Source organism: Cydia amplana, chromosome 12, assembly GCF_948474715.1.
Source record: "Cydia amplana chromosome 12, ilCydAmpl1.1, whole genome shotgun sequence".
In the NCBI taxonomy this organism is placed as follows: domain Eukaryota; kingdom Metazoa; phylum Arthropoda; class Insecta; order Lepidoptera; family Tortricidae; genus Cydia; species Cydia amplana.
In genome coordinates this window covers 14,022,910-14,303,894 of record NC_086080.1, presented here as the reverse complement: position 1 = coordinate 14,303,894, position 280,985 = coordinate 14,022,910, and the positions used below count along the sequence as shown (strand labels likewise).

General features: G+C 36.8%; 7 protein-coding genes across 9 annotated transcripts; all 7 read left to right on the top strand.

Annotated features, from left to right (window-relative positions):
- The first annotated feature begins 361 nt into the window (after nucleotides 1–361).
- LOC134653110 (glutathione S-transferase theta-1-like) lies at nucleotides 362–3,792 on the top strand. Its single transcript, XM_063508417.1, has 5 exons — nucleotides 362–497; nucleotides 881–968; nucleotides 1,388–1,538; nucleotides 2,465–2,648; nucleotides 3,633–3,792. Exons 1-5 carry the CDS (start codon nucleotides 386–388, stop codon nucleotides 3,782–3,784), a joined length of 687 nt encoding a protein of 228 aa, XP_063364487.1. The 5' UTR covers nucleotides 362–385; the 3' UTR covers nucleotides 3,785–3,792.
- A 4,364-nt stretch (nucleotides 3,793–8,156) lies between these two features.
- Nucleotides 8,157–12,735, top strand: LOC134652628 (uncharacterized). The gene is made up of 5 exons (XM_063507789.1): nucleotides 8,157–8,460; nucleotides 9,709–10,610; nucleotides 11,127–11,300; nucleotides 11,490–11,637; nucleotides 12,563–12,735. The coding sequence occupies exons 1-5, from the start codon at nucleotides 8,406–8,408 to the stop codon at nucleotides 12,733–12,735; spliced, it is 1,452 nt and encodes a 483-aa protein (XP_063363859.1). The 5' UTR covers nucleotides 8,157–8,405.
- A 43,391-nt stretch (nucleotides 12,736–56,126) lies between these two features.
- LOC134653104 (G-protein coupled receptor Mth2-like) lies at nucleotides 56,127–279,033 on the top strand. The gene is made up of 8 exons (XM_063508406.1): nucleotides 56,127–56,136; nucleotides 272,311–272,552; nucleotides 274,323–274,512; nucleotides 275,498–275,689; nucleotides 275,864–275,942; nucleotides 276,648–276,839; nucleotides 278,221–278,385; nucleotides 278,784–279,033. Exons 2-8 carry the CDS (start codon nucleotides 272,502–272,504, stop codon nucleotides 279,016–279,018), a joined length of 1,104 nt encoding a protein of 367 aa, XP_063364476.1. The 5' UTR covers nucleotides 56,127–56,136; nucleotides 272,311–272,501; the 3' UTR covers nucleotides 279,019–279,033.
- On the top strand, nucleotides 107,630–131,081 carry LOC134653091 (tRNA endonuclease vms-1-like). Its single transcript, XM_063508387.1, has 13 exons — nucleotides 107,630–107,859; nucleotides 108,082–108,291; nucleotides 109,387–109,550; nucleotides 110,860–111,046; nucleotides 112,307–112,398; nucleotides 113,671–113,893; nucleotides 115,487–115,622; nucleotides 117,932–118,053; nucleotides 119,075–119,274; nucleotides 120,137–120,291; nucleotides 121,468–121,609; nucleotides 129,667–129,819; nucleotides 130,787–131,081. The coding sequence occupies exons 1-13, from the start codon at nucleotides 107,736–107,738 to the stop codon at nucleotides 130,925–130,927; spliced, it is 2,049 nt and encodes a 682-aa protein (XP_063364457.1). The 5' UTR covers nucleotides 107,630–107,735; the 3' UTR covers nucleotides 130,928–131,081.
- Nucleotides 131,866–206,096, top strand: LOC134653116 (hemicentin-1). Its single transcript, XM_063508422.1, has 15 exons — nucleotides 131,866–132,384; nucleotides 158,464–158,585; nucleotides 188,291–188,440; nucleotides 189,297–189,480; nucleotides 190,025–190,219; nucleotides 190,959–191,153; nucleotides 192,159–192,230; nucleotides 192,417–192,537; nucleotides 197,024–197,167; nucleotides 198,505–198,689; nucleotides 199,300–199,455; nucleotides 200,348–200,461; nucleotides 201,325–201,358; nucleotides 203,028–203,164; nucleotides 205,959–206,096. Exons 1-14 carry the CDS (start codon nucleotides 132,318–132,320, stop codon nucleotides 203,155–203,157), a joined length of 1,869 nt encoding a protein of 622 aa, XP_063364492.1. The 5' UTR covers nucleotides 131,866–132,317; the 3' UTR covers nucleotides 203,158–203,164; nucleotides 205,959–206,096.
- On the top strand, nucleotides 217,333–261,109 carry LOC134653101 (G-protein coupled receptor Mth2-like). 3 transcript variants are annotated; one of them, XM_063508401.1, is made up of 9 exons: nucleotides 217,333–218,061; nucleotides 238,112–238,298; nucleotides 238,709–238,900; nucleotides 249,576–249,654; nucleotides 250,513–250,691; nucleotides 250,995–251,166; nucleotides 251,304–251,489; nucleotides 251,847–251,958; nucleotides 260,974–261,109. In XM_063508401.1, exons 1-9 carry the CDS (start codon nucleotides 217,636–217,638, stop codon nucleotides 261,052–261,054), a joined length of 1,614 nt encoding a protein of 537 aa, XP_063364471.1. In that variant the 5' UTR covers nucleotides 217,333–217,635; the 3' UTR covers nucleotides 261,055–261,109. The 3 variants fall into 3 exon arrangements, with proteins under 3 accessions (XP_063364471.1, XP_063364470.1, XP_063364472.1); XM_063508400.1 differs by lacking the exon at nucleotides 217,333–218,061 and adding an exon at nucleotides 231,986–232,680; XM_063508402.1 differs by lacking the exons at nucleotides 217,333–218,061; nucleotides 251,847–251,958 and adding an exon at nucleotides 231,986–232,680.
- LOC134653107 (uncharacterized) lies at nucleotides 266,057–268,558 on the top strand. Its single transcript, XM_063508410.1, has 2 exons — nucleotides 266,057–266,392; nucleotides 267,918–268,558. The coding sequence occupies exons 1-2, from the start codon at nucleotides 266,078–266,080 to the stop codon at nucleotides 268,545–268,547; spliced, it is 945 nt and encodes a 314-aa protein (XP_063364480.1). The 5' UTR covers nucleotides 266,057–266,077; the 3' UTR covers nucleotides 268,548–268,558.
- Nucleotides 279,034–280,985: the final 1,952 nt, after the last annotated feature.

Below are 280,985 nucleotides of genomic sequence, written 5' to 3'. Positions count from 1 at the left end.
GCGAGAATAATACTATCTTTGTCTTACACTAGTACTAGCACCCAAAAGAAAAGGATGAGTATAGTTTTTTTGTTCTTATTTACTGATAATAGGTTTGACCAACTATACATGCCATTTCCATTTCCTTTATTTTTTCGATAGTATCAAAACAGTTGTCTATGGTTCTTGTCAATATCATTCAACTGTCAAACTAACTAATAAAGATGTAATATAGTAATAAACTAAGTAAACTACTCAAACTATAGTAGAAATAGATTAGATTTTCAACTTTGGCGATAACAAGACAAGGCCAAATTCAAAAGTTGTCCTTAACTTGTTTTTTTGTAAATTATTACAGACCTATTTAAAGTTAGGCTTGAGCGCAAATTTTTACATAAATTCGAAAATGACTCTTAAGTTGTATTTTGATCTTATGTCACAGCCATCTCGAGCATTATATATTCTATTAAAAAGCATTAAATGTGATTTTACTCCAGTGCCTGTAGATTTACGGAAAGGTAATATTTATGATGAGTTTATGACCATTCATTGGACTCAGAGGGCCTACTGCGAAAAACGAAATTTTGTTATCTGCTTCTTTACCGCTTTTCTTTGCTTTTTTCGGCGGTTCCGCGGAATGCATCGCAGCCATAGTGTGTGTTCTTAGTTTTTAAAATATATTGTATAATAATGTACCTATGCTAGTTTTAAGGTATTTATTTATGGGCCAATAGTTGCCTGAAAATAAAGATTTTTCATTTAATTTACTGCTCTTGTGTATTCCAGCGATAGAGAGGCAATTTAAAGTAATTTCGTATTACACGGCAGGACCTCCAAATTGTTCCCTACTTGTGCTGCTTAAATACAAATTGTTAATTTTACTATAACTTTTAATTGACAGCCGAACATTATTCTGAAGAATATACAAAAATCAACCGATTTCAACGGGTTCCTGTCATAGACCATAATGGGTTTGTGTTAACTGAAAGGTAAATAATTACTTTAATAGTATGTTTAATATAATATGTAATCCATGTATTGTTTTTGATATTAATTTGCAGTAAGTATTTAATTTCATCCAATGGTAATTAAAAAAGTATAATAAATTTACAAATTGAGACTACAATATGCATATATTAAGTTCTTGAAAAAGTATTAAAAAACGAACTGCCACAATAAAGGTAATATTTTTCATACACCATTGAAAGTAGGACCCTGAAATTTGAAACATATGTACTCTTCAAAAATGTAGGGGGCCACTAAGAAAAAGAAATCTGTTTTTTTTTAATTGACTGGTGAAAAAGGTGTTCAAAGTTTTTAACAGCTTCTATGAAGTTGATACTGAGGGTAGTTTATTAAATATTTTTATTTGTCTCTGCACAAATTGTAATTTTTTTTTTCTTTCCAGTGTTGCCATACTGAAATATTTATCGTGCGAAGGCATTATCCCCGATAGCCTGTACCCAAAGGATTCCAAGCAAGCTGCCAGGGTCGAGGAGTTTCTAGAATGGCAACACGCAGGCTTGAGACTGCACTGTGCCATGTTCTTTAGAGTAAAGGTCAGTGTTGCCTTAATTTATAAAAAGTACTTAATTACTTCAAACTTCTGTGAAAATATGACTTCATGGAGAAAAAAGCGGCCAAGTGCGAGTCGGACTCGCCCATGAAGGGTTCCGTATTTAGGCGATTTATGATGTATAAAAAAAAACTACTTACTAGATCTCGTTCAAACCAATTTTCGGTGGAAGTTTACATGGTAATGTACATCATATATTTTTTTTAGTTTTATCATTCTCTTATTTTAGAAGTTACAGGGCGGGGGACACACATTTTACCACTTTGGAAGTGTCTCTCGCGCAAACTATTCAGTTTAGAAAAAAATGATATTAGAAACCTCAATATCATTTTTGAAGACCTATCCATAGATACCCCACACGTACAGGTTTGATGAAAAAAAAATTTTTGAGTTTCAGTTCGAAGTATGGGGAACCCCAAAAATTTATTGTTTTTTTTCTATTTTTGTGTGAAAATCTTAATGCGGTTCACAGAATACATCTACTTACCAAGTTTCAACAGTATAGTTCTTATAGTTTCGGAGAAAAGTGGCTGTGACATACGGACGGACAGACAGACGGACAGACGGACAGACGGACAGACAGACAGACAGACAGACAGACATGACGAATCTATAAGGGTTCCGTTTTTTGCCATTTGGCTACGGAACCCTAAAAACTGTTCCAAATTTTCCATACATTTTTCGTTCTGTCCATTCCGTTACCGTCATACAAAGTCTATTAAAAACTGTAACGGAAAGGAAAACAAAATCTTGAGACGCATTTCTCCCATTAGGATCGAGGGAGCTCGTGATTTTGAAAAGTAAACGTAATAATTTAGAAAAAAAAAAAAAATAGTGTATGTAGTTGTACAACTTTAAATAAAACGGCCCAGTTATACTGTGTGTACAAAACTTTTAAGTCCGTTTCAGGCCCTGGACCCAATAATAACCGGCAAAACCCCAGACCCGAAGACACTGCAGGCCTACGAAAGGCGCATGGAGAATGCCCTGGGCACGTTCAATGACCTGTGGCTCGGGCAAGGCAAACCGTTTGTGGCCGGAGACCGCATTAGTGTGGCAGACTTGCTTGCGGCCTGTGAAGTGGAGCAGCCCAGTAAGTGACAAGTTTATAAAGTGTACCGTTTACTTTTTCATAAACTTTTGGATTATTTTTACGCAGAATCACGAGGACTATTGATATAAAAAAAAAAATTGGTCTCAAAACAAAACAGTTTTGTGACACATTTTAACCATCCGTCCGAGTGTCACTAAAAAGACTCGAAAGTTTTGTATTGAAAATTGGGACACTTTTATTTAGTAGTCCTTGTCTTCCAGTGATTCTGCGTTTAAATAACCCAAATTTTTTAAATTCTTCATAAAAAAGCAAATGGTAGGTGTACACTTTATTCTGTAAATCCCCGACATGCCTGTAAAGTTGCGTCCACAAAGGGGATCGCGCCAAACAACCCTGTATGTTGAGCTAGGAATCCCTGCCTGTGTTAAGGTCCCATCAGTTTCGGCAAACCAATTTCCACCACCATAAACGTCAAAAACCTACGTTTCTACACTTAAATACAAACTAGTGCTGAATTAACCTAGGCTGTATCAGGCGTGGCTCACTCCGCGATTTCGTCGCGTCACAACAAGTACCTAAAAGTACATCCGTCCGACACCAATTTTAGTGGCTAGCCATGCCCCACCTAGCAGTCATATCTGTCCTAATCGTAACAGACGCGTTTTGTTAGAGAGTGAATCTTCTGTACCTAGTACTATTATTTATTCTGTGGCTGTATTAGGGTTGCCAACTATTTTTTGGTGGAATATAGTATTTTCCAGAATAAGGCATCAAAAATATAGTACATTTCAAAAAAATATAGTACTTTTAGATAAAATACTAAACATAAGTGTAATATACGTTTAATCGGAAATATAGTATTTTAGCGTACTATATATTTTTCCTAACATATATAGTACAGAGAGCCAAAATATAGTACAATACTATATAATATATAATATAGTACGGTTGGCAACCCTAGGCTGTATCGAAGTAGTCTGAGCGCAAATGCTTTTCTAATAAAAACAACGACTGTTTTCACAGGAATGGCTGGCTACGACCCCAATGCCAAGTACCCGAACATCGCCGACTGGATGCGGCGCGTCCGGGAATATTTTAACCCGCACTACGACGAGGGGCATGTCATACTCAACAAGATTGTGCGGAATAAGAGTAAAATGGCTCCTAAACTTTAAAGCGTCTTGTAAACCTACAGCTCAAAAATGCTTATGAAATAAAAAACTTTTCTGTATTAAGTGTCATTCTATGGAACTTGCTGACTATGTAAACAAACCGCCATATTGAAATTGACTCTAAACGTCATTTTACTAGTGACTTTTGTTTACATAGTTAGCAAGTTACATAGAATGACACTTTACACAAAATTCCATTCTACTGGAACTTAGGTTATACAAGTTGTATTATCAACGTTTACTATAGTAACAGCAACAGTACTTAAGTAGCAGCAACTCTGGAATGATAAATAAATCCTGAGGGCCTACTGCGAACCACGTTCGACGTGTTGCCTCTCTGTCGCACTTGTAAATTCGTACGTAAGTAGGACAGGGAGGCAACACGTCGAACGTGGTTCGCGGTAGGCCCTCAGATCTTCATACCATTGTCGAATGGAGCTTTAGTATGGATGGAACACTTAATTTTTTTTTTCTGTGATTTCGAGGTTGCTTTCATAATAAGAAAACTCGCTTACAGTATGAGTACAGACGCCAATGCATATTTTGTTTCAACAAACGAAATCATTTACCCATAGTCTAAAACATGGTCTTCTCTTCCCAGAGTGACACAAGCCTACGTCACAATAACTGCCACTTTATATAGCGCTATCGCATATTCTCATATAGCGCCGTCGCATGATGACGTAGGCTTGTGTCAGTCACGTGGTCAAGGTCAAGTCGGAAGAGAGTACCAGGCGGAGTATATTATTATACCATGCATTTACCTATGTTGTGTATATGCGAGCAATTCCAAATACTTCAGAATACGAGATAATTCTGAAAATAGACTAAGCGCCACATGCACAGTTTTAAGAGTTTTTAAATGTATTTTGTAAAATAATTAATAATTATAAACGAGCTATATTTTTATAATATATATATTGTTTTACGGATAAATGTGGAATCTGTCTATTTTTGTATTAATCATAATGACACGTGTATACTTTACAAATAAAATTATTTATTTTTATACTGAAATAGGTTGTTTATTTTTGTTGCCAAATATGTTGTCGTTGCAGTGCAACCACGTATAATTTTTCTATTAAGTTATACTTTTGTATGTAAGTTTTGTTTTAAGTTTATCACGAATAAAATATTTGATTCACGATAATTTACATTTTTATTGCAACTAGGTATGCTTATCAACGTATGATATAAAAACAAATAAAAAGTGTTATTGGTTACATAATTCGTATAAATATTTGTTTTTGCACGAACATATATTTAACGGTTATTATTTACAAGTGGCTTCAAATCAGGTCAGATGGCAGTCGCTTTCGTAAAAACTAGTGCCTACGCCAATTCCTGAGATTAGTTGCCAAGCGGACCTGGAGCGGAAGCGGAGCCTGGGCTCATGGAATGAGCCGTGGCAAAATGCCGGGACAACGTGAGGAAGATGATTTACAAGTGGCTTCAAAAATGGCCTATTTTTGTTACTTTCGTCGCATTGTTCGCAATAGAACTTAATTTTTAGTATTAGAACTTTAGAACCAACGCCATCTAGTAAATTTAGCCCAAAACTCAAAATCATCCTATGCAGCTTCTACTTAATAGGCTTCTTCTACTGGGCAATAGATGGCGTTTACAGTCCTACGAGTTAATTCAACTTTTTGCCACTCGGCAGTAGATGGCGCTGGCTGGCAAGCACGAGTGACTACCGTAGGACTGTCTACCGGTATTCAATTTGTTTCTGTACTTGAAAGGGATACGAAAACGGACATTGCCAGAAAATTGTGAATCATCACATAGAAAGAAACATTGAAAACATTTTAAAGATTTTCTCGTAGCCTAATTTTGTGGATTTTAGTAAAAGAAACATGAAATTGGATCGAATTGAATCTAGACTACAAAACTTTGTTTGGAGATGGGTAGTAAGTTCCCGTTCGCTTCAAGTTGGCAGTCGGGTACCACAGTTGGCGATTATGAAGTTTTGAAGTGACGTCTGTTTGTGACTCAGGGGCTCCCCCTTTGTCACAAGTGTCACAACATTTTCTTGACCCTCTATCACCTTCTATCACCCACTAAACGCATGATATACCTACCAATTATTCTAATTAATGATTGTTGACATCTCAGATATTTTATAAGTACCTACCTTCATATAAAAAAGATGTTTATCTACCTTACTATTATTAAACAACTATATAATAGTGTACCTAGCACTAATTGGATCCATGTGTATCAGATGTGTCCCTCATTCAAGATGAATTTGACGATATCTCATACTTACTCATATCTTCAATATTACCCTCAAATTGTATTCTAAACAGCATGTCACCGACAAACATAATATTTCACAACATTCATCTCCGTTTCCGCTTCAACCGTACCAAGAACCAATAGAAATTGATTTATCTACCTTGCACTTGGCTTGCACTCACAGGGTAAAGGCAGAAGCAACTCAAGGAAAAATAACTAAATGCGGAAATAGAATTCAGTCAGTTCGAGTAGAGTTCCTCGAGTAGAGGGCGTAAATTTTGCGGCTAGAATTCATGCTTTCAAAGGGTTGATTTTAGACTGAATACACCTACATGTAGGTATACATACGGTGAAATATATGAGATTTCCATGGATCTGATATTCTTCGCCATAACCTCTTCCACTACAGCTTATACTTATAGTACCTACTCTTGACCTACCTATCTATTGAATTTATTCGTTACCTATATCAAAGTGTTTCTTTTCCAACTGCCAGCTGCCCCTTCCCTCATGTAAGTACACCACACAGGTGTGTTACCACAAATTACCCTTAATTGGCTTTCAAAATAAGACGAATCGCGCTACCTATCAACAATATTTGAACATTGTCTCGAAGTCTTCTTGTGATATTTATTATGTAATCTTGTCATTGTCATGCCCAATGAAATTCTTATTTTACTTTCAACTCCACTTTAGCCTGAAAATAAAATCCCCAATTCCCCAAAGGATGCGCTGTTTCGCCACATTTCCGGAAAGCGAACGGCGAAGTGAAGCATTTCCCCAGACATGTGTAGGTACCTATATTATAGTAGACGTGTCGCGACCTGCCCCACGGCGCGGTCGCGTGCCCTACCGGGCCCCTCCACGTGGCTTCACTGACCCAATTCAACAGCCCTCGAGTTTCCCATGACGTTGTGCGAAACTTGAGGAAGTCTGATTAATCAATCCTTTACGCGGTGTTTCACATTAAATGTAGGGAATAGCGTGTTAAGTTTAAAGTTTTTTTCTACTCGTCGACTGCAATGCTTGAATTAAGACTTCGTATACCAAAGTGAAATCGCATACTTTTTTCACATCAGATCTTTTTTCGATACAGTTTAGTCAACTACATATAAGATTCTTCTACTAGTTTTAAGTTTTTTTTTTGTTGACTCGTAGAAAAAGTATTGTATACAATAGTGATAGAATCAATCTTTTCAAGCTCGTATCTTACGTAGGCAACTTAGCAAGCTTCGTTGCCTAAACACGGTACTCGACTGAAAAGCTCTCCATTATATCACGATTGTATAAAATACTATTATAGCTTGCGCCTTTATCTTAATAGTAAATATACTTTGGTTATCTTCAAGCATCATGAAGTTTTCGCATTCCATTTTAATCATGTTTTGATGACATGACAATAACATTCGTACTTTGAATCGGGCAAGGCGGGCGCCTAGTCGCCTACGGACTATTTTCGCTGTTACTGGCTACGGCAGCTAGACAAATAGGCTACCATAGAGCGTGGTGCAGATATTATTGTCTACATACTGGCCAATGTTTGTTATAATAATAAACATATTCTTAGGTAACATAATAATTATAATACTGCGTAATATAGCTACTTACCGAAAAATCCACTATAAATTTTACAAGCTTTTTTATTTATATTCACTTGCCCCATTGTTGGCATTGGCATTGCTTGCTTGTAATAACATGTTGGTACTTATAGCTGGTCAACCAAATCTTGTCAGTAAAAAAAGGCGCGAAATTCAAATTTTCTATGGGACGATATCCCTTCGCGTATACATTTTTCAAATTTGCCGCCTTTTTCTACTGTCAAGATCTGGTTGACCAAGTATACCTACCAAATTTCAGCTTGTTTCAGCTAAAGCGACAGTAAAATAATAGTCGGTGACAAAAGCTTGTGTCAAAAGTGCAAATTTTGACAAAAATGCAAATTATAAGTAACGATACCTCTACAATCTCTACATACGTTTAATAATTTACGGAAAAGTTAGAAAGTTACTTAATGGCGTTAAGGTAAAATGTACGTAGGTATATATTTATTTCCACATTTTGTATCGTTACGCCGGCTAGCCACCTGTTTCGAATTACTCTAACTAACAATAACTATAGTTTTTATGGAAATTGATTTTTTTTTACGGTACCAACCTACTGGAAACTTATCGTGTTGCAATATTCGCGTGTTTTTATTATTTCATATTCATACTGTTGTTATTAAATTGCTATCGTTTATAATGTGGTAATGTGGTTTTGGCTGCTTTTAATTTTGCCTAAAATAAATTACGCTAACGAGCAAGATTGCGCGAACATTGCTTGTGACCATAATAATGTAAACGTGTGTGGTGTCCGTACTGGTGAGGCTAAGGAAGTTTCTTTTAAAATGTTCGAGGACAAATGTGCGATGCAGAAATTTGAGTGTGAAACGGGAATGAAAGGTACCTACAGAAAAATATAGGCAAAAAATCCAAGAAGTGTCCCATCTAGTTGTGTAGAAAGAAACCTAATAAGTGACCTCAACTATATTTACGGATACAGGGGTGCAAGTTGGGGAAAGTTGCAAATAAATTGGAAAAGTAATCGGAAATTTCAAGTAACTTAAATTTTAAATTACGGAAACTTTCATTCTGGAACGGAAAATTTCTATCCTCATACAAAAATATGAGAAGTTTCTGCATTTTTTAAATGTGGAAATTTCACAATTTATAGGAATCATTCCGACAGCGCATCAGTACCTATTTACGGGATCGTTTTACTTGTACACTAGCTGGGACACATTCGAGTTTTTGAGTTTTATAATAGGTACGGACATGGCGCTATGGTCAATACGGACATTATCCGATCCAATATTTGATGTCGGATGGGTTGGACTGTAGCAAAGGGGGGGCTGGGACTTAGATTTTTTTTTGACAAAGTGGTGTCATTATGACACTATTTTTAAATGATTGTAATGTGTATATCACGTCAAAATAAGCATCTTTTATTGGAAAAACTTTTCTCTAAAATAAAAAATGGCCGAGTTAGACACCTCCAAAGATTGATATTTTTATTGTATGTATGTTTGTTATTGACACTTTATTTTGGACAGTTATTATCAATTAAATTGATAAATAATAAATATAGAAAAGGCTCTTTATTTAAATTTTACTTTATTGTTATATCGTTGTTATGTCATATCCTACATCAGATATTGGATCGGACTAGAAATGTACATGCTCTTAGGGGCTTTATGTCCCCTCATAATAACATCACTACTTTGCTTAAGTCTAAGTTATAAGGTACCTAGGTAGCTGCCTAAATATAAAGGTAAGCAAATGAGTGAGAAATGAAGACAACGCCTTGTAGGATTTATTTTGTTTCTAATTAGCCACTCGTTACCTTTATTTTGGCTTAATGCTTCTCTTGAGTACCAATTAAGAAGATAATAATGGAATTGTTTTTTCCTTAAAGATGTTTTTTACTAGCGAATAAAGGCTTTTTATGGAATCGAATCTGATATTACATTATTGGAAATGTATTTATATTAGGACGAAGTTTAAGTAATTTTATTTGAAACCTGTGTTTTTGTTGCAAACGAAGTAAACATTAAATATGTTCCAGAATTTACCTAGTAAGTAGGTTGTAGTATTAATTTCAGCAGACCTGATTTTTATGACTATATATTTTAGATCATTTTTCTTTTACAGGTTTTAGATCTATCAGCATGGAGTACTGTAACCAAGCTTTATCGCTGGACGCTAGACGAAATAACAACGTAATACAAAATATTACTGAGAAACATGAATCACAAATCGAAGATTATTCTTTGAGTACAAATACAGCATTAGATGTATCGGGCACAACTGATATTTCTGAACATTCGACTTGCATTCAGTGTGATTGTACTGCTAAAGCCGAACCTATTTGTGGGATAAGAGCCGAAGGAGCACGGTTCTTCATCAAATGGTTTCATGACAAATGTCATATGTTTCAGTACAATTGTGAAAATAATGTAAATTTTACCGAAACCCATGACTACATTTGTGTTGAAGATAAAAGCTATCAAACATCAAATGAAAAGATATCGACAGAACCCGTTGAAACAGAAGATATAGAAATGATCGAGACAGACAAACCAGATTTAGAAAATCAAACATGTATTCAACATGAATGTATTTCTGATGATAGAGTAATTTGTGCTATAAGGACAGAAGCTGAACGTTTTATAATTAGATCGTTTAATGACACGTGTCACATGTTACAGTATAACTGTGAGAAACAAGTAAACTTTAGTGTCACTGATGATTTTCTTTGTGCTCGAGATAATGACTTTACAGAAAAAGACGGAAGCGAGGAAGATATTCTAAAATTTGATGATGTTATAGAAGAAGTAGAAAACAATACACAATTGTTAGAAGAAGCTGAACAAGCAGAAGATTTAGAAACAACAACTTTAGAAAATGAAAAACGTTATAAGGTCGAAAACTTTGATGAAGAAAATTCGATACCAAGAAATTTGGTGGTTTCAACGTTTAATATAAATGATAATATCAACCGAACGGTAGACAAATTCTTCGCTGCATCTCATACAACTGGTATACAATTAGAGGTATTTTTCTTTGTTTTAGTTATTTTTCATTGTCTACCAAAAACTTGGGACTTAGCAGTAAAAGTGAACGCTAAGACTGCTAACCGTTTTTCAACACCGTAGTTGACAACATTTTATATTCTTCATTTGTCTGAAATCGAAAACTATTTCAATTTAATTTGTGTTTTTTTCAAACTCCGTTAATTTCAAGGGTGCATTCCTATTAGCCTAAATTAAGTAACTTTCTCAATACACCGGTATTCTAATTCGTATCTTATTTTTATCTAATATGCCCCTACCAGCGTGTACACTTGCCTTAAGTCCTGTTTACATATTGATTAGTGTTTAGTCTGAGTTACTGCATTTGCTACTAAACGCAAGTAGGTACCTACTATCTCAGACGTTCGATGTTCGAAATGATATTAATAATGATATGCCAAAGTTTTCAATTGTTAGGGCAGTAGGTTAAGCCAGCCTTCGCTTGAACTCACCGCACCTTAATCAACGCAATGCCGTTCATATACTAATTTATTTCAGCAACTAGAAAACGAGAATACACGCAGGATGCAAGTTAAATACACGGGACCAATAAACGTATTCGCGCCGAGAATGTTCAGGCCGGCGAACTTCACACCCATTGACGACTTGCCTGATGAAATATACTACGATTATCAGCCGTTGGTCAAGTATTGTTTCCACAGATGTCCCAAGGTAATTTACCGAATTGGAATATAATTAAATATTCATATTTCATAGGGGAGCAAAATAAGCTAATTTTACGATATGTATTTTGAAGTTACGAATGTCTTCCATTGCAATGTCCAGCAACTTGGGTTTTATCCCTTAATTACATTTTCTTGTCATCAGTGTGTGATATCAGATGTACCTGTTTCTTTGCAGAAATGTCCGGACTTCTACAGGCCCGTGTGTGGCGGTCGGATCGACAGCAAGAAGCAAACTCCGTTCCTGTTTTACAAAAACCACTGCTACATGGACAAGGCCAAGTGCCACATGTATTGGGCAGGCTACAAGGGCAATAACCTAACAGGTATAATAATCATTTATACGCAAGATTTTTATGCCGAAATCGAAACCGAAACTTCGGTCAGACACTACTGAAATATACAGTTTCGGCGCGGCCAAAAGGTTTGAAAGCTTTTTTGGCAGTAATCGAACCTTGGGCCGAAATATAATTTTTATGTTAAAATCTGCCGAAAATTTCAGTTGGACAATAATTTTAACGTAACATCGTAAAGCTGATAGATGAGTTTGTTTGGCAGCAGTTAAGTATTTAAATCGAAATTAAATCGAGTAGGGCGCTAGCAAAGTTTACAAAGCATTCCGGCGCACTACGTTAATCAGCCATATGTGCCTTGAATCGTCATTCAATTGTGATACTCATTGCATGAGGACAAGGTATACAATTGTGTAAGTTTTAAAGTAGATAAGATAGATGAACTTAGGTCATCAGCATTCCGACGATGTGGCGATGCGTACTAAACACTGCACGGAAAGTTGTCAAATTCAGGTGAGTTCTCTGTACTCGTACAGCGAATTTAAGTAATGCGTAAATTTTGGGATATCTGGTTATGGACATACTAAAACCATGTCCAAACACCGAATAATATTATAATTGTTCCATGAAATTAGATCTTTCGATTAAATTAATAATGTGCCTCTAACATTATGTTAATAACATAGGTATTGTATATCCCTAATGAATATTATAAAATACGAAAGTAACTCGTTGTCTATCTGTTTATCAATATGTTACCGGTTTACGCTTAAAACGAGATAGAGGTCCGAGGAAGGATGTAGGATAGTCACATATACTATAAAGAAAAAGTGACCAAGCCACAAAAAGCCACAAAAGTTGATCTGGACTCCGCAATTGGAGAGCTTGGTCCCTTTTTCTTTAATCAAAATATTTAACAAATAATTTGAAAACTTACAAGTCCTCTTTCGATTTCTAGAAATAGAAGAAATGGGTTTCATTTTCTGCGGCGGGTACAAGATAATGAACATGATGTATATGTTCCCACTGATCCGGATCCTGCAGAAGATGGGTCGGATCCAGAAGAAGGGAAAGATCCATTTCGTGATGCGCAACTTGGGCCAGTTTCCCGCACATTTGCAAGGGAAGTAAAGCCTGCTGCCATCCATTACCACTACGGGGCTGGTGTCCTCACATGCCCTCAATGTGCGGTTCACCTCGAAGATCGGCTACGTCAGCCATCTTGGGGCGCAAGAGCGCCGAGCTAACTAGGAGACGAAGTGGTCGCCATGGCCGAAATCGGCAGAAAGGATCGTCATCATCATCAAAGCTGGCAGAATAAGGACATAAATACTGCATGCATCGTGTGTGGTTAAGAGGATAGTGGAAATTTACCTACCTATATTCTCCGAAGCAGGACTTTGTACCTACATTTCAGTACATTTTATGTAAACCTGTGTTGTGATTACTACTACTTGGACTATAATGTTGAAAAGTATTGACATTACTCGTCTTATCCACGATATACTGTATATCAATTACCTATTCATTTCATATTTCGATTATATCATACGTCGCCGTCTATTACTCAAATCTCAGATGACAGAAATTCGTGAAAGCTATGAATGTTTGCGGTACATGTGATCCCAGTTCGTATTTATTTGCAAAGCATAGTTGGTGGTCTGGAGGCTTCTTTAATACCCTCCGTAGTTTCCGCGATTGAGCAAAAGTTTTCTTAGACAGTGCATTTGACTCACTTGACTGCCTGCATTGTACGCTAAGACAGGAATATATATATGTACAGTCGAGTTCGTAAATATGTCTAAATTTTTTCACCTTATTGCAATGGATTAAGGTGAAGAAATGTATACATATTTATGAACTCGACTCGACTGTAACAAAGTCGTTAAATTTTATTGTATTGTTTACAGAAGTAATCTTTTTCTAAAATGTATTGAGAGGGCTTATTTCCTAAATGGTCGAAAGTGAGCTTACCTTTTTTTACTCTTCACGGACAAAAATGGTTCGTTATGTTTTAAATTAGATTGACCAATCGCTACTACTGTAAATTTGTGTTTTTGTTAGAAGTAAACCTATCAATATCCCTTCGCATGTACATTTCGTGTCAATCACCCTCGTTGCAATTTGCATCGACGTCCATTTAAACTAGTTAATGAAAATTTAAGCGAAGTGTTATGTAGATCGCGTGGATTTGGGAAACCTGTGAGTGACGTAAACAAAACGTTTCGAAATTCGGCACGCATCAAGTAACGTAGTAATTAATTGGTATCAGGAATAATATAGAAATGGACAAAGTACTTTTATAGGCAACATTATCTTTATATACTATCAAATACTATGTACGATAAAGAGGCAATACGCTATATGTATAGATAAATAAATAAATATTGTGGACAATCATACACAAATCGAGCCAGTCCCACAGTAAGCTCAAAAGGCACGACTTGTGTTGTAGATAAATAAGCTCGTGTCAGATATTTTTGCGGTCTACGTTGTGTAACATATTATTGAAGGTGAGTGTACCTACCTACCTATGCGCTGGTGGCCTAGCGGTAAGAGCGTGCGACTTTAAATCCGGAGGTCGCGGGTTCAAACCCCGGCTCGTACCAATGAGTTTTTCGGAACTTATGTACGATATATGATTTGATATTTACCAGTCGCTTTTCGGTGAAGGAAAACATCGTGAGGAAACCGGACTAATCCCAATAAGGCCTAGTTTTCCCCTCTGGGTTGGAAGGTCAGATGGCAGCCGCTTTCGTAAAAACTATAGAGCCTACGTCAATTCTTGGGATTAGTTGTCAAGCGGACCCCAGGCTCCCATGAGCCGTGGCAAATGCCGGGATAACGCGAGGAAAAAGGAGTGTGTAGGTACACTCCTACATACCTCTGGTCTTTAGGAAAAAACTAGCGCCTTATCATGTCATGTTCTTATAATGCGCGGTAAATGCCAATATAAAACGTCTTCTAATAACTAATTATAAACCTGCCAATAAGAAGAGGTTATTACATTGTACTCTTTGTGCGAGGATTATCAAAGCCTTTCACAACGTCTTATGTCTCTATACTTTAACTTTATTAAACAATGTCTGCGTGTAACAAGTGCACGATAGACTAACCTTTCTAACCGGTATCGGTAATGACAGCTCCATTAAGGCTTGAGATCACCTTTGTCGCTACGATCACGTTGTGAAGACCGCTTTTGCCCTCGCCCACTCACTGATAGAAAAGGGTATTTGGCTTTATTTTTATTTGCTTTATAGTTCGTTTTTTTAGCATTAGAAAAAGACTACACGATCTTGACGTGTCTTTTTATTGAAAAACGCTTTTGAAAATAAGTCACGGCAAATATGTAACAATTATGAATCATATACGATTATTTACATTATTTTGCTTTCATAAGTAATAGTTACTGATTTTTAAAAAGCGTTTTTCAATTAAAAGACACGTCAAGATCGCGTAGACTTTTTCTAATGCTAAAAAAACGAACTATAGGCACCTATTGACCCTCCGAGTATTGACCTAAATTCAACCAATCAAATGAAAATCAAATATAATTTTATCATTTCTTTTTATGCAACAAAGGCCTAAAAACTTAGAAACTTAAATACCATTATATGCATGCATAGGTACCTACAATACTATCACAATTTAAACTAAAATTGAGGGCTCCTTTCATGTTTATTTAGGTCAGATTTTTTTGACACGTCGGTGGCAAACAAGCATACTGCGCACCCTGCCTGCCCATGGTAAGCAGTCACCGTAGCCCATGGACGTCTGCAATCCCAGAGGTTGCCAACCCTAAAAATCTAGATTTTTTAATTTACTTTAAAGTTATTTTTACACAGCTCTATTTCAGCACTGGCTCGGACCCAACTTTAATAAAAAGTTCATTATTAAAATGTAACGCGACACGGAAAATCAAACAACACCCCTTTGATGTCTGTGTGCTGAACGCAGCGCGTACGTTCGTCATTTGGGGCTGACATTGCAAAGGAGTGGCGTTAGTGCGTGACGCGGTGTGCAGTGCTGCTACTCCGCGTTGCTTTTGACGGGTCGCGATATTGCAAATATTGTTATGTGAAATAGTCACTATATTTGGTAAGATATATGATCGGCCACACAGCTATTCCAAAGCCGTTAATGTAGGTACTGTTTACGAAGCAAAAACGTCTGGGTAACCGCACTCACGCGGCAGCGTAAAAAATGTAAAAATAATAGGAAGCCCGAATGGGATTTTTGTATGCCTTAAGGGAGTGACAGTGAATTTTATATCAATGAAAATCGAGACTGGTGGGGCACAACAATTAGAGTCTGTGCGGAAAGAGAAGAATCGTGGAATTTATGGGGCCCAATACATTTCACGACCCTTCTCTTTCCGAACAGACTCTACCAAACATTTTACGTTATAATTAACTATTGGTATATGTAGATGCTTCAGCTGTCTATGAAATAATTTAAATAGAAAAAGTCAACGATGACTACAGATATGCAAGTTGCGGAAAATTTCCATAAAATTCTATAAATTCTCGGAAATTTCATGAAACTTTCACTAGGAAATATATGGGAAATTTAAATTTAAAATTGGAAAGTTTCAATTCTCATACAAAAATGTAAGAAATTTTCCGATATTTTCCTACGTTAAATTTCCGAAACATTTCGCAATTTTGGAAAGTTTCCTTAGGCACATCAGTAACTATGACACTTTGAATAAAGTGGACAATTTACCATATATGTCACGCACTGCCATTGAAACAAATTGAATTTCTCTTAGCTCTACATCCGGACCGGACGTTGTGTCTACGTACCAGTATTATTGTGACCCCCGATCATACACAGTTCTTATGAATGTCAAGTTCAAATTGTACTAGACGTAGTTTATAGTAGGAGCTGATTTGCGTTGATTTCACTAGCGGTGTACGGACAGCAACACACCGCTTCACACAATACTTAGTCCTCATTTTTCTCTTTAAATATTATCGATTACTGAAAATATTTTTACGTATGTAATTTGATGTAAGTATAAAAAGAAATCGTTTGACTTTCGATTTTTCGATCGATATAAAAATTGAGAGTGAAAAACAAATACCATAGAAAAATTGAAATGCTCCAACTCTTAGTGTAAGGCCTGAGTGGACGCTCGAGTTGGGCGTGCAGCGGGGCGGGGCGTGCTACTCAGGCCTTACACTTACAATAATTAATAATTCGAAAAATTCAAATGAAGGGGCATATCTGTGGTTGATGTGCATCAAATTGTGCCAAAATGTTTCCAATAATGTTATAATATCCACAGAGAAAAATCAGGACTACGTTTGTTTGGATAGGTAGGTGATTTCGCGCCGTCGTCCACTTTCGCATAGATGAAACTTATGTGTTTGAAATAAAGTTTACACATTGTCAGTTGTAGCAGTGTAGTGTAGTAGCTCAATTTGTTTACAGTTCGCAGTTTCAGCACAAAAGTAAATTAATATAGCCGGTGGGTTTACATTATTGAACCGAACGTATGAACAGAGATGTTTCCGTCGAAATTCAATAATGTTACGTAGGCACCTACCTAGTACCTATTAGTAATTTGTATTGGGATATAAAGGGCATGGGGCCGTGTTGGAATGTTAATTAATTCATTTTGTTCGTTCATTCATTATGCAGACCATTTGAGGCTGTGATTAAAAGGTTAATAAAGTGAAAAATGACGATATGACAGATACTTACTAGTATGTATTTACTTAAACTGAAATAAATGTCATATACTAAGAAAAAGTGACCCAAGCCTCCAGTGCCCCAGGCTGGAATCGAACCAGCGTCCTCTGCTATCGCGGCAGGCCACCGGGCCACAGCGGCATAGGTCGAATTTTTCCATTATATGTACTTCATACTGAAGGCTTATGGCTTATGGTAGTAGTATTTACTTGCTACGATGGGAAAGAGTCAGCTTTAGATTGCAAAGTCCTATGGAAACTTGACGTTCAATTTGTTACTGTTTTCATCTTATTTTTATACTACCTAGAAGATCGCTCACGCTGTTTGGTGCATGCGAAATGAAGTGAAAGTTGTGCGTTAAATGCGTGATGCCAATCACCAAGACGATCGTTAAGGTGGTATCAATACCATATAAATCGTTAAACTATGAACTAAAGGCACTATAGCAGAGCTTGATGAAAATGATGAAATAAGGTCAATGTGGATAATTCCGTCATAGGGGCTATTCCTTCCATTAGCGTTTTCCTCGAACAACGAACAAAATTGATAAACTCATCGACAAAGCAGTGGTTGCTTTACGTTTCAGCAATCAAAAGCAAATGGGTTTTTTCTACGATTGAAAATCAAAGAAATAGCGTATATGGGGCATTATCTATGAAAAGGGACCTTATTGTCGATGGCGCTTATGCCGCACAGCGTCGCACGGCATTGTATTTATATAGGCACATCGTTAATAATGGCGTAAGCGCATTCGACAATAAGGTCCCTTTTCATAGATAATGTCACATATTTCGTGGACGGAATTAGCCACATTGCCCTTAATTCAAATAAATCTTATATCCGCTCTGTGCAGGACTGTGCAGGCGTCGCCATAGTGAGTGCGGGACATCAAAAGTGGTCAAAAGTTCCATGTCAACCCATCTTAAAGCATCAGGAACATCGTAGTTAGTTGGCAGCTGACAAATAGTATTCATACTATCTTCATGAAGATGTCGTCACATGAAAGTTCATATTTTCACCACGTCGTGCGTTGTACGTCCCTTTTTAAGCCCCACCACCAACTTTACACATATCCAATAGTTCAAAATATATATCTATGATAATCCAGTTCTGAGGAAAAGAAGTTTTATTTGAGGCAAAGTATAATTTTCATCTTAAGTAATTTTATTTCTTTTAACTAAGACTTAAAATGTTCCTTATATAATAAATGAATAATGTACAGACCTATTACCGGGTTCGAATTTGAAAAAAAAAATACTTCATTTGATATTGATTGTATATTAATTGCAGAATATCTTGCTCGCACGAATATATAAGTGCGGGCGAGATACACTGACAATAAGATTCGATCAATACAAAACCTGATATTTTTGAAGTTCTAATGCCGCTCTTAGATTTGGTAAGCCTCTTTGAAGGGCTTCCGGAGTTTATTTTCAGCATAGATTAACAAGTTTTTTAGTCTTATGCTAATTAGCAGTCATTAGGGTGACTTTCTCTGCTGTTATTCAACACTTGCCGACTTCGCAACTCTCAGTATAAATACATGTGACCTCTGGTTACATATGGGTCGATTTTTATTTGGTGTCGTTTTTACTGCTCCGTACCCAAAGGGGAAAAACGGGACCCTATTACTAAGACTCCACTGTCAGTCTGTCTGTCTGTCACCAGGCTGTATCTCATGAACCGTGATAGCTAGACAGTTGAAATTTTCACAGATGATGTATTTCTGTTGCCGCTATAACAACAAATTAATACTAAAAAGTACGGGACCCTCGCGCCTCGGTGGGCTAGTCCGGTTTTTTCCGTTACATAATTTGGTTATAAGTTGGCTGATTTCTCAACCTGAATTTAAAAAAAAAAATGTAATTTTGCGTTGTGTTAACGAAAATACTGTTTTCTTGGCTCAGTGGAAGATTTTTAGGACATAACTATGGTGAAATTGCGCTTGTATGTACAGACAAGGAAACTCTCTATTGTGCTTAAGGAACAAAAAAAATATTAATACTGTGGCCTGTACGGATATGATGGTCATTCTTGTCTACGTGACAGCGTGATAAAACGGTGTCCGTCACTTTCTTTCCCACGGTGTTAAACAGTGACAGTTATTTTATCACGTGGATAAAGATGGATAAAGCTATCCATAATAGGCTGGCTGGTGGTAAATTGATATTGTGGCCATTTTGTGCCGTAACAGTAATTTTTTGCAATCTGTTTTTTTTTTAAATTTTCAGTTACATAGGTAATAAGGCTCCACCTTAGTTTGACCTATGATGACTTGAAGACACTGCTAGTGAATGCATTCTCGATCATTGGCGATAGTCGCAATCTTGAGCAAGATTTCGAGACACAATCTCAAATCCTTTTAGCTAATATTGGCTGTACCAATTACTTCAACTCGACTACCCTGTCATGAAAAGTGAACGAGATTGCCGATCACTAATAACAACTGCAGCTTTATAATACCTGTCTATGTTACATGCTTTGACAAGTTCCTAGTTAATCCGACGGGCAGATTTCAGACCACTCAAAATAGTCGTAACAACCATTGAAAAGTCAGTTCGAATTTGGAGTTTGTTGCATGGGAACACGGTAGAGAATAGAATGCGTTTTTTGATAGCGGTTACGGCTGTTATGCGTGGTTGGCAGATTTAGTATCAATTCAATAGCAATCAAACGCACGACACATCAAAGGGATTCCCTGCAGCGGTTAGATGCAGGGTTGCCTATTCAGGAATTGCTTTTTACCCGGCCGCCTGAGGTAAGGTAATTTTGCACCGTTTTGAAAGGAACGAAGTGAGTGAAACGTCATATTTTCATAGAAATGTTAATTTAATGATGACATTCCCACACTTTGTAATTGCAAATACCATGCCGAGCAGGGTCATCTAACTCTAGTGTTTATCAGTTTATGTACATGATGTGTGTGTTGGTTGTTATCGTGGAATAAGGAACTTAGGTACATAAAACGGGATTCATGAGAAGTCCAAAATTACCAAATAATGGATTTAATTATTATTAAATATTTATATACTACAAAAGTAAATAGATTTTTTGTGACTAGGATCAGTCGAAAGTTAGAACTATACTGTTAAATAAATATTTATTTGCATTAAAAACATATAAACCCATCAGACTACTGGCAAACACACAATTTAACAAAATAATTCATTCATTCATTCATAATACGCATAGGTATTTGCCGGATCCCTGTTAAATGTTGACTTTATTTGCGGTGGCAACCATCGTGTCGTCTTCGACTGTTGATTCCGGTCCGACTCAAATATCTGGTATCCAATACCGGGTGTTTTCGCAACGCCGGACCGCGGTAATTGGGGGCTCGGATTCTGAAACGAAATTCAACACTAACAAAAAAAAACTACTAGTGTTGAATTTCAGATATTCAACATCAGTCAAAATCTATACAAGTTTTAGGATGCGGACTGTACCAGTCTAGCGCGCGATGCGGTGAGCGGCAAATAAATCAATAATAAGGTATTAGGGGACATCTTATATCAATATAAGGATATAACCTAGATATCAACCTAGAGGTAGAGGGGGGGATATCAATCTAGTCCCAAAAGCAAAGCTTGTACTATGGGTGCTAGGCGACGATATACATACTTATATAGATAAATACATACCTACTTATATACATAGCAAACACCCATGACTCGGGAACAAATATTTGTGTTCATCACACAAATAAATGCCCTTACCGGGATTCGAACCTAGGACCATCGGCTTCACAGGCAGGGTCACTACAGGGGTCTCTATTGTTTCCCAAAAAGTTTTAAGTTATGTAAACGAAAGATGCCATAAGAGTGGTTCTAAAAGTGGAAACTTGAATTTTTAAATATGTGGGTTCTCTATTCGTAGGCGCTTTTCGCTCCTAATAATGGGTTTTCCCCTGGTATCGGCTACGAACGTAGCGCGTAGCTCGCGCTGGCAATTGAATGTACTTAAATCCCAGCCTACGCTCTACGCCGTAGCGCCATGTAGCGCGTAACAGCCTTTATTATGCCCTTGAGCAAAAACGGAGGCGTATTAGTGATTGTAATAGGCGTATTGAGACATTTGTGACTGGTTATGAATTTGATCTGTAATTGTTATGGAAATGATCTGGCAGTGTCGAAAGTGACATTTCTTCAATCAGAAAAAAGACGTGCATCATCATCTTCCTCGCGTTGTCCCGGCATTTTGCCACGGCTCATGGGAGCCTGGGGTCCGCTTGGCAACGAATCCCAGTAATTGGCATGGATACTAGTTTTTACGAAAGCGACTGCCATCTGACCTTCCAATCCAGAGGGTAAACTAGGCCCGTATTGGGATTAGTCCGGTTTCCTCACGATGTTTTCCTTCACCGAAAAGCGACTGGTAAATATCAAAGGATATTTCGTACATAAGTTCCGCAAAACTCATTGGTACGAGCCAGGGTTCGAACCCGCGACCTCCGGATTGCAAGTCGCACGCTCTTACCGCTAGGCCACCAGCGCTCTTTGCCAGCGCGCTCTCCAGAAAAAAGACGATCATATCCATAACAAATTCAGATCAAATTCATAACCATCCTGTTATTTAAATCAGAATACACGCCCAAATAAAAAATTAAAAATATGGAATGATATTATTGTTATGAAAGTTGTGATACTCGTATTAATCTCGTATTATTTACGTTTATTTTATATATGTGTATGTATATGTATCTTATTTTATTTTATTTTTATTTGTGTTATACTGTTTTGTATTGTGTTTTTATGTGCTAAAATTCTTATATTGAATATGAAACACCTACTGACATGACATAAATTTATTAATTTCCGCTACCTAAAGGAAGAGATCGCTTTTTAGCGATAAGACCGCCTCTTCTTCCTGTATTATCTGTATTGTTTTCTGTAATGAGGTGTGCAATAAAGAGTATTTGTATTCTATTGTGTTGTAATCTTGGCGCTTTAAGTGCTTTTATTTTCGTTGTGAGCGCGATGTGTATTATGTATCTTCTTCTTCCTTGTCGTAACCTCATGGCTGAGGGACATGACGATTGTGGCCGCTCTGTCCTGGGCCCGGTGCATATATGCTAGCCTGCAGTGTGGCGTTAGTCACTGACGTTATTCTGTCCGCCCAACGTGTGACCAGCTGGCCATACGTCCATCCCTACGCTTCCTTGCCATGTGGCCAGTAACTATACTATATGCACTGCCTTTTGCCCTTTGTTTCGTCTTGGCGGGGGCACGGCTGTGATACAGTATACTATTAATATCGAATCGATAAAAAATATTTTAAATCTCATTGTTGCTCCTTAAATTTTTAAGTTAGCGATATTCTTCATAAACATTTACGACTGGTACCTACATAAATCTGTTTCAATAGAAGGAAGAGCTCTTTTCAAGTCACCAAATGTTGAACAAATTGAAAAAAAAAATGTGTTATTAAATAATAGTTGACTTAAAATTCGAATAATTGAAGAGGATCTATAATAAAAGCAGTACAACAATAGATTTTAAGTATCTTATTTTATTTCCTACAACATCCATTTTATTCAACAACATATAAAATTACAATCTAAAATTAAAAACTAAAGCTAAAAATAAACTAAGTACTTAAAAACTAAACTTGATCGATTTTAAGTTGAAAATAGATGGATCAATTAATTTCTACCATGTAAGCACATGGTAGAAAGATACCTGTCACTATAAGCACATAATAAATAATAGTACTAAGTAAAGTTGTAGTAAGTAAGTGCTATAAGTACTAATTAAGTGTAGGCAACGCTGAAGGTACAGTCAGCAGCAGAAGTTGCGAGGTGTTCAAAATGACTTTGTGACACGCCAAGATTATTTTGGACACTACTGCTGACTGTACCTATGCTATGTTACTATTTGATCTACATAATTCGTATGGGAATAATTTCCATTTTATAACACCGTAATAGTTGATTCAAGTGCTCTCTATCTCTAGTATTGTACCTATCCATTAGAGTGGTATAAAAAAAAAGGAAATCAAAACCAATGCTTTTTTAAAATTCATACTTAGTACTTGGGCTTTTTTTTTTGTTGTCCCAAACACTTTTTTTTCAAATTTGGCTTTTTTAATGTTATTTCTACTCAGAATCACGAGCTCTTTCTATCCTAATAGGAGAAAAAAAGTGTCCTAAGGTTTTTATTTCCATTCCGTCACCATTTTTCATAGACTTTGTATGGTGGTCGCGTAATGGAAAGATCGATAAATGTATGGAAATTTTGGGACACTTTTTTTCTCCTAATAGGATAGAAAGAGCTCGTGATTCTGAGTAGAAATAACATAAAAAATCCCAAATTTGAAAAAAAAAAGTGTTTGGGACAACAAAAAAAAACGCCCACTTACCCCCACAATAGTACTTATTAAGTTTTTGATAGATTTAAAATCGATCGAGCCAATTTTCTAATCAAGTTAATGCCGCATGTCCTTATTAATATCACAGTATGCGTGCTATAATTACAGTCATAACTTTTGCTACTGCAATGATCCGAGGCACGTATCTAAAAATAGCGTACTACCACGACTCGGCCACGTATGCCTTTCGCATTGGACGGCCATGGCTCATTTGTCTATCAACTGTCTCTGACTCACAAAAGGCATTGTGTGGGAAGAAAGAGACACGTTTATGGGTTTTATAGTCTTATCATTTTGATACGCGATCAGTGTTTTGTTTTAGATTGTTCGGTATGTTGTGGAGTTGTTGAACTGTGCTTGTTGCTGGCGGCGAATCTGTTTTCACTGTTCTAGTCTGGCTTTAGTGGATATTTCAAATGATTATGCATCGGAAGGTAAGTTTTATTATGTTTATTTTAAATGTTTTTTTTTATAAATGATGTCGCAAATAATTTACGAAAAAAATATAGTAAAATACAAAAAAAAAATTGGTGCGTCCGATGACTAAAATAACTAAGTATTTGTATGTGTTCATTGTGTATAATAATTCAACTTTTAAGTTTATCAATGTTCATGCTACGCAGACATTTTCCGAACGCGCGTCTGACGCCCGAAGAGAGGTTTCAAAACGACCGCCGAAAGTCAAACACTCGTAAGTCAAATCAAAATACTGTTGTCATGAAAAAAAAAAATTTTACCATGTTTAAGGGTCTTTTTTATTCTAAAAGGCCTCATTATTATTAACTTCATCAGGTTCGTTCATTCGTTTTAAAATAAATATATAATATCTAAACACAATCGTTCGCAATTTCATAATAAAATAAAATAAACTATGTAGTTGAAATACCACTCAATATTATTACGTTTACCGAAATTTTGTAAATTAAAATGATAAACGATGATTTCTTCATCATTTTAACCTACAAGTACGATGTGCTGAAAAACAAAGGCAGGCGTGGCTCACTCCGCGATTTCGTCGCTTTGCTACAGGTAATAGTTAAAAGTACATCCGTTCGGCCCCAATTTTGGGGAAAGCCATAAGCCGCGCGTGGCGCTGTCACCACCTAGCGGCCATATCTGTGCTGATCGTAACAGACGCGTTTTGTTAGAGAGTGAGTACTTAGTACTATTATTTATTCTGTGACAAAAGGTACCTACTTAATTAAAATTTAAATCTAAATTAGTGCTTAAATATTTTTTATTAAAATTAATTACCTACACCCTACACCTGTAATCGTGATTAATTAGGAAAATTAAAAGCTTTGATTCAGAATAAAGTATAGAAAAATATAAATATATGGTACCAAATGCCAAATAACCTTATACTTTTTTTAACATTATCAAACAAATTTATGAAATAAAGCCTAATTACATTAAATCTTACAAAACAAAATCTTATAAACCTGTCATTACTTCTCATTAATACGATGCGTTGATCGATCGATCCGGCTTTATATATTATTATGTCATTACTTGCTTCAAGCTTTAATGCAAGCCAGCCGCCAAAGCCATGCTCACAATAATGTAGTATCAGCTTAAATGTACCTTACCCGCATGTAACGTTTTTGATCTTGCCATATAAAAACAAGAACGTCGTATCAGCCTAAAGATCACTTAGCCGCATATAGCCTTTCTGTTTTTAGTTACTGCTAAAGGACGCGCGCATTTGGGCGGGCCACCTGATGCGCCCGCCCAGACAGGGTAGTCGGCGAAAACCACGGCACCGAATGCACGCCGGCATAAGCCGCGAACTTTTCCGACGTGAGTCTTCCAAGTTGTTCGGATTAACTCTCTAGTTCCTTTTTCAAAAATCGAACCCGCTGCGGCCTTACCCTTTTAACCTGCTTGCTTTTGTTTATCGTGACTTCAGTGGTCTATAACTGTTTTTTTATTCAGTGATAAGTAAACTTTTTTGAAAGTTTAGTTCACAAGTTCTGTGATATTAAAAAGTCAACAAAAAACAAAACAAACACTTTTATTGTGTGACAAAAGTTTTTCTTATTTTCTTATTTTTTTTGATTGGACTTACTCAAGGAATACAATGGACGATCATTCCCTGTGTTCTAATTATAATAATGAGAAAATAAGTATAAAGATTTCAAAGGACTTGAATAATCAACATTGGCTAGTTAATCGAAGCCAGACCAGTCGATGCAAACATAATAAAAGAAAAAGTTTAAAGAAAGCGTCAAAAAAGGCGCCAAAAACGAGAGAATCTTTAAAAGTTCGCCTGCCGATTAGGTGAGTAAAACTAGGACGGTGCGTTTGCATATTTAAGTGATTCTTGTACAGTTTTTAGGGTTCCGTAGCCAAATGGCAAAAAACGGAACCCTTATGGATTCGTTATGTCTGTCTGTCTGTCTGTCCGTCTGTCCGTCCGTCTGTCTGTCCGTCCGTATGTCACAGCCACTTTTTTCCGAAACTATAAGAACTATACTGTTCAAACTTGGTAATTAGATGTATTCTGTGAACAGCATTAAGATTTTTACACCAAAATAGAAAAAAAAAACAATAAATTTTGGGGGTTCCCCATACTTAGAACTGAAACTCAAAAATTTTTTTTTCATCAAACCTATACGTGTGGGGTATCTATGGATAGGGCTTCAAAAATGATAATGAGGTTTCTAATATATTTTTTTTCTAAACTGAATAGTTTACGCGAGAGACACTTCCAAAGTGGTAAAATTTGTGTCCCCCCCCCCTGTAACTTCTAAAATAAGAGAATGATAAAACTAAAAAAAATATATGATGTACATTACCAAGCAAACTTCCACCGAAAATTGGTTTGAACGAGATCTAGTACTTACTAGAAAAACTACTTCGTTTTTTTTAATACGTCATAAATCCCCTAAATACGGAACCCTTCATGGGCGAGTCCGACTCGCACTTGGCCGCTTTTTTCATTTTATTTTCATAATTACAATTATGTTGTTTAACAAGGTTAAATTTTAGCATATATTTTTTTATCTTTAGGTAAAAGTACTTTACATGAGTCGTTATACACTCGTTATACACTGCCCTATTACTTGAAAAATAAAATAAACGAAATTTACATATACAATGTTTTTTTTAATGAGCAAGTTCGTCATAAGAATCTCTATAAAAATGCCACACGAAGTTATAATACTAAATTATTTATAAATACAAAAATCAAAATAATAATAATATACGAGGTTAGACCTCTGTATTTATTTATGTCGTTAAAATATAATAATATATCTTTATGTAAAAATCTAAACACTTTTTTTAAACATTGCGAGTAAGTACTTACTCGTACAGTGCTTATAAATACAAGGGCACGAAAGCTCAAGGTCAGCGGTGCACCCGCATTGGTTATCGTTACATAGGCACCAAGTCTCTTTGTCGAGAAATATTTAATATAAGTACTAAACGTCTATAAATATAACCTCTGCCATTGACTACATCCGCATAGAAGTTGTAAAAACATAATTTAAATAAAAAACAAGATTTTGACAACATTGAAGAATATAATTCTAATGTACCTATTGACTCAGTTTTATAAAACAAATGAAATACAATGATCTAAAAACATTTTAGTTCGATCGGAGAAAAGCATGAAACTTAGCAGGCATGTAGCTTATGTATGTGGGTAATAAAAAAATTCAATTCGCTTATTTTTTTCCCACTTTTGTGTCTCACTTTGCATTAATTCATTGTTATTATACAACAAAACTGTCTCCGGAAATTAAAATATTCTACATTGAATTCTCTATCAGCCAAGCCATAGGTATCCATGTTCTTTATTGCAGCGTAAACATTGTTTTGTACAATGTGTTTTTTTTTGCAGCATTTGGGACGGCATGCAAGGACAGAATGCACAGCATACGCCGACAACCAAAACAGATGCACATCGGTTATTCCAGTCATCAGTTCCACCGGCGACATTCTCCATGCCTTCGAGTCCCACGGGCTTGAGAATGATGCGTCATCCCATCCCCACCAGCAAGGCTCGGACATCGTTCGCTGATAAATTGGACCCGATTGTTAAGGTCCCTAAACTAATATTACCACCAAAAACGACGCTCATACCTGGAGATATACCTCCTACTAAAGCGCCCGCAAATGATCCGGAAAAAAATAAAACTGAAGAATCGATACTTGCAAACAGACTTAAAACACCTGCGGAAACGTGTTTATTAAAAAGTAATGGCATAGAAACTCCAATGCCCATTAAGCACAAGTTACCGTTTACAATTTTTCCACACAAGGGCAGTTACATTAAAACACCAACAAATCCAACAAGCAAAGAGAATACTCGTACACAAGGAACTGTTGAACAAGAAACCCAAACTGAAAAATGTTTGGTTGTAACTGAGGATGAGATTCACATCCTAGAGATAGTAAAGAACAGTGGCTTGTCGAGTGATGAACTACAAAATCAACTTGTCAATTGCAAGAAGGAGAAAGAAAAGAAAAAAATTGAAAAGGTTGTAATAGAGTTAGAAGATGATTCTGAGGAAGATGCAAATGATTTGTATGCCAAAGTAATGAAGCACAGTACTAACAACAAGTATGTGCTTAACAAAATTGCTAAGATATTGCAAAAAAGCAATAGTTTATCTAGTAAGCCATCGAAGGTTCCTCACGAACAGCCATCCGACCCCCCTTCCGCATCTACAGCCCCCATTACTGCAGTTAGTGCTCCATCAGAGTGCTCCAAGCCGAGCCCCATCACTGCAGTTGGTGCTTCATCAGAGTACTCTATGCCAAGCCTTATCACTGCAGATAGTGTTCCATCAGAGAGCTTCATGCCGAGCCCCATCACTGCAGTTGGTATTCCATCAGAATGCTCCATGCCTAGCCCTAACACTGCAGTTGGTGCTCCATCAGAGTGGACCATACCGAGTCCCATCACTGCAGCTTGTGCAGAGGCAGATACATTAAAATCCACATTTAATCCGCATACTTTAGAGGCTAACGATCTACAAAAAGGTTTTGCGGTTTCAGCTATGTTACTACAGATGGGTTTTCGCATTGTTCGAATAGAACCGCAGACCCAAGGAACTCAAACAGAAGAAAATAGAGAAAACAATAAAAAACGGAAATTTCAATCTACGGCCGATGAGAACCAAACTGTTAATGAATTTAGGGGTCATCATGAGCAGAACGTCCAACCCACGCCTGTGGTTCCCATCCGACCGTCTAAGGAGTTGCCTGCGTTGGTAGCCCAAATGCAGGATATACCAGTATTCCAGTCACAGAATCCGCCGCGCCAGCATCAACCACAGCAGCCACCTCAGCAGTATGCCTCCGAGCATATCGAGCGGCCGGCGCAGTACTACCCGCACATGAGCGGTATGATGGCGCACCAGCGTGCTCAGAATACTGCGACGAAGAACCCTCATTTGAGTTCAATAGCAGCACTTAACCCTTTTGAGCACAATCGAAATAACAATACATTCAGTACATCACAAACAGTAAGTATGTTTCGTTACTCTTACTGTTTAAAAGCGAAGTTTTGAATTTCCTACTGTCGCACATCACAGGATATTTTTTTAGTAGTGTTAGACTAAAAAAAATCTGCACCGATTTTAATAGCATACGCAGTAAGTACAATGTTATTTATGCGTCATAATTTCATAGAAGTTTGACGTTTATATAACAGTTGCATGCACTTGCGCTCATAAACGACTTGACTGGTTTTAGTGCCATATGTACCTACTATGTACCATAGAATCCCTGTGTTATTTAATATTATAAATGCGAAAATAACCGTCAGGGTGCCAGTTACCTCTTCACACTTAAACCACTAAACCGATTTAAGTACCTATGTAGATGAAATTTGTTATGAAAATAGTTTGAGGCCCGGGAAAGGAAATTTTTATCAATCATGAGCATCACTCCCCGTAGACAGTCGTTTTTTTTAAATTTAGCACTTTTCTTTATTTACAGCCAGTCCGAATGCAGAATCAAGCCCAGCTGTACCATACTAACCAAAGAAGGCAGAGCTTGCTCGGGCAGCCCCACCTCTCGCAAGTGATGTCAACCTACGAGGCCAACATGCATAGTTCGCAGCAACCGTGCTGGGGCTACACGCCTTATTACGAAAGACAGGGCTACCCTCAGAGACACCAGTAGATCTATTCTTTTCTGATCTTTTGTAAGGAAATTTTATTGTGTTAGAATTGGGAATTTTTATATTATTTCTACTCAGAATCACGAGCTTTTTCCATTTTTACTGATAAAAAACCTGTCCCCATATTTTTTTGTCCGTTTGGTTACGGTTTTCAATAAAACCGTCTATGACCGTATCAAAACGGACAAAAAAATTTGGATGAAAATTTGGGGACACTTTTTTTCTTGTATTAGGATCGAAAGAGCTCGTGATTCTAAGTCGAATTAATATAAAAAATCAATCTAAAATGCAAGTTGGGGGTACAACTTTAAATAGAAATGCCCAATTACGAGTAGGCAAGGATTGTAAGAACTATATTTTTACATTATACTCCTATTGTTATAAGGTAATCATTTTAATGTTGTGAAGTAAGTAATACAATTCAGGTTTAGTGGAAAATTTATTTTTCTAGGGTTCACACTCGGAGGAATAATCATATGGAGTGGTGACACGCACTAATTTCTATGTGAAAAATTCTGCCGTTTTCGGCACGGGGGGCGAGGAACGCACACAAATAATGTAAACACCAATGCAGTTTTCGCATGCGTCGCTACACACGCACACGACAAAATTATCAAACACTAGCATAAACTATATTCACACAAATACAAGAACAAACACAGACAACCCCGTCCGTGAACGAGATGATGTCAGTTCTAAGTAAACGTAGAAGTGCGAGGGACTTGTCGATAATATTGTCGATATTTTATTGACTGAATTTTAACTGTCTGCTTTAGTCAATTATAACCATCAAAAACACAATTATATATAACCATCAAAAACATTACATGTAAAAAGGTGCAAGTCTCGCAACGCTTCTACTACAAAAAAGTTTTGAGATGTAATGCTAATGTGAAACCAAGTCGGTTATTTTAATCAGTGCCAGGGGGTGTTAAAACCGTATCAATAAGATATCTTTAATTTGTAATAAGTATAATGACTTGGCCATCGCACGGCTGCATAATGACATAAGGATCATCGTCACCTACTAAAAATAATTCTAATTGAACATAACGCTAGCGCAGCTAGCGCTAATTGCTGTTTGAGCATTACACATATTTACGAGTACGGTACGAGTAAATCATTATGTGCGATTGCCAAGTCATTATATCTTATTGATACGGTTTTAATACCCCCTGGCACTGATTAAAATAACCAACTTGGTTTCACGTTACATCTCAGAACTTTTTGTAATAAAAGCGTTGCGAGACTTGCACCTTTTTACATGTAATGTTTTTGATGGGATCTCATCTCTTTTTGTAGACAATCCCTCTTTTCGGGTACTCATACCCATACTATGTATACATATATCATAACTAAACACATACTCACATCGTACATACATCGTAGTGTACCTTTACTTTACCTACTATTTGTAGGAACTGCAACAGTAACTTTGTAATAGCATATATTTATATGGAATTACAAACTTACTTATGCAGTTCTTAGATCTTTAAAACGTGACTGATATTGCAATATTTTTAGGTTTTCGGTGGCTTGATAAGCTGAAAACTATTTATGTTTAAAATTTATTGCATCTTTTGGAAATCTAAAAAAATAAATCATAATAACAATATATTTATAATGTTCATATAGATTTTATCGATATTGGTTTTTATGGTGTCCCATCGCTAACTATGGTAGAGTGATACCAGAGTAATAAATTAAAAGTGCCTATTTATGGAAAATGACGGCAGTAAATACCTTAAAATAAATAAAATACAATACACGTATTGGACATGTCAAATAAAAAATATACGATAGAAACTAAGAGAAAAATGAATTTTCAAACAGTTGTAGGGTAGGTGCGTTAGTTTTCGTCCAGCTCTAGTTTTCATCCACTTGACGAAATTGAATATAAATCTACATTGCTGCACAAATTTGGACTTAATGTAATCCTTAAGCCCTTGCTACACGGTCGCCAACAAGCCCCTCAGACCGCGTGGCCTTGGTCTGGACGGACCGTGTAGACAGTTGTTTCCAACAAAATTTGACCAAAACTGACCAAGGTCAGACCAAGGACAGACGGTTAGAAGGCTTGTCGGCGACCGTGTAGCAAGGGCTTACATAAAAAATGTATTTGGCAAGTAGCAAATTAAATATCAAATATGTTATTTCCTAATCTGTCATGTGGACGAAAACTAGAGACTCCATGGACGGAAACTAGCACAATGACCCTATATCGGTAATATCACGTTATTTATGATTTATACTATTTATTTCATTGAATGGATTATGTTGATATAAAAATAAGGTGTTATAGAAAAATAATGTGTTAAGTATATACATTATATAATAATAAGCAACGCAAATTAGAAGTTAGGTATACCTATTACCTAATGAATATTTAGAAAGTCTTCTTTAAATATTACCCTAAATTAGATCTAGTGCCATGAAGTGGTATCACTTTCAGATTGACAATGTTTTTTAGTTTTTTGCTAAATTAGTGCACTATTTGATAATATTTACATGTAATAGTACTTACATATGAAAAGAAACGTGTTCTTTAAGTACGCTAGATGTGTCCGATCGGTTTTTACAGGAGAAAACGCTACAATTCGGCATTTTCTGCTCCTAACATTCCACTTAGACTGACGTTTGCTGAATGGCGTATGACGTATGGCAACTAGTTTTATATAACCTCCTTGACCGGCGGCCGCCGACTTTTGGCAGAGGGGAAAGCCTGTTAATGGCGGTTCCTGTTGGTTTATTATTCCGAGGGTTCACATGTATCTAAATTAAAATATTTGTTAGAATTACTACAGCTACAATTTGGTGGACAAACATGTCATTGTCAATGTATGGTGTGAATTAGGCAAGGATTAGTACCCACTGTACGCAGTTGTAAGAACTATATTTTTGTATATAATGATATTACTATAAGTATGAATGTATAATTTTCAATGTTGTGAAGTAGGTACCTAATATAAATTCAGGCTTAGCTGGAAAATAAAATTTTCTGGTCACATTTAGCTAGAACCCTAAATGGCGTAACAATCCCGTGTGGTGACTGTACATCAAGTAAAATGTTTACTTTGTTAGAATTAAGTACAGCTACAATAAGTAATTAAGTGTTTATAAAATCTTCTTGTAATTTTTTCCCGTTTACATCTTTTCATAAAAAAATGCGTTTCTTTATACTTAGATAGGTACTTAGAGTCAATGTCAAGTATGATGCTCCTAACCTTAACTCTGTAACTCTGTCTGACTTGTGTGTTATTTCTTCACGATTAAACTGCAGAACCGATTTAGATGAAATTTGGTATGGAGATACTTAATTAATAGTCCGGCCCGAGGCCCGAAGGCGGACAAACATGTCAATGTAAGTATGGCGGGAATTAGCCAAGGGTGAGTACTGTACGCAGTTGTACCTACAGCTACAATAAAAAATGTTAATACAGTAGGTAACAATAAAATGTTTATCTTCTTGTATTTTTTTTCTCGTTTATATCCCTTCCCTTCATTAAAAATAATGCTGATTAAAATAACATATGACGACGACATTTGCGATTCTTTAAACTTGAACTATAATGTACTTATCTATAAAATAAATCTAAAAACCAATAACTAAATAAAACTAAAATATATTATCGAGAAAATTTGGCCCCTTTGGCATGTTGCTGGTGCTGAGGATGCTGGCAGTATTTCCCCGCTGTATTGCGATGCTAATACGTTGCGCGAGAAAGCTGCCAGCTCTTATTCATTCATTTGCAATATTATAACAACCGAAAAGTAACGCCTAAATAAAATTATCAATGCTACAAACGATAATTTCTTCGCTGTTGCAATTAGTGCACCCATATTTGCTGAGCATCAATGCTAAAGTTACGAGCATAATTTGTTTTTTTTTAGCATTAGAAAAAGACTACGCGATCTTGACGTGTATTTTAATTGAAAGACGCTTTTTAACAATCAGTAACTATAACTAATGAAAGCAAATTAATGTAAATAATCGTATATGATTCATAATTGTTACATATTTGCCGTGACTTATTTCCTTTTTTTCTAAAGCTAAAAAACGAACTATAGACCATGTGAGTCTGCAACGATTTTGATAGCACACGCAGTGTAAGTGTAATTAATACGTGATATACGTCATAATTTCATAGGTGTTTGACGTTTAAAATATTGCATTGTGTGTGCTATCAAAGTTGTTGCAGACTTGCTTCTACATTTATGCTATATACCGCATCTTTAGCAAGTACCCTAACCCTAGGCTTCCCAATATTTGATCGTGAAAGTTTAAATCAGTGTTCCCAATATTTGTACTCGTAAACGTTTGTGCGGAACTTATTGTAGTGAGGTAACAAAACGAACGGCGGCGTCCTTAGTTTTGGTACTTTTAGTGCACTCTTCATCAAATCCAGCGAAGTTTGGTCTATGATTACGCATTGTTCTTTCTTACTGACGTCGAGTTCGAATTTATATTGGTTCACTGGATATGAGGTCTGTGTATATGTGAATAGCAGTCCAGGATTATTTGAGGGTGCCGCTGCATCAATGAACCGGATTACAGAGATGGAAATGTGGAAACGTAATGGACGCACCAAACCAGAGGATTTATTTCATTTCATAGAACGAATGTTCCTGTGATTGAGTCGTGTATGAAATGGAATGTGGAGTGAAATTATTCAACACAAAATGATGTGTCCTGTATTTCTATTCATGCAGATTAAAAAAATACTTACCTATTTAATTTCGTGGTCCTGTTTGGTTGCTTGTATATAGGTTAAATTTGCGAACGTGTAGGCCTGGCGCGTTCGCGATGTTCCCTCAGTAATTCGCCGGCTGCTCCGCAGTGGAGACTCGCAACTCGCAACCAAATATTACCACAGTAGAAAAGGCGGACCGCATAGGGTTGCCAACCGTACTATATTATATAGTATTATTGTACTATATTTTGGCTCTGTGTACTATATACTTTTGGTAAATAGTTGGCAACCCTAGGGACCGCACCCCTTTTCCGCTATACTGTCCTAAATGCCTATTTTTAATTAACTTCAACATAAATGTAATTAGTCGGGCTATACACATGCAGATAACAAAAGTTGCCTTTTCTGTTTCCGAAAGTTTAGGATACCTTGTGATGACCTTGAAGCTTAACTTCTAAAGGTAACATATATCGGGACATTCGGGAGCAACGTACTTTTGAACTATATCTATAGGTACATACACCTTAAAATTATATTTTAATTTTTTGGGAAAAAAGACAAATAAGTTTCTGTGTATGGCACAATTCACGTGTAAAATTATAACGTATTATGCCAGCGTCCGTCTTTAAGCTAACTGTGCGCCGATTTGAATAGAACAAAGTGAGGCAGTGTCATTGTAAACTTTCATTGAAATTTGACATTAATGATGACATTGCCATACCGTGCTAATGTAAATGCCATGCAGAGTTGGCTTGGTATGATACTTTTTCGAGTTAAATCATTAATGTCAATAAATTGACATTATTTCAATTACCGTGTCAATTAATGTCAATTATCGTGTGTGTTGGTACTCAGCCTCAGATCACGAGTTTTTCTTATACGGGCTTTTTTTTACAAATTTATAGTTTTTAGATTTTTCCCTGTGTACCAAATTTCATAGTTCTAGGTCAACGGGAAATACCCTATTAATTTTGATTGATTTGATCGAAATAGAATGGTGCGTGACTTTACAGGCGTCCCAGATCTTATTGAATGGCATAGTTTAAACTGTAGTCTGATAGTACATTCCATACTGAAGTTTGTATCAATTATTTTGCACGGTGGCAGAGCTTGAAAAGCATCGGCAAAGGACGAATAATATGGACGTCAAAGGACTAATAATCAGAGAAATGCATTCCTACGATTGAGTGAATTTAGTTTATCTTTCATGGAGTATATTAATTATGGCTGAAGTCGAAGATAACTATGTATTATGTTACTATCATCTTAGATTTCTGGAAATTGTATTGAACAAGTTAATCAAACATGTTTTCAATGGGCCAAAAATATATATTGCTGCTGTATGTGTACCTAAACATAAACGTTAATAACTGATGTTACTACTGATTGCTCAGTATGCAACGTTTAGTTATGCAAATGGATGATTATAGGTACTATATGAAATTATCTATCCTCCTGACGACTGGGTTCCAGAATTTGCCAGCTTAAATTGAACTCTGTCAAAGAAACAAAGAGTCAAAAATTGATTGGGTCCTATGTACAACATGTAAGACGTCGGTAGTCAGGAAGATAATGGTTGCGCTCTTATCGTCTATAATGCCATGCGTCACTGTCGCACCTAAGTAAGACTTGCTAGAAAGTGACGGCACATAGGCAGCCGAGAAGGGCGTTTGTTTTTTGTTGTCCCAAACACTTTTTTTTTCAAATTTGGGATTTTTTATGTTATTTCTACTCAGAATCACGAGCTCTTTCTATCCTAATAGGAGAAAAAAAGTGTCCCAAAATTTCCATACATTATTCGATCTTTCCATTACGCGACCACCATATAAAGTGTATGAAAAATGGTGACGGAATGGAAATAAAAACCTTAGGACACTTTTTTCTCCTATTAGGATAGAAAGAGCTCGTGATTCTGAGTAGAAATAACATAAAAAAACCCAAATTAAAAAAAAAATGTGTTTGGAACAACGAAAAAAAAAGCGGCCAAGTGCGAGTCGGACTCGCCCATGAAGGGTTCCGTATTTCGGCGATTTATGACGTATAAAAAAAAAACTACTTACTAGATCTCGTTCAAACCAATTTTCGGTGGAAGTTTACATGGTAATGTACATCATATATTTTTTTTAGTTTTATCATTCTCTTATTTTAGAAGTTACAGGGGGGGGGGGGGACACACATTTTACCACTTTGGAAGTGTCTCTCGCGCAAACTATTCAGTTTAGAAAAAAATTATATTAGAAACCTTAATATCATTTTTGAAGACCTATCCATAGATACCCCACACGTATGGGTTTGATGAAAAAAAAATTTCTGAGTTTCAGTTCGAAGTATGGGGAACCCCAAAAATTTATTGTTTTTTTTCTATTTTTGTGTGAAAATCTTAATGCGGTTCACAGAATACATCTACTTACCAAGTTTCAACAGTATAGTTCTTATAATTTCGGAGAAAAGTGGCTGTGACATACGGACGGACAGACAGACGGACAGACGGACAGACAGACAGACAGACATGACGAATCTATAAGGGTTCCGTTTTTTGCCATTTGGCTACGGAACCCTAAAAACGCCCAGAAACGCGCGACCGCCACAGACACCCTTGTTGGCTACTTAATGCATAAACAACTTCGAAGACCGACTATCAAACATGAATGCGGCGGTGTCTGCCAACTCTATTCCATAAAAGTAGTAAGTGACAATGAGAAATCGGTTTGTTCTTGTTTATTTTCACTCCACCTATTCGGAAAAGAGTTATTTCTTCCCTGCTAGGAGGGATCAAAGTGGCACTTTTCTGTTCTAGCACACTATTTTTAAATTTTTTTGCAGATTATTTTTTTAGCTTAAATAATCATTTTAAGCATCAGATTGTGTTAACACTAAGATTTTTTTTTATTTTCCTCATAGTTGATGTGAAAAGCAGTATGTGTCACACGGTATCAAAATTATTTCGTCTTGGCCGTTAACACTTTAATCCCTCATTACGCTCAGGATTCTACTTTAGAATCCTTCACTACGTTCGGGATTCTATTGTAGAATCCATCGCTTCATTCAGGATTCAATGTACGCCCTTGACGGAAATACATATATCATTTTGATCCCTTGTAACACGAACTACTATTGCATCTTCAACAATAAAGTAAGTACACTGTTTCTTAGTATAACTAACATGCACAATAAAAAGCTATTGCGCCTTATCACTTAGGTACCTATAGAAGATCAGCGCATGGATAGAAAAAACCGGCCAAGTGCGAGTCGGACTCGCGCACGGAGGGTTCCGCACCATCAACAAAAAATAGAGCAAAACAAGCAAAAAAACGGTCACCCATCCAAGTACTGACCCCGCCCGACGTTGCTTAACTTCGGTCTAAAATCACGTTTGTTGTATGGGAGCCCCACTTAAATCTTTATTTTATTCTGTTTTTAGTATTTGTTATTATAGCGGCAACAGAAATACATCATCTGTGAAAATTTCAACTGTTAGCTATCACGGTGAGATACAGCCTGGTGACAGACGGACGGACGGACGGACAGCGGAGTCTTAGTAATAGGGTCCCGTTTTTACCCTTTGGGTACGGAACCCTAAAAAAGATACAGGTTAAATTTATTCTACACTAAATGGCGTTATTCATAAACGGCTGCTAACTTAATCAGTAATCAGTTGATGATCGTCGTTTGTTCCTATCTGTCATTATGCCATAGAGAGGGACCAACGACGATCATCAGTTGATTAACTTAGCAAACGTTTATGAATAACGCTGTGCTAATATTTAAAATTAAGACTACCTACTTACTTGATACTAATTGCACGAGAATACGGTAAGCAACTGAATGTTTCCGAATGTCACTTACGGTGTTTTTCCCCAGGGACAGAGTTCGGCTTTCAACGGGTTGCACTTCAGTTTACTGGTATTATGAACTTACATGTGGGTTTGCTCTACCTACGAGTTTGTGTGAGCTGAGATGTCGAAGTTTTGTAAGTTTGTAAGTTCAACATGATAGTCAGTCATATTACCAACAGAAATCTTAACATACGATACTTAAGTCTGTGGGGCTTAGTTAATATGTATAATATTTCTGAGCGGTTACAGCGACAGTTAAACCTATTTTAATGTGGTATTCATGGCTGGTGGCTTTGTTCGCTGGCATACTTTGTTTAAAAATGTAAATATCGTCGGTATACTTCTAAAACATGATAACTAACTGAAACATAGTTTCGAAAAAACGCGAGTTGAAACTTTGATTAGAAACGCGTTTTTACTAATTTAATTCTAGATATGAGATTTTTGAGATGTTAAAATTGCCTTAAATTGGTAAAATTTATATTTTCAATTTGAAAAATGTAAAATATTGGCCGATTAAAAAATGGGATGTGTTAGTTATCATGTTTTGCCTGTATACAAAATGGAGTAACATTAATGTATTACGTAAAAAATATATAAAAATATATATTTATATAATTGAAAATAATGAGAAAGATAATAAATATCCTTTTACCCGGGATTATAAGCAAATTATAAAAACTAACGTAGCAATAAAAAGTAATAAATGACATGCAACGTGTTACTATTTACAGGTAAAGAGTTATAAGTGAATTATTCTTGCAATTTTTGACTTTTCCCTCCCTTAGTGAAGAAATATGGGTGACAATACACTCCTTGTTAATTAAATAACTGTAAAAAATGTATATTACTGTTTTTTTTTGCAATTAACGAGCATATTTTAATCAGTTTTAAGTGAACTTAATATTATCTAGTTGTAAACTACACAATGTTTTGAAAGAAATGTGTACACGTAAATAGTGATAAATAATGTTATAGTGTTTTACCAGATGCTGTAACTAAGGTTCTTAATTATTTACATTCAGGCAAAAAATGTAAAGGTTACTTTAAAAATAACTCATTTATTGCATAATAAGTGTTATAAAATGAATATAAAACTAAAATTAAGTACAACTAATACTAAAGCTAAAAAATTAAAAACACCTATCAAAGTTTTGGGCCTTTGGTAAGGTGCCCATCACGCAGGCAGCGTTCCCGCGCTGGATTGCTATGGCCAATCTTTGCGCGAGAAAGCTGCCTGCGCGAGGGTCACCTGTGGCGTGCCTTAGGCGTTTGCTGAGCGCCTTGTGGAGCCCCCGAGCCCCCCTACCCCACGGACCTAGTGTCTTGACGCCAAAGGCTACAAATTCGTAGTGTGCGCCGAGACAACTATATTTATTCGCCTTGAAGCGTTCTCGGGCGTCAGCCGCCGCCCCGGCCTGTTTGCTGGTGGCTGAAATGTAGGACACCGCCAGCGTATCTGCGCAGGTGGCGTCCCACACCAGCGCGCGGCCCATCCGCCAGGGGATCAACGACATCCCGTCGGGGCGCTTGCCGTCATCCCTTGCGACCTGGGGCTCTAGAGCCGCAGGGACGTCGGCGCTGACGAGCGCTCTCCTCAGGATGTCGTTGAGGGCGGCATGACGGGATAGGCGGCCGGCGCCCGAGGAGCAGGTGAGTCCGTGGTGGCCAAGGCGATCAACAGGGGCCCCACAAGAGGCGCAGCTGTGGTTTACACCAAAGAGAAAAAAATACATAGAGTGCTCCATACATCAGTTTTAGTACCAAAAAGACTATTAGCATCTAGCATCGAGTAGCGGAACTATCAGTACTGCTACTTGACAATAGATGTAGCACCGACCGGAAAGTCTTATCTCAACAGCATAAGACTTTCCGGTCGGTGCTACATCTTTTGTCAAGTAGCAGTACTGATAGTTCCGCTACTCGATGCTAGATGTAGACACTGAAATTAATAGTCTGAACTGATGTATGGAGTGAGCACTCTTGTCTTACTATATTTCTCTATGTCTACACATACATCGGCTCCGACCCGGAGTCCGATAGCAATTCTTAAAGTGTTTGGCTCGATGAAAGTGCCGGTGTTGGGTGATGGGTAGGCGTGTAGCCATTGTCCAGACTCTGGTCTGGACACAGCTAAGAGCCTTGCGCGGTCCCTTCCCGACGAAGTGTCAACTAGGGATTTACTTAATATATGTTACTTTATATATTTTACGTGACCATTTTTATGAAATATGTAGTTTTAAGTACCCTTATTATTTTTTACGTGCACATTATATTTTATTTCTTGTCTGTTATTACGTTTTTACACTCTATAACTTTCTAAATAATAACAATAAATTAAAAAATGCCACATATATATTTAAAACAAAAAAAAATTAACAAAACTGTATATATAACTCATTTTTGACCATTTTGTCAGTTATCATGTTTTGGAAGTGGAAGACGATATGTATGTATGTAAAAAAAATCGTACTACTGCTTGCTACTGCCCACTTTCTGTTAAATTGTCAAGAAAAGTAACTCAAGTTCCAGTTATTTTGTAAAATATGGAATTTTTCGTTTTTTTCGTCTTAAATGTGTTTTTCAACATAAAAAAGCCGACAGTAAAAACCTGAAACTGACGCCTTAATAATCCTAGCTTGCAACTCTTGCAAGTGAGTAAACCTTGTAGATATATCATCAACATAACGTCTAATGTCTAACTACAATATGTCTCATAATAGCCAACGTGATACAGACAGATAGATAGAATTACTCTTGAAAAACAATTGATTAAAAATAAAGGCAGACGACAGGTGGTCATATCACTATAGAGATATTTAAGTCAAACCTAAATGTGACGTTATCTGTGAATTCCTTATTGTTGATGGCGGTTACGCCATTATTAACGATGCTCCGATATAAATACAATCCCGCGCGAAGCTGTGCGGCGTAACCGCCATCGACAATAAGGTCCCTTTTCATTGATAATGCCCCAAATGTGATGTGTGTGAACGTACGCTTTTATGCATTTATGTTGGTAAATCGTCGGGGATAGTGCAATACCGCGTAACTAACAAAGCCGAAAGAGTTGGAAATTCAAACAACGTACAAGGAAGTTGGACCTTACTGTATTTGTTAGTTACGCGGTATTCCACTATCCCTGACGAAATGTCATCTAAATGGGTCCAGCGGCTTAAGCGTGAATAGGTAACAGACAGACATAATTACTTTTGCTTTTACTAGTATAATACTAGGAGAAATGTGTAATTTGAGCTTAACGCAGACTAAGCAAGTCTATTAAAAGTCCTTCCTTAGTTCTTTCTATAAATCAGACATGCAGCATGATGGTTGCAGTATCATAGTCTATCGTGTCCTGCGTCACTCTCGCACTTACATACCCGTTAGAATGTGACGGCCACGATGACAGACGATAAAGCGCGACCATCTAAGGCTCGCAGTTTCATTTGATTAACAGAACAAGATTTTCTCCTATTGCTCACCCTTCAGTCTTTCATAAATCTTATACTTATACGGGAGAGCTAATCTCGTGTATCAAAGGAAACTCGTTATTCTTTGACGCCAATAAAGTCCGTTGAAATGGGTTTTATTTGTAAGAAAACTTTTAATTACCTATTTGACGGAAAGTAAAACCTAGGTTAGAGAGTTCCTATAAGAATCGATCAACTCGGCTATCGACGCTTTTCTCATATAAGTACTACGTTAGTTGTATTTGGAAAAATAGTGTCGCACAATCGTGCCTCGCACACTTGGGGTCGCATTTATGTAATAATCCCGGAAAAATATACCTAATTTTGTTGAAAGTACATATATAAATAAAACAAAATAATAGCTCAATTCTATTCTTTATTTTAAAAGAATATTTGAAATTCATAACCGTGCGGTCATTTAAAATATAATTTGTGTAACCTTTATCATTTTCTTCAAAATACCTAATAGGTACATACAAACAATATACGCACTTGGAGCGATACTCGTGTATATGGGGTACTTAGTAGGTGTATGGTAGTCTGATTTTGGTACGAGTCTATTAACAGTAAAAAATAAAAGTCGTCTCAACCACCTCAACCCCGATATTATGTTGTATATTAAATTCGATTGGCGCAAATATTAAAATGAAGCTACCCTTCATAACCTTCCAGAAAACCATATTTTCCCCAGGAGTTCATATTTACGAGTTAAATGTAAAATAAAAATACGACGATGGAATGGTAGTGGAAATTAAATCTTGCAGGGCCCGGTACCTTGCAAAACGTTTTGCGTACATCGTGTTCGAGTGCCCAGTATAAGTGACTCTAGGCTACGTGTTATGTACATACTTTCAGAGGTCTAACTTTAGCTGGTTGTTTGTAATGATGGGATCGGTATGTCTTGTAAATAATCGGTTGTCCGAGCAACCGACACAGGCCCCGGGCATTATGTCTGACGCACTCACGTTCTGATGCAATTTTAAGGTAAAATTTAAAGTAAATATCAGATAGATGTGAGGTGTTTCTGCTTTAGTGACTAAATTTGCACAGAGTCGTGGTGGGAATCAATATAGGAATCTAATAAATCAAATAATAATTCAACGAAGACATACAAATAAAATCACGGAATAATTTTATCTAAATATTTGCCATTTTTTAATAATGCATTGATAGGTTTTAGTAAAACTAAAAAAAAAAACGATTTAGTAACTTAAATTTAAAAAAAAAATCTAAGTTCTCGTTAAGTGAAATGTAAAATTTCTTATGAGAATAATAAAAAATCTTTAACGCGAAATTACTTGTGTTGTTAAAAATAATATTCTGAACGTGAAAATACGTCACTTTTACGTCAGCTTTTACGGCACCAAATACATATATGGGGTCTGCTGATGGCCATAATAACTAATAATGATTTTTCACCGTAAAAGATTTTTCTTTCCTAACTTATTAATTACCTTCAATTCGCACTTACAGATAGGTACATGAATAATTAATTATTTAATCGAATGACAGAAATATTGAAAGTATCAAAACATTTTATAGGCATTCGCCTCAGTGTTGTGTATAACACTTATTTTTAGGCTTAAAGACTCGAGCCCTCAAGACTCGTAAGTCTTGAAGACTCGACTATATTTGAGAATTGTATTTATTTATTTTACGCGTATGGATGTAAAAATCGTCTGTGCCGCCTTTGAGGCGTTAAGCCTCGAGAGTCTTAAGGGTTCGAGTCTTTAAGCCTCAAAATGAGCGTTATTCACAACACTATTTCGGCTATTAGTTGACACATTATTCTAGTCTAGAGCTTCGCTGCGAGTAAACGAGAGATGTAAGTTACATATTGTAGTTAGTACTGTCTATCGGGTTTTAATTTAAAATATTAAGGAAATAAAGTTAAAATGGAATTCCGAAGTAAGCCCTCTAGCCTAAAGCTTTACAAAAAGTTGATCATAAACATAATTTTAAAGTGGAAGAGTACATTTGATGCAGTCAGTCGACACCTATTGATTTTCTATTAAACATTTGAGAGGGAAGTTTGTCATTATCGTTTTATTAGACATCCCCTACCGTTTCATACTTAATGTGATTACTTACCTAATGTCTGGCATATTATTACATTTCCTAAGAGTACATGCAATGTTTATATACATTTTCTTGTATGCCTTATTAAGATGAATATCTGGGAGACCGAGCTTAGCTCGGAAAACATATAAAAAATCAAAAAGGCGCGTTTTCCCAGAGATAAGACCTAGCTGGATCGATTTATCGCCCCCAAAAACCCCCCGTATAGCAAGTTTCATCGAAATCGTTAGAGCCGTTTCTGAGATCCCCGAAATAAATATATATAAACAAACAAGAATTGCTCGTATTAACTCACATTTATAGACGGGTCTAACGCGAAATAAGAAAATAAATAAGAATTGCTCGTTTAAAGGTATTAGATTAGATCAGTGGTTCCTAACCTGGGGGTAATTACCCCCGTGGGGGTAAAACTGGTATTTTACGGGGGTAATAAGCTAACCTAATATAACAATACAATAAACGTACACGTTTTATTTTTTATTACCATTGGGAGGAGGGGTAAAATCAGGTTCCCTAGTTAGTCATAGGGGTAACCGGACTGAAAAGGTTAGGAACCATTGGATTAGATAGTGGACGACCGCTTCTCCATAGAAACGTAGTCCCCATTTTCCTCCATGAATATCGACTTTATGGAAAATGTTTTTTATTAATTACAATAACTACGCCCCTATGTTTTACTTTTATCGACTTTTGAATTATTATAAGCAAAAAAACCAATTCCATACAATATTTAAAACTTCTAACTCGTACATATAATAATTAAATATCATAGAAAAAGAACAAACTAAGGGGCGTCGACGGCGTCGTTAACAGAAGATGGTTAACAGGGGGCCTAGCCAAAACGCATTTCGAAAAAAGATATCGCTAACGAATCGATAAAAAATGTATGGGAATGACAGGTTCCGTAGATGAGTCTGTCTAAAAGTATTAACGAATACAAATATGCTAGCCAAGTTACAATGTTGTAACGAAACGCAAAACTTTCGTTACCGGAATTCGATATCTGTCATACATTGTCTAGCCAAGATACACTTTTGACATGCGAAATGGAATCGTTATCGACTCCTAGGTATCGATACGGAGCGCGTGCTATCCCCTTGCAGATAACTTATCGAAGCACAAGAAAAGGCCGTATAATAGTGTTTGTAAATTAGATTTTTTAGTAAAATCATAGTAAAATGTACTCTTTGACATTATTGTGGGCGGCGAACAACGCGGAAGTCTCGCTTAGACGCAGGCGCCGTCTGGAAAATCGCCTCTATTGAAACTGCTTTGGAAAGGATGCTACTGGGTCAGATCAAAGGATTGTGGGCCGTACGCAGCATTTTACCCAAAGGCCCCATTGTGACCGAGGCGCTGAATACCTACCTATAGTGACAGTGTCATGGAAAAATGGATTATGCACCTACAAATGCAACACGAAACAACGTCCCTACAAGGTAAGAGTGAGTCAATAACTTCATCATTATCCCTACTATACCTACTAATAAGTAAATAAAATATGGTATTAATGCTAAAGTAACTTATGTGTTCCTGACGTCTTCAAACATAAACCGATGAACGGTGTAGATTAAATTTGGTACCCATATGCTCACTGGCAAGCACTTGTTCTTCAATAGGAAAGTGAATTGAATGTGGAAAGGCAAATGGATAAGGTATATGGGTAAAGGCTTTACTAATATAGATAAATAAAGACTCGGGAACAAATGCTCTTCACACAAATAACCCTTACCGGGATGCAGAACCATCACCTTCATAGGCAAGGTCACTATCAACTAGGCTAGACCGGTCGTCAGATTATTCCAGTCATTATAATTATTGGTTGAAATGCTATTAATAAATTATAATAAATATTGGACATTCTAACAAAAATTAACTAAGCACATAGCCCGACAAGAAATTGTAGAAATTAAAAAGTTGCAATATTGTAGTGTCGTCCTATTTTCTTAAATTGATTTGAAAGGGATGACACTACAGTTTTACCACTTTTTAATTTCTACAATTTCTTGTCGGACTGTACAGTAAGCTCAAGAAGCCTTGTGTTGTGGGTACTTAGATAACTATATATAGTTAGTCAAACAATTTGTCAATCAGTAAGACCAGGAAAACTATACTCATACTTTTCTTTTGGGTGCTATTACTAAAATAAGACAAAGCCTAGTATGATGTCCTTTGACAAACTATACTTACATACATAGACAACACTCATGACTCGGGTACAAAATATCATTACACAAATTAATTTCCTTACCGGGGATTCAAACTCAGGAATAATTTCAGTTTTACCGGCAGGGTCACTAGTGACTACCAGACCGGCTGTTGTCATACATATCAATTGTAAACCATATTAATGAAACTTTTGTCATATTATGAAACATATATATATATGACTTCTTTTGGCAGGCAAGTCAGCTGCAGAGAAAAGGTACCACCCCTGCATACAAACTTCTATGTAGCGGTGGTACCTTTTCTCTGCAGCTGACTGTACCTACATACTATATAATAATAATCTAAATTTTTATCACGCTATATAAAAATTATCTTAACATGTGTATAACATTTAGTTTTTTTTTTTGTCAAGATACCTATAATATAATTTTATTGATTTCTTCAGAACGACTGGTGGAGAATACTTAAAGTCCACCTGGCCTCATTCGTTTCATATGACAGTTACAATCATAAAGGAACCTTTAAATCTGGGATATCTATTCAACATCAACATGTACATACCTACATAATAACCAAATGTTACCGAGTTTATTGAAATACTAAGCATTCATTTTGTTTCAGGTGACTTGGATATTCAATGCCTCGGAGGAATAATCATATGGAGTGGTGACACGCACTAATTTCTATGTGAAAAATTCTGCCGTTTTCGGCACGGGGGGCGAGGAACGCACACAAATAATGTAAACACCAATGCAGTTTTCGCATGCGTCGCTACACACGCACACGACAAAATTATCAAACACTAGCATAAACTATATTCACACAAATACAAGAACAAACACAGACAACCCCGTCCGTGAACGAGATGATGTCAGTTCTAAGTAAACGTAGAAGTGCGAGGGACTTGTCGATAATATTGTCGATATTTTATTGACTGAATTTTAACTGTCTGCTTTAGTCAATTATAACCATCAAAAACACAATTATATATAACCATCAAAAACATTACATGTAAAAAGGTGCAAGTCTCGCAACGCTTCTACTACAAAAAAGTTTTGAGATGTAATGCTAATGTGAAACCAAGTCGGTTATTTTAATCAGTGCCAGGGGGTGTTAAAACCGTATCAATAAGATATCTTTAATTTGTAATAAGTATAATGACTTGGCCATCGCACGGCTGCATAATGACATAAGGATCATCGTCACCTACTAAAAACAATTCTAATTGAACATAACGCTAGCGCAGCTAGCGCTAATTGCTGTTTGAGCATTACACATATTTACGAGTACGGTACGAGTAAATCATTATGTGCGATTGCCAAGTCATTATATCTTATTGATACGGTTTTAATACCCCCTGGCACTGATTAAAATAACCAACTTGGTTTCACGTTACATCTCAGAACTTTTTGTAATAAAAGCGTTGCGAGACTTGCACCTTTTTACATGTAATGTTTTTGATGGGATCTCATCTCTTTTTGTAGACAATCCCTCTTTTCGGGTACTCATACCCATACTATGTATACATATATCATAACTAAACACATACTCACATCGTACATACATCGTAGTGTACCTTTACTTTACCTACTATTTGTAGGAACTGCAACAGTAACTTTGTAATAGCATATATTTATATGGAATTACAAACTTACTTATGCAGTTCTTAGATCTTTAAAACGTGACTGATATTGCAATATTTTTAGGTTTTCGGTGGCTTGATAAGCTGAAAACTATTTATGTTTAAAATTTATTGCATCTTTTGGAAATCTAAAAAAATAAATCATAATAACAATATATTTATAATGTTCATATAGATTTTATCGATATTGGTTTTTATGGTGTCCCATCGCTAACTATGGTAGAGTGATACCAGAGTAATAAATTAAAAGTGCCTATTTATGGAAAATGACGGCAGTAAATACCTTAAAATAAATAAAATACAATACACGTATTGGACATGTCAAATAAAAAATATACGATAGAAACTAAGAGAAAAATGAATTTTCAAACAGTTGTAGGGTAGGTGCGTTAGTTTTCGTCCAGCTCTAGTTTTCATCCACTTGACGAAATTGAATATAAATCTACATTGCTGCACAAATTTGGACTTAATGTAATCCTTAAGCCCTTGCTACACGGTCGCCAACAAGCCCCTCAGACCGCGTGGCCTTGGTCTGGACGGACCGTGTAGACAGTTGTTTCCAACAAAATTTGACCAAAACTGACCAAGGTCAGACCAAGGACAGACGGTTAGAAGGCTTGTCGGCGACCGTGTAGCAAGGGCTTACATAAAAAATGTATTTGGCAAGTAGCAAATTAAATATCAAATATGTTATTTCCTAATCTGTCATGTGGACGAAAACTAGAGACTCCATGGACGGAAACTAGCACAATGACCCTATATCGGTAATATCACGTTATTTATGATTTATACTATTTATTTCATTGAATGGATTATGTTGATATAAAAATAAGGTGTTATAGAAAAATAATGTGTTAAGTATATACATTATATAATAATAAGCAACGCAAATTAGAAGTTAGGTATACCTATTACCTAATGAATATTTAGAAAGTCTTCTTTAAATATTACCCTAAATTAGATCTAGTGCCATGAAGTGGTATCACTTTCAGATTGACAATGTTTTTTAGTTTTTTGCTAAATTAGTGCACTATTTGATAATATTTACATGTAATAGTACTTACATATGAAAAGAAACGTGTTCTTTAAGTACGCTAGATGTGTCCGATCGGTTTTTACAGGAGAAAACGCTACAATTCGGCATTTTCTGCTCCTAACATTCCACTTAGACTGACGTTTGCTGAATGGCGTATGACGTATGGCAACTAGTTTTATATAACCTCCTTGACCGGCGGCCGCCGACTTTTGGCAGAGGGGAACGCCTGTTAATGGCGGTTCCTGTTGGTTTATTATTCCGAGTTCAATGCAGTCTTGGCATATGAACCAATACTTAATGGTGCTCCAAAGCCAGGGTCAAGGGAAGAAACTATGACACATGTACAACCACAAAAATGTATCGAGTGTTGTTTTACTATTTAAAAACACTGTACATATGTACAGTCAGCTGCATACAAACTTCTATACAGGGGTGGTACCTTTTTTCTGCAGCTGAATGTATAAACAAGAAAAGAATGCTTGGCTACTGATTTCATGTTGCCGGCAAGAAATACCTGCTGCGTCTTTCATTAATAGATTTTTTGTAAAATAAATTTACTTTTTGACCCAATCATATTTTTGTTTCAATTATTGGAGTGGTTATGGTGGTTACCACCTTAACATTTGGTATGCTTAGGAGCAGATCTGCTCCCATGTAGCTATATTCAACTTGAAAATGCATTAATTATGATTGATATATAAAAAACAAATTTTTGACACGAGCATACGAAAGGTTAAACACGAACAGCCAGTAGTTTAGCGGGTGAGATTACCTTCCCAAATTTCCATTGTCTAAATAATAAAGATGTGTTCATTTTTAACACCTCACTCACTTAGGTACTTCTATTACTGAGTAAACAAAAAGCAAAGACGGTAGGTAATGAAAAAATAATATTAAGTAACAATATGATTTATTAGTTTTGGTTTCACAGGCAGCTTTTATCTAATGCATAACATCTATGTATTCAATGTCCGCTTGACTTTTGTTCATTTCGAAAAAGTAAATGAGTTCACTGAGGTTTCACTGATTCGGGCAAACCTGTCCACACTTTCACTTCACGGTTTGAATCATTACTAACGCATAAAGTATTGTCTCTTCTGGTCAAGTAAGCCAGCACTGCACGTCGTTAGCACTGGTAACTGCCATAAGGCGTCATTGCAGCGGCAGCTCTGACTGTACGTGGCAACTTGGTGAGGACTTCTCAGCGTAGAAGAAGAGCCCGCGGAGCCCGGTTGGGGCTGCGCCGCCGCCTTCAGAGGCACGGACGACTGCTGTCTGAAATTGTTAAACTTTAGGTCATAATTGTATGCAATTAACAACGCACTCTTCAAATATTACACAATATAGAGTTATTTTATTACTAAATTGTGATTAACTAAGTTAAACAACTACCAAAATATTTCATTTAAGTACTTACCGATAAAACAATTTTTTCTCCAAAATTAGATTCGCTGTTCACTTGACACTCTTGACAGCTGACAGATGACGTTTCTTGACGGTTTTGAACGAGAACCACAGACTAAAAATAATTTTTATCTACTTGGCGCGTAGAATGAGCGTTAACTAAAAAGATTGCCTCTTGGCTAGGTTATTGTACACGTTATCGACCAGTCGCTCGCGATCGTAGAGATCGAATCGATACGGAGCGAATGTATTTTGGCTACGCCTCCAGATTCACTGTCGCTAGACGGGTTCTCAGTTCGTAGGCGCTTTCGCATTCGGATTTTCCCATGTTACCGGCTACGCTCGTAGCGCGTAGCTTATGCTGGCATCGAATGTGACACAGCGGGAAAAAGCAGCTACGCGCTACGGCGTAGCACTCGTGCCATGTATTGTAAGTGAATCATAAAGCAACACGGAAGGGAGGCGGTATTCGCACTATTTCCCCTCTGCCGAGATACAAGATCAACTGATCTAGCGCGGGTAATAAAACTAGTTGCACTTGGATTTTAAACTAGACCGAATCCAGTCGCGCGAGTGAACACTGCTACACAAAAATGCCTATTTGCTCGGTTTTTTGTTGTAAAAACAGGTCGAATACATCAAATTTACAAAAAGATGGTGTTACATTTCACATGTCATAATTTTTTTACATATCATACGTTTAATTACATTTAAACACAATTATTATATTTTAGTTTCATGTAATTGTTGGATTTATCGATTTTTCTCGCCCAGTACAAATTGCGGATCGGTCGAGCGACAAATCCGACTTCTCATCTCTTGACGAAAATGTGTTAGTGTGCGTGTTGTGACACTTGTGACTCGTCCGTACACAAAAACAGATCGTGTGCAAGATTTGTCTGTGTAGGTTGTCATTTTCTATGTATTTTTGTCGTCATTACAGATTGGATTTTGTAAGTAAGTGTGTGAGAAGTGCGACTGTGTGCACGTTCCCCCCGCGAAAAATGGCAGAATGATTTGTATGTTAAGATTTAAGATATCGCTTGGGCCCTCTGGGCCTATCCTTTCCGACATGTCGGAAGCCCGTGTTGATCGAAGAAGTGAATCATCCTTTACCATCGTATTTTCACGGAAACGCATGAACGTGTTATGCTATTTCAGTCAGTCTCAGTACAAAAAGTACTGAGATTGGCTGAAGTAACAAATACGAACGTTTCAGATAAAATACGATGTCAAAGGAGTGTGCACTGTGCACTACATCTGTGAGATCATGATTGTAATAACAGGTTATTTTGATCTGGATATGATTTGTCATTGTCAACAGTGATATATTTTTTTAAACCAGTAACGGCACACACTGAAATTATATTCATAAGTTTCATAACAAAAATAAATCAATTTTGTACAAACAGAATACGCCTTCTAGTTTTGTTTTAGCTATGATAAGGTACTTATTCAAATTCTTTTACTAAAATGTAGTCTATCTTAGAGGTAATTATTAAATAGAAATTTGTACGAGATAAGATAAAATCTATCCTTAATTTAATAGGCACACCAAAAATATTACACAAGACGAAAATAGGCACAATCTCTAAAGATTTCAGGCAATTATTTGATAACTTAAGAGGGTAAAGCATCCTTGGTACAATTCTTCAAGGGCCTATTTTAGATTTAAGCTAGTTATTAATTCAGTTTAGTATTTGTACTGTACCTCAGTATTTAATTAGGTATGTACATAAATAGCTTAATAAGAGGATAAAATGATCACTAATTGGAGTTCTTAGCGTGTTGCATGAGTTGATACGAAAATAAACGTAGAAATTCCTTTCGAAAATGTTTTCTAGTTGTTTTAACAAGCTATTTTAGGTAGCGTTCGATTAGGGAAAGAGAATTAATTAATGTTAACAAATACAAAATACCGATACTTACATTTAACATTATTTTTAATTAATCAATTCTATTTTAGTTTATAGGATTCCGTTATGGGGGTGGCGAGTATAGTGCCGTTCTCCGTTTTGTATGGGTAATGTCCTCGCGCGAGAATATTCCCTTTAGTAAATGGAGAACGTTCTCGAGAACGTCGTAACTATAGAGGCGAGTCATTGTCTGTGCCAGATAAAATTGGATACCATTCTCGGCGTCCGGTTTTAATCCTATAGTCAGTTACTCCATAATCCACTCCATCTCACGTTGACAGACACGTTGCAGATTCTATTAACTATGAATAGCCCTGACACCGTGGCGGGCGCTGTCTCTGCGTGCATCCCATGATGGTCATTATTCGCTCGGAGTACCCCTTGTTTCATTAATTTGATGAAAGGGCTTCTAATCGAAATACGTATCGGCTTTGGCGGCTTTGACTTCCCGAATGCTCGGGACACCACTGTCCCGTATACTTATAATACCCGTTATATTAATTACAATAAACTCATCTTACCATTTAATACTTATTTATCACATAAGTAAATAAGAAACAAGAAACATTTCTAGGTAATTACGTGTTTTACATTTGGAGGTTAGACTCCAAATTCACATGGCTTATAACTTTTTACATTTATAAATAAATGGATAAGTTTGTAATTTTAGCCTTTTATATATTTTTTTCACTGGCAATGATAAGCGGAAGTGGGGAAGGTGTAGGTACCTAAGTAAATAATTGTTGTAAGCATGCAGATTTTTTTGCATTTTTTACAGCGCTGTATAGGTGGTACGTACTCGTATGTGTGTGTGGGCTCTAGTCTAGAGAGAGTAACGCTACGTCTTACGTAGGCGAACAACGCGCGAACGCGGCGCGCCGCGCCGCGCCGCTTCGCGTCTAAATCGCTCACGTACGAGTAGGACATACCTATACGTATCAACGGTTTGTTTCATCCTCGCCGCGCCGCACCGCGCCACGCCGCCGCCGCGCCGCGCCGCGTTCGCGCGTTGTTCGCCTACGTAAGCCGTAGCGTAAGAGCGCATCGGATTTATTTTGATACGCTTTCTTTCTAATAAAACTTATATTGTCAAACAAATTACATAGCGCCATCGTTAATACTGTAAATGTAATAGGTTCGTCTCAAGCATGGATCAAATACATTGAAGTTAGCAATTGAATATTACATACCCACATACACCGACTATGTTACGCACACATCAATCACGTTGATTATTATTCCAACCAGTCAATCGCAGTGACTAATCAAAATCATCTCTAGAAGCCAGCGTGCGTCAAAGCGTCCAATGGCGGAATTAATTGCAACTGCATCCAGATCCCAAAGACAGTACCGGCCCGGGTACACGCTTCAGGTACTCGGGTAACCTATAACAACCCGTGTACGCCTTCTCTGGTCGACACACAATAGGTCCTATCAAAACATTGCTTGTAAAAAATACGCCAAGCTTTGTTGGTTTCATTAAAAAAGAAGTGAGACCTCATTGATATTTATTGATATTGATATTTATTCAGGTATAAATTCTACAGTGTTACAGCTAGGAGCGCCAATGCGTTGTAAAATTAAATATGTAATAGTAATGTTATTATTAATTATATGATGGATATGCCAATAATTTGACGACCGGTCTGGCTTAGTGGGTAGTGACCCTGCCTGTGAAGCCGCGGTCCTGGGTTCGAATCCCAGTAAGGGCATTTATTTGTGTGATGAGCACAGATATTTGATCCTGAGTCATGGTTGTTTTCTATGTACATATTTAAGTATTTGTATATTATATCTATCGTTGTCTGAGTACCCACAACACAAGCCTTCTTGAGCTTACTGTGGGGCTTAGTCAATTTGTGTAAAATGTCCTATAGTATTTATTTATTTTAATTAATAATGTATCATGTAAGCCGACTGCCAATATTCACTTATTGGAAATGGACATTTGTATGAATGGACAATCATCCTATGCTCCGATTTTTGAGCGTCTTATTAAAATATGACATTATGATATATTTTTGCTCTTTGGGTGTGTGTTATTGAATGTTTAACAGCTTCTTTTATCAGATCATTGAGTAGTTCCGTTTTGAATAAACTAATAGAACTTTGATATAATATTTTCGTATTGAGTCTTTAAGGAAAGAGAAGAGTCGTTTTCTATTTGTCATTTGAAAAATAATCTGAAATCAATCAATCTTAGCCTGCGGCGTCTTGTTCAGTTTTTGTTAACGAATCCCTTTTTTTCTGTCGTCTATTTTAAGGAGTTGTTTAATGTGTTTGTAATACAAAATAGGACTTTTTCAACTTAACTGGGGGGATTTCAAAAACATCCTCGAGGCAGGTGGTATGTAGGTTTGCCTATTTGCTTTTTTCTGTTACTTAAATCAGGTCACCCGCTCTTATTTTAACAAACAAGGAACTCAACTTACATGGAGTTCTGAGCCCGTACCATGAGTCACTGACAGTGTCAAAACTGACATACTAGTATACGCTATCAAGAACGTAATTTACTTTCTATACATCTCGTTCGCACTAATATGCGAGTACGAGCGAGATGTATAGAAAGTAAATTACGTTCTCGATGGCGTTTATGTCAGTGCCAAACTGATGGTAGCCGTACTGAATGTTCTGATTTGTCTCAAACTAAATGTTTGGTAAATATACGCGTTCACTGCTAATTATACTTAACACCTTGGTGGAAACTAGACGCGTAAATAATCACATTGTTCTTTCTGTTGTGACTGGCATAGTGTTAATACTCGTCAATAAATACAGGGTGGCTCAAAAATACGTCTACATTTTTATTACCGCGACAAAATTTCAACAAACGTTCGCGTTTGTGTATCAAACTAAAGAAGAATGTTATAAAGACAAATTTTGTTTTAGTTAAATGATTGTAAGTAAGAAAAAAAAAATATTACGTTACAAAAATTAAAGAATATTACAAAAAAGAATATTAAATATTCTTATAATTCTTTGTCAACGTATTTTTGGGTTACCCTGCGTTGCTTTCACATCATCGCGTTTATTTATAAACTGCCTAGGTACTGAGACGATCTAGATCCCGTAAACAGCCCTATGCGTCTGTTAAAGATTTTTCTAAGAAATTAGGTTTGTCGTTAGCTCTTAGAGAATACGACTCCATGTTTAAAACGTAAAGTACGCTTCTAATTTGCTTCCGTTTCTACGATGTAAAATTAACTTTATTTATAAACAAGTTATTGCTTGCAATTACTTGTAAACGCTGCCAAGAAGCTTTCTCTTTGCAACAGAACTTTAAGATACGTCAAATACTAGAGATTGAAACGATATGGAATGGATATGTCAGTGTCAAACAAGTGTCCAAAGTGAGGTTTCTTCAAACAAACGCGTCACTTTTGACACTTGTTTGACACTGACATATCCAATCCATATCGTTTCAATCTCTAGTATTTGACGTATCTTAAAGTTCGAATACGGCCGTAACTATCTCTACTTTGATACTGTGTAACAAACAAAATCCACAATATTTATTACCCAGCAGGCAAATTGAGTAGGTATAACCGGTAAATTGTTCAGGACTATAAGGCTGAGGGAATATATGTCACACCAAATTTTGAACTTTATTTTAAAGTGATAGGGTTCAATTTTGCATAAGTCCTGACACCCTTATGCTTTATAAAGGGTTAAATATTAATATAAATTATATCCGACTACGCATTATTATCATATATTATGAGAATGTCTTTAAAAGGTAGCATTAATTATTATCTGGGTCAAAAAACGAATCGATTGACACCTCATTTATAAAATCCGTAGTTTTGAAGTTATTGTAGAACATAATACAAATGTAGAGTATTATTTTACGTAGGTTACCTACTGAAGCTGGCTGGCTGTAGCTGTCATCTCAATACAATTTTTCCATACTTTGGTTGAAAATTGTATGGAGATGACAGTTGTGCATAGAATAATAGAATAAAGATTATTACTTTATGCCCATGTGAAACTATTATAGATATCGAGTGATTTCGCAGTCAAACATTTTAGCACCGACTTTGACTGAACATCCCTCTCCGCTTTTAAAAACAAAATGACTCAAATCCAAGAGGTCTTGATACACTATTCTAGACTATATTTTTCTAGCCATTAGGAGTGTTATCGGGTCTAAAATCTAAAGGTCCTTGCGTCATTGTGACTCTTGGGTACGTAATTAGATAAATGACTGAACGTTGGATACTGGATTCTCCTGTAAATTAAAAGGGCGTAAATGGCAATGTGGCTGGTACCATTTAAGACTAAAGGCATACGTTGTATTTACGAGGTAGTCTATGGTTATAGTTAAATCTAGCCTCAGTCGACGTTATCTTCGTTAGTGGCTACATCGGTAATTGATTTATAGGCCTTTTACAGGCTGAGAGTGAATATAATTGGGTCAGTAGGTATGATGAGAGCAGAAACTTCAAGAGATAGGTGCAAATTCCAAAACGTGTGTTTTGGAATTTGCAACAATAACGAGACATTGGATTTTAGGGGGTAAAATTTATTTTATCCTTTTTAGAAGTCTAGTTTTCTTAGGGGTTGTGCACAAATCACGCGAGGTGTTTTCGGCTACTTTTTGACCCCCCCATCCCGCTTGGTGATATTTGGTGAGGTTTTTGGCTACCCCCCCTCCCCCACATAACCTCGCATGTATTTGTTCGATTTTTTTTCATTCGACCTAATTTTAAGTTACGCGCTCCAAAATTTCGTAAAATAAGATAATAGCGAGCTATTTTGAAGTGCGGAGTGAGATTTATGTTTAACGAGACCGAGAAAAAGTATCTAATCATGATGTGGTAGGTATTTTTTCTTAGTTTCGTACACTGTAGAAAACTACACGTGAGGTCTTCTTATACCCTCCCCCAACGTAATCTTTCGTGATTTTTTCGTGACCTCTCCACCCCTAACGAACCTCGCGTGATTTGTGCACAAGCCCTTATTTACTATGTGTACTTAATTCTTTGTTAAGTTTGTTTGCCAGACTAGTTGCACTTTGTTATGCAACTGTTTGTGTGGTGGTGCCATAGTCACGTCCGCTTGAACAATGGTAGGGGTGTTGCAGCCGAAATTATGTTACACCCTGTTCATTTGTGGAAACCCACGGTGGCCGTCCATTGTGGCTCTGATTGCTGACAATGCTGACCAAATTGTGGTGTCTCGGCGGTTGCCAGGCTATAATAGAGCATACTAAAGATATATATAGATGTGTATCGTACTAGAAAAAATGTAAAACCATGTAAAGTCGGCCAGGGCAAATTGCATCCATGGAGCAAATGCAACTACTCTAAAAATACAAGAAGCCAGTATAGAGCTAGTCACTTAAGGGTGAGTACTTTTGACTGGCGAAAGTGTGCCATAAAAAAAAGTGGGTCTAGCTATACCCCATAGTTGCAATTTCTGACCTTAAAGTCCTTAAACGGATTATATTATTAACCATTTACAGAGTTCGTGGTCAACGGGAGACGCCCGGCTCCCGGTTCAAAACGTGGGGATGTCTTTTAAATTTATTATACTCGATAGTTACTCGATATAATCCGTTTATTTCGTTTTATTTCATTAAATATAACTATCGCGCTAACCGGGGACAATACCTATTAAAATAAAACTGGTTTTATCATCTTTAGTCATCGGTTTTCTGTAAACTACCAATTTCAGTTAGTCTGTTCGGAAAGACTCGACTTGTGTCGCGACCTTCCGCACAGTGTAGACTCTATTGCTATTAGCAGACAGGTGAAACAGACTTGGAAAATAATTGAATTTGAAATTCGTTGCGTGAGAATTATTTAGCTACACACATATCACATAAGTCCTCTATGATGCGTTCGAAGAAATTAAAATTAGACACATAAACTACATAGATCTAAAATTTATTTGCAATGCCCTAACAGGGTGCCATGTGTTCTCACAACCTTTTACTGTAACAACTATGTGTAGGTACCAGGGATGTTACGGAGCTCCGTTTCCGTTTCCGTTAAGTCGGAACTTCCGTTTGGTATTACACATCCGTTCCGTAAACGGAAGTTATATCGGATGTCAATGCTTAGCGCGGCAGCGGGACATGAGCGGTGTACATCAAAAACAAACAGGTTTATACCTGTCATTCGCTCATAGCCCCGCTTGCCACGTGCTGCAGTAATTAGATGTTCTGGTTTATCCGTGTTTTTGAATTAAAGTACGTATTCGTATGTGTTGTGTTGTGTAATGTATACCTACTGATAGTACTGACTCAGGCTCCGGTTCTGGTTCCGGTTCCGTTTTCGGTTCCGATTACGTTTCTGGTTCCGATAAGCTAAATTTAAAACATCTGGTTCCGCTTTCGGTTCCGATAAAACCACATCCGTTACATCCCTGGTAGGTACCATGGTTTCCCAATAAAGAATTATATTCTATTCTATTCGAAAACCGCAAATTACGGCCAGCATAAAAATAAAGTATTTTGTTAAAACCTTATCCGTGAAAATGTTATTATTGCGTAATAATAACGTCGATATCGATTTTATCAAATTTCGAAAATCTGAAAAACAGAAATTTAATTTTTCTAGTATTAGTAAAGCTGACGTTTTAGGTATTCGAAATGAAATGTCAATTGCAAACAGTGTGATCACTGATCAAATGCCGCCTCGTATCTTGCTATAATTTCATTTTAAACAGGATACTGCCGCTAGTTCGTCTAAATCACATTTCACAGCGCCAATACCTTGTAGTGTAGAAAGTCAATTATTTTCCGATGGCGACCTTGCTTTTGATCTGCATGAGTGACTACGTGCACGTGCATCGATTTAATCCACTTAGGTACCTGCTGTACACCTATGCGACGCAGATTTCATTTCAAAAAGTTCGCGAGCGTCCAGTAACAAAGTTACTAGTCGCTACCCATATCTAGCACACTCAAATTATTCAATATTAGACTTTACAGTATGGTGATAAGGGTGTTGGTGCACGCAAAAAACCTGGATGTGTGGGTATGATGCAGAAAGTGTTAAAGGTAGGGTCAGAGTGGACTCGTTAATGCAATTGGTGGGTCGCTGCGTTTAATTATAAGCTGACAGGGCCACAGGCGAGTGCCAGGTGTCGTAGTTATTACAGATTTCGGTGAGCCCTAGAGTTGTCTGATTGCATATCATATATGGTCCTCATCTTTCTTTGTGGGCCTTAACGTGGCTGGTTAGTCTAAATTTGGTCTTAAATACTCTAAGTAAAGTGTGACAGTAGAGAGAATGTGTACCCTGTTACTTCATCACAGGTACAGTCATCATCTAATAGATAGTGACGGCCAAAATGACCAAATATATCGGACACATCCTTATTTATATGGTGACAAAGATATGTAACTTCAATCAAGTCGGTGGTAGATGGCAGCAAATGATGAAATTGAGGATGATATGCGTCAAGCCTGAAAATTACCTAAATCTATATATGCATAGTTGTAATATAGGTCTGTAGGCTAGGCGCATTAGGGTTTTAACAAGCAGAAACAACTGCGAACGATGCTATTAAATTTGTTCAGAATTTTATTTCAGAAAATTCAAAAACAATCATAACTTTTTTAATAGCGGGAAATTGTGTATTCAAAGCTGCGCGGGAATGTTTTTCCATGACATGTGTCAGATAAGTAAATATGTGTCAGTCATCTGGAGCGCTCGGAGTCAAAAATGTACAGTCAAGTGTAAAAATATGGGTGCACACATCATACTTAAAAATATGTCTCATAGCTCTTAATGTCAGCGAATGAAGAATATTTTTGAAAAGTTATGTATATATATATATATATATACACCCAATTTTTACAATTGACTGTAGATAGAGCTGTGTGTAATCTATACATGTTCTCTAATGTATATATATCGTCTATCTATTACGGTTCATAAGATAGCCTAGACAAGCGAGCGGGCGGTCAGCAGAGGCTTAGTTAATTCTAATTACGTCAGTGTCACCCATGTGTCACCCTAACTTAATATACCCGCTGGAACCCTAAGTAGGGCTTTTGAAGCTCGCAGTTCGATATCTAGGTATTTCCTTGTACCGTCACATATTGTTTTTAGCACCCCTAGCGGTGGCGGTAAATCAATCCATGCACCCCGCGGTGGATCCATAAAACCATGTCAAAGTATAGAATAGAATAGAATAGAAGAAATTTATTCAGAAAACGCTTAAATTTAGGAATTACATGAGACAACAGAACTAATTTATTATTAAGCGTCACTGAAAAGGTCTCCACTCAGCGTAATGTCAAGATACCATCTAAGGATCTCGACGCTGGTCTTCCGTGGAAACCCTTCCGAGAGAGCGCAACTACACGCTAAGGTACAAATTTTATATAAGTGCAAAAGTTGCAAGTAAATTTAATAAGGCTATAATTATTATTCAATTAAAACTAAAATAACAAACTACGGTACCTAAACAGTCATTAATGTGGTTTATCTGGCTTACAAGGTGAAATAAATTATTTAGCAGGCGTTCGTTCTAGTAGGGATATATGGCACAGGAGTATACCCATAACTATATTTTTTGTAAGGTTAAAATGTGTTTTTTAAATTTACATTTAAATGAACCAATTGATGGCGAGTTCCTTATAGGTGGAGGTATATTGTTCCAGCACTTCGTGGCAGAATATTTAAAACTGCCACGAAATGCTGCGGTGCAGTGTCTAGGGCAAAGAAGACGTATGGCTCCCCTAATATGGCGTTGTGAAAAAGTTAACTTTTCATAGAGGTAGAGGGGCGTCATGGATTTTATAATGCCAAAGAGCATGCAAGCAAAATGCAGCGACCGCCGCGATTCCATATTCATTAACCCGCTATTATTTAAATAAGGAGTTACATGGGTTCGAGGTGGGATATTAAAACAAAAACGTGCACATGCGTTCTGCAGCCGCTGCAATAGCTTTTTTGTTTGGTACAATAGACATCCACCTATAACAATATCGGCATAGTTAAGTTTTGACAGAATCAAAGATTCACATAGAGATATTCTTACGTCAGTACTTAAATATCTACGTACACTATATAATATCTTAAGTCTATAAAAACATACTCTAGAGATCTCCAACACGTGGTTGTGAAATCTAAGCTTGCCGTCCATGAGCACACCCAAATTCCTTGCTTCCGTTACATGCTCAATACAGTCATCTCCAATTTTAATCAGAGGGTTGTGGTTGCACATTTTACGCCTTTGCTGCTCAGCACCAAGCACAAGGAATTTTGACTTTGCTGGGTTTAAGACTAGACTGTTTTTGTTGGACCACTGAACTATTCGTCTCAAGTCGTCATTTATTTTTTCCACTGCACATGAAGTATCATTTGGCTTACAAGATAAGTATAACTGAATATCGTCAGCATAAATGTGATAAGCACAGTTTTTAATAACTTTCACTATATCCGCGCTATACAGTATATACAGAATAGGACCCAATATTGAACCTTGTGGCACGCCACGGGAGACTAAAGAAGCATCAGACACTTGAAAGTTACCATTCTCACTAATTAATTGTACTCTCTGCCCGCGACCGCTTAAATAACTAGAAAACCATTTTAGTGCCTTGATGTCAAAGCCATAATAGGCTAACTTGGAAATAAGTAAATTGTGATCAATGGTGTCGAACGCACGTGAAAAATCGAGCAAAACCATGAATGATCCTTTTCCAGCATCGACATCAGTCAAGATGTCATCCACAACGTCAAGCAAGGCAGTTGATGTACTACGCCTAGCTCTAAAACCAGATTGCTTTGATGGCAATATAGAGTTAGCTTCTAGAAACTCAGTCACTTGTTGGCTAACTACTTTTTCTATAATTTTCGATAAGAAAGGAAGAATACTGATTGGCCGGAGATCCTTATAGTCGGTTGGATTGCTAATTTTAGGAATGGGTTTAATAAGAGCTTCCTTCCAGGCTTCAGGAAATATTCCTGATTGTATCGACTGATTTATTATGGCTGTGATGACTGAAAGGGTTCGTGGAAGCGTCAACAGAATCATGTCACGCGTGATGCCGTCAGATCCCTGGGAGTTAGAAGAGATATTAAGAATAATTTTTGACACTATGTTTTCATCCACTGGCTTTAGACTAAACGTAGATGAGTTAAAACGGTTATATTCAAAAAATGTGAGGTCTGAAATTGTGACATTTGTATTCGGAGTATTAAGAAAATGATTATTGATTGAATTAGGATCATTAAACTGACTAGAGAAGCTGTAGTCTTTTTTGTTAAAGTCAACAATACTTTGCTTTATATTTTTCCATAACTTACGAGAGTCTTTACTTTGTGCATTAATTTTGCTATTAAAATATGCTTGTTTCTCAGTAAACATGGCTTGGCTAACAATACTTTTTAATTCTTTGTAATATAACTTGTGAGATTCCTGACCAGAGGCGCGGTATCTAGCGTGTGCTTCATCTCTAAGTTTTATCATATCTTTTACTGTATGCGTTATCCAAGGGTAGCTATTATTTTTTAAATAAATCTTTTTGACAGGAGCAAATATATCAAATATGTGCCTAAGATATACGTTAAAAGATGCAAGTGATTCATTAACATTATCACACATAAGTCGTTCCCAAGCAATTGAGACGACAAGCGCATTAAAATCGTTGAGCGGGATATGTTTTAGTGGCCGACAAAAGATCCAAGTGGGACATGGCTTAGGTTTTTTGACTTGCAAGTTGCATGTGATGAACGCGTGAGCACTTAAATCAGGGACATGATCAATACACACATTAGACAGTTTGTAATTACTACATATAACATCTATAAGGGTCTCCGAGTCAAAGTATTATTTATTAGTATTAAAGTCAAAAAGTATTATTAATATTGCGGGCGCTGCAACACTGAACTTTATTTTTTTTACTTAGGTTATTCGTGGTAGAAGTAGCAATATTAGAAGTATAGGTCACGCCATCAAAAAGCGGCAACTTAATTTTACACAGACATGTAAAAAGGTAGGTATAGAAAAATAATTCTTAAATGGCATGTCTTCAGGATGTACGTAGATTTGTTATACTTATTATATTGATCTATATTTATATTTATTTTCATATTAGCCGAGTTCAATACAATACGCATGTTAAATTCACAAATTCCACTTTGTCCACGTTTAAAAAGATAGTAAGAAAAGAAGACATAAAAGTAGGTACCTTACTTTTCTAGTATGATAATCTTTTTCCCTTTTGCTTTGATCCAGAGCTGTCTGTTTAAATATTTTCCTTCAGACACCTTTCATCTTTAGAATAATATGAGAAAACTAACAGCTGTCTACAGCATTTCCCAAACTATAAACTACCAATGGGTCGCGAGCGAATATTGAGTGGGCCCTGAAACTACTAGGGCATCTGAGCGTTACCTACAAATAATATTTTATGCCCCCTTTTTAAGACGGCCTCAAGAGGCGGATCCCGAATTTGGCAGTTTTTGTTAGGTCGGTGGGAGCCCAGCAGTCAACTTTGGGAACCACTGGTCTACAGCATATAAACTCAATAAATATTTCTTAATCCTTCAGATTCTACACAGGCATAAGTATTGCAAATTAAATACGATGCACGTAAACTATCTGTTCATTTAGTGTGAAATACTTTGACATAAATGTCAATGGTAAGTCTACTTACATGCAGCGACACGGCCTTTATTTTATAAGTATTTTATTATTTTATTTTATGATTTAATTTTGACGATCATGATAGAAATTCTTATATTTTTGACATCAATGAAAACTTATTAGGTAGGTATGTAATTGTCTTTCATGAAATAAATCATCTAATCTAATCTTACAAAATAATAGTTTAGTTCCTTGCTCTTCATTAACCGCCATCTTAAAATACATATGTATGTTAGTCTGTAAGGTATTTGTAATATGGGCCTTGTTGCCCGATTTAAATTTCTAAAAAAAAAATTAAAAAAAAAATCTGATTGTCTGGAGACCAAGCACTGTCTACCTGTGTTCTTTCCCTTGCGCCTCTGACAAAATGAACTCTTACACTTAGGGCCTGTTTACATATTGCTTATACCTTGCGCATTCTTATTTGCGTTATTTGACACATTATGACTGACGTTCATAGAGATGACTGTTGTAACTAACCCAAATCGATTGTCACGGCAAGCGATTACGATTGGATGGCACCTTAGACTGAGGTATCGAATTGTGACGTTTAATGAATTTTTATTTGAGATTTAAATAAAGCTAGAATTGTATGGTTAATAAATAATAATAAGAGGATATAATACATTTAATAATGGATTATTAAAAAATATCGAATAACTATTGTAATATGAATGATTTATAACAAAATTTACCCAGATTTAATAATGTTTAAAAAGTTGACGTGTAAAATGTATATTTTATGAATAAAACATTGAATTGAATTGAATTGTTGCGACTTAAAATGAAAAATGTATATCGATACATTACTTAAAATGAAAAATAGACGACTACCGATTTATAACGGTGGTGTCCGGCCAACCCTAAATAAATAAAAAAAAGACGTAGAACGTAAACGTTCGCAGTGCAGTTGTCTTCCTTTGTGATTTCGATGTGCAAGACATTTTACGTTGTATTGCTGTTGTGAGTCACATGTGTCAAATAATGCAAATACGAATAATCCCACTATAGTGTTCATACATTTGCTACTACATGTAACTCATAAATGTATGAACTCGCACTAGACACTAATCAATGTGTAAACCGGCACTAACACACATATCCCTTATTTATAAAAATTTACAAGCCTCAATCAATTAGTTAACAATAACGTATGGGAGGTATGGTAAAACGTATTACTAATAATAAGTTTGAAACTCACTTAAAACTTAAGCTCACATCTTATTTTACTCTCCTCTTTCCGCACAGACTCTATAAATAAATTTTCGCAAAGCTCGCTAAAAACTTATTGCTGTAACGACAGTACGACACTATGTGTAGAACCTAGGTATCTTATTGATAAATCTAAAATACAATTGTTTTTAAACTTATTATAAATGGGTTTTTAACTATATATGGAGTGAGAACTTTAAACTTATATACTTACATATTTCTCTATGCAAGTACAAAACGAAAAATAGCTATATTTAGAGCTTATAGCGCTTTTATGATCAACTCCATTAGTCAGTCCAATATTTCAACCTGTTACTTTTCTGTACTCATTTCTGTAAACCTAATTTCGAATTTTTAATATCATACGCAGACTGCTTTATAAAGTAACAAAATAGTTAGCATGAAAATAAATGATTCAAAACTTAAAAAATAGCCAATATTCGATAACATCTATACAATTCCTCTTACAATCGGAAAATATCGAATAACGGCCCTCCGTACTTGTTCACATTCTAGGAAAGCAAACAAAGAACGGTGATCACTCACACAGCGACACGGCCTGCAAACAACCATACATTAATCTCCGTACAATTTGCCATCTATTCCTAAACGCATGCGAGTTACAAGCTGAGGTGGCACCAGTGTAACTTGGGACCTATAAGCATGAGTTTATCGAGAGGGTTTATACTGGTCTGTCTGAGCGCTCGACTTAACAAGAAATTGTAATATACCTCTGTTCATGAGTGCTGCATCGATTGCATCATAGAGGTATCTAACCAAACCAGATTGTAGTAAGCGCCCAAGAGACACGAACATTCTTACGCCAGTTCTCTAACACAGTAAAATTACCCGGGCAAATGCTGCGAAAACGAAATTAATTTTATCTCCATATCAAACGCACCAATCAGAGGCCCGGTTCACGGGACGCATTTGAATGGCGAAAACAATGACACGAGGAATTAGTCTGTTCTTACCTAAGTCTACTTTTATTCGTGGTCGGGAATTTGGAATGAGTTGGTGAATGCATGCATGTAAGCTTCTTAGCGGATGAAGATACGTTAAGCCAATGCAATTTCATTTTTTATCATTTCTTCATTAGCGTAAGATCGTATAAAGGATGACTCACGCTAGACCTGGCCGGGCCGGGGCTGGGCCGGCGCTTCCGGCGCTTAGTTTTCTATGGAAAGCACCACGTGATCACCGATTAGCCGTCATAGAAAATGACATGTCTTATGTCGTACGCCTCGGACCGGGCACGGCCCGGTCTTACGTGAGTATACTAATATACTTAGGTACACTTTATTCGTGTTTTCTTTAACGATTTGTGAATTCAACACATGTAGATATTATTTTTGCTCATGTTAGTGCTTTTCCAGTTCCATTAAAACTTATTTCATATTTAGCATTTTGGCTTTCTTATTCTTAAAATTAATATATTTATGATTTTATTAAGTCTGGCCGAATCTCTCAGCTACCACGTGTTAAAGTCATTTCCCTAATAAAAGCATTGGCAGCTTATTAGCAAGTAGCAGTAGCAGTCCATGGCAGTTGGGATTAGGTTGCCGAGATGCCGCCACGCTCCCTTGCGAGGCAAAAACAGGGGAAACGCTAGGAAGATGATCAGCTCTATCTGATCAAAAGTCAAAACAATGTAAACATGTAGGTGTATTCTGAGCAGACACTTTTTTTTTGCACAATACTTTTAGGAGAACATAACTCCATCGATCATATCATCCTTTGATGGAGCGCAGCTTTCCAATAAAAACAACCGAAATCCTTTCATGCAATATATGCAAAAAGTAAAATGGATTCATTCTGAGGGTTTTTATTACAATATTTTTAACGCATTGGGATTCTGTCATTCGTTTTTTAACTTTTGCCGGGCCTGGACAGAATGATAGAGAGGTTAATAGAACTTTATGCTGAAAAGGGTTTACCTAATTTATTTTATTTATTTATTTTAGTACATGGAAAACCAACAGCGCTACATATATCCAGAAATTACAATAGAATCACAGAGCCAATTATAGGTTCTCACTTATAGAAATACAATAAATTATAAAAAGTTTTTGCCCAACTTAGTTACACATACAAGTTCACAAAGCATAAGAACAGATGATCTATATGTATATGATCTATGTTACAAAAATAAGTGAAGAGAAGAAAAAAGAAAAAACCTTTTGCGAGTAATACACATTCAATAATGCACCGAGCCCTACCTGCGCCAGAATTATTGTCACCCATGAATTGGACAATAAGGCTTATTAGCGCTCAATTTTATATATTGTTATTTTTGTCTTTTTTTTAATAACTTGAAGAGATTGTTTTATATAGTGAAATCAGCAGCATTTTTAGATATTCTGCAGATTTGGAGTGTTGTAGGGTTACAAATAATGCCAGTATCCTTACCACGAGTTTGACACTGATACATTCGCTAGCGACTGCGTAAACAAACTCCCTCGTGCCGACATTAGTGCAAGCGAGATGCACTGCGTTTGAGTTGACGCAGTCGCTAGCATTTAAGCCCGCATAAAACTCATGGCGAGTGTAATGGTGTAAACATACCAATATACTTTTTTTGCAGAAAAAAAGGTAGTCCATACTACATCGTCTTAAAATATAAGCTCCATAGCTTATATTTTAAGACGATTTCCAGTTTACTGGGAATTAATTCCCCAAAACACTTATTTTGGATTAAGTTTGATTGGCGGCCTACCTTGATAAAATATGAGTTCCAAGGCGTGGCTCACTCCACGATTTCGTCGCGTCTCTACAAGTACGTGCGACCCACACCAATTTTGGTGTCTAGCCATAGTAGTTGCCGCGCACCGCTACCACAGAATAAGTAATAGTATTCTACGGAACGGATGCCTGCTCGCGCTTGCGCCACCTAGCGGTCATATTTTAATTTTTAATTTTATTTATTTGGGAAACATACAGCACATAATAACACAATAAGGTAAAAGATATAGTTAGAACATAAGCCAACACACTTATAGTTATTACAAAATTTCTTTGCTCCGAAAAATAAAGTATATACAATTATTAATTATTTTGAAGTTAAAAGTAGAATCTAACAGTAACAATCAGTAACGAGCACGATAAAAAATATAACAAGCATAATCTAGAATTTGGAAAATACCAAGCGCAATTTTTAATTTAGAATTTAGAATTTGAAATTTCAAACAATAGGTACAATACAATAACAATTAGAACAAGACAATATTACAATTTTATTATTTTATTACAAGCTACGAATGAACGGAATTTGTCATAGGTATTATGTGTTATTTTTTATTTTGTCTGATGACAGAAACAAATCTATTACTGCTGGAACATATCTATGCTGGAACAAATCAATGTGTGAATATTTCTTTTTGTATATATTGCATGCTCTTGCTAAACATTTATTGTTTATTTATTGTTATCTGTCGTAATAGACGCGTTTTAATAGTGAATCTATTATTTATTCCATTTAATTCTCTTTGATTTATTCTGTGTCCATTCCATACTAATACCTTTTGCTATTATGTACCAGCTTGCTGGGAATGAATTCTTCGAATAAATCTAATTTAGTTATCCTACCTTAAGGGTCAAGGGTATTAGGAAATAAAACGCGCATAGTTGATGATAAATGATTTGTAATTCTAAAAACATTTCATGTTATTACATTCCAAAAATAATATTATCCGATTTATTAAGTAAAGTTATTATACGATACGATATAAATAATATAATGTAAAGTTTAAAATCATATATCCATTTAAAGTCATACAATACAAAATGGTTTGAGAAGGGATTACAATTGAACGGTGACGGATTCTACCAGCGCTTCGGAAGTGATTCCTGCTGAGAAGAAACGCCGCAAGAAACTCAGCAGTATGTTTTTAGGTACCGTAAAATGGGGTGAGTACCAAAACTGACATTCAAACCTCGGTAACATTTTATTTTTACATATGGACACTTTTTTTCTTCTATTAGGATAGAAAGAGCTCGTGATTCTGAGTAGAAATAACATAAAAAATCCCAAATTTGAAAAAAAAAGTGTAGGGGACAACTTTAAAAAAAAAACGCCCACTAACGGTGAAGTTAGGGCTCCGTTCAGTAAATAACCCATATTTTGAATGAATAGCAAAATTGGTAACGGGGTTTGTTTATTGGTAAGATCATTTTGAACACCAATCCGTTTAGCTGCTTCTGCTGCCGACTGTGTACGAATTTGATAAATGAATGTACTTTATATTATAATATAGCTGTTTTAAAACCAACGCACTTGTATTGTAGTATAACAATGTATAAAAATGTTCAATTAAACCATTAATGTACTTCCGTACCATGTAAGGTAAAGGTACTGGTGCTCGACGCGGTCCCAGTACATGTCATCTTGAAATTTAAGTCAATGTCAATAGAGGTGACAGCAGAGTGTCATCTATTGGGAATTAGCATGTCGAGCACTAGTACGTTTACCTTAATAATTAAATTATTTTCTAATGAGTTTTGTCCGTGAACTGGTTTGTTACAAGCTTTTAACTTGAAATGTCCGTATGCAAGTATTGAAGGTCGATACCAGGGATGTTGCGGATGCCGATTTTTTGACATCCGCGGATGCGGATGCGGATGCGGATTTTTAAAGGCTCACATCCGTACTAAGATAGTACCATAAAAAACGTCAAATATTACATTTTAGTAATTTTCATTTCAAAAAACCGGCCAAGTGCGAGTCGGACTCGCGTTCCAAGGGTTCCGTACATTAAGTCCCACTCACCCTTGACTGCTCATTTCTAATAGGTTTGTTTGGTTAATTACTAAATTACCTAGCAGTCTAGCACTTACGCCGATGCTAAGACGTTCCTGTACCGACCTGTTCCACATCCGCATCCGCATTAAATACGCATCGATTTTATGCGGATGCGGATGCGGATGTTGAAAATAATGCGGAAGTTCTGCGGTTGCGGATGCGGATGCGGATATTCGCAACATCCCTGGTCGATACGGGTAAAAGATGACCCACGCTAGACCGGGCCGGGGCCGGGCCGGAGCTCCCGGCGCTTCGTTTTCTATGGAAAGCACCACGTGATCACCGATCAGCCGTCATAGAAAATGTCATGTCAGACGCCTCGGCACGGGCACGGCCCGGTCTAGCGTGAGTCATCCTTAAGTGTGGCTGCGGGAGAAGTGTTTATTGCGAGTTCATACAGTTGCCACTATACGCAAGTAGCAATAAACACTAATCTATGGGTAAACAGGCTCCAGGGGGCTGTTCATAAATTACGTCATCTATTTTTGACGATTTTTGACCCCCCCCTAAAATCATCCATCATCCGATGTCCAGACCCCCCCCCCCCTATTTGAAGTGACGTAATTTATGAATAGCCCCCAGTTTGAAAGCCAGCCACATTCGTAAGTTGTCTTCAAAATTGGCAAACCATTTTTCAAACACTTTTCGGCATCCAATTGAGCTGAAATTTGGTATAATTATGACAAACTAATGACAATGCAATATTGTGATGAAATATGAAGCCTATCTAAGAAAACCAGACGGGAGAGGAGTGGTGTAAGAACACAACTCCATTGTCTTTGAGTTTGTTAGAATTGTCTGAATGAATAGATGACTGTTGAAATTAAAGATCACTGGGCGATAAAAACTACATAGTACCAAATATCAATTTTGTTATGTATATATAAATAATAACTTTTCGGATAAGGTTTCCAATAAAAGCACAAAATAGATGATTTTGAGAACTAAGTACCTACATATATAATTTAAAGATATTGTGTGATACACTAATTAATTTAATAAGATATAGTAGAATATTCATAGAAGGACTAAGTGTAGTTACCTATCTAGTAATTTGAAACCATCAAAAGATATACATATTCGGAAAATATTGGATAATACCTATTCTGCTCTTAAATTTAACCATATTTATATTAATTTAATTTATAACCATTAACAAACATTTGTTGTATAATTAGTAATTATTAATTACAGACATTAATTTAAATTTATACAGACCTCAACATGTGTCAATTATGTAGATAATATAGTACCTATGTTTAAATATTTACATACCAATTTGTAAATAAATACATTATACTTACGCACTATTAGGTACAATAGCATCCAAACAAATATTCACATACACAATATATTTCTATGTAACTATGTACATACTACGTTCTTACTCATATGATGCCTTCAGCTTGACTTTCTTTTTATAATCTTATACCAATCACAGTTCAATACTATCCGCTTATCTAAACATGATTTAGGAGGGACTTTGTGTTTTATATAGGTACTTATTTATAATCATTTTGATATATTTACATACCTATTATATATGAATAACAATACCAAAAATTCTAGCAATGACAAGGGAACGCAATATACCTACTTAATTATTTAAATTTTAAGTTTTGATTTGCTATACAGTGACATATTATAAAAAATACAGCTTCAAATCACTGAAAAGTATGAAAATTAATATGATACCTTAGTAGTTAGTACTATTATTTATTCTGTGATGATACAAACGATTACATTGTGAAGTTTATTTATACATTAATTAATAATTTGTGTTACATGTTATGTTATAAATCCCATATTAGACCGTTTTTATTATAAGAATTGTTAATGTAAAATTGTTTCGTTTGGATTATTTACTTTTATGATAGCTTATCATATTATCATTATCTTCCTACTGTGAATTATACTTTACTTATTTGACATTTATTTTGGCTTCTCGGTTACAACAGTCAATTATTATTTTTAGTCGTAATAAAATTACAACCTCTATTTAAATGATAGCAAGTGAATAAAACTACTACAATAATTTGAATTATACAAAATTGAGTATATTAATCATGTAAGTAGGATTTAACATCTGCCACTATTCTTTTTCTTAATGTACAATCAACAAGAAATTCGAGTTTTAAGTTATTCGACTTAATAACTGCGGCCGACACTGTATAATACAACCTTGACAATACAGTCAATAATTGACTGTAGTAGTAGTAGTAGTAATCACTTTATTGTACACAACACAACAACACAACACAGGACTGTAGTGTCAAGGTCGTAACTCGTATCATATTTTTGAATGCCAAGTAAGTTAGTAAATAATATATGTATGTATTTATTTAAAAGATAAGAACGGCCCATAATGGTAAGTAAAAATTAAGATTAAAATAAACAATTATCTACTTACTACGTTACATATATGTATTATATTACATGCCTTAATGAATATTTTTTCCTCCGTACCCTAAACATATATGTACATCTGTATGGGGAACATATTATTACTAAAATCTAAGTCATTTTAAAGCAGTAAAAGTCAAAAATATCCACATGTCTTATATGCATGCATATATACAAATTTATTCTTACTCGACGCAAAAAAGGGATGTTATATGTTTGATGCCAATGCATTTTCTACTATCGCTACTGCTATTTTTGTGATTTTTTATTTTTATTTTATTTTTAAGCACAAAGCTACTTTATTAGGCTTATAAGAAAGCAAGCATATTCTGTGAGGTGATGGATGCGAGGCCTACATCCGTTAAGGTGTAATTGTGGATGTAATAAGGGACTATAGTGATTTGTAATTGTGTTATTTGTAATTTTTTGTTTGTACCTGATTGTTATTCGTAATAGTTATATGTACCTGCTTGGTATATGTTAATGTTAAGTTTCATGGCGCATTGGATCTGTCTGTAAGGTCATGTAAACATATTTCAAATAAAATAAAAATAAAAATAAAATAGGTAATAAATAATGTTATAAATAAATTAAGGGTTATGATTATGACTTATAATTTAAGCAGTCTTTGAGTGTATATATGTATATTTGTATTCTAATTTTGTGTGTACCTACAACAGAAGCCTTATTGAGATTACTGTGGGACTAGGTTAATTTAGGTAAGATGTCCTATAATATTTATTTATAATTAATAAGTATAATATAGTTTTAGTTTATTAATCAAATTTCGAAATCGGAAATCTCCCGCTTGACACCCTGTACTAAGAAGATTTTCACCTGTCTATTGGGTCAGCAGGCGCAATAAAATATTTTATTGTTTAGATATCAAGCAATAAATATAGGTATTAAATACGAGCGAGATATACACGTATACCTGAAACTAATATAACCTCCTCTTTTTTTGAAGCCGTTTCAAAATTAAGCCTATTTAGTATTACGAAGTTTTTCATTCGAAGAAATTTCATTCGTTCTCTACAATTCATTTTCAATTGTAGGCTATAGTTACTTATATCTTGGATGATTTTTGTACGCGCGTAATGTTAAAGAATGTCCTGAATTTATTATAAATGAAAATTCATAATTCTCTTAATAGGTACTTATTAACACACAAATAATCAGTTAGGTTAACTTAGTGGAATGATTGCACCATGATGTGTACCGGCCTGCCCTGGGCTGGGGTTCTAAATATAGGTATAACTACGAGTATAAGCTAACACGATTAGAAGTGGGATCGAAAGCCCTAAAGGACGGTATTTTTAATAATTATGAAATTCGTAGTGACGCTAAAGTATTTGCTTTAACCCTTTGAACGCCACTCCTTTTGTGCGCCACGTTGTCGTGAACCTTGCCTGAATGCACGAAGGTTGATATTGGGCTGCGGCCGCAAGCGTCAATAGATGTCTGTGGCGGTCAAGTGGTTAAACGCGAAATAAACTTTAATAACCTACTCTACCTACTACCTACTACTACTACTACTACTACTACTACCACTGCTACCTACTCTACTATATTATTAACATAATTATTTTAAATGTATTATAATTTTGGATTCATTTTATCACTAGACTAGTGTTTATATTTCTATAATATCTATCGTATCAGTCGTGATTTATTTTATAGTGCTTATTTTATTTATTTATTAATAATAGCGATAAATAATTATAATTATGTATAACATTTAGTACCTAATATATTATCGTTATTATATTATATTACAACCTATATATTCCAATTTGTCAATTCGATCCTCCCGTTTATTTTATATTTTATTTTATTTACACCAAAAATATGGAGATGATAGGTGATAGTGATTCCTTGTTATCAAACGGTTATGGATACGATCTTTCAGCTGTCAACAGTGTGATTTATTTAACCATAAAATAACAACCGTTAAACAATATTAACCGTTTAATCACAAGAAATTACTATCTAAATAGGCATAATGCTCGGGAGTGATACGGGCAACCCGGCACGGTGAGACAGCAACCCGAATAAAATTACGTTGATTTTGGGTAAGTACCTAATAAAACTTATTCTGAAACATGATTTAGAAAATATATAAAATGATAATAGTGTAGAAGCTCAACCGAGGAAACAAGGCAGTACGATTAGCAAGGTTTTGAGAATTAGATTCTATAACAGTTAAAATATCAGACATGAATAGGTATAAGACGAATAGACCTCGATTCAGGAAGAAATTGGATAAAAAGAAATGTATCGTGAAGCCTTGTGGGCTGCCCAAACACGTGAAAAATAATAACTTTTTTGTAATTTACCACATGAATACATATTAAAACAAATAAATATTAAATAAAAGTACACCTTTGTGCTCCCACAGATTTTCGTAGGATAAACCCATAGTTTTATAATTTACATCCCACAACCCCACCCCGCACAAAGATGACTCTTAAGGTGACAGTCCATTTCCAACCGCAGCTGCACTACTGTTCATTTTACTATGGAATGGAATGTTACCCTTACCCTTAATATTGCATTTGTTTTTAATTTGATGCTCAAAGGAAATTTATTAGAAAGCGGTTAACTAAGAACCCTTAGATAGATAGATAGATTTATTTCATAATACAGATTACATTATAAATTGCAGGCATGTCAATCTACAATAATTCTTATTATGATTGTCAAAACAAGGATGTCACCAGAATATAATCAATATATAATTTCTAATCTTATAATTTCGCCATTTACTGGTCTGTTCGTTAGTGACTTTAGTACCTAAATTATTGAGTAGACCTAACAGATAGCTGTGTGCCACATTTTAAAGACATGAAAATTCTTACATTGCCTTGCCTCTACATTTTTGAGATTGCAACGTACATAAAAACAAACCCAACACTATTCAGAACGGTCTCTTAGGTATTTGCTAGAAATTCTAGGTATCCTCAGAATCTCTTTCCTGTTTTCGCAAATACTGCCCTAATGCGGAAAAGTGTGTTCTGCTTAGCTAGTAAGATTTATAACAAATTGCCTGTCCATTTCAGAATGTTACCCTTAAATCAGTTTAAGCACAAACTATTGACATTTTTAATTGATAATTGTTTCTACACTATTTCTGAATTTTTGCTGTATAATTTTAATGCTTCTGATTTGACATGACTTTAATATTAATAATACCTACCTAAATATATATGTAGATATGTAAATTTATTTCGCATGTTAGTATGTAAGGAAATGAATGAAGTTTTTGTACGCCATCAGGCAGGGTATAGTGCTACAAATATTTATTTACCGCCACTGTAATCAGTTTGACCTATACTTACAAATAAAAACACTTTGAACTTTGACCTAGATGACAAACTGCTCTGCTTTTCCTATTAAATAACTCTTTAGATATTGCAATTTTGCGCCGTATCTAAGGAGTGGTTGTTGTGGATCATGGATAAAAACAAGTCCCTAAATGCCGTCCAATCTTGATATTTGCCAGAAAAGTTAGAGTTTGTTAATTTAGGTAATTTCGTTGGAACTTATTGGTGCGCGTGAGATGCCTTGACACGACTTAAGGTCATATCAAAATATGATAAAAAACATATCAAATTGTTAAAACAGAATCACACCCTTAGCAAAACTCTTGGGAGGGATGATTGCTTTAAAGCTATTAGTGCTATACTCTACATAATAAAAACTAGCTACTTTAATGTATAGAGACTGGTAATCATTTGACTGGTTTGGGTTAGTATTTACAACTTACACCCATCTTAATAATAAAACATGTAGTGTGAAAAAGGGTACAAGTCTCGCGGAGCTTAGGTGTCAAAGGGCATAAAGGACAACTTACGTTAGACCGAGCCGTCTCCGGGCTGGAGCTTCCGGCGCTTACTTTTCTATGACAATGACAGGTGATCGCGTGATGCTTTCCATAGAAAACGAAGCTCCGGAAGCTCCGGCCCGGACACGGCCGGGTCTAACGTGAGTCCTCCTTAAGTGGTACGTGGAAGTTACACCCCTTTACACCTGCGCTGCCCGAGACTACTTATTCACTAGGGCCACTGCTATATTTTATATATTACAATGTATACTAAGGCTATTCTAAAAGAAATAGCCAAGCCCGAGTCACGATTCCTCCAACTACCTACTTTTATTAATTTAATTGGACTAATCAACTGACAGCATTAGTGAATATTTGAAGTGACAATTTATACCTATCTAAATAAATATTTAAACAATTATATAGTTTTTTACGATTTAATTACTCTAATACTCTATGGCCAGATACCGCTGGAGTGACGAAACCCAAAAAGACCTGTCCGCCCTCGGAATACCCAACTGGCGCGAAGTGACGCAGAATAGGGCAGAGTGGCGCTTTCTTGTGTCAGAGGCCAAGATCCTCTTTGGGTCACTGAGCCAGTGATGTATGTATGTATGTATGTGATGTAAAAAATCCCGTTTAGGGTTGTATTTTAAAGTACCTATAGGTCGACCGTTGTAAACTTGGGACTGGCTAGGCGATGAGTCCTGTGTCAGTCAGTCCCTAAGGGCTGCAGTTTGAGAACTACTTGATAATATTCCCGTCGTCTGCATGGTCTGTTTCGATGGCTATTGTCTGGCCAGCTTAAAGACGCAATTTTAAGTGATTTTTCATCAAAACTACCTAATGCTTTTAAAGTGAACTCAAAATCAGTCGATTCGACTAAATTTTTTACAAGCTAATGGTACCTCACACGATTTTTACAAATGGTAAATAGATTCACCTTACCCCTCTCAACCCATTAAATAAGAAATAAGCGGTTTTGACTACAGCTATCCCGCTCTCGAAAACGTTTTCCGTTTTTTTATGGAAAACGTGGAAACGTTTTTGCTCGAGTAAACGAAAAACGATTCAGAGAACGCCACGGCTCTATTAATATTATTGCGATTTAATGTTAATACCTACTGATATATCAAAGATGCTTTATTAATAAATGTTAAACTATATCAAGTTATTTATTTCTAATACAATTGTGCGACTCTCGAGGTTTACTTGTTGACGGCCGTACCTGAGGTTAATGGCCCAAGTAAAATTAAAATAACACTTTAAAATCTGCCATTAAATCTTTAACATATAAGCGTGTTACGTTTTTACAGCCAGTTTATTTGTCTATTATTATTGTGTTTATTTAATCACAGCGCAGCATTATAAATTCGTTTAGAAATACATGAAATAAAATGATATTTAATCCTAATCTTAAATTCACCGAGCACCTGTAGTACCATCACCGCGATTGTTGCGCCATTTAGGGACCTAGCTAAATTGGCTGTTCAATACTTACCCTATAGAATTTCCAATTTTGCAAGAACCCTAAATGGCATAAGAATCCCGTGTGGTGACTGTACAATAGCTTAAATATTTAGTATGTATTTTGATGATTAAGGCATATGTACAAGAGTTTGAGAGAACTGGCTTTGGTGACGATATTCGTCATAATTCAAATAAATTGAAATGTATTACCTTAAATTAGCATTTACAAATTTATATAAATAAAACATAATAAAATAACTAAACTATAAAACATAAAAACCATATCTAAAAATAAATAAGACCAATCTTAAAATAAATAACTATAAACAATTCCCATGCGGCATGGTGCCGTAGATGCTGGCAGCATATTCTCGCTGTATCGCAACGCAATACTATGCTTTGTGCGAGAAAGCTCTTCGATCACCGGTGGCGTCTGCTATTAAAATTAATTTCAAGTTAAACAAAATTAATGGAACTTCTTTTTTTTGTATTTTCCGTTTTTGTTCTTTTTATTCATTTTTAACTTTTATTATTTTTTTACTTCATTTTCATTTTTTTGACTTATGTTTAATTTAGAATGGCCGATTTTTTTTTACTTGTGGAGTTTAAAATTGATTTAAGATTAACCCTAAATCTACCTACAGATACATAGCACAGTATACGTAGAGACTAATGAGCATTTGAGCAACTGAGGGGTTGGATTATTTAATACTATTATTATACGTCTTTATAACCTTAGTTTGATAATTAGTTAAGAATAATTACAAGTGGCCTACAATGTTCGCTTTTTTATTTTATTTTTAATAAGTTCTTATTTATTTTAGCATTAATATATATTATTCTACACTTTAATTTTCTTTTGGCATATTTGATTGAGATATTAACGTAAACCAATATTTATGAATAAACATAAATACCTAATAACCTACATTAATGTTACAAGTTACAACCGATTTTCTCACTCTTACTATATATTTGTAGGTGTGCCGCCTTTTATTTATAGCTTAATTACATAAATAAATATTTGATTAGATAGTATCTTAGTGACAAAATAAAGCAAAATAGGGAATAAAATAGTACGTGACAGCACATTTTAAGAGCAAGTGTGCTGAAAACGTATTTATTCCAGAAAGAGTGTTTGCCTATATTCGATATTTATAAATATTTAATGCAGGCTATATAAGTTTACTAGTTGTAGCTACTTACTTTTGGCATACGAATGACTGAGTTTTAGATTTATTTATTTCATAATATGAAATTACATTATACATTATTCTAAGCTAATCTATACGAATTTATATTATGATCGTCAACTATTTATTATAGGTATACAAATGTCAATACAGATAAAAATCATCATCAAATATCAATAGCAAAATAAATTCATCACAAAGTCAAATAAATATTGGGAAATAAATATACAATGTGAAATGATACTATTATTACGGAAAAAGATGTCAATATGGCTATCTCGTAATGATCGTCAAATTAAGTGGTTACAAATTACAATATAAGAATAGAGTAACAATTTTGATATCATATATTAAAATCAATTCATAATATTTGATGTCATTTCCATATATTCTTTTACAGAGTATAATAGATTTTTCCATGGACCTATAATATTACGGACAGAATTTCGCTTACAACACAACTGTGATTCCAACATCCACCAGTTTCATAGTATTTACGCGTGACACACACACATTGACAGCCCACATCCACCAGTTTGCCGTCAGACGAATCGAAACGTCATTGAAGTAAACATGTCGAAGAAAAATATAAAATATGCCGGCATGCGTAGTTAAATCCTGCTAGAATTGTACCGATCGAAAGAAAAAAAGTCACGGAATAACTTTTCATACTTAAGTTTATGAATTAGTACGTAAAATCACGATAATTTGTTGTTTATAAATTATCAAACTGCAAAACAGGAGTGTGACCAGTAACATGAATAGTGTAATTTCCCGAAAGTAGGGTAATTGATACCCTTCTTATTAAATCATTATGTATTAAGAGATCATTTAGGTAAATGGTTAAATTATTGATTGTGCATTTCAAACTAGGTCGGTATGGTAATTTCCCGATACTAAGGAGATTTAGACGCTTACATGCATGTTTGATAGTTAACGTTTGTTTGTTATGTATTATATTTTTTTTGTTGAAAACCAGATATGTTTCAAGTTAAATGTATAAATTAAAAAAACATGACGAACTGATTTCATTACGATGCTAAGTATCATTAGGTATTGAAAATAATGTTTGCACAAAGTAATTGTGCAATATTGCGAATTTCAAGACCTATAAAATCAGATACGTACACACCTTTTTTATTGTCTAACGTAAAACTGTCCCAATTTTTTTATTCGAAAACAAGGACGATATTAAAAATAATTGTTTCACCATTAGGGGAGAATTTGTGTTACATGGTAACACTCGTCTACACGCACACATTCAAACCGTCCGCCATTGCAGTGTCACAGTTTGTCTTAGGTGACAGTCCGTCCGTAATATTCTAGGTCCATGGATTTTTCGATAAAAAGGATCTCAATTGGCGTTCAAATGCTTCGTCAGATAGTTCGGTTCGTAATTCCGCAGGTAGACGATGGGTAGACGCTCATAATACGTTGGCCCTATCACCCTCGACTGAAAGTGCCATGCGACGCGGCACTGCGCGTAGTCTCCCTGTAGATCGGAGTTGTTTACCCGTAACCTCGATACGTTTGAACGTATGTAAATTATTTCTCACAAACATTAGTATTTGACATATGTATAGGGAGACGTGTGTCATAATTCCATTTTGTTTAAAAAGTTCTTTACATGGATGTCGGGCTTGGACTCCGGCCACTAATTGAATCGCTCGTTTTTGGAGTATTAAAACTCGCTTTGCATCAGTAGAATTGCCCCAAATTAACGTACCATAAGGTCCATAAGATATTAGAGAGTGGAAATGGGAAAAATATACAGCTTTTAGTGCTTTTCTCGATATAAGTGGCTGCAGTTTTTTAATTGCAAAGACAGCACTGCTCAACCTATTATATAATATGTCAACATAACATTTCCAGCCAAGGTTCGAGTCAACTGTAAAACCCAAGAATTTGCTCACAGCACACACTGGCATTGGGCCGTTTGCAATGCACAAAGGTATAAGGTTTGATTTTGCGACATTTAAGAGCAAACCATTTGATGAAAACCACCTTTTCAGCTGCTCACATGCGTTATGGATTTTCTCCGCAAGCTGTTCATGGGTTTTAGCCCTCACAACGACTGTCGTGTCGTCTGCGAAGAGCACGGGAGTGCCAGTCGTGATTGCCGACGGAAGATCGTTTACAAATAGTAAAAATAACGTATTGCCAATCGCTGAGCCCTGAGGAATACCTAAATTGACGTTACCAGCGTCCGATGTTATTGTTTTCCCCTTTGTGGACACCCTCACAACCTGCTTGCGGTTTGACAAGAACGATGTGAATAATCTATGCGCTGAATCCACAATACCGTACAGACTTAGGTTAGTTAACAATTTGTGGTCTATAACATCGAAAGCCTTGGATAAGTCGCACAGTATGCCAGCCATCTTGTGTCTCTCATCAAGGCCCGTGATAACAGGATCAATAATTTTGTGTGCAGCCGTCGTTGTTGATCGATTTCGTCTATATGCGTACTGGTTCTCGGTGAGCAGGTTATGTGACTCTAAGTAAGTCATTAAACTGGTCGATAAAATAGACTCCACTATCTTTGAAATCGTTGGTACGATAGTTATGGGTCGGTAATTATTCACATCGTCCCTCTCCCCTTTACCCTTATATATCGGGCAGACTCTGGTATTTTTTAGCACATTCGGGTAAGTACCGCTCTGAAACATAGTGTTTACTAAAACCACTAAAATGTCCGCAATAATCGGCCAAACGCTTAAAATTATATTTAATGACATGTCATAAACGTCAACAGTTGTACGAGTCTTTAACATCAATTTTATTGTTTTATCCAATATGTCGCGTGTAATTATGGGAAGATTAAATTCTGGTATAATATAATTACTCAAATGTTTACCGACATATGTTTTGGACAGTGCCTCATCGCTATTTATGACATATTTTGTGGCTACGTTAAGAAAATGCGAATTAAATGCATTCGGTATCTCTTTATGTGATAAGACGGCATTTGTATCAAGTTTTTTTAATGATATCACTTGGGGCTGAGCTTGTAATCCTATCTCTTCATTGACAACTTTCCACATTTCTTTAGAAGGACTTTGTGCCAGTCTCTTTTCAATAAATGATTGCCGAGCTCGAAGCGTCTCTGATTTGATAAGTTGGGAGTAGTGATCAATGCACTCAGATATTATCTGGTTATCTAAATATTGCCGTCGTATCTCATGAAGATCCCTGTGTTTTTGCATGTACTCATACAACTCGTCAGTTGCCCAGGGAACGGATGATTTCTTTTTTAATCGCATCTGTTTATAAGGAAAATGTAAATTTATGTAGTAAGTTAATATATTAATTAAGGTAATTTTTTACAAGTTAATACATTTTTCATGGCGGGAATCAGATGTTTTTGGGGGGACTAGAGCCCCTTAGCTACCCCTTCTCGCTAAATCTGCCACTGACGATGGTTGGCCGAGTAAAAAATAAGATAACTACCTAAGGAATATTACGTTCTTAAATCCTTAAATCCTAAGAAATGTATCCTATAGATATTAAGTCTTTTTAAACAACTAGTTAAACGCAGTTTTGAATGTTTGACGATCGTGAAATTCTTATTAAGTATTAAATTTGACATCTAATAATTCAATGTTTTCTAAGAACAATAATAATTGCTCTGATATTTAGACTAAGATGATATTTGTAATAAAATAGGACGATTTAAAAGTGCCTACTTGAATAAAGAATATTTTCACTTCAATTATATTTTCACTTCAATTATATTTTCACTTCAATTATATTTTCACTTGCATTATATTTTGATTTTTGCACTCAAGCTTGATAATAACGTATACTATTAATTAGCATTTAGCAGAGATAAAATAAAGCAAACTTTACAGTAACATTAATCAATGCAAATGCTGTTGTAATGAAACATTTATTATACGACATTTTGTATTTTATTTTGTGTTTAAGGTTTTACCTACTTACTAGTATATTATGGCATGTTAAGTAGAATATTGAAAGTTATGTAATCAAATAGGATTATTAATGTAAAAACAGTAAATTGTAAACTGAAAAAAAAATTTGGTCATGGATAAAATTGAAGGACTTTGAATGCCCTACTTTTTACTTTTTTTGATTCGGCTAGTGTATTTAAATAGTTATTGTATCAACCTAGAACAGAAGAAAATAGAAAATACCTGTGAACGGACTTAACTGTAGAAGTGTCAGATATTTTTATAGCTTCTTATGTTCTTCGTGTTAAATATAAGTTGAATGACACATCGCCAAAGGGAACAACCATGTATTATGCGATGAAAATTTTAAGCGCTTTTCTAAATCGGACCTACGATATTTGTTTACTTGTAATGAGAGATGGTTATTCGTTTATAATATAAGATAGGTCTAGGTAAAAGTAATATCGTGGTTGGATATGTTTATCACTACTTACCTATGATACGGTGATCAATCTTCTGATCTTACACCGGTATTTTTTTTAATTTTATGACACTATTTGTTTTTTTTTTACAAAATTGTTGACATGATTTAATTATTATTAATAACTTTACTTTACTTTTATAATTATTTTTATTCATTATTTCGTTACCTAATGATTTCTACAAGATTCATTAATATTTGTCACATACCTAAATACCGATCCTTATAATACATAATTACTATTCATTACTGTCTTTTGGCTTATTTCGTGCGGTTTTAGTATCACACAATGTCCGGTACTATTATTTATACAAGTATCCACTAACTTCAGCTTAAAAACATCGAAATGACGAGACGTGCCGCTAGCCAGCCGCGTGTTCAAAGTCGAATGTAAGAACTTCGCTTCGCTTCGCTCGCTCGTTCGATAAGATTATTCAAAACGAACGAATTCTACTCTTTTCCACCGTAATTTACTACGCGCTAGCCCTCTGTAAATCTCTACTTACTACATACGGTGGACGTCAAAGATATGTTTACATTTTTCGCCTTATTACAAAGGAGTAAGGTGCAAAATAAAGAATATACACATATAAACTCATTTAAAAAACCTATTAAATATTTCCATTCTTTTACAGCTTTTTATTTTAACAATCGCGCCACACGCCAATTCCTGGGACTAGTTGCCAAGCGGACCCCGGGCTCCCATGAGCCGTGGCAAAATGCCGGGACAACGCAAGGAAGATGATGATGATGAATAAAACCCTTACTAAATGTCTAGTAGCCAGAGTTCCACGCTCCCATAGTCGCCTCGTACGACACCCGCGGGATGAAATGGGGTGGTGCTATTCTAAGCCGGCACCACACGGCTGCGTAATGAAACCATGAGTTTTGATCTTATTTTGATACAACCTCGGAGATCTCTCACGTAATGCGCGAATTACCAAAACAATCGTCAAGGTCGTGTCAAAACCGGTTCAAAACTATAACAAATTATAAAATTAGAATCGACCTGCAATTCGATATTGACCTGTAACCTAATCTTAAATCTACTTAATACCATATTAAAGCGTTTCTCTATCCATTCAAAATGTTACTAGAACTAGGTAACTTAATACGTAAAGGAGATTGCCGTTATTTAGGCCATGGAAATGTCGAATCATCACCATGTTCAACATGGGAAACAAAAGACTGAAAAAAAAGAAACCTGCGATGATTGTTTATAAACTTGGAAAAACATGATTAATTTATACTTAAATCGGTTTAGTGGTTTAAGTGTGAAAAGGTAACTGGCACCCTGACGGTTATTTTCGCATTTATAATATTAAATAACACAGGGATTCTATGGTACATAGTAGGTACATATGGCACTAAAACCAGTCAAGTCGTTTATGAGCGCAAGTGCATGCAACTCTTATATAAACGTTAAACTTCTATGAAATTATGACGCATAAATAACATTGTACTTACTGCGTATGCTATTAAAATCGGTGCAGATTTTTTTTTGTCTAACACTACTAAAAAAATATCCTGTGATGTGCGACAGTAGGAAATTCAAAACTTCGCTTTTAAACAGTAAGAGTAACGAAACATACTTACTGTTTGTGATGTACTGAATATATTTAGATTGTGCTCAAAAGGGTTAAGTGCTGCTATTGAACTCAAATGAGGGTTCTTCGTCGCAGTATTCTGAGCACGCTGGTGCGCCATCATACCGCTCATGTGCGGGTAGTACTGCGCTGGCCGCTCGATGTGCTCGGAATCATACTGCTGAGGTGGCTGCTGTGGTTGATGCTGGCGCGGCGGATTCTGTGGCTGGAATACTGGTATATCCTGCATTTGGGCTACCAACGCAGGCAACTCCTTAGACGGTCGAATGGGAACCACAGGCGTGGGTTGGACGTTCTGCTCATGATGACCCCTAAATTCATTAACAGTTTGGTTCTCGTCGGTCGTAAATTGGAGTTTCCGTTTTTTATTGTTTTCTCTATTTTCTTCTGTTTGACTCATTTTATCGACTTCCGACATACACAGACGGTAAAATATAGAGGTAGAAATGGAAAAAAATCGCACGCTTCTGGTAAGCTTCGGTCAGGCTTCGGTAGCTCAGTTGGTTAAGAGCGATTGGACCGGTGTTCCAAAAGGGCGCAAGTGGGTGCAAGCAATATTTTAAATGAAGGAGAAATGGAAAAAAAAAACACTTTCTGATTTTTTTCCATTTCTCCTTCATTTAAAATATTTACTGAGAACTGAATTTAAAAAAAATCTTTTTAACTGGAAGTCAAACAAAAAAATACTCTAAGGTAATAACTAACTTTTAATGTCTTATCTCTTTGTTTTGATCTAGCTTTGCCTTTCATTTTCTAGTAGATCTGCCCTGGAAATCAAGATTTATTAAAAATAAGATCTGTTTAGCATAATTTAAAAAAAATCTCCACATCAAACCGTAAAATCTATTTGTAACATTTGCATTTTAAAGGACTTGATTACAAAAAAATACATATTTTCCCTCTCAATGTTGACATTTTACTTATTTTTCACCAAAAACCCAAGAACCCAAAGAAAAACAAAACCATTGTCGCGCGCTTATTCTGATATAATATATCTGTACTCTCGCCAGAATACGCGACAGTGACATATGTCGGGTGACAATTGTCAAGTGACAGATGACAAGTGACAACTTCGTAAACTGTTTTTGTATAGAAGTGCTTATAAACATGACAGGCATTTAGTTACAATTGTCCAATTGACAATGATTTGGTGAAACAAGAGTAGTTTTTATAAGTCGACATATTTGTCAATTTGTCGGTAATTCTTGACATGAGATCGGAGCTGTGTCAGGCTTGGGTGACAATTGTAGTGTTTTCGTTGTTAGCAAACCCCGTTATCATTGTTGCAGTTCATTGAAAATAAACGTTGGCAAAACTGTGTACCCTAAATTCGCCTTTAGGGTACAAATAAAAATCGCTTTAAATCGCTTTTAAATTCTTCTTAACTAGCATTAAATCATAATTCCATTATAAATTGTAATTGTTGCCTATGAAGGCGTTTAGTAATTCAACATTTAGGATTTGGAATAAGTCTCAGTATAGTTTTCATAATTAAAAAAAATTATAATGCGAAGTTGGGGACCGGTAGCGAAATTAGGTATGTTTAGGTAGGTATTGTTTTTTTAATAATTTATGTTCAACTTTCGTATGAATATCGGTTTTGGGGACATCTCTATTAGCTTTTGACATCCGGTAGGGTTAGCCACTACACTAACCATTTCCGGCAGCCATTAACTTTCTAATTGGACGACTGAACGTACGTCGCTCCAAGTTAAAATTGTGAAAAAACTATTGTAAAGCCAACTTTCGGTCAGATTCTGTATTTTCGGAGTAATTTAGAGAAGTGCCAATTACATTGTGCGCGTGGATAAGTGGCAGGCCTTGCAGGGAGGTATTCCAGGTTAAGGTACGGTAAGCCGAGCTCGCACGTTGTCTGCCACCTTGGAATCCTCGGGAAGCGAGCCTGAACCAGCGCGAACCTTCACCATCATTAACGTAAAGGTATGTGATTGTGCACTATTCTAAGTTGTTATTTCTCGTGAATTCGATATACAGAAATATTTGATAGCAAAGAAATTTTCGTCTTTAATGTAAATTCATACAGTCCACTTAATATTATTCCATTTCGATTTCTCGATTAAACATTGGTCCTTCGAGCCGGATTCATTGAAAAGTTACCTATTTTTACATTAAAATATCATATTTGTCGTGTCGTAATATTTTTGTAATAAACTTGTGGGTAAACTTTATTTTTCTCAGTTCGGTTAATGGCTGACAGGAAGTGGCTTTAGTAGTAGAAAATAGTAGAATTTTAGTTGGCAACATTGTAACAGATCATTCCGCTCATCCATTCGGTCGTATCGTAGTCTCGTGCATGTGGCAACAATTCGGATAACTGTCACTGTCACTTGTGTCAACTGTCAAAGTACGCGACAATAACATTGTTTTTGCTTTTCGTTTCGTTTTTTCGTTGTATTTTCGATAAAAACAGTGGTTATTGCGTGAAAAATGGTTTCGGACAGTGACGCAAACAATAGAGATGTGGACATGGATATGGTCGAGCGGAGTTACGCGGTCATGCGGATAGAATTGTTGTATGACTCTGTAAATCTAGAAGGTTATTGTGAAAGTGATTTAAATCCTATAATTAATGATTTTCATCGCGCTCAAAAGGCAATTATGCTTAAAACGAAAGACATGGATGCGGAGTTTTCGGTTACTGTCGATTTCGAACAAAAATTAAAGTCAGTTTTGACCAGGTTACGGAAACAGGTTCCTGCCATAAAAACATGTGATGAAAATGATCATAAACTATTCAAAAGTGAAAACAATTCGGCCAAGTTACCTAAAATTGTTATTAAACCGTTTGACGGTCAATTACATAATTGGTTGTCATTTAAAGAATTGTTTGATTCATTAATTCATAAACGAAACATTTCGAATATTGAAAAGCTCCATTACCTGCTGACATCATGTCAAGGTAAAGCATTAGATTTAATTAAGAACTACCCAATTTCGGACGAAAGTTACATTGACGCTTACAATGCGCTGCATGATTATTATGACAGGAAACGACAGATAGCTTTTGGTTATTATGAAAAAATGTTGCATTGCGATCAGGTCAAATCTAAATCTGCAGTTGAATTAGAAAAATTAAATCGTATATTTAAAGAAACGTTACAAGTATTAGACAGATTTGGTTTACCGGACAAAAACTTTATGCTCTTTCATTTATTATGGGGAAAATTAGATAAGTCAACACGGGAGGCTTTCCTACTTGAGTTCAACTCAAACGAGATCCCTCAATTTGGAAATTTGCAAGAATTTGTCGAGAAACAGATCCGTGCCTTGGAGGTGGCGGACGCTAGGGCTGTGTCAAGTGGTAATAAAAGTAAAAATAAATCTTCACTTCTTGTGCCCTCAGCAACTGTGTTAAATTGTCCAGTGTGTGCGGTTGCTGGCCATGAGCTGGGCAAATGTCCCAGTTTTCTAGAATTAAAGCCAACTGATAGATTTTCCAAGGTGAAAGAGAATAAACTGTGTATTGTGTGCCTTAAGCCATCCCATAGTATGAAGCATTGTAAGTCAACTGTTCGCTGTGATAAATGTAGTTATCGTCACAACCCATTACTTCACTTTGAAAAGGTTGATGAAGGTGGTCAAGGGTCAAAGCCTACATCGCAGTTGACAACATTATCGGTGTATACTCATGATACTCAAGTAGTCTTTTCTACTGCCCTTGCTCGTGTTAGGGATTGCACGGGACAGTTGGTGCCCGTTCGGATTCTTTTTGATTGTGCTTCGGCTTGTAACTTCATAACCAAGAGTTGTGCAGACCGCCTTGGGTTATCGATAGCTAAGTGTAACCAATCTGTCAATGGTATTGAAAGCATATCAACAGCCCCACTTGGGTCTGTTGTGTGTGAAGTATTGCCTTCAAAAGGAAACAATAAATTTTCGTTCGAGGCCTTTGTGCTATCAAATATTTGTTTGGATATGCCGCATGTTCAACTGGATACTTCGACGTGGACTCACCTAAAGGATCTGGACCTAGCCAATCCTCAATTTGGTCAGCCAGGACCTATAGATATTTTGATGAATGTGGGTCTGATGGTCTCAGCACTTCAACCTGGATTAGTGAAAGGTGAGGCGGGTCAACCCGCAGGGGTCAACTCTGTCTTTGGTTGGCTGGTGATGGGTGATTGTTATGATTGTCATGCACAATCCTTCACAAGTTGTCGGAAGGATTGTTTTTTCGTGTCGAATGCTTCACAATCAAATTTGTCGTTGTCGTTGGATGATTCTCTAAAAAGGTTCTGGGAGTTGGAAAATATTAGTAGTCCTAGTAAACCTGTTTTGTCGAAAGAGGATCAACTATGTGAAGATACCTTCCTTGCAAAATCTTGTCGCACGAGTGAAGGCCGATTCGAGGTACCCTTGTCGTTTGTCGATCCTACGAATAAGCCCACATTTTCGCATACTCGTGAAATTGCAATGCGAAGACTTTTCTCGTTAGAACGCAAGCTAGCTACGCATGCGGATTTTCGTAAAGCTTATGCTTCATTTATGGAGGAGTATGAGACCAGCGGTCACATGGAGCAAGTAGAGCCACCTCCCTCTAGTGTCGGGAAATTTAATTACATACCACATCATGCTGTTTCGCGGCCAGAATCTGTCACGACACCTCTAAGGGCCGTTTTTGACGGAAGCTGTCGTGACAGCAATGGAATTTCGCTCAATGATACACTCTTGGCAGGGCCTAAGTTGCAAACTAACATTTTTGATGTCCTAACTAGATTTCGGTGGCATAAAATAGTTTTCACGGGTGACATCAAAGCTATGTATCGTCAAATACTCGTGTCGCAAGAGGACGCAGATTATCAGCGGATTCTTTGGCGTCCTTCGACTGATGGCCCAATAAAGGATTATAGGCTGCGGACAGTAACCTACGGTGTAAAATCGGCTCCATATCAAGCTCTGCGAACTATAGCGCAGCTAGCTGAAGATACTGCTGCCTCCTACCCGGAAGGGTCGCGAGTGCTTGGTAGAGACATCTATGTCGACGATGTTGTTACAGGCGCCGACTCCATTGAACAGGCTTTAAAAATTAGATCAGACCTCTCTGACATTTTGTCGTCGGGTGGGTTTCATTTGAGAAAATGGACCTCCAATCATAAAGAATTTATCGCTGATCTTCCATCCTCTGAATTATACTCGAGTGATTTTAAACATTTCGATGAACTCTCGGATTTATCGCTTAAAATATTAGGATTGTCTTGGCGTCCACAAACAGACTCGTTCCAATTTGAGGTTGCATCACCACGTGATGAAAGATGTACTAAACGTATAATTCTGTCAAACATAGCGCGAGTCTATGACCCGTTAGGATTTTTATGTCCTGTCACGTTCCATGCTAAATATTTAATACAGGTTTTGTGGTCATCTGGGGTTCAATGGGATGACGATGTGCCAGAAGCAATTGCCTCAGAATGGATGAAATTTAAAGATCAACTTTCGTCATTAAAATCAGTTGTCATTCCTCGTCGTATCATTCATTCGTTTTTATCGTTGCAATTGCATGGATTTTGTGATGCCTCGGAGCGTGGTTACGCTGCTGTCGTTTTCTGTCGTATCATCACCACAGAGGGCTCTACATTTGTTGAGTTCTGCTGTGCAAAATCTAAAGTCGCGCCTTTGCGTAAATTATCTAGTCTCTACATGTTTTCCAGGAGATATTCGCATGGTCAGATTCCAGCGTAACTTTGGCTTGGATCCAGTCGTGTCCATCGCGCTGGAAGACTTTCGTTGCTAATCGAGTAAGCCATATCCAAGATATTGTTGCTCCTGATCGCTGGCGTCACGTCAGTACACACCACAACCCCGCTGATGTAGGATCTAGGGGATTACTGCCCGGAGATTTGGTAGAGTGTGATATTTGGTGGAAGGGCCCGTCTTGGCTATGGAAGGAGGAAAAGGATTGGCCTTGCTCGTCCTTGGATACTCCAAACAACGATAGTGTCGTTGAAGAACAACGTACTTGTAGTTTAGTCGTTACAAGCGACCCTACTTTAACTGACGAAGTCCTAAACAGGTTCTCCTCGCTTTTCACTCTAAAGCGTGTGTTAGCTTACTGTTTCCGGTTTTTACGGTCGTCTAAGGACGAGAAGGTCGTCGGGTCTCTACAGTCCTCTGAGACGACTGCAGCTCTCATGTTTTTAGTAAAACATGTGCAGCTCACTTCGTTCAGTATAGAGATCAATCACTTGAGGGAGGGTCGTTTGAACTCATTGCCAAAATGTTTGCGCAAGCTTTCATTATTTATTGACAGTGCGGGTATTGTCAGGGTGGGCGGTCGCTTGGCAAATGCTCCTATCAAATTTTCGATTAAACATCCTATATTATTGCCCCGCTCCCACCGTCTAACAGTTTTAATAATTGACGAATATCATAAAAGATTTTTACATCCAGGTGCCCAAACTTTACAAAATTTGATTACGCAATCATTTTGGATTTTGTCGCCAAAGCGGGCGATTCAGGCAGTAATTGGAGGTTGCGTGAAATGCTTTCGCGCTAATCCTTCTCCGGCATCTGCGCCGCTTATGGGAAATTTGCCTTCGTATCGTGTCTCGCAAATAAAACCTTTTTCGAGTGTCGCCATCGATTATGGAGGACCTTTCGATATCGCCTTCGGGCGTGGCCGCGGTGCAAGGACTTACAAGGGCTACATCTGTGTCTTTGTCTGCACGAGTACCAAGGCTATTCATATAGAGCTTGCTTCAGAGCTGTCGACAGAAGCTTTTCTCTGTGTTCTCAAACGATTTGTCGCTCGTCGTGGTCGGTGCAGTAACATCGTTTCGGATCAGGGTCGAAATTTTGTCGGAGCAAGTAATTACCTTGGTTCACTCATGAAAAGTGCCGCTGATGCACAAGAAATTAAATTTTCATTCAACCCACCAGGTAGTCCGCATTTCAACGGTCTTGCTGAAGCTGGGATTCGCTCAGTCAAAACTCACCTCGCTAGAGTTGTCGGTAATCAGAGATTGACCTTTGAGGAATTTTATACAATTCTGACACAGGTTGAATCTTTGCTGAATTCTCGGCCATTGACACCTCTTAGCTCGGATCCGAGTGATCTCTCGGCCCTAACCCCAGGTCATTTTTTGACCCTGGAACCCTTGTCGATTGTTCCCGAGGAAAATTTTGTTGACCAAAAAATAAGTGTTTGCCATCGTTGGAAAATGATACAAAAAATGCATCAAGATTTCTGGCGTAGATGGCACGCTGAGTACGTCCATACTTTGCAACAAAGAACGAAGTGGAATAAGGTAACCACTAATATTGTCGTTGGTTCCTTGGTTCTTTTGATCAATGAACAGACAAGTCCTCTAAAATGGCCTCTTGGGCGCATCGTTGCTCTACACCCTGGAGTTGACGGTGTGTGTAGAGTGGTCACAGTCCAGACAGCCACTGGTCAGTACAGGAGACCAGTCGTAAAGCTGTGTCCTTTACCACTTTCAAATTAATCTTACATGTACTTGTATTACCACTTAGCATAGTATTTTAGCATTAAGCTTTCTGTCGCATTCCAACGTTATTGATAGTGTAAATATTCCATATTTAGGTGAGCGGGATGTTCAACTTTCGTATGAATATCGGTTTTGGGGACATCTCTATTAGCTTTTGACATCCGGTAGGGTTAGCCACTACACTAACCATTTCCGGCAGCCATTAACTTTCTAATTGGACGACTGAACGTACGTCGCTCCAAGTTAAAATTGTGAAAAAACTATTGTAAAGCCAACTTTCGGTCAGATTCTGTATTTTCGGAGTAATTTAGAGAAGTGCCAATTACATTGTGCGCGTGGATAAGTGGCAGGCCTTGCAGGGAGGTATTCCAGGTTAAGGTACGGTAAGCCGAGCTCGCACGTTGTCTGCCACCTTGGAATCCTCGGGAAGCGAGCCTGAACCAGCGCGAACCTTCACCATCATTAACGTAAAGGTATGTGATTGTGCACTATTCTAAGTTGTTATTTCTCGTGAATTCGATATACAGAAATATTTGATAGCAAAGAAATTTTCGTCTTTAATGTAAATTCATACAGTCCACTTAATATTATTCCATTTCGATTTCTCGATTAAACAATTTACTTGGGCGAAGTTGGGCACTAACAGTAAAGTTAGGGTTTTGGTTAGTTAGAAAATGAATCTCCGCGAAAGCAATAGTGGTGATATTATTATACAAGGGAATATATAAAGTACGAATAGATTCCTACTTTGACGTCACTGACTTTGCATTTGCAGAAAAAATTACTTAAAACAAACAAAAAAATAATGCTTTGACGCCTTGTGAACAAATAATGTAGGTATACGCTGCATTAAATGGGGTCGGGACACAGATGGGATCTCAATCAATATCATGTTAGTGATGACAACACGGCACATCGAAAGCAATTAACGATCTCTTGTGAAGAATTGACAAATATGTCGACTAGTAAACATTACCCTTGTTTCACAAAATAATTGTCATTAAATTTAAGATGGACAATTGTACTAAACTACCTGTCATGTTTATATGAAGTTCTATACAAAACAATTTACGAAATTGTCATCTGTCACCTGTCACTTGACAATTGTCACTCGACATATGTCACTGACAAATGTCGGCATGGTGAAACAAAGGTCTGTCATTTTTTTGACAATTGTCGTACCTGTCAGCTTGGTGAAATAGGGGCCTGGATGATAATGTATGCAAATTACCTTTAACTTGAGCGCTGCCTGCGAGCGCTGTATCAAACTTGTTATTTGTGTGTTTTAAGTTATGTGATGATTTACGTGCGCCGGATTACAGAATAAGAACACAGGGACGAGCGTATTGGCGAATAATACGGGCCCTACACTATCAGGAATAATGACATTACTTTGAAAAATTACATTTTTAGTGATAGTGTAGGGATTGGCATAAAAGAATGACGGTAAGTAATGAAGTTAGTTTTACTGGTCTGTGGTTCTATTCGAACAATGCGAAAACCCATCTGTAGTAACATAGCTGAAACCGCAAAACCTTTTTGTAGATCGTTAGCCTCTAAAGTATACGGATTAAATGCGGATTTTAATGTATCTGCCTCTGCACAAGCTGCAGTGATGGGACTCGGTATGGTCCACTCTGATGGAGCACCAACTGCAGTGTTGGGGCTAGGCATGGAGCACTCTGATGGAACACCAACTGCAGTGATAGGGCTCGGCATGGAGCTCTCTGATGGAACACCCTCTACAGTGATAAAGCTCGGCATAGCGCACTCTGATGGAGCACCAACTGCAGTGATGGGGTTACTTGCGATTGAAATAAGATAAGACTTTGAAGAATAAGTCATATTTTTCAAATAAAATATTGTTACTTAAATAGTCTAAATATTAAGTTTCATTTATAATCATAAAATCATATAAACCTGTGATATGTTATACAGGATTAGCGAAAGAAACAATTGTAAGTATGTGCCGGGCGGCTGGTAACTCTAGTTACCAAAAGCAATTTAGCGAACGTCTCGCTCGGACGTCGTAAGGCATGAGGCACACTAGACGCTTTGCGTGCTCGTGTGGTACATTCATGTTATGTGTTCCTACTAATGTTTCAACTACGAAGATTGTGTTTTGGGGAAACCTGACATTATTTATACATGGTTATTGGTATATCTTTTATTAGTCCATGGTCATATACAGGATGTCCCCAGACTATGTCACATGAAGGAAAAGTACCTTAAATAACGTAGATAAGAATATGACGGTGACTGAAAATAATGTCTGCATACTTTTTCGAATGCTGGACCTATCTGTGCCTAACGCACTCTGTATGCCCCGACCCTAGTCACCAGCGGCGGCCATTTTTTCAACATGGCGGCCAGTCCTACCGGCGCCGGATCACGTGTTGCGGGTGTTTTTATACCGGCTTTGTTTATTTACGTTTAAATTAGTGTAATTCCGTATTTAGCAGTTTTCTTTTGTGTAATATGGTTTTGTTCTAACATTCTGTGATTAATGATGTGAAAAACTTATAGTGAAAATGTGATATTGTGTTGTTTTTGATCGGCAAAAGAACCCGAAACTGCGGTGGTACGTAATACTTTCTTGTTATTTACTTGTAAAATCGTAATGAAAGCGATAATAGCAAACTGTGACTATTCTAATTAAAGATTATTAGTTACTTGTTCTTATTAGAACTATATTTCCTTGGAGGATACAACTAAACGGAGTAGCCATTAACAGGCTTTCCCCTCTGTCGAAAATAGGCGGCCAACGGTCATACACAATGTATGGACTGACGTTTATCTGACATGGCTATTTTTACGTTACGCATACATTTGACGTTCCCCTCCCCCGCAAAAATCGGCAGACTGTTTTGTACAGAAAATTACAGACATGGCGTCTCCGTTTGATTATATCCTCCAAGTATATTTCCGTACTTGAGTCTCTTTAACCATTCAAAAATACATCATGAATCAACGAAACATTTCGATCCGTCCTGCGTATTTCTTGCGTAACGTGTCATAAAATGAAATGATGTTTATTTAAGGATTTTTAATAAACACTTATATGGTATTTGGTACTAAATAAAAGAAGAACTAATCTACTTTTTTTTACGATACTAAAAAATAGGTGTTATCGCTTTAGTTTTTTTTTTAATACATCTCTGCTTGAAGGTTTCGACTTTTTTAGTGTGTCAAGTTAACGCATTTTTTATAATTATTTTTATTTTAATTACCCATACATTAAGCAACGGAATCAGATTCCTTGTTTTATTAACTATTCTGTGTAAAAAAATCATAGCAAATGGTTCATTAGACGCCAATTAATTAATTTTTCAATAAAACACTGCATCGTGCGGACATTGGCTTAAAATCGCGAAGCAATTTACGCTACCATTTTTGAAATCCAAAAGCAACTGAGTGGCTACTCATCAAACTAACCGACATTTGGTCAGAGGTTTGAAAAAAAAAACTAGTGGTTTGAGTTTTAGTGAGTAAACTTTAGTCTATTCTTAGGCGAGATTATGTATTGCGAATTTTGTTATGGTAAAGCGTGACAACTTGACAAGCAACATCAGTCACACTGATGATAGCGTATATTGAAAATAATATTGGATTTTTATGGAAAAGAGGAATTTTCTGGAGTCGTGGAAATCAAGGGGAGAGTCCTCTGCCCAGCAGTGAAACACTCATATAGGCAAAAAAAAAATGGAAAATAGAAAACCTAAGGCTTCATATTTAATTTTTAAAAGACTTTGTACAAACGTATGAATTGTTTGTTGGTGTTACGAAAGTTACTGGAGTCACCCGGTATACAATAAATATGTACAGCTCTTTTGAAAAGCCCTTCTCATTGAAAATTCTGGTAAGAATTTTCCGCAGGCGTGTCACAGGAGTTTAACATAAGATAACATTATCTAGGCCTTACTTGACGTACTGTATGTAGAATGAGCAATGATCGATTTAAATGGTACTTACAGATGTTTCTTGGAAGTAATTCATGTTTACTCCAATTGACAATTAGTGGGAGTCGTTTCCGAATAACTACAAATTGTGCGTACATTTTTATCTTGAAATTTTAGGTCTTCTTAGACGCAACTGACGCAATAATTGTGCATGATACTGCGTTGTAAATACGTAATAGGGGCGCGTTATAGTCCTGTTAAAAAAATTAACATAGCTTTTTATCACAGTAGGTGTACAGTAGGGTTGCCATACGTCCCGGTTCGCCGGGACATGTCCCGGTTTGAAGCACGGTGTCCCGGCGTCCCGGCCGATAAGGAAATTGTCCCGGTTTAAAAATCATATAAATATTTAGTAGGGGGCTGCTAAAAAATATATTTTATGGTACCTACTTTTACCTAATGTCCAATATCAGTTTCTCAGACACACAATCATTAGATGATTATGTACTTACATTATGTTATTTTATAGCTTTTAAAGTCTGTAATGTAGAGCTCGAATTTCAGGCTCCCGAGGGCCTAAAATCTCATCAATGGAACTTCGGCCCTCCGAGTAACTCTTGTACATAACATTTGACGATTGGTTCGTGTTAGAGCTCTGCTTTCTTACAGCTCGACCTTCGGCGTCACTTAATTTTTAACAAATATAAACATTTGTTTCAGAAGCTTGGCATTTGCCTCGCATGAAAGCTCACCGCGCTGGTTATTAAGTACGCTTCCGGCTTATTAAGTAATGTGAAGATTTCTGAGCTCGACCTTCAGCCTCACTTTTTACAAATTTTTGGTTTGTCTTCCAAATCTCCTCTTCTTCAGCTTAGCCTTTGACCTCGCTGCGCCAAGCTCGGCCTGCGGTCTCGCTTTTTAATACAATGGACATTGGTTGGCGTCTATGCTCTAGCTGAGCTTATCCTGAAGTACTTCGACCTCGCATGAAAACTCGCCTCACTGGGGAACTTCGGATTTTTAGGCCCAGCCCGGCCTTTTTAACACACTTTCACAATTTTGTCACAAAAAATTTCGCGCTCGCTGCGCTCGCCTTTTTTTGCTGCTTTTCAGGTTAAGTCTGTACCTTCATGCTAGGTTGACTGGTGAATGAAGTGTCATTTAAACATGGAAAGTCTATATTATTAGGTTAATTTTCGTTTTTTGCTGGTTGATCCTGTGAATCTACATGATAGATTGACTGGTCAATGAATAGTCATTTAAACACATAGAAAATTTATCTCCGAAACTACTGAGCTAAAATTTGAAAAAAAAAAAACACAAAATAGTTCTTTACCTATCGATGACAGGAAAACCTATTAGAAATGTACAGTCAAGCGTGAGTCGGACTTAATTACTTAGTTTTTGATGCTACCCCTACGGGTTTTTTTATATACATTTCACTTACGTTTCGCACGAAAAAATACACTGTTAAAAATTCCTTAGAACCCTTAGAACGCGAGTCCGACTCGCACTTGGCCGGTTTTCTTTAAATGTCCCGGTCTGAGTCCCCACACATATGGCAACCCTAGTGTACAGCTGTACACCGTAACGTGTACACCGTTTATGAGAGCGCAAGTGGCGAGGAAGTTGGGATACACGTTTAAATACTTCTTTTTTAGGGTTCCGTAGCCAAATGGCAAAAAACGGAACCCTTATAGATTCGTCATGTCTGTCTGTCTGTCTGTCTGTCTGTCTGTCCGTCTGTCCGTCTGTCCGTATGTCCGTCTGTCTGTCTGTCCGTCCGTATGTCACAGCCACTTTTCTCCGAAACTATAAGAACTATACTGTTGAAACTTGGTAAGTAGATGTATTCTGTAAACCGCATTAAGATTTTCACACAAAAATAGAAAAAAAAGCAATAAATTTTTGGGGTTCCCCATACTTCGAACTGAAACTCAAAAATTTTTTTTCATCAAACCCATACGTGTGGGGTATCTATGAATAGGTCTTCAAAAATGATATTGAGGTTTCTAATATCATTTTTTTCTAAACTGAATAGTTTGCGCGAGAGACACTTCCAAAGTGGTAAAATGTGTGTCCCCCCCCCGTAACTTCTAAAATAACAGAATGATAAAACTAAAAAAAATATATGATGTACATTACCATGTAAACTTCCACCGAAAATTGGTTTGAACGAGATCTAGTAAGTAGTTTTTTTTTATACGTCATAAATTGCCTAAATACGGAACCCTTCATGGGCGAGTCCGACTCGCACTTGGCCGCTTTTTATAGTATCAATTCCTTATTTGAACTGTTTATGGTTGTTGCAGGCAGAAATGGGTGTTTTTTTATTTATTCTCATTGTTTGCTATTACCTTTTTGATGGAGGTGCTTGTTGCAGAAAAATCATCATTTATATTTAAAGTACCTAGGTATATTATTCTAGTAACAAAATACTTAAAAAATTCTTTATCAAGTAGTTCATACGAGATCTATATTTTATGTTAGAAATTAAGAATGAGTATACATTTCTCGCCTTCAAACATGTGAAATGTAACATACTAATTCTAAACTACATACTTAAGAAAGTGACATACTCCGCCTGAACCAAAATTAATACTAGGTTGCCCAATCGGACTGTAATTTTATTAAAAAATAAAGTACCTAGTTTATACATGTACATATATATATTACATACAGTACACAACTTGCCTTTTGCAGATAGTTGTAGACCTGTCTATGAAAAAGTATTTAATTTGTCGGTGAGGAAACCAAGTAAGTGCCCTACATATTTTAAGGAACGTAAAATATGTATTACTTAATGTAATTTATATTATAATACAAGATATTACACAAACGTAAACTGACGTGCACGTAGATTTGATGTAAAAATCTACTCATAAATTATGTAGATAGTTATAAATTTTTGAAATATTCCTCAGTGCGTCTTCCGTTTCATCGATTTCTATGAATGTTTCAGACGTTGTTCCGCTTTGGCGGATATTAAATCATATATCTCCACCGCTGTAGCCATCTTTAATGGGATAGACATGAAAAAGCGATGACGAAAACAGAAGTCGTTTCAAAGTTACTTGAGTTATCCGACGACGCGCCGTCTATAAAAATTCACTCCATCGCCGCTCGTGGCGCCGCGTCGTTTTCAGTGCAGCATGTGCGCGTCAGCCCATCAGCATCGCCGCAACAGCACAGCGATTCTTTATCGAGGATGTCTGTGAAAAAAATCTAGTTAAACTAATAATGTGATACCAGTGTGGATAGTAAACAATTGTAACCAGCCACAGTAAGTGTAAAACCCGGGCTAAATGCTTAATGCGAATATCCAAATTGAGGAACTCCGTCCGTTTGGTAAGATGCATTGTTGATACCCAGGGGTGACAACAGTAACTAATTATAGCCGCCATATAGGTATAGTACTTTGTATGTAACTCAGATTCTTTTGTTGATGATACCTCTGAAACGCCGAAATGACAGTAGAGTAGTATAAGGGTTAGCAATTGCCGCGGCGATGACACTCGTTTGGGCCAAATGGGTTAGGGATGTAGGGGCGCCATCGAACGTGACACAACGTCACTGATCCTGTGGCAAGGATGCCTATGACACTGAATGTAACAACAGTGCATGTAGATGGATTGCTTGTATAACACTTATAATCTTACCTACAAGAGTTATCCCATGGCGCGGCTACGCGGGTTAGCTACTCCGTCGCCTCGGTGATGGCGCCGATATGCCGCAAACGGGTTTGGGATGTTCGGGCGCCATCGGGAGTGACGCAATATCACGTGGATCCTTTGGCTTGGATATCTGTCAAAGAGGATACGGTTGAGGAGTCGCGATCTTTGTCGAAATATTTTGCCTTATTGCAATATCTTTTTAAGGTTTTATCGTATCGAATTATTATTTTTTAATTATCTAATGTTATTTTGTCAATGCAACTACTTATTAGATTGCATTTGTTTAATGTACCGATTTTTCTCATTATATAGCATATCTCCATCATTTCCAGACCAATTGATTTGAAATACTATATTAATGTGTGTGTTTATTTCAGTTTATATATTAATGTGAACAAAAAAATACTGAAACAAAAAACTGCATAAAAGTATAATTACTAAGTATGTATTTTCGTTTTTTTTTGTGTTATTTTCATTAAATATTTTGATTTGTGAGACGTGAAATTCAAATCCAGCCTCGTCCACAGGATACTTAGTTTTTTTTCAGTAGGTAAGTATTTGAAATTTTTCACATTCAACTTACTGTGCGTTTCTCGTTTTCAAGTTGATATAAAACTCCGTAGTCTCAGGCAACATGAGCATCACAAACGCGATCGCCATGATGGCCCGCGGCCCGATAACGGACCAGAAGGTCCGCGGCGTGGCCGCGCTGGGCAGCGTTATGTCAATAACTGGCTCCATCTTTCTATTATCAGCACAAGTTCTAAACACAGAAAAAAATCAAAATATATAATTATATTATGTTGCTCAGCGCTCAGGAGCGGTGTTCCAGAACCTAAAAATTCAGTTTACGGGTTTGAAGATCGCTCTCGCTGATTGGTGTATGTGAAATGAAGTGAACATCATTTGTGATACGATAGTCGAGGTCGTATCAAAACCAGTTCAAACCCATAACAGGTTGTTTAATCTGAATCGGGCTCCGGGTACAAACATTCAATGAATTTATTTGGCTAGAACTCAGTTATGAGTTGGCTAAGGTGGTTGAGTGGCTCAAGACGGCATCCTAATCGAATGAGTCCTATTTGCGCATTGATTTATTTAGAAAGTTGTTTTCGTAAAAACTGTGCAGTTTATTGGGATTAAGATTTGTAGTTTTTTTATTGTTTATTTCTTTTAAATACCACAATTAATAATGTAGGCCAAAAATTACCACCCTATTAATAATTATTATTTCGTATTTTATTGTTATTCCTATGAAGTGATTTTGAGGTTTGACTAGTGTGTGTTTTTTTAAATTGAATCTTAATAACCTAAACCAAAGTGTTTAAATTAAAATTATTAAGGCTTATTAATCAAACGTGGTCTGATAAAAGCCTTTCAAACCCAAGTACTTACACTTAGACCAAGAAAAGTCTGCAACGATTTTGATAGCATAGATACGTAGTGCAAGTGTTATTTATACGTCATAATTTATAGAAGTTTGACGTTTAAAAAGGTAATCGATTTGCAAATACATATTAGTTCGACGTAAAGTTCTGTAAGCACATAATTTATTAGATATAACGAGGAATAATGCATGGAACGCGTCAAAGATGCTCGCTTCGGCTTGGCTGGGCGGCGCGGCGTCACAATCCGACTAAAGTTCGATACACACGCGACGCTTCGAAACTGGTGTAAAAGTAACGAATAGAAATTGTGTTATTTAACTGATGCTAGCGCGATTTCGAACTGGTTTTGATATGACCTTGACGATTTTCTTAGTGTTTAGCGTGCGTGAAATAGCATGATGAGGTGGTCACCTTTGAGAGCGTCTGCCAAGCACTTCCGGCAAAAAAACGGGCAGACTTCGGTTTTCTGTGTCTACATGTAAATTTCTAACTGCTGCCATAATGCTTCGGTATCAGATGGGTTAAATCAGCCCCCTTTTTTCGCACCGGAAGTGGCCTTCTTTTTCGTACTTTCGGCAGTTCCGCCGTGGCAGACTATCGAATTCGGACTTAGCATTACTTTTATGGGAAACCATTGTGCATGTGCATTTCATCGTGGTATCAAGTCGGGAGTACTAAACACTGCACAATTGCGCAATGCAATTGCCTTCGATTTTCTTGTCGATCAATAAAAGTTTAGTTTTCCAACTTTATTTTCCCTCGCGCATTCAGTGTGTGTCGTACTTAACAGACGCTCCTTATATACAGGGTTTTGTGATAGACAGTAATAAGAGGGTGCCGAGTTGCCGCCTGTTAATAGAAAATAAACCGCACTGCACAGGAAATAAAGTTTATCCTGTTATGTACTCAACAGACTTTAACTTAGTCTTTCCATTAGTTCCGTATTTTGCTTTGCTGGCTTTTAACGTTGTGTACAGTGTAGCTATTCAAATTAGCGGGGTTTTGGTGACAAAGAAATACAGAGCCTAAGGTTTATATGATAGGTTCATTTTTAGTTTTATTGTACATTTTTTTATTTATTCCGAACTTTGTAAATATTTAAAAATTCATCGACAAACTATTTGCTATAATTTAAAACACTCGATAAGCTTAAAAACCTCTTGTCTGTGATACGTAAGAACCAAATATTAGACATATTTTAGCATTTTTTTAGAAAACATTATTTCCGCTGTAGAGCAGCCAAGAGAATACGTTTGTGCCATATCCATTTTTGAGCAAAATCGTTTTTTAATGATTTCTAAAATAACAAAAAATACGCTAATATAATTGACACTAATCGGTTTTTGGAAAAACATATTTTTCAAAAATGTTGTGTCATATCCGCATTTTACTATAGGATAATTACACTCTGTTAACAGAAAATTATCACAAAAGTGTGACATATCCAAAACTTTTGTGTCATATCATACATTGTACGTTTAACATTTACTCATCAAAAACGGATATGGCAATAATAAAAGTGCTTTTATTTCATGATTACCAATATATTCACAATATTTGTATAGTACTATAAATAGTAAACATATGTGCCTAAATGATAAATAAGTTCAATATTTCCTAAATGTGAAACTTTTCGAGAAAAAATTTTTTTTTGCTTCTTTTCACTCTTCTGTAAACCAATGTAAGTGGCGTATGGCACACACGTGAGAATACGTTTGTACCCAGCGATTTGTGACCACCACACACACATGAAAGGTTCAATAAAACATAAATTTACTTAAAATATGTATTTATTTATGAGCTGCATAAGCAGTTAATTTTAATACTATAAAATAACTTAAATAACATCACACATGTGTCACAGAGGAAAAAAAACTAAATATTAAATTTTTGTCTTCATCCTTCAGGTTCGCCTTTATTCATAATCTTTATTTAAATAAACATAATTAAATTAAAAATAAAAACTACCTACATTAATATAAATATTTCAAAAATAAAACACACACGGATACTAAGTCTATATAACAGGTTCACTAAAAATTGCACAGCACTGTATTATTGATTTCACCGAATAACACCATGACCTATAATTTCAGGCAACTTTTATTCAAAATTACACTCTAAGCTGACGTTTCATAAGAGCTTTAGACGCTTGTACTGCGAACGAGACGTTTGCAACAAGTGCCTGTCGTGTCGGTCTGCCGTGAGTTAGCGTTAGCACGCACTGAAGTGAAACAGTGATTCTATTTAACATCACTTCAGAACTCGTTTGGGCCGATATTTTTTGTTTTATTTAAATTAATCTATTTTATTTTAAGGCTTTATTAATTATGGCTTTATTTATTTTTAGATTTAAATTTCATAGGTTAATTTAATTTATTTTTAGATTCGGGGTTTAGTCATACATATTTTAGTTTGGTTAAAATTTTTAATTGTTTATTTATAATGTAAATACCCAAAATGAATTGCTTTATTTTATGTAAAATTTGGTATATATTAAGTTTTTTACATGGTTAGACATAATTTTAAAAACTTTTATTATTCAACAAAATGAGTTACTTGAATAAAATGAGTAAATCCAATGAAAGAAAAATTATCGTAATCGTATAATTATTTCACTTATTTACCATACTGGTCCTATTTATTTTAAGTTTAATTTGATGCGTTTAAAATTAGATTACAACACAAGGTGTAAAGCACACCTTTGCGTATTTTTGTTCTCTAAAACAGAACTTATTTTGAAAAATAAAATAAAAAATCATTTAATTTCATTAATAAACTTTGGTAAATTTAGTAAAAAAATACTGTTGCTCAAATTACGAGTTGAGAAAGGTATGAATTAATACTAAATCATACACTGACTTTTTTAACTGGTAGAAAATGCCTCATGGCATTAAGTTTTCCTTTTGTACATTAAAGTTTTCTTTTGTTCAATAAAGTTTGAATAAATCTTCAAAAAGTTGGCTTATAAAATTTACATACCTGTATCTCTGTTCCATCTCACACTGATTTTATCACCAATTTAGGTGTACTATGTACTTTCAAAAACTTCTAGTTCTGTAGAGCTGGATGGAGGTGCGTTCCAGCTGGCGTCTCGACGCTGAATGAGTGCGGAGCGCTGCACCCGGAGGCTGCGTAACAAGTAGGCGTGGCCCCCGTGGGCGGGGCCACGCACACCACCACACCATCACAACAGACCCATGCAGTCCCAAGAATTGTATTACAGAAGTCCCGCCCAGAAAACAAAACAAATATTTTAAAAAACAGATCTGGGAAATTAATTTGAGATATACTTGGTCAACCAGATCTTGACAGTAGTAAAAAACGGCAAATTTGAAAAATGTAGGCGCGAAGGGATATCGTCCCATAGAAAATTTGAATTTCGCGCCTTTTTTTACTGACAAGATTTGGTTGACCAGCTATAAATATGTTTTTTTTTCAGGAATTGGGTGAATAGTTAAGCCATAATCAGAAATGAAGGAAAAATCATAGACTACAACACATAGACTACGCTTCACTGAAAAAAAGCCAAACTTAATAAGTAATACAAATAACTGAACTTAAAAAATTAAGAAATATTTGGTTAACCGAGCTTTGCTCGGAAAACATATAAAAACTCAAAAATACGCATTTTCCCAGAGATAAGACCTAGCTAGATCGTTTTTCACCCCCGAAAACCCCCATATGCCAAATTTCATCGAAACCGTTAGAGCCGTTTCCGAGATCCCCGAAATATATAAATATATACAAGAATTGCTCGTTTAAAGGTATAAACTAAAATTTGCTCAATATCCTACAACTACAGATAAATAAAGTAAATAAGCTTAGAGTGCTCACCATACATAGCATAGATAAAAACTCATTTATTTAAGCGAGCTTTGCGAAACCTATTTATTTCTAGCGAAAAAACTTATTAATAATACGTTTTGCCATACCTCCCACACTACTTATTATTTATTTAGTACCTAAGGGAAACTGACGTATGTAGTGAGCACTCCAAGATTAATTATTTATCTATGCCACAATTCATTAGTATAAAATAAGTTTTAGCCAAATTTAATTTTTGGTTGGCTTTTATCGTTGACTGTATTTATCTTTCCACAGGCACAGGTCATAAATAATACTAGTACATACCACCCACAGGCAACTTATACTCATCGATTGCGTTGTTTCATCATACAGTTAAATTCCCATGACCCCCTCCTTCTCTATAATCAGATCAGCTCCATGTCTCAGAATAAGTAATAGTATTATCATACAGAACGGCCACGCACCGCCCCGCCCCGACTCGCATTATTACCTCGCCCCGCGACATGAATCTGGCGGACTTCTGGCGTACTCTCAGTAAAGCGACTTACGCACACATACACCAAGACGCGTGTACAGACGTGCCGTGCATACATATAAACGCAAATGATTTTTGATGTACGACGTGTCCGCTCTGTGTCCATGTCATCATATTATACTGTCATCCGATCTACATATGTACTTATGCAAAATTTCAGCTCAATCTTAAATCGGGAAGTTGGCCTTACCATCGGGAACCTGTGTTATTATATTTGCGATCGGTAAGATCCGAAGACGTTTATACACGGTCATTGCCTTTTATTGATTTGTGCAGCAGAGTCAACGACATGACATGACGTTCATAAAATAATACTTGGGGCTTATTTCTAAACTAGCATAACTAAATAAAATCGGTCATTCAATTATATCTAAGTAGTTACAAAATTTCCTTAAGTTAGTTTACACTTAACAAATTAGACAAATTCATATTAATTTGTGGTCTGTCTGATAGATCGCCGAGATCTGACAAAATGGTTTTAATAACTTTTGAACCCATAGATAGGACCAAAAGAATATAACTTAAGAACAGTAGGTAGGTACCTCTACCTACCTACCGTTATTTGTAGCCCAAATAGGTACCTACCTTAAAAAATAGAATGCACGCATCAAATCAATCAAATTGTCAATTAATAATAGTACAATGTGTAGGTATTTAATATCCAGTATTACGCACCGATAACTCCAATAAGATTAATTGTTACATATCAATTTCGGAATGGCATAAAGCCTGCATTTCATTAGGGCACCAAAACAAATGAAAGCGAAGGGCTTGCCGCGTTGCTAGGCGACCCCCGGGCGGCCCGGGAAAGTCTAGCCATCTAGATACCTAGCTGTGCATTTATCTAGGTAGGTTGCATCCTGGTTGTATGTTCCATTTGCTCGGGTGGGGATGAGTTACAAACTTGGACAAACCAGAGTAATATGACCTTAAGTTCCAAAACAAATCTATGTAATCAGAGAGCGTTTTATACTGGATCCGTTTAGGCTTGGACTCTCGTAGTGATTCCGTAGCTATTCACAAGGTTATCACTTATCAGTTTAACTTTTATTTGATACGAATTTTGAGGTGAAGTCGTACAAAGGATAAGTTTACTGACGAGTGAAACTTTTGGTAAAATATGGCTGTATGTACCTACCTACCCTATTATATAAGTTATGTAACATGTTCTTCAATTCTGAAACGACTTATACGGTTGTTTTAATCCTTTTAGAACAGAGGATTTACACTTACAGCAAGTACCTTCCTGTGCTAAATGATAGGGATGAAGTTCATACTTTTATGTGACTATCATGTACTATGGAGATGCAATTTTTCTAGCTTATTTATATAATGGACACCCGAACTTTATGGCACCTATGGATAATTTAGTTATGTTATGAATTTTTTTTATATAATCAACTAATCATTATTATATATGAAGACACTATGTTATTCCCATTTACCTTGAAAAAACAAGGTGTCTTTCTCGTAGTAATTCTATGGGACGCAAGTGGGCAGGGTTGAAGTTTCAGAAACGACCTCGGAAATTAATAATCAGAGAAGTAGACGTATGAGGGTAGATATGCGTTGTTAATAAAATAAAGCAAAATTGAGTTTAACAGCAGTTTCCGAAAAAGGGCCTTCAATCACCGGGGATGTAACTAATACCCAGAATAGCTGCGAATATTGTGTGTTGCACGAGTCCTCGCTCGCTTCCGGGAAGCCTGCCCGGGCCTTGAAAGCTAACAACTATGACTATGTATAGGCGATGTGATGTAAGTACATACATGTAGTTATTTGGTATAGGTATTACATTTCAGTTACAAAGACAACGTACACATATCATTGTTCCTTTCCTTAAAAAGGGTATGTATGTTTTTGAGGAAAAGCAGAGATTTGATGTAACAACAGAAACAAAATGAAAACCTGTTGAACCTTTGCTTTAAGCGACATCTAGTGTGGAATAGCAGTTTTCTTCTAAATTCGTTTTGAGTGCTGCCATCTATTGACAAGTAGTTAAAGCAATTTTGGTAGAAGCATCATATGGTGAATTTATAATTTAGTTTATGATTCATAGATGGCGGCACTAATTTAATTATCTACGAGTTTTATATTAATAAATTGTTTTATTTATCTAGTAATAGAGCATATAAAAGATATATTATTAATTCATTATTTATTAAATTTTAATCACGTTTTTTAATTCATCAACTAATAAAAACGCCTGTCAGTAAAAAAAAACATTCTGCAAGCTGTCAATTCTGTCAAAAACATATGTTACGTCCACTTTACGGATAAAATTGCACAATAATTTGCATAATTCCTGCTGATTCGGACACACCACGAGCATGTGGTTTCCGTACAGGAGATTTAGAACTGCATAATAAACTTTTGTGTTAAAAGAAAGATCAAGATATTTTATAAACTATGGCTTCGAGGGCTGAAAATGTTGCTGCTAAAACAGTGAAAATTTACGATTTGGATAACTTTGAGAAATTGCTCAAGGATCTAAAAGTTGCGTCTTGCATGCTTACCGAGTCTCATCAAGTTGGTATGTGTATATTAGTAGAACTATACATTTCATACAATCGCCAACATAACCTATAAGTAACATCATACAAATCATACAATTTAGAGTTTTAATAGGGCAAAGATATCTTAATCTTGCATAATTTATGAAAGATGTATCTCTTGTTAGATTAGTTTAACTCATGTTTTGTGGCAGAGGCGAAAAAATAAAATCGTAAATTTCATAAAAATTCTATGCTTTCAGTTGATGAAGCAAGTGTGATCAAACGTCTCAATGCACTGAGCCTTACCGGGCCTTCTGATGGCAACTGTTGTTCGTGCTGTGGCGTGGGCCCCTTCGAGAGTCGTCTACAACAAACGGCACACTATAAAAATCATTGGCACACACATAACCTGAAGAGGAAACTGTTTGGAAAGTCACCACTTACATTGGGGCAGTTTAGTTCACGACAAGGTATGTTGTTCATCACTCTACATTTAAAAAAACCGGCCAAGTGCGAGTCGGACTCGCGCACGGAGGGTTCCGTACCATCAACAAAAAATAGAGCAAAAAAATCGTGTTTGTTGTATGGGAGCCCCTCTTAAATATTTATTTTGTAGTATTTGTTATAGCGGCAACAGAGATACATCATTTGTGAAAATTTCAACTCTTTAGCTATCGCGGTTCATGAGATACAGCCTGGTGACAGACGGACGGACGGAGAGCGAGGTCTTAGTAATACGGTCCCGTTTTTTACCCTTTGGGTACGGAACCCTAAAAAACAGCTAGGTACTGTAACTACTAAATCCTACTACTCTATTCTAAGAAAATTATGTCAAGTGATAGAATTAGTATTTTAATTTCAATACAATACAGTCCTCTTCATTGCATGCCTCACACAGCTTATGATATGTGTACAGAAACAAAGACAAAACAACATGCAGTCTTATTGCTTTGGCAGAGGTCGGCAACCTGTTACTTGCGGCCCGCGAGCCTCCCTGGCTATTTTGTATGTAATATTGACAACCGACAATGTCTAGTCTAGTCATAAATATTAACAAAGTGCGGGCCGCGTCAACTTCGTTACCTACTATGTGGCCCTTGGCTGCCAAAAGGTTGCCGACCGCTGGCTTAGAGTGACCACTTAATGTTCAAAGTAGCACTTCATATTATGCTCTAAGCTGTGTTTGCAAATGATTATGCTGTCGGTTAGTATCACTGTTTCTCTGTTTATTTTATTTAAATGTAACTGCTATTTGGGATCAGACTAGTAGCTCATTAGAATTTGATTATGTTCAAAATTCCTAATTATGATCACTGCACCTTGATTCCTTCCACCAACTAATTAAAATATATCTGGTACTGGTACATATGTATAGTTTGTCAAAGGACTGTCTCATTTCAAACATAGACCGAGAGAATCATACTATCTTTGTCTTACACTAGTACTAGCACCCAAAAGAAAAGGATGAGTATAGTTTTTTTTGTTCTTATTTACTGACAATTCGGTTTGAGTTTGACCAACTATACCTACCTTACACCACGTAAATATGTACTTCTTTTTTTCAGATGACAACTCCAGCGTGTCCGGCAGTGACTCAGAAACAGAGGGCACTAGCAACGGCCCCGCTAGCGATCTGTTTGCTGCGGCTACTCGGCACTGCAAGGCCTTCTTTACTAACGGCAAGGGACAGGTGTTCTGTATCTACAGGTGTTTGCTGCATCATAGGAAGGCTAGTTGTACTTATACTTTGATCTGGTTTAGTTGGACCAACCAGTCGATTTATTGATTAGCGTAAGGGCCACCCCACATCTAGCGTCTTTCGAGCGTCGGCGTCTGGTCAGCGCTATGGAAAATGACGTCGCTGCGCAGTTGCGTCGACGTTGTGTAGAGTTGTAGACGCCGACGCTCGAAAGACGCTAGATGTGGGGTGGCCCTAACTCGGTAGAGGAATATGGAACATGCTATACAGTATAATATTCTCTACTTGAACAACAATAACAAATGGTTGCAATCTGCTTTTGGTCTACTAATATTTTATTTAACGGTAATATCATGGAGATTGGACCATACAGGTACGGTTGACGAAATCTAAAATGAACCGATCTCTCGAACAACTTTATATTTCTTCCACTTTGTGTTTCGTCAACTTTACAATTAATATTAAATTAGCTAACTTAAAATATTATTCATACTATGCTACTAAGAAAACACGAGTAATAAAGTGTCATTCTATGGAACTTGCTAACTATGTAAACAAAAGTCACTAGTAAATTGACATTCAGAGACAATTTCAGTATGGCGGTTTGTTTACATTGAATGCAAGTTCCATTGAATGACTCGACTTTAAGTCATAATGTATTGTTTGTCCGCATTTTCGTTAGTCATAATTCATTTGGTTCAGAAACGCGTCACTTTTCAGGATTGCCATAAAACAAACCTAACCTAACCTATCTATAGGATAACCTTACGAAAATCCTGAATAGTTAACGGTTTCAGTTTTATGACTAATGATAATATGGCAAACAATACATTATGACTTAAAACTTTATGGGAAACAAAGGGACCCCGCTGTCTAAATTATCCATGCCATATCATAACTGTTCTGGCGCTGGTGGCCTAGTGGTAAGAGCGTGCGACTTGCAATCCAGAGGTCGCGGGTTCAAACCCCGGCTCGTACCAATGAGTTTTTCGGAACTTATGTACGAAATATCATTTGATATTTACCAGTCGCTTTTCGGTGAAGGAAAACATCGTGAGGAGACCGGACTAATCCCAATAAGGGCCTAGTTTACCCTCTGGGTTGAAAGGTCAGATGGCAGTCGCTTTCGTAAAAACTAGTGCCCACGCCAATTCCTGGGATTAGTTGCCAAGCGGACCCCAGGCTCCCATGAGCCATGGCAAAATGCCGAGACAACGCGAGGAAAAAAAAAAATTTTAAATCTATTTATTTCGCTAAAAAAGTACTTAAATCTACATACATTTGTGTGCAAAATCTCTGGTATGAGATTATGAAGATGATGATCATAACTGTTCTACAGGAGGAGCTATCGACAGACGGTGACGGTAGTGCCTGGATCGAGCGCTGCTCACGCCTCCTCGTGCCCGGCTTCCAACGCTGGGCCGTCTTCATGGTGTCCGGGGGACACTTCGCAGGCGCCATCTTTGCTGGCGGCGCGGCTGTGTTGCATAAAACGCATCATTCCTACGTGGCGCGGCGTGGACAAGGTGATTATTAAAATTCACAAGAATGTAACTTCACAGATAAGGTGCCCACTATCTGAATTTCTAACCCATAGGGGAAACTAGCCGTTTTTAGGGTTCCGTAGCCAAATGGCAAAAAACGGAACCCTTATAGATTCGTCATGTCTGTCTGTCTGTCTGTCCGTCTGTCCGTCCGTATGTCACAGCCACTTTTCTCCGAAACTATAAGAACTATACTGTTGAAACTTGGTAAGTAGATGTATTCTGTGAACCGCATTAAGATTTTCACACAAAAATAGAAAAAAAAAACAATAATTTTTTGGGGTTCCCCATACTTCGAACTGAAACTCAAAAAATTTTTTTTCATCAAACCCATACGTGTGGGGTATCTATGGATAGGTCTTCAAAAATGATATTGAGGTTTCTAATATAATTTTTTTCTAAACTGAATAGTTTGCGCGAGAGACACTTCCAAAGTGGTAAAATGTGTCCCCCCCCCCCCTGTAACTTCTAAAATAAGAGAATGATAAAACTAAAAAAAATATATGATGTACATTACCATGTAAATTTCCACCGAAAATTGGTTTGAACGAGATCTAGCAAGTAGTTTTTTTTAATACGTCATAAATCGCCTAAATACGGAACCCTTCATGGGCGAGTCCGACTCGCACTTGGCCGCTTTTTTTATTATAAGTTCAGTTGCGCTCATTGTATTCTTTCATACCTACATATTAAATTATATTTAATACGAGAAGCCAAGAGCCAGTGGGCTCAAACCCGCCCGCAGTTTTACCACTTTGCTACCAGTGCTCCATACGATAGCCTCCTCCTGTCGCGTCGAATGATGGGCCCATATGAGAGTTCATTTTTACATGGAGTAGCTGTCACGTAAATAAGATAAGATAAAGATAAAAAGATAGTTTATTCAAGTAGGCATAATTACAATGCGCTTATGAACGTCAAATAAAGCTAACCGGCTCCAACCCTACACTTCTGCCTCGGGAAGATTTAAATCCCCCCTCAATTGAAGGAGGGTATCCCAATATGGGACCGGCAACAAACTCGGCGGGACACATCTTTAAAAAAAATTACATCTTATAATTAACATGCATTACGAGAAAATAAGGAAAAAAAAATACAATTTAAATTACTATAGAATTCATGCAATTATACACATAAGGTGTAATAGAAATTTGATTTAAAAAAATATACATATGTATGAAGACTTGAAGGAGATAATATATGTACTTGCAAAATAAATATGTAGGTATTGTTATTTCGTAGGCCAGGCCCAAGCGTCACGCGACCAACACGGATCGGCGCCCAAGTCGGCTGGTGCCAGTTTGAGAAGATATAACCAGGCCGCGTTCTTAGAGGTGAGACTCATCTTGAAACTGGAATTTTCGCGATAACTTCGCCTTAACTAATGTTCTGTCTCTTGTTTTGTTATGTTGCACAATAAAGTGTTTTACTACCGTTAAGCTTTGGATTCCTCCGAAAACGGTGCCGTCATATTACGGCCGCTATATAGCGTTGACTGACGTCACTAGGACGTTGTCTATGTAAACAAGATGGCGCGGTTTCCTAGACGGCGTTACGTTACGTTGATTGCCAACGTAACGTAAGATGACGGCCGTCATGACGGTGTCGATAGTTTCGTGAACGTTTTATTAGATAGCGGTGACGCCATTTTGGAATAAATGACACGAGATTTGAATAAGTGATTCCGTACTACGATTATTTTCCTCTTCTGATGATATTTCATCCTCCAAGTAAATTATAGATGATCAAGCAAATCTTGTCAGTAGGAAAAGGCGCGAAATTCAAATTTTCTATGGGACGTTATCCCATCGCGCCTACATTTTTCAAATTTGCCGCTTTGATCTTGGTGGATGACGGTGTGTTATGACGCCGTGGTACTTTCCACATGTCGCCACCGTAAAGACGGCCGTCTTTTGCTGCCGCTATATGACGGCCGTCATATGACGGCACCGTTTTCGGAGGAATCCAAAGCTTTAGTAACTTACTTAAATAAAATCAAGAAAATTCACACGCCAAGTAAATGGAATAAAAAACAACGGCTTGCACTCCGGGAGTGCCGACAGAAGTGAAAACTCAATGACTAGTCCAAAATGTCTGCAGCACTATGTATAATTGACCCATCCTCCTTTCTGTTGGAAAACTTTAGTTCCGAAATTGCTGGTCAGTGAGCTTGTTTATAATTCGAAATTCAAATTTGTAGCGTTAATTGTTTAAAATTCGAATAGAAGAACCTCGCATCTAAATATATTTCGTCATGATATTTTGAGTTTTATTCATTTTGATTTTATCATTTTTTCCCTTGGAGGATACAACTAAACGGAGTAGCCATTAACAGGTTTTCCCCTCTGTCGAAAATAGGCGGCCAACGGTCATACACAATGTATGGACTGACGTTTATCTGACATGGCTATTTTTACGTTACGCATACATTTGACGTTCCCCTCCCCCGCAAAAATCGGCAGACGGTTTTGTACAGAAAATTACAGACATGGCGTCTCCGTTTGATTATATCCTCCAAGTTTTTTCCCCACCTCAAAAAGTGCCCAGCGGCGCTAAAGAAGTTTTCACTTCAAAAACAAATGTTAACCGTCACCATTTTTGTCCAGCATGTTCAAGAAATAGTAACCGGCTGGACGGAAGACCTTAACGGGTGCTCGCTCGTCCTGTACCGGGCCGTTGGACCCATAAACCAGGGGGCGCTCTTCGGGAAGAATTCGCCATTAAGCCGGGATGACCCTAGGGTCAGGGTACTGCCGTTCCCTACGAGGAAACCGACGTATAAGGAGATACAGAGGGTCCATGAGACGGTGGCTAGTCTGGAAGTGTATGGTGAGTACATGTCCAATGTCCACATTGCTACGTTTATGTACTGTCAAATACATAATTCTTACGCAATCTATCTATCTAATCTAATACCTTTAAACGAGAAATTCTTGTATATTTATTTATATAATATATTTCGGGGATCTCTGAAACGGCTCTAACGATTTCGATGAAATTTGCTATATAGGTTTCGGGGGTGAAAAATCGATCTAGCTAGTTGTTATCTCTGAGAAAACGCGCATTTTTGAGTTTTTATATGTTTTCCGAGCAAAGCTCGGTACCCAGATCATCATCATTCTCTTGCCCTTGTCCCATTTACTTGGGGTCGGCGCAGCATGTCTTCCTCTTCCATACCTCTCTGTCACCCGTCATCTCATCATTCACTTGCGTTCGTTTCATATCATCTCACACAGTCCATCCACCTTTTCCTCGGTTTTCCTCTCCTTGTACTTCCCTCCACATTCATTCGTAATACCTTTCTCGTCACATGACTTTCATCCCTCCGCATCATATGTCCGTACCAGGCTAGGCGGTTTGCCCTTACTTTTTCTGTTATGGGTGCAACTTTCAGGCTTCCTCTTATATACTCATTCCTTATCCTATCCATTCTTGTCACGCCACACATCCACCTTAACATTCTCATCTCCGCTACATGCAATCTCTTTTCATCCGTCACCTTTAGGGGCCAACACTCTGATCCATACATGACGACAGGTCTTATGACTGATTTATAAATTTTACCCTTCAACCGAAGAGGCATTCGGGCATCGCAAATGGTTCCCGTGACCTGTCGCCATTTCATCCAACCAGTGCTAATCCGGTTTTTTACGTCACGATCGATATTGCCATCGCACTGTACTAGCGAACCGAGGTACTTGAAGTCGGAGCAAACCGGCAATGTAACGCCGTCGAGTTTTCGAGTTCGTTGAGCGCTCGGTACCCAGATATTGAACAATAAAGCGCGTAAATATATCTGACATAAACTAATTTGTATATAAGAGCGTTTCATACATATTTGCGTGGTTTTTTGTGTCAGATATTGTTGTAGGTTGTATTTCTGCTTAATACAGTAAATAAGTGTGTTTTAAAAATCATAAATGGGCGTTTTCTAAAATAAATATCGAAAACCTGATTCTTTCAAATCTGGACATTCTTGGGCTCATTCTACTCAGAATCTACAGCATTCTCCATCCTTCCATTAAAAAAAGATGTCCCAAAATGTCCATTCCATTACGTCACGTTTTATTATGAGATAATTTTTCACTTGTATGGACGTGACGTAGTGGAATGTAAAATTTTCATACAAATTTTTGGGAAAAGTTTTTTTATCATCAGGATTGAATATGCTAGTGATTCTGAGTTGAAAGAACCCAAAAACACCAGGATCTGTGAGAATCGGGTTTTCAATATTTATTTTAGAAAACGCCCAAATATATCTCGATAGCAGACATAATTTGAGCAGCTCTTGAACAAAAACAATCGAGTATCTCCTTAAATGAAGCCCAGGAGATTTAACCTGTTGTTGCCTGTATCATTTAGCTTCATAGGTTGAAACGCACCAAGTAAATTTCAGTGTTTACCTTTCCCATTTTGTTTTAGACACAATGGAGCTATTCCAGAAAGCGCTAATAGCGTCGACCACCAAGCTGCCGGCCAAGACCGGCTCCGATACTAGTGTAGACCGTAAAAAAACACAGAAGAGTCCCAATAAACCTATCGACAGGGCGAAGTCGAGGTGAGTGCTATGGTCGAACATTAAATGTGACGTTATCTATGAAAAGGGACCTTATTGCCGATGGCGCTTACGCCATTATTAACGATGCTCCGATATAAATACAATGCCGCGCGACGCTGTGCGGCGTAAGCGCCATCGACAATAAGGTCCCTTTTCATAGATAATGCCCCAAATACAGAGGGGCTACCGCGAAAACCGTTTTTCGTAAATTGCGGGGATCTTTTTCTTTTACTCCAATGAAGGCGTAATAAGCACTTACTATACCTACCTATTTCTCTATGATGATGATGTAACAGGGGTAAGTAGTAGGTTTATTTACTAGGAAATTAATCGTAGGAATGTAATTTACATTTATTTCTCGCAGTAGGCTTAGCACAGCGCCGCGACGGTACTCACCCGAGATATAGACTACCCGTCCCTCTCTAATTAATATAGTTAGAAAAAGACAATTTTAATATGGCGGTTTGTTTACATACGTAGCAAGTTGCATAGAATGACACTTTAGTAGGTTTATTTACTAGGAAATTAATCGTAGGAATGTAATTTTTATTTATTTCTCGCAGTAGGCTTAGCACAGCGCCCCGATACTCGCCCGAGATGTAGACTGCCCGTCCCTCTCTAATTAATACAGTTAGAAAAAGACGGGTAGTCTATCTTGTGCGTGAGTTACTGTTGAGACCTGAGGCTGACGGGAGTGAAGGATAATCCACCACTTTATTGTCCGTTGGTTTTCTTTTTTAAGATTATCTGTAATTTTTTTCAATGTGTTTGGCTACCATTATTTAACACCCTCCGACCATAGAGAAAAAAATACATAGAGTCACTCACTCTCACTCCATACGTCAGTTTTGGTACGAAAAAGACTATTATTTTCATAGTCGACATCTAGCATCGAGTAGCGGAATTATCAGTACGCCTTCAGTTAAGAATATGTCTTACTATATTTCTCTATGCTCCGACGGAGCGATAGCTGACTTGAGGCTATGCCTTAACCACTTTACGAATTATCGCCTGCTACGAACTTTCTCATAAAAATCAGTTCCAGAATTTAGGGCCTTTTCATTTTTACTATCCTTAAAGGCAACATTATTTGCTTTTTAGGGTTCCGTACCCAAAGGGTTAAAAACGGGACCCTATTACTAAGACTTCGCTGTCCGTCCGTCCGTCCGTCCGTCCGTTGAAATTTTCACAAATGATGTATCTCTGTTGCCGCTATAACAACAAATACTAAAAATAAAATAAAATAAATATTTAAGGGGGCCTCCCATACAACAAACACGATTTTTTTGCTCTATTTTTTGTTGATGGTGCGGAACCCTCTGTGCAAAAGTCCGACTCGCACTTGGCCGTTTTTTTTAGTAAATTTCGTTTGGTAGCAAAGATGTCTTATTAGGTAATAAATTAACCCTGTTTATGTGAATATAAATAACTTACCTGGATACTGTCAACTCACTTCATAAACACATTGTACTAGTCAGGTCAAGGGTAAATCCACCTATTGTTGTCACCCTCCCTTTGTTGGCATATTCAATTACGACTCAAAGCAACATGATGGTCACCCCGCAAAGTGGGTGCCGATGACTAGTGTTTTCGGTGTTAATTTAGTAGGCGTTGATTTACGTTAACCAACTGATATTGACCAAATGGGGTTGGCCGGTCGAAGTACGAGTATTTAGCAGATGGCGCCAGCTTAGCTTGCCCTTTCAATCCCTAGAATTGTGTCAGATTTTGGTTTTTATAGGGTTTCGTACCTCAAAAGGAAAAAAACGGAACCCTTATAGGATCACTCGTTCGTCTGTCTGTCTGTCCGACCATTCCCCCCTTTATCTCCGAAACTAATGGGTATTTTTTTTTGAAAAAAAATACTAAATATGTAGTTGTTTACTTATAGATGACAGGAAAACCTGTTAGAAATGTGCAGTCAAGCGTGAGTTGGACTTGGAACCCTTGGAACGCGAATCTGACTCGCACTTGGCCGGTTTTTTTATGCCCTGGATGCCAGCCCTTTAAGCCAAATTTCATAGAAAAAGGGGCAAGTATGAAATGATTGCGCCATTTATGCAAACCTTTGACAGTTGCCAACCCCATTTCACAGGACAACCTGTATAAATAAAATACGACATTTAAAATTTAAAATTCAGTGCCGAAAATCCGACTATCGGGTATTTTATGATTTCGTTCCCAGGCCGGAGACCCGATAGTCGGGATCGTGGTACTAAAGCTTTATATGACGAAATTTTTGTGGCCTGGCGCGGATGTCTTGTTAGGCTGGGTGGCAATTAATGTGTTAAACAGTAGGTATTTTACAGAGAACGTGCCCCCCGCCCCCTCCCCACCCAACTGATGTCGAGCGAGGATGAGGGTCCCTGTTACATAGACTCGGAGACCCCGGCCAACTGGATCAAGACCCTGTCAGAGCAGACCTCTAAGGGTATGGAGCTTTTTAACACATTCACTGCCACCGACGCACATGTGCATCGACCGTCATACAAGTTTGTTCCTAGGCCACGCAGGCAGTGAATGCGTTAATGAATTTATTTCAACTTTGGTAACTATTTTTACATAAATGAATTGTAAAATTGCAATTAAATACTGACTGTTTTTAATAAAATTTACTTAAGAATTGATTAGATTAGATATATTTATTTCTTAAAGAAAAAGACACAGTATTTTACACAACAGGATAAAACAAAGGCTTTGACAAAAAGATCGTCAACTTAACATCAAAAACAGAAAGAAAAAATAAAAGAATATAAAATAAAAAAATGTCATAATAAAAAGAAATGTCAATGTATACATAGCTAGGGCCAACCTAGGTATTGTCGAATGTCAAGAATAAGAACAAAAAACAATTTAAATACTTAAGTTACAAAAATTACCAAATTGAACCTACTCCAAATCTACTTACTTAACGTCTTAGCTGATCAGTTATCCTAGCAGGCACAGTCACCTACAATAATATGTTCGTATACTCTTCCAAGGCCGCAAAAATGTGACACGCTCTTATGGCTCTACAAATAAGATCGTGCCAGATACTTTTCCAGCCTTCGTTGTGTAACATATTATTGCAGGTGACTGTATCTAGGCACAGAAGGTTCTTTGATGTATTTTTAAGCGAAACATACCTATTTGGATACCTACAGTAACATGCCTATCGATGATTTTCAAAGCGCTCTAATTAATAAAATCGTTCGTATTAGAAACTCACTGTCAATATTGGCCCCTAAAACCAGATGTCTGATGTATATTATATACATCATGTATTATGTTATGTATTATGTTGTCTGATGGTATAGTGTGTCAAAGGTCTGATTTCAAACATAGAGAGAATCATACTATCTTTGTCTTACACTGGTACTAGCACCCAAAAGAAAAGGATGAGTATAGTTTTTTTGTTCCCATTTACTGACAAGATTTGGTTGAGTATACTAAAACTTTTGTATGAATGACAGGTCATATCACAAACTCGCGCAAAGACTTAGTACACGATGTAGTGGTCGCTCGACCGCTTAGTTCGGACAGCGAAGACCAGGGCGCGATAGAAAAGAAGGAGGTGAAAAAAAAAAAGAAGGAGAAAGAAGATAGAGGAGACAAGGGGGAGAAAGGGGAGAAAAAACCTCAGGCAACGAAGATTCCTAATAATGTGAAAAGGGTAAAGTTACTTAACTACCTGTTTTAGAAGTTTTCGGTAAATTTATGAAATGATTTTTAAATCGTACACTTTTACTATGTCACTAAGGCCCTGAAGTTACCATGGTTACCAGTACAATTTGACACTGGGTTAATGGTTTAACCGCGTAACCCCAGGTTAGTGGGATGGTGCGAGTGGGCCTAACCCCGAAATCGAGAAAAAAAACCGGCTGCCCCTTAGAAGACTTTGAATATCTACTCGACTAAAATGAAACTGCCAACCGCGAGTTCAGGATTGGTCTCATTGTAAAAGTTGGTTAGTGTGATAAATTATTTTTCACCTCAGCAGCTCGAACAAGGGTACTTTGCTACAGCAATGAGCAAAATGCGATTTTGCTCACTGTTTTTAAGTAGCAAAATACCCTTGTTCGAGCTGCTGAGGTGAAAACTTAATTGTTGGTATATCTTAAGAAAACATGAGTGAATAGGTAAGTGATGAAGAAGGAATTTTTCGGGTTCTTTAATATGTTCTCACTGCTGAGGTGAAAAGTTTTGTGAACTACACGAGATCAAAGTTATTTACATCTCGTGCGCTTTTGAGTCCCTTACTACGCTCAAGATTCTAAATTAGATAGAATCTTTCGCTTGCACGGGACTCAAAATAAGCACTCGAAGAAATATCAAACTTTGATCTCTTGTTGTACAAATAACTATATTAAACTCGCGTTTTATTTTCTATACTATTTAAGGAAAGTTATGCGACATTTCATTTGGGTCAAAACACCACAGTGGTGCGTTATACGTCGATCGTTGTAATTGTTTCTCTTAACATCACACGGAAACATATGCATACTTACTTACTCACAACTCTCTTTTTACTCTAGATGTGGAAGATAATATCAGGTGACGAGATCTCTCTCGAGACGATTCTAGAGAGTTGGGAGGGGTCTTTGCAAGAAGCCTGCAACACGAGGGACCCTAGCGACGGCAATACAGCGCTGCACAAGGCCGCCATAGCAGCCAAACCTGAGATGGTCACGTGAGTCATAATAATTAATTGCTCAGCTGAGTAAATGTAAGGCTCCGCCATTTTGAATTTTTTTCAAAAACTTAATCGACAAAAATAGTTATTTTAGATACAAGTGCGAAAAAGAGGAAATTCGAAACGACCGAAGGGAATGTTTTAAATCGACACGAGTTGCGAATTACCTATTCGCACGTGTATCGAACAACGTTTTACAATACATATGGCACTTTAAAGTTTCGACATACGCACGAAAAGTGCTATTTTATGCACTAGTGCGGAAAAGTATGTACTGTAAAGAATATTTTGGTTATCATAGAACCTGCTCACAAAATTTCACGGTTGAGAATTGCGACCTGTGCTCTGTTTATCAAAAGCTCGTAACTTGTAATACAAGTGGATGTCCCTTTTTGACAGCTTTTGCTAGAAAGGGACTTCCACTTGTATTACAAGTTACAAGCTTTTGATAAACAGGTCACTGGGGCCCGTTTCTCAAAAACTTGTACCTTGTGATACAAGCGGATGTCACTTTTTGACAGCTTTTGTTAGAAAGGGACTTCCAATTACAAGCTACAAGTATTACAAGTTACAAGCTTTTGAGAAACGGGCCCCTGTAAAGGAGAACATCCGGAGTAATCCGGACATACCTACGATAGCATTTTTGGCCAAGATGAAACGGAGACCTTCGCTGACGCTCGATCAATAAATATTGTACGTTTACAGTACATATAGTGCTACTTTCCGGAACTAGTGCGGGAAATAGCACTATGCTAGCGTATGTTGAAAGTTTTAAGTGCCATATGTACTGTAAAAAGTTGTACGATACACGCGCGAATAGGTAATTCGCAACTCGTGTCGATTTAAAACATTCCCTTCGGTCGTGTTGTAATTTATCGCCACTCGTTTCGAATTTCCTCTTTTCTGCACTTGTATCGTAAATAACTATTCTTACCAGGTCGTGCCCGCAACTTCGTATACAAAGAAGTGAAACTATTCCCCACACTTCCCTCTTAATACTCCCATCCTATACTAGCTTTTTACCGATATTTCACCTCCTTAGGGCATGGCTTATACACCATACTACCCATACCATAATACGACATTGGTAATATTGGTATTTTGTATTTTTCTCCTGATACATTTGTGTTGTATTTTTTTAAAATGTAAAATTACTGTTTCTTTTTCACGCAGTCAAATCCTTACCGCGGGCGGTGACCCCTGCGTCAAGAACAATCAACTACAGACCCCATATGCAGCCTCGCCGCATAACGACACCCGAGTAGCTTTCAGGCTATTTCAGGCACAGCATCCCGACAAATACAACTACGCTAAGGTAGGTACTAGGTACATGTTTATTTGATTTAATTTTCAGAAGAAGGTCTACAAGTCTACATATACATGTTAATTCAACAAATATCCACCTCCGGCCCTTCTGGAGCTCAGCTAACGGCCTCAGTGGTTTTTACGGCTAACAGCCTCAGTGGTTCTTACGGCTAACGGCCTCAGTGGTTCTTACGTCTAATGGCCTCAGTGGTTCTTACGTCTAACGGCCTCAGTGGTTCTTACGTCTAACGGCCTCAGTGGTTCTTACGTCTAACGGCCTCAGTGGTTCTTACGTCTAACGGCCTCAGTGGTTCTTACGTCTAACGGCCTCAGTGGTTCTTACGGCTAACAGCCTCAGTGGTTCTTACGTCTAACGGCCTCAGTGGTTCTTACGTCTAACGGCTTCAGTGGTTCTTACGGCTAACGGCCTCAGCGGTTCTTACGGCTAACGGCCTCAGCGGTTCTTACGGCTAACGGCCTCAGCGGTTCTTACGGCTAACGGCCTCAGCGGTTCTTACGGCTGACGGCCTCAGCGGTTCTTACGGCTAACGGCCTCAGCGGTTCTTACGGCTAACGGACTCAGCGGTTCCTACGGCTAACGGCCTCAGCGGTTCCTACGGCTAACGGCCTCAGTGGTTCTTACGGCTGACGGCCTCAGCGGTTCTTACGGCTAACGGCCTCAGTGGTTCTTACGGCTGACGGCCTCAGCGGTTCTTACGGCTAACGGCCTCAGTGGTTCTTACGGCTGACGGCCTCAGCGGTTCTTACGGCTAACGGCCTCAGTGGTTCTTACGGCTGACGGCCTCAGCGGTTCTTACGGCTAACGGCCTCAGCGGTTCTTACGGCTAACGGCCTCAGTGGTTCTTACGGCTGACGGCCTCAGCGGTTCTTACGGCTAACGGCCTCAGTGGTTCTTACGGCTAACGGCCTCAGTGGTTCTTACGGCTGACGGCCTCAGCGGTTCTTACGGCTAACGGCCTCAGTGGTTCTTACGGCGTACTTCTTATTTTTCTGAATGCTATAGACATTAGGTTTGTCAACGTGCTACAGTTCAATAATATGATAATATGTAATTGATAAATACAAATACAAATATTTATTAATAACACCAAAGTTACAGGTCAAAAATTAGTAGCTTATGTGACGGCTACATTAACTAAAAGCATTAAAGTACGAGTGAAATTTTCATGCCTATAATATATATAGTCATACCGTAATTTGCGGATTTTGAACACATAAATCACATACACATACATGTACGTAGATAAATCAAATTATCGCTTTTTTTTTTTCGTTAGGTATATACTCGTACATAGATAAGATCGATGAATGAATGCTATTTTATTATAATCATTTATTATTTGTGACTTTAAAAAACTACATTGACTTAAATACATATTTTTAATTCTGGTGGAAGCCACTCTAAAACAGCCTTTTGCTAATATACCGAAATAGCCTTCAGATTCTCCATTGCATTTTCAAAACACTTAAAACTCTCTCAAAGTGGGAACGTCAACATTCAAGTTTTAAAGGAAACTCCAAATACGCTTTGCGTTGAGAATAATTTATGAAACAGTCGACGTTGCATCTTATCAGCAATACCTGAAAATTGCTGTGAACACAACATTTCAGACAGAAACAGAGAATAATTTAAAAAAATTGTTGTCATTAGGGCGTTTTTTTTTGTTGTCCCCTACACTTTCTTTTTCAAATTTGGGTTTTTTTTATGTTATTTCTACTCAGAATCACGGGCTCTTTCTATCCTAAAAGGAGAAAAAAAGTGTCCTAAGGTTTTTATTTCCATTACGTCACCATTTTTCATAGACTTTGTATGGCGGTCGCGAAATGGAAAGATCGAAAAATGTATGGAAATTTTGGGACACTTTTTTTCTCCTATTAGGATAGAAAGAGCTCGTGATTCTGAGTAGAAATAACATAAAAAATCCCAAATTTGAAAAAAAAGTAGGGGACAAAAAAAAAACGCCCATTACCGTTGTGAATAGGAATTCAAACGCAAAGCTACGATGCTTGGGTTGGGTACATATTATAATCTTTACATTGATACATATTAAACATGCGTAAAAATATCATCTTGGGTTTGGAATAATAGTAAGAAATAAGAATGAATATATGTTTACCCATTCTTAAATCGTTGTCTCACATTCTACCGACTACCAAACCAATACCAATAACTAAACGATCGTATTAAAAACGCACTTTTAATTAAGTAATCTTTGTAGGTACAGATAATATACATATTGAATAGACACCTCATCTCATCGCAATAAAACCCCCTATTAATATAAATTATAACCTCCATTTCTGATAATTGGCAATTTCATAAATTTCATAATGCACTCTTTAAAATCATTAAATAATCGATTTTATACATTTCATGCTTGGATAATTAGTTAGTAGCTATACGCAATCATAATTTATCCCAATATTGACTCACACGTTAATTAGGCAATATAGTAATTATGATAGTTGTGTTAATTTGGTTTATAATTTATATTGCGTATTAGTTAATTATCTTTGAGCAATCTTTGAGGCATATAGGTCGTGACTCAAAGGTTGTAAAGGAGAAAGGCTGATTAGTTTATTACGGTGTATTTTGCGGTTTAATTAGTTTTCCAATTATATATACGCTCGAAATTCAGAAAGACGCGAATTGGACTAATGATTAAATATTTATTTTCACCACACCAGCTCATAAAAGCTCTCTTGATTGTTCAAAAACTCACGAGAAAGTTGTATTTTATCCACGAGAGTCATCATACGAGCTGGTGTGGTGAAAAATTCTTTGTTGCCGCATTATTATCAAACGAGCCTCATCTAGACTATCGTAAGACTGTTCGCCAGGACCGGAGTAGTAATGCGAACTATGTTCATATTAACTGGATTTTGAAGCTAGATGTCGAAGTTTCGCTAAAGGGTTGCAAGTACACATTTTTAACTTGGCTTTAGCTACTGGACAGTATCCAAATCAATGCAAAGTCTCGCGAGTAAGACCTATTCCTAAAACGGGCGATACAAATAGCGTAGAGGATCATCGACCTATTGCCATCTTGTCGTCGACAGCCAAACTCTTCGAGGCCATTATAAATAGGTTAATTACTCCGCAAATTCGTCCCCTTCTTTGTGACTCCCAGCAAGGCTTTAGACCACGTCGTTCGGTTGAAACGAATCTGCTGACCCTGGTTGACACCGTTTCCGATCATTTAGACAAAGGCCTTCAAGTTGACGTATTGTACTTCGACTTCAAAAAGGCATTTGACCGCGTAGATAACGATGTGCTGCTGAGTAAGTTATGCAACATCGGGTTTTCACCCCGACTGCTCAGTTTCTTTGCCAGTTATCTACGCGGTAGGCAGCAGTATGTGCAATACGGATATTTTATTTCTGAGACCTTCCAGACTCGTTCTGGTGTCAGCCAGGGCTCGATTCTGGGTCCGTTGCTTTTTGGGATCATGATTAATGATTTGGCTTCGGTCCCAAAGTCTGCAAGTTGCTCTCCAGGATGATGTGGAACGAGTACGCCAATGGAGTGTCGAGAATAAGCTGTGTTTCAATACTGCTAAGAGGTTGGGGTTCGTTATAAGGAATTCTAGTGACTTTAATGACTCTGGAACTATGGCCTATGGCTTTTATACACCTCTCTAGTGAGAAGCAAGCTTGAGTCGGCTTCCATAGTCTGGAACCCTTGCGAGGTATCCTACGTTCTTCTTGTAGAGAAAGTGCAAAAGGTATTTTTGCGCTTTTTATATAAGAAATCGTAAGGGTGCTACCCATTTTTATATTGGCTTTAACTCCCTAGAAGTCAGGCGAAATTTTGCGCACCTATCCGCTACTTACCGTATTTTGCTAGGTGAGTCTGATTATGCCGAATTGGGCACGCAAGTGGTGCGACTGTATGTTCCCCCACTGACCAGAATTAATTTCAGACCTTGTAACCGGGGTCTTCTGGCAGTGCAGATGTCACGAACTGTTTCTCGCAAAAGATCGCCGCTAGTTCGCGCCCTCGACCTCCTGAATGCGCTATTAGCATCGGCTCCCGAATCCCGACAAGTGTGATCTGTTTGCCGGCAGGTGGAATATAGTGCGTGATGAATGCTTGAGGTTTTGCGAGATGATTGATAAACGGCCTTCGACAGTTTGAAATGTAGGTTTTTGTTATTGTTCTGTTTGTTTTAGGTTGTCTGGAAGAGATCGCTCTTAAGCGATAAGACCGCCTGTTGTTACCTCTATTGTCTTTGTTTATGTTATTGTACATTTATTGTAAACTACGTGTATGTGAGGTGTGCAATAAAGAGTATTGTATTTTATTGTACATATTTAAATTTACTTGTAGTTCCGCCGTGACTTGGTGTATACTGTTATGCTGTGTAACTTATTTGAATAATAAAATAAATAAAAATAAAATTATCAACGCTGAATTGTCTTAGATAATGTTATATATGCACTTTAAACTTTACAATTGAAACAGGTCCGACCGGCCAACGTCTGGCCTTGTCTTCCGAGAGTTCCGAGCCCGCAAAGACTAATTTGTTTTTCGCACCTAACTGTTAGGTACCTATAACAATAAAATATAGAAATAAATTAAACGAAGGAGCATAGCTTTGGTTAATGAGGCAATATCAAATTGTATAAATATACTTTTCATAATGTCGAGAGAGGAAAATGAGGACTACGTTTGTACGGAGAAGCGCGAAGCGGTCCTCCCCTTTCCTCTTAAGCCGATCCGGATCACAAATGTGACGTTTCTATTAGTAATTAATGCGAGTGGTCTGTGTGCAATTTATTACGGAGGAAAATATCGCGTTAATAATTCAAAATTAATTAAGTCAATACGAATAGGGATTTGTAACATTTGATAATTATATAATATTATAAGGACAATAATTATATAATATTATAAGGACAATTTTACACAAATCGACCTAGTCCCACTGTAAGCTCTATGAGGCTTGTGTTGACTACAAGACGACCATTCTATGTATTAGTTGTATTTACGAGTATATACCTAATATGTATATAGAAAACATCAATAATCTTTTGACGACCGGTCTGGCCTAGTGGGTAGTGAACCCTGCTTGTGAAGCCGCGGTCCCGGGTTCGAATCCCGGTAAGGACATTTATTTGTGTGATAAGCACAGATATATGTTCCTGAGTCATGGTTGTTTTCTATGTATTTAAGTATTTGTATATTATATATATCGTTGTCTGAGTACCCACAACACAAGCTTTCTTGAGCTTACCGTGGGGCTTAGTCAATATGTGTAAAAATGTCCTATAATATTTATTTATTTATTTATAATCCAGGAACAAATATTTGTGATAAACACACAAATAATTGCCGTTACCAGGCATCGTAGACAGAATCACTACCGACTATGCTAGGAGGCCGTAATATGCTTGCGAATATTGCAAAACCACATTTTATGAAATTCAATGAGCCATGATGTAGGTACCTACAGTTTATTATTTAGCACAGAATAAAATAATAACTACAACGATAATACGGTTGCTTGCAGCAATGCCAAAATATCAGGACCTCATAAAATCAAATGTACATAAACTGAAATATGTAGATGTCATATATTAAAGAAAAAGTGACGAAGCCCTCCAGTGGTGAAGGCCGGATTTGAACCGGCGTCTTTAGCAATCCGGGCTAACGCCTTGAACCCCTTGGCCACCCCGCCACGGTGGAACCCGTACCAATTTCTCGACTATATGCCATCTTACTAAGACGCAAATCAAATATTTTAAATAATTTGATTTGTTCCCAAAGTTGTGTCAAATGTACATGTTTAATACCCGTTTTCATGGTAGCTATAGCATAAATCTTAAAGGTTTAACTCGGATTATAGCGTCACAGTCGACCCGCAATTCTAAAGCACCCTGTCAATCTACTGTCGCTCACTCCACACTCCCATAAGCTCGGCCGGGCAGTCTCTATTCCAACAGGCTACCTAGTCGTGCCGAACGGTTAGGCCATAGGCCAACTAACTAGACTAACTAGAAGTTGTTGTTGTTGACAACAGCCAATGTTGTAATGCCGCCCAAGAGGTTTGACGTATAGAATTTTATTTTAGCGAATCAAACGTTTTACCTATTGACCAACCACTTTCTAGGGTTCCGTACCTCAAAAGGAAAAAACGGAACTCTTTTAGGATCACTCGTGCGTCTGTCAGTCTGTCCGACCATTCCCCCCTTTATCTCCGAAATTACTCGGTCTAAAATTTTGAAAAAATACACAAAATAGTTCTTTACCTATAGATGACAGGAACACCTATAAGAAATGTGCAGTCAAGCGCGAGTCGGACTTAATGTACGGAACCGTTGGAACGCGATCGCAAGTCCGACTTGCACTTGTTTGTTTTTTAATAGCGGGAACAGGGTATATTTATGGACAAAGGATAACTTTATATGTGTCAGATAATATCGCTGGCTTAGGCGAACTAGAGGAAATTTCATTATCTGCCTCTTTATTGCTCTTGCATATTTGAGCGATAGAAATGAAAATAACAAAATTTTTATTTTCGATGTTCGCGGCAGATCCTCTGTATTATTCTTCGATTTAGCATAGTTGTTTCGTGCCTCAAGTGAAACTGGTCGCCGTTATAAATACGATAGCCCCATGACACTCGCCTAAGTTTTGATATTCACAGGATATTTACACATGCATCACACTATTTCACTAACCTTTTGTAAGTAGGCAGTAACTTTTGCCTATAACTTCGTCTGGACGTTATAACCGTATCCTATGCTTCTTCGGGACTCGAACTTTGTCCATAACGGCGACGGAGTATATATCAAATATCGTACAAGTTATATTAGCAGTTTACTAACTTAAGTAACCTACTGTCTGACAGGAGTAGGTAGGTGTTAATATAAGATGTGTGCATTTGTAACGAGTATGTTCAATGGCCGGTCGTAGTATTTAGCAGATGGCGCCATCATAGCTTGCCTTGTCAGTCCCTAGAACTGTGTCAAATTTTTTTTAATGCCCTGGATGCCAGCCCTTTAAGCCAAATCTCATAGAAAAAGGGGCAAGCTATGATGTCGCCATCTATTCAAATCTCTGACAGTTGCCAACCCAATTAACGCCCTAGCAAGCCTTTACAGTATCAATTCCATCGTAGCCTATGAACGCCTGCAAATCTAGGGGTGTAAAATGCGTTTTGCCGACCCTTTGTAAACCTGTACACTTTCTTTTTTGTCTTAACCCTATACTGTAGTCCCTCGAGAAAACCGGCAGGGGGATTTTCCGCGCTATTTATTGTTTCTCTCAAGCTGAGATAGTCGAGTGGTTCAGGCGTAAGGCTTTCGGCTTTCTTTCAATGCCACTTTCGGGGGTTCGAATACATCTAATCCGTAACGTTTTCAGAATTTGCGTTACGTAGATACTATTTTTATGGTGAAGGAAAATATCGTGAGAAAATCTGCTTACCTCGTGTCTTGTAAACCTAAGGAATGCCGTATATTAGGATGTTTATAAATCTGATTTCTTGTTGTTCAGATCTATTTCCCGGTTATAGGTACTTCTATTGATCCATTTCTTTATATCCGAAACTTACGTAGAAATATAGAGATTGTGGGTTATTTATCGTTGACTGTTCACACAGCCAGTGAGACTTTTTTCTAACGACTACCAATAGAAAAAAATAGCTCGTCGCTGCTGATGGCTAGCCAAAGGTTGTCTAGAAAAGATTGCTCTTTTAGCGATGGGACCACTGATTGTCTTACCTCTAATTTTAAATTTGTGATTTGTATCGTTTCTTTTATCGATCTTATTATAAAGAGAACGAGTATATATAGGGTATATGAAATACTAGCATGTGACGTCACGATCAAATAACCAACTCTTTATAGTTTTATACGGGTTTTAAAATAAAAATTGTGTCTAAAAGTAACTGCTGTCTAAGTTTCTCTATTAATCTTCTGGTGCTTTATTTCATGCATGCTGTAAAATAATTTATTTCAAATACAGTCAAACAATTGTATTGTATTTTTCGCTAATTGTCAGCGATTTGACATTTGCATTACCAATGTATCCCCTTGCAGTCTCAAATCCCCGGCCCGCTAACCCCCGAGCTGATAGAACAAGAGAAGGAAAAGAGAGCGCAGCAGAAGAAGGCCAAGCGGCAGAGAGAGAAGGAGAAGATGGCCGAGAAAAACAAGACCAGCAAGTTCTTGCAGATGACTGATGCCGAGAAGGTTAGTGCTGTTTTATTTATTATACAAAACGAAAACATAAAAAAATTTAAAACGGATTATATCGTGTATATTGAATTTATACTACATCCCGACGTTTCGAATCCTTTACAGCGTTCGTGGTCAACGGGTGAACCCCCGATCCGATCCGACCGGGTCATGGGTCACCCGTTAACCACGAACGCTGTAAAGGGTTCGAAACATCGGGATGTAGTATAAATTCAATATACGCGATATATCCGTTTTAATATTTTAACTATCGTGGTTTTTTTTGTTTTTTTTTTAAATATGTATCGCGGTAAGTTTTATCATAATATTAATATCATACAAATTTGTGAGAGATCTTATAAACTGACGAAGTACCGTAAGTTGTAGGTAGTATGACTCGCAGACGTATCTGATATGCTTGATAAAAAAATCGGTGATGTACCGTAAACTTCCTGCCTACCATGTCAAACATTGCCTGGCTCGTAAAATAGTGATTGTACTAAACAGTGTCTATAACTAACTCCTAGTAATGATATTGATAATTAAAAAAAAAAATACGAAAGAAAACGCTTAAAAGGTAAATCACAATTTTAGAATAAAACACCATGGGAACAAAATCCTGACGTGTCGACAAGTTTTTCATCAATAACCTAAGAAAACAGGGTCTTCCTCTACTGTCTCTGAAATCATCCCCCGTGTCCAACAATATTGTTTTAACACGTGCGTTCTCTCTCACACTACAGTTGCAATCAAATTTCAACTTTAAACTATTCGTATTAAAGTATAAGATCGATTGTGTCGTTTAGACGGAAGCGTTCCTCGCGCTGCATCTTTCAAAACATGCATTTATTAGAAAACTAACTGCAGTTTCAGTTTCGACTCTATTCCTTTGAGTTAAAGTTATGTTTGAATGATTTAAAAGTCCGTTTTGATTCATTTTTGTTTTCATTGAATGATATATTAATATAAATGTCTCCCTTAGGTAAAAGCCGATCAGCCCCGCTGCTTCCTCTGTGGGATGCAGCTACCGTCGAAACCTTTTGAGTACGATTCTTATAAGTTTTGCACTATAAAGTGTTTGCAGAATCACAGGAACATCAGGCCTTTGCATATGAGTGCTTAAGGTGAATTTTATTTTTTATGAGGTCAAGACACTATCAGAAATAATGACATTACTATTGACACTGTCAACTTGAATGTATTGATTGGTTTGAAATGAAGGAATGTCAATATTTTTATGTAATTATTACTGAATGTCTGGATTGCATTAAATATAACTTACCATTTTTTTTTAATTTGTAGATACATTTTAATAGATTTCAAAATTCTGTGCGTAACTTTTATGTATGCCCTTAAAAAGGATATAATTTAATATTTATTTAATTATACTCTATTAATATCTATATAAGGAATATTATTCAATATTTAAACGAATAATTTTGATGGCAATATTATACTGTACTATTAATATTGATATTAACATAATAAGTACAAGATGATAATAATGCTGTGGTTTAAAAATCCATGAATAAGACATAATGTAGGTACAATGAGTTGTGTTATAGTCACGTATGATAGGCCATGACAAATTTATTATTTATGTATTTTGTATTAGGTATAACTTGTAATAAAATCTTACTCAATTTTAAAATGAATTCTTATATACAGTTAATAAAAACTACGTTACTTATACATTTATACGATCTCTAAAAATTGGCGTGAAAAAAGAAATGTTATTAAAAAAAAAAATTCAGAATAAGCTTTGCTGGACTTTAGTGAATATTCGACACTGCAGTAATAAGCAAAAATTTACGGAATGTGTATCCTGATGGAATGTTTCAACATAAAATGTGTAAAAATACAAACTTTTTATGTAATAAATTGAATTTTATACATTTAATCCTCGTCCATTATTTAAAACGACAACCAAATCCATAGACACTGAGTAAGTAATTAATTGTAAAAGTATGCGCATTTCTTACTTCATCGTCCTTTATCTCCTTTTTACCTAAAAGACATTTTTTTCGAAAACAATACCTATAGAGGCTTCTATGCGCGTACTCTCTACAAACGAATTTTATCGCTAGAAGACACCCTCATTACCGGCGTAATCCTTATCAATCAATAATGAGCTTTAATATAATTACTTTAAAGTTGTTTAAAACGGGATGTGTATGCAAACGAGAGTTTGTTTAAGGCGCGTCTCGGTGCGGTGCACATGGTCTCGGCAGTCGCGCGACCATCGAGTGTGGTTCCGGTGGGGTCGATCACCACGCCGTGTGTGCATGCCTTTACATCGCATTTGGAACGCACGCGTGCTGGCCGCACGACGCTCCGCGTCAGAATCCGCGCGAACTTTTTAAAAATAAAAACATTGTTTATGAACTGTGATTTTTAAATTGAACTTTTAATTGTGAACTTAAAATGGACGTTATGTTTGAAGTGATTAAATAAATTGTTTGATAAGTGGACTTGTGATGTTTTGACTGAAGTTTTGCGGAAATATATTCAAAATGGAAAAAATGTATCGGAACTTTTTGGTGAAGTGTTTTCTTCTGGTTTTGGCCACGACTCGAATTGGTAAGTACATTACTTTATCATAATTTTAATTTTAGTCTATTTCGATCTTATAAAGTTTTGCATGCTTTAATAGATATATAAATGATTTATCTACTGTCGCAGTAACGTTTTAACAATAGCTAAATATGTATTATTATTACCTATTACTATTATTATCGCTAAATATTTTTACATGATTAATTATATGATATTTTATTTTAGAAACCACACACGAATAAATTAAAATGCTGGTACCTCTTGCTAGATAGGTAACCATTTTACAAATAATTAATGAGCGTTTTTATTTTTTTTTGTTAAAAAAACTAATAGGGAAGTATTCTTATTTTCAGAGGTTGCTCTTGCAAAAATAAACAACAGGTTATTGAATGATCTATTCGTCACGCATAATTAATACATTTAAAATCGCTCAAATACAGCTTTAAACTGGTACCATACGACATAATCGTCCCACAACAAACAACCTCATACATTTCACACACCACACACATTCACATTCACAATCCTTTAGTTATTCGGGAACATTGAACCATACACGGTGGCTGACCATACAGGTCGAATGTGCATACATTACTCATTGTTTCACCGGCTTCGATAATAATCTAATGTTCATGATTATAGAATAATGAAAGGGAAACTTATCGGTAATGTCGGTTTATTGCACCACTGATGAGTTGAGATGGGGCCCATTAGTTTTGAGGTTTGTAATACATTTGGCCTCCGCCATATCGCAATTTAAATAAGTACACTTAAGTTCATATAATGCTTTGTCTAGTACTACCGTTCACAGCATTAACTAATCTAAACCTTACCACAAAGACGTTAGGTCGAACGATGGTCAGTTAAAACGGTTGCTGTTATTACTTTGAGATTCATAGTCGAGTTTTTGGGCACCACTGTAACGTGAGCTCAAGATCCAAAACAACTGTGCGTAACTAGAAAGCGATTTTATATTGGTCTATTTTAAGTTTAAACTCGTGTGCGTTCGCGACCGGGACCACACACCTTTTCATTCTCAACCCTTACCGAGCCTCATTTCAGTAGTAAAGAAATCCAATAACAAACTCCTGTGACATTAATTTTAGTAAGTACAATTCAAAGTTAGCGTGATCAGAGTCTACCCCTTGATCCCTTGATGCAATAAGTTCAATTAGAAAATCAGGCTTAAATGCCGTTTGCGTATGACGTAATTATTGAGTATGACGCTCTATTAGGTATGTCTTAGTAAAAATATTTCATCGAAAAATTTAATTCTGAAAAACATTGAAAAAGTTTTAGTGGAACTGGTATAAATCTCGCGTTCGGGTAGCCATTGGGAATTCGCGTAGACAATCGCAACAAATACGATACGTGCCTAACAAATAGCTGTTTCCGTGCCAAATAATCGGGATAGCAATGTGTCAGCGGTGCCAATAGGGTAGGTACGATAAATACGAACTTGCAGTGAAATGTGAAGAAAAACTCCTTTGCATTTACTTTTTTTTCACATCCCGGCCATAACTTAAACAAAAATGACTTTTTTTAAACCACGGTGGGAACATTTTAAGCAGCCACTGCATCAATGCATGGATTCGTGGCCGACCCTACACGCTTACCTACGTGTTTACCTACAAGGATTCATCCTTGGGAGCACTCGAAACTTTAAACTGATAAATATAGAAAAAGGTATAAGGTATCTCTGTTTGGCCCTATGGTTGACTCGTAGAGAATGCCATTTGGCATTAAGTCCGCCATTTGTACAATGTTGTATATATTTTGTGCAATAAAGTTTAAATAAATTAATAAATAAAATAAAAAAATATTTCTTAAAAAGTTATGTGAAGAACAGGATGGATCAAAAACGTACCTAAGTACGCAGTGGAGACTCGTTCGTCTTAATACCTCTTAACTGATCACGTCGTTAAACGAAAGTTAAACCGTGACATCAATCAAATTGTAGACTAAATAAGCCTGAATTAGTTAATTGATTTTATACAAATCTGTGTAGTACCTACCGAAAATGTAAAAGAAAAGAACACATTTTTTGTGAGATTTTCTTCACCTGACGTTATTGTCATTCCAGTAGGTATTAATGTAGTGGGTTTGTTTAGTTAAAAGGTTCATACACAGAAATTGGGTTCACGTACTCAAAATTAAGGACTATAGGTATCTGAAGTCCAACCCGCATTGGTCCAGCGTGAGGGCTATAGCCTAAACCTTCTCGCGCAGAGAGGAGACGTGTGTCCAGCATTGGGATATGTATATATGTAGGCTGAATTATTATTATAAGGACTAAAAAGATTAATTTTCTGATTGAATTTTTATACGTATAAATATTATCCATAGTGTGTCTATTGTTCTATCAAATACTGTCCATAGTGAGTGACAGTTTTTGTTATGAAATCTGTGAATATACTACAGTTTTTGTTTTGAAATCTGTGAGTATCCTAAAAACGTAAATATTTTGGAACCCTAATGAATGCCACTCAATCGCCACCGGTTTCCATTTATTCCGCATTTTGCTGTTTGTTTTTGTATCTACATCCGACTCGTCGTTAGCACAGATGGACATGGAAAAGTAGAATCCTCATCGAATCCGGATTCCAATATTCCCGAAATTTATTTTGAGTTTTAATCAAACATCAGACTACGAGGATAAAACAATAAAACAAAGAGCTTCCTGGAGCCTCATTCGGATTTTAAAATGTTATTGATTTGGTATTGATATGGTTTTACTCTCAGTGCATCTATATCGCGCTATAATTGATCCGAGCGTGATGCATAGAGAGTAATATAGCTAACCTAATATCATATCAAATAAACTAGTGGTCCTGTGAGCTGTAGACCTCGCGAGCCCAACTTAAAGCTGAACAAATTAATGGCTCCGCCAAATATCCAAAAAAACTGTAACGACTAAGAAATTCTATTTAATCATCGAACCTGCACACAAGAGATTTTAAACAAATTTTAATTTTTCCACCATAACTAGAAATGAGTAGATGTGATCATCTGATAGCAAATTTCATAATCATTTACAACTCAGAACAGAAATACAATTGGTGAGTTTTGGTTGTCATCAGACGGTATGTAAAAGTACTAAGTAGTAGAGTAATTATGTAAATTAGAAAAAAAAATCGATTCCGCATTGGGTTCGTTTCCGAAAACCGTGAACGGTGGAGCTAAAATTATTATTATGCTCTCGATGTGTTCAATTAGCCTGAACCGCAATTATGAAATTGAATGCTCCCGTATCCAAACCATTATGAACAGGAAAGCTAATAAAATTAGATTATCACCTTTTGCAAATGAACCAACTGCCCTCGCAAGGTAAAAGCGATATTTCAAAATAAATGCCAGTTTAATATTCTGCTTAGGGAAATTAGAACCCAAATTTAATAATGATCCACAAATTTACGATATAGCAGGCTTCAGAGACGATTGGCCATTTTATCCACCTAATCTTAATGACGGGTTGCACTTTATATTACTTATTCATTTCTGCTTTCTGCCATCCTGAAATAGATTCACTGTTATATTCATGAGTAGGAACAGCGGCTAAAAATTCGCACCAAAATTCAGCCTATTAGCTTTCAGCCTCCTTTCAGCTGAATGTTTCTGTCAGAACAGCTTCGGTTATTATATCTTCGCGAAGTCTATTAATATTCAAAAGTGTTCCATCGATGGAATATTTATGCTAAAAAGCCACAAACAAACTTAGTCCCGCATCTATAATTAGAAGTAGGTACTGTAGGTAGTATAAGGCTTCCTTACAACTTTTTAGTATGCGGCTGCCATGATTAATTAAGTCTATTGACCGTCTTCGTTTCCTCTGAATTACAGAACGCATAATTATATGAAAATTGTATACATAAATTATTTGGGCTAGTTGAATTTTTCTTGTGGCTGATTGTTTGAGTCTGTGCGGAAAGAGAAGTCGTGAAATGTATGGGGCCCAATACATTCCACGGCTCTTCTCTTTCCGCACAGACTACGGTTACGTGTTCTCAGTCTTTGTACTTAAATAACCATAACCCTATATATACTCGTATATGTATAACATATAGGTACAAACATGTATGTGAGGGTAACTTTACTTTGTTAAATATTTTGCCGTTTTACCTAACTACCCCTGTTTTTCTCACCTACTGTGAAACAGTTTGCTCTGGCTCGCTAAACAGAATAACAAAAATTCACTGAGTATAGGTATCGTGCGTAAACCATCCCAGAGAAAAGCTCTACGATACTGAAAACTGAATTAAAATAGATTGAATAGATAAAACAAGTTAAAGCTTTACAGCTTTAACGCAAATAAGAAAGGATTCGTAAAATATTCTCAAACCGGAATCTGTTAAGAATCGATATGGTATAACATCCATATTAGATACTTTATAATTTAGATTATGTGATCTATAGTTATAAAATGTTAATCAATACCATACCCGCTACATTACTAACAAACGACCTACTTATTACGCGCATGATACCTATAGCAAGAAGAATGCCAGACATTACACGTCTAAACTCTAACAAACGACGTATCGAGCTAAACTAATACGTTAGCATGCTACATTTTTCTGACGTCAGAAGCTCATTTTTCTGTAAAATACACCAGCATTTATCAGTTGAATGCTCTGGATTTTGTGGCTTCCATGTTTCTGGGGTGGAGTGGAATGTTTTCTTCCGATTATGTAAAAGGAAGATCGAATGTTTTCATTCAAATTATAACAATGGGTAAGCAAAGAATACCGTTGTTATTTATTTATAATGAAGGTTTTAATCATAAACAAGTGCGAGTCGGACTCGCCCATGAAGGGTTCCGTATTTAGGGGATTTATGACGTATAAAAAAAAAACTACTTACTAGATCTCGTTCAAACCAATTTTCGGTGGAAGTTTGCATGGTAATGTACATCATATATTTTTTTTAGTTTTATCATTCTCTTATTGTAGAAGTTACAGGAGGGGCGGGGGGGGGGGGGGGGGGGGGGGACACACATTTTACCACTTTGTACTATTCAGTTTAGAAAAAAATGATATTAGAAACCTCAATATCATTTTTGAAGACCTATCCTAACCCATACCCCACACGTATGGGTTTGATGAACCCTAAAAAGTAATTTTATCGGATGATATCGGAAGGCGCCTATAAGAAAAACAGCTGCAGGAGAGTGCCGTATGGCATCAAGTCCGCCTTTTTTGTGTTATTCTTCTTCTTCTAATAATAATGACCAAATTACACAAATGTCTTATATCTTACTTCCATTCGACATCCGATATCGACTCGGGCATTGTGAAAACGCTCTAAAGCAGGACACATTGTCTTTCTCGTTCGCTAGACCGTGTCTTATAATTGCGGGTCGTAGCAGTCGTGAGCCTAGAGAACCCGAACAATTGAGTGACATGTCATTGCATCTGCTTTTTCCTACGGAGCCAACTATGATAAACCTTTAATTTTAACCCTTAAATTGGCATTGTGCATCACAGTGTACGTTAGTTAATAAAAAATCCTGTCATCAATATATTGAATTTTCTAAGCTTTTATTATCAGAAACTACTTAATAATGATGTTATGAATAGTACTAAAATATGTGATATGGCAAAAATTTGAAATTAACGTCACTATCAAAAAATCTGATCAAAGCGGCGACGCTCGCCAGTACCTCTTATAAGTTTTATTAAATTTTAACATTTTTCTGTATGCAAGTTATGATTATTATGTTTTGTGTTTTATGAGAAAATAGTAAAGTATATGAATAATTGGTCATTTTGTGTGCATAAGGCATAATAATAAAGATAATCACTGGTAAATAGGAATGTACACCACAGTTACCGTTGACAAGTTTGTAAAGATGTACTTACATTCAACCACGGTAACCACCGTGTACGTTGCCAACTACACGGTAAATAAACATAGGTAACCACGGTGTACATTACCAACTTATCTGTACTTAACTTTTGTTTTGAAACTAACGATTTTGCGTGTCCTTGTTTATTTAAAATATTTTTAAGCAGTATGCTTTCCTTTCTTTGTGTGTAGTACTTAACACTGTGTAGATCGCATAAGATTTTGGCTTTAATTCCCGTAAAAAATGTATGTTCTGATGATGAATCTGACTGATTCCGATGAGGAGCCCACACGCATTCACACAATTATATTCTGATGATAGCGGGTCTCTATTGTTTCCCAAAAAAAGTATTGTTTGTCCGCATTTTTATTAGTCATAATTTCTTTGGTTGAGACACGCGTTACTTTTCAGGATTGCTATAAAACAAACCTAACATAACCTATCTATAGGATAACCTTACGAAAGTCCTGAAAAATTGCCGATTTAAGTTTTATGACTAAGTAATGAAAATATGACAAACAATACATTATGACTTAAAACTTTATGTGAAAAAAAGGGACCCCCGATAAATAATATAATCAAGCACGATTTAATTCTGAAAGCACGTTGATTGTCTTTCGACCATATTAGAGGAAGTTCCACATTCTCCATCTACAGTTATTTATGATGCCTTGCCCACATTAAACTCTGTACAATCCGTAGCCACGCCATCTACCAACACTTGAACACTCATCGCCATTAACTACTAGGGTAACAAGAGCTTCATATAAACACGTGAAATGTACCAGCCTGAAAAAAAAACAGAATTAGATACAGCTTTAGGTTACCTACTTTTAGAACTTCCGGTTTGAGCTATTCGAAGGACATTGTAAAGCGACGAAGATTGGTAACCGATGAAATAAAAGTTGAGAAACTGTGCCATAACAAAAAAAATACAAAAGGTTGTGAAATAGAGTCCTACAGACAGTCTTTGGTTTAACAACTTGGGGAATTTTCCTGAGAGTGGACCGAAAAATGTATGCTGCAGATACTGCAAGGAGGGAAAGAAGAAATTTTATTGCATCAAATGCAATATGCTCCATTGTTTCATCGTCGGAGAAACAAAAAAACTAAATTGCTTTTGACAGTTCCACACTAAATGATGTTTTTTCATAATAATTTACGTTAATTTTTATATAATATTTTACTGGCTTCTGGGCAGCGGTAACCAGCGTGTACATACAAATATGTTACTTTCCTTGTTATAAAATTGGCAACGTGCACAGTGATGTACATAGATTTTCTGAAAAACTTCTAATACTGGATTTTTTTTAACATTTTTCTGTAGACCCCCAGACGGTGTTAAATAAAGGTATGCTACTATATTACTTGTTTTTACAAATTTTTACTCTTGCCAATTAAAGGGTTAAGTAGGAACCGTAAACGTTGTTCGTAATCCAAGCCAGGTTAGCTTAGCATTTGGAATTAATTGGCCCAAACATTTGCCGTACCGGCCGCCTGGGCAGGGCACGCTCCCAAAACACGCTGTTAGTTAGTCTGTCACTTTAACTACTGTTTAGACAGCTGCTATTTGGCACTGCAGGTTGGACTAATTACGCAGTGGCTTACTCTATTTAAAATAATTAGGTAGTTATATATAAACTTCACTAGTTACCTAGCTAAACCCTTCAATACAACTAGTGTCTGTAAACATGGTTTAAATATTTATAGAATTTTAACTGAGAACGCCAAATTGATATACATATTTAAACAAGTAAATCCCGAAAACTTCATTTAAAAGTGAGAATAGACTTCACAGCAGACCTCATGAGCAATGAAACAATATCGAATCCAAATCTCGAAGTCTTTCCGAGAACATATGAAGAGTTCCCCTGCTCTTTCCAGGATCACATCATCAGATTCTGTGACTCTTACAAACAAACATGAATTTCCCACATTCCCAAATCGGGAACATACATTAAAAAAAGATTCAGATTTTCAGATAACCGTCCCTACTGCTATCTTTTGCTGCATAATGTTCTAAGCTAATGTAGAATTTATAACCACCAATATACAAATCCACGCGTATGGCATATATCCATGGCATCAAGTCCGCCTTTTTTGTGTTATTCTTCTTCTTCTAATAATAATGACCAAATTACACAAATGTCTTATATCTTACTTCCATTCGACATCCGATATCGACTCGGGCATTGTGAAAACGCTCTAAAGCAGGACACATTGTCTTTCTCGTTCGCTAGACCGTGTCTTATAATTGCGGGTCGTAGCAGTCGTGAGCCTAGAGAACCCGAACAATTGAGTGACATGTCATTGCATCTGCTTTTTCCTACGGAGCCAACTATGATAAACCTTTAATTTTAACCCTTAAATTGGCATTGTGCATCACAGTGTACGTTAGTTAATAAAAAATCCTGTCATCAATATATTGAATTTTCTAAGCTTTTATTATCAGAAACTACTTAATAATGATGTTATGAATAGTACTAAAATATGTGATATGGCAAAAATTTGAAATTAACGTCACTATCAAAAAATCTGATCAAAGCGGCGACGCTCGCCAGTACCTCTTATAAGTTTTATTAAATTTTAACATTTTTCTGTATGCAAGTTATGATTATTATGTTTTGTGTTTTATGAGAAAATAGTAAAGTATATGAATAATTGGTCATTTTGTGTGCATAAGGCATAATAATAAAGATAATCACTGGTAAATAGGAATGTACACCACAGTTACCGTTGACAAGTTTGTAAAGATGTACTTACATTCAACCACGGTAACCACCGTGTACGTTGCCAACTACACGGTAAATAAACATAGGTAACCACGGTGTACATTACCAACTTATCTGTACTTAACTTTTGTTTTGAAACTAACGATTTTGCGTGTCCTTGTTTATTTAAAATATTTTTAAGCAGTATGCTTTCCTTTCTTTGTGTGTAGTACTTAACACTGTGTAGATCGCATAAGATTTTGGCTTTAATTCCCGTAAAAAATGTATGTTCTGATGATGAATCTGACTGATTCCGATGAGGAGCCCACACGCATTCACACAATTATATTCTGATGATAGCGGGTCTCTATTGTTTCCCAAAAAAAGTATTGTTTGTCCGCATTTTTATTAGTCATAATTTCTTTGGTTGAGACACGCGTTACTTTTCAGGATTGCTATAAAACAAACCTAACATAACCTATCTATAGGATAACCTTACGAAAGTCCTGAAAAATTGCCGATTTAAGTTTTATGACTAAGTAATGAAAATATGACAAACAATACATTATGACTTAAAACTTTATGTGAAAAAAAGGGACCCCCGATAAATAATATAATCAAGCACGATTTAATTCTGAAAGCACGTTGATTGTCTTTCGACCATATTAGAGGAAGTTCCACATTCTCCATCTACAGTTATTTATGATGCCTTGCCCACATTAAACTCTGTACAATCCGTAGCCACGCCATCTACCAACACTTGAACACTCATCGCCATTAACTACTAGGGTAACAAGAGCTTCATATAAACACGTGAAATGTACCAGCCTGAAAAAAAAACAGAATTAGATACAGCTTTAGGTTACCTACTTTTAGAACTTCCGGTTTGAGCTATTCGAAGGACATTGTAAAGCGACGAAGATTGGTAACCGATGAAATAAAAGTTGAGAAACTGTGCCATAACAAAAAAAATACAAAAGGTTGTGAAATAGAGTCCTACAGACAGTCTTTGGTTTAACAACTTGGGGAATTTTCCTGAGAGTGGACCGAAAAATGTATGCTGCAGATACTGCAAGGAGGGAAAGAAGAAATTTTATTGCATCAAATGCAATATGCTCCATTGTTTCATCGTCGGAGAAACAAAAAAACTAAATTGCTTTTGACAGTTCCACACTAAATGATGTTTTTTCATAATAATTTACGTTAATTTTTATATAATATTTTACTGGCTTCTTGGCAGCGGTAACCAGCGTGTACATACAAATATGTTACTTTCCTTGTTATAAAATTGGCAACGTGCACAGTGATGTACATAGATTTTCTGAAAAACTTCTAATACTGGATTTTTTTTAACATTTTTCTGTAGACCCCCAGACGGTGTTAAATAAAGGTATGCTACTATATTACTTGTTTTTACAAATTTTTACTCTTGCCAATTAAAGGGTTAAGTAGGAACCGTAAACGTTGTTCGTAATCCAAGCCAGGTTAGCTTAGCATTTGGAATTAATTGGCCCAAACATTTGCCGTACCGGCCGCCTGGGCAGGGCACGCTCCCAAAACACGCTGTTAGTTAGTCTGTCACTTTAACTACTGTTTAGACAGCTGCTATTTGGCACTGCAGGTTGGACTAATTACGCAGTGGCTTACTCTATTTAAAATAATTAGGTAGTTATATATAAACTTCACTAGTTACCTAGCTAAACCCTTCAATACAACTAGTGTCTGTAAACATGGTTTAAATATTTATAGAATTTTAACTGAGAACGCCAAATTGATATACATATTTAAACAAGTAAATCCCGAAAACTTCATTTAAAAGTGAGAATAGACTTCACAGCAGACCTCATGAGCAATGAAACAATATCGAATCCAAATCTCGAAGTCTTTCCGAGAACATATGAAGAGTTCCCCTGCTCTTTCCAGGATCACATCATCAGATTCTGTGACTCTTACAAACAAACATGAATTTCCCACATTCCCAAATCGGGAACATACATTAAAAAAAGATTCAGCCTAATCGAGAATCCCAGAGTTCCCAGACATCTGTTAAAAATGTGAGCTTGCATTCCATTCGCTGTTATAAGTACAGGTAGGTACAAAATAATAAATGGCTTACCTATTTCGGCATGTTTGGTTTCCGTAATACGCGGATACGCATACGGAATACGCGGTAACTATCTACTCCCCACGGTCTCTTTCGAAGTGCTTGAGTAAGTTACCAAGTAAACTACTAAACAGCTTAGCCTTAAAAGCTTGAAGCGCTCTTTGATTTACTATTCACGTTATAAATTCTACGTTTGCAGTTAAATACTGTTACAGCACTAAGCTTAAAGCTAAGAAAACACATTCTAGTTTAATATTACATTGATTGTTCTGATTTGTTCGTAATTGTTACCTACTCCTAATTTATTTTAAGTCATGTTATGCTTCTCACATGTATAAAACTTATAATTTGGTCTGTTATTTAGCTTATTTAGCTATCTCTATCTCTTCTACACACTAACTTTTTGCAGCGATATAGTTGCACTTCAGACTTATTATTTTAAAATATGGTACACTAATATTGCCCGTGTCGTGATGCAACCACGCGATAATCGCGTGTTTTTTATGGTTACAGAATAACGCAGTGTATAAAGTCCCTAAATCTAAAACACCGGGACCCCGAAGCCCGGGATCATAGAACTTTTGTCATGACTATGTTAACACTTAATTAATAATACTGTAATAATATCACGTTTGTTATTTCTGCTGAAAGCAACAAAATACTCTGTTTTGACGTTATTATACTGTTCATTACGTATTCGTGTGAAATGACACATATCAAATTATATTGTAATGCTATTGTAAAACAAATACTTAAATATGAATTGAAGTTGTAATTAAAATACATAAATTAATTTCCTAATATTTAAAGGAAAACAAAATTTCGTTCAATATCAAGAATACAAATTCATATTTTATTTATCAGTATAATTTTGACGTGGATCACAAACCCATTATCATTAATATATTATGTAGCAGTTAATTAATTAGCTAGGTACCTAAGTAGTACGCTGTACGAGTAAGTATATAATAATTTACAATTTAGGGTAATTAATAATATGTGCTTTCATGCCTTAAAGCTCAGTCAGCTATGAGTAGACAGAAATATTTTGATTTAATTATGTTAATGGGGTAAATAAATATATATATATATACTCATTAGTTTTAATCATATTCATTAAATTATAAAAAAGTTAATCCAGATAGCATTACCTTATTGAAAATTGAACCTTACTATACTTTTACCGTAATCTGCTTAAAAAGAGTATGGGCCGTAATTCGATTAACTATTAAATTAAAGTAAACTTTACATTCTATGATTTGTATTTAAATTTCCAAATATTCATATAAATAGATAATAAAATCACAACTAACGCTGCCTAACGAGTCAACCAAAATCAACTATGTATATATTATTTATGTAAGTGACTTTTCTCGTGTATGATATTCTAAAGAAGTAAATTTTTAATTTAATAAAAACATGAAACAACACACAAGTCTGATGCTACCTACTCCAACCAAAGAGTCTCTTTAATTTTAACTTATTTTTTGGATTATAAATAATTCGTCGCTCGTTGAAAAGAGAGTCTGCAATACGGACTGGCTAAATTCAAGTAGGCACCTAAGTACTTAAACACCCAGACGCACTAAATTTCAAAGCACGAGAAAGCAATTTTGGATCTACTTTCGTATGGAAATATAATTTGACTCCTACCTCCGTACACTTGCGAGCATTATAAAGGTAATGTGTGAAGATGGGAATTCTCCGAGTTACACTAGACACGTTTGAGCGTTCTCAGCCCATTATGGAAGGGATCAACATAGATTACCTCCTACAGATTTTGCTTTGAAACATAAAACAGGCTCGTAGTCAGCGTACACAGGCACTCTTTTACTTATAGAGTAGGTAATGCTCCGCAAGCCGCGCCCTTCTGGTGTATCTTATTGGTCAGATGCGCAAGAATGCCAAACTAGTGATTTGACATGTGTAAGATGGTATGATTATTTGAGCACACCAAAGTTCACATTTTTGCTTCATTATCATCATCGCTTTAATTTCGCTCACCACTCACTTTACACAGCTAGCTAATACCTTTTTTATATCAGCGGCCCTTGTTTTCAGATAAGTACTTGTAATATCTACGAGTCAAATTTGTAAACGTAGACGTAAAGTCGTAGATGCAACTAAAATAAATACCTAATAGTTACTTTGGTTGTTTGCTGCCAACCGGCTGACAAAATGGTTATCAATCTTGAAAATCGCCATCCGTCTAAATAAATTAATTAATTAGTTGGGAAGGTTAGATGATCTATCTAGTAGGTGTTGATCTGTGAGAGAGCAATCAAACCGTTGTTAGGGATAAAAAGTGGATCGAAAACGGTTCAGTGCTCTCAGTGAGGGCTGCTTAATAAATCTATTACTTACTGCTCAGTAGCTCGGATAAGGTTCTGTATCTTTTGTATTCTTATTTTAATTATAGAGGCTTGTTAAAGCTCACACGTAGGGTGTTGATGTTATGGGTATTGACAGGTCTGCTCCTAAATTGGGAGTGATTAAAGTTTAATTGGTTAATGTTAAACTTTAAAGCTTAAATGCATTTTGGTGTTGTTTAATTATATAAGTGACAGTTCTAAATTAGATGTATAGGCTAAGATAACTCTCGGACTTGGGAAGGGACAGAGTGTGGAGTGACAGCATATACGTCAAATTCCTGAAATATATGACGTGACACTGCCACACTTTCTCGCTACAAATGCGATACAGAGTTACGAGTAGTTTATGGACTCTTGAAGTCTAGATACATTATTTGTTTCATTATTTACACAATAGGTATCAATATTTTTTTAAAGTTGTATCATTAAGTTGTATGTGTAAAAAATCTTTTTTCACATGACGCTTATTTGTAATATTTTGCACCAGCAAGCATTAGCGACATCTTATCCATACAAACATTCTTACAGTGAGATAATTGATAATAGTCATTTATTTTCGATAAAAGAATATCGCCCCCAGCTACAAGATTCCCCTATTAGCGCCGGAAAAAGACGTTTTCTAAGAGACAGATTAATTGCCGTAGGTATACATGCTGCCAAGAATACTACAAATTGGTTTAGTTAGTCTTTTTTATTTGTCTGTGCGAGATCGCTTTTTCATGGTAATCGTTTTTTATCTTCCGTAATTTTAAGTTTATAATTTTACTCTGCTTATAATGAGTAGGTGCATATATTGAATCTCACAAATCTAGATTAAAGTGTAGTATCGAGACTTCCATCTGGATATTGGCAGGTGTCTCAGGTGAAATTCCATTACCTCGCGCGTCTTAGCAAACTCAAACACATCTCAATTGTTTACGAGACGACGGAAAGCTATAATAATGTGAGACTGAGTACCTACCTACTTGATGGCTACAGCAAGTTTATCGTAAGTCTGAAATTGTAATTTATGATTAAAATTTAGGCAAATTTGTTAGGTACCTGGCAGCCAAAGAACATTTACTCTAAGAACAAATTAAATTACTTTCTATGAAAATATATTAAATTTCTGTTTTTGAACACACTATTATTTAATACTTTATTTATTAAATTGGTTTCATTATATATACCTATGTATGAAAGCTGATCTGAAGTCCAGTCTTCTAAATTGTGTGATATCACCAAAAAGGTTACATTGAACAACATAAATAGTCAAGCAGTCAATGTGTACACCAGGACCAGGGATGTTGCGGATGCAGGTTTTTTGAGATCCGCGGACTCGTGACATCCCTGGCGGTCTAGCATGAGTTGCGTTCTCTCGCGCGACTCCATACTTGAATGAAGTCGCGCGCGGGAACGCTACTCATGCTAGACCGCCTGGTGTACACGTACCTACTACCTACACGATAACCTCTCAATAGAAGTTCAGTCTATTTTGAACTCGTCGCCTGCTAACTTGCTAAGCAACTTCTCGTAGTTGCGCCACAGTTGCGCTTTGTTGCTAGGTTAATATTTATTAATTAAACTTTTTTTTTTAATCGAGTACATGTAAGCGTTGCTGACTGTACGGGACTATAGGAACTTCCAGTTCCATTTCCGAATTGGCGACGTACTAATTGAAAAATTACTTACTTTGTCACAGTGACAGTCAATAAGGAATTCATGAGCAATCATACTTGTCATAAGGTTCAAAATGGCGTATAATTTCAGTTTGGATCGCATATGTACCAAACAAAATATCGTAGGTAATGGACGCTTATGTAAATATTTAATTCTTTATATTTGTAAAGGCCAATAAAATTATCGTACTATCAATAAATAAAGGTATCGATAATGCCGCATCCCACAGGAAATGCATTTAAATCAATATTTGCGATTGCATTCATTGCGATGATAAGGCTACGTTTATGTAGATGTTGAATATATTAAATGTTCGTTCACGAGCCCTTGTTGTGGACAAAAGGGTGTAAAATGGCGGGAAAAACATGCTTTATAGGTTCCATTGTATTATTGATAATATTTTGCTGCAAGTCCGTATTTTTCATTACATTACCATTACATTACCTATCTTATTTTATTCATTTGTGGAATTCTGTGCTTTATTTTATATGAAGTAAAATGGTATTTACAATTACTGTCTATGGATATAGGAGGTAGTGCAATCGAGCAAGTGGTATTAAATTTCATTTTATTACTTTAAGCTCGCTGGCGTGGAACTCTATTTTCCGGAATTTTAATTTCGCTGGAGGAAAACATTGCCCAAAGTTTGTACGCCAATACAATATATTTGTTTTGGTCATAGTGCTTCGATATTTCAATCTGATCGCAATATACGATCAAGGGGTTATTTTTATTGCAAAAATATTTTTAATAAAAATTGCTAGCGTTTTGATATCCTTACCTTTTTTCCTTTTGAAACTAGGTACCGTTAAAATATTATGAATTATTTTCTTTTACGAAAAACACATTACACACTAGGTAGGACATACCTACCTATTAATATTAACACCAATTTTATTTTCTTCCAATTTAGTTTAGCTTAAATAGCTATGCTTTCCTTTAAACAACTCCTATAACTAGCTAAAAGCTCACAGACAAATCGTTTTGTCGTTATCTTTATCGTGTTTGTCGTATATGCCCATTTACGACTTTTTAGACACGTACAGGTAAGGTTACGTTCTTTAGAAAATAAACGTGTACAAATGGTAATCTTATCATAAGCAAACTCAAAGGAATAAAGCTAATACGGACAGGATAATTCTAAGGTGAGTTCTCAAGTATTACAGAAAAAATATTGATGTCTATAAATATGTTTGTTTGTTGACATAGTGGCACGAGATTAGGGTTGTTTATCCCTTCGGTTACGTAGACTTTGTCTTCAAATAACCAAAATAATATGGCCTCTGACCACATATAAAGTTGATACGATATGGATATTTTTTATACTGGTTCTACGAATGAGCTGCTACGCGAGAGTTGAATAAGAATGGGAATTATAGCCCGGGGCGGAAGGGACGGATTTTACCCTCCATCGGGGTTTTATTTAAATAAAAGGTCACGTAGCAACGGTGTTTAGTTTTTCTATTCCATTTAGTTAGACGATATCTCTAATATCGTTATAGAAATTTGCTATTGATATCAAAGTATATTGAATGTAAGGTTATTCAATACGAGATGATGATATCTGTAGCAGGTAGTTACCTATATTTTCGATACCTTGAAATTTGACAAATAATAAGTTAATTTATTGGTGCTAAGTTGCTAACAGTAACTATAAGTAGTTAGTTAAATTAATGTTTTATTTAGGTAGGTACTTACAATTCTTACAATTAATTTACTAAATAAGAATAAGGTATTCTCTCTAATACTTTAAACTCTCTCGTTTTGTACACGTATTTAAATGTCATTAACGGGTCTATTAACGCCATTTAAAATAATAATAATTTTAATCAATAATCAAAAAGTCAATGTAGTGACTATGGCTATAACCGCGAAAATCAAAGTTCGCAAATTGCGGACATGTGTCTCTGTTACTCTAATTACGCCTTCATTGGAGTAAAGGAGAAAGAAATTCGTGGTAGGCCTCAGACTGCTTTAGGTAGATGTTAGACACCGCGGCGCATAACCTTGTAAAATATGTTTATTTTTAGGAATTTCAAACACTATTTATAAACATTATTACCGTAAGTTACATTGTACCGTTTTACAGTCAAAGGTCGCCCAAACTTTACAACATCAACTTTACGCTCGCAGTAACAATAAAATTAATGTTGCGAATACAAGCGTTTACGCGTTGTTTTAAATGCTACGTGCTATAATAATGGTGAACGAAATAACCTCCTGAGAGCTGCTATCAGTAGCTATGAATGTTAAGGCTCGAATTAAAAGCTGGGTCTTGGGAATTGGGTTACGCTAAAAAAGTGAGAAAAATACCATTATTAATATTATATACTGGGATAATATATGTTCATGCTTTAGATAGAAAAGGCTAAGCAACGTGTCGCAAAATTTACTTCGAAAACAAGGAAGGGTTAAGTCTTCAAAAACTTAGTGGTAGAAAAGAACATTAACCAATAAATAAAGTAGGTACTTCTTCTTCAGCTGTAGATTTTTTTAAAGGAGTATCTATAGCCTACAATTAATTGATTCAAAATAAAAAGTAAAAAGTCTTCGCCCCGAGCAGAAGGAGTGGAAACGACGTTTAGCCCGTTTGAAAGGTGCGGGTTCGAATCCCTCTAGGGTGTTTTCTTTTATTTTTACTCTTACCTAAATATTTTTGGTTCATTAAGCAGTACCCTGTGATCAATACTCTTTTGTTGTGTTATTTTATACTCATTGCGCGTCTATGATTAGGTCCGCATTTAATGTAGCTAGTAGCCTATTACTTATCATTTATGTGTAGAGGGGATAACATGAAATTAATACAAGAGAAAAAAGTTTACATTTATAAAATCGACTAGGTTAGTTACCATAAAAGATACTTACTTCAAATTTAAAGCCTAAGTTAAAGGTACAGTCACCTGCATTTAATACGTTGCTCTTCGAAGGCCGCAAACATATGTAACACGCTCTAATGGCTCTACGAATAAGATCGTGTCAGATATTTTTGGGGCCTTTGTTGTGTTATTGCAGGTGACTTGATTGACATACCTTGGAAACAAAATCGAACCTTAAAAATAATATTTTAGGATTGGTCTCAGACTAAAGTGGAGCATACCTCGACCTAGCGGTCAACGCAAACGTTTTTCGTTCCGCTGTTACATCAAACACGAAAGGTATGCGTAAAAACGCGGGAACCAGACCTCCTAAGGGCCTTGGTAAATATTGAGTTAGTCGAATAAGATCGATTGTATCATCGTCAACACTATTAACTGGCCACTCATCAACCTTATATCAATGGTATAAGGTCTAGCAATGGCAATTTAAGAGTGTTGCTGCTAGTACGTGCGGTCTCGCGCCGCTGGCTGCTTATTGCCGTGACGTCGGCGCAGGCGCATCATATTGCCCAACGAGTATAGGTCCAACCTCAGAGGGCCCGGGAACCGTTTCTTCCGTTGGTTTATCTATCTGTTTCTCTATGCAGCTGAGAGGCAAATAACTAAATTTAGATTTTCGCGGCAGACCATAGGCTCTTTGATGCACCGATCAGGCTCGAAATACTCTACTGCAGTTCGTCGTTACAAATATGTTATGGGATGCAGCTAATTATTCTTTTTTTTTCAAGTGCTCTGGTGGAAACGGAATTTTTTTTTTATTATTTTTCGGATATATTATTATGTTTTATAATATCATATCCTACATAGGTGTAATAAGTATCTGCCAAAAGCCGAAACACGATTGCCAAGTTAAAAACGTGGTACTTAGAGGTATTTTGTTTTATCTTACCACTCATCCTTCGTTCAAATATACCATTCCTTAATAGCGATGCATCTTCTTTAGGGCACAGGAGCCATAAAAATATATCTTACAGGTGTTCTTGGTTTAAGCAAATCGATGCACTGATAGGGTCTTAACTGTGACCCGCGGGCGCAGCATGGTTCCATTTTTATCGCTTGTCACTATGCCCGTCACTTTCGCACTTACATACTTGTTAGAACGTGACAGGCATGGTGAGTATGGTGACAAGCGATAAACATGCGTCCGTGCTACCGCCACTGATGAAGGCCTGTAAAACTACCTTAAGTATTTTGCTTGACTGCGCTTGGAATAATACTGGTCTACGTTATTAACTCACTGATCACTATGCTACACTACACACCAGCGTGTAACTCTGACCTGTCATCACCCATAACTGTTTCGAGCCGGCAGGCCAGGTTACAGTAGACATAAACAACAATATGTTTGTAGATGTGAGCAGGAAACCGACCCATTTCGGTATCGTCACTCCTATTCACCAACTTCCGGCTTCCGTCTGAGGTCGAAACAGTGATTACAGTTTAATGTATGCTAGGTGATGCGGGTCCTTGCCTTAAAAGAAATTTGATTTGGGTTTCGAAACTGTTTGTAAGTAACTCTAGTCACGTATGGATATCAGTTTCATAAGTGATTGATTAGCCAGAGGAAGCCTTGTTATAGAGATTATTTTTTACAAACTTGTAAAAAAATTAGGAAAATACATTTTATTTTCTAATAATATTAATAAATTAAGAAGCATTGCATTTGGGTGCAGCGAATTTAGCTTCTGTGAATTAATGTCATTTTTTTAATTAAGTATGTAACTTTTTTTAGTTTTCAGCCATTTGTTAGCAAAGTAAAATATGCAAAAAACTGGCCAAGTGCGAGTCGGACTCGCGTTCCAAGGCTTCCGTACATTAAGTCACATACGATTTTTTACAACATTTCTTGTATGTATATCAGTTTAAATAATTATTCCTAGAGAATAAAAGTAGGTACACTTCGTATTCTATGTATCCCGGTTTCGTATTATTACTACAAAATTAGTTCGCAATAAATCTCTTCCCGTAAAGCCCTATATTTTACATTCGATCTTCAGTCGGAGATATTTTATAGACGCAGTAAAACGTCAATCGGCGTCTTTATCACCGGTCGGGCCGCAGTAAACGATCGGTTAGTCGGCTTACCAATATTTAATCATCACTTTAGTGATGTGGGTAAATCCCGGGAACGTATCTCACATTCCCATTGTTCCCAGTAAATCCAGGAATATTACCCAAGGTTCAACAAAATATTTCTCTTAGAGGACCTATGAATAAAAAAATAAGTGATAAAAAATTACATGAAAATTTACATAAAATTTTCGGTTTGATATAATTTGCTGATATAATAGGTTTGCCTGGATGCTACAAACAGGGAATATTGTCATAATAAATTATACTTAAAAACTAGGTTTCGAATTTGTTTTCACTAAGTTTTAATACTGTTTCATTCACACTATTCTTTTGGCGAATATTCCTGGGAATGTGAAAATTTCTGCGCCACATCACTAATCACCACAATCAATCAAGTAAATTCTACCGCTAATAAATTTAACTGGTACAACTATAAATCGTTCCGAATTCGATGTTCGCCGTCCGCTAAAGGCCCAACCATATCATTAGGGCGACCCACACAATCCCTATCATTTTCCATATCGTCCTATCATTGGCCCATTTCGTATCCCTATACTTTCCCAAAAGTAATTACCGCTTTTATATTCGCCTTCGAAGGGTTTAGGCACTTTAGGCTCTAGGCAAACTAGGCAATTATCACATCGCCCGCAGACTGTTCCCACGGGAGGATAAAATTGTAAACTTACATACAAACGTGTCGAACCTCGCGGCTATTTATACTCTTTTTGTTACAATAGACTCGCAGTAGGACGTCGTATCGTGGTCACTCTTGTTACGAAGCCTTAAAGTGCATCCTTGCCATCACAACTCCTATTTCCGTGTACATCGTCCTCTTTCCTCAAGAAAGCCATCCTTATTACGTTCGTAAGAAGCAATAGATATCGTGTACACGAAAGTGGGCGGACGGGGTTCGTGTTACAGCCTCTTGGTAGAAGTTTTGTTTGCTCGGGACACACGGGCCCGCGTGAGAACCTCCCGAACTGCATGGGCGTGACATCGAACTCTTTTTTGTCGTCATTTTTTTCTTTTGTACGGTTAATGTTGAGTATCGGTAATAACTATAGAGACATCGGCTCCGACGTGACCATGACAATGCAAGTCCCAGAGCTATGGTACGCAGCTTATGCTCTTCCATTATGTCACACACGTGTTTAGGACTCTTTAATCTTTTGAAATCCTTAAACTTTTGGAACTGCACGTTTGTTGCATTTTATGATCACAAATGTTTTATGGCCCATTTTATGCCAATTAGCTTTGTTGACGGTGAAATTCTACGAAGCATTTTAATACTCGTTTCGTGAAAATTTTAGTAGTCGCCGAACTGCAACGATAAAATTAACTCGAAAGCCCGCTGGGAGCTATTAAAAAGTCATCAAAGTTTCTGGAACGATAAGTCAATATGCGCATAGCGAACACTGTCATGCACGCGACATAGGTATACCACGCCGAGTATGCACGTGCTCTTCAGTTATAAAGATTGGAATACTTTCCCTGCATTGTTTTGCTTTCCTCGGGGGGGGGCAGGAACTGAATACAAATCGTTGTTTACATGTTACTATTGGAAAACTTGTCTCAATTGGTTCAAAGCCAATATTGCCTAGACAGGCGAGTAACTTTATTTTAGTAGGCACCTATTGTACCATATACAACAATGAATCATTACCCAACTATGTCTCTGTTACACATCTTATCTTTAGTAACTAATTAAGTCAACTAATTAATGTCTAACTTAACGCTGTCATAACTTGTAGGTACAACTAAATGTCATGACCTTTCTTAAAAAAAGTTGCTCTGCGTTGCCGTGAAATATGCTTCAAGTTATATTTACGCCGTGCAACCTCAGATGCTCAGCTATCTCCCCGAGGCGTTACGGAGGTTTTTCCCTATTCGGATAGTTTCATCCGAGTGCTTCCCTAATGAAATTTACATATTTCATTTCTAGTAACAGTCCAATATACCTGCGTCCAGCTATATTGGTTCCGCGGGCTTTATTGAATAAAACATACTGAGTATTGCATGTTTCCGACCTCTCAGATGCATATTTTTTACATATTTCTTGCCCGTAACGGCCAGAGTAGCATGCATCTACATTTTTATTGCCATCCCCTTTATTTAATACAGTTCCGTTACAAACTCCTATAAAAATCCAATAGGAAATAGTTTGTCTTTCATGAGCGTACTTTGCTATAGTTTTGAATATCAATTGCATTTTTATACGGAGCAAACTCATAAATGCGGTTGCATTGGCCACCGGGAATCCATATTTCATTAAGTGGATTCATAATGTATCATATCGATCATAGCAAGTGTGTGTACCTACGCGTGTATACATGTAACTAATGAAAATATTGGGGAGAACAACAATACGCGAACCTCAGGGGTAAAACCGCAATCCACGGTGGAAAATCACGAGACCCCGAGCTAATGAAAACCATTAGTGGTGCACATAATAATATTTCAATAGATACACGCGGTCCACTTCCCACGAACACTGTCAATAACTAAGATAACTATACCAGCGGCGATCGCCGGAACTTAAATAATAATGAGAAAAATGGTACTAATGTAAGTACGCTAGCGCCACCGCGCGCCGCAAACATAACTTGGCAGTAGAGTATAAAATAAAAAATAATAAAGAGTGCCTCTGGGCAGTGAGTCTATTCTTCACCTTTTGTTGGGACAGGTGATTGATGGACCCTTTATTGTTGGTGTCGTTTGCTTTGAGAAATGAACTGTTATGTTTGCTCGGATACTTGATTGCTTATTGCAATTTGGGTTACTTTTTTCCCGCGGCGCATTCAATAAAGCATTTGATAAATTGATTTTTTTTTAGTTTTAGAATTATAAAACAATTAGAGGCGAACATGGATTAGCTACATTCGGACAACATAAATAAAGACTTAATTACGGGATCAGAAAATGCTCTATAATTTTGGCAAAATGCCCAAAGATTTAACCTTAAATCGGGGCGGGGCTAGCACAAAATTATAGAGTAAGTAAATAATTGCATTGAATGAAAAATGGCATGACGTCTAATTATTTATGCAGCGACGATTAACATTTGTGCTTAAGCGAGTGCCGCATAGGGATTAAAATGTCGAATATATTTCACAAACAGACCATGCAAAATGGCACTCCACCCTACAGGCTGATATTCAATCCAAGTCTCCCCATTTAAGTCGCAACGCAGGGTGGCATGAAGCATGAATAGTACCTACTATACCTCCGTACGTATGCTTTGATGTTTACCGATGAATGATTATGCTCCCTAAATGTCGAAATTAATATACGCAGCTATTGTTATATGGTACGTCGAAAAGCCAATTAAATTCGGTGCCTGCATTCAGCCCGGCTTTATTAGCATTCCGTGTTTTCTATAGAGGCATGGAAAAGGGGATGCATACAGCGACGATTGCAAATTAGTTAGTTCCTCAGAGCTCTATAGAGCTGAGGACATTTCCCTGATTAGGATGGCTTAATTTTGCTTTGCAGTAAATCTAGCTGGCATCTAGATAACGGCGCGGCTGCACACATATATATATCAGAGTGATTCATTAGGCAATGCTCAAAGTAAAGCACCAACACACATTTAGGTCGATTAAGTACTTAAAACTGGCTCAGCGAATTCAAAATGGCCACTATATATGTGAATATGCCCGTGGTTACAGGCAGCTTACGTTTTATTGAGCAATTGCAAAGCAAACAATGCACTGAAAATTTAATGCCGTGCCGTGCAATATTTTCGAGTTAACAATTTTCAGGAACACGAACCGGTAATTAGCCTATATTACACAATAGGTGATTGCTAGATGCAGGTGATGTGAAATTACTTGAATATTCCATGTGCGAGTGTACAACATAACGCCCGTACCGCTTTCTAGCGATAAGACCGCCTTATATTGTCTACCTTTGTTTCGTTTGGGTTAAGTACCTATTGCATTGCATTGTACACGATTTTACTTCACTATATGTTTCTGAATACAAAACTGAGCTTATTTCCGTTTTTATTACAAAATGATTCAAAAGAAAATGGAATACAGACTTATTATAATTTTATTTTCTCTTTTGAACAGAGATTAAAAATGTAAATTCCCGCAACATGTCTGGATTAAGTAAGTAAATATTTTCTCGTATTCCATTTACTCGCGGCAGTATGTATAGGAATATCCTACTGCCACACACACACACACACACACACTCACAGCACACGCTTATCAGAGTGATCTTCACGCTACTCGTTCCAAGCTAATGAGAGGACCCGAACCCATGCTGCACCGCATGGAAGAAATTTCTACATTTCTAGTATTTCTACGCTAAAATATATTTAACTGGTGAATCGCCGAAAACTTTGCATAGATACAAATTCGCGTGTTTATGCAATGATTACATGCAGCCATCAAATGTTATCAGTGGGTAAAATCTGTATTTATAAGCGTTTTATATTTTGTTTATAGTGATAGCTAACAGCACATTACATAAGTATGAGTAATACTTTCCTAGCTAGCGGGTATTATTCTGTGTTGTAAAGCCAAATGCATTTGCAAGCAACCCTGAAATGTTTAATGTACTTCATTTTAGGTGTCTACTTTTATATAATAAACTGAGTTAAAAATGGGGTTCTATTCGACATTTCTAATTCTGTGTGCGGTCTGTAACTTACAAGAAACCTACTTTTTTTATACTTACTGTAAATTCATTCATTATTACTGTAAAATAAATAAATAACATTAATATTATCTAAAATGACTTCTCTGGTCTACAAAAACTTTTAATTCGTTACTAGTTTTTATCCGCTCTCATCTCACAAATTCATCATCTCTAAACGTTATTCTAAACGATACACCGTTGATTGAAACTGCCTTTCCCACTGTTTGTACAGGCCAATAGAAATGAATTCTCCATTTGATTTGGATTCGGACTCCAGGCGTTCAGAGGTACTAACAGTAACTCACTTCACTAACCGTTGGTAGACTTTATTCCGTTGCAATAAAGTTCACGACTGGTCGGGCAACTGTGTCTACGATGGTAATTGTCCGTCGAGACTAGGGTTGCCAACTATTTTTTGGTGGAATATAGTATTTTACAGAATAAGGCATCAAAAATATAGTAATTTCAAAAAAATATAGTACTTACTTTTAGATAAAATACTAAACATAAATGTAAAATACGTTTAATCGGAAATATAGTATTTTAGCGTACTATATATTTTTCCAAAATTATATAGTACAGAGAGCCAAAATATAGTACAATACTATATAATATAGTACGGTTGGCAACCCTAGTCGAGACCCGTGAAAGTGCCGGTCGGGCATTGTGCTTGCATCGCATTGACAATGAAAAATTATGACAATAGTGTCATAGTGTGTAAACACTTTTTTGGAAGGTTTCATAACATTGCAATAAACGATTTTAAATTGCCATTTGCTTGATGACTTATTTGGGGAAGTTCTAGCATCACACATTGACGAATCATACCATATGATGTGTCTAAAATAGTAGATAGATAGAATACTCTTTACATATTGGCACACCTCAGTAAAAGAAAACAATTGATTAAAAATAGAGCCAGAGAACAGGAGCCAAGTAGGTACCTACAAGTAGGCATAACTCTGAATGTTTTTTGGGTTGACTCGCATAATAATTCAAAAGTACAAATGTTCCATAATCCATAATTCATGTTTTAATGATATAATTGACGTGTATGTAGATACTATAAGTAAAAAACTTCTTAGCTACATACAAAAAGTTCCTGATTATATGCTCAAACCATCATTAAGTCTGTTAATTAAAATCCAAGTTACCTGTTTGAAGGTTTTTAAAAACGTTTTAAGTACCTTACCTACATATACTTATAAAGTGATAAAATTAGACAAATTCGAACACGCCTTAATTACCAGACTAAAACTTGTTGGTAAAAAGTGAAAATGTTTAGATTTATAGAAAACAATTACATACCTACATACTCTCTATATATAAATACAACCTTTTGTAAAAGCAATTAATCCAATAGGGGATTTGGCTGTAATACATTATGTGTAGGTAAAACAATACGTAACAAAGATTTTTTTAGTTATGTTTGTACTTTTATATTTTTTTATAATAGGTTTAAAACAATTACAAGATGCATTATTTATTTATTTATTTATAACAGTCCTATACAGATCATATTTACTTACATAAACGATTATCATACTTACATAGTTTGACTTGCTATAGTTGCCATTCAAATATGGGGGCATATTAACAATATATTTTCTGGTTGACGTAACTGGTAACCGAAGAGCTGGCGGCTACCTCGCACAACTTATCAGCATTGCGATACAGCGAAGAAATGTCGCCAGCATCCTTGGTACAATGCCTCAAGGGCCTATTTTAGATTTAAGCTATTTTTTTTAAATTCTATTAGTAATACCACTGTATATATCTTGTTTGTAAATAAAAAAAAACACTTTTCCCTTCGTAGATGCAGTCCAGAGGTTCGTGGAGATGCCCACATACACGGAGGTGAACCCGGGAGAAGACGCGTTGCTCAAATGCAGGATATCCGAGAAAAAGGGAGTCTGCTCGTGGCAGAAGGATAATAAGGTATGTTCTGTGTTAGATTAACTCAATTTACTTGACTAGTAGAGTAAACCTAGTGTTTTCAATCCGAATCCAAATTCCAAACATTGCAACTGCAAAATCGTCGGAACGAATGAGGTATTGGTCTAAGAGCTAGCCACGGCCATAGGTATGCAATTTATAGAGCAACGAAATATGTTTATTTTCATCACCTGGCACTACTTTCCCCCCAAATAAAACGCCTGGCATTGTTTTATTTGAATTAAATACATAATTAGCTATTATATCACACCAAACTCAGAGCTCTATAAATTGCACACCTTCAATTGATTTTACAACCCCTTTGTTGTCCATCCACTCCCGCACCCACCGCTGAACAGCGGCCAGGCGCCCGAATTAATTAATAATGATAGTATGGCACACTAACTAGAGGGATTTCGTTGCTCTATAAATTGCATACCTATTTCCGTGGCTAGCTCTCCGGCTATATGTACTAGATGGATCTGCCTTGCAAACCCTGCACTAATTGACAGATTTAGCGAAGCCGTAAAGACATGGATGCAGCGGCGTGCATTTTAAGATTGACAGTTTTAACTCTACCACTTTTCATCTGGCAACATGTTTACTCAATTAAAACTCAATTCTCCTTTGGCTTACGTGGGGATTATATAGCCTAGACCTGTAGGTGCAGTCTGCTGCCTGCCGTATACTGTCTAGATATTTGTTTGCACGGGGGTGTTGATCTCTGCAGTTGACTGTACATACAATGAAAGGTGTTGATGTGCCTAGAAATAAGCTCTACCTGAAACACATTATACGCGATACAACTAGTAAAGCTTTTTTAAAAACCGTAAAAAAAGCTTTACGAGTAAATAGGCCATTTCCCAAACTTCTTATCGATAGAAATATGTAGTATCAATCCATTCCTTTTTAAGGCCCGATAGTACAAAGAGGATTAGATTCCGTAGACACTACTAGTCACGTTGAAAATACATGGTAAGGTTTATTTTATATTTAAGGTATCTTTTTACTTGTAGCAAAACTTGACTGTTTGCCGGTGGCATCGTGACTCTTTATAAAAGTATATAGTTGCGATTTCATTACTTAGTTGTTGTTAAAACAAGTTTAATATCACCCAAGGCCTAAAGACGGTTAGATAAGTGTTTGCAAGCACTTGAAACACCGACCTTACCTTTCGAAATGGCTCGTTTATCACGATCGATGCTCACCTTGTAATATAAGTACTTATAGTCAGGTGCATAGTTCATCTTACAATATATCTTTTGATAAAATGATAGCCTAGATATGTCATGTAGACCTTTTAAAGTCACTACCTATCTAATACCAGAACAATACAATTGTGTGTCTAATATTATATTCAACTCCTCAAATTTTTTACTTGCTCTATTTTTATTTGTGCTAGCGGCCTAAATTTTTCAATTTCATCAATTGTCGTTTTCCCATTACTGTTCTTTTTCAATTGAGGGTCAAACGAGTTACATGACCAACTGCAATTTAAGTAGCTATAAAATCCGAAACTTCAAACATAGATAAAAAACAAAATTTTCCGGCTTCTGAATCTTAAAGCATTTTCTCAACTTAGAGCTATTATGACTGTACCGACACTATACTTGACAATATGTTTTGGTTGACGCAACTTCAGACAGTAATAGTCTTCCTTAATCGTTTTACTAACCGCTTTGTCACTTTGTTTCTACGAAAGTTTATCACGTTGCCTTTGTAAGTAAAACACGTATGACCTCATTAGCTATGTACGTTTTTTATCGCCGGAAAATACGGTTTTTTGGACCGTGCACAAATGGATGGTTATTCATCGCGGTTCGGTTACAATTGGCAGTGCGATGACTCTTCAAAACTACGGGTGAATATCCAATATCCATGGCTTTATGGACAGGTAATTCAAGGTTTATTTGGTTCCGGGAATATACGTATATATTGTGGAAATATATTCTATTTTTCATTTTTTTTTCACTAACTGTTTGATGTTATAAAAAAGATCATTCAATCGGAAACTGAAAAGTTATCACAATTATTGTGTCTACTCGTCAGAGTGTGTGTCATTTTGGTTATGTGTGCTTGATGATTGTATTGTTTTGTAATAAATACAAAAACAAGCCTCATTAAAAATACATACTTACATAGGTTCATTAGCATTAAGTGTAAGCAGCTGGCAACCCAGATTGTATGTTAAATTACGTAGATATATGATAATGACACCACGGAAATCAGAACTCCCATTTACCTTTAGACAATAATTGCTGATTCACGCTGCACAATTTAATTAACATAACATCCCAAAAATCTCACTCTTGCAACATCCTATCTCTTTGTTTCATGACTTTGAAATATGGCCTTTCTTCAGCAAGACCTAAGGCTTATTTTATAATTACAAAAAGGTGTATCAAAAGCATCTCGGTGTTAATTAGCCTGCTGCATGCGCCAAAACGATTTTTAGTGTGTTCTGCCAGCGAAATGAGGTCGTAAAAGAAATTTGGCGGCGGGGCGGGAGCCATTAAAGTCATACAGATTTTGTTTCATCCCCTAGGGGTGTGAGGCCGTGTATCGAATATTAATCGGCGTTTAAAGTCCCCTTTTACCTGGGGAGAATAAAAACTGTTTTGGAAAATGCAAATAATAATATAGTAAGGGATTCAAAGGCTTATGTTTGCTTCTTAGTGTAAATTAGAAAATAATGTATAGGTGCAACAGAGGTGCAAGTTCTAATTAAGACGTAAAGTAAAAATTGCTTGCTAATTTCCACGAACAAAGAACACAAAACAAACCCGGATTGTCTGTTTGTTCCTCCTTTGTGGTCTAAACCAATTCAAACTGGGAACTTTTAGAAAAAGTTGCGAGCTAGTCACCCTACCTACTTATAATTGAAACTAAGTGAGTTAGTCAATGTAAATTACTTTAGAAGTTGTTTTTAGAACTTTCTAATCCAAAATAAATAGGAATTAAAAACCTGGCTGTTGTAAAAATATTATAGATTATGGGCGGATGGATTATTCATAAAAACGCTATAGAAGCGCTAATTAGTTACTAATCGTTTGTTTATTCTGTCGTTTTGACTTATGTATTTGTAAGAAAGGGATAAAATAAAATAACTTATGAAGGTTGGTTAAGTTATATGAATATCTAGGTAAGGGTACATAAGTACCATGTCTTCTACATCTACGCCGACAACTGTACGAATGTTGCCAACATTACATCGTAACCCATATACGAAAATCCGTCAAGTCGTTTAGGGCCACACACCGAGCCAAGGAAATAACCCATATCGTCAGTTAACTACCCATTATACCCATACTAACTAGCAAATCGGTCACTTGAAACTACGTATTCGAACTGTTATATACACTCATAATTATTTTGCTTACCAGGTAAATCTAAAATGTAGGTGAAGCAGAGGTGAAGCATTGACAGCAATATTACTGTATAAAAATTCGAATAATAGTAAAAACATTGTCATTCGTAATTTACTCTTTAACATAGATCTAATAACATTCTAATACTAAATCTTTTAGTGTGTAAGTTTGTGCAGTGTATTTTGGTTGAATAAACTGTTTGGGTTGAATTCAAGAGTTTTCTTCAAAACTCCAACGGAGGCTGCCCTATAACAGAACGTTATATTTCAATCGATTATTATGAACACATTTCGTACGATGATTGTGTACCTACCTACACTGTTAAGGCCTGTGCACACCGGCTGCGTGTGCGTGCACAGGCCTTTAAAACAAAAAACGTAATTCTTCAATACCAAAAAAATACCTACTACGAGTACTCAACAGGATGTGTCAGTACGTGGGTATGTACCGCAACCATAGGGCACATTGTTTTTAAACTATTTCGACGCGCTTACATATTCATCGTAGATAAAATTAAACCTCGCATTCAACCGTCGTTTATCTAGCCCGGTAAACTTTAACTGGCTGTATTTAAATGAACAATCGCGGCTCCGAGGCGAGATCTGAATCTTAACTAGGTGTAGTCACGATTCTTTTACTTAAAATATAACTGCTTTGAGCGTGCGTTGTATGAAACCCTTCCTAGAATGTCGCATCCCTTATTGTGAACTCGTGTCACGGTTGTAAACATATACACGTTTTTAATTCTATGGCTTTAGAATGAAGCTAAAATGTGTGTATTTTTTTTATGACCGTTACTATTTAGTTTTAAATTCGTTGCAGATGGCCAGTCTATGTAAAATGTAGGCCTAAATGGCTCTACAAGAAACCTACTTTTTACAATATGGACCTATAATTTTATTCTTTGAATTGTCAGAATGGCGTAGAACTTAGGAAAAAAACATAATTAATTTAAAAAAAGTTAATGACATTTTATATCAACCTTAAATGAAAATTAAAGTGGCCCCATTTTCTTATTACCTACAATTAACAACAGAAAAAAACTCACTAAATTTAACTGTATGTATATCTTTTCTCGGCGTTTCACATATTCGTTGTAGGTCTGTTACAAATTGGCAGACTAATTAATACTACCGTTTTGTGTACCTTCATTACCCGCCGTTGTTAGAACAACACCGTCTTCAGGAGTACCATCATCTACGTCAACTGACTCTTCATAAACCCTATTGTAACGACGTAAGATCTACTATCGATCGGCTAGTCAAAAGAATTTCTGTTACAATAATATTTAGACTACTTGCTAACCATCTCGTTTGCCGAGAAAGGTTAAAGTTAAAGCATTGTCTTCGTTATTTAAGGCAATGATCTCGCATTCCTAATTATGGAAATGAAGTCCTTATTTGGCCGGTTCTTTTATTTAAAGGCCCATTGTTGCTTCGTGGTGGGCCTTTTTAATACGACACTATGTGTCCTGTTTTTATTTTACAGTTTTACATTCCAAAACGTACCTACTATACATATATAACATATTGTATTGTCAAATTTGTCATCACCAACCTCGTGGCGTTTAGCTTTTTTTAAGTTTTCGAGTATAAAAAAACAAAATGTAATTAAGTATATTTTGTTCAGTAGGTATATATATATACGACTAGACTAGACTACGACTATATCAGTTGGTAGAATTAAGTTAGCCTTTATCTTTTTCTTGAAAAACAATCGTATTCCTTATGTTAAAAACGTTTTTTGACTTGATTACAGGAGTAAAATATGTATTCTGATGTCCTTAAAGTAGACTGGAGACTTTCTTGAAGTTTCTTAGTAGGTACTTATTTTTGATTGCCTTTTACACGTTAAACTTTCAGACGACATACGTCATTTTTGATTACTTGATAATGTTTCTGCCACTTTTATCACACTTTAAAAAGTTAGCATGTATATAATAGGTACTTAGCTTACCGCGTCGGCTTTCGTAAAGGCGTATCGATAGGACAAAGACGTTAAGCCTAACAGCCGTCATTACCATCCCGGTCACGAGCTAACCTTCGTGATTCATAAAGTCCTGGGAACTTGGCAGCGCGCCCTGATGCCTTGGGCCTTTTGTCGTGCCGTTATAGACAAGTCAGTTGAAGAGACTGTCACTGACTCGGTTAAAGGAAGCCTATCAGCGTCCCCTGGAAACGCATTCTTTAAAACCCGCCATTTCTAAATCGTCGTACACTGCACATTGTAGTATAAAATGCACACATAGCGTAAATTACTTCTGTACGACCATAACCCATAAGGGACTGCAACGGTTGATAAGTATGTATTTATATTAGGCGGTCTCACATTAGATGCGGATTCGTACGTAGTTCCAGTGTGCGAGCGGGACATCGCTATATAGGTAAGTGAATAGCGCTGTCTCGATCACACACCGGAGCGGCGAGCGGATTCGCATCAGAGTAATATCCGCGTTACGGCTCGCGTCTACTACGGTAAACCCGATGACCGTGTGAGCGCGACTGGAATTAATAGCTATGTCAGTCAGTTTTGTCACCTAGTTAGCGGTCTTTTTGCAAAAAAATCACGAACGACGCGCTAAGGTCGCTTTCGCTAAATCAGAGCACCAGCGTGGTAAATTCACCGCATATGGTAATGTCTAGCTTTATAAAGAAAAATATCACTCCTTACTATTTACTTGTCTCTTATGAGAACTATAGATTTCATATCTTAGTGACAGCTCTTAATGGCAGGTAAGTGTGAAATTATAGGATATATGGACGGTGTAATGACGGAGCCGCCATTCGATATTCGATTTCAGCCAATAACAATAGGTAAATTGAATGTCCTTTATATTATTCAGACATAAATGGTGTCAATAGTGATGTACGATTGCCACGAATATTCATGACTTAAGGCAATAAGTAGGGACTTTTTGTTTCAAGTAGGCAGGTTTTACAAGTTTTCCCTAACAATATGAAAAGTGTGATTTTAGATCATAAAATAATTGCTCACACTATCTACCTATAGGAAGTGTAATCATCATGATTTTTAAATAATTAGGTAGGTATACCTAATCAAAATAATCATTTCACAATTAAAATATATAACATATAGGTATCTTTGTATGGCTTATGTTATTATTACAAGCGTTCAGCATCATCTAAAATTACAATAACTCAAATTCATAACTATATAGAGCCTGAATTAAACTCTGTATCATACAACAGAACAGATAAACCAAGCACAAAGGCTAACATCCCTTTGTTTTCATTTTGTTCGTAATCAATGAAATGATTCCCTAATGTGTTTTTTTTTCGGAACAAGGATAAATACACATTTCGCTTGAATTGTGTACACATCTCTACACAATTCAAGCGAATATTTCATAAAATAATCGCTCGCACAAATTGCATTCCAATTAGTGCTGAAAATAGGCGGGGAAATGTGAAACTAGCAACACGAGTGTTTTCACGTTTCCCTATTATTTTATACGTGCCTTAATTATGTTGCTTTTGTATGTTGGTGACGACTTAATTTTGAAATCGTAGTTTAAGCGTGTGTTATTTTGTCGATATTTAGTTGTTCTTGTGCAATATTTGAATACTTAATTTGAACTATTGCCATTAAAACGAATTTATTTAAAACAAAGTACTTAGTTACTTACTCTTTATTAGAGTTGGATTTAGATTCGAAAAATATACAGAAGATGAAGTAGCAATCATTTCGCCACGTTGCACCGAAATCACAGTCGTAGGTACCTCAAGTATTTGAGGATCTTCGAGCAGTCGCGCAATTTGCCATATTGAAGTAGTATATTGGCATCCTTAAGTGCAAGTTACAGGAGCAATCGGCATAATAATTTCGTACTTAAGCTTTCCATGCGCACCCTATGGTTTGCGCTTTTTGTGTTGATATGTTTCTAAGGTATCTACCCCTTCTAGTAACCATTGAAGTTTGCAGTCTTACGATACGAATACCATAAGTACCCAACATTACTCATACTGGCCCACAAGTGACACACGTGTGTAAAGTCGCAGGCATATCGCACGGCGTACAACGGGAGGCGCAGTCTCGGCTCGCGATCACGCACCGGCATTGTTGTAACCTGAGGGCCTACCGCGAGCCACGTTCGACGTGTTGCCTCTCTGTCGCACGTGTAGTTTCGTACGTAAGTGTGACAGGGAGGCAGCATTTCGAACGTGGTTCGCGGTAGGCCCTCTGACTTTTCCATATGCGCGTACGCAAGAACACGCGACTTAACCAGTGTTACTTGAGCTGGAGGTGCGTAGCGGCTGTGAGGCATCGGGGTGTAGTTTTCCTGGGAGCCTGACTAGGCTATATAGACATTATAGACTAAGTTCGCGAAAACAAGAAGAATTCACGTTCACGGTCTGGGATTTCATTCCATACGATGTTCTTTCTGAATGCGGGCGAATCAAAGGCTTAGGCAAACCAGTATATTTATGTCCACACGCGGATAACGCATAGTTGTTAAAAGGTATGGAGAATGTACAGCGAGCTTCAAAATTGCATGTTGCATGGACGCACTATGAATGAATTTATTAATAAAGTGGTCATGCAAATTAGCGGCTGGGTGTAAGTATACCCTTAACGACCACCTCGAGACTCAAGATTGGCAAGGCGCTCGCTGAACCAGACACACACACTCGCCCTCAGCCTGTACAATCGCATTTATACACTGGATCGTAAGGGACCTCGGGTCGCCTGTGCTTCGCGCTTCTAATGAGAATATATATAACATATAACTACAGCCATGCAAATTTCCGTCACTTCCCGAATGCAGTCTTGCAAGACAGTATTGGTTGTGTGTGCTATGGTGGCGCCCGCCTAGAGGTTATGAAACACATTAAGTTATTTGACATAGGTACAGTATGATAACGTGAGCCCAAAAAAGTGTATATACAGTCAGCTGCAGAGATAGTTGACCCCCCTGCAAAAAAATCTAAAAGGTCAGTTTGTGTTATATGCACTTTGCACATAGCCAGTCTAAAAACTCATATTAAAAACTCACAGTGTTTTGCATGAGTCAAATGGTCGGTATGCGATAAGAATACATAGGTCTAAGTCATGAACGCTGCAAGCTGATGGAAAGTGGATAAAATGTCATTAACTAACTTGTTGCTTCACGCTTTGCAATTTAAAAAGATAAGGCCACTTTTTACTAATTCCTAAATGCTAATATTGCTTTTAACCCTGTAGTCTGTACCTTGCAAAAGAAGACAGACTTAATTTTGCTTTAGGTATGTTAAGTTTTTATTGACGATTTAGGTCGACATTAAAAATGCAGCTAATGCACTGCATACTATGCTAGCGGTCCGCTTATTTTTGAAATGAACATATTTATATGGACGCCTATGGATATACTCGTACAAGTCGTACATATGTATCCGACGGTGATCCATTGCTATCAAGCGGGACATATGAGTGACGTATGATGTATGGCTTGTTTTAAAAGCTGAAAAACTGGCTAGCATACGGAATTTTCAGCACCGTAGTACTTCCGTGCACATATAACAATAAAATCATTTTACTATTCAACCTTCTCGTATGAAGTCCGCCTTATTATAATCCGCCTTTTATATTCGCTACCCGCCGCTTATCGTTCCTACTTGTCACGAATGTTTTCACCCATGCGTTTGACATTTTGCTGTGCACGTCGCTACGTATGCACGGTGTCAAACGTGACATGTATAGGCGCCTTTACCTTTCGCGATTCTTGTGGTATGAATACTGATTTGTAAACTTTACGGTCAAATCGTGTCCTATAAGTTTATGGTGAATGACACATGGGATGATCAATATTTTTCTTTAGGTAGGTAGGTAGGTTCAAATATACAAAAAAAAAAACAAAAATGTAAGATATTTTTGAAGTGAAAACTTCTTTAGCGGCGCTGGGCACTTTTTGAGGTGGGGAAAAAATTAGAGATGCAACGGATAGTTGTTTGGCCGGATACCGGATACCGGATATCCGGCCTGGACACAGGCCGAATATCCGGTATCCGGCCGCCGAATATTCGGCCGGCGGAACTATACCTATATTTTGAGTTTTGCAGGTGCGCGTCGTGCAGGTTTCGACCTGTTTCGTAGTGAACGTTCGCGCGGACACATTTCTAGGATCGTAACGAATTTTATCACTTTTAAAAGAATAAACTGATTCGATTATGACCGTGACTGTTTTTTAGATTCCATTTTTTACCCCAAAATCAATGATATTATATAACCATAGATAGGTTATACTCATACTTGAGGAGCACAAAAAATACTTCCATATTTTATTTCTGTGCCTACTAAGAAATCTGTTATTTTTGATTAATTTTCTCATTCCATCCATCTTTGTCACACTCGTTGTTAAACATAAGGTCATCTCTTTCTCTTTCGGTATGCGGGAGCTCGTTAGCACGTGCACATTTCTCGCTTGTCCAGCCGCGACTAAAGGCAACTTGTCCAATTTGTCACAAGTTAAGGGCTTCAATTTTGGAACGCCTATGACCTATCTTGAGTTATAAATCATTGCCCAAAATGTGTTAATTTTACTATCCGGTATCCGGCCGGATAGTAGGGCACTATCCGGTATCCGGCCGGATACTAAAATAACGGCCGGATAGGCCGGATACCGGATAGTCACCGGATATCCGGTGCATCTCTAGAAAAAATGATAAACTCGAGACAGCGTAAGGCGATCACGTGACCGTAAGGGGCGTAAGGCGATCACGTGACCGTAAGCCCCGTAAAGTGGCCACTCATAATTTAGATGGCATTTAAATCAATAAAGAAAAACTCAATGTTATTTGACATTTATGTTGCGGACTCCTTTTCAAGACTCTTTACCTATGTTCAAATAATTTGACGTTGTCATGGCAGTAGGTATATAAATAAACATGTCAAGGAAAAAGTGTGATCTTATTTGAGAATGATAATAATATATAATAAATAAATATAATACCTCCGCTAAACGTATGTATCGTGTTACCGGGCGTCGGTAACATAGTGAGGTGAGTTTTCACTTCTATCGGCACTCCCGGAGTGCAACCGTTGTTGCTTGTTTTTTTAGTACTTCTTGTACGTATTATTTTGTGTGGAATATTGTGCAAAAAAGAGGAACTTGAATACGAGTATCATAAGCTCAATATTTCCAAGACCTTCCGCTATATTGGGTTCATGTTTTGATTGTAAATAGAGTTTGCTCCCGGTACTGAGTTTGTATGGCGAGAACCGGGAATTCCCGGTTCTCGCCATACAAACTCAGTACCGGGTGCAAACCCTAATTGTAAAAGACGCCAAAGGCGTGCGTGATGTTATGGTAAATCGAACATAAATATATCCCCCAAAATGCGAGAGGTGTGCTGTAGGCGGGGCGGGTAGTGTCCTAATATGCTAAATAGATTAGTCTTTGGCAACACATTCCCGCTGGTGCCCTTCGGGTGCGGCGCCCTCAAAACATAGCAATTTCCAAAGGACTGTGCAAATTGGCTGTAACGTTTAGCTTTGGACTCATCAAATCCGCAAGCAATAAGCTACCGTCATAAAAACTGATTGCCACACAATGGCTCCGGCATGCACCATTTATACACTTCAAACGTAAACGTTCCCTTTCTTCACGAGACAATTCTACAATAAAATATTTACAATGGGGAGCCCCATCCCTTTTTATCCGAAACACGCGACACATGTCTGCACCAAACAATTGACCGTAAAACTCTCGGCTCTGACAATTGTTTATCTAAATCTTGGAGTCAGAGTTTGTACATGTTGGATTGGACAATAGGGTGTGCCCTAATGAGTCACATCATCATCTTTTTCAACCGCCAAAACGGTTTGTTCCTATGACAACAATAGAAAGTCGCATAACTTGACGTCACAGCATATCAGCGCGCCCTTATGTTTCTATAGGTTTTCATAAATTCTGTTATAGAAAAAACTAAATTAATTGTTTTATATGTATAAGCTAAACTTATTTAAATTTAAAACATAAGACTTAATTTGTTCAAACGTTGGACAATTACCTAAGTATTGCGCAGTCATTCTGTTCCGTTCCCATATATTACAGGCCATTAGTCATTACCATCTGATAAGAGCATCAATGCTGACTCATTCGTCTTTTTGCGCACTCTTAGACAGGTACGATGGAAACAAAAAGATATTAATGATAAAGGCCAATCGATGAGTTAATGCATGAGAATGCACCGATATGGATCGGGATGACGGCCGAGACCTTTAGAATTGATTTCAAAGGGCACAGAACATCTCCGTGTGTTGTACGGCGGTGCAAGACGTTGCGTTGGGAAATATCGATCACGGGCGATAGCTTTTATGAAATAACCGACATTTTGGACGGCCGAAGAATTGAATTCCGTTGACTCGCGTATTTGAGCATGCTTTAGGAAATTGATAGGTATATATCGAATAAATAGCACCGAAATATATATATGGTTGTGGCACCAACTACGATTAAAATGGTACGCTTCGATAATCTATGCCGGCATTTGTCTTCCATGTTAAACAAAAGAGATGTCGCCATGGAAACTCGCAAACAGAACGATTGCCGAGGCGAATAATTTTAATGATTGTACTGATTGTAGGTATTATATACCTACGATCCCTCTTTGATAACAACATAAAGGTTTTTTGGGCTATACCAAAATGCATAGCCGATGCAGGTTATTTATTTTTATTACAATGATAATTATAAGTAGTGTTTTTGTTTCTCCTCAGCCTAATTGGCGAAGGTACACAATTATGACCTCCTTACTTATGTACAAACTTGTATTTTATCTATATGTTGATTTTATAGTAAAAAAAAACCGCTTGCAACTGATAAAATATGTTGGTTTCGATCAAACATGTCCTTAAATAAATAAAAATATTTTTGTCATAGCTTTTAAAACTGGCTAATAAAAATTTTAAAACCGGCTACGGATATTTTTCATAAATAACTTCCTCTTTTCTAAAAGTCAACTGAATTTTAGTCTAAATATTGAATATGCTACTCTGCAATAAAATATATCGATTGACTCCTGATTTATGGTCGAACTAATATCAAGAGTACTTTTTCACTTTACCAGCCTAAGCAGAAAAGTTCACAAGATATTAGCTCTACTTTATCAAACTCGCTATTGAGAACACACGTAATATAACTATGTACTAAAATTATAACTTGCAATGGCATTTTGTATTTACCTTAATTAAACTAAAATAGGTATGTAAGTTTATGTAACATCTTCTCGGTAAAAAAATAATTAACTTAAGCTTATAGCTGCAGAAACCGTACCCTACGCTCCCAAAAGATAAACTTAGTGCTTTATGCAAATCTCATGCTAATGCCTTAAACACTCAGTGCACACGGATTTCTGCATAAACACACTTTAGCCTCATTCGTATTTTCCTAAACTAGACTTGCTATTTCTGGAGTCGCACAACACTTAAACTTGGCCCGTACTCAATTATTCATTGCACTCTGCAACATTATGACAAGTTAAGACCCCACAAGATTTAACTTGCATGTTGAAACATAATAACTATAATGTCTACTATAATAAAAGATCTACATAATTTGCTGCGTTCGTGACTATACAGTCTAATATATTCTCATGTCGTTTGCTTGACGCGTTGCTATGCCTTGATGCCTTGATACATCAATAGGCGGCGGTTTGAAAGGGCTTTCAGACCGGCTAAGCCGCACGTTACTAAACGTTTTGTTTTTGCAAAAATCCATATGCTAAATGTGAATTGAATGACTGAACCGATTAGAATAGAACAAAACCTTAGTCGAAATAGGAAACCCCGGAGTTAAATTCGTATTTCAATATTATTCCAACGCCGCAGGTGCGGTCTACGATTCCTTGCTTTTATTTTAAGCTCTGCATTTTGAATGAGGCCTTCTTCTGTGGGGTTCTCAAGTACATTAGCGATGTTAATATGCGATAGTGATGTTCATGATCGATCCTTTCATATTCAATGGCTCGTTGTTTGTAATGAATGGGGAGGGCTCTTGAGTTCTCGTTGAGTTTACGATGTGAATCGGAACCGTCGTCGGATTAAGGAGGCTTATTATTTTCGATGTAAGCTACAGCGCTGCTTATTTCTTTTTATACGAGGTCGGTTTCGTTCGCAAGATTAATTCGTGTTTTAAAAAATGCGTGGGGTGGGAAGTGTAACTGCCATCATCAATATATTTCTTCTCTAACGTTACCTACCTATTACCTACGTACAGTTATAAATTGGAAAACTTTTAATTGGCATTTCCGCGCATTTATCCTTTTTTACAACACAGATTTCTTTTAAGTTCTTACTTGGAAATTGTTTGCGTTAAATGATGTATGTGTTTTACGTCTCCGCGAGAACTTTTTTGTGACTTTTGAGAATACATTGAATACCAGAAAACAGAATTAACACATCGAATATAATTTCGTAACTTTAGATATTACCTGTGCTCCTTTAGATACTTATCTCATTATCATATTTCTTTTCTACGCTTAGATTCTCTAGAAATAAATTCATTCAACTTTGTGACTACACCAAAATACTTTTAAAACGACAATACAAAGCTTTTATCACATCATTTTGAAACGGTGTTGAATCTCAATTTGTCCTTGACTACAAAATAATGGAAGTCTGAACGGAGCCAATAAAACGCCAACCGGGTCTTTATTCGATCTGTAGAATGTAGAATCCAATAAGGACGAGCGATTTGCAAGAGTTGAAGATATGACTGTTCCTTGACAGTTTCCCGTTTCCGACTTGTACTTTACTGGGGTCACATTCAGAAATATGTATTTATAAATTTACAATTCCATGACTAAATTATTACAGCTTTTTTAAAAACCATCGTTGGCATAGGTACAACTACAAATCATTTATTGTTATTTAATGGGGAACATCATTTAAATACACAAACGTACAAGCAAACAAACAGCTTCTCACCCTAAGTCGTTCCGACGGGGATAAAAGTTACTTGCCAATCGAAATAATAGAACTATGTTGTTGTTCAAATATAGGCTTATATTCTGTTTAAGCAACAGATTGCGTCAGCGCATCGCGCTGATCCACGCAGATCAATCTAGGGCATAAACCAGCAGAAACATATTGTCTTAGTTGCACTTTACACGGATGTAATACAAATAAGATTTACATATGTGTGCTATAGGTAAAGTTGTGTATATAAAGAAATGCAGATTGTAAATAAATCAGATACCAATTGTCCGTTGGTGTTTCACTACCTCTATACCCAAAACCCTCTGCGTGCTCAGGGCGACACTCTGAGAGTAGAGGCTCCCATCCACCACCTTTTTACAGGAACCCTTGCTGTGGCATAAGACTCCTTCAGCCTTAATCGGTCGCTTGAGCCTGGGCGATCGGCAGCAAGTATCCATCCAAACCACCTTGATCCCCCCCCGTAGGGAATCCGTCTGTTACCGATAGGTCTCCCGGTACAGACATCCTTGTCATAGAATAAGTTAGGGCTAGGGAAGTAGGGACTTAGGCCAATAGGATCCCTTGCTATCGCCTCCCACCTTATTTTATGCAGTCTGTGCAGGCACATGCAACGCCTGAGTACCATTTGATTCCATAACGATTCAGTCCATTTAGTAATCCAGGTACTCGGCCTTAGCGTGTGGCTGTACATTTGGTCCTTCGAGCCGGTAGGGTCAGCGACAATTGACAGAGGAATATTCCGGATTCAAACCAATTTCGCAAAAAGTAATATAGAAAGAGATGTTGAAGACATTCGAGGAGTCACCGCACAATTCAAACACTACTGTGACACAGTAACAAAAACCAATACGGAAATTCACTGTGCCCAATTGTATCGCCAATTATATGAAGGGCAAGAGAAACTAGAGGAAGTCACTAATTTAATCCTGAATATAGGACAAATCAGAAAAAAAAGAGGATTATTCGGCCAAATGTTGACTTCAATATTCGGGGTAAATGACGAAGTCTACAAAGACATAGATACGTTACAAGGGAATCAAAACAAGCTGATAGAGGCAGCCAATCATCAAACCAAATTCATGATATCAACCATCGCAACAGTCAATCAAACAGAAGAAAGAATTATAAAAAAGCTAGAAACGTTCCAGACCAAGTTAAATCAAGCAATACAATATATGAACAATGTGAACAAATGGTACAAAAGAATAGACATCAATCACGTAAACATTAACATTCTTCACATGTATCAACTCGCAGCACATTACATAGATGAGATTATAGAACACTACTCCAGACTTCAAGAGGCATATCTACATCAAGGAACGATCTATGATGTACTACAACTTAAAGAAGTTAACCAAATTTTGACAAACGCCAATAGCAAGCTACCAACGAAGCTAAGAATAGTGCAAAATCAACTAATAGATACGAAGGTCACAGAAAACTCAACATACATAAAATGTGTATGGTTATTTCGCATTACAAGATATAACTAAATACACTTTGATTCACGTGACACCAGTACCAAAGCAAAATAAAAAAGGAAAAGTATACAGTTTAGAAGTATATCACAACATAATTGCGATTGATTACAATAATGAAAATTACTTCGAATTAGAGACAGAAGAATTCAAAGCATGTCTCAGAAAGAATACCGAATACATTTGTTACCCGACATCAGTAAAAAATATGCAGGAAAATAAGAATTGCATCATTGATCTTTTATTCAAGGGAACTGAGATGGTCAACTGTAACACGAGAGAACTGAACCTAACAACAACCGTATGGAAACAATTATATATGCCAAACACTTGGCTAATCATGACAACAAAATCAGTGAAAGCGTCAATAATTTGCGATGGAGAAAGGGAAGAAATTATGATCCAAAATACAACTGTCATCCACATTGCAGAAAACTGTATTATCAAAACAAGAAGAAACATTCTAGCAGCAAGAAGAGCTAACACAATATCGGTGTTAGCAACGTTTTCAAGACAAGCCAACTTTTCATTAAATACAAACGAAACAACCAATCAAATAGAAGATATAACCAGAGATGAGGAAGTTCTTGACAGCTCCAGAGACATATTTAAACATCTCACTAGCAACGAGAATTTACTCCAAAAGCAATTAGACAATACAATTTGGAAACAGATACAAAGTAACTCAGTAGCAATTAGTCTCGGTTCGTCATTAGCAGTCTTTATTCTAATGATACTAACAGTCTGTTATGGTCCACAGGTCCTGTTACACATTCGTTCCTGCGCAACCAGCCAGCGGTCTGCTTCGCTGTCCGCCGCCCCCGCCAGGTCGGCTCCACCGAAACCCAAGCGCCACAGAACAAACCCAACGGCCAACAGCAGCCAGTTCGAAGAAATAGAGTTACGTCCGATACAGCCGCTATAGAGCAGCTTCCCATCATCCCCGCTGCCTTCGGGAGTCGCCAGGATGTTTAAGCAACAGATTGCGTCAGCGCATCGCGCTGATCCACGCAGATCAATCTAGGGCATAAACCAGCAGAAACATATTGTCTTAGTTGCACTTTACACGGATGTAATACAAATAAGATTTACATATGTGTGCTATAGGTAAAGTTGTGTATATAAAGAAATGCAGATTGTAAATAAATCAGATACCAATTGTCCGTTGGTGTTTCACTACCTCTATACCCAAAACCCTCTGCGTGCTCAGGGCGACACTCTGAGAGTAGAGGCTCCCATCCACCACCTTTTTACAGGAACCCTTGCTGTGGCATAAGACTCCTTCAGCCTTAATCGGTCGCTTGAGCCTGGGCGATCGGCAGCAAGTATCCATCCAAACCACCTTGATCCCCCCCCGTAGGGAATCCGTCTGTTACCGATAGGTCTCCCGGTACAGACATCCTTGTCATAGAATAAGTTAGGGCTAGGGAAGTAGGGACTTAGGCCAATAGGATCCCTTGCTATCGCCTCCCACCTTATTTTATGCAGTCTGTGCAGGCACATGCAACGCCTGAGTACCATTTGATTCCATAACGATTCAGTCCATTTAGTAATCCAGGTACTCGGCCTTAGCGTGTGGCTGTACATATTCTTAAAAAAAAAATTACATCGAATACATAATAGGTACTCATATGAAATTCAATATGAATAAAAGTACACTGCGATCTTGCACGAGTTGGACGTGTGCCTTTAAAGCGCTAAACGTACGTTTTTAATATCATTATGCCACTTCATATACATATATTATACACATCGCTTACCATCAGGTAATCCGTCTGCTCGTTTGCACCCTATATCATAAAAAAAACACACATTTAAGAACATGTTCCCAGCAGGGCAGGAAAAAAGTGGCTTGAACTGCTCTACTTTCTTGTTACAAAGTTGAGGCGTATCGCGATCCCTTGATAAATTCGTTGTCAATTATGTTATAATATATGAATATGAAGTAACTTTCTTTTCTAGTAAGGTTGAAAAGGTGATATTGGTAATTTTAAGTTTAACCATAGAGAAAAATATACATAGATTGCTCACTCCATAAATCATTATTAGTACCAAAAAGACTATTAGCATCTAGCATCGAGTAGCGGAACTATCAGTACTGCTACTTGACAATAGATGTAGCAGTACTGATAGTTCCGCTACTCGATGCTAGATGTAGACACTGAAATTAATAGTCTAACTGATGTATGGAGTGAGCACTCTTGTCTTGTCTTACTATATTTGTCTATGGTTTAACTAAGGTAATATTACCTCAGACAATATCTTCTCCGTTTAATGTTTTTAATGGAGTATTATGTTCTACAGTTCTTTTTTATGGTTTTATATTATACATATTGTTTTAATTTTTTTCGTGGTTATCAAATTCAGTAACACTTAATTAATTGTTGCTTTAGCGGCTGATAACAAAATGTTTTAAGGGAAACGTTATCGTAAGACGATATTTTAAACATTATTTAATACAGGAAATGTAATCTAATTTCTTAATTCTAAGTAAAAAATACTATCATCAAACTCTTTTCTGAATTGACGTTTCTATCAAAACTTTTAACGTTACTTTGTTTTTTTTTTCGGATTAGGTACACATTTGTGCTTTACTAATGTTATCAAACCATTACTCCATTACCAAATTTTTGCTACGCGGTAAAGGGTTAACACAGAATAACGAATCATAAGCCACACCTTTAAAGATCACATTAACGTTTGGTTGGTATCTATTATCTATGCAAATGAGTATAGAAACATGTCTCAATTATGTATAAAAAAAGTACCATAAAGCATTTGTCCTTGGTTCTCGTAGCTTTATAATCGTAAATCGACATGGAGCAGCCGTCATTCCAATTGCGGGCCGAGCACGAGCCTCAATATACAGGAAGCCTAGCCAATATGACAACGTTGATAGAAAATGCCAATCGATATCATAATGATGGAAATAGTCACGTGACTTTTTGTGCCATCAGTCATCCCAGTACATTTTTTCTATTCGTTTAGCGTTCGTCGATGTACGATTGTCACCCTGGCTAGGCACCCAGTTCGAACACAAAGAGCGTGGGTTAGGGACCTGAGAAAGCGAAAGTGCGCTGCGGTTGGGTATTTGGTACCTATGGGTGGCACCCCGCTTGGGTGTCATTTCACTTACAAGCAAGAGAGTTTTCGTGAAAGATGGTCTTGATAGCTTTGTTGCTTGTCGATCCAGTAGATTGCCACAGATACTCGCTTGTTTCAGGCCGATTGAGGCCTCAACTAAGGAAAAGCAGAAAATCGCTCAGCGTGAAAGAAAACCACTACTTACAACGTGACTTTTGGTGGTGACGATGACGACACTTAGACATGAGGTTTCGATATAGAAGCAAAAGTGGTGTGATTACTCTGCTTCACCTCTGATTTAATGAACCTTGAGGTCACGTTACACTGGTACTTTCGAGAACAAGGTTCTCTTGCGCTCGCGCAACACGTACGGTCTGATATCGGCACAAAGCGCGCCGATCCAATGACGTATAAAAGAGTGGACTCGGCATATTGTTCTATACATGCAATCAGTTATACAAATACCAAGCATTTCGATGCAGAATAAGTAAAAATTATGTTGTCACTTTCTAACCAATAAATTTTCCCTTATGTGGAAAAGGATAACAATACTTCAGTGCGTTCTGGTATGGCAACATTTGATGGTCACGTGACATACCTACTGTGGCCGGTCCGCCATATTCAGTTCACGTTTTCCAAGGTACATGAAGCGTCAAAGTGTTCTGTTATTAAAATAAAATATTGGATATTCGGAAATTTTGCGAATATTTCTGTTTAATAATGTGGTGTAGTGGCGAAGGACAAGAAAGGACATAATCCCTAAGTGCAGTTTTGTTGGATGTGGCTCAAGAAAAAAGGAAAACCGGAAAAGTTTGTCGTTGCACCGGTATGTTTACATTTTAATTGAAATATTTGTTATTTCATAGATGACTGCCTTGTTATGGTGTGTATTTAGTTAATAACTAGCCAATAAATATTATTTGCGATATATTGGAATAAATTAAGGATTTATTTTCGATATTTTCGTACTATAGAAATTAGTACATTTGACAGTTAGTGATGTGCTTTTATATCGAATTTAAGAAAAGTTTGGGGAAGAATCTTAACATGTATTTGAAAGATTTTGTATGTAAATTTATATTTTCAATTAATTAGCTTGGACCAATCTCATTTCACGACGGACGGTATCCCTTCGCGCCTACTTTTTTCAAATTTGCCGCCTTTTTCTACTGAAAAGATCTGGTTGACCAAGTATATATGTATATAATTAAAACCTGTATCCTGAAAGCGGTTGTACTGAGGGAAAGTAAGTAATCATATATTATATAATATTTTTGTTTTTTCAGGTTACCGAAATCTGAACTGAATGTACGAGAAAAAAATGGTTAGAAACTATTGGAACAGAAAATATAAGGCAAAACACAAACTCTTGCTGATGAAAAGTGTAATTCAAACTTACCTTGATGTACTTTTCCAATATTATAGAAAAAACAAACTGAAAAAGAATCTTTCTGGAACTACCTGAACAAAGTTGTATTATTCCGAATCAGAAATGAATAAAGAATATTTTTGTGTATGAATGTTGTTTTATTCTCCATAGGAAGAATAATCTTCTTATGTTATATTTAACTAATAACGGTACCCTAGTTCACAATAGCGCTAATAAATGGTCAAGCAGGTCTTGTCAGTAAAAAAAGGCGGCAAATTTCAAAAATGTAGGTACGAAGGGATATCGTCCCATAGAAAATTGGAATTTTGCGCCTTTTTCTACCGACAAGACTTGCCTGACCATCTATGCATTTATATTATTAATTAAATTGCAACTTTGTGATATCTGCACTATCGTCTTAATTAATCGTAATTAGTACAATTTTGAACTAGAGTAGGTATCGATAATGCAAACGGCCGTCATAAAGACTCATAAGCCAACAAATAGCGTTCTCTCAATTATATGTTATCTTAAGTTACACGCCAACATCAACATTTTTTTCTGCTTTGCCTTAAGGCAGGCTTAGGGCTTAAGGTGGACTGGTAGAGAATGTCATAAGACGTATAAAGTCCGCCTTTTGTACACTATGTTTTTCTTCTCTTTAAGTGGATCTAATAGGTTTATGTGTTTAAAATGATGACAACTTAGTTTATCGATATCCTTGTCAAATATCAACTTGTTTTCCCAGCACTACAGACCGCCATGTTCAGTTCTCGGCAATATGGCGTCGGCCACACTTTTTTTGTAGGTATGTCGCTTCCATATGATTCTTTTTTCATTGCGCCGATCCCACCATTGTGCATGGACGCCGATTGTCGAAGGAATGTCCCGATTGCCATCATGAAGGATGGGAAGTTTGCTTTAAATTATACGTCGCGTACTGCCTACGTGCCTACAACCACATGGTACAGGGATTAGCATTTAATATATCGTTTCGAATATTACCTGTATATTGCAGAGTACCTTGAATAAAATTATTAATTCGTTGTTGGAATCAGTAATGACACAGACTTAAAGTAATGACGAGAGTTGAGTAGCTAATTTTGTGTTAATCTTTATTTTAGTACTTTATAAAAATCAAATTGGTGGAAGTATATTGCCTAACACTTTATTGTTCAGTGACTACCTACTTGAAAATGTTTGCACAATGAATCACCTTCTTAAATAAGTACTTACCTACGCATTCTACGCACTTCCTATTGTCTAATTTGCCAAATCTTCAATTCGATTTTTATTGATCTAATTTTTTGTAACCATATAGGTAGGTACCTAGGCACTAACTTAGGTTTCAAACTAAAATTGTTTATTTACACGATTACACAATGTTAGCTCAATTGTACAGTCGCCATCAGATATATCGGAGCGTCTAAGGCGCTCACAAATATCTGAACACACATCTATTTTCAGGGCGTTAAAGTGCGTGTTCAGATATTGTGAACATCATGACCGCTCCGATATATCTGATGGCGACTGTATCTACAAAAAATAGTCATTTCTACCTCGCTTTGACATTCAAAAGACGAAAGTATCTGACCATTAATTTAAATATGATAACTATAACGGGCGTTTTAATTTGAATTAGCAGTTTTATTTTGTGACTTCATATAAACACCAGATAAAAAACTAATTAATTTCATACACAAAAACTTCGCTCATCTCTAAGCAATTCGATAGACAGAGGCCTCATTCAACGGCATGTGTGTATTGTTGTTGCTTCCCACATATTCCTGATTAGTGTGATTACTCATCATATATTATGCTATTGTCCTTTGTGCTATCAAATACGCGTGTATCCTCTGGGGCTATAATTACGTTTCGAAAGCCGTATGAAGCGAAGGCCAAACATAGTGATTGGTGGAGCTTTTGTTTTGAGTTTAAAATTATACATAGAGTTTGATTAAGTATGAAGAAGATTAGAACATGAGCTTCGTATTACAATTAATTTTCCGTTTTGCGAATAATTAAGGAGAATTCTTCATGTAGCCAAGGATAATGGAAGATTGCCGAAGTACATAGTTTCGAGTCAGTAGCTTTTTTCTTTTTAAGTTGTGTTGCTGATTCTAACCTAAGTTACGTTGTTGTAGTTTTGTTTCTAAGTGGTGTTTTTGTCATCGTGTATGACACTTTTGTGAAAAAACACATGCGTTTGGCATTGATAGTCTTTTTGTGAGAACTAGCAATTTAACTACCATACCTACTCAGTCCTATATAACGAGCCTTCCCTACTCTGCTTTAAGTATTAAGTAAGTGGATTCTTTCCTAATTTTCTGGATGCCGACTGTAGATATATCCAGCGGCTTTTGCCCACTTTATGAATGCTTTAACTTTTGCAGCTCACTGTACTGTACCTATCCTTACCAGACAAAAAAACCAAGCTAATCGCCTATTATGATTATTAGCACATATTACACGATCAAAACGTCTTCATTAATCTCATCTTAAGCAAGCGACACCAATCTTTAAGCCACGATCACACATGGCCAACATTTGCCCCAACCCGGCACAGGTTCACACACATGTTAGCAATGATTAATGTATGACGAAACAGTTTCTTTACTCTGATATCGTAATGTGCAAGTTTATAGTGTCACTTTCCCCTACATGAATGGTATGTAAAAAATATAGAAACACAGCAATGCAACGTGTAGGTATGTCAAGGCAATAATTATTGCCCAATGTTTAGGCTTGGGAACTCTTTTGCTATGGATTAATTAAATGGAGTCTAATAACCCTGTGTGATTCCTAAGTCACGTTATTGAGAAGAGTAAATTAAATTTAAATATAAGCAAACAATGGATGAATGGTAAATTAACAAGCTGGGCGATAGCCTCGCGGAGTTTGATTCTCTTTTGCCATTTGTATTTTACGAAAATTTTTAAAATGGAAAAAAAAGACAATGATTTTAGCTACGAGTTTATACTTATATAGGCGTCAAAACTTCGCCGATGTGTCAATCACTTGCAAAAAGTGGGGGATTCTATACAAATAAAACCGTATTTAGTAATGTTACAGATTTCAAATGTTTTACTTGTTAGATTTGCTAATAATTTGGTAAATATTTTAACAATGTCACTACCGAAAATGTCACTAATACTCCAAACTAGTTGCAGGGGATAAAATTAATCCTCAGGTACTTCAAAGCAAGAATTTATGCAAACATAGGGGTGTTAAGTATATTTGTAAGCTTAACGTGTGTGTTTGCGTAAGTATGTATAAGTATACGTGTGGATTGGTGCATGGCAGCTTCCAAACGAATAGGTATCTAGTGATTTTATGCTTTTATTATTGAAAAGTGACAATGATGAAATGACACTAGATTTCGTGACGATATTAAACGCCACGTCACAATCCAATCTTATACCTTTAAAGGGGCTCACTGATTACCATGTCAGTTAGAACAAAAGGTTGACAGTTCCGAACAACTGACAGGCCGATACCGTCCGGCGGACTGTTATTCAGTGGGCCCCTTAAATGAGCAATTCTTGTATATTTATTTATTTATATATATATATATATATATATATATATATATATATATTTCAGGGATCTCGGAAACGGCTCTAACGATTTCGATTGAATTTGATATATGGGTGTTTTCGGGTGCGAAAAATCGATATAGCTATTAGGTCTTATCTCTGGGAAAACGCGCATTTTTGAGTTTTTATATGTTTTCCGAGCAAAGCTCGGTCTCCCAAATATTGATCATCAATGGTTTTCCAGCCAAAGTGTAGACCAAGGCGAAATGGATCAAGTTAAAAATCCGTTAATATTTGAAATATTGACATGAAAAAAAAGTACAGTCATATAAGCTTTATTGTAAATATTCACAGTTTGATCCAACTAGCCCTGTGGGAGGATTCGCCGCGGTCTAGCCTGGGTTTAATATCTATAAGCAAAGGTACATCAACAATTTAAAAACTATTACCTTTACATTGAGTTAATTTATGGAATGTTTTGTCGAACACTGCACGGCTCGTATTTAACTAGCGGCAGTACGCAATAAGTTATTTTAGTACGTCATACAAGGCACCTAAAATTAAACTAGACGTGCCCGTCATACATTGTTCTAATGCTAACGAGAATTAGGAAATGCACCAAACTCTGAATTTAATTTGAGTTATATGACAGTCAAAACGAGCTCTTGCCTGAAATATTTAGGAACGTTAAAACTTAGGTTTGAAATAATTTAAGTGCTTAGTTTGCACGCGATGCTGAGCCGAAATGCGGATGAAATCGGTTTTACGAGCGTATATGGTCGCAGAATAAATTATTGTCACTGGTAAGCTTTATAAACCTGCGTTATGTAGGTAAGCCTGATATTTTAGGTAGGTATATTAGGATAGGTAGGATATTTCGACTAACATAAGTATGGTCTAATCTTTATAATCGAGGTAGGTATCATATACTTAACTATATCTAACATATTTCTATTTACATCTAAAGCTGCTATTTGGTTATATTCCTCGAGAATCCAGATACGGCTTGCCCATATAAACCCAAGATTGTACGTTGGCCCTTTTTTTATAAAAATAACTTCTATCGGGACATCCAATTCAAATGGGATATTTTTCTTTCACCGAAAATCTAGGGTAAACATAAAATAAATTATATCGGAAATAAGTTCCGGAATGTTCCGCGGAACTCAATCGATTACGGAATTTAACCCAAGCCCTCCGATTTAAAAGGCGCTCTTCATTTGTATAAATGGCTATACCTACAAATTTAGACGAACTGTCACATATATGAAATATCTAACGGGATCCTAGGGATATCGATTATCGATACATACATATAAGATGCAGGATCTTATACATATGTTGAATATGTTTGAATACAATAGCCAAGTACCTTTATAAATAAACATTCTGCTCAATTGGTAATATGGGTAGGATAAAAAGCTTAGAAACCATTAATTTTGATCCGATGTTCATTAATCATGCTACGATAGCGATTGTCATGGAGGATTTATTCCCAAGTAGGTAGTTAGTAGCCATTGTTGACTACTTAGATTGCTGATATCGGTTTATTAAGGAAATAACATACTTAGTTAAACCTTTTCATTTTCGGCACTCCTCATTTCATAAGCTTTGGTAGAAACATCATTAAGCGGCATATTCTTTTTTCTTTTCGGAGAATTGTCTATAGGTACAATGGTTATACCTCCAGTTAACTAATTTAAACTTTCAACAATTTCATATAATATGAGATCCTCCATCCACTTGTAGGTAAATAGTTGTTTTTCATAAGATTCGCATTATAAGCGCAAGCTTTTTTTTATCGACTGTAAACTCAAAAAGTTGAGTGTTTACTATACAAAGTTTGCAATTGACAAAAATAAGCAATTATTGTTTTCGTCATGTCACTCAAGGATGATTTACACAGCTTAAGCACGAGATATAGGTAATACGTTCAATTGTTTTATTAAAACGTCGCAGAAACCGTATACAATACCACATGAACACTTAAACGGCCATTACGTTCCTAAAATGGCACGCAAACTCCCGGAAAACGGTATGATTACCGAAATCCCCGCCCAGACCCAGTATTTACCACATTAAACAGTCCACATCAAGGGATCCAAATAGCTGACCGATTCCCGCATCCTTTTGTAGTCCGACAAAGCGAATTCAGGTTACGGAGATCAGAAGCGAGTATATCACGTCATTAAATAAAGCCCCGGTGCGTTACAAAGACTTGTTTGATACCACTTAACAATCTATTGCCTCTTTAGCACCAGTATCGTGCGACCTCGAGCCATCTTCTATTTCGTACTTAATTCCGCTTTCCAAAAAGTCTAGGTGTGTGAAGACGAAGTATCTTATAGTTGCACTATAAATTTTTTTTTCTTATCTACATAAGCTACTACCGGATGCTTTCTTTTTCTGTATTCCCGACAAAATAGGGTTGAGACCTCTTCAAAGTAATAGCCTCAGACTATATGAAATGAAATGAAAATGCTTTATTGCCACAAAAAAGTACAAAAATATAAACTAAACTAATTTATTATACTTACTACACTTACTAATAATATTAAATATACCTAAGTTATAATTTATTTTATGGATCCTGTTTTTAACCTTTGTTTTGCATCTTATTGTCTTTACTATCAAGTGGACCATGGTGAATAAATAAACACTTGTTACAAATATGCGGGTTTAGAACTTATACTTACTGGTTTACAGTGATGTTCTTCAAAAACGATTGGAATACTTGCCTAAGTTTCACCTTCGCGCGGGCAGTGTGCGTAACCGGCCGCTACGAAAGGCCATAAACACATTACAGTCCAGACTGCATGTGCCCTTTTTCATTTAAATCAGCGTTTTCGGGAGCGTGCGCAAACAACGCAGAGACATTTTCTTTGATTAATAACGATCGAGAACAATGCGCCGTTCAGCAATATCCGCTCGTGTGGACCGTGACTTGCGCTCGCGCATCCGTTTGGCAATAAGTGGGCTTAGCATCTGTTGAAACTGTTTAGCATCTTTATGTTATGATTATGAAAATGAAATTAGATACCGCATTAAAGTACCGACAGGCGAGAATATTTGCTGGATTTTGGTTGTAATTTGTTATGTTCTTGAGACCAAGGGACAATTTTATTTAGGATAAACATTATTGTAACTTGTCAGATCCCCAATTCCCCCAATTCTTTCAATTGGTAGTCTCCAATCTGCATTGGGCCAGCGTGGGGACTATAGCCCAAGCCCTCTCGCGAGTGAGAGGAGGCCTGTGCCTAGCAGTGGGACGTATATATGCTGAATTACTTTACTTTTATACTTGTCAGATATGCTTTATGAAAAATATCGTCTCTTCTGTACTAAAAAGTACCTACTTACCTTTTGGTTGTGATTCATGAGTCAAAGATGCCTCTGATTTAATTTTGGTCATCATCAAAATTGTGGAAATTTTGGTCCACTAAATTCTTAGCTTCCGGAAGCAGGAAACACAAATTAGAACCTAATTCTGTTTATGACCCGTAAATCTCCAGGAAAGCTGCACTTTGACCAAACCAAATTCAGAAACACGCTGAAAACACCATCCTCAAAGATAATTCAACCAATTCAGCTTTGATTGCCAGTTTACGGCAACTTTCCTTTGATACTTGTCCTGTCCGAATTTCCTTGATGTGATTAAATGTTCGCAGCCAAAGGGTAACTGGCTGGATACCTATTGAAAATGTTTACCGGAAGCTCCTGAACTAGCAGACTGCAGGGCACTCTGCGGGCGGATATTAACCGTTGATTTGGTAACGCTCGCGTTGGGTCAGCGTATCGATTGTCATTTGTTTTTAACGTGTATTCACCCTGTGCACGGGTTGTTTACTGTTAATTTACAACTAATAATGGCGAATATTTTAGGATAGAACATAGGTACCTTCTTTTGATAGTGAAATGATCTCTAAATGGCACTTATGAGACATTAATGGGTAAACGAACTCATTAGAAACTATCTTAGTCTGTCTGATTAGATTTAATTCCTAATTAGGTTTATCTCTCAAGATCATGACATAGACGATAGCAGCATTAAATATTACTAGGCAATTTTGATGCAAACCAAGATTAGAAGTGTCTTATATATGTATGAGTACTTATACATATAATTTTATTAATGCGCTATCTTCAAAGACGGTTTCTTAGTTTCAGAGTAGGTCCTTTAAACTTTCGAAAAAAAGTTAGCGAAATGGAGTAATACTTATCAAGCAGTAAGAAAATTAATAAAATGCACCGCCATAACATAACCTTCGTCTATCTTTGGCCTCTATCTACTCGTAAGGACACCACGTACGTTAAAATTCGTCTTAGAAATGAACGTACAAACCTACATACTGCCAAAAAGCATAACTACTTACTCCCTTTTTATCAATCGTGCAAAAATATCTAGAATTTTCCCAGACTACGTACTTTCATTGATGAAACTTCTCATAAATTACGAGTGGTAATAGGAAAGTTCCCTCAAGTGAGTCTCGGTCACACCCCCGGGTTTCTCTCGGTTCTGCACATTGATCGCGGGTGTAATGTGAATTGCTAACCACAAGCGAACCGTGAATGTCTGGAGCCCCACAAATTATGCACTAAACTAGGACGAGTCACATTTAAAATATATGCAAGCGTATTATGCGCAGTGCAAGCTTCAGCTAACTTATGAAAGTAATTTTGTGTTACATATTTTTTGAGAAATGGTTTAATCTTCACTTAACTTATTCTTAACAGTAGTAGCATGTGTGAGTGACTTTCTTGAAATATGTTCACCAAATATCATTTGATATGCACCTACGAATAACTTTTTACGGTAAACTAAAAAAGTCACATCGGACAACAAAAAAACTAGCCGAATTACGGAGTTCAGAGAGCCTACCGCGAACCACGTTCGACGTGTTACCTCCCTGTCACACTTACGTACGAATTTACAAGTGCGACAGAGAGGCAACACGTCGAACGTGGTTCGCGGTAGGCGCTCTGATACCAACTTAGGACAGCCGAAAAACTAAATTTCAAAGGTGGTATGTTCATTAGCCTGCAGAGGCATAGTGTAAGTACATACTCGTATCTGCATTGTGCAAATTCCAAATAGTTTCTATAAAGTTAGGAAAGTGCTAAACTTCTGCAAAATTTTACGTTCACTAAGGGATACCTATTTAGACGTTAAACATTTTTCTATTATGGAAAGTTGGAGTTTTTGAAACTTTGCGTCAGCCAACTACTTAGTAGGGGAAATGAAATGAAATGAAATGAAAATTTTATTGATAACAATTAATTGGACTGCAGCTTTATTCCTCTTGCATCGTGCTATTCGTGCTCGTCGCAGTAGCATTTATAGGATCACGATAAATACTCTATTGTCATTACTCAATGCGATGGTATGATAAAGGTCGTGGCATTTTATGCAGAACTCTCTGGGGAATGCAAATTGAACTTTAGTTCATTCCGTTTTCTGTTAGAACAATGATTGTGTAAGTTGCGTTCGGTACGTTCGGTGTTTTAGTTTGAAGCCAGGGTTGTTCTTGCCTGCTATGATAGAGTTTAATTTAGAGAGAGAATTATATTGAGGGTAGGTACCTAGTTGTATTTTACTTTGAAACTTTCGCCCACCATTCGGTTTCGATGAATTGTGTCCGAACTTTAGACACAGATTTAAGAAGTTTTGATAGTCTATTAGTAGAAAATAATCACGTGTGACACATTTAGTCTGGCTAGCTGTTATGCTGTAAGTTTTATATATTTGGGTTTAATTTGGGTAAAATCGATTAGCTGGTACCTTAAACGTAGAAACTGAATCATTCTATAAAAGATTTACTGCGCCTAAAACATAGATATATTGAGTTTTGTTGAGCTTATTTTGGGACTTAGATAGTCGATGTGTGTAAGAATGTCATATAATATTAATTAATTTTTATTTTTCTGTAATTTGCAGCCAGTGGGCATCTACCGCGGCAAGTACGAATGGGCGAACGAGAACAGTCCGATGGGAGGCGACTGCTCGCTCTGGGTCCGAGCGGCCACTCTCGCGTTGGACGATGGACAGTGGCAGTGTCAGGTCACTGCTAGCAACTATGACGTGCAGGTAACACAATATTTTTTTATGAAATATAATGTTATTAATACGGTTATGAGAAGCGCTGGTGGCCTAGCGGTAAGAGCGTGCGACTTGCAATCCGGAGGTCGCGGCCGTCGCGGGTTCGAACCTCGGCTCGTACCAATGAGTTTTTCGGAACTTATGTACGAAATATCATTTGATATTTACCAGTCGCTTTTCGGTGAAGGAAAACATCGTGAGGAAACCGGACTAATCCCAATACGGGCCTAGTTTACCCTCTGGGTTGGAAGGTCAGATGGCAGTCGCTTTCCTAAAAACTAGTGTCCACGCCAATTACTGGGATTAGTTGCCAAGCGGACCCCAGGCTCCCATGAGCCGTGGCAAAATGCCGGGATAACGCGAGGAAGACGATGAATGTTATTAATACGAAAGTTCGTTGTATAGATAGCATCCGACTGTGGCATTTAACTACGCACGTAGATGTAAGTCACCCACTTGGTAACTATTGATAGTCATATGTGGCGAACTTACACCTACGTATATATAAAGTTTATAGGTACGTATGTAGGTTTAAATAATGTTTATTACTATAAATGTAGCACAGCGGCGTAGGCATTGCGTGGCTGTGCATTGTAGAGTGAATTCCGCTTTTACTCTGCAACAAAATATTTTACAGTATATTAACTAGTGCGGTAATGAGCACTTTACGTGCCTATGGCGAAAATTTTAAGGGCCATATATATGTACTGTATAACGTTGTACGATACACTCCCTTCGGTCGCGTATGAATATATCGCCACTTTTTGTGATATTCGTTCTTTTCGCACTGGTTTCGTAATGTTATTTATGAAGGTTATGTAAAATTTAACGTAAAAAATTTCAGGATGCCCTATCCAGTCCCCCCGCGGCGCTAGCAGTACGTGTACCGCCGCAATCGCCCCGGATTCTGTTCAACGGCACCCACATTCTACCGAATCAGAATATCACGGTGCCCGCTGGTGCCAGGGCCACTGTAGTCTGCGAGGCGCGCTACGGCAACCCACCAGCTTACATCGAGTGGTACTTGGGTATGTAGCAGGAAATATTTTACAACACACACAGGTTAACCTTACATGTAACCTTAATCCATTGAAATATCAAATCATAACTAGGTGATCATTTTCTAACTAACAATAAGGACCACCCCACACTAGTGTCTTTTGATCGTTGGCGTCTAGTCAGCGCTATGGAAAATGGCGTCCCTGCGCAGTTGCGCCAACGTTGCGTTGAGCAGCAGCCATAGAGTTGACCAGACGACGACGCTTGGGAGACGTTAATAAAATACTTTCTGGTAGATATACCTCGTCTTCTCGTCAGCTCAGTAAATGATCATGTATCACAAAATGAACTATTTGTAATTTTTTTAGTGTTATTTTATCATCATGTGCAACTGAATTATCAGATCAACATTACAATAAAGTTTCACATCTATACTTCATGCATCTCGCAACGATCATCGTACCGTGGAAATCTTGAGACATAACCAATTTTGGCATAAAACATTCTCATAAGATTATTAACAAAATTAACAATATGGAATCATAACAATAAGATCAAATATCTTGTTTGCAGATAAAGAACGCTTGACCGCTTGGAGTCAGACCAACGCATCCGAAGTGGAAAGACCTCGCGTCTGGGCAGCGCGATCAGTTCTCGAACTGGGAGCCACGCGAGCTTCCCACGGCCGACAACTGGCTTGTCGCGCGCACCACCCGTCATACCCTTCGCCGTACTACCGAGACTCGTACACTATGCTTGATGTCACTTGTAAGTATCCAGACCATCGTATCAGAAGTAGAAAGACCTCGAGTCTGGGCAGCGCAATCAGTGCTCGAACTGGGAGCCACGCGAGCGTCCCACGGCCGGCAACTAGCTTGCCCCGCGCACCACCCGTCATACCCTTCGCCGTACTACCGAGACTCGCACACCATGCTTGATGTCACTTGTAAGTGTTTATCCATCCAGGGGCCCGTTTCTCAAAAGCTTGTAACTTGTAATACAAGCGGATGCCACTTTTTGACAGCTTTTGTTAGAAAGGAACTTCCACTTGTATTACAAGTTACAAGGTGAGAAACGGGCCCCAGACAATCGTATCAGAAGTAAGATCTCGAGTATGAGCATCGCGATCGACAGACTCGTAAACCATGCTTGACGTCACTTATAAGAATAAGTGCAAGCAATCGAATCAGAAGGAGAAAGCTCATTCTCGAGTTAGAAGCAATTCGTGCTGCACAGAGACCTTTATCGAAACTCGTACATGTTGCTTGACGACACTTAAAACTACCATGTCCCTTGTGAGAACGTAGATCCTAATGTATGGACGATGCAGTCATCTTTGCATGGCCACCAACCTGGTCACAAAGCCGCCTATAGACTTCTAGCTTGGTTTTATACCAGTCAGTTAGCCTTAAATAATATTTAGCAGTATGCTTAACAATTCAGAGCAATTGCGAAAAAAACTCATAGAATAAGACACAGAAACTCACCTTATAATTTCTCTCTTCAGTCGTCCCAGTGGTATCAATCAACGGCGCAGACCCCAGCACACTAGCTAACCTCGAAGAAGGCAACAGCGCCCTAACGCTTGAGTGTCGCGCTGACGGCAACCCCAGCCCCTACGTGTGGTGGACCAAGAATGGACAAGTCTTCGCTACTAACGGCGCGAAGCTTATCCTGGCTCCGGTCATGAGGAATCATTCAGGTAAGCAATAGTTTATCAATTCTAGACCCTAGTATACTAGTGAGCCTCGAAGAAGGCAACAGTGATTTAACTATTGAGTGTCGAGGCGACGGCAACCTCAGTCCCTACGTGTAGTCGACCAAGAATGGACAAGTCTTCGCTACTAACGGGGCGAAGCTTATCCTGGCTCCGGTCATGAGGAATCATTCAGGTAAGCAATAGTTTATCAATTGTAGAACATAGTATACTAGTAAACTTCGAAGAAGGCAACAGTGCTTTAACCCTCGAGTGTCGAACCAACGGCAACCTCAGCCCCTACGTGTGGTGGACCAAGAATGGACAAGTCTTCGCTACTAACGGCGCGAAGCTTATCCTGGCTCCGGTCATGAGGAATCATTCAGGTAAGCAATAGTTTATCAATTCTAGACCCTGGTGTACTAGCGAACCTTGACGAAGGCAACAGCGCTTTAACCCTCGAGTGTCGAACCAAAGGCAACCTCAGCCCCTACGTGTGGTGGACCAAGAATGGACAAGTCTTCGCTACTAACGGCGCGAAGCTTATATTAGCTCCTGTCATGAGGAATCATTCAGGTAAGCAATAGTTTATCAATTCTAGACCCTAGTATACTAGTAAACCTCGAAGTGGAACGGCAACAGCGCTTTAACCCTCGAGTGTCGAACCAACGGCAACTCCAGCCCCTGGGCGTGGTGGACCAAGAACGGACAAGTCTTCGCTACTAACGGCGCGAAGCTTATCCTGGCTCCGGTCATGAGGAATCATTCAGGTAAGCAAAATGTGTTCACTAGCCTTGAAGAAGGCAAAGGTCCTTTAATCCTTGAGTGCCACGCTGATGGCAATTGTCACGAGGAATCATTCAGGTAAGAAGTAATTTCAGTTAGCACAGTTTTCTTAGTTTCAATTTAAAAATGCATTGATGGCTTCTAATCTAGTGTGCACATGCCAGCAAATGAAGGTCTTCTCGAGTCTGCTATTATTATCTTTTAATCGTTTGTAACGATTTTCAGGAATCTATGGCTGCCAGGCAAGAAATTCCGTCGGAACATCTGATTCTGTGAAAATAGAAATTGATGTCAAATGTAAGTGTACCAAGTTTTACTACTACTCGGTTCGTAAAACTATCTAAGGACACAGAATATAAAAATCCGTATTAATTTATATGTACCTATTTCTTCTTTCTGTAAATTGTGGAATTAAATTGTGTACAAATACATATTTGTGCTATATGATGAAACCAGGCATGAAATAATTCTTTTTTTCTTCAGATCCTCCTAGAGTAACGTGGGTGGGACCCGATACCGTGGTCGAGGCTAATCTCTTCTCGCAAGTGACTTTGGAGTGCAAAGCCGAAGGCAACCCACCCCCCTCCTACCAGTGGTATCATAAGTAAGTAGTCCTGCTACTTCTATAAAATTCATGCTAGAAAATCATAGCCTGAGTTCTACAATTTTCTCGCGCGAATTTCTCAGAGTTGCGAGTGTAAAGTTGGCTTTGCAAGTGGTTTCTATTTGTTTCCACTAACCATAGTTATTGTTACTAGCAATAAAGTAAAGTGGAAACATAATAATCTAATTAACTAACCTCCTAAGGCCTAAGGTCCTACTTATAGTACTTCTTCAGTTCGATGAAATTTAAACCATATTCAATTGGAACAGTTGCATTTCTTTTGTTTCGTTATATTTTCAAACAGATAAAAATCAACTCTATTCCCTAATCTAATCTATATATATAATAATAATCTTTATTCACTTAAAACCTAACACAGTACAGAAAGTCGATATTATGCTAGATACAGAAAGCTTATAATTAGGTTTGTGACAGTTTCACCAGAGTCGAGCCTTTGTCTCCCGAACTAGGTCAGAGCCTGTGACTCGGGAGTCAGCGATTCCTCCGCTAAAGGTTACACAGTAGTGGTAGCAAAAATAAAAGCTATTATAACAAAAGTTGTACAATACAATCTACAAATATGTATAAGCTTTAAAAGAAATACAATATTTCAGTTTTAATACGTAACAATAAGAGAGAAGTTCAATCTACTTTGGTTAAATTACTATAATCTATATTGAGAAGTTACATGTGTACATGTGTACAGGGGGGTCTAGGGTACAATTATTTTAGGCAGCTTAAGAGTGTTTCAGTCTCCTGGTAAGTTTGTGTTTGGAGCCAAGTTAATAACTTAGATTTGCAATCGTAACGGTTTAATCTATAGATTTCTAGTCGTTTGTTGATTTTATTATAAATTCTGGCACTCATTGCTAGGAACTGGCGACTCGCAAAGACTGTCCGCTGGCGTTCTGCTGGACAGACAGTTTGTTTATGTCGTTTTTTAAGAGCTGTCATAGATAGAGGAAGATATCGATGTCTGCGTAGGATGGCACGGAGAATGTACAGTTGCCTAACAGACAGAACTTTACATTCGGCATACAGTTTGGCTGTTGGGTACCTGTAATGTTTTGATGTTGCGACCTTCAGTACTGCTCTCTGAGCGCGCTCCAGCTTGAGCATTGTGGTTTTACCAGCGGCTCCCCATAACGGGATACAGTACGTGACTAGGGACTGACAGAGGGACGTATACGCCATCATTATAATACTACGACTAGCCGAGCAACGAAGTTGTTTAAAAACGTACATCAGTTTCCTGACACGGGAAGTCAGGCAGTCTATGTGGGTATGCCAATCTAATTTTTGGTCAAGGGATACGCCAAGGTATTTTATGCTTGGGACTTGGGTAAGGGAAACGCAAAGACAATTAGGCGAGGGTGACTGACAAATATGACATTTTATGGCAAACGATGGTACAGGCAGTGACGGACTAGTAATTGCGAATGGAATGAATTTGGTTTTGTCTAAGTTAAGAGTCAGCAGATTAGCCTTTAGCCATTGCATTACAATTTTAAGGCCACTTTCTGCGTGCATTTTCGTCTCAGCCCAATCGGATCCATGGAATAGTAGGGCCGTATCATCGGCATATGCAATGATTCTACAGTTTCCTAGGGACAGTTGGCACAGTTGGTTTACATAAATCTGGAACAGCGTGGGCCCTAAAATGCTGCCCTGAGGTACTCCGTAGTCTATTGTTTCTTCGTTACTTATGAAATTATTAAGCTTTATGGATTGGGTGCGGTTAGACAGGTAATCTTGGAACATATTTAATGAAGTACCACGGACACCGATGTTTTCCAGTTTACGCAATAATATAGGAACCGATACTGTGTCAAAGGCCTTGGAGAGGTCCAGAAATACACCAAGACACCGTCGTTTTTCATCAAGGTTGCGTGTTACAAATCTAGTTAGGTCGGCGACTGCGTCTTCAGTAGACCTATTAGCGCGAAAGCCGTATTGGTTATCAGCAATGAGATTGTAGCGTTCTAGGTATTTTACCAATGCGGTATTCATAACTCTCTCCAAGACCTTCGACAAAGCTGTTAGGACGGAAATCGGTCTATAATTATTAAAGTTAGCTCGGTCCCCGCTTTTGTAAATAGGGTGAACTAGAGCCTTTTTAAATGCATTGGGAAATGTTCCAGTTCTGATAGAAGTGTTACAAATATGAGTGATCACAGGTATGAGCGAATTAAGTGAGTTTTTTAAAATTTTTGCCGGTATGTCGTCCCAGCCAGTAGCGCAATCGCTGCGAAGGTTTTTTAGAATTTTTGCGGTTTCTGACTCAGTGACTTCTAAGATAACAAGCGAATTACATTGGGAGTTGGAGCTGCAAGTAAGATTAGAAGGAATCATGACAGGGCTAATGTTGGTAGCCAATGTTTTGCCTATGTTAACGAAGAATTTGTTCATTGAATTAACTGATTCTAAAGGCGAATTAGCTGCGCATAGTAAGTCATTTGAAGACGTAGGAGTACGTTTGGTTTGAGTTATAGTTTTAATTAGGTTCCACGTAGCTTTTGCGTTATTTTTACATTTCATAAACTCATCTCTTTCATATTCTGTCTTTAGTTTACGAAGTAACCTGTTGCAAAAGTTGCGATATCTGGAATAGGTTAGTTTTAACGTCAAGTTTTCAGGTGACTTTTTTGCTTTTTTGTGGAGATAGTCTCGGTTTCTTATGCAGCGTAACAGACCGGGGGTTATCCAAGGCTTGATTGTTCTATCCTTTCTACGAATTCTAACTACACTGGTGTATTTTTTAATGATCGAAGAAAGAGTAGCTACAAGTCCGTTTGCCGCAATATTGGCATCAGATGCCGATAACACAGATGTAAAATCAGACGCGTCGATTTCTTGACGAATGGCTTCGTAATTAATCCGGGTACAAGTTTCATTAGCTTTGGGGCCCTGCGCATACGTGTCAATACAGAGCATAACTGGCATATGATCTGTAATATGGGATTCGATAACTATGGTGGCTGTTGGTACATTTGAACGAAGGAATACGTGATCAAGGCAATTGTTATTTCTAGTAGGATACAAATGTGCGGGTAAAAGACCATGAAGGGCCATGAAGGTAAGGTACTCAGAAGAACGGTTGTCAGTGCTAGTTGGTTTTATGTCAATGTTGAGATCACCAATAATGGCAACCTTATTGCAAGAGTTGAGGTTAGATAAAACATAATTTAAGCTGTTAAAGAAAGTTTCCAAGTTTCTAATAGAAGGAGATCGGTAAATAGCTACGATTGCGGTGTCCTCATCAATTTTGCATACGAGACAATTTGCATCCACAAAATTAGGCTCAATGATTTTACACTTCAGTGAATCTTTTGTATATATTACTATTCCATCATTTTGATTAAAGTTATTTTTGGAGTGGAAGGACGAGTACCCACTGATGTATGGGACAACTGTATACTTGTTAAGCCAGCATTCTGAGAGTACGATTACATCATATTGAACTTTTAGTATTTTTAGTAGCACTTGAAATTCGTCAAAATTCTTGTTAATGCTGCGTATATTCATGTGTATTATATTTAAATGGTTACTAAAATGGTCAATGCAGTTATAACAATCATCTGGTTTAGATATGTAAGTTCTAGAAACATTAAAAGAATCAATTTCAGAAGCAGTGAAGTTTATATCAGTTATATTTTGTGTAAAATTGAATTTATTTACGTATATTTCAAGGATTACTTGCAAACATATACCTACTTAAACTTAACTTAAGACTATACAATTTTATTTAAGCTGTCCATATTTCGTATATATATGTATTCCGACTGGTCTGTTTTCCTAGCGTAGACCCTGCCATCGCGCACCCACACATACTTGTAACCGTGTTCCTTGGCCTTTTTCCTTGTCGCGGCGTGGAGGGTCTTGTTAGCACTATAGGTTTAAATTTCAGTGGCATATTTTGGGTTTTACATTTATATAACTGGGCCTTAGGAGGCTAAAATTACATTTTTACATACAATTATACAAATTAGGGATGATGACACATGTTGAATTTTATAACAAAATCTAGTAAAATAGATAGCAAACGAGCAATTTATCACAATAATGTGGTTATTAAAATAAAATATTGAAAAATTACAAAAATACAGGACCTGAAAGTTTCAAAATTTAAGTTTTTTTTTAACTTCCAAAAACGATAAAAGTAAGGGTACCATTCGATTCCTTACATTTCATCCAAAAAAATATTGTATAGCAACTATATACATAAACGCAATATTTCACCGACAAAAACGCAATTTTCTTGTTTTGTCCATACTACTCCATACTACAAGATGGGCTCCCAGAGACCTTGACGTCACGGTCCATTGCCGTTTTGTATAGGGCGTTTCGCGAGTGAAGTGCGACTGTCGGCCTTTGACTACAATTTCTGACTTTTGTGTTACTTTAATGCAATGGGTCCTAAAAACAAACCCGATCGATTGATACCATAAATGAAAATTAGTCATGTAGCCTATTATCTATATTTCAGCCCCAACTCAGCCCACCTGAACGCGATGCCCGAGGACGGATACCCGATTTCGTCGACGCCGCAACTTCAGCTCCAGAATGTCTCATACAGCCAACACGGCCGGTACATCTGCTTGGCCATCAACCAGATTGGACTGGAAGACCGGTAAGAATGTTTTCTCAAAAATGGACGGCAAATTCGACGTTGCCGGTTAAAAAATAGGTCGCGAAGTGCGTAGTTTATGGTCATTCAAAAAATTAAAAAGTTAAAAACATTGCAGTCTTGATTTCGGGACTGCAATGTCGCATACAAATTCCATTATTTAACGAGTTCCAAACTTTTTAAAACTATAAATGGCCATATCCCATATCAAATGAAGGCATAGGTCCCTTAAACAGCCAAACAGATGATCAGAAATTATTATTATAAAGCCTGTAACAGACTATCGCACCGCACCGCGACCTTGGAGCGTCGCACTCATAAGTGAGAGCGAGAAACAGATATAGCTCTTTCTCGCTCTCACTTATGGGTGCGACGCTCCTATCTCGCTGTGCGGTGCGATAGTCTGTTACAAGCTTAATGTTGGTACCGCGACTATTTTGGTGTCTCAAATAGGTTGGCGTATTTTCAGCAGAAAAATACACTTGCAAATCTTTTTAATGGTTTTACCTTTTTCTGTGAAAATTTAAACGTTGCTTCTGTAAAATATTTCTATTTCTTGCACCATTTTTGAGAAAAGCACTATATATGACTCGGCTGGAAGGCTACTTGCTGGCTTCGGATTCAATTAAACGGACTCCCAAGGTCGTCCGTTTAAAACGAATCCTCAGCAAGCAAGTAGCTACTTCCGATCCTCGACAATAATGTACTATTACAGATTACGTGCGGATTAAAAAAATAATAATTGCTGGACTTTGGAACAAAAATATAAGAGAGAAAATTACAATAATAGAGATATTTGTATAGATTTTGAATAGGACATTTTGTATTGTTTTTTAGGGTTCCGTACCCAAAGGGTAAAAAACGGGACCCTATTACTAAGACTTCGCTGTCCGTCCGTCCGTCCGTCCGTCTGTTACCAGGCTGTATCTCACCGCGATAGCTAGACAGTTGAAATTTTCACAAATGATGTATCTCTGTTGCTGCTATAACAACAAATACTAAAAATAAAATAAAATAAATATTTAAGGGGGGCCCCCATACAACAAACACGATTTTTTTGCTCCATTTTTTGTTGATGGTGCGGAACCCTCCGTGCGCGAGTCCGACTCGCACTTGGCCGGTTTTTTTATTTGCGAAAGGGGTGATTCGATATGTTTTCTATTTCGCGAAGTTTGCAAACGGGAGCTTTTCCGATAAAGCAATTCCAAGAAGAAACGTATTTCAAGTGGGGTTTTATAATTACTAAGCACTTTTTTAGAATTACATAACCAATCCTTGTTTCTTTGCGATCTTATTTGATTCTCCTTGATCGATCATTACATTATTTTTCTAATCCACAGAACGCATCAATCCGAAGCCATAACCCTGAACGTGCTAGGCCCACCAGTGGGCGCAGAGACCTTAACCGCCAACGCATGGAGCGGGTCCGAAGCTAAAGTCCACGCCACTGTGTGTGCTGACCCCCCACCTCGGAGAGCCGCTTGGTTGTGGGGTAGTCTGCGATTGGACGTGCCTACTACTATAGGTATGTTACTGCAAAACTCTATCCTAAATACAATTAGAACACAACTCATCCTAGGCCTGCCAAAGGGCGTACGCAGAGCAGAGACCTTAACCGTAAAAGCATGGAGTGGGTCTGAAGTTAAAGTCCATGCGACTGTATGTGTGGCGACCCGATTTCGGCGAGCGATTTCGTTATGGGGCAGTCTGCGATTGGACGTGCCTAACTACTATAGGTATTTAGCTATGTTATTCAGAAGACAATATACTCCCAAATGATAAAATTCGCAAAAAGGCCTGCCTGTTGAAAAGCAACTACCGTTGACTAATGGAAGTTTGCAAGTCTGGTGTGACTTGCACGATGGACGACTCTTTAAAAACCTGTTTGAAGAACCCCTTACTGCTAAAGTAAGGGGTTTTTAACTAAACAAAATATGATCGCCACTTCAGCTTACCTACCTAAACCTGAAATTGAACAAAAAGATTTTAATAATTACTGTAAAATCTTCCTTTAGTTTCGGAACTCTTGGGAGATATTTTTATACCTATCTTACTTATTTGGACTTAAACACTTCCTTACTCCCCTTGGGAAATATTCTTACATCATTTTAATTCAACTTTAAAATACTTACCAGGTCGCTACCGAGCACTCGAGCCAACAGGCGCGTTCGGCTGCTATCGCTACACGCTCCTCATCTCCGGCACTAGCACATCTGACGCGCGCGTCTACGTCCTCCACGTCGAGAACGAGCGCGGCTTCTCCTCGCATGCCGTCTCGCTCACCGTCCACGGTAATTAGCCTTTTCTCTCATTCAACTCACTTTACAGTCTGTATCTTCTATATCTTCACATAATGTGTCCAGTAGGAATTATTCCTGACTAATTATTTATACGCTTACTTACTAGCACCAGCGTCAGAGTCATCGTATTTCTGGGGTGCGGGTTTTACAGATAATTATCTAACAATCTAATAAATCACATCTCATGCTTGTATACTATTGTCTAACTAGTACTTACCGCTAAGTAATCCCATTCTTAAGGGACCCACTGATTAACAGTCCGCCGGATGGTATCGGCCTGTCAGTTGACAGTGACAAAAAGTTGACAGTTCCGAACAACTGACAGGCCGATACCGTCCGGCGGACTAATAATCAGTGGGTCCCTTTACAGATAATTATCTAACAATCTAATAAATCACATCTCATGCTTGTATACCGTAAAATGGGGTGAGTAGGGTTCGCGGGGAGAGTTGGGTTATGAATGGGGAGATAAGGGATGAAAGGGGGGTGAGATGGAATTTTAAGGCTACTGCTACAAAAATAATGACTGTATTCCAATTTCAAATGGAGCTATAGTAATACTAATACTCATAATAAAAAAAAATCTATCCATCAATCTTCCAAAATCACCTTTGTATGAAAACCCAACTCACCCCAATTAAGAGGGACTACGGGGTGAGGCGGGATTTCCTGTTTATCGTCAAAGTTATGAAATGGAACTACCGAAAATAAAATTAAAACTAAAATACAAACGTCCGGAACACTTTTTAGATACACCATTCAGTTTGCATATGTAAAAATAAAATGTTATCGAGGTTTGAATGTCAGTTTTGCACTTACTCACCCCATTTTACGGTACTATTATCTAACTAGTACTTACCGCTAAGTAATCCCGTTCTTACAGATAATTTTCTAACAGAGACGGCGCACGTGGCGCCGCTGATCGCGGCGGCGCTGGTGATCGCCGCGTTGCTGGTCGTCGTGTTCTGTCTGGTCATCCGGTGCCGGAGAAGGAGAGGTTCGTTTTCATTCTATACTTGGTCAACCAGATCTTGTCAGTAGAAAATGGCGGCAAATTTGAAAAATGTACGCGCGAAGGGATATCGTCCCATAGAAAATTCGAATTTCGCGCCTTTTTTTACTGACAAGATTTGGTTGACCAGCTATATAAACACCGTTATTCGCTTGGTGCACGACTGGTGCTGCCCTCATTTTGTCGGACTTTCTACATTAAATCTTATTAGTATTTATTTTGTATATATTTGTATTTATTAGTAAAATTAGTTCAAGCGGCTGCCGCTAGTACTAATGTCGGACATTCTATAAGATTGTGACGATCAGCGCTACTTCCCTCTCCACCGACTTCGCACCTTGCCAATAACAATACGGCTGGCTTGCACCATCCCACTAACGCGGGGTTAAGCGATTAAACCGTAAACCCAGTCAACACACAGGTCATGGTAATTCCTGACCGGTAAAACTAGGTTAGTGAAATGGTGCAAGTGGGCCTAAGAAGAGTTAATGCCAAGTTTAAGTTTCTGATTTAGACCACTAGATGGCAGAAGTTTTTATGCGCAAGGTAGCGTGCGTGATTTTTTTTTTGTGAACTTGTGAAGTGTCAATGTCAAGTTTTCGATGTAGGTCGTGAGGTGGCAGAGGACTTCCAAATATTCTTCTTAGATCTTTTTCTTTTGTGTGTGTGAAATTGTGGCAGAAAATGGCTGACGTTCATTTTCTACTGTGGCTTAATTTCATGCGTTGTGTAAAATGAAATGTTATCGAATTAGTTCGGCTTTTGTAAAATTTGCAACGAAACGGTAGGGCAATAATACTTATACTTATGTGTTAAATAGCTATAATTATTTTTTTCCTTTTTTACAGAGAGCGTTGAATACAAGACTGATGATTTAGATAGGTAAGTTTTGCTTTAAGTACCTAATACTCTTTTACCAATTAGTATATACATAATAAAGGTGCATCCATTTGGGACCTGCTCGCGTGAAGATCCTATTACGATTTCCAGCACGCGCCGGATCTTGAAGGATCTTTAAAAGCACCTAAATTAAGTAGTTATGTACTAGTATAGGTACCCCGCTTTCTTTCAGAAATTAAATAACCTCAAAAGTAGTGGTAACTTTTTTCTCCAAAATAAAATCTACTATGCACTGAATTACCTATAGCGTCGTTTACATATTATTTTACGGCAATATTTATTAATTATTATTATAGGAACCCTAGCATTTTGGAAGAAAAAGTTAATTACCATTACTTTTGAGGTTAGAAAAATTCTAATCTTAAAAAATTGGAGGTATATTAAATGACATTAAAACTAGAGATGCCACGAATATTCGTCAACTATTCGGTATTCGGCCTATTCGGCCACTTTGCCGAATATTCGGTATTCGGCCGAATGTTGCCTACTATTCGGCCGAATACCGAATATCTGATGCACCTACTTAAAAAGAAAAATTGCACAATAAAAATAACCAAAAACTATGTAGGTATATTTAGAATGTGTTCTTGGAAAGTTGTTAAATACGAAGACCATTTTTTGAGCATTTGTTGGTTAAAAAACCTTTTATTTTTATCATGAGTCTGATTTGTTATACTCTATTCATTAATTCTGCTCAACAAAAATATATCTTAGCTAACGTCATCTAACGTTGAGCTTTGTTGGCGATCAGTTTTCATAATAATTGTGACTCAAAATGTTCGCATATGTCATGCCGAGAGAGGGGCCGAAACCACTATTCGGGGCATCTCTAATTAAAACCCATTAGACATGGGCGAAATGTGTCAGTAGAGGGAAAAGATTGATATATATCTTTTTATCATTGGGATATGTATCACTCTTTTATATCTTTATATCCGTGTGTAACAGTCGTCCCGCTCGCAACATCGGCACTTGCTGACTTTGAGTCATGAGAGAGAGAGAGTAGTTAATTATAATGACGCGTCCGAATCCGTCCGAACGACCGCTGTCGCTCGTTCGTGTTACTTCGGTCGATGCGCGACCGAGACTTCGCTTATCGCTTTCATAAACCGTCGCCGAGGGAGTGAGACGTACGGATATACTGATACATTCGGATTCGTAAAGACAAGAAGAGTGATTCATGAAACGAGAAAGATATACAGGGCGTCCCACGGCGATGCCACATGGAGGGAAAGTATTTAGCAAAAAAGTAATTCTCACATTGAAGCCTTTCGATCGATATGACAAAGCTACAGGGTATTTTTTTTTTCTCGTGTAGCGGGTTCGATTCCCGGTTTAAACATGAAATTATTTAAAATGCAATTCAACTTATTTTTTTAAATTGAAATAATGTCTTCTTTCAGTATGATGTTCATTTACAACAATTAAGGTACTTTTCCTGCAATGACGCGATATTTTTTTTCCATAAAATTTATAAAAAAAAAGTATGAATGCAACTTTACTAAGTTTTAAAAATAAAATGAAGTCTTCTTTCAGCAAAATATGCTATCTATGATATTTAAGGTACTTTCCCTCCATGTGGCATCGCCGTGGGACGTCCTGTATATCTTTTTTATCTATCACTCCGGAGTTACCCATGTCTAACCCCCAGTGAGAAGACGGTGCTGCCCGCGGACGCGGTGTACGGCGGGCAGCCGCCGGCGCCGGCGCCGCGGTACTCGCCCGGCGCGCTGCAGGTGCGCCGCGCCGCCGTCGTGCTGCAGCCCCCCACCACCGTGTGACGCACAGGTCCTGCACATACTAACACCATCATAACTAGTGGCTCTGTGAGCTGTAGACCTCGCGAGCATAGCTTATTGGGACCGTGCACGATGACAGCGCCACACAGCGGTTTGATCAATCAACAATACAAATATTTTAATTTATTAAAAAAAAAATACGAAGTTTAAGTGAAAAAAAAAATACAAAAAGTTATGTCTTACTGGGGATCGAACCCAGACTTTCTGTGTGCAAACAAAAAAAGCGATTGTTTACAAAATGCGCCATGAATCCATGATAGATCTTAGCTAAGCTGACGAAATTCGGCTACTCATTCTCGAGTACAAACTAAATATCTAAATACCGCTTAAACCAGCAATAAAAATTTTCTGCATTTTTTGCCATTTACTATGTAAATATGTCTCAAAAAGAAAATATTCTTATGATATCGATACGACTATTTGTTTAAGCGCGAGGTATCACAACTCCTCCATTTTTGAAAATCTCCAAAAACGGGATCGACAAAAAAAAATATTTACTCATAGAATCTGGTCACAAAATTTCACAAGAATCGGTTGAGAATTGTGACCTGTAGAGGAGAACATCCGGACATACAAAAGCAAAATGCCCGAGTCAAAACGTAGACCTTCGCTACGCTTCGGTCAATTATTGGCGGGTTAAAACCAAAACATGCAATCGCTAACCGATTAAACCTGGAGTTACCATGGTTACCAGTACAGTTTGACACTGGGTTAACGATTTAACCGCTTCATCCCGGGTTAGTGGATGGTGCAAGTGGGCCTTAAAGGGCCGTAGGTTCAGAGTTCAGAGAGCAGAGTTTGTGAAAAATCGTACAGCTTTTTGAAATAGCAATACGGTTGCCAAAAATTGTATTAGCAATCTTAAGGATTTTCTCTATTCCTATATTTATTTTCTCTAAGGATCTTCATCGATTCGAAACATGTTTTTTATTAACTTTCGCTCGATAGAAAAAAAGTCACGAACATAGGTCTAAACGCACTTTAAATAATTTGTATCAGCACAAAAGGGCGTTTTTTTTTTGTTGTCCAAAACACTTTTTTTTTCAAATTTGGGACTTTTTATGTTATTTCTACTCAGAATCACGAGCTCTTTCTATCCTAATAGGAGAAAAAAAGTGTCCTAAGGTTTTTATTTCCATTCCGTCACCATTTTTCATAGACTTTGTATGGCGGTCGCGAAATGGAAAGATCGAAATTTTGGGACACTTTTTTTCTCCTATTAGGATAGAAAGAGCTCGTGATTCTGACTAGAAATAACAAAAAAATCCCAAATTTAAAAAAAAAAAGTGTAGGCGAAGACAAAAAATAACCCCAAAAGCTAATAATATCAAAATTGCTTCTAAAAATTAGCAATTTTATTTTTGAGGGATCTCAGCGATTTTTTTAAAACTTACAACCCAAGGTCCCAAGCACGCACATCCATCTTACTCACGCTTACGCTCAGTGAGAATAAGAGAAGAACACGAACCTACGGGGCCTTAACTCTATGAACACAACGCCTTGTCGGACTGCACGAAGGTTGATATTGATTTTAATTTTTAACAAGCAGAAACGTCTGCGAACGATGCTAAAGAATTGCGAAGACAGTAATTTTTCCACTTTTAAATTTATTCTAGGTTGATATTGGGCTGTATCCGCGTACGACATTTGAAGTATTTGGCGGTCAAAGGAGTCAAATATCGACTCTGCGAACACATTGATTTTGGCCCGACAATAATCTAACCGCTGAATAAGTTATGGTACGGTGACTGCTACAATTATAGGCCTTTCCTAACAAATCATAAAGAAACAAGCGAAAAGAAGTATTCTTGTTTGGAGTGGCCAATAGGGAATATTACGCGAAACTCTGCGTAGGTGGCGTCACTCCCAGAATAAGTTACAATCTAAGGGTCTACCGCAAACGAGAGTCGAAATTTTGTTATCTAACCACTATATGAATTAATTCACTCATGATGTGTCTATGCAATTTTTCATCGTTGTTCATACGATTAAAGTTATTTGATTCTAATGTTGCGCTAATTTAATTGTTATTTATCTTTAATGCGGACAATTGTCAAAATATTTCTTTCTTGACCTAAAATGAGGAAAAAGTTAATTCACAGACCTCACAATATGGAGACTTTATACCTAAGTTCTTGATGTAGCCAAATATAGACAATTACTTATAGCCAAATTGCACAATTTTAAATAAGATTGGCAATACTAATCTCCTATGAGTATTAAACTCAAAAGTCAAAGTCACATATTCTGCTTAAAATGTAGTATTAAATTAAAAGCTCTATTTATTATATCACATACGACTACACCGATACGGCTAGAAAACTCATTTCGCATAATTGCTTTTTACATTACTCTGCGCCAATTGTAAGCATGATTAATAGGCAGCTGACGTTTAATTTACTGAAGTGTGTTTATTTGCAACCGTTTGATATTAACAAAATTTTAACAGTGTGTGCACTCCACGAACTTTTCACAATGATTATATCTAATGCTTAATAGTCCCAGGCGGCTAACAATCAATCCTGACACCTATCGTTTCAATTTCATTTTATTTTAACGATCTCCTCAACCGAAATAAAACAAAAAGTATGAAAATACCTTTTTTTTTGCGATTTTAAAAATTGTTCAATATGATCTACTAATGGATCTTCAGAATCGGTTCAACGTTATTCTGTACAAGTTACGGTGTAATGTATTAACTAAATTGATAGATCAGGATTAATTAATTTCTTAGCTGCCAGAAATACAATAATTTGTCATGAATGTTTTTTTCCTTGTTACAGGCAGCGTTGAACTCGCTGGAGAGAGAAGCCAAAGAAAATGTGTATGCGGTATTAGACCCGCATATACAATACGAAATAACTATTAATAAGCACGGAGAACCGCCAAAGCATTTGTCGCTATCTAAGCCCCTAACTCACCAAAGAGCACACGCGTTCGACACGCAACTCAATGAGATTAACAATAACGAATTCGAAAATAGATTCACCACATTCAAATCGGGACCGACGAAACTAAGACGATCGAATAGAAGCGATCGACAGAATAACGATCGTAGCTACGTATGCAAAACTAACAACGATATCGAATACTCAAAAGACCCTTACTTTGGCATCGCAAGAGATAACCAAAATAGAAAATCTAAAACCTACTCTCGCATGTATGAGCGTAACAACTCAGGCAAGAAAGACAACAGGAAAACTCAATTTGCTGATGATAAAGATGCTAAAAAACTGTCGAACCGCGATTGGATTTGTGAAGATTATAAGCATATTAATAAAGAACTAGAGAAAGAGCGATCCTTTGAACAGTTAAAAGAAGAAAACGATGTGAGGCAAGATAATACAGAAGACTACAAACCTCGGCCAGGTAAAGTCAGAGAAATCGCTTCGAGGTTTAACAGGAATAGTGCAAATGTTGGTCAGTCTGTAAATAGTAGTAAAGGTAGGCCGAAGCCGTTGCAAAGTTACGGCAACCAGGCTTATTTAGACCACGTGTTCCCTGATGCTGTAGAAATTTGAATAAGCTAGTTTCCTAGAGTTAAAACAATTATTCTTCATACATCTTTAAACCTATATTTGTGACTATGTAGTTAGGAAGAATCTCACAAGCTATGACGCCTCGATCATTTCACGACCTTACAATGTTATAAACTTTGTCGTAATGCACGAAGGTTGATATTGGGCTGTAGCCGCGAGCTTCAGTTTACGTCTTTGGCGAACAAAAGGTTAACTTATTTTAACATTAAATTGAGACAAGGGTTTTATTTGTGTCTTTTTTAAATTAAATTTTGATGTGATAACAAAAATAATTAATCTATAGGAAACTAGCCTATGATTGTATGTGAATGAGAAATTTATCACATAGATCTCTGTATTAGTATTTAAATTACTCATAGTGTAGTGATTACCTGAATAGACGTAAGTCTTGCTATCTGCTTTTATTTATTACATTTACTGGTTGTTCCACTTCTCACTGCCTAATGGTTGTAACTGAAATAAGACTATTTATACCATAGAATAAGACATACCTATTAAAGTTTACCATTTTAACAAACTCAATATTAAACTAAATGTCAGGCTCAGATTTTTACTACTTTACAGTTTACTAATATCGAAGAGTTATTAATCGTAACAGAGCTATAAAGTCTTAGGAAAAAAAACGAGCCCTCAAATTTGACAGTCGAAACAGATGGCGCTGGAACGATATGTTTTGTGGTCATTGAATTGTCAAACATCAACTTCAGACACCCAAATTTAACTCATAATGTACGAAGACGTTCAGCGCCATCTGGTTTAGGCGTCATATTTGAAGCACGTAATTTTCTTTTAGACTTTTTACATCTTACACAATCTCTATATAATATTCAATAATGCTTACTAGAGGATATGCGATATTGGCGTTCTTAGACTTCTTAGCTTGTAGCACTTAAGCGGGCCATACTACTATAAATTATTTCTCTATTAAGTTAAGTATAATCGCAGATGACTGAACTACTCAATGGACGCCTAAAGTCGGGCGTCATAAGACAGTCGGACCACGCGAACTCTGCTGGGCATTGACAATGACGCAGTGTGAAAATGTGACGTTTGGCGTGTCAAAGACGGTGCAGAGTTAGGGTAGACTCTAGTCACTTTAAAGATGATGCTGACACGGTGGCATAAATTATTTTATTTAAAAAAAATCATAAAAGCTAAATGTTTTTGGCGTATTAAAAAATATTCAGCTTACTTGATTCTGCCAAAAAATCATTTTTATATAATTATTATGTTGCCTGGAAGGTTGTATGGAAGAAATCGCTTTTTAGCGATAAGACCGCCTGTTGTTTAACCTCTTCTTCCTGTATTATCTGTATTGTTTTCTGTAATGAGGTGTGCAATAAAGAGTATTTGTATTGTATTGTATGTTGCCTATTTGTGATTAATTCACATAAAAAGTAACAAAACAAAAAATACCTAGAGCAAGATTTGTTTTTATTTTTTAACACAACCAGTCAAAAACCTATTGAGTACAAAATGCTGACACCGTGTCAGCACCATCTAGTGAAAATATTACGAAATGAATCACTTTTCGACTTTGCGCCTGTCTATATGTAGTTAAGTTATCTGTGGATTAGTGGGCATTTTGTTTATGATTCTGTACTTAATGATATTTTATCCGAACTCTGTTAAAACGTATTCTGTCTTATAGGAACTAGTATTTCGTTACTATTTACATCTTTTGTGTATAGTTTCTATTTCTTATGTTTTGTATTGTTGAATTTTAACAACATTAAATAAAATAAATTGTAATTTATAAATGTTGTTTTTTTATATTTTGAGATGTCACATCTACCGATGTGTTTTCCACCCTACCTATCATATTTTTTTTATAAAATCGGTCATACAATCTGTTTGCGAGTTTAAGTTGAACCACATTGCTTTGTAATAAGGTGTACTTAAAACTAATTACTAAGATCACAAGTAGATAAGCCAAAATACCCTTTTCATTTCTCATGCTCTGAAAGAGGGTCATTGTTGTTCTATTAAACTAAAAGGTGTGCAGAAAATGATACGTTTCTGCACTAGAGCATTTTACGTCCCAAGTACGATTTTATGATTATTTTTACGATAAGCAACTGAAATTTGGTTATAATGGATTTGTTATACAATTCCCATTCTGATATTTAACTCCCCATTCCATAAATAACGATACTTTTGACTAAATTGTTGATTGAATTAAGTACCCTCAAGATTTACTATAACATTTTATAATTAGTCATGTTTTAAAAAAACACATGCATTTTACTTTCCCCGTAGGTACTCGAAATGAAAAGTAGAGTGTTTAACTCGGGTGAAAGGCATCATTTCAGCCTCGGATTATTGGCGCTCTCACTGCGTTCGAGCACCAAACTACCTCGGCAGAAATTAGTGCCTTTCATCCCTTGGTTAATTGAACGCCCCGTCTATCGTGTGCGGCGCGTCATGGTGAACCTTGTCGGAATGTACGAAGGTTGATATTGGGCTGGCGCCGCGCGCGTCACTGACAAGACGACGTGGGGGACTAGTCGTAGGGGAGCGGCGGGCTTGTTGTAACAGTTTTTGGAAAAAGACCTGTATTGTCTAAAATATGTAGGTATAATTTTATGATTTTGAGTAAGAGGGTTTATAAAGTATTTATCTAAGCACTAATTCCGATTCAAAAATAATTTTAAATGTTTACGCATCTTGAACACCAGCCATTTTTTGAAAAAAATGGAGTTGTTACAACTTACCCCATGTTTTAATTCCCCGTCAAAATTGAGCGTTACTACTTACCCCATTTACATTAAGCCCCACGTTCCCCTACCAATATTGCAAGCTTATAATAGGTAATTATACTATGGCGTACCTTCGCTATCTTAGTAACCTTCATAAGGTCTTTATTTGCTAGCTTTGTACCAATGTTAACGTGTGCTTGATATAGTTGCGTATGACAAAATGGCAGGAAAGAGTTTAAAAATCGACTGATGTCAAATATAATTAGTGTAGTAATTAAACCACGCCCACGTTTGAGGCTACAGATGTGCAAGTTGCGGAAAGTTTCCATAAAATTATATAAATTCTCGGAAATTTCATGAAACTTTCACTAGGAAATATGGGAAAATTAAATTTAAAATTGGAAAGTTTCAATTCTCATACAAAAATGTAAGAAATTTTCCGAATTTTTCCTACGTTAAATTTCCGAAGCATTTCGCAATTTTGGAAAGTTTCCTTTAGGCACATCAGTATTTGAGGCCAATCTAACGACATCTCATATGTCAATTTAATGAATAATATCTGGGAGACCGAACAAAGCTCGGTAATGCGACAACGTAAAATAACAAAAATCTAAATAATTTTATTTGTCCCATTGTTGTAAAAATATAATGCTTTATCTCCTGGCTCCTTCGAGAGCATACGCGATAACACTTACTACGTCATAAATAATACCGAATTGACTCCTCCCCAATTAAGATAGGTTGACGTCACGCGTATAGAATAACACCCTCTCCCCAAACCCCATGTAAGTATAAGAGGAAAGTCACGTCTGCTCCATTTATCGCAGTGTCAAAAAAAGGACTAGTTATTTGATACAGAAGGGACACATGTAAGTATAGAAATAACGAATTTGTGTAACTTCACGTGTTTGTCAATCATTATCAGATTCCTAGCGTAATATCAAATAGATTTAGTACAATAAAAAAAACCGGACAAGTGCGAGTCGGACTCGCCCACCGAAGGTTCCGTACAAATTAACCTTATTTTCTATTTTTTAGAAATTTATAGTTCCCGATATAAATAGTCTTGATAGACAGACAGACGGATGGACAACCCTAATAAGGTTGGAAAGACTGTGTAGGTACTAAATGTTTTAGTGCCCTGATTTATACATATATAGGTAAAGCAGCTATCTGGGTGCCTTACTTAAACCACACACCGGGCATTTTCCGTCAATAAAAAATCCACATTGTAAAATATTTTATGAAAATGTTTATGTCATAAAACGCAGTCTATAAGTCGGCTAATTACTAATTAATTACGAAATGGGAAACGGATATTAATGTTTTACCTCTTCCTCGATTTAGTTAATAAAAGTGAAATTGCACGTTACATTGATTTACATTTTGTCAAAGATTATACTGAATTATGCGAAATTGAAGATGCGAGCGTCAATTAATGTTTTGAGATTTAAAATTTACTTACCGATGTATAATTTCAAGAAAATCCAATTACCCACGGCTATTTTGTACTCATTAAATGTGCGAACAAACGTTACATGAATTTGAGTGGTTATTGTAATAAAAAACGCTGGTGGCCTAGCGGTAAGAGCGTGCGACTTGCAATCCGGAGGTCGCGTGTTCGAACCCCGGCTCGTACCAATGAGGTTTTCGGAACTTATGTACCTACGAAATATACTTTGATATTAAACCAGTCGCTTTTCGGTGAAGGAAAACATTGTGAGGAAACCGGACTAATCCCAATACTAGTTTACCCTCTGGGTTGGAAGGTGAGATGGCAGTCGCTTTCGTAAAAACTAGTGCCCACGCCAATTACTGGGATTAGTTGCCAAGCGGACCCCAGGCTCCCATGAGCCGTGGCAAAAATGCCGGGACAACGCGAAGAAGATGATGAGTGGTTATTGTAAGTAGGTCTAGGTATCCACCCAAAGATAAAGCTTACGACTGCTAAAATTACAACCCCCTACTCTTTGCCTTATTCACGTAAAAAGTAGCACGACATCAGAAGAGTGTTCCATCTAAACTTTCTACATCTGACGTTGACGTCAACAAGAAACTAGGGATAGGGTGTAGGTATGATGTTTGCTACGATACCGGACGCTGGCAAACTACTTACATGATGGATCACATCTACTGATACGGTTGCAAGTGGTCATGTGAACGATAACCATCATGCTCCAAATACAAATTTTCCTGCTGTTCTTTTGTTTTTCCGTACAAAACTGTCAATTCAGTGTTAGAGAAAAAAATACATGTGTGTCTAGATGCGTCAGTAAGTGTTGTGATAGAGGTTTTAACTTTGATTGGAACTTGGGAAAGTGTGTGCCAGCTAGTTATAATACTGAATTATTTACCGTGAAGAGGAAAGTGTATTATTTTGATCATCCGGTGACTGAACTTTACTTGAATGATATCTTGACTCCGGTTTACGGGAAAGCTTGTGAAGGTTTTTACCGGTATAACCATGAATTTAGATTGCAATTGGTGAGTACTTATCGTATATTATTTCTGTTTTATTGTTATTACACTGATTGGAATTAGTGACCAAGTAAGTACAACGTACACAGTGACCAAACAAAATTAGTAATTTTGTACAGTCGCCATCAGATAGGTACAGTGAAACCTGGTTAAGTGGGACCTGGATAAGTGAGAAACCTCTATAGCTGGGACTCATGGTGCGGTCCCGACACTTTAGCACTGAATTACCTCTGTTAGTGAGATAAAACGAACCTCTATAACTGGGATTAGCTGTTGTGATTTTATAGTCACATTTACCTCTATAAGTGAGACAGAGAGTGTATTTTACCTCTTTTACTGAGACTATATTTATAAGATTACATTTTCCTAATTGTTTTTTTAGAATTGTATAGGAATTGACCTCTGTATCTGAGATAACGTCAATGTATGACCTCTCTAACTTGGACTTTATTGATCAATTTCATCAATTCTTAGTATTCTTACTCTTAGTCTATGCACAAATTCCGCATTTGCTTGTGTCTAAACGACTTCAAGTTTCATTTAGTTACTTTATGTAAGTAGTTAAAACTATCGAAACGAAAGCTGAAATTTTGATAAGTAACACGAATAAACAGATTTTCATTTAATACATTTCTAAGACGCAATGAAGTCCATATCAAATTTAATTGAAAAAATCTATTCTTTGGAGAATCACACAAAATAAATTCAAAGAAATATTTAAACAGACTTAAAATATTTAGGGACAAGGATTATTTTACCTTATTTATTTTTAAAGAACAAAATACCTTATTAACCACCTCTATAACTGAAATATATCCTCTATTCTCACCTCTATTAATGGGACCCTCTGTAAATGAGACAGACATTTATTTGTACCTGGCTAACTGAGAGCCTGGGTAAGTGAAATACCCTTTAAGTGAGACAAATCTGCTCGTCCCTTGAAGTCTCACTTATCCAGGTTTCACTGTATATCGGAGCGGCCGAAGTGCTCAAAAATATCCGAACACACACTCTAGCGCCTTGATAATAGAGGCGTGTTCAGATATTTGTGAGCACCTTGGCCGCTCCGATATATATGATGGCGACTGTACCAAGCAGAGACGTCTGGAAGCGATATTACAAAAGTTTTTTAAATTATCGTTACAAAGGAAAAATCACGCGACCTTTCAAAACACCAGTCCGACCAACTGAGCTACCGCGTCACGACCATTTTCCCTCTAGTTAAAAAAATATGTAATTCCACACAAAACGTTCGTCAATTACTTCTAAACCAATTTATTAAGTTAAGTTGCTAATTAATCTGTCAGCCGTGCCTACCGTCTAACAGGTTTATAACGTGTCCGTCAAATTAATCCTGTCACACCGGGGACGCGTTAAGTTGACGTTTTTATGGCTGACTCCCTTTCGGTTAACGTTGCCGAAACGGTTGCTAAGTAATTGGGCGAAGGTGGGGTTAATTTTATTGCTTGTAGAGCTGATGAGAGTAGCGATTATTTTCCGAAAATCGAATTTTACTGGAAACAATATTTCCATTCGCAAAATTTACCATTTTATTCTTTCTCACTAGCTTCCTTTCCCAGAAGCATTTTTAACCAGTTCGCATATTTTCCTATTATAATTATATTTCAATAGGTTATTTTCCTGATTTTTCGAATGGCAGAAATCGCAACTAGGAAAAAACGATTTTCGGAAAATAGTAATAGCACCACTCGAGCCGATATGTTATTAGTTCTTATGGTTAGCAAAACTATTGGCTTAGCTCCCCTGAAATATATTATTTAGGTACGGGGTGATTTTCAAATCTTAGCCAAAGTTTAGCAAAACTATTGGCTTAGCTCCCCTGCAATCCCTGCATATATTATATGTAGGTAGGTATATTATTTAGGTACGGAGTGATTTTCAAATCTTAGCCAAAGTTTCCTGGGTTTTGGCTCTCTCATAGAAAACACCGACCTTTGATCAGTAAAAATTTATGAAACCGCCAGTTTTTTTCGTGATGTTTCGGGGCTAGGCCCATACTAAAAGTTGCTCAGTATGACCTATATAATATTCACTTCGAAAAATTTGGCTGAGGGTACCTAAGCCTAAAAAACAACAACCTGGGGCCCGTTTCTCAAAAGTTTGTAACTTGTAATACAAATGGAAGTCCCTTTCTAACAAGAGCTGTCAAAAAATGACATCGGCTTGTATTACAAGTTACAAGCTTTTGAAAAAACGGGCCCCTGCTGTACCTGTTCTACAACCAACCAATATTACTTATAACTAATTAATAATTTAGCGAGATGTTCGGCACATATCCGAGCAATATAGGTTTGGGCGTCTTCGGGGGACCAAGGATTAATTTTTAAATTCTGAACTGCGCAATAGACCTAAGATAATTTTACTATAATAATACTAAGGGCACCCACATATATCCGGTGTTTAATAAAATTATCTTCTTCCTGTTGTTGTATGTTACAGTACTGGTGCTATCTGCTTCAAATTATACACGTTTTGTTTCCACTTTGATTCCTGGCCCAGTCTTGGGGTTTCTGTATAAACGGATTTCCAGGGGGATTCTGTATAAACGGATTTCAAATTTATACTGGTTTATTACAGAGGCCGTTGATTTGATTAACATTGGTATAATAACAGCAAGCTTTTAGCAATCAAGTGCTCAAAATCAGGGTCAATGACCGTTGATTAAAAGTCAACAAGAGGCCAAATATCTATAACAAGCCACATGGCCTCTACACGACTGACCCATAAGTAAATTGTATTGTGGCATTTCATCGATCCATTGAATTCGTTGCACCTAGCCGGCAATTCTCTAAAATTGCATGTGATTTGTTGCAAGGTCTGTAGAGGCCTTAAAAACCAATCAAGTGATGTGATTTTAGGCGGGCCAATCAATCTACAAAACTCTGGAGAGTTCCCACGAGCAATCTCCACGACCACACATTTATTATTAGGAGCCTCGTCTGCCAACAAACCACTCCGTGGTTTGGCAGAAGAATATATGTAATTAGTTGTAAGTAAGATTAGTGAATAAACGTTTTTTTTTTTCTTTATTTTTTTAGTTATTATCAATACGGACATCGGTGTGCTTTTGACGCACTTAAGCTATGATTATTTTTTACTCATTTATAAGACAACGCGGGACTTTTTACGAATCTGACGCATTCTTTGCAACCGGTTTTTATTTCTACACTAAGAATTGGTCTGGCAGAATCTAAATTTGAGCCTAGTTTATTTATACTAGCGATACCTACTACATTTTTTGCCGCTGTACGTTCTTTTTAGAGCACAATTTATATTCTAGATTGAATATAGCGCTTTAGAGCTACGCTTCAAAATTATTGACTCTAGTATCTGCTCTACTAATACATAGAAATAATCTCTATATATCATTTAAAATATCATCACGAGCAAAAACTAGACTAGTGCTAATGTTAGAAAATTGTATTCTTTCTGGCCAATCCACTTCACAGCGCACAAATAATACAAATCAATTGTAAACTTTACCGTAAAACACGGAAATTAACACGTAGTAAAAAGTTGTTCGAACCATCTCGAAGGTCTAATAATCGACTCTATTTCTATAAAAAACCAGCCAAGTGCGAGTCGGACTCGCGCACGGAGGATTCCGCACCATCAACAAAAAATAGAGCAAAACAAGCAAAAAAAAACAAGCAAAAAACGGTCACCCATCCAAGTACTGACCCCGCCCGACGTTGCTTAACTTCGGTCAAAAATCACGTTTGTTGTATGGGAGCCCCACTTAAATCTTTATTTTATTCTGTTTTTAGTATTTGTTGTTATACTGGTTGTTATAGCGGCAACAGAAATACATGATCTGTGAAAATTTCAACTGTCTAGCTATCAGGGTTCGTGAGATACAGCCTGGTGACAGACGGACGGACGGACGGACGGACAGCGGAGTCTTAGTAATAGGGTCCCGTTTTTACCCTTTGGGTACGGAACCCTAAAAATAGATTACAAGTCAAATAATAAATAGATAGGCCCTCTATTTTTTTCTAACGCGTCCGGAAAACGGACGGACGGATCATAAAAGCCGCATCGAGCTTGCTGAAATGTAAGCCGTTGTTTGACGGCATCGGCACGTTCAATTTGAACAAATGATTTCTGTTTTGATGCTCTTTTCGTCAGTTTACACACACACGGTAGGTACAGTCAATACCGTAAATACAGTAAAACCCGCTTAATACGATCACGTTTAATACGACTTCCCGCATAATACGCCATTTTACGCCGGTCCCTGCAACTTTAGGCCTGTTTTCATACATATTTTCACGGTTAATACGACTCGCGTCTCGCTTAATAACGCCATCCGTCCTGTTACGCACCATGTACACGTTTGTATTTTTGACAACCGTCGTATTGTTATGCAATGCAACCTTATGTTTTTTGTCTCGTCTAATATCTTTTGTCGGGTCCTTATCGGCGTGAGAATGCGATGCCACCTGCTTGACCGTTATGGAGCACGGAGTGCAAGCTATCGCTCCCAGATTTATTTGCAGTCAGGTACTCCACGACTTTCTAGTTGAGCCTATTGTTAGTGTTCCTAGATTATTTAACCGCGTGTGTACTTATACCTTCCTACACTTAGATTTCATTCGCTCATTATCACCATTATTATAGATTTTAGATTTAGATTTAGATATTTATTCTCATAATATGAAATTACATTATAAATTATGCTAAACTAATCTACATGAATTTATATTATGATCGTCATTAACATTAACATGATATTATTTATTAGATACAAATTAAAAATGTCTTAAAAATAATCAATCTTCTGTCAACAATTTTATCAATTCATGTCAAAACAAAATACGGGAATAACTAAGTACGAGTATCTCTTAATGATCGTCATGTTCTAAATACAATAAATACTAGGTAGTATACATTACGTTGAATATCAATAAATGAGAACATGTCAAATTTACACGATTCAATTTACAATTTCAAATGTCAAAGTCATATACTCATTTACTGAATAAAGTGGATTATCCAATAAAAGGACCCTCAGTTGACGTTCAAATATTTCGTCAGATGTTTCCATTCGTATAGTTTTATTTGTTCACGTTTAATACGATTTCCCGTTTAAGACGCTTTTTTTGCTAGGTCCCTTCAGAATCGTCTTAAGCGGGTTCTACTGTATTATAAGCATCATAAAAATATGTATAAGGTATACTGTCGATAATAATATTGTTATTTAATTATATTTAGAACTTAATTAGTTTGTACTTCCGCTTGACGAGGTGACTAGCTTAATATACGTAGCAGGTAGTTTTTTTAAATCGCCTAATTTGAAGCATCAAGTACTACCTAACCTATACTTTTTTATCGCAAGTCCGACTCGCACATGGCCTTTTTATACCGTCCACAAACCAAATATAGACGTCCGGGCTAGTCCGGGGTCGTAAAACTTCTCATTCCCACATACACAGTTGCAGCAAGAATCAAAGTGGTAGTCGTCAATTTGATTCACGGAGATAATGCGTCAGTTTTTTTGTAAAGTTTTTATGCATCCGCACCCGATCTGATGACGTCGCCATGCGAGCGTGCCTGTACCACACAGCTCAGTAAAATAAAACCAGACGCTGGCCGGCCTTCTACCAGTCCGATGCGCAAAGCGCGCGTCACCGGTACCGCGAATACTTTTTTAAACTTTTTTTTTTAAGAATCAACACAAATAGACCGCGAGTGAAAAAGTTTTAAAACAAACTTTCACAAAAATGCTTACGCTCCTGCTGGTCGTAGTTTGTTTTACTACGATAAATGCACTTGAATGCTTGGAGAAGGACCGATACAATTTGACCGGATCGGCTGAGCAGGACGGTGTGTATTACCTTAACGGACTGCAGTTTTCCAATCATTATGTGTTTAATAAAGTAGTTGATGGTGTTAATCAGACTTTCGGCTGCGATTGTAAAAGTCAACCTTGTTTTGTCAAATGTTGTCCTCTCGGTTATATAAAGAAGTTTCTTGATCCTGAATGCAAACCAGCACAGGGGACGTTGAAGGATCGTGTCCAAAATAATGAAGTTACTCTCAATTTTATCGACACTTACAAGAAACAGTTGGACATTAAAGAAGTGAAGTTGATGTATGGAATCGGCTGTCCTTTTTATTTAGAAAACTTGAACTGGTATGTTCAGGAGGTGAGTTTGTTGATATGCTTTTAAAGTCTGACTAGGTCACTAGGAATATAATTATGATCACGCGCCATTTTGCGGAATTTTACGGGAACTATTTTTTTCATATTACACTGAACTGTCACCCTTATGCATGAGAATAACAGCGCCCTCTTGACATATATATTACTGGTCAGGCTTTACATTCCCTTCTCCCTCTTCTTCTCTTCATCTTTCCATTCTCATTGACAGTACCTACCTATGTAAGAGTGTCCCACACCACTTATATGCAACTTATACTCTCAGCTTATTCATAAGGTTAACTGGCAGAGAAAGTCTTATGGCATTAAGTTCGCCTTTTGTACTCTTAAGAGATATCATTGCGTTATCTTGAAACGGGCCCTTGGGGGATATAGAGCCACATTGTGTCAAATTATACAAGGTAATGGGTGCGAAATGCAAGAGTATGGTTATAAGTATAAAGTTGCCTTCATTGTCAAAACCCCCTGGGTACCTACAGTCAGCAGCAATAGTTGCTGAGCGGGCGAGGTGTTCAAAATGATCTTGACGCGACTTTATTGTTAAGAGCATAAGAGCGTGTCAAGGTAATTTTGAACACCTCGCCCGCAACTTCTGCTGCTGACTGTACCATACGAAAACAATAGTAAGCGACATTGTCACAAGTTGTTCTACATATGTACCTACACAGGTACCTGTTGTTGGGACAAAAATGCCTACTTATGTATATGCCTACTAATGGTTTTTCAAATATTTTAAATGCTTTTTAAATTGATTTCGTGACTTTTTAACGTATGATAACCTTTAAATTGTTGACTTAATCTATTGTGTAATTAGAAAAATGCCTTTGTAAGCACATGCTTTTGATAAAGAAGGATAAGAGTTACATACTATTATGTTATTGTTCAACAGAACTTAATCACGTATTACCTACGAGCTTATTTGTTTTGAACATGATTTTATCCTCCAGCGTTTCTTTAAAAACACAGCACAAATTTTACGGAATAAGTAGTATGAATAGTAGCGCATGTTTTAAACTAAAGGGTTTTCACGTTAGGTTGATATTTGCATTGCAGGGTTTCTCAACATTTACCTAGATTGTATCGTGATTCAGTTTCCACCATCGTAATCTATTTTAATCACATATGCTTCAGTTTATTCTGGGCCCCATTGCTTAACCAAATCGACCGTCTCTTTAAACTTTAAACCGCAAATTTTTCTTATATGGTCTGATTTAGTTTAGGTAATGTTAAAGTGAATTAATTCCTTGTCTCTGGTAATGTGTAAGAATAGTAAAAGTTTAAAATCAATATACCTCTTGCTATTAAACTCATAGACTATTGTGTATGTATATATGTATACCTACATATGTAGGTACTATATACTGCTTACAAGTCTACAAGAATGATATAATTACACTCGCAGATTCACCTCCGGGAAATACAATGCAGTATAAGTAGGTAATCATCACTGCGTGCGATTAACAATTATTGGCAATGACTTACACAATTAACGGTTTTCCTTCAAGTACTTAAGGTATATTCAGAATTAATAACTTTTTACGCTTTTGATCTTATTTTGACACCTACGACCTTAAGATCTATCACGCTGATTGGTGCATGCTAGATAAAGACAAAAGTTGCGCGTGAGATGCGCGCTAGTTACCAAGACAATCATCAAGATCGTGTCAAAACCAGTCTAAAACCATAACGAATTGTTGAATTAGAATCGACCTTAAGATAAAGCTTCGTAAATTCATAATACTGAGCAACTTTTACTATGGGACCAACCTCGAAATTTGAAAAAAAAAAATTGTCTGTTTCATACATTTTGGCTGTCTGACCTTGACATTTTCTATGGGAGATAATGACAACGACTACATATTTTTATTATCTCCGAGATGAGCTCTACAAATGGAACTAGTAGGAAATGTTATAAATTTGTCCATTCATTAAAGTACTTATTTAATATGTTTCAAATTGTTATCACCAGCCCTAGTAGCACGGTCGCATTTTTATCATTTGTCACCATGCCTGTCACGTTCTAAGACTTCTAACAAGTATGTAAGTGCGAAAGTGACGGGCATAGTGATAGTCGATAAAAATGGAACCGTGCTGAGCCCGGTTTTATTTCTCCGAGCAGCTCCGGCAATTGTGATATACATGCAATGCAACTGCGAGAACAACGACATCAGTATCCACTGTGCGTAACATATTTTTTGTGTGACCTTGGGCTACAGCATCAGCGACATGGACCATCATGCGCATGTCTGCTTTCTCGTGGCTACATGGATCTCGTTTTTGTTTATATCTGCTACTGTTGATTACATGTTTATCACAATTGCCGGAGCTCCAGGAGTTATGGGTACATATTGGCACAGGAAAGAATCGCCAGTTCCTCTTGTGCCATGCTATTGCAGCTTCTTTAGGTAGGTAACTTTTGTAGTTCCTCCATTAATTGTAAATAAAATAAATATGTCACCGCAGTACGAAACAGGTCATCTGGGCAATTGGTCACGTCCTGCAAACTTTCTTTAAATATAATATGATTTTATTTGTAACGCATCTATGCGGTAATTAGATAGGTATCTATAATATATTATAATAATATAATACCCTTAAACGAGTAATTTGTGTTTATTTATTTATGTATATGTATATTTATATTTCAAGCTTGGAGCGCATATCCTGCTGTAACGGAGGGATTTAAATACGGCAAACAAGGAAATATTGAGCAGGCGTTGCCAATATTGTCTCTGTTTAGCCCAATGGTTGACTGGTAGAGAATGCCTCAAGACGTTAAGTCCGCCATTTGTACTTTTTTGTGTAAATTTGTGCAATAAAGTTAAAAAAACTAGGTAACTAAAAATATGTTAAAATTTTATCACATTTATAATAACTACGGGCGAAAGTTTTCCCAACATCTTTATTTATACAGGGTGCTTCCTGTAACAGGAGCAATAAATTAATCAGTAGGCTGTACTCCTCAAACTGACCAACATTTGTTCAGCAACTTTTAAAAATAACTCATGTTTTGATTTTTATTACACGTTAAAGTTTATTCTAAGACGCAATGTATTGCAAATTTTGTTATGTTTAAAGCGTGACAAGCAACGTCAAACATACTGATGTCAGCGTACATTGAAGGCAATATTTATTTTGTATGAAAAAGAGGAAGTCTAAAGGATTCGTAATTTTTAAAAGTTGCTGAACAAATGTTGGTTAGTTTGAGGAGTACAGCCTTTAGTTTAATTTATTGCTCCTGTTACAGGAAGCACCCTGTATATTTAATTTATCACGTCCAAAAGTAATTTATTAATTTAATCTACAACCAGAACAATAACAACTTATCAGAAATCATCTAAACATGCTTAAAAATCCTAAAGCTGCATACCGCTCTTACAATGCAGGTACGCCGTGCGACACAAAATATTTATTTTAACGAGAGTTATAAAAGAAAAATGTCTGACAAGTTTATTATTCTATATAGAAGGATAACTGGGCTATTCATAGGTTTCTAGACCAAATCCTCATACTTTTTATTCTGTAGAGGATTTTCGAAAAAAAAGTGTAAAGATTTTTTTTGAATTTTGAATTTCTCGTATTTTTTGTATGGGTGAGTGAAAATTTAGTCACAAAAATGAATTCCTTATCCTCGAATTACACGAAAAAGACACCAAACTTGATATAGCTGCTAGATGTATGCAGATATAAAATTTAGAGTGAGGCGCGCCGGAGGCACTTTCCCCCCCCCTCCACTGCCCACCTGCTAGGGGGGACCTCTCGGCAACCGGGCTAAATCAGCTCAGATCACCCCCAGGAACACCTGTTCCAAGCGGTTAAATGCAAGGTCCCCTTAGAAAACGGGATCTAAGATCTGGTACTATGGTAGCTGCCCTTAGTAAAAATTCCTAACAAAACAGTTCTACGCTTTGGTATAGAAACAGAAAAAGTACCGCAAACATTTACGAGTGCCTATACAGTGTGGAAAGATAAGTCGGGCCCTGGAGGGAAACTACCTTAAATCCTTAAGCATTTTACTTAAAGGAGACATTTCTTTATTTTTAAAAAGAAACAAAATTGCATTCAAAGATTTTCTAAAACTCGCTTGCCTCGCCCGGGACTCAAACCGACTAAAAATTCCAAAAAATAAAAACTCGCAATTTTATTCTACTAGTCGATACAGTTAATGTTAATGATAACATTTCTCCAAGAAACATTAGGTCTTACACTCGTCTGTTGTGCAAAATATCCATAAAATGTAATATTTAGTACTCAAGATTTCTTTTAGACAAGCCAAATTGAAGAAAAAAATACCTTGAATGCAGATGTATTTCTTTTAAAAAATAAAGGAATGTCTCCATTAAGTAAAACGAGCCAGCTTAAGGATTTAAGGTAGTTTCCCTCCAGGGCCCGACTCATCTTTCCACACTGTATAGCACCCATTACTCAATAGTTAACTAATTATAGCCACCATTAGGGGCCTGTTTCACGTCAATGCGTGACATTTTACATGTAGCAGACGATTCGTTTAGTTACGTAATTTTTTAGGCTTTTTTGACCGTGATTTCGTTTGCGTAGAATTCTTTTGGTTGACTCTACCACTTTTTCCACCCGCTACTGATGTTCCGTGTAATTGGCTCGAAATTTTCCGTTTCTAAAATGAAAAATGAAAGAAACAAAGGAAACTTTCATTTTATTAAATGAAAATTCCCATCCAAAACTATGACCAGTTTTCGAAATTTTTCCATGTGTAGGCAAATCTCGCAATTTTGGACTCTTTCCCACGGCACATCAGCATACATACATACTGTATTAACGTCAGTATATCTATATTATTTATCATTAGCACTATGCAAAGGAATATTCATTCCCTCATCATTGTACCGCGATAAAGTAAACGATAAATTATTTGATTCAATACAATACCACAACCACATAGCACAGACAACTATAAAATACAGACTCGTAATTTTCATTAAAAATGTAGTATTTTTCAAATTGAAGGGTACGATGACTGATGTCATCTCCATACAATTTATAACCTAAAACTGCCAAATGTCGCAAAATTGTATTGAATTACATCTATCATCATACCCTTCCAGTTTGAAAAATACTACTGCATTACTTTATATCTAAGTAGATAATTTACTACTACCGTCAACGTCAACACAACAACATATAGTCACGTCTAAAAATATCGGACTAAGTACCATAACATATTTAACTATGATTACACCACCTTATTACCTATTAATATTATATTTTTGGCACTTTGTCCGTATCGATATTTTAAGATGTGACCAAATCTCATTAGGTGCCATCTATAAATTTTGTTAAGAATCTCACAAACCTAGCAGCTATCATACAATATGGGAGCGGCTTTTTGGCGGCGGCCTTTTGGACGCCAAAGACCGATTAATCGGTCACATATCACAGAGCAACATAGACCTACGTGCATATTATGCATAAAGTTCAATTTCAGTTATGACACTTCGGTGACGTGCGTCAGCGTGACAGCTTTTGTGTTTGATACGGCGTCGAAAAGGTTAAAAGTTACGCTACGATAATTTAATTTTCTATTAGAGAGCTCTATTTCGCATTAGTGTTAATATAATTGTCTTACAAAATAAATGGGTGGATAAGTATAAAGGATATTGAATGTCTTTATCATTTGTTAGTCTGCACATAGTAACATACACGTTAATTTAATTAATTAATATGCAATGTATTCATACAGTTAACCATCTAATGTCAGTAGTAGCATAGAGAAATAAATAAGCTTCTTTAGAGTATTAACTCCATACCTACACAGATAAAACTAATTTTGCGAAAACTTACTTGTGATAAAATTTAAGCTTAAAAGTACATATCAAGTTTTAGAAAAAAAAGGGAGTTTGCTGCCCTTCAAAGAAATCGAGACTGTTAAAACACGCATCAAACGGTTCTCAATCGATTAAAAAAATCTAAAAAGTTGTTTTGGAGCCGTTTGTGAAATGAATTTAGCAATGATCAAGACAAGAGTAACTCTCCGCCATATTTATTTCTAGGTAGGGACTGAAAGACTTACGAACTTATTATTATGACTTTAGGTTATGCGTCTTTCCTGTGGACATTATAAATTAATAGGACTAGGTACTAAATATTGTAATTTTTATTTCAATAAGTACATATTTTTTTAAGTTTACATTTACAATTTACAAAACTAGTGCCTACGCCATTTCCTGGGATTAGTTGCCAAGCGGACCCCAGGCTCTCATGAGCCGTGGCAAAAAATGCCGGGACAAACGCGAGGAAGATGATGATTTTTTTAAGTTTACATATGTTTTCCTATGGGGCAGTAGCTCTTGCACCGTCATTTTCTTAATTAGGCACGACTAATACGAGGAAGGCAGTACGATCGTATCTAAGTATGCGCATGGACAGGCCATGGTTTATTTTTTATAAGGAAAACGGTAATCCGTGCGTCGTACGTTGCGCAGAATTGGGCCAAGGGCGCAAGATGCGAGGAAGAGAAAGGAGTGTGCGTCAGAATTAATATTAAATTTTGTCATTTATGCAACAAAAAAAAGTATTACACGTACGTGTATCCGTTTCCATATAGATTCAATTGTTTTAATTATTGATTTATATGTCTAAACAGAATGAAAGTTTATTTACCTATACAACATAATGGCTTAGTTTCGTAAGCTGAACTGTATTTATTTAGGTATATGTATTTTAATCACAACAAGGATGAGGATGTTACTGACAAAAACATGTTTTCAAGTTATCGTACAGTCAATGACCATTTTAATTGGAATATAAATTACTTAGGTAGGTCATTACAATAAAGACATGTGCTTAAAGAGTTTAAGGCTAAAATATTAATAAGTACAAAACACGGAATAATATTTTATTGAAACCTTATATCTTAGCATTCAGTAAAAAATATATAACGATATACTATCATTTAATGTTATAATGTATATTAAGATAGTATACTTCTTATTGAAATAGTATTTCTTAAGGGTAAAATACGTACATAATATGTACAGTCAGCATCGACTAGTTAGTGTCAGCATGGTGTCAGCCAAATATACATTATCAACACAATTTTGTTACCAAAGGAGTCTCTTGAGCTGTAATTATCTATATAGCTGCTGACTATACAACATAAGAACATACTTAACCTTTAAAAAGTTAACAAAAAAAAACCATAACCTTTCTTTCCTTAAAACGTTAAAAAAATTACCAGTTAGCTACAATTTCAATGAGACTTTAAATATTTTATCAATATACTCGTATTGTCTCTATCGCTTTTTGGTTATTTATGTCATCATGTAACTGAAGCAATCAGGAAAAAATCCCCTTTTCCTCGTCACGGATTAACGTTTTTTTTATTTATACACTTAAGATACATTTAGAAGTTGCAAAATAAACAAGTTTTGATAAATAGTTGTTATTTTCTTAGATCTGCCTACAACTAACATACAAAAAATATCAAAATAGATCTTCTCCACTGTAACCCTTCAGAATGAAAAATGAAAAACACATGTAGGTATAATGTTACTAATAGCAAACAGTCAGAACTGTCGGGCCAAGTTTTGAAATTAAAGCACCACTTAGGTATAAATGACAATAGCGATTGTTTTTGTTACAGATAAAAATAAAATGTTACCAAATCGTTTTCAAAAATTCCTTGTGCATGTATTTTACAAATTTCAAACATAGAATTTCAATACGAATGAAAAATATTGCGTCACATGACCCCATTTGCTTTATTTTTAATATTAAAAATGATGCAGTTAACACATTTGCAAGTGATTGTCATGTCGGTCGGCCAACAGTCAATAATAGTGAACTTGGCCCGGGTTTCATGTACCAACATCTGTATCTGAGTTTAATAAAGGCCGAATATTCGGTATTCGGCCAAAACCACTATTCGGGGCACCTCTATAATAAACTACAACAAACGGAGCGTGGGTTGAAAAGTCTCAAAATCATCGCTGCTCTTTCACTTATTGCTATTTTATTTTAAACGAGAAAGTTCAATGATTTCAACGAAATTCAATCAAGTGGTCTATTTTAAACAGGAACCTCACAAAAAAGTCTAGACTGTGATATGTTTTCTAATACAATTTGCCTTACAAATCTGAAACAAGTATGCGTTATTGAAGATCACATTTACGCTGAATCGCAAAACGTTTTGACAACTTTATGTAAAGCTGCTAAACATTAAGAAAATTAGGTCATTGTCGTCTCAGTTTAGGTTTAGGTTATTGGTTAATATCTAGTCTATTTATGCCAACGCACACTTAAGGATGACACACGTTAGGCCGGGCTGACCGGGCCGTGTCCGGAACGGAGCTTCCGGCGCTTACCTTTCTATAACAATGACAGGTGATCACGTGATAGTTTCCATAGAAAACGAAGCGCCGGAAGCTCCGGCCCCGACACGGGCCGTTCTAACGTGAGGCATCCTTTACGCGGAAATTGTTAAAGGAGTTTTTATACTATCTGTTATAGGTATTCAAACTATTTACGTGTGACTTGCATCTTACTAAACTCGTAAAGAAAAAAATAATATATGTCATGTATTGATTATGTAAATGTCGTATGTGGAAAATAAAATAACGTATTCGATTTGTGCTATATTTTAATTAATCTTCTAGTAAAGTGATATTCTTCTTCAAAACCGTGTCCCAAGGCGGACACCATTGCGGCTCTGCTTACACGCATGTGTTAAATACCATCAGGTTATGGGCCCAGCACGCTTCCACTGCGTGAAGGGGTTACTATATCTATTAGTCGCCGGACACTGCTGTTTTGCTAATAAGAGCGACAAGAAAATAACTTCCCTCTCAGCAGAAAGTTTCCGGCGACCGGCGATATAATATCACTAATTGGATGCGGATCCACACCAGTGTACGTATACTTATAGCAAAGTCCCGCTCGCACATCGTAGCGCGTGCTGATCCACATAAAATTAGGGTTATTACACCTAATCCTTTATCGGGGCACTCCAAAAGAGACAAAGAAAAGTCTATATTGCTTCATTGTCCTGTCCCTCTTAGTACAAGATAACAGAAAGTGTCCGGCAAGAGAATAGATCTAATAACATTTAATGTGAAGACCGGATTAAAGTATTCTTTATTATTCACAATTACATCTATGAGATATGCTTCTGGATCTAAAAATAACTACGAGTATAAGGGCTCATTTAGACTGCGCGCGAACTAGCATGCGATTTTAGTTAGGTACATCACTAAAAGAAATTAAAAACTAGCTTATCTAAAATAGGCCCTTGAGGCATTGTACCAAAGGATACTGGCGACATTTCCTCGCTGTATCGCAATGCTGATACGTTGTGCGAGGTAGCCGCCAGCTCTAGGTACATTGCGGCCGGCCTAGCCAAGGTGACGATCGCTTGCTCCTCTATCAAATCGCTTTCTGTCTCTCTATCACTCTTCCATGTTAGTGTGACAGTGACAGTTGCGTTTAGTTCGCTACGTAACGTTAGCGATGGGCATGTTGTCTACGGGCCAGTGAGGTTACAACAATTCAGCCGACCGATCAAATAACGCAATGTAATGAAACTTGCGTGCGAGCTCTCGCACGGTCTAAATGAGCCCTAATAATAATAAGAAGAAAGATTTATGATCGCCTTTTGTTCTTCCTGTAAGAGGCTTGTTTTAAAAACAAACAGCGTGTGCTATTCGGCGCCAAAATTGTACTCTAATATCAATTTAATAATAGCGAGTTTTTTTTAAATAAGTATGTTTATGTTTGGATAAAAGATCTCAACTTTTATTTTTTACCAACATTTTGTACCAAAGTAGTTATTATCCTAATCCATTCTGAATCCAATCTGGATATTATAAAAAAAAAATTAGGACAGGACAGGACTCATGGAAATTCTTACAAACCACACAATACAGAAGCAAATAATCGAAACAGTGGTACATTGCCTCTAAAAAAAAATTCCTCTATTGGTTTGTGTTGTGGTTAACTTTACTAATCGCCGGCTGAGAATACATTTGTGCCATATCCATTTTTGAAAAAATCGTTTTTTAATTATTTCTAAAATAACAATAAATATGCTATAATTGACACTAATCGGTTTTTGAAAAACATATTTTTCAAAAATGTTGTGCCATATCCGCATTTTACTATAGGATAATATTACACTCTGTTAACAGAAAATTATCACAAAAGTGTAACATATCCAAAACTTTTGTGTCATATCATACATTGTACGTTTAACATTTACTCATCAAAACCGGATATGGCAATAATAAAAGTGCTTTTATTTCATGATTACCACTATATTCACAATATTTGTATAGTACTATAAATAGTAAACATATGTGGCTAAATGATAAATAAGTTCAATGGTTAAACAAAATCAAAGATACATTGATTGAGTAGAGTGAGATGCATGAAATCTAAGACAACATCATGCTTCAAATAGTTCGAATTTGACAGGTAAACGAGATGGCGCTGTACAGCTCCATGCATTTTGCGGTAACTCTGATTGTGAAAAGTTGACGTTTGACAATTCAGTGACCGCAAAACATAATGATGCAGTACAGTGCCATCTGTTTTGGATGTTAAAATAAGGGACACGTTTTTTTTCTAAGACTACATCTCTATTATAATCAATTCTCTTTGACAAAACTGAGTACTCTGCGAACGGGTGTGAAAACTCCTAACGTTCTAACGTCAATTTATTGTTATGGGTTCAATTGCTAATAGTTTTAGGCAGGCGTTTTAATTTAATGCGCAAATTTTTGTATACCGAATGCTTAGGGAGGTAGGTATTCCACCCTACCTATCCAATTTCTTAGTCCAATGTCTATTTGTATCTCACATTTTGCTTAATAAGAGCGTGAGACGCAATGCACATTGGACCAAGAAATTGTACAGGGTGGTAATCCTTAAATAGATCAGAACCTACTAATAATATACCTATGTAGAAGAAAATTTAACATGCCATTTTTAAAGCTTTTTATCTTTTTATTTAACTTAAAGGAAAAACTTATTTAAGAAATGGAATAAACGCACACGTTTTTGCCTTTTTAAAGTAGGGGTTATCCCGTGCGCCGAGGATTAAGTGAAAGGGCAATGCTATAAATAAATAACTAAAAGTGGTTTCATTTCTATTTTATTTGATTTGGTTTTATTGATTTTTGGCTTGGTTAGTATATTGGTGCACTTACGTAGGTACTGAATTGAAAAGTTGGTAGTTTATAATGCCTAAAAATATAAAAACCTATACATAGCTAGGCTAGGCATAACGGGTATAAAATATCTAATGATGATTTTTTTATTTTTTTTATTTAAGTGACCAATTGCGCGTGAGATGCACTACTAGTCCAGTCAAGGTCGTACGACGTCGATCATAACAAAACAAAAACTTTTAACAATTTGTTAATTCAGAATCGGCCCTGTTCCCAAATTCTGTAAAAATATTTTTTTTTATAGAAAACTCAGGAATAAATATTTGTCTTAATCACACAAATAAATGCTCCTACCGGGATTCGAACCCAGGACCTTCGGCTTCATAGGCAGGGTCACTACCCAACTACCCACTAGGCCAAACCGGCCGTCAGTCAATCAATTACGAAGTCTTAAATGTCAATATCCAGAGAGGAAAATAGGGACTAGAGGCGATTTCGCGAGGTGGTCCACTTTCATCTTAACTTTGGGTGGATATATCCACACCCATAGTGACATGAACTTTTTTATAGAAATGACCCCATTAATTAGAGCCCCTTTGCTGACCCATTTACAAATATATTGATCGTTATGTACACATGTAGGATATAATAATATGCTCTTGTTCTTATTGGCAATGTACACGACAACAGTGACGCATCCTGGTGCTCCCGGGACACATAAATTGGACAACATGGGACAAATTATAAGCCTATGGTATGAACATTTGGCATGGAGTTTTCAATAATTAAATATGCATAAATTAGCAATCTTACATGCTATATGGTGTATACCCACTCTATCCTAAAATAATAATTTATTGAATACATTTTTATACCACTACGGCTGCAGAGAGAGGTGACCCCCTCCTGCATAGAAATTTAATTGCAGGGGGGGGGGGGGGTCACCTCTCTCTGCAGCTACATATACGGTCACTTAGCGGACACCATAGTCTAAGGAAGTTCTTAACAGCAAAGGTGTCATAAGTTCCTTGTCGACCTTATTTAGCTATTGGCTATGTGCGAAGTGCTTGATGGAAGAATTACAAAAGAAAATGATAACGCACGGCTTAAATTTGTACCTATCTAAAATCTAGATCATATTATTCTCGCAAGGATGGTAGTCAATAGAAAATTAACAAAATTGTATGGTTAGGTACGCTAAAAAATATTGCTACGTGTAGTACAGGCATCGTCAAATCAGTATTGACCGAACGTTAATTGCAATTGACCAATAATTGGTTAATACCAGTACAAATTGAACCGTGTAACGGACGATTACAGTTTACGGTTCAATTTATAATGGTTAATGGTCAAAAATAGTCAATTGCCTTAAAGTTTCGGCAAACACTGCGTCAAATTAAGAAAGAGAGAACCTCACCTATCTGCACTAAGCGTAATTTTCGGGGGTTTTGACGCAACTGTGTTTCGTTTTTTTGCCTACTCTTTGCTATTTTAAAGCTATAGATAGCTATTGTAGCGACATAATTCACAGCATAGTAATTAGTAATGCGTGACAAGTTCCCCCACCGGTACCGTTGTTTTTTGCACAAACCTTTTTTACTCGTTTCACCAAACCAGTTAGTCCTTGCTAATATCTCGTGGGTGTCGGACGACTCTCGAACACACCAACATCTTTACGTAAACATGATCGTCCTTTGTCATTTTTGTGACAAAAACGTGTTATTGGCGAATGGACGTTAAATCTATGAATGAAATGTTTGTCACACTGTTGCATGAGACTTGTGTTATGTTAAGCTAAAAACAAGACATAAAAAGCGTAAAAATCAAGTTCGTTTTTGGTTTATTATCGGACCATGACAAAAATCTATGTGATGGTGAATTAGAGGATGGATTTTATAGTGTTTTGTGTCGCTACATAGTGTGATTTAACAGTCATTGCGTCCGTTGTGTGATTGTGTTGTGGGAGGAATTTTAATTTAATGTTTACATCTGGGTACTTAAAGTTAGCGGATGACTTTAACATTAGTTATACAGTGTGGAAAGATAAGTCGGGCCCTGGAGGGAAACTACCTTAAATCCTTAAGCTGGATCATTTTACTTTAAGGAGACATTCCTTTATTTTTAAAAAGAAACAAAACTGCATTCAAAGATTTTCTAAAACTCGCTTGCCTCGCCCGGGACTCGAACCGACTAAAAATTCCAAAAAATAAAAACTCGCAATTTTATTCTACTAGTCGATACAGTTAATGTTAATGATAACATTTCTCCAAGAAACATTAAGTCTTAAACTCGTCTGTCGTACAAAAAATCCATAAAATGTAATATTTTAGCACTCAAGATTTTTTTAGACAAGCCAAATTGAAGAAAAAAAGAAAAATACTTCGAATGCAGTTTTGTTTCTTTTTAAAAATAAAGGAATGTCTCCATTAAGTAAAATGAGCCAGCTTAAGGATTTAAGGTAGTTTCCCTCCAGGGCTCGACTTATCTTTCCACACTGTATGTACTACATATATCAAATCTTAAATAGAATTGTGATTTCCAACGATCACGAATTTTTCTTAAATCACGCAATATTCCAACATTTTTTCGAGGATTTTCCCTAGTCAATTAATACTTATTGTTTTACGATTAACATTGGTTAATCAGCACATCATCGTTAACATCACCATATTGTTGCGTTAACGGCTTACTAAACCTACGAAGGTATAATAGCTTGTACACGACTCCCAAAATCTTCCTCGGAATCCTCGGTTAACATCACGCATTATTGATGGCCTGTTATCTCTAAAATTAGTGGTTATTATTAGCTCGTATACGTTAACGCAATCTTGATTCGATGTTCTCATACACCGCAAGTGGAATTCCCTGATTGAGTAACCGAGACAGCCTCTTAGCACCATTGCGAAGCCGGCTCACCTGTCGCCAGCACGTTTAAAGCCGTTTAGAGAATTAATACAAAAAAATAAATGACTGTCGACTCGTTAGTTGAAATTGGAGAAACCAAACAAATGACAGTCGCGTGCTAGCAGCGGTTGAAGATGTACAGAATAGTGTTATCGGTGTTAATAGCGCGGACTGTAGCCGCTCGTTTAGAAGTGTGTGATTTCGAAAACAGTGTGGACATATCGACAGGGAAACGTTTATCTAACGGGGACATATTATACGAGAATGAAATCTACAATAGACATCAATATTACATCGATAACGAGACTTTACATGAAAGAGGATGTGTTTGTTTGAAAAAGACTTGTATCAGGAAGTGTTGTCCTGTGGGGCAGGGGTACACGAAGAAGACTTGTGTGGATGTGACTGAACCGTTCGACCCCCCGATATGGGACGACCATGTGCCACAGAGAGGGATGAGCGTGTCCAGGTTCAGCCTGGTGTCCGGGATAGTGCGGTGTAGGGAGAACTTCGTGAGACTGAGGATAAACGGGACAGTGAAGGGAGACTTTCGCCTGTTAGTGGTGAGTTCTGTGCTACATTGAAATAACAGAGTTGAGAAACAAGTTTCTGTTAGTGAGTAAACTTTCTACACAGGACATATCTTAGTTACTATTAGCAGTAGTTTCAAGAAAATATATACATCAAATTTTTGTTATTCGCTATAGCAATAACTACCTATACCTAGCTCGGTAAATACATAGAATACCCTTGAGTGAGTTCAACAAAAAATAAAGTGGCTTTAATATTGAGTAGGTATGTACGTCAATTAATTACGTCATACCTAATCTAACCAATTTAAAATATTGAAAGCCATTTCGTATTTTACTTTAACACATAAGCTAACGATCTATATCATTCATCGCCAACGAAAAAATTTTCTGGTCGAGAGTCTATCGTAGCAAAGTATCTATAGTAAAGGCGATAACAGTAAAGTAATCAACAACTAGGCAGTAAAGTAAAAAATCTCGCGGCAATTGCAATAAATAGAAGGCACTCATCCGTTGGTTAACAATCTATTTGTGACGTTATTAATGAAAAGGGACCTTATTGTCGATGACGCTTACGCCATTATTAACGATGCTCCGATATAAATACAATGCCGCTGTGTGGCGTAAGCGCCATCGACAATAAGGTCCCTTTTCATAGAAAATGCCCCATATATCTATTCATTAACCATTTTTTGCTCGACTATAAGCACCGGTCCATCGATGGTTTCGCAAGAACTATTCGTGATCGTCAGGTGTTTACAACGAGTATATCGAATAACTGATGGCATGTACCTAGGGTTTGCAATCCGGATCCGAAATGTATGAAATTATCCGGAAACCTCCGTAATCCGTCAGCTGCTTGTTTTTTGTCCGCCCGGATTAGCTTGGTAACCATGACTAGCAAAACACGCAATAAAAAGCAACACAATCAGTGACCACCATGGTCACGGCCGTGGTTATGGTTACACAGACAGACAAAAGGTTAAGGACTCTAATTATACTTGCAAGTAAAAATGACTAATAGATCAGCAATTATATACAAAACGATACAATAGTTAGCCCGGTTTTAAAATTTCCGGGCTGATAAGTTTCAAATGGTTACACATTCTTAAGAATTCTTTCCCCACAGACATATTGTATGTTATTTAGGTATTAGATACATGACCAAATTGACGATACGAGTATTATGTCAACAAGTACGATGAAATTTTTAGTCAACGAAGACCAGGTACACCATTCCATTTCATACCATTATAAGTTTTGATTGGCGTCTTCTATCAACGACTGTCATCTTAGCTAAGCCCCCAGATGCAGTTCAACCAACTTGTTAAAGTTAGTCATGCTCCAGATGAATTAGTTATTAGCTAATAATTATCATTTTCTAGAAAGTTATTAGATATGAAGTCTTTAATACTGAACTCATTAAAATGACTTAAGTATTTATTAATACTCAAGTCATTTTGCATAATTTTATCATTAGCTAAATTGTATGTCAATTAGTAAGTATGTATATTCCCATAATGTCTATTATGTATGTTTTTACCTATCTGTAAAGAGTTTTTGTCAAAAATTAAACCTCCTTTTTTCGAATATTATTTTCTGTAAACAACCATTTACTACAAATAAGGGAATAGGTTCCAATCCACAAGAATCTGTCAATAGAATTTGAACTTTGAATCAAAAATAAAGGTAATTCAATAAATTTGATCCTTTTCGCTAAACTATGTCCAGTTATCTGGGAGGACCCGGCAAGGGCAGCGGATTTTAAGAGGATTAACTAGTTTCTAACCAGGGGGCCGATTTTTGAATTTCGATCGCTCGATTTCGTCACTCGAAAATCGGTGGAAAACGGGGAAATGCTATACAAAAATTATAGCATTTCCCCGTTTTCCACCGATTTTCGATTTTTAAATATTTTTAGGCAGGTACCAAGTATTTATTTGGCAACTGAATTAATATATTGGAGATTTATGAAGCACATTTTAAAAAGAAAACGGCTATCTATTAATTCAAAAATGAAGTTCTTTTAAAATACTTTTTTTGGTCATTACACTGTCAACCTAACACGCTTCTCCTCGCTTCGCTCGTCGTCGCACCTATCTGCTGACTCTAGCAGAACACAGTGGTAACTAATGAAATTAGTAATTAAAAATTTAAAGATCTAATGGTATAATGGCCATTAGGCGTTTCATGATTAGAAATTTCGACTATAAGTATTCATATTCATATTCATATTCATATTTATTTATTGCAACCATGGTATTTTTATAGATATTACAATGTTTGGGTAGTTCCACATGGACCCTGGGAGGGCATAGCAAACATACATGCTTAGGATCTAATCTTAAATCTATGTGTATAATATAAAAGTAAGTATATAAGTCAATTAATTGTCAATATGTGTATTCAATACAAATAGGCAACGATTTAATTATTAAGTAATGTCTAGTTAATGAGTATATAGTAAGTATACTGACCATTGCATATTGGTAAATTAATTTGAGGTGTTTTGTGTAAAAAGTGACCAATATTCATTAAATTTAACTGCTTTCGTGTTAAAATACTACCTAGCTGAATACGATATGCTCAGTTATGATTAGTTGATTACTTAGGTGTGAACAACTAGATGACAACTAAATTTTATGATCGCTTTACAATATTAGTTGCCAATTTATTATTTTAGACGCCAACCTATCACTTTAAGTTCCCTATCATTTTTTTAGGTGGCTTGATTTTGCTGCCAGTTATTTTAATAATATGATGCTTATATTTGAGGCTAAAATATTTTTTTTGGCGCCAAAATATTAATGCACAGCCAAATTATATTATTATATGCCCAATGAAAGTTCCTGTTTAATATTTTAGTTGCCCGGTTAATAATAAGCCATTTAATATTTGTGTACCAGTTAAGGCTAATATCCTGAACAGCTTACCCAAACAAGTAGTAGAAACTTTAGAAAAATATCCTGATAAAGCAAAGAGTACACTTAAGAAAGCACTGATTAACATGAATTAATGTAAGATATAACTAGTATTAACATGTAAGCACTAACTAACTGTAACAAAACAATATAAGTTTACATATAATTAAGGCTAAGCTTAGTTTAAATAATCTCCAAATATAGAGATTGTAACTGAGATTGATTGTACAACTAACCTCTTGATTGAAAATAAACAGATTAAAATTTTTTTTTAGGCATTTGCAGGTAGGTTAGTCACAGTCCAAGAAATCAGATCATTTTTCTATTCCTGCGTATCATTAGCACAATACACTTGAGTAACGAACACATGCCTTCAATGCCTTGTCTATTGTTCACAGACGCTAATTACACGATATGACCGGTAGTGGGATTGCCCAAGTCTCCATCATCTTTCCACTGCGTCCGTTCTTTATCACTACTGCAATTATTTTGTTTTTATCGTCATCATTACAATATCGACATCGACAGTACAATGCTTATACCATCATAAAATAAATGACTGTCACTAAGCCTCTGTGTTTTACCCAGTTAAAATCTATTTATTTTTAAGTTTATTAATAGTTTACCTATTGTTATTTTCTTATGTATCTAGTCTCTTTAACTGAGAGTGTTTTTTTAACATTCTTCTCCGTATTTAATAATTATTTCGCATAAGAAATAGAGTAATTAACTAATACGTATTTACAATGTTTTTATTGTTTTTATCTTTACAACTTGTAAGCCTTGTTCTCCGAGTGACGCCACTCCATAATACCTAGGCGTATTTTACAGAAATTTTGCTCTCCCCTCATATAATGTGACATGACATGCCCTGTACCGTTGGGAGTTGGGAGCAAAGATAATGCACTCGGCTTTGTATGAATACTTTACAGACTTGAATTTGATTTTCTTTTATAATCATTTATTTACAAACAAGATATATACAGTGTATTACTAAAAGAAATTAAAAACTAGCTTAAATCTAAAATAGGCCCTTGAGGCATTGTACCATTTTCTTGTTATCTTAATTTGAGAAGCTAGTTAAGCTGGAAACGTTAACTTCACCATTAACATGAATTAATTAAGAAATAACGTGTACGAGACTACAGATGTGCTGGCGGAAAGTTTTTGAATTTGCGCAATATTCCGGATAAAAAATTTTGGAAACTTCTTAAATTTCTTTTAAAGAACCAACTGAAAATTTCCTTTGTTCCTTATTAATTTTTTCTGAAATTTCCAAGAGCCTTCCAGCTTTCTGGAAATATTCCGCAACTTGCATATCTGTATACGCGACGACGGTAATCTGTAGACTCTGATGAAACTGCATCGGTAACCACGAGACCTCGTCGAACGCATTTGCATTGATTTTACAATAATACATATTATTAATATCTGCATATCATAGACTTAATTATGGTAACTATGCTGTCTTCCTTGAATGTCCACTCACTTTTATATAAAACTTAAAATGTAGGCAAACAAAGAATCAAGGTAGATACCTATACGGGTCATTATTTGAGGTGTAAGATAAATGTTACAGAAATAAAAACGCACATTTTGATGTGGTCTGTTTTGTTTTGAACATTAGGATATAGACCGATAAGGTGCTTAATATTATCAGAGATCGATAAAGATTATTTTGTTTTAAAAAAGCTAAAATCCAAATTTAATGGTAACGAAAATGAGGCTTATTAAAAAGAACATTTTCTTTATTTTAAAATCTCATAACTGTACAATTTGAATGGAAATCCGTTCATAAAGAGAAAACAATGTGCATTATTTAATTAATAATGTATCAACGGAAATTAACAATCGATGATTATATAAAAAATAACTTTATTTGACCACGAAAATGATGACTTCAAATTGTCATTTTTGTAACCTCATAAATACATAGCTCTAAGGACCTTTTCGCTGTTTATAACATACATATTTTAAGTTGCAGTGAAGACTGATATCAGTTGCAAGCAATTGACATACATATAATAGTAATTCTAGTGTGTTTTAAAATGCACTAAAATTATATGGAACTACGGGCCACTACGGCGAATGCTAGGACATAGCATTAATATCGAATGTTTTTTTTAATTACTTATGTGAAAATTAGTTAACTGTAGTGCATATTAGGAGGAACCTCTCAAAATTCTTAAATCAAGTTCATAGTGTATAACATAAATACCTATTGAATAATTTAACTTCACATAGGTACTTTATAATAGGTACAATGGAGATAGATGGATTACGCTAGTAGAGTGCGCAAAAAAGCATTCATAGCCACACAATAAACCAAATTGAGATCTTTTATAACGTCCCTTCAACCCAACCCTTCATTTCAACTTTTTATTAGACCCAAGCCTGATAATGAGGTTGGCCGGTCGAAGTATTTAACAGATAGCGCCAGCATAGCCTGCCTGCCTATTAAGCCAAATCTCATAGAAAAATGGGCAAGCTATGATGGCGCCATTTATGCAAACTTTCGACAGTTGCCAACTTTGTTCTTTCAGGACGGAAGGTTGTTCATCCAAGTGCCCGGCAGTGTAAACCCCTGGCAGAAAAGGGACCCCGACGAGTACTGCATAGACAGCTTTATACAAGAACATGAGGATGGATCGACTAGTACCAAGCTGGACGCGCTGGTGTGCTTCCCTCAGGATGAAGAAGATAGCTCAAGTTACATCGTCAGTTCCACTTGTAAGTTTCTTTTTTTTATGTTTAAACTGGAACATTTTATCAGAGTATCGCTTTGGTAACTCTTAAAATTGTAAGGCTACACCATTAAAATTAAACCGAATTTAACGACGCGCAAAGAACTTGGGAATTTTAGAATCCTGTAGCGGAATGCTCCTGCTGATGACCGTTTTCGCCCATTGACCATTTTAAAATATGATACACGTATAGTAAACTGCATTTAACCAAGTAAATTTTATTCCTCTTATATTGTACAAAAGTAATGTAACACAAGCGTCTGCTTTAATTAAAAAAAAAATACTGAAGTAACTTTACCTCCAAGTTCATACAAAAACGTTAACGTTAAGTTAGTTTATAGGTATTTGATGGTTGGATGGTTTATGTTAAAAAGTTAACTGAGCCATTTACTCCAGGTATGCTGATCTCATCAGCGTTCTTCATCGTCACCATAGCGGTGTACGCGCTGCTGCCCGAACTGCAGAACCTGCACGGGCGGGTGCTGATGGTGTACCTCGCCTGCATGTGCGTGGGGTTCACCTTCCTCGCCGCCATGCAGATTATGATCACCGTCAATAACACCACGATTACTATCTGCATGGGACTCAGTAAGTACCTCTTACTACTTACTACTACCTACCAACCTACCTACCTACCAACCTACACCTACCTACCTACTACTGGAGTCTGAACTCGAAATGTATGCTTGCAACAATCATTTCATTATTCGGTTAGGCATTTGAGTCATTCATCAGCAGACGGATCCAAAACAGGCTTTGTTGGATTTATCACTTGTTAGTACTACACAAATTATTACAGTACTCGCAACTCGACTCTCGACAGCGTCTCTACTCTACGCATACCTAATATGCCTCCATGGTTTAGGTAGAAAAGTTGATATTTATTTAGGGAACTGGCCGTATGTACCTATACCATTATTTCATTTGTAACCCGGTTCAAAGAAGTTTACGTTACATAAGTAATAATTAGCTACCTGGGGGCCGATTTTTGAAATTCGACCGCTCGATTTCGTGTATTTCGTTTCTACTAATGGAATTGAAAACGAGATGTCAATACCACTAGATTCCCAATTTCTATCGCTCGTATTTCAAAAATCAGCATTTCACCGTTTTCCTCCGATTTTCGAGTGACGAAATCGAGCGATCGAAATTAAAAAATCGGCCCCCTGGGTCAAAACGTTTGGAAAAACCAGGCTACTTTTTCTGTAGGCATTAATTAGAGTTAATTATTTTGTTACATTCTAACACTTTTATCAAATTTAAAGGAGAAAAATGTGTAAAGGTCGCTTTTTTTAGTTTTTCGTAAATAACTCATAAATGGTGGCCACCATAGAAAAAAATGTTACAGTTAGCAAAATTACATTGTTATATTACATACATTGTTACATTACGTAATCTACATAAAATTGCCTACAAGAAAGATTCCGTAAATTTTTTCGCTAGGATCAATATTCAAAAAGATATTAAAGCGGGAAAGTTTGTTATAATCGTTCATTAAGAATGAATTCCAATGTCAAATTTTCCATGGAATTTTGCAGCTCTCTGTACACTGGGTTTCAACATGTTTCAAACCAGAGTCTGAAATGCCCTTCCGTATGACTCAGCTACTTTTATTTATTTATATTAGACGTGCATGACGAATATACTTTAGACATTTTAATTTTATTAAGTAATACGAAATTGTTAATTGTTTTTTTGGTCAATTTGGGTGTCTAGAGGCTTGGGTCACTTTTTCTGAGTATATGCCATTTATTTCAGTTTATAATTTGGGTGTGGTCTGTAGGTAGTTGGAATCTGCTGGAGTAGTCATGTCCCAGGGGTTAGGGGGAGGTGTAAATAAGTAATATGAATTCGCATAATTTTCATTCGTTTTAATCGCTTTGAGTGCCTACATAGGTTAATACTGGTAGTGGCTAATGTTAAAATTTTGTTCATTACTTCATATTTAAAATTAAGTGTCAACCATATGTATACAAGACAGTAACCAAAAAGGGGGGTTTAAAACTTGAGGTTACTGAGCAACCTCATGTTTTAGTTCACATTTTTGTGATATACATTTCAAAAACTTTTGACCCAATGCAATAATACAAAATGATTTAAACAAACAGCTCGAACTCGACCCGCATACAGTGCATCGCAATGTGAATGCACTTATTGGTATGCTTCTGTAATTTCCCAATCTAGCAATTATAATATTTATAATATCATTACCATTTAAAACATCACTACGTTCTGTGTTTATGTAGGTCCCATCAAACTGTCACTATTTTCTAATTTTATTTTTGTAGGCTACTCTATGAATCTCACCTAAGTATTCAAAGATTTTTCAATCTTTCTGTTTTTTTTTTAAATTTTGTCTACTTTTATTCCTTTTGACATTGCCGATATTTTATATCTAAAATAAAGTAGTTTTTTGTCTTTATTTACAATTAGACAAGGTTAGATATAGATTGTAATTTAAGATTTAGTTAAGTGTCTTGAGAGAACGGAGGTCTTCTTATAAAACACCGATGAGGAGGTATTTACTTTATTTGATTTTACAATTACGAGTTTAATTCAATATAGTTTAGAAGCGCGAGGGTGTACCGGTACACCGAGCGATTCGGAGCTCACGTGTAGCCTGGTCGCTGGATGCGAACTAGATGAGGACTCGATGAGAACTCGATGAGAACTGTATGAGAACTGTCTTCCGCTGGTCGGGATGGCCGCTTATATTCATCCCGAAACCGTGGGGATGCGTTGTCTGGAGTCACGTAGGCCATGAGAAGTTTCTGGAGCGTTTATGCTGTCGCTGCCATTAAGATAATGAAGAGTCGATCCCGTGGGAGCGGTATTAATTGACAACCGCCATAAAATAGGTGATGCATTACATACGCCTGTACTTGTATCAAAGGGTGCGTTTGTTTATCCCATTAGGTGCGTCTGCATTCCTTCTATCGACGCTGAAGATAATCTTTAATGTCTTGCCGTCGGTGTGTTGCTGGAGGTCGGGGATACGTGGGAAGCGTTCCTTAACTCCTCCCCCCTTAAGAGAGAACTAAGGGTGTAGCTTGTTACGCCCGTGTTCTCGATGCTGCTGCGGCGTTGGGTGCACTTGAGGTATATGGCGCACCCGATGAGGCACATAAATATGCTTATGCTCCACACGCTGGGTATCCAAATATGTTGATGTATGTTTGATTTGATTGTTGATTCTAATGGCTTCAGGTGTATTTGTAAATCTTCATCCGTATATTGGATCTTATCTGTTTTTTGTTCTAAGTGCATCTGTATCTGCTGGACTTCTTCTTTGAATAGATTGTTGGTTTTCGAGATCACTTTAGTATATAGGTTCGCCATCTGTAGTTCACAGCCGGGATTAAGGTGTAGTTTATATGGCCCTTGGATGACTTCGTAAAACGTTTCATTGCAATTGATGGTTACTCGTTGTGGTCCTCTTGAGTATAACAGGAAATTGCCGTCGTTTATTGTTGTGATAGCTTCCTCTTCTTCTAGTTTCGTCGTAAGGCACGTGTGGTTGTTTTTGAGAAGCAGAGCTTGATGGATGCAGTCAGGTGTTTTATTGGAGTCCTTCCACCAAACGTGTTTGCAGACCATCATGGTTTTCTTAGCTTTGCATTGTTCAGCACTTGGGTAGGCGTACCATGAGTTTTTAATGAGGATTGAAGGTTTTTGGATTTCGAGGATTAGACCATCATGAGTCGGGAAAGGGATGAGGTTGTATGCATTACCACTTTTGGTTTTAATTTCCGCTATTTTTGCAACAAAGTGTATGACATTACTAACAGTGTAAACCATAATACGATCGACTTCTACATTGTTTGCCTCCTCAAAAATGTCTTTACAAGGTATTCCTGGCTTAGCTAATGTTATGCCTAACTCTAAGATATTAATTATATCTTCCATTAATATAAAAGTAGTTAAAATATCAATATTTGCCTTATTAGTAAAACTTACTTCGTACATAGTGTTTAAACGTTTTGTAATGCTTTTAAGCCTTAAGTCAACTTTGTTAATAGTTTCGTTTAAGTTGTTAAGTAATGTTTCTTGGTTATTTGTAAGGGTTTGAATATTGTTATTAATTTCTTTTAAATCATTCGCATCAGGGTTTCCAGCTATAAATTTAACAATTGTTCCAAGACCATCAATAAGGCCGCGTTTGGATCGACCAACGTTTTGGTTCATTAATCCTTTTAATCTTCCTAATAAATGGGTATAAAGACTGTTAATGTGGTAATTATCAGTTTGAACTCTATTAGACATTAATTTGTTAAGGATGTTAAGGATTTCGGTTAGATTACATCTTTTGGTTAGATATCTGTAGCCTTCTATTTCTGCAATTGGTCCTATTTTTTTCGAGGTATATGCCATTGGGATTTTCTAACTTCTTGATTTGGTAGGGTTGACTACCCTGGACTTGGAGGAACCTGTAACAACAACAGGCCTCAATTTATTTGCTGCTCGTCGTTTACCTCGACTATCCAAATATATTTTTGGGGCTTTTGTGTCGCGAATGTAGGTTTTTCGGCGAGTACAAAATACGTTAGCTTGTTTATTAGTGGTTGGGAGTTTTTCGTGAGTTTCGACTATTGGGGCTGGTAATTCGGTATTCTTATTATATTCGTCTGTTCTTTTTATTTGAGCATCCCGTTTTATTTTGTATATATAATCGTAAACCGTTTTTAAATGTTCTCTATGTTTTTCCAATAGAGTATTTAACAACTGTGAATCATGGAGAAAGTTAAACAAAGGTTCCGTTTCGATATGTCCAAATAAGATTTCATGTGGAGTTAATTTTGTGTCTGATTGTATCGAGCTGTTGTATGCTATTAATGCGAGTTTCATTTTGTCATCGTGCGGTAGTTTATTTTTATATTGTTCACTAAGCAATCGACAATGTTCTCTCAACGTTGAGTGGAATCTTTCGACGATACCGTGTGATGCTGGATTATAAGGCGTAGTGAAATTAATCTTAATGTGATATAAATTAACTAATTCCTTAAGTAGTGCGAATTCTTTTCCTGCGTCAGTCGTTATTTCTGCAGGGACACCATAGTGTGCAAAGTAAGAAAGAAGTTTTGACATAACTGTTGAGCTATTTTTATCTTTTAATCTTTTAACTACTGCGAAACGAGAGAATCCGTCTACTATAGATAAGTAAAGCTTGCCTTCAATATCAACAACATCGCAAAAAATATGATTAAGTGGTCGCAAAGCTATTGGTGGAAATAACATTGGTGGACGCATTGGATGCCGTTCGTATTTGCCTGCCTTACAAATAGAGCAGTTATTAATATATTCGCGGATATCGGACATAATATTTTTCCACCAATATTTCCTACTAATATGCATTAAAGTTTCGGTAATACCGCGATGATTCGTTTTTCCTTCGTGATAACTTTTTATGATATCGATTCGCTTTTCCTTTTCAACTACGGTTTCCACTATTTCAGTACAACGAGTTATACGAATTTGAGGATTATGTTCTTTAGTGAGGATCTTTACCATTTCTTGATATAATTCATCTACGTAAAAGAAAGCGTAATAGTGAATACCTGGTTTTAAATACTCGCGTACAAGTTTCCTGAGTGCTTCTCCTGGTCGTTTAGATGTATACAGGCTAACTTCTATGATTTCGTTACCGTCTTCCTTTCGCACGTTTATATTATCTAATTTATTGTGTAGTTTAAAATAAATTTGATGTGGCTTTTTATTTATGACATCATTCATAATAGGAATTCCCTGGTGTATGTTGTCATCTTGTGAGTGCTGTGTTTGGATTTCTTCGCGGTTATCATTGTAGTTAATTTGTTCATCCATGTCGCTACCGTTCTGAGCTAATATTGATTCATTATCGTTAAAATTAATTTTTACCCGTGACAAAGCATCTGCGTTCGAGTTAATAGAGCCTTGTTTGTATTTTATTTCGAAGTCGAATTCAGCTAGTCGAAGTCTCCACCTAGTTAACCTAGAATTGGGGTCTTTTAAAGACATTAACCAAGTTAAAGGTTTATGATCGGTGTAAATGATGAACTTACGACCATATAAGTACGGTCTAAAGTGTTTGCAAGCCCAAACTATCGCAAGTAGCTCTTTTTCAGTTGTAGAATATTTAGATTCTGTATCAGATAAAGTTCTAGATGCATAAGCGATTGGTTTTTCGACATTATCTTCTTTCTGAGACAAAACCGCTCCTAACGCTATGTCACTAGCGTCTGTGGTAACAATAAATTGTTGATCAAAATCTGGATACTTTAAAATAGGTTCGTTGGTAATTAATTCTTTTAGCTTCTGTACTGACTTTAAAAACTCATCATCTATTATAATCTTGGCGCGTTTTTTTAAGCATTTAGTCAATGGTTTTGTTATTTGAGCATAGTTATTAATGAATCTCCTATAATAGCCTGTCAATCCCAAAAAGGATCGTATTTCTTTTTCGGTTTTTGGTACTGGGAAATTAACTATGTCTTGTACTTTGCGTTGGTTAGGTGTTAGACCGTTAGGTGTTAACTCGTGTCCTAAGTACTCTACATGTTTTTGAAGAAACTCAGATTTATCTGGTTGTATTTTTAAATTATGTTGTCGCAAGCGTTCAAATACTTTTCGTAATTTTTGTATGTGCTCGTCCAACGAAGTTGAGTAAATGATTATATCGTCTAGATATACGAGGCATGTATTATATAAGAGGTCGCGTAATATTAAATCCATTAATCGTTGAAATGTAGCCGGAGCGTTTTTTAAACCAAAAGGCATGCGTAAAAATTCCCAATGTCCGTGATTAGTTGAAAACGCAGTTTTTTCGATATCTTCCTCGTGCATTTCTATCTGATGGTACCCACTCGCGAGGTCTAGCGTAGTGAAGTACTGAGCTCTACCTAATTTATCCAATATTTCCTCTATATTTGGCAGAGGATATTTATCTTCGATTGTCTTTGCATTTAATTGCCTATAGTCTATGACCATGCGCCATTTAACCTTACCGGATGCGTCAGGTTTTTTAGGTACAATGTGAACGGGACAACTCCAAGGGGAATTAGACTCACGAATAATGCCATTTTTAAGTAACTCGTTAACTTGTTTGTCTATTTCCTCTTGTTGTTTTGGTGGTTTCCTGTAATTGCGCACATAAATGGGTGTATCATCTGTCAAACGTAATTTATGTTTAACTGTATGGGTAAAGGTAAGTGGCTCTTGACCCGTATGAAACACGTCTTTAAATTCGTGTACTAACTTGGTAATTTTAGCTTTTTCTTCCATATTCATGTGATCCGTTCGAATCGTTAATTTACTAGCTTCCGTTTTGTTTATTTTAACATTGTCTAATACTTCCGATACAGATTTTAATCCATTCGGTATTGGTTGTAAGAAATTATCAAAATTATTTTTGAATTTTTGGGGCCTAGGACTTAGGTTTGTGACACCTAATCTATATTTGCCATCTATCACTGACACTAATGCACAATTAATGAGGACGGTGTTTGTCCCGATTTCAGGGATAAAGTATTCGCCGTCCGGTTTGTTAGATACACATGTAATTAGATTATCCGAGAGCGGATCGATTTTTGAGATTTTCTCCGGATAGTCTATGCTAATTGGAATTATTTTGTTTGGCATGATAAGTTCACACTTTTTTGGATGAATTATTGCGTTAAGCTTTAAAATCAGGTCCCATCCTATCATTCCCGCATATTTGGGGTCAAAGTCATAGATCAAAAATTCATGTTCTATGTCTTCGCCTAACGGGTATAATTTTAAATTAATAGCTCCTCGATGTTTTGTTTTACTATGAGCAGTCGTAATTGTAAACTCTTTATCGATAACTTTATTATTAAAATTCCTATTAGACTTCAATATTGATGATCCAATAAGGCACCTATTACTACCAGAATCTATTAAGATTTTTCCTCCCCATTCATCTATAGTGATATATGGGAGATGATCTTTATCTAAATAATTTAATTTTACGTCAATTCGTTTTGTGGTCCTGTTTCTTGAAAAAAATCATCGCCATCATACGTGTTGGGGTCATAATTATGTTCGTAATTACCATTATGTTCATTGGTATTTATTTGTGTATTAAAAACTTCTACCGGTCGCGGTCTTGGCGGACGATTTACAGGTCGCCTACTAGTCGCGGTTCTCATTGAAATATCACTATCTAAATGGTCAGTTAATCTTTGAGGTTGGTGTTTTGGCGGGTATGTTTGTCGCCATTGTTCCGGAGTTGGTCGCGGTTGGTTGGCCCAATGCATTTGATTGTTGTTGTTATTTAACTGCAGATTAGGATAAGATATTTGTGCGAATTGGTTAGATTGGTGTTGATTTACGCGGTTTTGATTGAAATTCGGTTTTAGTATAGTATGTTGATTATAGTTTTTATTATTATAGTTAAATCTTGGATTAGATTTAAATGATTTTTCTTGTTTTCTCTGGAAGTACTCGGGGTGGACTTCTAACTCGTGTTTTAATTGATTATACGCGTCATCAAAAGTGGTGTGTTGCGCGGAACGGATTAATCGATCAGTCGCGATATCCAAGTGTTTACATAATTGGTCGATGCAAACGTTCTCCAAAATGGCTGTTGCTTGCGGTGAATCCGCTTTATTTTTCGCTGCGTACAAAAGTTCTTTTATTTTATCAGCAAATCCTAGAGCACTTTCGTTAGGGAACCGTTTAATGCGAGTGATTTCAGAAAGAATTTGTTCTATACTTCTAGTGTCACCAAATTTAGACCTTAAGGAATTTACGATTTCTTCTACCGTGTTGTTTGGCATGTGAGCAATTGCTTTAATTGCTTCCCCGCGTAACTTGCTTTTTAATATAATTGGAAACAGGGCCCTTGCGTCAGCGTCTGCTGCTCTAGCTAACATAGTAACTTGATTTAAAAAGAAATCTAAAGTTTGTCTATCACCTTCATATTTGGGCAAATATTTTTCGATCGTAGTATGATTCAGAGCCATTTTGATATTAAATTAATTAAATCCTATCACAGAATAGAACTGTCTCTTTTTTTTTTTTAAAGAAAATAAAATGGTGGAAATGCGTACAAAATAATTAGGAAAATGAAAGGAAAATGTAGGAAAACTCACAGGGTAGCCGCCAGTGCGATGAGTACTGTGGTCTTCATAAGGCAGTGGTCGAATCTCTTCAGGTTGAAACCTTCCAGTTCGCGCCGACGATGTGTAGCCGCTGCTCGCTGGGAGACTCGCCCGTCGCTGTCACCAGTTAAGTGTCTTGAGAGAACGGAGGTCTTCTTATAAAACACCGATGAGGAGGTATTTACTTTATTTGATTTTACAATTACGAGTTTAATTCAATATAGTTTAGAAGCGCGAGGGTGTACCGGTACACCGAGCGATTCGGAGCTCACGTGTAGCCTGGTCGCTGGATGCGAACTAGATGAGGACTCGATGAGAACTCGATGAGAACTGTATGAGAACTGTCTTCCGCTGGTCGGGATGGCCGCTTATATTCATCCCGAAACCGTGGGGATGCGTTGTCTGGAGTCACGTAGGCCATGAGAAGTTTCTGGAGCGTTTATGCTGTCGCTGCCATTAAGATAATGAAGAGTCGATCCCGTGGGAGCGGTATTAATTGACAACCGCCATAAAATAGGTGATGCATTACATACGCCTGTACTTGTATCAAAGGGTGCGTTTGTTTATCCCATTAGGTGCGTCTGCATTCCTTCTATCGACGCTGAAGATAATCTTTAATGTCTTGCCGTCGGTGTGTTGCTGGAGGTCGGGGATACGTGGGAAGCGTTCCTTAACTATTTAGTAAATAACAGGTTTTTCCTGTGGCCAATAATTCGGTAGATTATACCTACGTCTACACAAAACATGTTAATTGGTATATGGGGAATAAACCTTTTACTAAGTATGGAATAAGATCAATAAGGAAAAATCCACTAGTATGGTTTCCCCATTAGTTCACATAATATTTCATTCAATAATTAAGACCCCTATTCATAACTAAGTTGCTCTTTGAGCATTTCTATGAGATTTTTATGACATTTTTTCTATGAGATTTCGATGAGTATGCTATCATATAACTAGTTGGTAATTTACTAATTTTTATTTTTAACATTACAACATTACAACTAATAGTTCCATCGTACAGAAGGAATACATCAACAACGCCTGCGTTGGCGGTCAATGCGTAGTCTGAATACGACCTTAGCCCGTAATATTTTTGTAAACAATTTTATTAATTCTCCTAACACAAATACGTATGGAACGACAACTGTCGGCGGGTTGGCAACAGTCCCAATTATTAGAAAGAACATAGACGATAATGAAATCAAAGAACTTTATTTTTGTATTTGATTCATATGTTTCGTTCGATTTTGTTACATGTTCTTGAGTAAATACTTACGCAGAAACTTTTTAAGAACAAACAAAATTGACTCAGAAGTATAAAAATTAAATACTTAGTACGACAAGTTACATAAATGAAGTATAAAAAAAGTCACTTCCATTTTTGGAATGTCTAATCAATTGCAGTACCTATGGTTTTTTTATACGATATGTGATAATCAGTACCTAATACTATCGCTTTTTATTTTATATTCGGTAAATTATGGAAATTAACTTTTATAAAGTAGTTGTTACTTATGTGATCTTTATAGATACACCTATTTATACGTAGGTCATTAAATGTTGATTTAGAATCCACGTAATAAAAAGGACATTCTACAAAAATAAAGTGACGAAACGACTATACCTAAATGTAAATATTTACATACAACATATTTTGTAAAATTTACGCTCATTAAAAAGCAATGAAATAAGAATAGCTTCGAGTCATTAAATGTGTCCTCTTTCAGCTTCCAACTGTCAAAATTAAAGGAAGATTTATGATTATGACGAATTTTACGCTATTTAGTGGTATACATGTTACGTCTTGGACTAATTAGATTTTATGTTCTATTTCTAATGAATATTGAATTTAAACTGAATTCGAAGGGGTTTCAGTCTTTTACTCAAGTACACTTTTGGAAAATACACGACTTTATGATTTATTTATTTTTGTAGTTTTGTTTGATGTTAGCTGATGTATTGACTGTATCCAGTGTTTATGTAATTGATGTATTGACTGTAAAAGCAAAATCAAATAAGACCAACTTTTATGAGGCAAAGATTCTTGTTTTTGATAAGTACCTATACTTATTCGGACTCAGTCGACCTAATCTAATCATAAGATGTTCAACAATTAGGTAACTATCTCACCTTACTCAATAACTTAATTTCTTTTGTTACAGCATTCGTGATCTACTTTGCTCTGCTATCTGCCTTTTTCTGGCTCAACGTCATGTGTTTCGATATTTGGTGGACTTTTAGGTAAATGAAATAATAAAATTACCTACAAATGATATGTACGATAGATTAGTAAAGGCAAATTTCGACACGGTTAGTACACATAGTCCTGGTCGGGCGGTCGCTTGAGCGCAGATGCTAGCTTAGTCGTCTACGCTAGTGGTCTGCGTTCGAGACCCGCTGGGCTGGCTATGTTTTGCATTTTTTTTTTACACGTATACCTATTTCCAAGTTTTATATTAATTTATTTTTGTCATGAAAGTATGATACTACATAGTAAGGACAAATTTCGACGTGTTTAGTACACATAGACCTGGTCGGGCGGTAGCTTGAGCGCAGATTAATAGCTTACCTACGCTAGTAGTCTGCGTTCGAGACCCGCTGGGCTGGTTATGTTTTGCATTTTTTAAATATTTTTTACGTTTATTTTTTATTTCTCTGCGTTCTTTTTTTATGGAAACCCCTACCTACAATAATAATATTATTATTAAGATTGATACAACCGTGGCTTACCTATATTATTTTGTTGTGTTTAACAATTTATTTATACTTTTGTCCCATCTAAAATAAATTGCTCAAGCTACGAACCAACCAACCAGCGAAACCAATAAAATTATTTCCTTAAATAAAAGAAAATACAACTATTCTCGTAAGAGACATTGAACAGTTGGCTGTGAAGTTTAAAATGAATAGTGTTGGAATGGAAATATATTTGAATTTCTTTTTGTTTGAAATCGAATGAATAAAAAAATGCAACTCTGTTTATTACTAAGAATTAATACTATGGGTAGGACCGTGGGCCGTATGAGGTGAAAACCATTTAACCCTCCAAATTTAAGCTATCGTAAAATATAATACTAATTAAATCATGATCGTTTTCAGTGGCAAGCGTGGTCTGTCTTTCGAGAAGCTGTCAATGCGCGCGCGTTTCTGCGCCTACGCAGCGTATGCCTTCGGGTTCCCGACCGGCTTGACGATAATCCTAGCAGCACTCGAGTTCTCCGGTCTACCCTTGCACCCAGCCATGCCCATGTTGAGACAACAGGGATGCTTCCTTCACGGTATGTTTAACTTGTGCAAAGGAATTAATTATTTACTACATAGTTGTTACCAGGTCCAGTGAAGTGAAGTTCAATGACTGATTTAATTTATTAAAATAAAAAATAATATAATATTTGAGGACAACCAAATTAAATATATGTAGCTTGTTCTTTTATGGGTACCTACTAGGCGACGAGACGATAGACGGGATTCGAACCCAGGACGTCCAACTTTGTCGGCTACCGACTATAGTAGTCACATAGTCGTATAGCACTGAAGTCGATAAGATGGCAAACTTACTGTTGTTTCTATAAATGTTCCAGGCACAAGTAGATTGCTGTACTTGTACGGCCCCATGTTGGTCCTCTGCGTGGCGAACATCGTGTTTTTCATACTGACCGCGTGGAAGATCAATCAGATTAAACAACAAATGCAGAAGACCCTCAAGTCCAAGGACAGCGCTACTACAGACCAGCACCGGAATGACAGACAAAGGTACAACAGTAAGATGGTCATGTGTAACTTACTGAACTGTAAAAACGTAACCAAATATCAGCTTTGGTTACCCTTATATTAATTATATTTACAATCATATTCATTATTTCCTCAACTATTGCCAAAATCTTTTACAGACTACTTCTCTACGTGAAACTCTTCACCATAATGGGAATCAACTGGATCCTGGAGGTCATCAGCGGCCAATACCCACAGACCAACACAGTGTTTCGCATCATTGACGCCTACAACGTCATGATCGGCGTCTTCATCTTCATCATCTTCGTTTGCAAGCGCAAGATCTTCCGCCTTATGAAAAAGAGGTTCGTTATTTGCTTGTATGGGTATTTTGTATCATTTTTCTCTATCAATACATTTCGTTCTTATTTTTCTTAAATATATTTTTATTTTTATACCTCATATTTTTCGTTTATTCACATCAAACGACGCTGTATAGGTATTGTTTATTCATCGACATAGTAACGACATGATGTCATCGCACTTTAATGTAGTGAACGGTGAATCTAACAAACCTATTTTTAAAGCTTATGCTTGAGGTAGCAGAAACTTACTGCCGGTGTATCTTTACCGTGTCAGAAAAATGCTCATTTGGCTGAAAGTTCATAAACAAGAGCTGTTATATCATCGATCATTATGCTCATTTGTCATTTTGTGTCTAGGTTCAATGAAACATTTCACATCTCACACAGCGATAGTGGAGACAGGCCGATAGGCCACAAGGACGTGAGGAATTGGAAGGAGTATCAGCAGCAAAGAGGCAGTCTTGATACAGTACGGACCATCTGTTACGACTCGGATAACAGTAGAACTATTAAAACATCCAATATTTAAATAGCTGGATAAACCGAACCGATCAAATTCACCTCTATTTGACTAAATGTAGCTAATTGAAAAACGGGTATGAAATATAAGAATCTGATAAATTAAATGACATAATATTAATATTTAAACACTCCAAAATACAAAATCCGAAAGTAAGTGGAAAATTATATACTTAAAAGCGGTTCCCGGGCTACATGTAAATAGCTAACGATGAAACCGGGACGAACGCTAAGATAAATAATAAAGAGTCAAATTATAAATCAGTTTATTTAAGAATAGTTCCTCTGTATCGGAGTAATGACTGCCTGTACTGTCAAAAAATGGACAAAATAAAGGTTAAAGGTACAGAGTTTTTTCCATAGTCGGTAATTTGGTTTGGAGTGAACTGAGAACTTTTTGTAAACGTAACTAACAATGAGTCTTACTAACAATAAGAAAAAAATGTGGTAATAAAGGTCAAGGAAACCACATTTGCCAACTTGTTCTGGGTAAAATCCCTGTCAATGACACCGCTTGGTTTTAATTCCTTTATAGGTACAGTCACCAGCATAAATAAATGACTATGGGCAGCCGTGCAAAAATATCTGATGCTCCATTGGAGGCATACGTATATAACGACACTACCTCGGTAAAAATATGTGATCCTTTGTGACCAGCAAAAATATCGTTAGTCCGTATCCGCATAAATATCGGATCGGGTCGCTTAAAAATATTTGATTACTCATAAAATTCAAAATTATGTGATTACTCTCATCTAGAATAAATATCTCTCCACTGTAAAAGCAAATACATCGGTCGGACGACAGACCGCCTATTTATCTGACAAGTTGGAAAATCACAAATATGTTATCGACCTTTAAAAACGAACCATACATGTTTGGTATAGAGCCGTAAATTGTGTAAAGTGATTTGACAATTCACGAAAAGAGTGCCGACTTGTCATTGTATATGTCTGTCTCACATTATATTCTATCATCGATTTGACGGAATAAACTGGATATAATTTTGAATTGTAACGTATTGCAATCATGAATCTAGTATATAACTGGATCTGGCATGAGGAGTGGGGGAAATGACAAAATGGGATAGTGACGTGTATGCATGTGACGTCCCCGCGCCTCAGCCCGCGCGTCCGCTGTATCCTGGCCTGCGCGCCAGTAATAAACGAGCTTCCATCGTACGCACTTGTTTCATTGCTATTAGTACATACTTATCAGTGGCTGACGAGGCTGGTGCATAGTGTATACCCGCGCGCGCAGTGAAATAATAATGTCCGGTTATTTAGGCAGTATTTCTAACTTTGATCCTAATACGCAGGACTGGCAAATATTTGTCAGTCGATTGAAGCAGTTTTTAGGGTTAAATGCGATTACGGACGAGGCGAAGAAGAAAGCGGTTTTATTAACGCATCTTTCGGATGACGCATACCGGCTACTTACAAACCTCGCGCACCCAAAGGAGGTGGAAACGGAGAAGTACGATGACCTGCTCGGATTACTCAATGGACACTTTGTACCAAAGAGGTCAACCTTCACGGATAAAGCGAAATTCTACAATGCGGTAAAGGCAGACGGCGAAAAGATCGAAGACTGGGCGGCTCGATTACGTGGTCTGGCAGTTCACTGTCAGTTCGGAACCGCTCTGGAAACGATGCTTCGCGACCGTTTTGTTCTGGGATTCAATGCGGGCCCAGAACGAGACCGACTCTGCGAGCAGGACGTGGAGAAGTTAACGTTCGCTAAGGCGTTGGAGCTAGCTCAGCAGGCGTCTTGTGCTCGACAGGCCAAGGCCACCCCTGCGGTGCTCAAGGAGGAGCCAGTGTTCCGGACGAGCACGACAAAGAGCGGCAACAGCGGCCGCGGAGGTCACGGAGGTCACGGGAGCCGCGGCAGGCACGGCAGCCGCGCGGCAGACAGCGCGGACTCTTCTTCCCGTTGTAATATTTGTGGTCTTCGTAATCACGCGGCGGATAGGTGTAGGTATAAAAATTACCGGTGTCAAAAGTGTAACGAAAAAGGCCATCTTAAGAAAGTGTGCACATCCAGTCGTGTAAATAATATCGGTATCGGACAGTCGTCGGATGCCCAGGAGTCTGGAGACGGCAGCAGTGAGTGTGAGGAATGCCAGCTGTTCAATTTGAGGTGCGTCAATTACGATCCCATATTAATTCCTGTCGTTCTTAATAATGGCGTAAAGTTAAACATGGAACTAGATTCGGGGTCAGGTTCAAATGTAATTAGTTATGAACTATATGAAAAACATTTCATCCGAATTCCGTTAGAAAAGGTCAATGTTAGAATGTGTTTCTATAACGGTCATAAAATCACTCCCGCGGGTAGATTTGCGGCCGATGTTACCTATCGTAACGTGACAAGGCAATTATCGTTTTATGTTGTGGAAAACGGTGCAAATCCGCTCTTGGGTCGTGAATTCATGGTCAAATTTGATATATATTTTGCAGTAGGTAATAACAAAATGGCTGTAAACGAATGTTTTGATCCCGAAGTAAAAACATTGTTATCAAATTTTGAACCATTATTTCGTGACGAACTAGGGTGTTTTAATAAGTTCAAGGTGAATTTGCAATTAAAGGAAGGTGTCAAACCTAAATTTTATAAGCCGAGACCATTGCCGTTTGCGTTAAAATCTCAGGTAGAAAATGAATTATCGAGACTTACGCGGGACGGTATTCTAGTCCCCGTTAACTACTCCGATTACGCAACGCCAATTGTGCCGGTTTTAAAACAAAACGGCAGCGTACGAATATGTGGGGATTATTCTCTCACTGTGAATAATGATATTTACATAGACAAATATCCTTTACCTCGGATAGAGGATATTTTTGCTAAATTAAGTGGGGGTGAATATTATTCGAAGTTAGACTGCAGTCAGGCCTATAACCAGTTTGTTCTTTCGGACGAAGCCCAAAAGCTTACCACAATAAATACCACTAAAGGTTTATTTATGTACACGCGCCTCGTTTTTGGCCTCGCGAACGCGCCGGCGGTGTTCCAGCGAGCTATCGAGAACTTGCTAGCGGGTATCGAGGGTGTAGCCGTTTTCCTAGACGATGTTTGTGTTACGGGGGCTACAAAATCCGAACATTTAGGCCGTTTAAAGTTAGTTTTCGAAAGGTTTCAAGACGCCGGGATGCGACTACAAAAAAATAAATGTGCGTTTTTCCAAAAGAGCGTTAATTATTTAGGCCATATTATCGACAAACATGGAATGCACAAGTGCCCTAAAAAGGTAGACGCTATAGTAAACGCACCGCGGCCGACAAATATAAAGGAACTTAAGAGTTTCCTAGGGCTAGTAAATTACTATCGCAATTTTGTAGAAAATGCATCTAGCATATTGTGTCCACTCCACGAATTATTGCGCGCGGGCGCGAGGTGGGAGTGGACGCCGCGACACGAAGCCGCCTTCGAACGGATGAAGGGGGAGCTGGCGTCCGAGCGCGTCCTGGCGCATTTTGACCCCAGCGCGCGTCTCCTTCTCAGCGTTGATGCTGGCCCGGAGGGCCTGGGCGCTGTACTGTCCCAAATAGGCGTTGATGGCGTTGAGCGGCCGCTTGCCTATGGTTCCCGTTCGCTGACGGTCAGTGAGCGAAACTATAGTCAGCTGCATAAAGAAGCGACCGCGTTGGTATTCGGAATTAAAAAATTTCACCAATACTTGTATGGCCGCGCGGATCCGTTTGTCCTAAAAACCGATCACAAACCTTTATTAGCGATATTCGGAAAAAAGAACGGTATATCGGTAATGACGGCTTCTAGGTTAGTGAGATACGCTATATTTTTATCCGCGTATAATTACGTTATTCAATACACGGCAGGTAAGGATAACACAGTTGCTGATTATTTTTCGCGCGCATGCCCGACGTCGTCGTCAGATAACGCGGCGGAAAACAAACTTGTAAACCAGTGCAGTGTACTGAACGTTAACGCGTTGCAACTAGATAATTTAGCACCCTTAACCTATAAAGACATTCAGAATGCTACAGCGTCGGATAAAACGTTAGCTACGGTGACAAAATATATCCAGCAAGGTTGGCCGCGCAAAATACGGTGTTCTAAAATTGAACCTTATTTCCGTTGCAGGAATGATTTAGAATTAGAGAAAGGCTGTGTAATGAGAGGACATCGTGTTATAATTCCAAAAATATTGAGATACAAATTATTGCAAGAGCTACATAAAACACATTTAGGTATAGTTAAAACTAAAAGCAACGCTCGATCACGTATGTGGTGGCCCGGTATAGATCGCGACATCGAACAGCTGATCGGCTCGTGCGCGGTGTGCAGCGTGCTGCGCGCCGCGCCCGCTCGCGCGCCGCCCGCCAGCTGGAGCCAGCCGCCGGGCCCGTGGCACCGCATTCACATTGACTACATGTTTGTAGCTCAAAGAACGTATTTGATTGTGGTAGACGCTTTTAGCAAATGGGTAGAATGTATAGACATGACTTGCGGTACTACTACGAAACATTTAATTAAAGAGTTATCATTGTTGTTTACGAGGTTTGGCCTACCTGATACGATTGTGTCTGATAATGATACTAAAATTGCATCTCAAGAATTTAATCAGTTTTGTAAAATGATGGGTGTTAATTATGTAACTTCACCTATATATCACCCAATTAGCAACGGGTTAGCCGAATGTGCAGTACGAAATTGTAAAAAAATGATTAAATCAATCATAGAACAAGAATCACAATGTATAAGTCAATTAAATTCTAAATTACAGAGCTATTTGTTCGAATATCGTACTACAGTACACAGTACAACGAAAGAAACTCCAGCCAAGCTAATGTTTGGCCGTGAGTTGCGTTCGAGATTAGACCTCATAGTACCGCCGCGAGGCAAAACAGCTGACGCGGTGCATTCCTCGCAGCCGGTCCAGCCCGGTAAACAAGTGCGTTCATTTAACGTCAACGAAGACGTTTGGGTTAAATGTTTTGAAAATCGTAAACCGTATTGGACAAGAGGTAAAATAATTAACATAATCGGTCGTAGAATGTACCTCGTTTACGTAATAGACCAAAACATAAATTGTAGACGCCACGTTGACCAAATATTGCGATATACGAACAACAATAGCTATAATGATGTAGGACACAACTTAGATTCAGCAGCAACATCCTCTGCTACCTTGTCAGATGTGATCTCGGATGCTATCACCTCGCCTGCAGTCTCACAAGACCAGTCAACGGATCTAAACACTGATGATGTCGTGAATAATCCGGCTACTATTAGCTCGGACTTACCGAATGAACCCGTTCATGAGGAGAGGTGGGAGGATGCCGAAGCAGAGGGGGAGGACTTGGGGACTGAGCGACCATTGATACTTAATGATTCACCAGAAACTAGTAACGAAGATCAGGTTATCCCTTCGACCGATAACTTGTCGCCCGATCCCCAACGTCGTCATCAATTGCGACCTAGATCTAAGGCCATTAATTATAAGGTTTAAAATAAGTGGTTATACATCATGTTATAATAGTCTGTATTTCTTGATCCCAGGTTCCCTTAATTATATCGGGAGGAGATGACGTGTATGCATGTGACGTCCCCGCGCCTCAGCCCGCGCGTCCGCTGTATCCTGGCCTGCGCGCCAGTAATAAACGAGCTTCCATCGTACGCACTTGTTTCATTGCTATTAGTACATACTTATCAGATAGTCTTATGTATCTTTCAGTAGGAGTAGCAGCGAAAGCGCTATTATTGTTTGTCCTTGTCAGTCTCACAGGTTGACCTCTTCATCATTCTTTTTTATGTAAGAAGGAGGTTTATTACACATTGTCTATTAAAAGTCTACCTGAATTATGTCACAATTTAAAATTGCAAATGAAATATGTGAGACAGACATATGCAATGACAAGTCTGCACTCTTTTCGTGAATTGTCAAATCACTTCAAACAATGTAAGGCTCTATGCTATCCAGGTATGGTTCGTTTTTGCCGATTGATGACATATTTCATAATTTCGTGTCAGCCAGCCTATTATGGATAGCTTTATCCACGTGATAAAATAACTGTCACTGTTTAACACCGTGGGAAAGAAAGTGACGGACACCGTTTTATCACGCTGTCACGTAGACAAGAACGACCATCATATCCGTACAGATATATAGGCGGTCCGTTTGCCATCCGATGTATTTGCATTCACATTGGAGAGATATTTATGCCAGATGAGAGTAATCACATAATTTTGATTTTTATGAGTAATCAAATATTTTTAAGCGATCCGATCCGATATTTTTGCGGATACAGAGTAACGATGTTTTTGCCGGCCACAAAGCATCACATATTTTTACCGAGGTAGTGTCGTCATATACTTATGCCTCCAATGGAGCATCAGATATTTTTGCACGGCTGCCCACAGTCATATATTTTTGCTGGTGACTGTACATGCATTAAAAAAATGGAGATATACTATTTGATTACGGATGTAATGTAGCAGAAACCTAATTAAATCATGTTTTGCAATATCACAACTCACGGCAAAAAAAGAAATAAAAGATGATTGATTGACTTGATAACGGAAAAAATGATGTTTATTGCCATTATCTGGTGTTGGTAATAACGTCACGCTTTGTTTGAAATGCACCTCCTACTCATATTCACTAACCATTTTGATTATATATTAATATACCTAATCCGTTTTATTCACCTGTATTCCATGCCTCCCAAAGCCCATGGCCCTACACATACTACTAACTTCAATGTTATTTTAAGCCATTTTCAATTGGAAACGATTATTTTTTTACATAATTCGCTTTTCTTAGCTACCCTACACTATGTTTTTTAAGTTAATACGCAATAAGTACTTTTGGCTAGTATTACCGTGTTGGCACCGAAAACGTCGGAGCATGTTTATTAGCCAACATGTAAAATCCCTGTTAAATGATTTATTCCTGGAATAAAACTTGTTTATACACTCTAAAAAAAATTTGGTTGGCCCTATCAATATCTTGATAGTCGTAATCAAGCATCTTGATTCCATACGAGCCTAACAAGAACTTAGACACATCAAATAAGGTAATTCTGATTGCTATTACTATATCTATGTAACTGAACCAATTAAGATCTTGTTCAATATTTACACGAAAAATAATTATGCTAACTAATTGATCCTAGCAAGATCAACTAAGGGCTTGATAATTATTATCATGATAAGTTACTGTACCAACTAATACAAACAAGTCAGTTTAACTAAGATGTAGGTCAATATTAACATGAAGAATTACTGTATTAACTATTTGACCCAAATAAGTTCAACTAAGAACATGATTACATCGACTAATGCACCTTATTAGCCTGAACTAAGATATTGTTAAATTTGAATCTCAATTGTTTAATCATTTCAACTAAGATGTAAATCAATGTTAACATGAAGAATTACTGTATCAACTATTTGACCCTAATAAGTTCAACTAAGAACATGATTGCATCGACTTATGCATCTTATTAGCCAGAACTAAGAAATTGTTAAATTTGAATCTCAATTGTTTAATCAGTTCAACTATGAAGCTTGTCTAGTACAATATACCATTCTTCATCAATTGTACTAGTACAATAAAACACAACAACAAGCTTCATAGTTGAACTGATTAAACAATTGAGATTCAAATTTAACAAAGTAAAGTTTTATGAAAAGGGGGTAAATGAATAAAACAAAAAATATATATAATAAGATGTTATTTATTCATCTAAACATTTAGAAAACTAAACGTTTTACATTTAAAAATCGAACTTTCTTTTACATACCTTACATATATATTATAATTAACATTTAAAACGGGCTACAAATATAATGACCGTTTGGCGTACAACCGTCGATTTCCCCCTTATGGGTACCCGTTGGCGGCAGGCTCGGGGACGTCTGTCGCCTACACGAGGGTCCCTGGGATGGCCAACGCGCAAAAAATGGCGCACTCTTAGAGAAGTAAAGGGAAACAGTTCCTCCGAAGTCGAGTCCGCAGTTCGGACAGCCGCTGGCGGGGTTTCGGAAGCATGGTCCCGATCGTTTCCCGTGCCTCGCCTTAAAGCCTTGAGGCGGCCAACAGGGGTTTTACTGGGTACACCTGGGGTCTCATTAGTCCACAACAGGGATTCCCACATAACCATCCCGGCCCGTCCCCGCGCCTTTTATTCCCGTCGCCGCGATTAGCACTTGCTCCATGTTGCACATACACTATTATACATTAGGTACACAAAGCAAAGGTAACACGTTCACTGTTCCAGGCTTGCCGTGAAATAAAGGCACAAGTAAAGTTTATTTCGTTGACGCGTACTTGAATGACTAAGTAGTTGAATGTTGAACGTCGAGGCTGAGACTGACTCCCCACTCGCACGGTCACAGGCGCCGCAGGGGCGCGGGCGGGGAGGACCGCGGGTGCACCGGCGCCCCCCTACTTATCTCTTGATTGAACGGATTAACTGATTATTTAATTTAATTATGAAGAAAATCGATTTAACTAATAATTCTTAATAGAATGGAATATTAGTTTCGTAATTAATACAATAACTTGATCATAATGGGATTGAATGTTTTATCTTCGTTGTTCTAAATATTATATGTTTAGTTGATTAAAATACCAAGTCTTATGTAAATCAACAAAGAGAAAATAATCACATAAACTATTAAAATGTTCATAACTATTACCATATTTATCTGTTTTAATTAATTTGTTAAGGATTGAATCAACCTACGTTACATAATTATGCCAACAAGTTAATGATAGATGCAAAGTATACAATTGTTAGGATTAATAACATACCTACTTTATTAGTTCAATCACAGATACACTTATTGTTTTAAGTAATCAGGTTTCTTTGATTTATGTAAGATCGTTATTGTTATAATTAACTTAACGTCAACTAAGAGAAAACTGCTCTTAGTTGGTCTTCATTTTTTAGAGTGTATGAGTGTGACAAATCCCTAACCGATTCCTTGTGTCCAGGTACAACCAGATGCGCGGGAAACCCATGTCCCGCACACAGACGCAAACGACCTCGACGCACACGCTGTCCACCCGGGATGATGTCCGCATGAACTCTCTCAAGAATAACCAGGAAGCTTGAGTCCTCTGAACGGTCTTGATGGCGACATTTACCGAGGTCAAGGATTGATCTGGAGTTTCTCAATCCTCAATGATAAATATAGATAAGTAGAACTATATCCTCGGGTGCCTTTGGCGAGTCTGGTGAGATGATCTGTCAGACGTGACATGCTTGTCATGACAGACTATCCTCCTAAGGCCCAAGGTCCTATCTATATTACCTATTCAGTTCGATGTCATTGGCACAGAGTTGCTTTTGCTTTGTTTCGTTCAATTTTCAAACAACGCAAAATCAACTTTATTTCCTACAATTTAGATTCAAATTTCAGTGGCAAATTTTGGATGTGTGTTTGTATGGCTGGGCCTTAGGAGGCTATCACCCCACTAATCGGGATGATTTTATGTGTTTAAAAATACCGACGACTAATGGCGCTGGGTTTTGTATCCTTATCTACAATAGTAAGTATGTTGCACAGCAAAATGCAAAGTTCCGCATATATATTGATGAAAACATGAAACAAAATTAGGGTAATTCGCCAGTAACTGGCCACCGGCCAATAACTGGTCACCCTGAAGCCGACCGTTTGGAGCAGCGAATGCGAACTAGATTAGCAAAATAAATGCTCGAACATAATAAAAATGATGATAATCAGGGTTAATATAACCGTCCATTGATATCCTTTAAGCTATATAGATAAGTCTGTGGTAAATTCTGTGCATGATCGTATTTTTTGGTTTCAACCGCCAGCTACGGAGCACCAGATGCGTTCTGCTGGAACTAAGGAAAATTGCTCTTTATCGCTGAAGTTGACAATAATATAGGTACTGTTGTTTGCAATACGCATTCGTGTATGGAATTTTCTGCAGACTGAATTTTATGGCCGCATTTACCTTACATTGGTTTTAAATACCACAATTTAGAATTCAATCAGAAATTACTAAATAAACTAGGTATTTAGAGTAGATAAATAATTTGAAATTAGTTTTATTTTGTGGTTAAATTTATAAATAATGAAGATAAATTGTCGTGTGTTTTGAACCAAGGAATGTGAAGATTTAAAATACAGAATCAGAATCAAGTATTTTATTCGTGATAAACTTAAAACTAAAATTACATACAAGAGTATAACTAAAAACTACAAATACTTATTAAAAAAAATGGTAAGCGTTAAAGTTTACCACGAAATGGGAAATACCTAGTATCCGGGACAAAAAATTGAAAAATATATACCTACCTTAAAATAATTATACATACATTTAAAATTTGCATTTTTTAACTAGATTAACGAAACATCACTGCCACGTCATACTAAATATCTATGTGAAATCTCACATTTAGCGCTACTTGCACCATCCCACTAACCCGGGGTTAACCGGTTAAACCTGGAGTTACCAGTACATATTGACACTGGGTTAACAATTTAACAGGTTAATCCGAGTTAGTGGGATGGTGCAAGTGGCGCTAAAAGACGCAGCGCTCAAATTACAATATAGGTATGTACATCTTAGATATGTAGGTATTCCTACATATTTTTTTGATGTTTGACCTTTTTTATGTCCGCGTATAGCGATCTTTGTTTCCTCTAAAGCAATCTAAAGGTTAAAGATATACCTATTCAGTTTCAGTTCGACTTTTAGCTAGAATAGTTCTTATCCTGATTCCCTCACGTCACTCACGTGTATTTTATTATAATTGATTATTGGAAATCTATGTAATCCTTATATAAATACATCTAAGTATAAATGCAATCACAAACATTTCAGATTGAAAACTATTTTAAATTACCCTCCAAAGCATAATGTAGATGCCATGAGTTGTAGTTGTGTTGAGTTTAATATTGGTATTACTTTATTTACTCATTGAATGCTTAATTGAATGTAACAATGTTTAAAAAATCCACTATAATTACTAAATTCTAATTATAAATGCTTTTCGACGTTTCTTAGCTCTTTATTGATCTCATTATTATTAAGAAATTAACTGAATGACTTTTTATACTTAAAACGTTTGTAACTAGAACTACGAGTATAAGAAGTAAATTACATATTTATATTTTTGTGTTCAAAACCTTATAAGCTAAAGAAATGAAATGTACTTTACAACTAAATTAGGATTTACTATTTTTATGCAATAAGTCGATGTTTTTTAAAAATGCACTGAAATACTTCATCTACCTCATTGCTACTCAATAAGTGTGTTTGGTGTGTTATGTACAATAAGTCGTACTAAACTATACTGTCTCTATACTATGAGTGTATTAAAAGAATATATATGTTAATGAGTTTTTATGTAATCTTTCAATGTATCACTGAGACTAGTTACAATATGTTACACTTAAAATTTGTAATAAATGGTACAAATAATTCTAATTTTGTCTTATTTACACCCTACCGGAATGAAGCAAGGCACACACTTGTTGTTCCTGTTTAAAATCGAGTAATTGTGAAATGAGAGTGGAATTTTATTAATTTATAATTTTGATTTAGTATTAGTTTTTAGTTTTAATTTAGTTTTATTTAGTTAAGTAATTTAATTTTTTTAAATGTACAATTACCTGTTAATTTATTTCTTTAATTTTTATTATTGAGTAGGTATAGAATTTTGGATACATCAATTGGACGTTTCAACTTTTTGAAGTAGATATGTAGGTACAAAGATTTTTTACACTTCTGAAGTTTTGATAAAAATGATATCTATCATGTCCTATAGCCACAATGAAACAGAGGGGCTAACGCGAAATCCGTGATTCGCAAATTGCGGGGATCTTTCTCTTTTACTCCAATGAAGGCGTAACGAGAATGACAGAGAAAAATGCCCGCAATTTGCGAACTTCGATTTTCGCGGTTATAGCCCAGGGGGCCGATTTTTGAATTTCGACCGCTCGATTTCGTGTATTTCATTCAATATTACCTCCACTACTAGGCATATGAATTCTACTAATAGAATTGTAAACGAGTGGTCAATACCACTCGATTCTAAATTTCTATCACTTGTATTTCAAAAATTAGCATTTCGCCGTTTGCCACCGATTTTCGAGTGACGAAATCGAACGATCGAAATTCAAAAATCGGCCCCCTGTACCTAATACATACTGCCGTATTCGAACTTCAAGATATTCACAAGAGACGACACGTATTAGATCCATTCTAGATACGTTATAGTTTAGATTTCAACTAGTTCTCTTTTGCAGCTCAATTCTCGGACAACCAATGTCACTTTTACGTTAAAATATCGTATGAACGAACGATTTCCTTCCATTAGATATCTATTAGATGTGACTTGGATGAGTATCTCCAGAATCGCGTAAATGTCAAATTTGACAGGCTAGATCTTAAAAATATCGTTGTCGTATCTTGGTGATGTCTAATAGATGTCTAGTTCAAAATCCGAATCGGGCCCGATATTCCTTTTTAAAGCAGGTTGTGTATCTATCGCTCACCCTAAGTTGTGTGATCTCCTGGATCCCAGAGGCCTTTATAACGAACGAATATCTTTTTTTTTATAAAGTAAATGTTCCAAATTTAAAAATACAAATGATAATCCTACGGCATCTGGGTTGTCAGACCAGGAGCGACCGCATTCATTAAAAAGCGGCCAAGTGCGAGTCGGACTCGCCCATGAAGGGTTCCGTATTTAGGCGATTTATGACGTATAAAAAAAAATACTTACTAGATCTCGTTTAAACCAATTTTCGGTGGAAGTTTACATGGTAATGTACATCATATATTTTTTTTAGTTTTATCATTCTCTTATTTTAGAAGTTACAGGGGGGGGGACACACATTTTACCACTTTGGAAGTGTCTCTCGCGCAAACTATTCAGTTTATAAGAAAATTATATTAGAAACCTCAATATCATTTTTGAAGACCTATCCATAGATACCCCACACGTATGGGTTTGATGAAAAAAATTTTTTTGAGTTTCAGTTCGAAGTATGGGGAACCCCAAAAATTTATTGTTTTTTTTCTATTTTTGTGTGAAAATCTTAATGCGGTTTACAGAATACATCTACTTACCAAGTTTCAACAGTATAGTTCTTATAGTTTCGGAGAAAAGTGGCTGTGACATACGGACGGACAGACAGACGGACAGACGGACAGACAGACAGACAGACATGACGAATCTATAAGGGTTCCGTTTTTTTCCATTTGGCTACGGAACCCTAAAAAGACAATAACATTATTTAGATTTTCAAATTTAATTATTTCTTTGTGTGGTTAAAAAATGTTATCTCTATTTTTATTGCATATATTCTAAACCACAAACAATCATAATAATTGTTATATCAAAGATACCTAGATAGTACCTAATACTTTATTGTGGTCAGAAATACCAAAATATTATGTGCTAACATGGAACTAAGTAGGAAGGTAATATTTATTCCGACGAATTGAGAACCTGCTCCTTTTTATGAAGTCGGTTAAAAATAGGGGCCACTTGTTTTGAATGTTACGTGAAAAACACAACGTGAAAACAGGGTGTTCCTGCGCGCCTCGCTTGCCAAAATTTTGTTATAAGGCATAAATAAAAAATTAAATATAAGTAGTCAATTGTCAGTATTTCAATAAACATGAAATTAGTTTTCCTGTAGGTAATGAACAAATTCTTAGTGGCCCATATTTTCTTTTTTATCCGGAATGTTTGGAATAATGGCGCCCTTAGCGGCACTTGCACCATTCCACTAACCCGGGGTTAACCGGTTAAACCTGGAGTTATCATGGTTACCAGTACAATTTGACATTGGGTTAACGGTTTAACCGCTTAACCCCGGGTTAGTGGTGGTGCAAGTGGCCCTTAGTGGACTACCCATAGCGACGAAGCGCTCGTACTAGTTCACGCCTCTGCCGCTAGATGCCGCTAAGCTCACTAGCGCTAGTGTCGCGTGGCACAGCGGCACACCGCGCCAAGCTGCGGCCCCCAGTCGCGCATGCCACACGCTGCCGCACCCGGTTTCCGAACGGCGTGTGCCATTTAAGGTTATTATCACCGCGAGTCTGCAATAATATGGAATGGACGAACGAAAAATTACTAAACTTCATCAAAGACTACAGAAAATGCAAAGTACTGTGGGACATAAGGAACCCCAACTATAATAAACACAACATCAAGAAACGTAAAATCCTTATCGCTTTCGGACAGAAGTACGGAATGGACGAGGGCAGTGTAAGGAAGAAAATAAAGAATTTACGGAGTGCGTTTCACAGGGAACACCATCGGTTGACGAGTAAGATGAAGGATGAAAGCGATGACGTTAGAAAATGGTTTGCATATGACGCCTTGAAGTTTATACTGGATGTCACGGGACCTTATATGACTAAAGTAAGTGTTATTAAAAATACCAGACACATAGTCAAATTACTTGTAACTTGTTTTTCTTTACATTGTTTCATTTTCAATCTGTTCACTATAAAAATGGCGAAATTCAAAACACGACTTTAATATCAGTACGTTAAGGTAAAAAAACCGGCCAAGTGCGAGTCGGACTCGCGCACGGAGGGTTCCGCACCATCAACAAAAAATAGAGCAAAACAAGCAAAAAAACGGTCACCCATCCAAGTACTGACCCCGCCCGACGTTGCTTAACTTCGGTCAAAAATCACGTTTGTTGTATGAGAGCCCCACTTAAATCTTTATTTTATTCTGTTTTTAGTATTTGTTGTTATAGCGGCAACAGAAATACATCATCTGTGAAAATTTCAACTGTCTAGCTATCACGGTTCGTGAGATACAGCCTGGTGACGGACGGACGGACGGACGGACGGACGGACAGCGGAGTCTTAGTAATAGGGTCCCGTTTTTACCCTTTGGGTACGGAACCCTAAAAATCAAATGTAGAGTGATACGTACGCATGCTGTTTGTACTGTACTCACAGTACCGTAAAACGGGGTGACTTTAGGAAATTTTGGGGATACTTTGATAGTTTTAAAACTGCCACAAAATTAGCATTATTCATTATTTTCCCGAACTGTTCGTATAATAAGTTAGATTATTATACATACTTGTTTACCTACTAATAAAAATTCCGAATAAAAAATGTTATGGCTGAAAAACTGAAATATCTAAGTCGCCCCTGCATTTGAAAGTCACCCCGGTTTACCGTAGTAGGTAAGTAAAAGAGGATGAGGTGTTCAAAATGAGCCAAACACAACTTTATTGTTAAGAAAACAAGAGCGTGACGTGCAGATTTTGAATACATAACATACCCGACTCCCTTAGCTATTTTTGTTGATATGTGTATATTATATTAGGTATCTATGTCTCACTATTATCATAATAACACCAATCCTTGTGGTTTTTATTTCTACTTGACTTGTAAGTACCTAGATAGTCTTTTCAAACCGCAGTGTGTCTAACACTGAGTATTACTCATGTGGTTATTGCCGATATAGGCTATGTGCATAAATATGGCGACTTGGCACAGCTATATATAATTATATATGACATGAGTATATTATAACATATAGGTATGGGTGATGAATTGACGATCAATTATTTGACAGTTGATCGTTGATATTAGGCAGCATCAACATTTTTACCTACGTATTTAATTTACCTACACGTTATTGCACCTTCAATTCTCCACCATGCATTTTGCACAAAACCACTTTGCATAATGTTGGTAAATTACATTTTAAAATGAAGAGGTTAAGGTTTATTTTAGTTTATAATTTGTAAGTTTACCTACTCCATATAATTATTTTGACGTAAGTACTTAATTATTAAATGAAGATAGATCGTTGTCGCCAGGGAGGACATAGGTACTTACCCCACATAAAAAAATATTTTTGTTTTGGCTATCAAAATCAATCGCATTTGTTTAATATCAGAATTTTTTTTTCAAAGAGAGAAGAACAATCAAACTCTGCAGAAGAATCATTTCAAGAAGAAGATTACGACATCGACCTGCAGGAACCTTTTGATATAAGCACTCAATACATTCAACTAATGGACGAATCACCAGAAAGATCTAAGAGTCCAGACAAACAGAAGTCGCTAGTAACAAGTAACGAGGAAGATGAATACGATCTTTTTGGCCGCTCTATGACCATGCAGTTGAGAAAAATGCCAGAATTAGTAGCGTTAGACTTGATGCAGAAAATGCAACTCATGGTATTTAACGCGAAAAAACAGCTGAACAAAGTGAAGAACAAGAAACAAGTGAAAATACCTCAGCCGGTGTCGCACAGTGTCCCATCTACAAGCAAGGAGAGAATTCGTTCACCGTCTCCTTTGTCACATAAGTCGTCCCCTCGGTCGTCACCTATGTACAAGTTTGAAGCCATTAGTCCTGATGAAACTTGTGCGGAAGACAATGCCGATAAAGATTTCTACGAGTATATGATTACTGTAGAAGATGATAAACTGGGTTGTGAAGGAATAAATAAAAATGCAAGCAACGAATTGAAGCAACAGTTGAAAAGGAAAAGCTTAAAGCCAATTGATCCTCTAGAAGTAAAACGTATTAAAGATTAAGAAAATGTTGGGCATTATAAGTAAGTATGAATCATGTACTTTGACCTGTTACAGTAAAATACTATATCACCCATTAGGTACGAAATAAATTTTATTCATGAATCTTTCGTTTCGGTTATTCCACATGCCTAAATGTCCCTCGAGGAAATACCACATATCCATGTCATGCAAACTTGTGTTGATAATGGTTTTATTATTTTTTAACCACATATATTTTGAGCTATACAGGCTGAACCTTAAAAGCCACGACTTATTCAGGCCGCGCCCCTGCGCCTAGTTGACGATTTTGGCCGATTTTACTTAAATTTCCAATTCGTCATGTCAATTTTCTCATTTTATTATGAATTAAAAGAATACATCTAGACCACCCTAAGTATGCACTGATTTGGCAGTAACAATGCATATACAGGACGTCCCACGACCTTGGCAAATAGATAGGAAATTTATTAAAAGAAGACTTCATTTTTATTTTTAAAACAATACGAACTGTTTTCCTCTCTGAACCGGGAATAAATAAAAACCCGCTAAACGTGGTAACAAAAAACCTGCAATTTTACTGTAGGTACTGATCGAAACCCTCAATCGTAAAAATTTATGTCTTCCAAAATGTAGCAAAAACTAGGAATTTTGACATTTAATAAAATAATACCATCATCAGTACAATTTTGCTGCTAGGACTAGATATGTATATTACTGAATCGCGATTAGAAAGGGATTGAGATAGCTGTCAATCCATATTGATTTTGACGTAAGTGTATGGAAATCTGTTATTTCTAATCCCTTTCTGATCGCGGCATGATAATACTACTGACCTCGTCGAAATAAATTTGTCCTTACTATGTATCAAACTTTTTATGACAACCGTAAATTAAAAGAAAAATAATATAATAAACTTGTAAGAAATATTAGAAAAAAATGCAAAACATAACCAGCCCAGCAGCGGGTCTCGAACGCAGACTACTAGGCCCGACCAGGTCTATGTATGTGTACTAATTTCGTCGAAATTTGTCCTTAGGTCCTTACTATGTATGTAGTATCATACTTTCATGTCAAAAATAAATTAAAATAAAACTTGAAAAAAAAATAGGTATACGGGTAAAAAATTTAAGAAAAAATGCAAAACATAACCAGCCTAGCGGGTCTCGAACGCAGACTACTAGCATAGGTAAGCTATTAATCTGCGCTCAAGCTACCGCCCGACCAGGACTATGTGTACTAACCGTGTCGAAATTTGTCCTTACTATGTCATACAATATGTCATGTCAATAATAACAAAGAGAATTTAGATTTACTCAATTCTCTTTGATAATAATTTACATCAAATCAAAAATAAACTTATAATTAAAAAAAACGCAGTACATATCCAGCCAGGGTGCATTACATTTTTTATTATTACTTTTCATATATTATAGTTTGATATATCGTTATTTTGAATAACGTAATAAATGGCATACTACCGCAATACCTAATTAACGATATACATCATGTTATTATTGGTATAATGGTCATAAGGTATATTTACACTTTGTCTAATATACATTGTCATAATTATTACATACTCTAAAGCATATTATTTGTTATAACAAGTGATATCACATACTTATTTGTGTGGCATAATAGTTGCATGACATAAATGGGTTAGGTTAGGTTAGAACTGCGACTCCGCACAAACGAATAACTAACTAGCAAAAGGAGGGTTAGGTTAGGTTAGAACTTTGATCCTCCGTAGAATAAAATACCTAGCAAAAAATGGTTTAGATTAAGTTTGAACTGCGGCCCTCGCAGAATTGAAAACCGTATAAAAATTGGTTAGGTTAGGTTAGAACTGCGACCTCCATAGAATAAAAACTTAAAAAGTTTGTAAAACTTTACGTTATCATTAAATGAAATATGACAAAAAATGTTATACAATACAGGGTGCTTCCTGTAACAGGAGCAATAAATTAAACTGAGGGCTGTACTCCTCAAACTGACCAACATTTGTTCAGCAACTTTTGAAAATAACTCATGTTTTGATTTTTATTACACTTTAAAGTTTATTCTAAGACGCAATGTATTGCAAATTTTGTTATGTTTAAAGCGTGACAAGCAACGTCAAGCACACTGATGTCAGCATACATTGAAGGCAATATTTATTTTGTATGAAAAAGAGGAAGTCTAAAGGATTCATAATTTTTAAAAGTCGCTGAGCAAATGTTGGTCAGTTTGAGGAATACAGCCTTTAGTTTAATTTATTGCTCCTGTTACAGGAAGCACCCTGTATATGTGTTTATATTTGATAAAATTGTATGAAGAATTACGTTATACAAAAATATATTATAACAAATGTCATTATAAAATATGTATTTATACTAATTAAAAATTATATTACAATAAGCATTATATCAATGACAGTTTAGATGAAATCACAATATAACAAAGGAAACGTATAATAAAAATTACATTATAACGTATAATAATATATCAAATGGCGTTATAACAAATGTATGATAGTTTTTTTATAATTATATTAAGCATTACACACCCATCCAGCCCAAGGGGTCTCGAACGCACACCTGTGTTTGCCTTCCTGTTCTTTACACGATGCAACTCTTTTAATATGTAATTTCATTTTCCCGTTGATATTTTTTTCCACACTGACTGACAATGCTGACTGTTCGTAATATATCCTAAGGGGAAGAGACAGGGAAGAGAACACAATTTTCTTGAAGAACTTATTGCTTAATATATGTAATTATTTCCCTTTTAATTACTAGGGCATGTATGGTAATACTTTGGTGAACCCAATAAATTAAGCTTAATTGTAAAGTTAATTGAGATTGAGGTTGCTCCTATTTTTACACATAAGTAGGCAGGTACGTGATTTGCAAATATGTACTTATGTACAGATGAATATGAAAATGTGTGTAAAAAATATGTTGGGATATTGTTTTGAGTATGTAAATATCGAAAAATGTCATAAGTTTAATTATTTGACAAAAAATGAAAAAGGGTTTTAAGTCGCACACAAATCCCACAATATTCCTGAACAAGCTATGGAACAATACCGTACTGGGCGGGAAGAAGTTGATAAGTCGAGATATTTTATTGAAGAAATTTGAACTTAAAATTAAATTGCATAAGGTTCAAATTTCTTCCATTCCGCGAGTTATCAACTTCTTCCCGCCCAGTACGGAATAATAACCTATTTATAAGAATAGCGAGAAAAAATATCACTACGTACCTACTTGAAAAAATATCTTCTTTAGGTAGTAACTAAAAATTATATAAACTGTTAGTTAATAAGTATATAATATGTAGCTACACCCACTGGGTAAAATTGTATTGATTCTCACTGTATTGCCTAACATAAACATGTATACCTATACATACAATTTATGGCTTATGAATAAATAAAAAATAAAAATAAAAGATTACGGAAATTAGTAGGTAGGTACCTACTTTGAATATTAGGTAGGTACATTTCTTTGTAATATCGGCTGCGGAACCCCTGTGTAGCCTGATATCCCCTTGGTAGGTATTTCGGTCGTTATCATTATTTCACTAATTGATGGGGGAAATGCGCACTTCACAAATATGGACCGTTTGTTTCAAATCCCGTACTTAGTGGTCACCCCTCAGAACACAAGCGATTACAATTCCGCACAGTAATTAATAATTATGTACACATAATCCCGGAGCACTCATACAGTAAACATGTCTGCTTATAAATTAACAATATTTGTATTAATTTTTTACTTCAGTTTCGGATATACTAAAATAGTTATCAATAAATGTTGCCCTTTCGACCAATATGTAGGTTTCAAAAAACATTGCAAGAATGATACGGGGGCTTACAATTTTACAAATTACAATTTTGGAGATGTGATTGTTTACGACAAGGATATTGCGGAGACGAAGAGGAAGGTGTTTGAAGTATTCACGTTGGTGCCTTCCAAGTCACGGAATTTTAGTATGATTAGAGCTTTCGATATGTCCAGGAAATTCAATAATTACTTGCTTGAGGTAAGATAATCTTTCACTATTTAATAACTATACCCTAAAACCACCCAACTAGTTAATATCTACAGTACTAGAGTTAGACTAAGACAAGTCTGCAAAGATTTGATAGCACACGCAGTGCAAGTGTTATTTTAAACGTCGAACTTCTATGAAATTATGTCAAATAAGTTTATAACACTTGCACTGCGTATGCTATCAAAATCGTTGCAGACTTTTCTTGGTCTAACTCTATGTATTTTTATTTATTTTCTAACTAAGTATCAGTAACAACTAATAGCGTGTTTTGGTTTTGTCTGTGTGTTTTTCTTTAATTTATAGAAATATTTAGCTTAAGGAATAAATACGACATTCAAATAATAGTCACCTTAGCAAAGATATTAGAATCAATTTAGTCAGCAGCAATAGTTGCTAAGCGGGCGAGATGTTCAAAATGATCTTGACGTGACTTTATTTTTAAGAGAATAAGAGCGCGTCAAGGTAATTTTGAACACCTCGCCCGCTTAGCAACTTTTGATGCTGACTGTACCTATAAAATAATCCGTAGAGTAAGTATGTTTAAGGTAAATGTTCTAGTGTTTGACAGTCTAATTTCAATAACTGACCGTCAATTTGTCGCCTATATTACAAAGAATTGAATTGAAGATGGTAACTATTATGAAAATGTCCATGTCCATTAAAATGTCCAATTTTACATAGAGATGAAACAAATGCTCAACGAAAGCTTATTAATAATTTGTTATTGTTGTTTAAGAAAATAAAAAGATTAGGTAAGTGCTTAGCTAACTTGTAACTTTATGGATTTTTAAAAATAATGTTGTGATTTCGGGGTTGGCTATATTTATTTAATTTATTCAACCTAACAATAATGAATGCATTTATTTTTTAAAAGTTTATTCCGTGTCGTCGTTGGCACTCCTGCAATCGACTAGATATATATGATATATATGGGGGGGAGACGCCCCTTTTCGAGTTTTTATATGTTTTACGAGCAAAGCTTGGTCTCCCAGATATTTAAGAGTTATTGGTAATCCTAAATAAAGAAAACAGAATTAAATAAGTACATGAATGTCGATTAGGCAAGTAAGTACTTGCACTTGTGGATAGGGCAGATAATCGACAAATTGATTCGATATTAATACTTACAACTGTATATATCTTGTTTGTAAATAAATGATTATATATTGATACTTACACATCATGGAAATTACAAATTAGAACTAAGTAAATAATAGCCATGCCACCAATGTTTACCTACTTAGGTGAAGGTGTGGTCTTCTATTTTTATCATTAGCGAACATTTAGCGAAGAAATATGTACCTATTCGTCATATAATTAAATAGCTATTGCTTAGACAGTTCTTGTAAAATCAGCATCCCACGAGCCAATTACTTAAAGCTTTTATGATTCAATAAGTAACATGAGTCAAAATAACAAAGAATTTATAATTGTTATTGTAGCGTAATCTAACAGTTCTTGGTATAAACATCCTCCTCTGTTTACCGCAAGGATCACGTTATGACTCATTTCTTAATAATTAGGGACTGGGACTATATATATTTTTAACTAAAATTAACATTTTTAACTAAAATTAACATCATTAGTAAGGGATTTAGTAGTATAAGTAATTTTCCTAGAGGGAAAAAGTATAGGGATTTAGGCTAACCACAGCTACATAGATATGACTCTTCTAGTTTCGCAAAAGTACTTAAACAAGGGGTGGCTCTTTAAAATTATAAAATATTAGATTATGTTATCTGTTCATATAATCTATAGGATGGAACCGTCATGCAGGAGCTACCAAACTCCTACAACAGATTCAAGCCGATCGCAAACGACAAGTTCTGTATCGACATCGCGCTGCCGAACGGAAGAAATATTCACGAACCACGGTTCAGGATCTGGACGATCCCGACTCCGGTACCGGAGGATGAATTTGAGTCTAACAGCATCTTCCTTGTAAGTGGTAAGTAAACACTTGTCAATATAGTTCTGAAAAATGTATGGCGTATGCTTATTTTACACATTAAATAAGAGTAAAATAATTAATCAATTTTAAACAGGTTCAAGTAATAAATAGTAACCTAAAATTAAAACTACCTACAAAACTAAACTTACATTAAAATACTACTTAAAAATTAAACAACGATAGAAAAAAATACCCACTTATGAAAGGTGCCCTGTCTGTGCCCTGCGAAAGGGTGCCCATGAGGCTGGCTACATTACCCCGCTGGATGGCTATGCCTATTCGTTGACCTAGGAATGAGCCAGCCCTAGGGTCACCCGAGTCTCAAGTATTTTTTTTTTAATTTCCTATAAAAGGATTACTAAAATAAATAATAAAAAAAAATCTACAATAAACTATACTAATAATAAACTATACAAATACTAATATATGACGCACGAAATTGTTATGTTACAACACAAATATTCTTATAGGTACCTTGTGGTATGACGGGCTGTGGTCGATGCGAATTAGGGAGTCGATTCTAATGTAGCATTTGATTATGGTTTTGAACTGGTTTAGATAAGACCTTAACGAGTCTTAAGTAGTGATTGTCGCGCAGCTTATGCACGACTTTCACTTCATTTTGCATGCACCAATCAGCGCGAGCCTGAGCGTGCTTCAAGGTCGTATCAAAACAAGTTCGAAACTGTAATAAGTTAAATCGGAATCGGGCTCCTGGTTCGGAAGTAAGTTACTTCCGAAAGTTCACATTGAAGTGTTACTTCAAGTAACACTTCCATGCTTACAACAGTACCTTCGTTGAAATGTAACTGATAAATACACATTTAAAAAATATACGTAGTGTAGATAGAAACAACAATGTTTTTGAAATCGGTAGCACTACGCCTCCATATTGCCAGCAATGTAACGGCTAGTTTTTTCAGTAACCTACATATGGTCATTTCCATATTTGGATCAAATATTTACTCTATATTTTTTCCAGGATTCCTCGTATCCAGCGTGTTTCTGATCCTAGTCCTGATCGTGTACTGCCTGCTGCCGGAGCTTAGAAACTTGTGCGGAAAGATCCTCATGGCTTACGTGGCCTGTCTGCTTGCAACATTTCTTTCGTTTGCGCTGCTGGATTTTATTAGCATGGCTGATGAGAATACGGAAATTATCTGTCTTATATTTAGTAAGTTCTTAAAATAGGTACAGTTAAAAATTCCTGTGCCACTTTACTATCTCGGCAATCAATATGAAAACCGCTAGAGATCTCGAAACTTCTCATATCATTATAATAGTCACTTTGTCAAGTAAATGTGAACTTGGTTTAAACGTCAATAGTAAAGAAATTATTTTCTTTCAGCATTCCTGATTCATTACTCCTGCTTGGCATGTTTTTGTTGGATGAACGTTATGTCTATCGACATCTGGTGGACATTCAGGTATGACATACGACTAATTATACTGGGTCAACCAAATCTTGTCAGTAAATAGGAACAAAAAAAACTATACTCATCCTTTTCTTTTGGGTGCTAGTACTAGAGTAAGACAAAGATAGTATGATTCTCTCTGTCTATGTTTGAAATCAAACAGACCTTTGACACACTATAAGTAATATTATTTTATTAATACCTAATTTAATAAATAAATGTAGTAAATAAGTCATACTAGATTCGATGTTCCTTATATAGTTTCTATTGTCTAGGAGAGGACACTGACTTCTGCAACACAGGTCTTTACCTAGCTCAGAAGTCAGGGACTTCAAAACCCACTTAGTAACTTGTTTTTTGACAATAAAAATATTTTATTTTATTTTTTATTTTATTTATTATTAATTAACTACCTATTTTAACTAGTCGTCTCCCATAAAAAAAAAGGTTGAAGAGATACTCGTACTTTCGGTCCGGAAACCTGCACCAACTTTTAGTGTGTTGTTGGGCATACTTTGTACTACCTAGTACCCACACACAAGTCCACTCGAATACCTTTAAATGTAAAAAGATCTTGTCTTTAACCGCTTTGTTGTGGTAAGAGTAAGTAGGTTCTCTACAAAAACCTGACAAATTCCACCATTTATGTGTCTTATTGGTAACTTTCTATTAATTAACGGTGACGCAACTTTATTGACAATATTTATCCTTCGACAGAGGATACGCCAAAGCTCGGCCCATTCACCGGCGAGGAGAGACGTTCAAGTTCCTTATGTACTGCCTATACGCCTTTGGCATGCCTCTGGTGTTGACTATCGGGATGGGTGTCATTGACACAATGGACTTGAGGCATATCCCTTGGTTCATAAAGCCTGACATTAATGGAACAGGATGCTTTTTAGAAGGTACGTTTTTTGAAGTGAAAACTTCTTTAGCGGCGCTGTGCACTTTTTGAGGCGGGGAAAAAATGTTAAACTCGAGATAGATCACGTGACCGTAAGACGGACACGTGACCTGATCCAAAAACTGTTACATGTAATGTCATTGAGTTTTTATTTATTGATTTAAATGCCATCTAGTGAGTTTCGCTCTAACTGGTATTAATATAACTCGAGTACTAACAGTGATGTGCTTAGGGGTTTCAAGTAATTAACGCTAACGCTAGATGGCGTTAACCTCAATTATACGTAGTGCATTTTGCACTAGTCATTGAGTTTTCACTTCTGCCGGCACTCCCTGAGTGCAACCCGTTGTTTTATATTTGGTATAGGTAGTGGGCGACTGGCTACTACGGGATTCATTAGTCCCCACAAATATAAGCGTATTTTGGAGGGCAGTTTTATTTTTAATTATTCGTGACTATAATCACGACTACTTTGATTTCAAATGTTTCAATGTGACTCTCGATATTTTTTTTAATACCTATATAATTATGATTCTTTAAGTATCACTAGGAAGAATTATAACTAAAGCATTCGCCTGAAGCCAAACACTACCAAATTCAGTAAAAATAATTAATCGTATCAATGAATGGTTAGAACCGGGAAAATGCGGATAATTTGCGGTTATGGTGCGGATGTTTTTACGTTATGTTCGTGGGATTTCGCCGGAAGTTCAGACTCTGATAATATTAAACCAACACTGCTTATGCTCGGCATCCTAATTATTTTGTGTACATGTCTTAATTAAATTTTCTGTTGTAATGTATGTTTTTACGCCAAATAAATAACTTCTATTTCTAAAAACATACTACATAGACAACATTTTTAAAAGTAATCTATACTATCTATAGGTGTATTATTTATAAAATATTGTTAATTAATATAGCACGAGTAGCACGACATTATTACCTACTACATATTTAACAAATATAACTTTATGGTGGAACTAATCTGTTTTGTGTTATTTTAAAGTAGACGCACTTTTATTAATCTTACGCTTACCCAGAATTGAAAAAGTTATCTGACAAATACAGGTGTGTACCTATTTCATGAGATTTCCACGGTTTTGTAATAATTTAACATAGGTACGTCTCCTCGAACCAAAACAAACAATAATAGCGCTTTCTCTTCTACTTCTACTGAAAGTCCCATAAGACCATCTCGTTCTGTAATCTTCCCCTGCTCCCTTGTCACTTGTCCCTTGTCCCTTGTCAACTAAAGGTAGGTAGGTACTATAAATAGTATTGTTCCTCTGAGCATCATTTTGACTATCTAGTCCACATCTAGTCAAATAGACTCGCTGTGTGTCAATAGGCTTAATTTTAATTATGTGGAATATTTACAGGCAGCGGAAAATTTATGTACCTATACGTGCCAATGTTAATCATCATCGTCATGAATTGGATCCTGTTCCTCATGACCTCGTTCAACATCTGGCGCCTCAGCCGCGGCACAGCTGTGCTGGACTCGCCTGCTGCTGGAAACCCTTCTGCTCATAGGACGCACCGTCACAGGTCAGTTAACTTGACATGTCATCTGATAGTAATTGCACATTATTTATTTTCTTATTCGATTTTATTTTTATTCTATTTAGATTCCAACAATCGTAGTAGTTTTAGAGATACAGCTCTTAAAACTTTTAGTGTGGCCCACGTACCTACCTACAAATTACACCAACCGTCAACTTATTAGTTATAACTAATAAGTATTTATTAATTTTAACTGTTTTTAATTTTATTTTATTTTATTTATTTTGATTTTTAATTGTATTTTAACATTTATTTGTATTATTGTGATGTGTAATTATTATTGTTTTTGTAATTTTATTTAAATTTATCATGTACTTATGGATCATAGTTATCTGAAATAAATGTATTTTGATTTTTGATTTGATTTTATAATCTTGCCCCAGATTCATGTTGTACCTGAAGCTCTCCGTGATCATGGGCGTCAGTTGGGTGCTGGAGGTCCTGAGCGCCCTGTCTCCAGAATACCGCGCCTGGTACCTCAGCGACGCCTATAACCTGCTCATGGGCTTCTTCATCTTCCTCATATTCGTTTGCAAGAAGAAGATCGTAAAGAAACTTGAGAAGAGGTACGTTATACTGTGTCCTAAACTCGTGCATTTGAAGCACTTCTGTACCTGAAGCTCTCCGTGATCATGGGTATCAGTTGAGTGCTGGAGGTGGTCCTGAGCGCCCTGTCTCCAGAATACCGCGCCTGGTACCTCAGCGACGCCTACAACCTGCTCATGGGCTTCTTCATCTTCCTCATATTCGTCTGCAAGAAGAAGATCGTAAAGAAACTTGAGAAGAGGTACGTTATACTGTGTCCTAAACTCGTGCATTTGAAGCACTTCTGTACCTGAAGCTCTCCGTGATCATGGGTATCAGTTGAGTACTGGAGGTCCTGAGCGCCCTGTCTATAGAATACCGCGCCTGGTACCTCAGCGACTCCTACAACCTGCTCATGGGCTTCTTCATCTTCCTCATATTCGTCTGCAAGAAGAAGATCGTAAAGAAACTTGAGAAGAGGTACGTTATAGAGTGTCCTAAACTCATGCATTTGAAGCACTTCTGTCTTCTGTTGCTGCTGAGGGTCTTAAGCGCGGTGATAGGTACACATGTAAATTTAAAATTTGTGCTAATATTATGGTTAGGGGTGTAGGGGCTGGCATAGTATAACAAAGGTGTAGAATACAATACGTTGTCCTGTCCTGTTCGAATAGTATCATTTTACAGGTAAAATTTCAAGTAGGATTTCTTATTAGCTTGATACCGCCCATGTAGTAAGTTTACTTATTGTTGTGGTAAATACAACACAGGAAATTTAATACTAAAAATCCATTATTATCATTACTCCCTATAACATGACTTATGTACATGCTATTAGACAAATAGTAACAAAGAATCTGAGTCATTCATACATTATTAACTGCGTTTTCCTTCCATGGGTGACCCCGTTATTTACTTATTAATAAGAATAAGTAATGTATTTCCTCTTATTTTCCGTGTTTAAATTACTTAAGTGAACTAGTTATGATTTATTTACTTGTTTTCTGAGAACTACACTCCCTCACTTTGTTCTGTTCAAGTCAGTGCAACGTTAACTTAGACGGGCTCTATCATAAATTATATTTTTTTTTTATTCCAGACTGTGTTCCACACGCACGCAATGGTCTCCGATCTTCACCAAGAGCCGGTCCACCAGCGTTTCTTCAGATTCATCAGACAGCCAGGATACGACTTCTCAGATCTGCTCGAGCCCGTCTGGGGTTAGTTATTATAAGGCGTGAAACCAGACAGATTTTCAATTTGGAACTGCGGCCTGGGGGCCTACCATCTCTATCGCTCCAATTTTATAAGAGCTATCGCTCGATTTTGCGGTACTTAATAATAGATTTCCAGCCGCGAAAACGGAATTTCAAATCAAATTGCGAATCGAATTGCAAATTGCGGGCATTTTTCTCTGTCATTCTAATCTAATTACGCCTTCATTGGAGTAAAAGAGAAAGATCCCCGCAATTTGCGAAATTCGGTTTTCGCGGTAGCCCCTCGGAAGATAGGTTTTGTAAGTATTCCTCAAAAGTTACCGATTAAAAAAATTGTGTTAAGTACGGAAATTTACTATTTTCTAAATCATTTATTTTGTATAATATCTATAGGTATTAGTAGGTCTTGACAGGTGGTAGAATTTAAAATCAATATAATTATCAGCTTGTATACAATTGCAGGCGGGATAACTTTTTAGAAATAGGTACCTACCTACCTACTGTTGTAAACAAAAATATTGTATATTAAAATTGATTCGCTACCTACTAGATGTGCATCGTGCGCCTAAGGAAAAAGTGATAAATTATGTAGCAAAAATGTGAACTTTTGCGCGCTCAGATTTTAATATCCGCTTGGCATCACTATCGCGCATGTTACAAATATTTTTATGAAATTAGTTAACTTATAACTGGCCAAGTAAATATTGTCAGTAAAAAAAGGCGCGAAATTCAAATTTTCTATGGGACGATATCCCTTCGCGCCTACATTTTTCAAATTTGCCACCTTTCTCTACTGACAAGATCAGCTAGGTAACCTATGAGAAAATGTGTTCACAAAATCTA

Excerpts from the sequence above, each read along its gene's own strand:
- LOC134653110 (XM_063508417.1), top strand. The coding sequence starts at position 386 with ATGACTCTTAAGTTGTATTTTGATCTTATGTCACAGCCATCTCGAGCA. Across the intron at positions 498-880 it reads GCCTGTAGATTTACGGAAAG|CCGAACATTATTCTGAAGAA; the intron begins GTAATATTTATG and ends TTTAATTGACAG. Across the intron at positions 1,539-2,464 it reads CCATGTTCTTTAGAGTAAAG|GCCCTGGACCCAATAATAAC; the intron begins GTCAGTGTTGCC and ends AGTCCGTTTCAG.
- LOC134652628 (XM_063507789.1), top strand. The coding sequence starts at position 8,406 with ATGTTCGAGGACAAATGTGCGATGCAGAAATTTGAGTGTGAAACGGGA. Across the intron at positions 8,461-9,708 it reads GTGTGAAACGGGAATGAAAG|GTTTTAGATCTATCAGCATG; the intron begins GTACCTACAGAA and ends TTTCTTTTACAG. Across the intron at positions 11,301-11,489 it reads GTTTCCACAGATGTCCCAAG|AAATGTCCGGACTTCTACAG; the intron begins GTAATTTACCGA and ends GTTTCTTTGCAG.
- LOC134653091 (XM_063508387.1), top strand. The coding sequence starts at position 107,736 with ATGGCTTCGAGGGCTGAAAATGTTGCTGCTAAAACAGTGAAAATTTAC. Across the intron at positions 121,610-129,666 it reads ACAAATACAACTACGCTAAG|TCTCAAATCCCCGGCCCGCT; the intron begins GTAGGTACTAGG and ends ATCCCCTTGCAG. Across the intron at positions 129,820-130,786 it reads AGATGACTGATGCCGAGAAG|GTAAAAGCCGATCAGCCCCG; the intron begins GTTAGTGCTGTT and ends TGTCTCCCTTAG.
- LOC134653116 (XM_063508422.1), top strand. The coding sequence starts at position 132,318 with ATGGAAAAAATGTATCGGAACTTTTTGGTGAAGTGTTTTCTTCTGGTT. Across the intron at positions 192,231-192,416 it reads AATAGAAATTGATGTCAAAT|ATCCTCCTAGAGTAACGTGG; the intron begins GTAAGTGTACCA and ends TTTTTTCTTCAG. Across the intron at positions 197,168-198,504 it reads CAGATTGGACTGGAAGACCG|AACGCATCAATCCGAAGCCA; the intron begins GTAAGAATGTTT and ends TCTAATCCACAG.
- LOC134653101 (XM_063508400.1), top strand. The coding sequence starts at position 232,252 with ATGTACAGAATAGTGTTATCGGTGTTAATAGCGCGGACTGTAGCCGCT. Across the intron at positions 249,655-250,512 it reads GATATTTGGTGGACTTTTAG|TGGCAAGCGTGGTCTGTCTT; the intron begins GTAAATGAAATA and ends GATCGTTTTCAG. Across the intron at positions 251,959-260,973 it reads AAAGAGGCAGTCTTGATACA|GTACAACCAGATGCGCGGGA; the intron begins GTACGGACCATC and ends CCTTGTGTCCAG.
- LOC134653107 (XM_063508410.1), top strand. The coding sequence starts at position 266,078 with ATGGAATGGACGAACGAAAAATTACTAAACTTCATCAAAGACTACAGA. Across the intron at positions 266,393-267,917 it reads CGGGACCTTATATGACTAAA|AGAGAAGAACAATCAAACTC; the intron begins GTAAGTGTTATT and ends TTTTTTTCAAAG.
- LOC134653104 (XM_063508406.1), top strand. The coding sequence starts at position 272,502 with ATGATTAGAGCTTTCGATATGTCCAGGAAATTCAATAATTACTTGCTT. Across the intron at positions 276,840-278,220 it reads GGATGCTTTTTAGAAGGTAC|CGGAAAATTTATGTACCTAT; the intron begins GTTTTTTGAAGT and ends ATTTACAGGCAG. Across the intron at positions 278,386-278,783 it reads CATAGGACGCACCGTCACAG|ATTCATGTTGTACCTGAAGC; the intron begins GTCAGTTAACTT and ends ATCTTGCCCCAG.